The 216961-nt window shown below is 40.8% G+C and overlaps 2 protein-coding genes across 3 annotated transcripts; one reads left to right on the plus strand and one right to left on the minus strand.

The window, feature by feature from the left end:
• Positions 1 to 57144: 57144 nt before the first annotated feature.
• On the minus strand, positions 57145 to 71790 carry myorg (myogenesis regulating glycosidase (putative)). The gene is made up of 3 exons (XM_060856057.1): positions 71706 to 71790; positions 61166 to 61262; positions 57145 to 59573 (listed from the first exon to the last, which is right to left on the minus strand). The coding sequence occupies exon 3, from the start codon at positions 59466 to 59468 to the stop codon at positions 57351 to 57353; it is 2118 nt and encodes a 705-aa protein (XP_060712040.1). The 5' UTR covers positions 59469 to 59573; positions 61166 to 61262; positions 71706 to 71790; the 3' UTR covers positions 57145 to 57350.
• A 34268-nt stretch (positions 71791 to 106058) lies between these two features.
• Positions 106059 to 205667, plus strand: zfr (zinc finger RNA binding protein). Of its 2 annotated transcripts, none has more exons than XM_060856253.1 (21): positions 106059 to 106562; positions 106842 to 106931; positions 107146 to 107227; positions 129219 to 129510; positions 130764 to 130887; positions 139971 to 140189; positions 143844 to 144067; positions 153778 to 153966; positions 161478 to 161748; positions 162133 to 162317; positions 165140 to 165259; positions 165344 to 165489; positions 169790 to 169928; positions 171146 to 171348; positions 175363 to 175528; positions 176049 to 176190; positions 182937 to 183034; positions 183955 to 184050; positions 186175 to 186286; positions 191567 to 191664; positions 204606 to 205667. In XM_060856253.1, exons 2-21 carry the CDS (start codon positions 106895 to 106897, stop codon positions 204789 to 204791), a joined length of 3129 nt encoding a protein of 1042 aa, XP_060712236.1. In that variant the 5' UTR covers positions 106059 to 106562; positions 106842 to 106894; the 3' UTR covers positions 204792 to 205667. The 2 variants fall into 2 exon arrangements, with proteins under 2 accessions (XP_060712236.1, XP_060712156.1); XM_060856173.1 differs by having other exon boundaries at positions 106060 to 106562; positions 175360 to 175528.
• The last annotated feature ends 11294 nt before the right edge of the window (positions 205668 to 216961 follow it).

The raw sequence follows: 216961 nt of genomic DNA on the forward strand, positions 1-216961 counted from the left end.
CTCTGACTCTATGACTAAATTGACTGCAATAGTTCAAAATTACAGCTCAAAAACAACTAGGGATGGGTAATAAATGCTGGCATTCACCCTTAAAAATGAATAAAAAAGCATGAAAGAGGAGAAAATTCAGATGAAACTATAACTGAAAGGTAAAGCCACCATAGTCCCAGGCTCTCATTAGTAAGTTTAACCTAAGGGTAACGACACCTTGTGCAAGGGGTGAGGTTGAGAAGGCAGGACCTTCATTATGACCTCAGCTAATACAGGAGTTGAAACCACACTGTGGCATTACTCTACATTACAAATCAGCCACCCAACCAACTGAGCTCAATGATCCCCAGCAACAACAATCACCCTCCAACTCTTTAATCATCTTTGGCCTGATGATCTACAAAAGATTGTTGGATTTTGGCATGAAAAGAACACTATTTAGCACCAACCAGAAATCCCAAACTTTTAAGCCTCAAGCTTCAGAGAAGTAGGGAGAAGAGGGCACCATTTTTTTTATGCAGGTGAACCTTTCTTTTATGAATACCTAAGGGTTCATAGTTTACTTCTGGAAAAGATCACAATTATGGTATCACTGGCTGCTCATTTCTGCACTGAAACCTAATCCGCTGTTCCAATAAGTTGGCTACTACTGGAGGAACGATGCAATATTTTTACGCAATCATGTGGGTATAGCTTCAGTGAAGTTGGTTACAGAATGATGACTGATGACACAGGGGGATTTGGTCTGTAGCAAGACCATAATAAGTATCAAAAGCCATATTTTTGATGCTGAGTAATTGTTTTGGCAATTTATTTGTTGTCAATTAAGTGGATATTGTACCTTGTTGTTGAGTTCCAAAGGTTTAAACTTGATATAAAAATCTGCAAACTTGATATAAAAATCTGCCCTGGTCCTGCATAGGGCATCCTTCATGATTATGTGTGGCATACAAATACCATTGATTCATTTGCACTTTCAGCTTTTTTGTTCCATGCCCAAAAATGCATAAAGCAACCCAATTCTTTCTCTGCTTTACCTCCAGCAGATCATGATCTTGGTTGGATCAGTTGATACAGAGAGGGTATGAACTTAACTATTTCCACCTGGATCATTGGAGAGATGTAATAAGTAGTCAGCACTTCAATGCTGGCATGTACCTCATTGCATGTCAACCCAGCATTCAGAAGCTCGAGCTCTGATGGGAGGAATTGGAGTCATGTAGCTACTATTAGATGCAATGTACCTTGCTGTTCATCAACCAGGTCTCAGAAGCTAGAACTCTGGCCTCTGCTTCTTATGGTTCTGAAGTTATGGAAGGCACTCTACTTCCATCATACGTGAACATCTTTCTGGATATAGACCTATTATTACATCCTGTCTCCATTTGCCAGGACTGTTTGGCCAGGACTCAAACTGATAACCTTATGCCACATATGCTCATAAGTCAAAAGTACTATAAGTTTGTAATTAGTAATCTATATTAAATGAAGGAAGATTACAAAATGCTCCAACATTTAAATTCAATTTTATTGCCTGTTTTTACAGCAGCTATGATTATTCAATATTAGTGAACGGTTCAAAAATCTGGTCATTTCTTATACAAGTGTAAATGTTTTCATCTCAGTAATGAAAATAATGTTGAATTATTATTGACATGCAGCATTTATTATAACATGTACATGTGTGGCAACAATATCTCATGGTTCAGCAAAAGGGCCCTTCCATTTGTTCACAAGTTACCCTAATTTTATTTCTAGGAAATACTGCAAATGCTTACTAATTAAAAAATATAATTTGATGGGCATGGGAACTAGATATTAACAAAGAAAGAAACTTTATTAACATATACTATTTCAGAAAAAAACTAATATTCATCCATTTAGCAAAATCTGTCAGTATTTTAAAATAACACTGAAAATTCAATTTCTACATCAAAGGGAAAGGGAAACAGCAAGTACAACAGTTAACATTTCAAGTCTGACATGTCACATGTCTTCGTTAACGAGCTTTACAATCAACCATTTCAAAAATAAACAAAGGTGATAAAGCCATGAGCAACACATCTACTCAGAATTAAAGGGTTCAGTATATTAAACACTGTAGGCTCCCTACTCTTGTTACTTTATTTTGTTAAGAGGTCTGCCACAAGGTGGCCTCAGCTGAGCAGACTAAATTTATATCTTGTGATTTTGATTCTGCATGCCCAATCCTTTGAAATAATCACATACAATATTCAACAGTCACATAAATGTAAAAAAAAGTTTAATAATTAAAAATACTGCATTGCAGAAACATTCAGAGGCACAATGTTACTGATTTCAAATAAGTAGAATAGTATGATCTAATAGCATCTTATTTATTTTGCTTAATTCCTTTATTTGCAATCAACACTTTATGAAGGTTTGGAATACATGAGTATACAGGTTCACCTGAGTATTCATTTACTGCAGAAATGTTGAATATTGTTACTAAAGGAGAAGTTTATGAGGATCAGGATTTCTGATTTATTCTGGGTTTTTTTTCACAATTTATTAACATATACTATTTCAGGTAAAACATAATATTCATTCATTTAGCAAAATCTATCAGTAAGAACTTATTTTAAAATAACGCTGAAAATTCAATTTCTGCATCAAAGGGAAAGGGAAACAGCAAGTTCAACAGTTAACATTTCAAATCTGACATGTCACATGTTTTCATTAATGAGCTTTACAATCAACCATTTCAAAAATAAATAAAGGTGGTAGAGCCATGGGCAACATATCTACTCAGAATTAAAAGAGTCAGTATATTAAAGGTTCTAATCAAATTCCAGAATGTTCTGAAGCTAAGTGCTTCCACAACCCCTTGGGAGGCCATTTTATTTCTAAACTTTTACATCTGGCTGCATGAAAACAACTCTAATTAGATGTAATGTTGAACTTCAAAATATTTCAGTTATTTCATTAGTTGATAAATTTATTACTGAATCTTTTTATTGTTACAATGAAGAACATATTGCTACCTACATTCTTCTACCACTAGAACACAACAGCAATCATGTAGGAAGAGCACTCTCAGGTATGGAAATATCCATATTTATAAACACATGTGCCTTCTATAGCTTTATGTCTTAGGTTAGCATTTTAACTGCAACATTTAATGTTCTTAAATGTTCTAATTTCAAAGGTTTATTCTGGTAACAATTTTAATGAAGTGATTGCTTTTTCTTCTATACTAACATTAGGACACCAATTAGACCATAAGACAATAGAAGCAGAAGTAATCCATTCAGCCCATTGAATCTGCTCCGCCATTAAATGAAATCATTTCTCAGCCTTTTGGTCAAGATCATGTGTAGTCCTGATAATCCGTAACTCTACTTTCCTGCTTTTCCCCATAATCATTCATTCGCTTATATACAGAATAATATTTCTTCTACACACTTCCAGGAAAGATACAGCATGGGGTTAGCATTTTACAGTATGGAAAGAGGCCCTTCTCTCCATCATGTCCATTATGTTCATCAAACATCTATCTGTTCAAATGCCATTTTGCAGCACTTGGTCTGTAGCCTTGTTTCAAGCGCTCATCTAAATAATTCTTAAATGTCTTGAGGATTCCAGACTCTACTATATTTCCTGCACTGATAGTCCCCTGTTATTGACTGATCTATTGATCAAAAATGTGAAGTTTCCACATCTACCCTGTCAAGTCCCATAAGAATCTTAAATGTTTAAATAGTCATTTCTCATTCTTCTATATTCCAATGAGTATAGGCCCAACCTACTCAACTCTCCTCATAAGACAGTCCTTCCATATCTAGTATCAGACAAGTGAACATTCTCTGTACTGTCTCTAATGCCAGTATATTAAAAATAGATAAATCCACCATAATCCCCCCCTATCATTAAAGAAACTCAATTGGAAATGAATTTAACCTCAAGGTGACTACATTCTGGCAAAGTAATTGAACCCATATGGTTGGTATCACTCTGTATCCCAAACCAGATGTCCAGTCAACTGAGCTAACTGTTATCTTTTCTAGGTTAAGGAAACAAGTCTCCCTCTAGACTGTCTCCCATAAAACATACCTAGACAGATACAGCTTGGTCTGATCCAACCAGACGCTGCTGTTAGATTCAAGCCTGGGGCCTCTGTCCACCACCTTCAAATGGCTGGAACTTGGGACTTGTGTTTCACCCTCAGACTGGGGTCAATCCCTGGTAGCCGCTGCTGCAATCTCATACCATTTGTCTCACCTTTTCCTTCCCCCCATTGTTCCCTCTCCCTCTCTCAGTCCCTGACTCTCATTCTCACCATTCTTCTGATTTGCCAATGACTGAGCTGTTATATCCAGAACTAATTTTAATGAAAGATTTCACGGCATTGATTGATCAATGTGCTCCCTACTGTGAAAGACGAAGTTCCAACACTAAAGCATATTTTTATACTCAATTTTGTAGAGTGCTGGTGCTGCTGGAAATCAATTATTGAGTGCCAGAAAATGATAACTCCTATCTAAACTTGGTAAATTTGCTAAATTCAGATGCCAGGAAGATCCGGTAAAAATAGCCAAAGCTTTTGGTTTTGTGCTAAAACCAGAATGGTGCAAATGCTGTAAATTTAAAACAAACAGAAAATGCTGGAAAAACTCAGCAAGTCTGGCAGCATCTGTGCAGATAGAAATAATTAATATTTCGATTCAGTATGACTTCAGATCTGCTGAGATTCTGCAACATTCTGTGTTTGTATGGTTTTCTGGATCTTGGAATTGTCTCCCCAGTTGCATAGAACCTACAGAACTGACCATCTAACACTCTCAGCATAAGAGTAGATTTTAAAAAATAGAATATAAAACAATGGAGCTGTCCTTCTCTATTGAACAAAAGTTTTCTAAAGGTTATATTCAGGCACCTAAGGCGTCAACTAGGACAAGTTGATCTGCCAAGTTTGGACCAATATTAACAATTATTTAAGCTTCGATAATAAAAGAAGCATTCATTCTTCAAAATTTGTATTAAATCAGCAGGGAAGGTTTTATAAACCCTTTGTGTGAATGAATAGTTTTGCAGCATATATTTAACATGCAAAGATAGGTAATCCTACTTGATAATATAATTTTCACCAGGTATTGTCATTAAAATTGAGTGCCCTTGTTTAGCCTTTCAATCCCAAACTGCTGCTCAACAACCCAAAACAATGACTCCTCCCTATATAATCCTAAACCAATCACCAGCCCCCAACTAGAAATTGCTTTGTTCTGATGACAACTGGATATCTTATCACTGCTTGAATGGATATAATGAGCAGAATTTAATGCCTCTCCACCCCCTACCCACCGCAGCATTGCATTTAGAGGTGAAATGCATTTAATTTAATTAAGTACGAGGATACAGAACTGGATAGTTACGGACCCATACCTCTCTCCAATTAAGTCCAGGGCAGGATAGCTCATGGACATCCTTCCCTACCAGACTCTAACAGCCCACATAACAACCCCATCCCATCACCAGCTGTATTCATCCAGCACCTAGCTGCCACCTGAGAAGCCTGAAAAACAAACCTATCAGTCTTCATTCAACGCACCTTAACAAGGGAGCTGTCAGCAGTTAGGGAGGTCCTACTGAACAGCAGGCCTAACCTCTCTTCAAATCTTTGCACTCCTCCAACTCCCCTCCCCTCCCCCGTTTCAAACTGTTGATCCCCTTGCTGCCAACCTCATCCTGTCTTCAATCACCTTTGAACTGCATCTTTTGGAGATTTTAGGCATTTGATTTGTGCATTACCAGCTGCAACTATCATTCTCAATGGTGCTGACAGGTAGTGGAGAGCTGCCAGTCTTTGATTGGTCAGCACCTGTGAGGAAAAGGGGTGGAGGTGGACAGAATTTCTGCCTCCAGGATCCTCAATCCTGAGGAAAGCCTGGACTGGTCAATTAGTGTTTCAATGGGCATTTGATTGTACTGTGCCTTCCTTAACAGAGACAACCTGGCACTCCTGGTGGCTCTCCAGTTGGCGTGTGAGACCCCTTTCACCAGATATTAAATTTCACCAAACGTTACACCATAGGTTTTATAGCAGTTAGGTCTAATCAACTCCAGCCTACCAAATTGCCTTGATCCTTTGCAATTTGCGTACCAGCACAATGGGTCCACAGCAGAAGCCATCTCCCTAGCTGTATACCAATCCCTGAAACATTTGAATAACAAGGATACCTACGTTGGGCTCCTACATATTGCTACAGTTCCACTTTCAACACCATAATTCCAAACATACTCACCTCTAAACTGCGAAATCTAGGTCTCAGCTGCCCCCTCTATAACTGGATCCTCAATTTCCAGATCCATAGACAGCAATCAGTAAGAATAGGTGACAACTCCTCCATCATAATCCTCAACACAGGTACCCTGCAAGGCTGTATACTCAATCCCCTATTACACTCCTTATACAGTCATGACTGTGGCCAAATTCTGTCCCAACTCCATTTACAAGTTTGCTGATGACATCACTGTTGCACAGTCTACAAGATTCTGAAGGGGCAGGGTGAGCAGCCAGATGTCATGGTGCATATTGGCACCAATGACATAGCCAGGAAAAAGGATGAGGATCTAAAAAGTGATTTCAGAGAGTTAGATTGGAAGCTAAAAAGCAGGACGAGCAGAGTAGTAATCTCAGGATTACAACTTGTGCCATGTGCTCGTGAGGCAAGGAGCAGGGAGTGAGTGCAGTTAAACATGTGGCTACAAGACTGGTGCAGTAGGGAGGGCTTCAGATATGTAGATCATTGGGGTATCTTCTGGGAAGGTGGGACCTGTACATGAAGGACAAGTTGCATGTAAACTGGAGGGGCACCAATGTCCTGGGCGGGAGATTTGCTAAAGCACTTCAGGAGGGTTTAAACTAGTTTGGCAGGGGGATGGGCACCAGAGCTACACACCAGAGCAGTATGGCAACTGCTCACCCCAAGACTGCAAGAAATTACAGAGACATGAACACAGCCCAGTCCATCATGAAAACCAGCCTTCTATCCATTGATTCCATCTATACTTTCCGTTGCATGGGAAAAGCAACCAACATAATAAAACACCCTTCCGAACCCGCCGATATACACTCTTCCACTCTTTTCCATCGGGCAAAAGATATGGAAGTTTAAATACAAAGTTATCAGACTTTTGAATGGACCTCTCAAATGTTAATTCTGATCTCTCTCTCTGCATCTTCTCTGTGGTTGTAACTGTATTCTGCACTCTGTTCTGCTACCCTGATGCACTTTGTATGATGCAAACTGCTTATATAGCCTGCAAAACAACACATTTCACTGTTTCTTGGTACATGTGACAACAATAAATCAATCAGTCAATAAACTGAACTTTCTCCTCTTCCAAGGGAAAAAAATACTACTTTTACTGTAGGTTTTTAGGTTCTTACTCAAACGACATAAGATACATGTTTCAGACTTTCTTTAGAAATATGAAATGCAAACTATTTTAACTAGTACTAGTGCATTTTTGGGACACTGTTCACAAGCAGTCAAGAGTTTAGTTTTAATCTGGAATCACATTTATTCCTTTAAAGTTATCCCCTGTGGGGAAATAATCTACATCAGCAAATCCAGGTCATTGTAGTTGCCATTATATTCCCAAGGTGTTTGAAGTAGCTGGAAATTTCTAGCTCAGAACCATTGCAATAGATCATTTCCTGATTGCGCTTTCCCTGACTATGCAGCAAGTAATAATGAGCCAGGACTCACTGTCCATGAGGGTGCTGGAAGCAGAGACAATCAATAATTTTAATGGAAGTTCAGTAGGCACACATAAAGAAAATAAATTTGTATGGTCACAGTGATAGGCTATGAATGTATAAAAAGAGAACAGGGCTGACTGGCTCCAGCAAAAAAATGATATTGTCATGGGCTAAATGACCTCCTGATGCACTATAAATTCTCTAGACATCTTTCTATCTTTTACAATGCATTATCATCTGTTATCAACTGTTCCAAATTCCATCTTTTGGATAATGATGGACCAGCCAGGAGTTCTTTTTTATAAAAGATCTAGTTATGGCATGTGACGTTCTGGTATAAAGGTACTTGCTTCATGTTAAGTATATCTCCCTGTATCATGGAATCAGTAAAGTGGTCTTCAGTTATGTGTATGTGATGTATTGGAGTGCAACTATTAAAGCATAAAGTCCCCTAGATTTTATTAATATGGATGTGGAATACTAGAACAAGGAGGTTATTATTAAACCTCTGTAAAGTGTTATGTCCAGCTCTGTGTCCTGCACTTTAGGAAAAAATATGAAAGTATAAGAGGGAGTCCAGAAATGATTCATAAAAATAATTATAGGGACATTGATCAGTTGGAAAAGTTGAGACTATTTTCTTTACAGAAAAGAAAATTAAGAGGCAATTTGAAGTCATAAACATTTGGAAAGAGTAGGTAGTCAAGAAAATGTCTACTGGTGGAAAAATCTGAGAGGCACAGATTTAAGGTAATTGGAAAAAGGAATGAATGAAACCATGAGGAGAATTTTTTTCAAGTAACAAGGGACTAAGATCTAAGATACATTGCCTGACAATGTGGTAGAGACAGGACCAATCAAGGTATTCAAGAGAAGTGGATTATGATCTGAGAAGGAAAATTTGCAGGGTTATGAAGAGAAAGTTGGGGTGGGATGGGTTTGTCTGGCCCTAAGTGAATTACTCATTTGAAGACCTGACACAGACATGACAGGTTGAATTATCTTCCTCTATTCTGTACCAATGCTGCGATACTGTGTGACACAATAACAACAATAATAATAGGGCTATTATACCCATGAGTGATCTAATGACTACAGGAAACAGAATCAATGTGGAAGGCATGTGTGAGTATGAAATGTTATAGATATATCTCCAAACCAGTATATTCCCAAAATAATGGAATCTGATCTGTTTGGAGAATATATTGGGAATTTATTTGTACATACCTCACAAGTTTCTATTATTTCCATTCACTGTAACCTAGTTTGGTTGATAAGGCTAATCAAGTACAGATTGTGCACCTCCACAATATTGCAGGTCTTGTCAGGGTATGTAGCAAATTTCTGAACAGAAATAAAAAATTAATCGGCATTTAGATTTCACCTTTTACCACATTGAGATTTTTCCAGCCAATTAATTATTATTGAAATGCATTCACGGTGTAGAAGCCAATTTGATCACTGCAAGATTCCAAAATAATGGGAAAATAATCAGACAATCTGATTACATGTAATAGAGATATATATGTTTTTCTTCCCACAGCTTTTTAGTTCATAAGAGAGGATTGTAATAATTATGTATTTTGTACTGAGTTTATAAGAATTATATACGTTTGTGTCGATATCAATTGACAAAGTGAAGTAATCATGAGAAATTGCTAGGCTTTACACCTGCTTATTGTTAGAAGTTTGACAGAATGGAATTTCAGAAGTTGCATGTGTTCACTGAGGAAGGTGTGTGTGCTCATGTACAGGAGAGAGAGCTGTTCACATGAGACACCTGTGACAAGAACTGCGTGCTTGACAGGTAAAATATTAGGGTCTTTCTAACTGGAAGGTTCGGGGAGTTTGCAGGAGAAGCATCAGTATAAGAGGAGATCCTTTGAACAGGTCGGGTCTGATTGGAGAAGAAGCAGAAGGAACATTACAATGTGGGTCAGGAAGAGAGCTGGAAATCACACAAGAAGATAAAAACCTGAAAATTTCACAAAACTGCAATCTATAAGAGAAGAGTGTGTCCTCTGCCCAGTTTTGATATGGGACGTATAAAGGTTGCTGGTTTGCCTAAATCTTTCTTTAGATGTATAAACTTGTCCTCCCTTTGTCTTAATAAAGCTACTTCATTGTCAATCAGATCCTGAGCTATATAATCCATACAGGGCAGACAAGATCTTGTCTGCCATGTCTTACCTGAAAAACTGCACCTCTGAAATGCCTTGGTTATCTGCACTGAGGCTTGAACTCACAACCATTTGTATCTGAGTTCACATCATAAAGGATTTGCTGTTTTTCATAGCCCTTCTGTATTTATACTGTGATTGAGGATAGTTAAATTAAAGTTATTAGAGAAGGCAAGGACTAAATTAGTCTGCTGGAAGTTTGCTGTTTCTTGAACGTAAAACATGCACTCTGGCAGTACATTTCTAATTAAGTCAGTTGTTTATTCTGGATAATAAGAAAATAATTAGTCTTTCCCTTAAATATTACAAATTTTAAGGCGATTTATGTTCCAATGTTTTAACTCCCATTTTAAAATAATCAAAACAGCATGCCTAACAAGTTGATTAAGTTATACACAATGGCATTGTGATTTACAACCACATTTTGCCTCAGAGCAAAATCTTCATTTCAGCAGGACTGGCAAAGCAATCTCTGTAACTCCACAGTCCCACACTCTCACTAGAGAGGAATGACTGGTAGTGAGATAAACTGAGGTATGGAGTTAAAGGCAAAGGGTGGTTCAAAAGGCAAAATCTTCATGGTGACCTTAGCCAGTAAATGAATTGAACTCACACTATTGGTGTCACTCTGCATTGCAAACCAGCTGTCTGCCAACTGAGTGAATCAACCCCCTTTTCCACAACACGGGAAGGAGCAAATAAAATCGCAGAGTAAATCATTCACTTTATCCTCTGTTGTATAAAGTGATCATATATAAAGTTGTCCGAGTCCTACCAGAAACAATTCCTTTCTCTCTCATTTGGGTCTGATGCAAGGAGAGTGGGAAATAATCATTTTAAATAAAACCATAGAGAAAGGTACTATTTAGCATTAATTCCTTGAAACTCTTCTCAGACTGAGTGATCAGCACTTGGAATAGACTTTCAAAAGGATAATGAAGGTCACAAACTTGGATGCAATGATCTCGGTTTATTTGACTGGTTCAATGAGTTGTTATAGGTTAATGGCCCACCTCAATTACATTAACATGATAAAGTTTTTTGGTTTAGGTTTTATTCTTGGCAAATGTATCACCACCCTCTGAAAGACACTAATCGTACATTGGGCTTAAATGAAGAAGGGTCTTCTGATGTATCAAGCAAGTGGTCATTCTTCACATGAGTCTTTGAGGTGAGCACCAGCAATTTGTAGAAAGCTTTACAACCAAGCACAGTCTTTTCCTTAACTGATATCTGCACAACACATTTCTAGCAAGGATTACTAGATAATAATCAGCAGCTAGAATGTCTGACAACTTTCTCCTCTCTAACCCAGGGATTGTACAAAACATTGTTGCAAACTGACTCATATCAACTAACTGGACTTTGAATGTTCATGGCCCATGTGGCTCAGATACTCATTTTGTAAATGTATTGAGCAATTTGTTGTAGTGACAAGGGGAGGGGATTGTACTTTATTTTAAAGTATGACTTAAACTTCATAGTTTCACTAAAAAAGAGGTCAATTTTCACCACTGCCCAACACCAGATAGGAATAGGACATTATTAAGAACACATAGCAACGCCACAATTACTGCTTCATTCGTAACAACATCTAGACCTCTGTAATTTTGGTGCAGGCTGGAAGCTGATGGGAGCTTTCTTAGACCAGACAAAGTGTAAACCCATGTCATCAATATTACTCTGATGCAATTTTGAGGCATCAGTGGACAGAGCATGTGCACTCCACCCACTGGTACTCTATGCTGAGTAGCCCTGACTAACTAACTAAATAGGATTGTTGCAGTTTGCTCAAAATAAAAAGTTTATAAAAGATTTCCAGGATCTCAAATGTTAAATCTGAAAACATGATGGGACCTGGTTCCATTAATTCAATTTATATACTTAAGGTTCTGAAATTAACAGGGTTATGGACAAAAAGTGGAGGCATTTACTTAGACTGATGACTCTTTCAAACAGCCGTTCAGACATAATGGGTTAAATAGACTTGTCCCCTCCTATAAGCATCTCTGATTCTATGAAATGATTTATGTGAGGCTCCTTCAAGCTACCCAAAAATCAACTCTCATATTTCCCATTCTTCCAAGATTACAATTACCCCTTAGTCTAAAATACTTGCATATGCTGCACTCTGGAGTGGAATTGTTAAAATTCCAATGCCTTTCATTCAGCATATGTGGAGGTGCTGGTGTTGGACTGGGGTGGACAAAGTTGAAAATCACACACCAGGTTACAATCTAACAGGCCTATTTGAAAATACAAGCTTTTAGAGCACTGCTCCCTGTCAGGTAGCTAGTGAGGCAGGATACATAGGACATAGAATTTATAAATAAAAGATCAAAGTGGCATATAACTAATGCAATGTATTAGACAAACCTAGACGGCAATTAAGTTTTTAATCACTTAGAATGAGGATGTAGATTTTGATTAATTAATATGTAAGTCTTTCAAGTCACTGTCCTAAGATAACTTAAGCTTTTATCAATATATAAAAAAAAGTTACATCTCAGTTCAAACAATGCATTAAAGGTCTACGTCTGAACCTGGAATCAGACTGGTCTAAAGCAGAAATTTATAAAACATCAAATTGACTTACTGCCTACAGATTGTGTGTTTTTTGAACAAAATAAAATGTATCTGCAAATGCAAATTCACCACATAGACTTACATGTGTGTGTGTGCGTGAGAGTGAAGAGAGTATGTATGTGGGGTGAGAGAGTGTGTGTGTGTGTGTATTTGGTGGGGGGGGGGGCGAGAGAGAGAGTGTATGTGAGGAAGAGAGAGAGAGTTTGTGTGTATGTGTGAGGGAGAGAGAATGACAGAGAGTGTGTGTGTGTGTATTCATCAACACAGAGTCACCGAGCAGAGGCTGATAGCCAAGTCCATCACCCATGAGGACAACTGGGATCTTGGGTTCATGTCACACTACCCTACCATACTATAAACTCTCACACACAAACACACATACACACACGCATACAAACACTGACACACTCACACAGACCCTCTCTCTCCCCCACACATGCACGCACACACACACTACCGAGCACACCCACTCACAGGCACATACTCTATCACACACACACTCTCTCTCTCCCTCACACACACTTTCTCACACTCTTTCTCACACACACGCACACACACACACAGACACACACATTGTCTCACTCTCTCTCCCACACACAGATACTCTTTTCTCCAATACACACTGAAGAAGGTGCTTGGTATGCTTTCCCTTACTGGTGTGAGCATTGAGTGTAGGAGTTGAGAGGTCATGTTGTGGCTGTACAGGACATTGGTTAGGCCACTTTTTGAATATTGTGGCCAGTTCTGGTCTCCCTCCTATAGGAAGAATGTTGTGAAACTTGAAAGGGTTCAGAAAAGATTTACAAGGATGTTGCCAGGGTTAGAGGGTTTGAGCTGTAGGGAGAGGCAGAATAGGCTGGGGCTGTTTTCCCTGGACCATCAGAAGCTGAGTGGTTACCTGAGATTTATAAAATCATGAGGGTCATGGATAGGGTAAATAGACAAGGTCTTTTCTCTGGGGTGGATAAGTCCAGAACTAGAGGGCATGGGTTTAGGGTGAAAGGGAAAAGACATAAAAGAGATCTAAGGGGCAACTTTTTCATGCAGAATGGTGCATGTATGGAATGACATGCCAGAGGAAGAGGTGGAGTCTGGTACAATTACAACATTTAAAAGGCACCTGGATGGGTATATAAATAGGAAGGGTTTATGGGCCAAGTGCTGGCAAATAGGTCTACATTAATTTAGGATATCTGGTCAGCATGGATGAGTTCGACTGAAGGGTCTGTTTCTGTGCTGTACATCTCCATGACTCTAAGTCTATGGGATGAATTTGCATTTGTAGATTTGTATTTGCAGACACCACAGCAGTTCCTTCAGACTGAAGGTTGGCAAATGCAACCCTATTGTTTAAAAAGGGATTGAAGGGAAAAAAAATAAAGAATTACAGACCAATTAGACAAATGTCAGTAATGGGGAAACTGTTAAGGTATTATGAAAATCCCAACAACAGAACATATGAAGAGCATTAATAGGACTGGACAAAGCCAGCATGGTTTATGAAAGCTAAATCGTGTTTAACAAAATGACGAGATTTTTTGAGGATGCAACTAGTCAAATAAATGTGGGAGAACCAAAGATGTAGTGTATTTAGATTTTCAGAAGGCTTTTGATAAAGTTATTCATAAGAGGTCAGAGAACAAACGTAAATCACATGGGTTGGGGATAATATATTAGCATGAATCAAGAATTGCTTGACAGACAGGAAACAAAGAATAGGAGTAAATTTTCCCACATGGCAGGCAGTGATTAACATTGTACCATGAGGATCAGTGCTGAAAAATGTGTTGCTGGTAAAGCACAACAGGTCAGGCAGCATCCAAGGAGCAGGAGAATCGATGTTTCGGACATAAGCCCTTCTTCAGGAATGAGGAAAGTGTGCCAAGCAGGCTAAGATAAAAGGTAGGGAGGAGGGATTTGGGAGTGGGGCATTGGGAATGTGATAGGTGGAAGGAGGTTAAGGTCAGGGTGATAGGCTGAAGAGGGGGTGGGGGCAGAGAGGTCAGGAAGAAGATTGCTGGTCAAGAAGGTGGTGCTGAGTCCAAGGGTTGGGACTGAGATAAAGTAGGGGGAGGGGAAATGAGGAAGCTGGAGAAATCTACATTCATCCCTTGTAGTTGGAGGGTTCCTAGGCAGAAGATGAGGCACTCTTCCTCCAGGCGTCGTGTTGCCATGGTCTGGCGATGGAGGAGGCCAAGGGTCTGCATGTCCTGGGCAGAGTAGGAGGGGGAGTTAAAGTGTTCAGCCACGGGGCGGTTGGGTTGATTGGTGTGGGTGTCCCAGAGGTGTTCTCTGAAACCTTCTGCAAGTATGCGGCCTGTCTCCCCAATGTAGAGGAGGCCACATCGGGTGCAGCGGATGCAGTAAATGATGCATATGGAGGTGCAGGTGAAATTATGACGGATATGGAAGGATCCCTTGGGACTTTGGAGGGAAGTGAGGGGGGAGGTGTGGACGCAAGTTTTGCATTTCTTGCAGTTGCAGGGGAAGGTGCCGGGAGTGAAGGTTGGGTTGGTGGGAGGGTGTGGACCTGACGAGGGAGTCATGGAGGGAGTGGTCTTTCCGGAATGCTGATAGGGGAGGGAAATATATCCTTGGTGGTGGGGTCTGTTTGGAGGTGGCAGAAATGTCGGCGGATGATACGATGTATCTGGAGGTTGGTGGGGTGGTAGGCGAGGACCAGTGGGGTTCTGTCCTGGTGGCAATTGGAGGAGGGGGGTTCAAGGACGGAGGAGCGGAAAGTGGAGGAGATGCGGTGGAGGGCATCGTCAACCATGTCCAAGGGGAAATTGCGGTCTTTGAAGAAGGAGGCATCTGGGTTGTTTGATATTGGAATTGATCCTCCTGGGAGCAGATGCAGCGGAGGCGAAGGAATTGGGAATATGGGATGGCATTTTTACAGAGGGCAGGGTGGGAGGAGGTGTAGTCTGGGTAGCTGTGGGAGTCAGTCGGTTTATAGTAAATGTCCGTGTTGAGTCAGTCGCCCGAGATAGAAATGGAGAGGTCTAGGAAGGGGAGGGAGGAGTCTGAGACGGTCCAGGTAAATTTGAGGTCGGGGTAGAAGGTGTTGGTAAAGTGGATGAACTGTTCAACCTCCTCGTGGGAGCATGAGGTAGCGCCGATACAGCCATCGATGTAGCTGAGGAAAAGTGGGGGGTGGTGCCAGTATAGCTGCCAAAGATGGACTTTTCCACATGTCCAATGAAGAGGCAGTTATAGCTGGGGCCCATGTGGGTGGCCATGGCTCCTCCATGGGAGGAAGTGGGAGGATTGGAAAGAGAAGTTGTTCAGAGTGAGGACCAGTTCAGTCAGTCGAAGGAGGGTGTCAGTGGAAGGGTACTGGTTGGTATGGCAGGAAAGGAAGAAGCGGAGGGCTTTGAGGCCTACGTGGTGGGGGATGGAGGTGTATCAGGACTGGATGTCCATGGTGAAGATAAGGCGTTGGGAGCTGGGGAAGCGAAAATTATGGAGGAGGTGGAAGGCGTGGGTGGTGTCCCGAATGTAGGTGGGGAGTTCTTGGACTAAGGGGGACAGGACCGTGTCAAGGTATGCAGAGATGAGTTCGGTGGGGCAGGAGCAGGCTGAGACAATGGGTCGGCTGGGGCAGTCAGGTTTGTGGATTTTGGGCAGGAGTTAGAAACGGGCGGTGCGGGGTTGTGGGACTATGAGGTTGGAGGCGGTGGATGGGAGATCCCCTGAGGTGATGAGGTTATGGATGGTTTGGGAGATGATGGTTTGGTGGTGGGAGGTGGGGTCATGGTCAAGGGGGCAGTAGGAGGAGGTGTCCTCGAGCTGGTGTTTAGCCTCAGCGGTATAAAGATCGGTGCGCCAAACTACCACTGCACCTTCCTCTATCCCCCATCTTGAAGGCCTCAAAGCCCTCCGCTTCTTCCTTTCCCGCCAAACCAACCAGTACCCTTCCACTGACACCCTCCTTCGACTGACTGAACTGGTCCTCACTCTGAATAGCTTCTCTTTCCAATCCTCCCACTTCCTCCAAACCAAAGGAGGAGCCATGGGCACCCACATGGGCCCCAGCTATAACTGCCTCTTCGTCGGATATGTGGAACAGTCCATCTTCCGCAGCTACACTGGCACCACCCCCCACTTTTCCCTCGCTATATCGATGACTGTATCGCTGCTACCTCGTGCTCCCACGAGGAGGTTGAACAGTTCATCCACATTACTAACATCTTCCGCCTAGGAACCCTCCAACCACAAGGGATGAATGTAGATTTCTCCAGCTTCCTCATTTCCCCTCCCCTCTCCTTATCTCAGTCCCAACCCTCTGACTCAGCACCGCCTTCTTGACCTGCAATCTTCTTCCCGACCTCTCCGCCCCCACCCCCTCTCCGGCCTGTCACCCTCACCTTAACCTCCTTCCACATATCACATTCCCAACGCCCCTCCCCAAGTCCCTCCTCTCTACATTATATCTTAGCCTGCTTGGCACACCTTCCTCATTCCTGAAGAAGGGCTTATGCCCGAAATATCGATTCTTTTGCTCCTTGGATGCTGCTTTTCTAGCAACACATTTTTCAGCTCTGATCTCCAGCATCTGCAGTCCTCACTTTCTCCCATGAGGATCAGTGCTGGGGCCCTAGCTATTTATAGTATAAATAAATGACCAGGATGAAGGAAATGTAAGTTCAGTGATGACACAAAATTGAATGGAATTATGAGTTGTGGGGAGGACGCTTCAATGTGATTTAGACATTTGAATGTATGGGCAAACACATGGCAGATGCAGTACAATGTTGATGGGAAGAGTGTTATTTAAATAGTGATATATTAGAAAGTGTGAATGTAGAAGGGGATCTAGGTGTCCTCATACACCAGTCAATAAAAATATACAGGCAGGTGCAGAAAGAATTAGAAAGGCAAATATTATATTGGCAAGAGGATTTGAGTTCATAACAGATATGACTGACTGTAGCTATACAGAGCTTCAGTGAGACCATACGTGGTGTATTGCCTAAGAAAGGCCTGTATTTTCTAGAGTTTAGAAGGATGAGAGAGGATCTGATTGAAATGTATAAACCCTAACAGGACTGTACAGATTAGATGCAGGAAGGATGCATTCCCTAGTTGGGGAGTTTAAGACAGCGAACACAGTCTCAGGATACTAGACCATTTAAGACTGAGATGAAGAAAACATTCTTCACTCAAAGCGTTGGGAACCTATGGATTTCACTATCACAGAAGACTAAGGAGGCTAAGTCAATAAATATATTCAAAAAACAGCTAGATACATTTTTAGATTTTAAAGGCATCAGGGGAATGGGGAGAAAACAGGAATATGGCATTGAGATGGAGAATCAGCCATGAATGAACTGAAGGGGGTGTAGGCTCGAAGGGCTGAGTGGCATTCTTCCTGCTATGATTCTATGTTTCTATACTTCAGATTTGAAAAGACTGTCCCCCAATATACTCCTAATCACCCAATGGAAGCTCTTTTGTGAAATGCAACAATTTAGGTCTGAGACCACCCACAGGGTTACTTTTCAAAGAACTGAAACAGTCAATTCTCCAGGAATGATGGACTGACTTCCAGAAGAGATTTCTTTCACACCCACCTACTCTCAAATGAAATAATGGTCTCCTTCTGTAGTACTCAACCTATTTGCACACAATATAAATACTTTAGAATGAGGCTGGACTTCCCTAATACTCTAACAGTTAGTATTTAATTGTCATCGAAAAGAGGTGTTATCTTGCCATCTTTCCATTCAATCAGTATTTCTCCATGTCTTAAAGATGGGGAGCGAGAAGCGTCATGCTGGAGTTTCAATCCTGTTGTCAACGAGGTTTTCTCATCAGCTGAATCAGCAACAATTCCAGCATGTGACTTCTTCTTTTGACTATTGAGAGGAAATAGGAACAGTTTCTAGCATTAATAAGGTAAACTTTCATCACTTAAAATCTACAATTAAAGTGTTTCAGAATGAAAGTAGATTATTCTGTTTCTAATATTTAAAATTTGTCAACCACTTATAGAAGTTTATGAAATCATGAGGGGCATGAATAGACAAAATCTCTTCCCTGGGGTGGGGAGTCCAAAATTAGAGGGCATAGGTTTAAGGTGAGAGGGGAAAGATTTAAAAGAGACCTAAGGGGTAATGTTTTCACTCAGCAGTGGTATGTATATGGAATGTGCTGCCAGAAGAAGTGGTGGAGGCTGGTCAACATTTAAAAAGCAACTGGATGGGTATATGAATGGGAAGAGTTTACAGGGATATGGGCCAGATGCTGACAAATGGGACTAGATTAATTTAAGATATCTGATCAGCATGGATGAGTTGGATCAAAGGGTCTGTATCTGTGCTATAGAACTCTGAGTCAATCATAATAATTATAATCAATAAAATGTAGTTTTGTGACAGTGAAAAATAAATAAAAATAGCCGCCAGATGATAAAATAAAGGATATTGAACATGGGAGTTTCCTTCATCAAAATTATTGACTGACACTTCTGAAGAAGTTAGGAATATCAGTGCAGGAAACCATAGGCCAATTAAGCTTGTTCTACTATTGACGATGATCAGGGCTGATCTTCAGCTTCAACTTCACTTTCCCCCCATTCCACATCTTCTTTGATTCCATGAGACTAAATACCTGTCTTGAGATAGCCTTACTCAACCTTAAATCTATTCAACAATGGAGCATTCACAACCCTCTGGGCTAGAGAACTCAGAACCCTGAGTGACAACATTTCTTCTCAATTCAGTCCTAAATTATTGCCTTCTTATCCTGAGATTATGTTCCTCTGCTCTAGATTTTGCAGCTAGGAAATGAAACCTCAGTGTCTTCCCTTTGGAGTCTCTTCAGAATCTTATATATGTCAACAAGATCACCTCTCATTCATCGAAAAGCCAGAGAATATAAACTCAATTTATTCAATCTTCCATCATAGCTCAATCCTCTCATCCTGGGAACCAGTCTGGACAATCTACACTTTACCACTTCCAATGCAATTATATCCTCCTTAAACACTGATTCCAAAACAGAAGTTTTACCTGACTGATAGTGGTCTAACCGACCCTACTCCCTGCTTCTTATTTTTGTTTGAATAGCAAGGTTCAACTTGCTAACGTCCTCTCGGTTGGGACAATTCTGGAAGTCAAGGAATTTTAGTAAACCATACCACTGCGTCTACTATCTGTGCAGTTGACTCTTTTGAAACCCCAGGGTGGAGCACATTAGATCCTGAGGACTTGTCAGCTACCAGCCCAAGTTTCTCCAATATCTTTCTCTCATTCTTATGAGCTTCGTGATTATCTTTCATGTTGGTATTTAACTTGAGTCTTCTACATGAAGATAAACACAAAATTTTTAACACCTGCAATTTCTTCATTCTGTATAATAATTTCTCCTGTCTTTGTGTCTCAGGATTCATCATTTACTGTCCCCCATTTTGTGTACTCATGAAAGGTCTTACGACCTGTTTTTCTGTTCCTGGCTTTTTACTATCATATTCCAAATTCTTTTTCACTTTAATGATTTCTGATACATTGTCCTATTTTAACAATTCACCAGGCACTAATACCAGCCAGTTTAAGTGGACCCTAAACCCAATTAATCAATACCTTCTTTCCACAGTATTGGTATCAGTGCCCTTGAATTGAAACACCTTTCCCAAAGCCAAGCATAGAATTGTATATGCTTGACCACATGTCAACAGGTGTATGGCTCAGATTACAATCCTAACTTCTCTAATTCTCTCAGTACAGCATTATTTCTAGATCTACCTATTTGTTAATTTCTATGTGAACAAATTGTTTTCATCATTCATGGGATGAGGGCATCACTGGCTAGGCCAGCATTTATTGCCCGCCTCTAATTATCCAAAGGGTAGTTAAGATTGAATTACATTGCTGTGGGTCTGTAGTCACATGTAGGCCAGACCAGGTTATGATGGCAGATTTCCTTCTCTGAAGCACTTTTCCTGACAATTGACAATGGATTCATGGTCTTCAGTAGGTTCTCAATCCCAGATTCTTGAATTCAAACTGCACTACCTGCTGTAGTGGTGACCATGAGCTGAGTTTTTAGATTAATAGTCTGGCAATAATACCACAATGCCATTGCCTCCCCATATTTCCAAATTTGTCTCCAAATGCAAGGAGGTCTCCCTAATCTTGGCATTAGGAAGGCAAGAGCTGAAAATGTGTTGCTGGAAAAGCGCAGCAGGTCAGGCAGCATCCATGGAACAGGAAATTCGACGTTTCGGGCATAAGCCCTTCTTCAGGAATGCAACACTACCTTTGGAGCTCCTGATCACAGTTGCAGAGGACAGCATCCACCCTGCTGACTACACTGCCTTCTTTTGTGACCATATTCCTTTTTGCTCCTCACACTTAAATGCCTTCCTGCACAATGGTGCTATGGTCAGTTTTTCTGCTTGTCCTACAGTCATTGTTCTTATCCACACAGATAACAAGTACCTCATATCTGTTGTTCAAATTCAGGGGTTAAGCCTCCTCCATCATCACAGCCTGGATCCCAATAACTGCCTGACAGTTGCACCCTCCTGTGCCAGACTATTAAACAATTCAAAAGTTCCAATTACCCTCGGGGGTGTGACTGCCTCCTTGAATAAAGCTTTTGGGTAATTCATCTGTTCCTAGCAGCCCTTCACTGTCCACAGCTCAGACCATAGCTTAACAACTCTGAGTTGAAGTTGCAAGAGTTGCAGACTTATCTCAGGTATGATTATTTGTGTTGGTGATGGTCTCAACAAAATCCCACATGTTGCAGTTACCACATATGATGCCCTGCTCTGCAACATCTCTTTCATCTTATTTATTTTAAAAGTTAACAAGATACTACTTTGGTAAAGTAAAGCAAAAATCAACTTGCAATCTCCTAACTTTGATATAAAAGATAGACATAAACAACTGGAGGCAAAACAAAAAGAATAAAACACATCACCTCTTTCCCTTTCTGCACTGAATCCCCACTTTCACTGAATTCCTGACTCTTGCACTCTGTTCACAGAGCACTTGGTTCCTTAATCATTTTGTGCTGCACTAACTTTGTTCTTTTTAAAGTGGTGTCATGGGAACAGAGAGACAAGAGTAAGACACTCAATCCTTTGTGCTTGTACCAACGTTCAATGAGGTCATAGTTTTAATTTTATTTAGTCCTTATCCATCGATATTTTCACCTAACAAAAACTTCCTCAGTTACCCTAATATAGCACTGACTCATGATAACTCACTTTGAATTTCAGGGAAAGGATACTAAGCTGAACAACAGGATGAGTGCCCACACTCATGGCTGATATCTGTTCAGCTCCCCAATTTACTTATCGCTAATCCCCAACCTGGTTGTACTGGACCTGCAGAATTGACCATGGTTTGAACTGTAGTGATACAAGCCCCAGAGCCCAACTCAGTCCAAGCCCCTAGACTGAGATCCAAATGATGTCCTTGGCTTATTGTGCCAGTACCCCCTGTCTGACAAGTCACCCTGACTTGACTGAGGCCTACTCCTCTCAGACTTGCCATGAGGATGTGGTGAGGCAGGTAAGTATCCAATGCAAATCTCCATGGATAAAGGATGTAGGTTGTTGCTGCCCATGGAGTATGCCCTGTGATGTTGGGGATTTCTGAACTAGATCCAGAGGAGCAAATGGTGAGCTGGAACCACCTGGTATCCAGTCAGACTTTCATGTCGGAATTTTTTCCATCTAGTTCCTGTCTGATGCCTTGCAATACAGCAACATTCAAACAAATGAGGCAAGAACAGGTAAGTATTAGATGTAAATACATGCAAATTTCTCATCTTGCATTATATCCTTGGATGGAAAATTTGACTTTATTTTCCTTGATATTGAGAATCTTATTTTTCCAATCTCTCAATATTTCCCAACTGACTCTTCATTGCACATGTCACTCAAGGGCTGGGAAGATTCCACCTAAGAACTATTCTACTACATAATAGAAAGTTAACTGGTTTCATTACCTTAAAACTGGTTAATTGTATTAACAACAGGAAAGACTTTATTTCATTTGTTCATGGTGTTGGTACATGGCTGGCAGGACCAGCATTTATTGCCAATTCCTAATTGCCATGGAGAAGGTGGTGGTGAGCTGCCTTCTTGAATCAGTGCAGTCCTTGTGCTGTAGGGACAGACTTTGTCCTGATTGGTGTTAAGCTTCTTGAGTGTTGCTGGAGGTGCACTGATCTGCACAAGTGGAGAGTTTTCCATTGTACTTCTGACTTGTGCACACACTTTAGGAAGTCAGGAGATGAGTTAGTCACCGCAGAATTCCAAAATTCTTGCTTAACAATCTTACCAGTTCTTCTCCTTGGACAACTGACAGTTTTACAATTCCTTTCATCTTTTCATTTCTGATAGCGTAAACGTTGTTTCAGTTCGAACAGCTGAAACACTTAAACTCTTCAGTATACACATTCAACCAGTTCATAGTACATGTGTCTAGCTAGGCACTTAACCTTGGAAATTATGTATTTCGGTCACTGTTTCAAATTACATTCTAACCTTAGTTTAAAAGTGCAAACAATGAAGGCGGAGAGCCCACTGAATGGTGGATGAGGAGATACAGCCATTTTAGTACTCTATCTGTTGGGCAGATCGGATTAAAAATGACCTTAGAACATTTCTTGTCTGTGTTGCTCAGTATGATAAACTCACACATTAACCAAACATGAGTTTTCAAAAGCAAAATTACTTTAATAATTCTGTAATTTTTAAAATAATTTAAAGTACCAAAAAAGTAAATTTGAAATGATTTTTTTCAACTACATAGGAATTAGAGGTGAAAGGATGATATAATCCAGGGCAACCCTTTTATTTTCAGATTCTTAAAACTCTCTTTCAATTTCATTTTGAGTTAGTGTATTAATTATGTTATTTATTAACATCAACCACTCTTGATCTTGTTTGTTACCATCACAGTAGGACAGAACGCTTTCTTTTGGGTCAGTATAAAGTATGCAAGGAGAATATGTATTCTGGATGAGTAAAAACAGGATGTGGAAAAGTCCCTATACAGAGTCACATGTTCTCCCACAGAGCTTGGCAGTCTGTGATTGAGCCACTTCTTTGCACCCTCCATTTATTCTATTCTGCTTGTGAAGTTCAGAGCTTTATTTTGTGCCATTGGAAGGTTTCCAAGCGTCAGTTAGGGTGATTAGAACAGAAATGAATTGGTTCTTTATGCTAAATGCATTACGTGCTGAAATCTATCCTGTAGCGTTAGAATAAGCTTTCAGATTTGGAAAGCTCTACAAGTGTTAGTGCTAGAAGGTGGAAATTTCCAGTAAATTTATAAATCTGTGCTCCCTGGGTAAATCTTACAATGGGGTGAGGGGTACATGAAAAATTTGACTGAGCATTCTCGTAAATTTTTCATCCAAGGTTAAACAGTAAATTCATGTGGAGCACAACCTGTATCTTGACATGCACTCCCAACTGAAATGGTCAATAGCTAAATCAGAAGTTCCTCTTTGTACAAGTCTTCTGTCAGTTTTAGTGCACATATGAACAGAAAGTCAAATGCACAATGCAGCATAATTTGTCCACTCTTGGGGTGAGGCACCCCACCAGAAATACAAAGTCAAAAGGTGCTAAAGTTCCAGTACAGTGTTATGCCATAGCCTCCCTCATGCAAAAGCCACACCTACCATATCTTCAAAACTGAAGTTAAAATGCTCAAGGTCATTTTCTTGTCTGTGTTGTTCAGTACTAAAAACTCATGTCTAAGCAAAAATAAGTTTTGAAAAGCAATTTTTTTTTTGTGTAGTCAACGTACAGGAAAACACAGCACATAATTATGCCAATAGCAAAATCCCAGAAATAGCAATAAGAGAAGTAACTGAAGCTGCTTTAGTAATGTTGTTTGAGGGATAATAATTGGCCAGGGCACTGAACAAATTATACTTTTAAATCTGTTTCACTGTAATTTCTTGAGGAACAGAAGTTCACAGGTTAATCTTGTCTTTGAGTGTAAATATTAATACTAATTTGCAATGTTCCATTCCAAAGACAGGACCTTTAGTTGGGTGAGCTGAAAAAAGTTGTAACCCTCATGTTTCAAACTGTGCCCACCACTGATAGATCAAGATGATTTGCCTTGTAAAATTGCCCACAGTAACTTGACCATGGATATACTGTTCTCCATTTAACAGTGGCTATATTACCTGGAGATATGGAGCATCAGCAGAAACTGTGTTGCCACGCAATCATGATATATGAAACATTTAGAATTAAATGCATGGTTGCATTGCAACCTAGTAAGTAACACCTTCCAACAACTGTCGTATCCAGTCTTAGCATTTCTTCATCAGCTAAAAATAGACATCTGCATGATGTAATGAGTTGTAAAGTACTATTTGTGATGTCGAGGTGGGTGCCTATGTGAGAATTTCTCCACCTCCCTGGTTTAGAACATGAGAACACAATCACAACACTGCTAATATTATTTCATTTGGAAGGTTATAAATAACAAAATATTGTAGATGCTGAAAATCCTAAAGAAAAACAAAAATGCTGCAAGCATTCACTAAGCAGCTCTGGCAGCAGCTGCACAGAAAGAAAACATCAATGCTTCAGATCATTGCCTTTTAGCAGAACCATCACAGATAGACAGGGTGGATATGAAGGCATTTACCTTCATTGCTCAGGCCACTGAGTATCGGAGTTGGGATGTCATGTTTCAGTTGCACAGGATGTTGGTAAGGCCACTTTTAGAGTACTGTGTACAGTTCTGGTTGCCCTACAGGAAGGATATTATTAAATTTGGAAAGGATGTAGTAAAGATTTACAAGATTGTTACCAAGACTGGAGGGTTTAAGCCAGAGGGAGTGACTGGACAGTCTGGGAAATTTTACTTTGGAACATAGGATGTTGAGGGGAGACCTTATAGAGGTTTATAAAATCATGACAGGCACAGACAAGGTGATTAAGTGAAGGTCTTTTCCCTAGGTTGGGGAGTTCAAAACTAGAAGGCTTTTTTTTAAGGTGAGAGGAGAAACATCTAAAAGGGAGCAATGGGCCAACATTGGGTGGTGCATGCATAGAATGAGCTGCCAGAAGAAGTGGTGGTTGCAGATATAATTACAACATTTAAAAGACAAGTACAAGAATAGGAAAGGTTTAGAGGGATATGGGCCAAACGCAGGTAAATGGGACTAGTTTAGTTTGGGAAACTTGGTTGGCATGGACAAGTTGGACTGAAGGGTCTGTTTCCATGCTATAAGATTCGATGACTTTATGACTTTCATAAATGGCTATTGCCCAGAAATATTAACTCTGGTTCTCTCCCCATTGATTAACTCTCCCTGCATAGATCAGGCCTGAGGAGGATTTCCATCATTTTCTGTTTTTATTTCATTTTAGTAGGTAACAATCTATAATACATAATTAAGAGCTGTCTTAATTGCCTTCATTGTCAACAATTTTCACTTATTTTAGTTGTGCGTATATGCATTATTTATAAATTTAGGCTCTCAACTTTATAGCCAACATTTTTTGTTTCAAGGCATATCTATGTCAGAGGATAAGCTTAAATTTCCCATTACATTTCTTGATACTGAGGTTCAATAACAATAGTTAGGGTTAGATGGCATCACCTTCTTCTGAGATGCTGGACGATTGTTAATTCAGACACATTTAACTGGAAAACAAACTACTCGCACATATTGGCTATTTGTCCCTAATTCAAACTCACAATTTATGCAAAATTGTAAAGGATGCTTTTTCAGTAACAACATTCATAATTAATATTTTTACACTTACTTATGATAAAGGACATTCAGTGGCAGTATAATTAGTCCCAGCATCAACATTATAGCACCCAGAATAAGCATTGTAACCTTCCAAGTAGTATCTGAAATGACAGAGATATTAGTAATATCTACATAATTTTAGGAGCACTCTATTTACTGAGTTACTGAAAATAACATCAAATGATTAGCAAGCGCAGAGAGAAAATAATCTCTGTGGAGAGTTTACAATCAGTAGGTGCCAAACTGAACTAGTTGGAAGGGAAAAGTGTTTTATTCATGCTCCGTATTCCCTGTTTAACACTAATGTACATGTAGGAAGATGAGAGACCAGAGACCAAATGCTGAAGTCCTAATGGTGGAGGTACACACATCTTAGTCAATAGGAAGCAAGTGTTAAACAATACTCTGATGGCTTTGGTACAAGTGTATCATTGCATGCTGACAATTAATTCACAATGTTCTGTGGTCCAAAATCAGGAAACAAAATAAACAGAGATGGGACACGAGTTTTGAACTGCATGGAGTTCTGTAGTTCAACGCCAATAGGCATGCCATCGCACAAATTTAACCAGAGGAGCAGTTATAACATTGCTACAAAGCTTGAACCTGTAACAAGGAATCAATGCAAATGCTGGAGATCTGAAATAAAAATGGAAAGTGCAGGACCAGCAGCTCTGACAGCAATTATGGAGAAGGAAACAGTTAAAATTTTGAGTTCAAAATGTCTCCTTTTGGAACTTTTCCAACATTCACAGGACTTTGCTTTTATTTTAATTAAGGCCTATGAATTCTGTAATCTGGCTCCCAACTGATTCCAGTCAATCTAAATATTAATTACATTTCTTAAGTCCATATTCTCTTACCATCACTCACTTTGAACCTCACAGTTTTTTCATTTTCCTTCAGATGCGTGATATTTTCAAAAGTTGCGGAGGAAGCATCAGAGACATTGTTGGCCATAGGAATGTACGTTGATTTTTCAATATTTTCTGTCTGAGTTTCTGAAACCTCAATGTGATGACCTGAAATGAAGATAGTAAATATCAAATTCCATCAACAGTGATCTATGAAAGAGCAAAACACAGGAAGCAAAAATTAAGTTAGATGGATGGCTTACTAGCTTAGTATGAGTCTCCTGGATAAATCTGGGGGCAAGTGGCCCTTAATTAGGCCAGAAAATTGTATTCAAGACAGGACTTTTGGGAAGGTCATCACCTGGAATTAACATGCTTCTCCAACTCCAAACCCAATAATAGAGGAATATATTACCAGAAGGAATAACAAGAAACACAAAGTTATTTAAAAAGGGAATAGTACCAGAAGATTGACAGACAACTACCATGATTCATTTGTATAAATAGGGGAATTGAACAAGAAAATTACCAAAACAAATAAGACCCTGGGGGAATTCAACAGGACAGATGCTGAAAGGATGCCCCCCCCCCCCCCCCCCCCACCTTGTGGGAGAGACAAGATCTGGGGAACTCAGTTTGAAAATAAAGGGTTTCTCACTTAAGATGGAAATGAGGAGAAATGTTTTTCTCAGAGGTTCATGAGTCTGTGGAATGCTATTTCCCAAAGAGCAGCAGAGGACAGATCAATGAATATTTTTAAGGTTCTTAGTTGGAAGGGATCAAAAAGGTACAGTGGATTGTGGGTTGAGGCCACAATCAGATCAGGGAATGATTATATAGGATGGCAGAGCAAGCTTGTGGAGCCAAATGACCCATCCTTGCTCCTAACTCTTATGTTCATGCATTGATATGTTTCTAGCAAGTCCAGTGAATTATAAACCAATTAGTGAATGTTATTCCTACTCAAAATGTAATTATTAAAAACGATTCATTCATGGAATATGGGCATCACTGGCTATGCCATCATTTATTGCCCATTCCTCATTGTCCCTGAGAAGGTGATAGTGAGCTGCCTTCTTGAACTGCTCCAGCCCATTTAGTGTAGATATATGCATGATACTGTGAAGGAGGGAGTTTCAGAACTTTGATCTAGCGACATTGAAGGAACAGTGATATATTTCCATGGCATGAATGTTGAATAGCTTGGAGGGGAACTTATAGGTGGTGGTATTCCCGTGTATCTGCTGCCCTTGTCCTTCTAAATAGTAGTGCTTGTGGTTTGGGGAATGTCTGTTCAAGGAGCGTTGGTGAATTTCTGCAGCGCATGTAGAAACTGAGCTGATACCAAAAAGGCAGGACAAAATTCAAAAGGGAAAGGTTTGGTTATGTTAAATTTAATAATTAAATATTTGAAGAAGTAACAAAAGAATAGATGAAGGTAATGTCATAATTGTAACAGAACATGTAAGTCCAGGGTCAAACAGCTATAAAAGCTGGCTATAAAACAGAATGCAGAAGTTATGTAAAAGCAAAGTGCAGGGGATGTTAAACAATGAGGTTTGTGGTGAGAATTGTGACAAAATTGCACAAAAGGCTAGCCATGCCTATCATGATGTTGGGAACAACCCAGTGTATCTTTTAACTATGTTCTGGTGTCAAAGTGAGATTTTCACTCGGCAGCAGACAGTTGCCCATTAAGGGGGATTATTGCTTGTTAATGACCATATTAAATGCATTTCTCACTTCATTAGTATGGAGCTTTCTTTCATACTGGATACCTGGGTAATTTAGCTCATTACTTGCACCAAAAGACCTCCTCCAATGTTGTACACCAGGCATAAACACAGACACTGGCCACATGTGGTCTCCAGGTGCAGAACAATGGCCAGCAATTTTAAAAGGAGGTTGATGGCCTTCTCCACTGTGCCAGGGTAAGTACCACATTCTTCTTTCAGTTACCTCACACTCTTTCTATCTCGTTACTGCACCCACCTCCCACTAAGTCACATGCTCTGCCAACCTATTGCCCACAGCAGCTTCTCTCACTCCAGACCAATTTCCGAAATCACTAACCCACCATCCCATCTGCATGGTCTCCTCATCCTTCAGAATAACTCACCACCATTCCACCAGTTGCTCCGGCATTATCAGCTCTGACCAACTGTAATCTCATGTAATCCCTCCATTTCTCTCATTCAGGAAAAGACAGCCCGTAACAGGGTAGAGTAAGGCTGTAAGGGTTAATTGGGTATTAACATTTGGCTCCTCACCTTCTGTGGGGACAGAATCCTTGTCCTTACAGGGGAAGACCTGTGAGGAAGCCAAGAAAATTCATCTCCTGCCAACTGAGTAAATACTTCTCTTCATCCCACTGCATCTCTCACACTAACCCTTCCATCCATTGCACATCACTTATAACCACTGGCTGTGATGCCTTCTCACTCATTTTTCTTACAGGTACACCAGCACCTCCATGACCTCTGTGGAGAAACACCTGGCTCCCCCAGAAGCCATGTCCTCAATCATTGAGGATGGAAGTCCTAAGAAAGTACTAAGGGTCTCAAATAAAGACTCAGTGATGCTGCCTCCAGCCCCATAGCCCACTCAGATGCTAACACCTCAGTGGGAATGTTCGGCTTAGAAAGTGTGGAAGCACAATCTCGTGAGCACCTCACTGGAACAGCACTGCAGCTGGGTGAGGAAGAAACTCTCTGGGCGGCTGGCACTCGGAAGACTGCTGGAGACTAGGGAGGGACCTGCTCAGCCCCAGGCAGAAGATGACCTTGAAATGTCAGCAATCAGGGACATGATCCACATACACAGGGAGGAACAGCATATGGGATTCAATAACTCTCATTTCCCAGAAGCTACAGTAGTGTCTGACTGCATAAGAGGGTGGCTCGGTGGCTAACACTACTGCCTCACAGGGGCAAAAGTGAGGACTTCAGATGCTGGAGTTTAGAGTTGAGACTGCGGTGCTGGAAAAGCACAGCAGGTAGGGGAGCATCTGAGGAGCAGGAGAATCAATGTTTCGGGCAAAAGCCCTTCATCAGGAATGAGACCTCCCAGCGCCAGGGACCCAGGTTCAATTCCAGCTTCGGGCAACTGTCTCTGTGTGGAGTTTGTGCATTCTCCCCTATCTGGGTGGGTTTCCTCCAGATGTTCTAGTTTCCTCCCACAATCCAAAGATGTCCAGGTTAGGTGAAACGACCATGCTAAATTGCCCAAAGTGTTTAGGGATGTGTAGGTTAGGTGCATTAGTCAGGGTAAATGTAGAGTAATAGGGTAGAGGAATGGGTGTGGGTGGGTTACTCTTTGGAGGGTCGGTGTTGACTTGTTGGGCTGAAGGACCTGTTTCCACACTGTTGGGATTCTATGATTCTTGATCTTTGAAAACTTATTGACCTCCCTCACTGGCATGAGTGGCAATGGCTTGTAAATTTTTGTATAATTTCTTTGTGCTTTAATGATACATTTGGTTATTAGTCTCTTAGTGTCGGACCAAATCACATTATTGCACCATCAGGCATCACTCATAGCAACAGATGAGGTGCCATGGATGGAGGTCTGTGCTGAGAGACTGCTGCATCATAGAAAAGCAAGATGAACAGTGCATATATATGGCATCCTGATACTTTTGGCCCCATTGTTTCATATCCTCTGTGCACAAAAGTGTTGCTGTCAATGAGGTGTCCAGCAGTCTCAGAGACAGTGAGGTCCAACACACAGAGAAGTGGGGGGCAATGCATTAGGATGGCCAAGCAATAGGGATGCCTTAGGTCTCTGTCATGTACAGTTAATGGGTCTCTGAATAGTGTTCTTTCCCTTTAAAACATGGGTGGGTGCTGCAGCCTCAAGTTCAAATTATTTATCCTCCAAGCAAGGGTGCAGCCACTTTCTTCTCCTTTGCGCACTTTTGATTCCCAGCCTAATGGAAAGTGACAGTGAGCATTTCTCAGTCGATATCTTCCAGCCTCCACCTTAACATGTCAAAAAGCTCCAAAAATCCCCCTCTGGTAGTCCATACTGTAAACATGATATGCTTTGCACCTCACAAAGTCCCTACCCAACCTCTCTCCATGCACCCGCACCTGCCTATTTTCCCCACCCAGGCCGTAGCATAAAAGGTGAACATGCCAGGTGTGGTTATACACAGCAGCCCCTTGTAACCAAGGTTCTCTCAACTGTGGACAGCCATAATTCCCCATCCCTGAAATGTAGCTGCAGCATTTCAATGCCAGTTGCTAGTACTCCCTGCTCTGCAAGTCTGCACTTCCCGAGTGGACTGCCAGTGTATCGGAGAGGCAGGATACTTGTGGAGTTGAAGGGATGGCAGATACTGAGTGTTAATCTCCATGGACAAAGGGTGTGCATGGCTAGTGTTTATGTAGCATGCCCTAGGCTGCAGTTTGGCCATAGGCAACATGGAGGTCATTGGTAACAAGTGAGGAGCTGAACCTACTAGGTTTCCATGTTGGGTTTTTTTCAACATTTAGCTTTGGTAAAATAAATATCAAACAGAGCGAGTTGTGCCATTAGCAAGGAATAATGTCTCTTAATTGGCAAACTGCAAGAAACTTGCCACACCCCTTGAACAAAGCATAAAGAATAAAGTGAGTTGTTCCCAATGTCAGGATGGGCCCCGTCCAGACTTCTTATGCAACTCTGCCACATGTCACTATAGCCCATGTCACTCAGTCCCTAACAAGAATCTACCTAATGTACCCAGACCTGGAAAAAATGCACAGGTTGAATTAAGGCACAATGATAGGGTCAAGTAGAAGATTTGCTCTTTAGCCAATGCAGACTAAACTCCAAATTGGCTTATGGTGACACTGGGTCAAACTGTATACAAGTGCTACAACAGCAAAACACTTTTGATGCTGGAACTTTAAAGTAAAACCAGAAAATGCTGGAGCAGATCAGGAAGCATCTGTGGAGAGAAAAACAGTCAGACCAATGACCCTTCATCAGAAAATATATTCATTTTTGACACTGATATCATTTACCTCGATTAGCATAAGAGTCAACCAAACCAAACTCCCTAACGCCCATGGCCCCTTTGCTGAGATTCCAACCTCAGACTTAGCTGATATTTACGTAAATTGCAACATGTTTACATGCGATGAATGTAGGAATCTGCTGTAGCTTGTCTACCTACCTACCTATAAAGTCACAGAGGAATCTTCAAATCAACATTTCTGAATTGGTCCCTTTTTTTGGTCTCTCACAAGAAATTGGGAAGGGATAGTCGCTACATCAGCAATAAATCCATAAATAACCAAGGAAGGAGAAGTACACATGGTCTTTTCTCATGATCAGTATTCACAATTGGCTGTTCAGCTGGTTTGCAGAGTGATGCTAACAGTTCAAGTTTAAGTCCTGTACTGGCTGAGATCACTATGAGAACCCTCACCCCTCAGCCAAGGTGTGGTCATCCTCAGATTAAACTCACCACCAGTTACTTCTCTCTAATGAGCCTTTGCCCTCTAGGACTGTGGTGACTTCATTTTTCTTTTTGTTAACATTGACATATTATTGTGGAGGCATTGGCATTGTAGTGATGCCACTGAAGTGGTAATCTAGAATCCCAGGCTAAGGTTTTGAGGACATGGATTCTAATTTTACCACGGCAGGTGGTGAATTTGAATCAATATTAAACAATTTGAATTAAAGAGCTAGTCAAGTGGTGACCATGCTAACCATTTGGTTCACTAATGCCTTTAGAGAAAGAAATCTGTCATCTTTACTTGGTCTGGACTACATGTGACTTCAGACCTACAGCAATATGGTTGACTCTTAACTGTCCTCTGTGCAATTAGGATTAGGCAATAAATGCTGCCGTAGCCAGAGATATTGTCAGCAAATACAAATAAAACATGAAAAGATCCTAAGTGTCGCTTTCTTTGACCACTTGGATCTCACTATCTTCCAGTCCAAAGATGCTTTTGAAATAAATACAACAGATGCTAGAGAAAGATACTCAGCATTTTCCCCTTTAGTTCAAACATTGTTTTATTTTTCTCTATTCCTCCCGAGGTGTCCCGGAAGCTTGAACTCATTGTATACTTTTGCCAACAGTTTTAGTAAGTTGTCCAATTTCACACCATCCAAGTTCTTGGCATGAAATGTATTTTTCAATGGTAATCCATAAACAGTTATTTGTTGCGAATGGTTGATTGTAGGCTGGAGTCTCCTGGAAACAGAATGTGAAATAAAACTGAACTGTCTCGGGAGGTATACAAGACTGGGAAAAAGTACTGCTACATTTCAGAACAAAACTAATTTAATGAGTATGACAATGCCAATCAATATTTAAAACAGTGAAAATTTGATGGAATAATGGTACGAAAGTAGAGTAGCTAACCTGGTCTAATATTAATATGATATTCAAAATTCTATAATATTATAACCAGAGGAAATGAAAGCTCGTTATATTCCTTTAACTTGTAAAATCTTAAACTATGTGTCATGCATTTTAAACATTAACTTTCTTTGGCATAACACTGTTGAAGCTTTCATTCCTTTTCATTTTGACATCTACAATTTAATCTGTGATTCACTGTTTTCAGGTACAAGTTATTTGAAAAGAGTCAATGATAAAATGCCATTTCATTCAGAAAGAGCTAATGCAGCCCTCATAGGGTTAATGAAATTTCACTTTTAATCAGCAGAGAGTATTCACTGGTGGAATGCTTCAACAGAATGTTCTATTCTGTTGTTGCTATGGAGAAAGCACAAAGAGCGAGTCTCATAAAGCAACAGAGGCTTTAGTCACCACCAAGCAAAAATCAAGAATGAGATAATCACAACACACTTGCTTTTCATCAAGATTGTACTGCACCAGTAACAAATCAAAACTGTGAAATAATCTCAACATGCACAGAAAAGGCAATATTTCGTCAATGATGCCATGAGAAACTTACCTCTGACTAAACTTGGAATCTGCTACTCATCAAAAACAAATCAAATCTTTCTCCTAAAATAATGGTGAGCCATTCAGCCCACCATATCTGTACCAGGTGACAAATAGATATCCAGCCTAATCCCACCTTTATGGTCTTGCCCAATAGCCTTTTAGCTTATGGCACTTCAAGTACAGGTCCGACCTATCAAATGTTGTCAGGATTTCTGCATCTGATTCCCTTTAAACAGTAAATGTTAGATCCCCTTCACTCTCTGCCTGAAAAGAATTTCCCCTCAAAATCTTCCCTAATTCTCTCATCCTAAATCTATGATTATGGATCCCTTAACCAAGAGAATCAGGTCCTGAATGTGATTCAAACTCAAAGCTTTTAACTGAGAGTCAGACCTGCAACCCATTGGACTGCTAGGCCTCCATCCACTCTTTCTAAACCCCTCATAATTCTAGACATTTTAATTACAGCCCCTCTCAAACTCCTTTTCCCAGTATTACAGAATTATTATTGTGCAAAAGGTGGCCAATCAAGCCATCATGTCTGCACAGCTTTCCAAATAAACATTAAGACTTTGTCCTCCTTTTTCCCATACCATGCACATTGTTTCTATTCAAATAATCATCTCTTGAAAACACCAGGCTGACCAATCTTTCAACCTAACTAACATTTTCAGTTCATGCAACATCTTTGTCAATGTTCTCTATAGGTAAAAACAATGACTGCAGATGCTGGAAACCAGATTCTGGATTAGTGGTGCAGGAAACGCACAGCAGTTCAGGCAGCATCCGAGGAGCAGTACAATCGACATTTCAGGCAAAAGGCCTTCATCAGGAATAAATCTCTGTACTCTCTTAGAAGCAATCACATTTTTCCTGCACAACTGCAAGCAGTACTCCAGCACCAGCCTAACTTGTGTTACTGTACATACAATGCTAGAACAACCCCCAGCTCTTAAATTCTGTGCTTCAGCTTATAAAAGAAAGTATCCTGTAAATCATCATAACAATCTTTTCTCCTTCTGGATCAGTGGTGCCGGAAGAGCACAGCAGTTCAGGCAGCATCCAACGAGCAGTGAAATCGACATTTTGGGCAAAAGCCCTTCATCAGGAATAAAGGTAAAGAGACTTAATCTTTTCTCCTTGTCCAGCTCGCTTTAGGGATCTGTGAACAGTCATTTAAACTCGCCAATATTTTACCATTTACTTGTGAATTCCTTTGCCTTCTTAATCTTACCAAAATGCAACTTTTGTATTCATTCACAAGATATGGACATTATTGGTTAGGCCAGTATTTTATTGCCCATCTGAGAGTTAAGAGTCAATTGCTGTGGTCTGGAGTCACCTGTAGACCATACTCGGTAAGGGTGGCACACTTTCTTCCCTAAAGGACATTTTTATAATTGACAGTAATCACATGACCATCATGAGGTTTCTCAGATATTATAGAATTCAAATTTCACCGTGTACCATGGTAGGATTCAAAACCATACACCAAAATATTGATCTGCATCAGGATTGCTCATCTAGTTATATTACCACACATCCCTTAACATTCTCACTTTCCTGGACTGAACTCCAAAACTTGGCTGATATGAACACCCAGTTGATGCCTTTTTATAATCTATAGCTTTCTCAAAATTGCCTCAAAACATCTTAATCATGCTCTTTGCATTCACGTCCAAACCATTGATATATACATATGCTTAATTAATACAACAACTTCAGGCGAAAGGCAAATGGATAGTAAACTCAAATTTCCAAAGAACATTCTGTCTGAGTTGCACAGTTCTGCCATCAACTTTGTGAAAATGACATTTTGCTGGTTGCCTGATTACTGAACAGCCTGAAGTTCCACTAATAGCTTACTGGGCACAAAATAAACTTAACACAGAAAGTTATATGTTGTCACTTCAAATCTAAACATTCTTTTAGCAATGTTAAAATGTTAATAATGCACTTATTTATTGCTATAAAACTTTATGGCACTGCCAGTCAACCATTAATTTCATTCCTTCAAGTTTCAGTTACTAGAATAAACCATAAAAAAATTTAAAACGTGAAAAGTAAAGCTTCACCTTTCTGTCTTTTCCTCATCTCTTATAATTCAGTCTTTCTTTCCCTCTGTTTTGTTCTTGTTCTGTGTCTGATTTGATGTTGAATTTACTGAACAACATCAACTTGTGGAACTGAATCCAGTCCAAACTAGACAGCATAGGTTTAAGGTGAGAGGCAAAAGATTTAAAAGTGACCTGAGGGGCAACTTTTCACCCAGAGAGTGGTGCTTATATGGAATGAGCTGCAAATGTGTTGCTGGTCAAAGCACAGCAGGCCAGGCAGCATCTCAGGAATAGAGAATTCGACGTTTCGAGTATAAGCCCTTCATCAGGAATAAGAGAGAGAGAGCCAAGCAGGCTAAGATAAAAGGTAGGGAGGAGGGACTGGGGGGAGGGGCGATGGAGGTGGGATAGGTGGAAGGAGGTCAAGGTGAGGGTGATAGGCCGGAGTGGGGTGGGGGCGGAGAGGTCAGGAAGAGGATTGCAGGTTAGGAGGGCGGTGCTGAGTTGAGGGAACCGACTGAGACAAGGTGGGGGGGAGGGGAAATGAGGAAACTGGAGAAATCTGAATTCATACCTTGTGGTTGGAGGGTTCCCAGGCGGAAGATGAGGCGGTCCTCCTCCAGCCGTCGTGTAGTTGTGTTCTGCCGGTGGAGGAGTCCAAGGACCTGCATGTCCTCGGTGGAGTGGGAGGGGGAGTTAAAGTGTTGAGCCACGGGGTGATTGGGTTGGTTGGTTCGGGCGGCCCAGAGGTGTTCTCTGAAGCGTTCCGCAAGTAAGCGGCCTGTCTCACCAATATAGAGGAGGCCACATCGGGTGCAGCGGATGCAATAGATGATGTGTGTGGAGGTACAGGTGAACTTGTGGCGGATATGGAAGGATCCCTTGGGGCCTTGGAGGGAAATGAGTGTGGAGGTGTGGGCGCAAGTTTTACATTTCCTGCGGTTGCAGGGGAAGGTGCCGGGGGTGGAGGTTGGGTTGGTGGGGGGTGTGGATCTGACGAGGGAATCACGAAGGGAGTGGTCCTTGCGGAAGGCTGATAGGGGAGGGGAGGGAAATATATCCTTGGTGGTGGGGTCCGTTTGGAGGTGGCGGAAATGGCGGCGGATGATACGTTGTATGCGGAGGTTGGTGGGGTGGTAGGTGAGAACCAGTGGGGTTCTGTCTTGGTGGCGGTTGGAGGAGCGGGGCTCAAGGGCGGAGGAGCGGGAAGTGGAGGAGATGCGGTGGAGGGCATCGTCGATCACGTCTGGGGGGAATCTGCGGTCCTTGAAGAAGGAGGCCATCTGGGCTGTGCGGTGTTGGAATTGGTCCTCCTGGGAGCAGATGCGGCGGAGACGAAGGAATTGGGAATATGGAATGGCGTTTTTACAGGGGGCAGGGTGGGAGGAGGTGTAGTCCAGGTAGCTGTGGGAGTCAGTCGATTTATAATAGATGTCTGTGTTGAGTCGGTCGCCCGAGATAGAAATGGAAAGGTCTAGGAAGGGGAGGGAGGAGTCTGAGACAGTCCAGGTGAATTTCAGGTCGGGATGGAAGGTGTTAGTAAAGTTGATGAACTGTTCAACCTCCTCGTGGGAGCACGAGGCAGCGCCGATACAGTCATCGATGTAGCGGAGGAAAAGGTGGGGGGTGGTGCCAGTGTAGTTGCGGAAGATGGACTGTTCCACATATCCTACGAAGAGGCAGGCATAGCTGGGGCCCATGCGGGTGCCCATGGCAACTCCTTTAGTTTGGAGGAAGTGGGAGGATTTTTTCCTCCCACTTCCTCCAAACTAAAGGAGTTTCCTCCCACTTCCTCCAAACTAAAGGAGTTTCCTCCCACTTCCTCCAAACTAAAGGAGTTGCCATGGGCACCCGCATGGGCCCCAGCTATGCCTGCCTCTTCGTAGGATATGTGGAACAGTCCATCTTCCGCAACTACACTGGCACCACCCCCCACCTTTTCCTCCGCTACATCGATGACTGTATCGGCGCTGGCTCGTGCTCCCACGAGGAGGTTGAACAGTTCATCAACTTTACTAACACCTTCCATCCCGACCTGAAATTCACCTGGACTGTCTCAGACTCCTCCCTCCCCTTCCTAGACCTTTCCATTTCTATCTCGGGCGACCGACTCAACACAGACATCTATTATAAACCGACTGACTCCCACAGCTACCTGGACTACACCTCCTCCCACCCTGCCCCCTGTAAAAACGCCATTCCATATTCCCAATTCCTTCGTCTCCGCCGCATCTGCTCCCAGGAGGACCAATTCCAACACCGCACAGCCCAGATGGCCTCCTTCTTCAAGGACCGCAGATTCCCCCCAGACGTGATCGACGATGCCCTCCACCGCATCTCCTCCACTTCCCGCTCCTCCGCCCTTGAGCCCCGCTCCTCCAACCGCCACCAAGACAGAACCCCACTGGTTCTCACCTACCACCCCACCAACCTCCGCATACAACGTATCATCCGCCGCCATTTCCGCCACCTCCAAACGGACCCCACCACCAAGGATATATTTCCCTCCCCTCCCCTATCAGCCTTCCGCAAGGACCACTCCCTTCGTGACTCCCTCGTCAGATCCACACCCCCCACCAACCCAACCTCCACCCCCGGCACCTTCCCCTGCAACCGCAGGAAATGTAAAACTTGCGCCCACACCTCCACACTCACGTCCCTCCAAGGCCCCAAGGGATCCTTCCATATCCGCCACAAGTTCACCTGTACCTCCACACACATCATCTATTGCATCCGCTGCACCCGATGTGGCCTCCTCTATATTGGGGAGACAGGCCGCTTACTTGCGGAACGCTTCAGAGAACACCTCCGGGCCGCCCGAACCAACCAACCCAATCACCCCGTGGCTCAACACTTTAACTCCCCCTCCCACTCCACCGAGGACATGCAGGTCCTTGGACTCCTCCACCGGCAGAACACAACTACACGACGGCTGGAGGAGGACCGCCTCATCTTCCGCCTGGGAACCCTCCAACCACAAGGTATGAATTCAGATTTCTCCAGTTTCCTCATTTCCCCTCCCCCCACCTTGTCTCAGTCGGTTCCCTCAACTCAGCACCGCCCTCCTAACCTGCAATCCTCTTCCTGACCTCTCCGCCCCCACCCCACTCCGGCCTATCACCCTCACCTTGACCTCCTTCCACCTATCCCACCTCCATCGCCCCTCCCCCTAGTCCCTCCTCCCTACCTTTTATCTTAGCCTGCTTGGCTCTCTCTCTCTTATTCCTGATGAAGGGCTTATGCTCGAAACGTCGAATTCTCTATTCCTGAGATGCTGCCTGGCCTGCTGTGCTTTGACCAGCAACACATTTGCAGCTGTGATCTCCAGCATCTGCAGATCTCATTTTTTACTCTTATATGGAATGAGCTGACAGAGGAAGTGGTAGAGGTGAGAACAATTACAACAATGAAAAGACATTTAGACAGGTACATGAATTGGAAAGGTTGAGAGAGATATGGGCCTAATGCACGCAAACGGGACTAGATTAGTTTAGGAAACCTGATTTGCGTGGATGAGTTGAGTCGAAGGGTCTGTTTCTGTGCGGTATGACTCAGTGACACTAACATGTGTCTTAGCTGATCTGTAGTCCCTTTTGTCAAGGAATCTTCAATTTATAAATATTTTGTTATTAATAAATATTCCCCAGAAATTTTCCAAATGATGTTAAAATTGATAACACAATTGCTCCACAAAGTACAAAAGAAATTGTTTTTATACTTGGTTAAAATTCTTTTAATGTATTGATTAAAAGAATTAAAATACTTAATTGAGTATAAGTATTATATTTAAGGTATTGATTTTAATCTAGAAAAATAAAATGTCATAATTCTGAAGCAAAATAAGGCAGATGCTGGAAATCTGAAATTAAAAGTATAAAATACTAGAAATATTCAGCAGGTCTGGAAGCATCTGTGGAGAAAGTATACCATAATGTCTGGTAGTTAAGTCGCAGTTCCTCAGTTTGCTGAAAATCAAATATTTAATTTGCACATGCAATAGAAGTGAAGGGATGGTTTTCTATATTACTGCTAATACCTAAACCTTAGTTAACACCAAAAACAGATGCAAAACCAAAATTTTTGAAGTACCTTCATGTTGCCAAATATGGTTATTAGCCTCTTTACAGATGATTTGATCTTTTAAAGTTCGCCACTTGCTTAATTTGCCTTTTTCATGTGAGATGTGAACTTTGTTCGTCCCATGCTTTATGCTGAGATGCAAGCTGAAACCTTCAAGAGTTAAATGACCCCGTTTGCTACATATCCACGCCTGAAGTTGACCACTGGCACATGGTTCCAGTTTCACTGTTCCAAATTCGTTAGCCTTGTGAACAGTCAGACACTGCTCAGTTTTAAGACTGACTATGGAGTTTAGGTGAGAATCCCATCTCCATTGCTGCTGCTCAGAATCTGGGTTGCATTCAGTGAGAGATATTCTATTCTTCTCATTATTTGCACGGATACATTTGTCCAGATGCACATTTTTGATGTTGAAGCCTAGAATATTTAATAGCAAAGTAAGATGTAAAACATAAATAACATTATATATCAAGAGAAATGTTTAAAGCATTAAATACACATGTAGTAAAAATATGCATACATATTTATTCACTTTCTTTTTGTAATATTACGAAGTATCTAAATCTGAAGGAATGGACTTGATGAAGAATGGTGTTTCAAATGTGTGCCTTTCTCCGTGCTAAAATAGATAAATTATCTTTGGTCTAAAATTGCTTGTTCTGTTGTCATTAAAATAATTATCCTCAGAAGAACAAATTTATAAGTCCACAGGTTTGTAAAAAATTAACCAAAGTATTATTTTGCTTAACTAATTAATTTTAACTTATGAACATTGATAAAACCCAAGGACAAGAATGTAAACTCAGAGTTTTAGGTGAGGAATATAAATATAATTGTTTTCCTGACTTTTGGAATTGAGGGATCAGAGTAGAATCATAGTTTCAATGTTTGTTTGAATTCTGAAGAAATTATTTGACTTCTGGATGTTTTTATGAATTATACGTATATTGAGACAAAGTTTGGGTGAGAAAAGGTTGAACCTGGAGCACCAACACTACCCAACCTTGAAAGAAAAGCTTCAGCACAATTGTTTAAAACATCATCATAAAGCAGCAATACTGTGCTGTTGATAGACAGCAAAATATTGCAACAGATGTAAGCAGAATGTTTGGGAAGAATTCTGCAAAATGTTTTCTCATACTGGAGGGGAAATAGCTGATCTTGATGTTTTCTGCTAAATATTGAGCTCCAGATCATGAAATACTGAGTAAGAAAAGCCCATTCAGTGAGTTCATCCAACCAGAAAATCTCTACGTTCTCCCAAAGCACCATTTACTTTGTTCTTAAATAAATCCAAAGACTTCTCCTGTTGCCTATCTGAGAGCCCATTTTACGTTTTGATCATTCTCTGTACTCAGCAGAACTGAAGGACATTGACAACAGACCAACAGAGTTCCAAGTGCAGTGTGAGGAAGACACTTTGAAATTCATCACTCTGGATATTACATGCCCCAGCCCTGGGTGGGACAAGACATGCAGTACAGTGAAGTGATTAGCTTACCATCTTGCCACATACTCCTAAGCTCCCCCTCATAACAGAGTATAGATGCTAAAAGCTAGGAGGCTAACCATCTATGTAAATAAATTATTAACGATCAAATGAGATTTTTAAGAGATCAATTGACCCCAACATTATAATGCCCACATCATAACATGGTTGGCTGGGGCAGTCAGATAGAAATGAGATTCATAATTCTTTATAAAGTGCATAAACTAGGTGTGGGGGCAGTCCTACAGTTGGAGGGAATTTGTCCATTGGGACACTCTCTTTAGAAGGTAGGAAACATGCTTCCTTCAGACCCACAGATTCTTTCAAACCCTCACTCCAATCGCCTCTTGACCCTTCTCCCTTATTTTCCAAATATTCCTCAGCCCAAAGCTCAGACCTACCTGGATCCAGGATTAATTGGTTCTCCTGCATGGGGCTGCAAGCAATCTCAACAGCACGCAGTAGGGAGCTCTAGCTCTTGCTTCTGCTGTTCTGGGTGCCAGATTTGGCTGTCAACAGCTCTCAGGGATTGGATTCCATTCCAGACAGAGAGGGAATGTCCCACTTGGAGCTTATTTTGCCCATCTGTGGTGAATAATAGCTGTGGGGTGGGCTTCTAATCAGCTAACCAGTTGGCCACTAACTATTCTTTTTTTGGGGGGGGGGGGGTGGTAGAGCAAGTAGTTTGACACCATAATTTTCTGCCCAATATTACCTGGAAGAAGTTGGCACTGTTACTAAGTTCTAATTCTCTTGTCCCCAGTACTGTAGAACAGTGTGCGTTCTACATCTTCAACCATTTTCTTCCTCAACTACTATGAATACCTTTCTCTTCCTCTTAAATAAATATTTACACAACCAAACCTTTATAACATTACCTACTCTAATTTTCATTATTGCTACTCAGTTCCATTTAGCTCAACAATTCATATATCCATCAAATTTAACAGTCACATTCTTCCAAGTTTTCTGTTTCACCAATTCCATCTATCACAATCTTCTCAATTGTTAGCTTTTTCCACACTTGGTATAATTTCTTGTAGTACAAATGAGCACACAATGTTCATTCAGGCAAGCTACAACAGGGACTCAGTACTGTCACAGTCCTCAGACTCTTCAAAGAACTAATGGGCCTCATCCAACTTGCGTCTTCGAAGATAACAAAGAGGATGGATGTAGGTAGTGCAGCAGATGCTGTGTACATGATGTTCAAAACGTATTTGATAAAGTGTTATGTAATATATTTGTTATCAAAATGAAAGTCAATGACATTCAAAAGCAGCAGATGCAACATGGATATGAAGTTGAGTCAGAGACAGAATACATTTGGTTCTGATATAATGGAATAGTCCCATTCTTGTGCAATCTCACGTTATAAAAAAATTGTGCAATAGTTATGCCATTTAAACTAATGGGGCCAGAATCATATTATAGCCAATACAGGTAAGGAAAGTTCATGTTCTACAAATAATGGTCTGAATTCTTCAATGGCATTAAAGACACATGTGTTATAGCAGAACAGACTGTACATGGAGTCATACATAAGATGAAAACTTTTTCTCGACTGAAGGGAAGTAATCAGGGATTAACTTCAAGGACATCTGCTACTTTTGAAATATATTAATGACAGGAACTTGGGTATAGAGAATATGATGATACCAAAACTAGGAACATGAGGAAAATAAACTTTAGGAAGGCACAGACTACTGACATGGCAACCGAAATTTAATGCAGAGAAATGTGAAATCATATATTTGAAAGGAAGACTTCGGAGAAACAATATATATGTACTAACTGGTAAAACTTTTTTTAAAGGGTTACAGAAATAGAAAAACAGAATTTGTTTAATTAAATAAATTTGGACAGAGCAGCACGGTGGCTCAGTGGTAAGCATTGCTGTCTCACAGCACCAGCGACCTTTATGGATTTGTGCATTCTCCCTGTGCCTGTGTGGGTTTCCTCCAAGTTCTCCAGTTTCCTCTCACAGTGCAAAGATGTGAGGGTTAGGTGGATTGGCCAATGCAGGGGTGGAGAGGTGGGATGCTATTCGGAGGGTCAGTGTGGAGTTGATGGGCTGAATGGCCTGCTTCCACACTGTCAGGATTCTATGCACAAAACAAGCAACATTTTAAGCAGTTCTGTAGCCAACAGTTAATACACTGGGTCAAACACAATTTTATGTTTTGTTCCCCAAGTTGGCCAATGACACCACAATACATCTTTCACCACTGGTATTTCATTCGAGCCAGTAATGTTTTCCGTCCTGGTTCTGCATCAGAGGCTTTTTTAAAATCTAGTTAAATGCTGCGTCCTTCATTTAATCAAATATAAACGGGGAAATTAACCTTACCTTCAAACCCCTCTATCTGAAACAAGTAGAAAAGGTACAACACCATAATGACACTCTTCATTGTGGCTTCCCCTCTTCTGGTTTCACACGTCTTTCTAACGGTACTATCTGAAGGAAGGGTGGGGATAAGCATTAAGTTACAATTGCTGTAATTGCACTTTTTTTTCGCTTTGAATACAACGTTTACCCTGGGTAGATAATAAATATCGTAAGCAATTAAAACAAGTTTTGAGATCCCCCCTCCGTGACTTTCCCTTCACAAAGTATTACTCACCACCTTGTTATTAGTTCCTGCTTCAACGCTAGCAGATAATTTTGTAACGATTTGTTTTCCCAAAGCAGATAAATTGGACCGAATGCTGTAACTTAAGTACAGACTGAATTGTTAAACAGCTTCGTTTGATATGGGCCCTCTAGCGCTTGGTTGAGTTAGTTGTGAGGGAAAAAAATAAATTCAATAATAGATGAACTGATGCGATTTCTAATAATTGAAACAGTTCCGATTAAACAAAGTGACGGCATCCTCTAACGTGGCACTCATATTTTAAATAATACCTCAACTGTATCCTGTTACAACCAGAGAAGGATTGTTTAAAAAATATTTCATTCCCAGTGGCCAACTAGAGGATTCACAAAACACGATTTCAAGTTTCGCTACGTTTATTCTGATAAAAAACTAAATGGATCCACTCAGCATTTCAAGATAAAGATGCTTCAGCCTTATCTTTTACAGTGATGTGCGAGATTCTCCCATTATTGAAGATGGGAATATTTGTGGAGCTGCCATCTCCAATGAGTTGTTTAATTATCCACTTATCCATTATGCACTTAAGATTACTATTAGGAGGCAACTAGTACCCGAAATTACAAAAATAACATGTTTTATGAGCAATTTAGCTCACAAAAAAATCTCATACTGCATTCTAGTCAGAGAATATCATCCCTCTAAAAGACGTAAAATCACTGTAGTCATTCCAGAGAGAGACTACTAGTGGTGATTTAACTTGAGGGTCACCAGCCTGGGGCCAGGAGAGAGAGAGTCCTTCATAGTAAGCTCAGGTGGTGTGGGAATTGAACCCAGTTTGTTGGCATCTCTCTGCACCTAACTGACCATTCCATCCCATTACCGTCAAGCAAGAGGATCAATCGTAGTTCAATGAACAGTGCAGAAGGGCATGCCAGGAGTACTACCAGAAACACCTAAAAATGAGGTGTCAACCTCTTGAAACTACAAAATAGGATTACTTGTCAAACAGTACAAACTGCAAGTGTTAGGCAGAGTTTAGTAACACAACCAATGGTTCAGATCTAAGTCTTGTAGTCTGTAAAAGAGGAGATCTAATTGAGGTGTATAAGATGCAAAAGAATTGACAAAGTAGATGTAGAAAGGATGTTTCCTCCTGTAGGAAAATCTAGGACATACTTTTAGGATAAGGGGTAGCAGAATTAAAACAAAGAGGAGGAGAAATTTCTCCTGCCAAAGGGTCATGAATCTGTGGAATTCACTGCTCTAGAGTAGGTTGGATTCCAGGATTTTGAATAAATTCAAGGAGAAGATTGACAGATTTTTAACTAGTAATGGGTTGAAGGGTTATGGAGAGTGGGCAGGAGAGTGGATTTGAGATCAAAATGAGATCAGGCCTGATTGTATTTAAATTGCAGGACAGGCTCTAGGGGCTGAATTGCCTACTCCTGCTCCTGCTCCTGGTTCTTATTTTCTTTAAGTCCTGCCACATTCGGTTATGAATGGTGGTGGATAATTAAACAACTCATTGGAGATGGCAGCTCCACAAATATTCCCATCTTCAATAATGGGAGAATCTCGCACATCACTGTAAAAGATAAGGCTGAAGCATGTGCTTGAAATAGGGCTGAAGCATCTTTATCTTGAAATGCTGAGTGGATCCATTTCAGATTTCTCCAAGCAGTCTCCAGCAACACAAATGTCAGCTTCCCGTCAATTCAATTCACTCACTTGTAGGCATCGGATGCTGCAAAACCATGGACTCTAACAACATTTTGGCAATAGAACTGAAAATCAGAGCTCAAAACATGCTACGCTCTAGCCAAGCTGTTCCAGTACAGCTATAACACTGGCATCTACTCAAAAATGTGGAAAATTACCCAGGTATTTCCTATGCACAAAAACTAGGACAACTCCAACCTGGCCAATTATCACCCATCAGTATATTCTGTGTCTAGTCTTTAATATCTGTAAATTGATGAAATGTGTCATTAATAGTGCTATCAGGCAGCACTTACTTAGCAATAATCTGCTCACTGATGCTCAGTTTGAATTCTGCCAGGGCCACTTAGCTCCTGATCTCATTACAACTTTGACTCAAACATGAACAAAAGAGCTGAATTCCAGAGGTGAGGTGAAAATGACTGACTTTGAAAGCAGACTTCTTTCTGATTGACTGTGGCATCAAGGAACCCTGGTAAAGTAGACATAGTGGGAATCGAGAAAACTCTTGTTGGTTGGAGTCATACCTGGTACGTAGGAAGATAGTGGAGATTGCAGGATAGTGTCCTTAGCTCAACCATTTTCAGCTGCTTCACCAATAACTTTCCTTCCTTCATTAGATCAGAAGTGGGAATGTTTGCTGAAAACAACACAATGTTCAACACCATTCATGACTCCTCAGGTACTGAAGCAACAAGATCGACCCAATAGCCAGGCTTGGCAGACAGGCGGCAAGTTCAGCATGTTAGAGGGAAGGTAATTGAAACGTTGACCATTATTTCAAAGTGAATGAAGTGGAAAAATTGCTAAAACTATTCAAAGCAATAGCCAAACCCACAGCTGGAATACTGTGAACCATTTTGGGCCCCTTATCCACAGATGTTGCCAGACGTGCTGAGTTTCTCCGGCATTGTGTTTCTAATTTGAATGGCAATAGACCGTTGAAGGGGGATGTGTAACAAGACCTAGGTGTGCTTGTACTGCAGTCACTGAAAGTAAACATGCAGTTGCAGCAATAGAGAAGATGGCAAAGAGTATATTGGCTTTCAAAGTGAAAGGTTTTGAGTACAGGAGCAGGGATGTCTTCCTGCAGTCGCATAGGGCCTGGGGTATTGTGTACAATTTTAGACTCTTTATCTGAGGAAGGATATTCTGGAGCGAGTGCAAGGAAAATTTATCAGACTGATTCCTGGGATGACAGGGCTAGCACATGAAGAGGGACTGGATCACTGAGGACTATATTTGCTAGAGCTTAGAAGAATGAGATGGGGTTTCATAGAAACCGATAAAATTCTAACAGGACTACACATTGTAAACACAGGAAGGATGTTCTCAGTGACCCAGAAATCACAGTTTAAGGGTAAGGGATAAGCTATTTAGGACTGAGATGAGGGAAAATTTCTTCACCCACAGAATTGTGGTCCTGTGGAATTCTCTGCCATGGAAACATGGTCGTAACCTCTTAGCCTTTGTCAAAAAAAATGTAAAAACCAAAATACCAGACTATTTCACTGGAGTTTTTTTTTACATCATTCACAGGATATAGGAACCACTAGCAAAACCCACCCCCAATTTCCCAGAGGCCAGTCAAACACATTACTTTGGGTTGAAGTCGCATATAGGCCAGACCAGGGAAGGATGGCAGTTTCCTTCCCAAGGACATTAGTGAACTCAATATTTTTTTTCCCCTGACAATCAACAACAGTGTCATGGTCATCCTGAGACTCTTAATTCCAGATATTTCAAAAAAAAATTGAATTCAAATTCCACCATTTGCTATGGTGGGATTCAGACCTGGGTCCCCAGAACATTACCAGAGTATCTGGAGTAATAATCGAGTGATAATACCACTAGGCCATCACTTCCTCTTGCTATTTTATCTTTTAAAGGTTGTTCGCAGTGCAAGGAAAAAGCAATGTAATTGCTAATGCTTTTTCAAGAACGTAACCTTAATCTAATTGTCTAAGTAGCAAAGAAGGCAGCAGAGACATTTGTTATAGATTATGTGCAAACAGCAAATAAGAACAATGTGTATATTTTTCATCTTTAGTAATTTAATTTTGTCCACATTTAACAAGGTATATGTGAAACATTTTATTTTTTTCCCCAAGAATGGAGGTGTTAATGAAGTCACTTTATGATTATGTTGTTTGAGTGAAGCTCTAGTGCAGTACGTAGCAATCCTGCCTCTGAGCAGAAACTCTGGGTTCAAGTTTCATTTTAAGACCTGACAGACAAGGAACGATTGTGTGTCACATTAAATTTCAATTTGCAAACCCTTTTGACATATGAGAATGGCAGGTAGTAAGTGTGGTAGATTTCTGGTGAAATCATGCTGGAAAAGATTTTAGCACTACACCATCACTATCCATAGATTCAAGTTATAACATGAAAATTTTAAAAATGCGTGTTTCCACATCAACTTGGATCTCCTGAAAGATTGATCTGTAATATAACTAGAGCTCAGAAGGGGAGTAGGAAACTTATCTGAGCATTAATGTATTTCGCAAAGAAGTACTTTAAAGTTCTGGAAGTCTTTTTCCTCCCCCAGTTAAGATGATCTGTAATCACATGACTGGTGTTAACTGCTTACATTGCTGTAGACTATGTTCGGGTTGTTTTTAAACAGTGATTGGCTTGGAGACGTTTCACTTCATCTGGTTCAGTTAAAAGAAAACCTGCTAAGAACCAGCTGAGTTAGCTGGAGGAGTGCATGTTAGGAAGAAGTAGAGTTGGAGGAAATTTTGCTATGAACAAGCTGTCGAGCTGATCAATTCCATTTCTGAATAGAAAACCTCTGTTTTGAGTTCAGGCTAGACTTATTTCTTGTTTTTTCAATCACCATTGCAAAACATCGATTGTATTTGTTAATTGAACTGTGTACAAGGCTTGAGAGACAACGTGCATGATTTTGATTTACATTGTTCATGCCAGAACATCAGAATACAGACTCCATAATATCTTGCACTCTATCCTTTTGCCCTCAAGAATAACCCATCTGTATTTTTTTTCAAAAAACTAACCTCTGCAAAGAAATCCTTTTTACCATTTTCTTGATGTGTGTGCATCTCTTAGGCATATTTAGTTGGACATGCATTTTTTTTTACTGAGAGTAACAATTATTGCATCTTCTTTCAACAATTTTTGCTCCAACAATAAATACAATTATTGATTTCACAAAAAAATCTGATTCATAGCTGCTAGTTTAGTACCTCACATAGCCAATAAGATATTGATTGGTTACCTTCGTATCTGGGGAAGGTATTTTCATTTTATGTTACAACCTGTGGAGTTTAGGGATGAGAGTAAACATGCATAAGTCATTCTGGACACCAATTTAACTAAAAGGAATGACTGTACCTCTCATGACATCATGGAAAATAAAAATAGTATGTGCTGTTGTACTGTCCAGCTTCTACATGGTTAGAATTTAAAATTGGCATCTATGACTGAATTTGCTTATCCATTGAATCTCAAATTAGTCCAGCAGTTAACCCCAGGATCAAATTTCAACTTAGTTAAATTTCAGTTAGAATTTCATTTCAAATATTGACTGTTAGATGTTTAGTTCTTTGATCTGGAAATGGAACTTTAAGCATGTCATGGAGTGGACTAACTCAGATTATTTTGTCCACACTATCCAATCATCAGTCACACTGCAAGTTGGGCGAATCAAAAAAATCATTTTATATGCTAATACAGATACAAAATACATGGTTTGGAAAACCAATCTTTTATTTAAACAGAATCAACTTTACATTATTTTCTTATACACAGCAATGAACAATCCATAAACATTTAACACAAAACCACACTTTACACCAACATTTTCTAGCTACAGTAACACGGACTATAAAACTTCACTTTCAAAAGCAGCAATCAATTAACTTGTACCAAGCAAAACATCATCTTTATAAATAAAGCTTGACTGCAATCTCAGTCATCACAGACCAACTTCAGTGAGATGACAGAAAACGTCAAGCTTTTAGATGAATAATGGACTCAACCTCTTTAGGAGGCTGATCAAATTTTGCAGTTCAACATTTTTTAGATGTTCTTAGGGCAAAAGAACTGGGCTTTGGGGTTCCTGTTTACACCAATAATTGGACGTAAACAGGACTTAATTTCTGTGCCCTTGTTCCTAGATTTTGGCTAAGTTCTACTATGCATAACTAAATACAGTGAACCTTCCTAGTCATAGAAAATCAGTTTTCTTCAGGATTGAAATTGTATATACAGTTAGAATACATTCAGAATTGTGCTTTTCACTGTATCTTATGTTGCTTAAAAAGTTAAATTTTTGTTTTTAAGGCATTTAAGTGCTAGTATTCAAGTGCTTCTATTGTCTTTTCAGCAGTGGTCAAGAAGGAAATCCAATTCTTACAAGGAAAAATTAAGCAAATTATATTTAATTGGTCACTATTGTGCAATTAAATCTGCTTATTACAGCATCGTTGCAGCTGCTAACTCATGACTTTAGGAAACAGTACATTTCTACTATCATTTCTCATTCTTTAATCCTTTGTTAGTGCTTTTTCAGAGACGCAAATCCAAATGATTACATGAAATATTAGATTTCAAAATTACGCTTATTTGGGATTCCATGTCTATGCACACCTTTCAAAATTTTTTTAAAAATGCTTCCATGAAAGATATAAACAAAAAGCACACCAATTTTATGCAATGTCTCTTCTGAGATTTTAATGCCATTCAGGGAATTAAAAATTACTTGGTGGAATTGGAAACAAACCCAACTCAATAAGACATACTACATGTTTTAAAAATATTAAACACAACTGCAGATATTTAATATTACATCACTGGTTTACATAAAGCCCAAAATGTAACATTTCTCAATTCATTTTAAAATTTATCCAATACTTTTGCTATTAATACATATCAGTGCTGGTTTAAAAGATCTTAACGTTTTAGTGGAAGTGTGAGAAAGATTAAGAAATATCTTGGTTCTTGAATGGATCTACAGCAAGCTAAAACTGGAAGACTGCATCTAAAACTTAAACTGGAAGATATCGTCACCTTACTCCATTGTGCATGTGTCAAGGGCAAAGTAGAGTGAACAAGTTCATGAGGCACAATTTAGGAATTAGCTTTAAATTAAAACTGCTGCATCCTATTTTTCCTGCATTTCTGGAGATACGGACATATGCTGGAATGTAGTTCCAAAGGCACGAACAATATTCATGTGTCTGATCAACTGACAGCAAGGTGGAGGGCATTACAACAGAGGCACATCCTTTTCCTAGTCAATACTAGCAAACATTCTAGCTCCAACCACTTGATCAGATGTATGATGTTGTTTTTCTTTTTCCCCTCCAACCATATACTACTGAAGCACTCTGCAGCATTTCAAAATGATTGTTCTGGTTGAAGTTAGGCAGCTCAAACCTGGAATATTTCAAATCTTATAGGTGCAAAATCTCTCAATCATTCAAAAAAAAACTACAGCTGAATTTTTAAAAAAAAAATTGATAATCCAACTGTTCCATAAAGCATGAAGCTAATAAACTGAGAATATACATGCATATTTCGTCTCCAAATTTGTTATTTTTAAACTGTCCCACAGAATTCCTGTCAGTCTGTACGGAGCAGGAATCATGTTTTTCATAAGGGATAGCTTAAGCTTTGACAGTATTTCTAACCCTGGAACCCACATTGTCTTGCATTGCATACATTGATTCAGGAAAGCACATCACCAGAATGTAAAGCATATTTCTGGTATCATGTTCATGCAAGTATACTTAACTCCGAGGATTAGGTTGCTTTGGTGCTTAAAAAAGTTTCTGTAAACATCAATTAAAAGACTCATGCAAGTCTTCTAAAGAATGACAATTTTTCATCTATTTATTGTAAGTTAATTTGAATTACAGTAATAGATTTTCACAATTTCAGAGGTAGAAAATTAGGTGTATTAATAAAAAAAATTCATTCTGCAAGTTGGAAGATTTCAACAAGATTGTCATCCATAAAGAACTCGAGGTTCATAAACCCCTTCTTCTCAACTCTATAATGTGTGCTGTGCTGTACTTATAACTCACGTTGTTTAATTTGAATTGAAATAATGTACTGAAAATTTAAATCAAAAGAAAACAGCTTCCAAATCTTAGTAGGCATCATTTATTAATTTAAAACTCTACAAAAAGTCAGACAGGCCTAAGTGGAGATTGACTGCACTGCACAAGTTCCCGAAAGCGTAGAAAAAGGCAGAAAAGTCACTTTAACAGCTGACAGTTTGACAGTTGATATTTTTACTGCCAAGAATAGTTTTTATTTTAAATTGTTGCTTCTTTCTGTAATAAGTCACTGTTTTGTTAGTATTATCTAGTTTAAACTACTGGATAAGTTTAATGTTCCATCCAACAGTGACAATTTATGAATGCATGGTTGGAAGGAACAAACCATAATTGTTCAGCATATTGCAAATGTCAAATTTGTACTGCACGTCTTCTGAATGTTCAAGTTTTGCTAATGTGCATTTCAATCATTATTCCGATATACTACAGCCTTTTTATTTAAATTATTTCTGCTTTCTATAATAATTATTTTGTTTTGCTGATTTGTTTAATTTGAACTACTTGTTAAGTTGAATGTTTTAAACACCAAAATGACATTAATATAGTGCTCTGAATAAACATTTCAAGATGCATCACAGCAGCTTTTTAAAACAAAGCATGCTACCGAGTCACGTAAGGAAAATTTGGGCAGACAACTTCAAACTTTTCTCTTTGACAAGGTTTAAACAAGTGACTTAAAAGGAGACAAGCAAGGCAGAGAGGTGCATAGAGAATAAAGTGATAAAAACTGGCAACGCATAGGAGATTAGAACCAAGCAGTTCAAATACCTTGGAGGGCTGTGGGGTTGAAAAGGTAGAGGGGCATAACCCATGAAGGGTTTTGAAAAGAAGGATAAGAATTTTTAAGAAAAGATATTGCTTGTCAGGGAGCCAGAGGAGAAGAAGACTTCTTGTAAGTTCAGATAACAGCAGCTGAGTTTTGGATAATCTCGAATTCATATGGTAGAACGTAGGGGAACAGCCAGGAGCACATTGTAAGAGGCAAGTCTAAAAGAAACAAAGGTACAAACATTGGTATTGGAGCAGATGACGGAGACAGGGACGTAATTGAATGATGTTAGAAGTAGAAATGTGCGATTGTAGTGATGGCCTGAGTGATATTGCGAACTCTTCTCAGGATTAAGTATGACACCAAGGTTGCGAACAAACCAGCTTAATCTCAGTGTTGCCATAGAGTGGAATGGAATCGGTAACTAGAGAATAGAGTTTGGAGTGGAGACAAAAAAAAACCAACATTGATCTTCCTCATAGTTAATTGAAGTACATTTCTGTTCATCCAGTGCTGCATATTAGTCAAACACCCTGAAAATTTAACCCCCCCCTCTCAATTTCTCCACTGCTGTTGTGTTATCAACATGTGAAACTAACTGTTTTTCAATGATCTGACAGAGGGGCAGGATGTGAATGAGAAACAAGATTTGCAGAATTAACAATGATCAATTGCAGTTAATTTATACTGCATGTGTGGCTAGCAGCTTTTTTTGTAACTGTACAGTGGATTGAATTGGAGAGATGCAGCAAAAATTCAATGTGTTGAATTATCGCCAGAACTTGTCCCTTCCACATCCTTTGGAAGCTATTGCAGTTCTAAATGGCAAAATACCCAGAATACTTTAGTTTGTGCAATGGGCGTTGTGCTCAATTGCGATTTTAACAAATTTCTCACCCATTTCTGAAAAAAAACTAATAGGAGTATAATTTTTTTAAAAATTGTAGCACTGGTGACAAAACTACAACCAGTATTCAATAAAATATTCTAAATAAATAATTAGGAACCAACAAAAACAGAAGTTTTTTTTAAATTAAGTTGGTAGAGTTAAAAATAAACTGCTTTGGATGAGGAGAAATATATTCCAGATTTGATATCCTGAATTTTTAAATTAGATGCTACCACAGACATCCTTGAAAAGGTATGTACACTGATACTTGTACACATTTGCACTGAGCAAGTTTAATAGAGAGTAATTCATTAACACTGATGGGATAAACACATTCACATAGCTGCCCTTATTTTCTGTGACAGAGATGATCAGACAGATACCTTTGCAATGAATTTTTGTTTTCTTTGCTGATCTATTATTTATGCAAATTTAGGTTGCTAACAGCATTTAATCAGACTTTGGCTTAATTCCAAATGTGGCAGAGATAAACTTTCTTCAGCAAGAATGCAGAGGTTGACTTGAATTTTTTGAAAATATTTTATCTGGACTTAGCCCTTTTTCGCCCCTTCCCTGTAATGATAGGTTCTTTCTGTTACATAAGATTTGTTGTTTCACAGCAGCAAATAATGGATGTGATCCTTTTTGTATTCCCTTTGCTCTGTATGGACTATGGGTAAAAAAAATAATGGATGCATTGATGGCAAATAAGTTGCATGGACAATGCTGGTTTCCATTCTGATTCGCTTCACATTAACGAGAGCAGAAAACAGATGTAGTGAGAAAAGACCATAAACACAATATGACTCAAATGCATGATTTGATTAAATTTAACCTCAGACATTTTGTTTTAAAATGTAACAACAACAGTAATCCATTCAGCCTACATGCTAGTGTTGGCAAGATTATCTCTAGGCTTAATGGATTGGATTAGATTAGATTCCCTACATTGTGGAAACAGGCCCTTTGGCCCAACAAGCCCACACTGTCCCTCCGAAGAGCAACCCACCCACACCCACTTCCCTCCAACTAATACACTGAACACTATGAGCAATTTAGCATGGCCAATTCACCCGACTTGCACATTTTTGGACTGGTTTTAGTTTATAAAGTGTCCCAAATGCAGCATCAATTGGACATCACAAATTGCCCTGAAAATAGTAGTAGCAAGTCCTTTTAGACCATTGAATTCCCCAAGTATTAGTAGTATAGGTATACACCCACGATGCTGGTATAGTGAAACCACCACATTATTGACCCAGCAATAGTGATATACTTCAAAGTCAAAACAACGTGCAACATGAACAAGAACCTGCAGATGATTTACAATTGTTCTGTCTCATTCATGCATTCAACAAATCTACACTTACATGATCTAATATTTTCTTGTCCTTACAATATTATCAAAATTACATTCTTCGTGCTTCAAATCTCCTTCAGTTGACTATGTGGCTCAAATTTTGATTCTTCTCACTTAGCTAGCTTTTAATCATCATTCTATTGATTCATCGAGTTGTTTCCAAATAAACTGCCATATTGGATTTTGTTATGGTTTAACAGATATGTTGCGAAAGGTTCATTTTATATGGCTTGAATGGTTTTTAAAACTAAATTCTCAAGTATCACATATTGACAGTTCTCCTATAAAGGAAGTTTATTAAATGTGATTTGGTTGTAATGTGATTTGTGAATTGCAGTCCTTTTTTTTTGAAAGCAAACTCCCATTCACCATTATGCGATTCCATTCCTGGCACTAGCTGAACAGCAAAACCCAGCCTCAGGATCCTCTGTCTGCAAAATGCAAGTTGTGTGTTCAGTTAAAACAGGAATGCAATCAGCTCTGCAAACCTTGAAACGGGGAATTGTAGTCTATATTTAGAAGGAATTTTATTCAAACCGGGGGAGAATCTTGTGGAGAACTGGACTTGCGGGTCAGCATCATGTGGTCAGTCGGCTCATGTGCTTTCTGAAGAGCTTCATGAAGAACTACAATGCTGTAGTCAGTGATTTCAGTGTTAAATTGTTAAATTTAGGTTAAATAATAATAATAATAATAATTGATTTAACAATTTACTTAGCCTAACACAAACGATAGCATGGTCTAACTACTATTTTTGTTTTAAATTTTACAGATATCTTTGGTCACTTGTCCCAACCCTGTTTTTCCCCACTGGCCCTATTACATATATTGCGTGATCTTCTAGAACACGGTGTCACACAGGAATGCAACTACCGTGTTATTGGAGGACTACCTGTACTGCAAAACTTAGGACATTGTGCTAACTCATTCTATAGTCATTGCAAATATAATAACTGAAAATATCAATCCCAGAGACATCATTCAACCCTCTGTACCTGTGACGATAGGATTTCCTCCACTATTATCATCTATTCCTTTCCCATTCCCTTGTTTTCTCCTTACATCCTTTAATAAATTAAATAATGCATTCAGGTTCAAAGTCATTGTGTTAATACATTCAATTTTATAATAAGTTTGCGTTTGATTTCTGCCCCTAATCTTGAGAGTCTGTTAATAACAAAAATGACTTTCAAATTCTCAAAACGTTGTATGGGTTTGATTCTGCCATCACTGGAATAGAAAAGTTTATAGTTTTCCAGTTTCTTACATTTCTCACAATTTTACTTTTTTCCATTTGAAATTCACTTTCAAAAAGATCCATAATGCCCAGATTTCTTCCACACCAGAAAGTTTTACAATTCTCTACTCTCCCAATTCTGACAAAATTAATTTCAGTGAACTGGATTTGTAATAAATTTTCCCAAACCTACTTCCTGTAGTCTCTCCTGTATGCCTCCTAATTTGGGAACAGCCAGTTTTGATTCAACTGCTCTCAATTTTTTTTTTTTAAAACCTTTCATGGGATGCAGGCATCACTGGCATTTATTACGCATCCTCAAATGTTGTTTAACTGAATCACTACTCGGCCATTTCAGAAGGCAGACATAAGTCAAACTAGGTAAGAACAGATTTGCTTCCCTAAAAACAAAAAGATATTAGTGAAAACTCATTAGGTTCACAACAATAGACTCAATAAAGATCATTATGAAACTATTTTTCATTTCTAGATCCTTTCATTATTAATCATCACGGTAATCATCATCATCATTGCATCCAGGTTCTAAAGCATCACCTGGGCCTGCTGAATTACTAGTTCAGCATCCCACCATCTCCTCCAAATTAGTTAAGTACAATGTGTTTTTTTTTAAGCTGTTTCTTACTAAAATAATTTAGGATTATCTGATTTACTAAAACATTAGACTGGGATTTATTTCCAATTCGCTGCTATCTCACTCATGTGATTTTAACAGAAATAAGCCTGTCCTTTAAGAGAAATTTTGGAAAAAATACTTCCGATTTCATTTAGCTTTATTGTTCACTTATTTTCCTTTTCATTTTGGAGTGATTAGTCTTCAAAAAAAAAGATGACCGTTTCATCTAGGGAAAGCGAACTTTTTAAAAAAAAATCTCCATTTACTCAAATTTTAAAAGGTGCCCAAGTATAATATTAACATATATTTGCGGATAATCCTGGAATTAAAAATAGCTGAACACATACTATTATTAGTAAAAAACAAAATCCTGTTTAACTAGTTATCCAAAATACACCAAATTAAAAAAAGGCAAATCAGATCATTCGGATGAAATAGGCCACTTCATCAAGGTCAACTGCAAAGTCAGTTAGCAAATTTGGTGTCTTATCAAAAAGGTCTCCATTAAAACTTTGCCATTTACCATCAGGAAGATAGATATCTCTTGCCTCTTTACCCTTTTCTAGAATGGGGGCTACCATAAGATAATCCCCAACGAGGAACTGTGTGTCTACTTTTTGTGCCACTTTGTCATTTGGAGCAATCCACCAAAGGGGCCTTATAATTGGATTACCTGTCTTAGTGGTTTCCTCTGCGAGCCGAAGGATAAGGGGCATAACTAAACTTTCTCGGAGCTGAGTGAATTTATGTGCAATTTTCAAAACCTCCTCATCATAAAGCCAAGGAGGAATGGAAAATTGCATAGCTGGAAGAAAAGCTGACAGTTCGAGCCAGCGAATATAAAGCTCACGGTCTGGAATCTCATCAAGGCCATCAGTTTTGTTTGGATAAACGTTTCCCCCAATCATATCAGGCAATATGAAGGGGTATCCTAAAATACCCATGGTGAGGACAGTTGGAATCAGGGATTTTAAGCCAAGCTCATAACCCCAAACAGAATCACGGTCAATCATACGAACGAAACAGGGGAGATTCTGTGTGTGGTAGCCTACTCTCACTTCAGCTAACATACAGTATGAAGCTGCAATTTTTGCATACAATTTACTAAACAAGCTCGGATCAGACAGAGGCTTGTGAGTGCTAAACTTTGCAGGTAGGTAACTGGTCTCACCCGCATCAAATTTGAAAGACACAATCCCGTACTTTGACCTTAAGTACTCCAATTTTTTCTGAAACCAATCTGTGGTTTCAGGATTGGTGAAGTCCAAAACTGCTGCAATCCCATTCCACCACTCCACAAAGGCAGGAAATTTCCCACTGGGATCCATCACAAAATAAGAATTTTCTACACCCTTGATAAAACTGGGAGAATTATAATTAACAAAGGGATGCACCCATAACGTCACCTGGAACCCATCATCCCTGAGCTTTTGAAGGAGTTCTGAAGCATTTGGAAACTTCACTGGGTCAAAGTTAAATTCTCCATAGCTACTGGAGTATTGATCATCTATTTCAATATGACTGAAATTGAATTGATACTTCTTGATTTTTTCTGCATAACGCAAAACTTTATCCTGGTTCACTTCAGTTTTAAACAGAGCCCACGTGGACCATTTAGGGTACCTGAACATCAATTCTGAAGGTGTAATCTCAGGCTTTCTGAAATGTTTTTTGGCCATGTATCTGTGGATAATTTTTAAATCAGAACCAATACAAACTTGATAACTTAGTTCTACAAATGGTTGTTGTCCTGTGGTCGGCTGAAACGGAGAATCTTTGTAGCGAGCATGCAGGCAAAATGCTTCTTTATCTGTGCTGTTCCAACCAATGTGCAGAGGGACTGAGTCATTAACTCGAACAGCTACAGATTTAGAGGAGATCCAATACCTTTCTAGAATTCCACCAAATCCATCACGTATTGAGTACACATCACCTGTTATATATGGCTTAGGATCCATTACGCCTGAAATTTTGATAGGCCAATGCTGTGTGCTAGTTTCTGCTCCTCCATACCAATGTCCATCTGCCCAATACATGCAATGTTCAACAACAGAGTCCAATACGACTGTCTTCCATTCAATGTTGTAACAAGTTATGGTAGCTTTGGGTTTAAAGGCTTTGACAAAGAAGTCCACCTTTTCTTCACCAGATTTTGTGCAGTTTACCTCATTTCCAGCTTCATCTTGAAAACATGATTCAAGGTCAATAGGAGCAGATTTGAAACCCATTTCAAATAAAACAATGTTAGCTGTATTCTTGATGAAAAAACCATCCTTATAGAGCTCCAACTGATCTATTTTGAAGCTGTTTAATTTCTTCAATGATGCAGTGTAATAGCACCATGCAACTACTGCTGCAATTACCAGCAGCAAGCCCAGTAAAATAGTACAGATCAAAGGCTTAACTTCTTTGGATTGTTTCTCTCGAGCAGCAGGTAAATTTCCTGGCACGACCTGGTACATTGCATCAACTTGTGAGTTTTCTCCACTACCTGCCCGACGCTGTAGCTGATCTCGTCTGTAGCTATGAGGCATAAGGTTGTCATCAGATACTCTTGTCTCTTTGGTATTTTGTAGCAACCCCACAAATGGATTACTGTCGAATCACCAAATGGAGCCGGAAAGTATTCTGTAGGAATTCTGGATGATGGGAGATATATTAAAAAAAAAGGTCTTTTTAATCATTAGCCTGCTAAATTACAGATTTCCATTTCATATTCCAATGAATTTTCACAACTTAAAAATTAAATCAGCTCCCAGTTTGTTTTGTTTGACAAGTAGATTAAAAGAAAATCCAAATGATAAACCTGTGTGGAGTTTGCACGTTCTCCCAGAGTTTGCATGGGTTTCCTCCGGGTGCTCCAGTTTCCTCCCACAGTCTAAAAAATGTGCAGGTTAGGTGAATTGACCATGCTAAATTGCCTGTAGTGTTAGGGGCAGGGGTAAATGTAGGGGAATGGGTCTGGGTGGGTTGCGCTTCGGCGGGTCGGTAAGGACTTGTTGGGCCGAAGGGCCTGTTTCCACACTGTAAGTAATCTAATCTTTACTACTCTGTTTCATTCTGTGCCTATTGAGCTTTCACTAAACCCACGTCGCTTATCCCAGATCCAGGTCCCCAAATAGATTCACTGCTCATTATAGATGCTATATTTACAGATTCCTTCAATAGCTTCATAGAGTCAGAGAGATGTACAGCATGGAAACAGATCCTTCGGTCCAACCAGATATCCCAACCCAATCTAGTCCCATCTGCCAGCACCTGACCCATATCCCGCCAAACCTTCCCTATTCATATACCCATCCAAATGCCTCTTAAAATGTTGCAATTGTACCAGCCTCCACCACTTCTTCTGGCAGCTCATTTCATACACGTACCACCCTCTGAAAAATTTGCCCCTTAAGTCTCTTTTATATGTTTTCTCTTTCACCCTAAATCTATGCCCTTTAGTTCTGGACTCCCCCAACCCAGGGAAAAGACTTTGTCCATTTATCCTATCCGTGCCTCTCATGATTTTATAAACCTCTATAAGGCTACCCCTCAGCCGCCAATGCTCCAGGAAAAACAGCCCCAGCCTATTAAACCTCTCCCTCGAGCTCAAATCCACCAACCCTGGCAATATCCTTGTAAATCTTTTCAAGTTTCACGACATTTTCCGAAAGGAAGAAGGAGACCAGAATTGCACGCAATATTCCAACAGTGGCCTAACCAATTACCTCCCAACACCTGTACTTAATTCTCTGACCAATAAAGGAAAGCATACCAAATGCCTTCTTCACTATCCTATCTACGTGCGACTCACTTTCAAGGAGCTATGAACCTGCATTCCAAGGTCTCTTTGTTCAGCAACACTCCCTAGGACCTTACCATTAAGTGTATAAGTCCTGCTAAGATTTGCTTTCCCAAAATGCAGCACCTGACATTTATCTAAATTTAACTCCATCTGCAATTTCTCAGCCCATTGGCCCATTTGATCAAGATCCCGTTGTAATCTGAGGTAACCTTCTTCACTGTCCACCTCCACCTCCAATTTTGGTGTCATTTGCAAACTTCCTAACTATACCTCTTATGCTCACATCCAAATCATTTATATAAATGATGAAGAGTGGACCGATTGAAAGTGCAGCATTTTACTTGCACCACATTCTATTGTTAATAAATCAAACAGCAACCACAATTAATTACTCACTTTTCAAATTTTCATTTTTAAAACCAGCAATAATTCATTACTTACTTCGGAATACAAAAACTGCATTCCAGACATGGTTAAAGTATTCTGGTAATAAACTGTCGAAAATATTGAATGCCTTTGGTGAGATAAGCAAAGGTGCCTGTAAATGTGAAAAGATAATTAAAATATGATATTCAACTAATAATACTATTACACACAGACACATCAACTGCATCATGAATATAGCAATTAAATGTGTTAATCAAGGAAAAAGGTAAAATTGGTACGATGCATACACCTTCCTCAACCTTGAGCTGTCTGGGTCAAGATGAGACCAAAGGAGGTATGGTTAGTAAATTTGCAGATGACACCAAAATTGGTGATATAGTGGACAGTGAAGAAGGCTATCCAAGATTATAAGGAGGCCTTGTTTAATTGGGTCAAATGGGCTGAGAAGTGGCAGATGGAGCTTAATTTGGATAAACGTGATGTGTTGTACTGTGGCAATACAAACAAAGACAGGACTTATACAATTAATGGTAGGGCCCTGAGTAGTGTTGTAAAACAGACAGACCCAGGGGTTCAGGTACATAATTATTTGAAATTTGCAGAGTTGGAGAGGTGGTTAAAAAGGCGCTCAACAAGCTTGCTTTCATTGCTCAAGTCTTTCAGTATAGAGTTGAGAGGTCACGTTGAGGTTGTACAGGACGTTGGTGAGGCCTTTTCTAGAATACTGCGTCTAATTCTGGTCACCCTGTTATGGGAAGGAAAATGTTAAACTGGAGGGGGTCATAAAAGATCTACCAGGATGTTGCCAGGAATGGAGCATTTCAGATTTAAACATTGACCAGAAAGACTAGGAGTAGAATACGTGCCTGAAACCAGTCAGAAAAGAAGCAAAGAGTTCTAGGTGCTCTAAGATGTTGTATGTGGGAGAGATGCATAACGCAGTTTTCATCCCAGTTGTAGACAACTTTGATCCCTTATACCAGCATACTTAGGCAGAATAATAATCAAGTCATGAATTGAGAAAGATATTCAAACTATTTTTGCAAATTGTTCTACAGCTTAATCCATTGAATAAACTCTAGTAATATTCATATAAAGCTTTCTTTGTTTTGTAAAGGACATAAATAGTTACACAAAATTCAGAAGAAGGTGATTTTGGAAAGGCATGTAGTTGATGATCACAAATATTACAATTTAAGTCAATTGAAGATCTGGTGATGGCTTCATGAACCAAATGGTCTCCTTCTGCATCATAACAATTCTGTGATTCTAATCTATAGAAGAAATTCCAATGCATCTATTCTGTTACCCTGCTAAGATGGGCTGCAGTATAGATTCAAAGCCAGTGTGCCTTGCAAGTGACTGTCATGAAAGGATAGTCATATATACAAACAAATGGCACATGCTTCCAGCTTCACATATTTCTGCTGAATGACATTGCACTGTCAATTAAGCACCTTCAAAAACAAAGCCTTTGAGGTCACAAGTGAAGCAGAGACTGAAACTATATTAATTTCTCCAAGATATCAAATATTAATTACACCCATTTGAAATGAACATCAAGGATTGCTAGCCAGTGTTATTCATGAGAAGATTACACAGGTAAATGTATTTTGCTATTTCTCTTATGCCACTTAGACCTTTGTGCTTCAAGCACATTTCTGGAACCATAGATTTCTCCAATATGAAAATTCCTACCTTGGCATGATTGAAAGAGAGAAAGAGAGACATTTACTGAGGAATGTCAGGCAGCTCAGTTTGCAAGAGAGTTATTCAATTTCCACAACAGATTCTCACACACCCACGGATATCAATTTGCACTGATCACATTATTTGTATTTGTAAAACACCTTGAATATAATAAATATCAAAGGCACTACACCGGACCACCATAATGAAAAATTGACACCACAAAAGACAACCTGCCTTTTCTCCATTTCTGCACGAATACCATCCCCAAAGACAGCTTAAATGCACATCCGAGGTGAACACAAGGCTAGCATCAGTTAAATCCATTTCTTTAGTCAGCTCTGATTCCTTCCCCATCATCAGTAATCAGATCTAATCTCTCACTCGAAATCTGTTTCTAAAGCAAAAAAATTTTTAAGTTTTAAGTTTTATTAGTTAGCTCTTCTGTTCAGCACAATTCAATGGATGTTTGTATTTTATAAAAATGTAGAACATGTACTGTTGAGGTTAGCATGGGTAGACGATTGGTTAACTAACAACACAGAGGTTTGGATTAGAAGAATTGTTTCTGGGTGACAACCTCAAATTTGTGGAATGCCACAGGGATCAGTGCTGAGGCCACAATTATTTACAGAATATTTTAATGACTTGGATGAGAAAGTAAAACGTATTCTAGCCAAGTCTGCAGATGACACAAAAAGTGCTGATGACAACCCAAAGGATCTGCCCTGGGATAAATTCATGTTAAGCAGTTGGGCAAACACATGGCAGATGGAATGTAAAATGTGAAAATTTGCGGTTATGCACTTTGGCAGGCAGAAAAGAGGACTAAATCTTACTCAAATGGAGAAAGACTGCAAACTAAAAATAAAAACGACAGAACTGACAGACTTGAGAGTCCTCATACATGACTCACAAAAAGCTAGCAAAGTTCAGCAGATTATAGGGAAGGCAAATGGAATGTTAGCCTTTATTTTAAAGAAAATGGAGTGCAAATGGTAGGCAGCTGATGATATGAAGTTAGGTGGGCAGGCAGGTAGTACTGAGGAAGTGGGGAGGCTGCAGAAGGATCTAGACAGTTTGGGAGAATGGTCCAAGAAATGGCTGATGGAATTCAATGTGAGCAAATGAGAGGTCTTGCACTTTGGAAAAAAGAATAAAAGCGTAGGCTACTTTCTAAACGGTGAGAAAATTCGTAAAGCCAAAGTACAAAGGGATCTGAGAGTGCTAGTCGAGGATTCTCTAAAGGTAAACATGCAGGTTGAGTCCGTGATTAAGAAAGCGAATACAATGTTGCCATTTATCTCAAGAGGGTTGGAATACAAAAGCACCGTTGTGCTACTGAGACTTTATAAAGCTCTGGTTAGGCCCTATTTGGAGTACTGTGTCCAGTTTTGGTCCCCACATCTCAGGAAGGACATACTGGTACTGGAACGTGTCCAGCGGAGATTCACATGGATGATCCCTGGAATGGTAGGTCTAAACATACGAGGAACGGCTGAGGATCCTGGGATTGTATTCATTGGAGTTTAGAAGATTAAGGGGAGATTTTAGAGATATAGACAGGTTACGCAAGTAAGCGAAAACATGGCAGATGCAGATGTAAGACAACCTTATTGAAAAGTCTTAGAGGACAATTCCGCACCATTTTCTAAAACTGTCTATTTCCATCTTTGTAATGTCATCCTACTCTTTCCTCACTTAGCTCATCTGCTACTTTAGATGTTCAACATTTTCATAGGAGGAGCCACATTTCAATTTTTTTTAAAATCGAAGAGAGGGTTGAGCAAATTACAGAACACATTCGTTTGGCAGAATATCAGGCATGAACTTTTAAAACAAAAGATTTTTTTTTTCACAAGATCATAAGACCTAGAAACAAAGTAGGCCATTTAGCCCATCCACCTACTCTGCCTGCCATTCAATGAGGTTTTGACTAACCAGATATTCCTCAACCCTACTTTCTTGCCTTTTCCCCATAACTCTTTATTCCCTTACTGGCTAAAAATCTGCTATCTCAGCCTTAAATATACTTAACACCATAACCTTGAAATCTTCGCCAGAAATGGTTCTCCAAAGATTCACTACCCTCAGAGAAATTCTTCCTCATCTCTATCTTAAATGTGCAACACCATTTTCTGACATTATAACCTCTGGTCCTAGATTCTCCCACAAGGGAAGGCAACCCCCTCAGCATCAATCTGGATAAGTTTCCTCAGAATCTCACATGTTCCTATAAAATCACCTCTCATTCTTCTACGCTCCAATGAGTACAAGCCCAATCTATTTAGCTTCTCACATGACAGTCCCTCTACACTAGGATCCAACTTACTGAAGGCAGTCTAACAACAATTCAGTGTCATTACATCATCCTTTGGAAAAAAAAGGGGACGAAAATAAATCACAGCTGGAATATCGTGAACAGATGAGTTTCAGCAAATCCTCTATAACTTTATACTCTTTTCCCTTTGGAATAAAAAGGGCAACTCTCAAAGCTTGATGCAATCCAGACCAAAGCACCCTGACACCAAAACCACAAGTCTCCACTCCCTCCACCACCAATACTCAGCAGCAGCAGGTATCATCTACAAGATGCACAAAGCAGACAGCAGCTTTCAAGCCCATGACCAAATCTATATTTGCTCATAAGACGAAGAGGGATTTTCAGAGTCAACAGTTATTGCCTTTCCACTTCAATACTACATTACACAAAATTATTATTTCAACTTTTTTCTTTTTTCTCAAAATGGCAGTGGAGCAGTGGGGCTCCCATCGGCTTTCTTTCTCTTTTTTTCTTCTTTTCACTTTTGCTCTTTATTTTCATTTTTCTTCATTTTCTTTTCTTTCAAGCCTCCAGAACGAGCCTAGCCCGGGGTTTCCAATGAGTGAGGAAAAGTCCTGCACTGGCTCCCCCAGCCTGCACTTGTAGGTTAGGCCTAGGCTCCAGGTCTGCAGCTAGACAGGTATTTGAAGGGAGGAAAAAGGTTGTCTTAGCCCTGTGCAGTGGTCTGACAGTGTGATGGTCTCACTTTGTGACAGTCATGACCCAGCATGGCAGTCTCCTTAGTCTTTGGCACCAGGTATTCCAGCGGCTTGACAGGCAGTGTCATTCAGGTTTAGTGGTCTGGGCCAGACATGGTGGTCGTCTTTGGAGGAGCCTTCCGGTCTAACATCCAGCAGCTTTACGTCGCAGTCTTGGCCTGGCTGCATCTTCAGAGTAGTCCATTGTTGCTAAACCAGCTTTACCCAAGTCCTGGAGCCATTAACTGAACTGCGATGAGCTTTGTTTTAATTTTACTTTTAAAAAAAATTATGTATGACTTCTGCCATTAATGTAGATGACATGGTAGGGCAACAAATAAAAGTTTAAAAAAAAAGATAAATTTCTATTCTATCGTCTTCCCACCACTTTCACCCCTGTAACAAAAGCTAATTTTCGCTGACACGGGGAGAACGTGCAAACTCCACACAGTCAGTCGCCAGAGACCCGGGTTCAATTCCCGACTCAGGCGACTGACTGTGTGGAGTTTGCACGTTCTCCCCGTGTCAGCGTGGGTTTCCTCCGGGTGCTCCGGTTTCCTCCCACAGTCCAAAGATGTGCGGGTCAGGTGAATTGGCCATGCTAAATTGCCTGTAGTGTTAGGTAAAGGGGTAAATGTAGGAGTATGGGTGGGTTGCGCTTCGGCGGGTCGGTGTGGACTTGTTGGGCCGAAGGGCCTGTTTCCACACTAAGTCTAATCTAATTTCAGTACTCATCATGTGTACGAACATCAGGCGACTACTGGAATGAGTCACTGTACCAAGGGAAGATAATTGGACATCCTTTCGATGTAGATACACACAAACATGACTGAAGTAAAATCTTTCTCAAAACATAAATTATGTACATACTAAACCAATAACAATGCCAGTCACTTGCTATATATAAAATCCTTGTCCAGTAATAAATCTCAAAAATAGTATTTAAAAAAAACTCACCCTGGCTATTTTCAACAATGATGTAAAACAGGAAATGTTGGCCATGCATTTCTATACAGCTGGTCTATTTTACATGTTCACCAGAATACACTTTTTTCAAATGAGTTAGAGACAGGCTCAGCGATGATCAGGAATCAATTCACTTGGTCTAATTTCCCCCCAACCCCTGCACAGAGTAATTCAGGTGTAGTCTAAACAAGCTCCAATACAAGTGAAGCAAGACTTCACTACAACTGTACTCAAATTTCATGTCACAGTGTGCCAATGTGAGAGTGAGAGTTTTCTGCCTGTCTGTCCAATGTAGTGTTTGTTTGTTATAGTCTTTGCATGATATTTGGTAAACAACATTCATTTTGCTCGTTGTTTGTATAGGGTCCTTTAGGTTCATCAGCTGCCGCTGATTGAGCGTGTTGGTAGGGCGACCATTATGCCAAAGGGTCTTAGTGGTTTGGTAGCCATTTCACAAATGTCTTTGATGCATGGTAATGTGGCTAGAATTTCTGGGTGTGTTGTGTCTGTTTGTTTGGGTTTGTTGTTTTGGAATCAGCAGACTGTTTATTGAGTAGAAGTTCTTCTTGAATACATTGTATAGGTATTTTTCTTCTGTTGCTCGTAGTTCCTGTGTGCTACAGTCTGTTGTGGCCTGTTTAAGTGATGTCCTGATGCAGGTCCGTTTCTGGGTGTTGGGATGATTGCTTCTATAATTAAGTATCTGGTCTGTGTGTTGTTTTCCTGTAGATGCTGGTCTGAAGTTCTCCGCTAACTGTTCGTTCCATTGTGACGCCGAGGAAAGGGAGTCTGTTGTTACTCTCTTCTTGTGCCATAAGGATATTGCTGATGATTATGTAGGTTTCCTCTAATTTGTTCCGTTTTGTGAGGATAAAGGTGTCTTCCATGTAGCAGACCCAAAGTTTGGGTTGGAGAGTGGGGAAGGCTGTTTGTTCGAGTCTCTGCATGAATGCTTCTACTAAGAACCCTGATATTGGTGATCCCATGGGTGTTCCATTGATTTGTTTGTAGGTCTTGTCATTGAAGGTGAAGTTTGTAGTAAGGCACAGGTCTACTAGCTTGAGGATGTTGTCCTTGCTGGTGAGGTTGGTGTTGTCTGGTGTTTGTGTCCTTGTTTCGTCTAGTACTGCTGTCAATGTTACATCAAAGATGTCTCTGAAATGACTGCCAAAAGACATGACCCACTATCACTAGTATCCTTATATACAGACAAAAAAGGACATCACTTCGACTGGGACAACACATCCATCCTCGGACAGGCTGAACAGAGACATGTATGGGAATTCTAGAAGCCTGGCATTCAAACCTGAATTCCAATAAACATATTGATTTGGACCCCATTTACCAACCAAGAAAAAGACCCAGGAATATTATCCACCTTAAGAGATCAAGACCATCAATAGAAAGCAGGACATAACAGCAATGCTTCACTGGAGGCTCACTGATGATGTTACCTAACATGGTGATGAAACGTCTGAAAACAAACCTTCCAGCTCAGTGAGCCAACTTACAACCTGAGCCCCAACCCAAGATACAAATCTTCTCAAAACAGGATCACATGATTAAAGTCTGGTTGAAGATTTGTAGCTCGGGTGTCCGTTGTTGTGGTTCTGTTCGCTGAGCTGGAAGTCTTTGCTGCATTCGTTTCGTTCCCTGGCTAGGGAACATCATCAGTGCTATTGGAGCCTCCTGTGAAGCGCTGCTGTGCTACAAATCTTCAACCAACATCACAGCAGCGCTTCACAGGAGGCTCCAATAGCACTGATGATGTTCCCTAGCCAGGGAACGAAACGTTTGCAGCAAAGACATCCAGCTCGGCGAACAGAACCACAACATAGGATCACATGATTGTGAGTTATGTTTATTCCTCCATGTAACCTATTAAACTAGAACAAAATATTTTGCATTCAATTTGCATTACCAGAGACCGCATTCAAATTGACCACCAATTGCCAAAATGTAGGATTTTCTTTGTGTAATGCAGCCTAGCTCGTACGAATAGTTAACAATACATTTATTGTTTTTTTTTGAGACTGTCCAGTGTTTTTTAAAAAAAATCAGATACAATGTACATTGCACACAAGCAAAAACTGAAAGTGCTAGAAAAACTCAGAACAAGTGACTGAAGTCACTGGACCCGAAACATGGACTCTACTTTTTAATCCACAGATGCTGCTAGATCTGCTGAGTTTCTCCAGCAATTTGTTTTTGTTTCAAATTTCCACCATCTGCAGTTCTTTGTTTTATTTTAAAGCATTTTGCAAAGTAATTTCAGTCTCTGCTAGATGCTACTCAACAGAGTTTTACATATGTATTTAGCAATAAGAACAGTCGGAAAGCATTCAAATGAAGAAGGAATGATGATTGGTTTAAAAATGGAGAAGGAGTGGGCACAGAGTTTGGGTCATTTGCAAGAGAAGGGATGGAGCCATGAGGAGAACCATTTTCATAAAGTCATACAGCATGGAAACAGACCCTTCGGTCCAACACATCCATGCCGACCAAGGTTTCCAAACTAAACTAGTCTCACCTGCCAGCATTTGGCCTGAACCCCTCCAAACCCTTCCTATTAATGAATTTATCCAAACGTCTTTTAAAGGTTGTAACTGCACTTGCATCCACCACTTCACCTGGCAGTTTATTCCACACACCAACAACTCAGTAACAAAGTTGCACCTTTCTCCTCGCACCTTAAAAATATACCAAGGAACAGGAAAATCGACGTTTCGGGCATAAGCCCTTTTTCAGGAAGAAGGCTTATGCCCGAAACGTCGAATTTCCTGTTCCTTGGATGCTGCCTGACCTGCTGCGCTTTTCTAGCAACATTTTTTCAGCTCTGATCTCCAGCATCTGCAGACCTCACTTTCTCCTTAAAAATATACCCCCTAGTTTTGAACATTTCCCCTAAGGGAAAAGACCTTTGTTATTAACCTTATCTATGCCCCTCATGATTTTATAAATCTCTATAAGGGCACCTGCTCAACCTCCTATGTTCCAGTGAAAAAAGTCCCAAACGGATATCGTCCATTTTTATAACTTGAACTCTCCATTCTCTGCAGCATCCTTTCATGTGCTAAGAAATGCATTGCTTGCAATGTGGAGTAGTCCCAACTGAGTAGTTGGAGAATCAGAGAATCCTTACAATATTTATTTGAAATCTGAAGGGGTTTTCCCCATAAATTCAAAACCGGTTTGTTAAAAAAAAGAGAAGGAACTTCTTTTTTGGTAGTGAATCTGTGGAACTCTTTATTGCAGAGGCTAGATTGTTAAGAATATTCAAGGCAGAGATTCACAGATTTTTAAATAGTAAGGGAATAAAGGATCATGGGAAAAAGCAGAATTGTTGTATCAGTCATGATTTCATTGAAAAATGCAACAGAGTTAATGGACCAAATGGCCTACTTCTGCCCCCACATCTTATAGTCTTATGGTGTAGGTAGATTCAATCAAGGTATTCAAGGGGAAATTGAGCACCAGTGCAGATATAATGGTCCACAGCCTCCTCCTATGCTAGTTCCAAATCAGGTTGTTGGGTGACTTAAGAGGAGCACTGGTAGTTGGAGATGGTGTCAATTTTTAATATGATGAAGAACTGTACCTACAGAATAAGTTAAGCATAAAATATTGCATTATGAAATAATGGAAAGGGATTAACTTCAAATTGGGAACTCCGCCTTTGTCAGTGTACAAGACTTTTCTGTGGAAATCATAGGGACAAAAGTTCTTCCTGCTACTCCATAAACTTGATTTCAGAAGACTAATAAATTAGATCAAGAGTTCTTATAAACTTTTGGATTACCACAGTTTTGACCACATGTGTGCACATGCAAGAAAGAGTCAATTTTGAAAAGGGGGGAAAAAAAACAATACTTTTCCTCTTTGTTGCTGCTGCTCTAGCCATGCTTCACTTCTCTCCCAACCATTTCTCATGACTCCTGTTTTTTTTAAATCACCTTTCAGCTATTGACAAGGTCTGCTGGCTGCTTCATTTATTTTAATTGTCAGTGAGATGTGGATAAGGGCTATTTTTTATTATTCATCCTTAGTAGCAGAGCCATTTCTTCCTAATTTAATTGTCCTTCCTATTTTTGTACAAAGGGTGGCAAGACAGATTGAGTAGTTACATTTAGATAGCGAGGTCATCTGTCATAGATGAGTCAGTGAAAGATGTGAAGGTGCAACCAATAGAAGACAATATGACAGACTGGGTCCTTGTGATGGAAAGAATATGAAACAGGAGCTCAAGTTGGGAACAAATAAGATGCCGGACTTGCAAACATTGGAGGGTGCCAATGACAGATGCGCACAACCAAGATCCCATAAGACTGGATAACAAAGATGATTTGAGACAAATTAGTGGTCAGCCATGCCAAAAGCGAAAGAGAGGTCGAGGACAGATGGTAGCAAAGTCATAAAGAGGAAGTAGCACAAAGAGCATTAGTATTATAAGTGCATTCTGGATCTGCTTTCAAATTGTAATTGTTTTTGGTCTGTGGCATGATAGAACTATACACAATAGAGTGCTGTACCATACTGCAGGAATATTAATGTTCAAACAGTAAAGTTAACATGTTTTGATTAAGCAGTTGGTTGACAAACAAAAATACCAAAATGTTCAAATATGATAGCAAGTGACTATTAGAAGATTTGACAAATTGAGAAGTCACCTAAGTGAACATCTAATTTTTAACAGTGCTGTAGACAGAGTCATAGAGATATAAAGAATGGTTACAACTTCTCCCAGCAACTCCTGAAATAATTAATAACTAACAAACTCCGACGTTTTTTAAGTACCGGAACCACTGTAACATTTCAATTGCCCAGAGTTGGGCAGGATAATTGATGAGAGTAAACTGTTGGACTCTCTGGAAACCACTGCTAATTAAACAAGATGATGCATTGGAAATAAAGAACTTACCGTTGAAAACAGTCGGTTGATCGTCATGTACAACAAGCTAACCCAGTGATACCTTGAAGTAAATGAAATCTGACACTCACGTCCTTGCTTGTGAAATTAAAGCCTTTCCTCCCCTCCCCCAGCCCCAAAACCACAAGACCAACACGGCAAGCCTCACCCCTTCCAGGAACTCCGTCAAACAATGGTCAATTGTGCCGTCAATCTTCTGAATTAGCCAATGATCTGCAGGTTGGGTGGGACTTCTGGCGTCCGGCGGCACCGGCGCATTTCTGGTCATGATATTTTACGGCAGCCGTCAATGCGGTACAATGCACCCTGGGAACTGGAGTCCAGAGAGACAACCGTTTGGTTTGTGTCTTTTTAAAGCTGCAACGTTGAGAATTAAACTTTACATTTAAAGTTTTCATTTACAGAGAGAAAGCAAATCATGTTTTTTTTATTGTTTCCAATCAGATGTCGCAAAAACATAAATTACTGGAAAGGTTTAGAGGTCTCGCAGCATTTGTGGGAGAAATCAGAGTAAACGTTTCGAGTTCAATGATCCTCCTCAGAACTCAGCGAGTACAAAAAACTTTTATTATTAAGCAAATTTTTTTTGGCACAAAGCTTTTGAACCGGCGGAGAGCAAATCGTCGTCTTTTTCCTTTATGAAGAGAAGAGAATTTCTTCGCCACAAGTGACACATTTTAATAAAAGGAAACATATTGCTGATGTAAATGTTCAATCAGATCAGCTAGTGTCTTACTAAATGGCGGTGCAAGTCGAGGGGGTTGAATAGTCTTCTCTGGTACTTGTTGATATGTTTAAATAGGAAACATTAACTCTGCTTTTCTCCCCACCTGCTGTCTAATGTGGGAATTTGCAGCACCGATTTCTGGGTCTAGTTGCTATTTATATAAATATTTATGTATTTTCATTTATCTATTTTAAAGCTGCTCCAGATCATTGGGAACACAATTTCCATGAGTGATCACTGATGCAGAAGAATAAAACTCAAAAATGTGACAGTTGTTATGACTTGTTTCTCCTTTGGGAACATGCTCCATTAATATTTTGTTGAGGACTTGTGTTGATGTCTTGGGAGGGGATAATGGGCCCTAAGGAACTACAGCCATTTTCCTTTATGCTGGATATGTACCAGCCGCCAGAAGGCTTCCTCACCTCTACCCATTTAGCCCCATTCTTCTTGATGTCACACCTGATCTCTTTGATGTCACACCTGCTGTCATAGCAGTGACTGTCACCTCACCTCTAGAAACAACGCCATTGTCCATATTTGTGGAGAGCTGGAGTGAATGGTCCTGAGCATTGGTGAGCTGGTTATTGATGAGTAAGTGCCACTTGACCGCACTGAACTTTCATTACTGAACTGAGGTTGGAGACTGAACCACTAGAACAGTCATTGTCAGTTTGAATTTATTCTTTTTTTTGTAACAGAAGGAGAGCATACCAAAAATAGCACCAGACATCTCTAAAAAAAGAGATGCCAACCTGGCAAAACAATCCCACAAAAAGTGAATCAGATCAAGCTCTGCAGTCCTGCCATGGTGACAGACAATTTAACAACTGGAACAGGATGTTTCACAAACTTTCCCATCCTCAATAATGTGGATGTTCCGTACGTTAGAGCATAAGACAAGGCTGAAGTGTTTGCAAACATTTTCAGCCAAAAGTGCTAAATCAGTCATTTTAAGGTGAAGTCCCCAGCATGACAGGTGCCAGTCTTCAGACAATTCACCTCACTCCAGATCGAGGAAAAAGCTGAAATTGCTGGGAAAACTCATCAGGTCTGACAACATCTGTGGGAAGAAAGCTGAGTTAATGTCTTGATTCTGGTAACTCATCATCAGAAGATTTTATTATCCTGGATGTAAGGCTAAATGCATGCTCCTTCACTAGCCATGTTCTTTGGAAATTTGTTCCAGTATAGCTACAAAACTAGCGTTTACCTAACATATGGAATAAGTACAAGAAGCAGAACAAATCTAATCAGTTCAATTACCACCCCCTCACTTCTCACTCATCAGCAAAGTGATGGAAGGCATTATTGTTAGTGTCATTGGGCAGCACATATACAGCACCAATCTGCTCATCAACATCCCGTTATTCTGGGCCTTTTTGCAGCTTTGCTCCAAACATAGACAAATTGTAAGCTCAGAGTGATTGTCCTAGACATGGATGTGATTTGATGGACTGTGACATCAAGGAGCCCTAGTAAAACAGAAGAAACTTGAAAGGGTTCAGAAACATTTACAAGGATGTTGCCAGGGTTGTAGGATTTGAGCTATAGGTGAAAGTGAGGACTGCAGTTGCTGGAGATTAGAATTGAAAGTGTGGTGCTGGAAAAGTACAGCAGGTCAGGCAGCATCCAAGGAGATGATTCAGGCAAAAGCCCTTCATCAAGTTGGAAGATTTGATCGAAAGGGAGAGGCTGATTAGGCTGGGGCTATTTTCCCTGGAGCATTGGAAGCTGAGGGGTGACCTTATAAAGGTTTATAAAATCATGAGGAGCATGGATAGGGTAAAAAGTCAAAAGTCTTTTCCCTGAGGTGGGTGAGTCCAGAACTAGAGGCATAGGTTTAGGACGAAATGGCAAAAGTGTAAAAGGGACCTAAGGGGCAACTTTTTCACACAGAGGGTGGTGTATGTATGGAATGAGCTGCCAGAGGAAGTGGAGGCTGGTACAATTTCACCATTTTAAAGACATCTGGATGGGTATGTGAATAGGAAGGGTTTAGAAGGACATGGGACAAATGCTGGCAAATGGAATGAGATTAGGTTAGAATATCTGGCTGGCATTGACATCTCTATGAGTCTCTGACTTCCTGACTCTAGTGTAGATGTCCACTGTTGCTTGCACAATGTTCAGTACAGTTAGCGACGTCATAGGTACCAAACAGGTCATTTAGAAAGACTTGGATAACATTCAGCTTGAAGTTTCATACTTCTCAATGTCTGATGAAGGGCTTATGCCCGAAACATCAATTCGCCTGTTCCTTAGATGCTACCTGACCTGCTTTGCTTTTCCAGCACTATACTCTCGACTCTGAGCTCCAGCATCTGCAGTCCTTACTGTCTCCTTCCCAATGCCTGTCCATCATCTACAAGGCACAAGTCAGGAGTGTGGTGGGATATTCTACACTTGCTTGAATGAGGAAAACAATCACTCAGGATATTGGGACTTCGAATTTGTTCATGGCAGAGTTAGATGAATAGATTTTTGATAGTCAAAGATATGTGGGGCAGATACAAAAGTGGAATTGTGACTACGAGCAGATCATCTATGATTTTATTGTATTTTGGACCAGACCAAAATAACTAAATTAGCTATGCTTGTTCCAATGCCCTTTGCACAACATACCAATGTTTTGATGGCTAGATAGTAATGTACTAGAACAGCATGACAAGAGACATGGCTAGTTCTGGAGCACAAGCCCATTAATACAGTCCTGAAGTTGTTGTCCATACATATTGTTATATATTGCATGCATAACTGTTTCTGATGAAGCGAGTCAAATTAACTGAAGACTGGTCTCCGATGGTGAGGATCTTGAGAAGAGCTGAGATTGAACATGCTCTTGACACTTCTGGCTAAAAATTAAAAGATTCTTCAGCCTTGTCTTTGGCTCTTATGTGCTGGACACACAATCATTGAGGATGTAGATGTTCACGAAGTGTCCTCTTTCCCTTATTTGTTTGTTCACCACTATTCACAACTGGATGGAGCATGATTTTGGAGCTTATCACTAGTTCTGTGATTGCTGGACACTGCTTATCTCATGTAGCCAGACAAGAATGAGGTACCGTGCTGAAACTCTATCGGGTTGGTACCTCATCTTTCAGGTATACCTAACCATTTTCCTGGCATTCTGTTTTATATTCCTCATTGAACCAGGGTTGGTCTCTGGCTGGATAAATGTGGTAGAGTGAGGGCTAAGCCAGACCATGATGTCACAGATTTCAGTGAAATTGAACTCTGCTGTTACAAATGGACCACAGTACCTCATGGATCCACTCAACGTCTCCTGTATGACTTGTTGAAAGTGGAGGATCAATGACTCATCAGCTAAAGGAGGGTGGTAAGAGGTAATTAGTAGTTTTTATTGTCCATGTTTGACCTAAAGACATGAGAATTGATGAGGTACAGAATCACTGTTGTGAGTTTGCCGAGTAAATCCCTCAGGAGGTGAGTTATTCACTGAACTTAGGAAGAGGAGTTCTTCCATTCAATGAGATAACGGCTGATCTGTGGCCTAAATCCTTATGAGTGTCTTTGGCCCATATCCCTTAATTGTTTAACAAACATTTACCTATCTCAGAATTAAAATTAACATCTGATTTAGCATTTATGGCCATTTGTGGAAGAGATTCCAAACATCCACTGCCCTGGGTGTGTAGAAGTGTATACTTACATCTTTTCTGAACTGTCTGACCTGAATTCTCCCAGTTCCAATTAGTGGAAATAGTTTATCTATCTGTCTTCGTTCTATTAATATTTTGAAGACTTCAATCAGATCCTTACCCTTACCCTTTTGAATTCTAGACAACTGAGCCTATCTCTCCTCATAACTCAACCCCTGAAGTTCAAGTTACAAAATATTTTTTCTCTATTCATTTTTGGGAAGGTGGCGACAGCTGTCTTCTTGAATTGTCTTTGTCATCCATTAGGAAAACAAATCCAGGATTTGACCTTGTGACATTGAAGGATATGAATGGCTTGGAGGGGGATCTTGCAGGTGGTGGTGTTCGCATGTATCTGCAGTCCTGGTCCTTCTGGGTGGTAATGGTTGTAAGTTTGTGTTATCTAAGAAGGTATGCTGTTTTGGAAAATGTAGGGGCTGATGGATTCTCAGGGGAATGGAGCACGAACAGCCAAATTTCTGGTATTGAGACTGGCTCTAATGCAACAAGGGGTATGTCGGGTTCCAAGAGATCAATAGTGTTAAGGGATTCTCTAGACCGAGGTACAGACAGACGTTTCTGTGGCCAGCAGCAAAAAAGCAGAATGGTGTGTTGCTTCCCTGGTGCCAGGATCAAAGCTATCTCAGAGAGGGTTCAGAACGTTCTCACGGGGGAGTGGGTCCAGCAAGAGGTCATTGTTCACATTAGAATCAACAGCATAGGACGGGAAAAGATTGAGATTCTGAAAGGAGATTAGAGAGTTAGGCAGAAATTTAAGAAGGAGGTCCTCAAGTGTAATCTGGATTACCCCCCGGTGCTACGAGCTAGTGAGGGCAGGAATAGGAGGATAGAGCAGGTGAATGAATGGCTGAGGAGCTGGTTTATGGGAGAAGGATTCACATATTTGCACCATTGGAATCTCTTTTGGGTTAGAAGTGACCTATACAAGAAGGACAGATTGCACCTAAATTGGAAGGGGACTAATATACTGGCAGGGAAATTTGCTAGAGCTGCTTGGGAGGATTTAAACTAGTAAGGTGGGGGGTGGATTGGGGGGGGAGGTGTAGCCAGGAAGATAGTGAGGAAAGAGATCAATCTGAGACGGGTACAGCTGAGAATAGAAGTGAGTCAAACAGTCAGGGCAGGCAGAGACAAGGTAAGACTAATAAATTGAATTGCATTTATTTCAATGCAAGGGGACTGCCATAGCATTAAGGGTTTAGATGGAGAGAAATTTGTCAAGTATCTACAAGACAATTTTCTGATTCAGTATGTGAATGTACCTACTAGAGAAGGTGCAAAACTTGACCTACTCTTGGGAAATAAGGCAGGGCAGGTGACTGATGTGTCAGTGGGGGAGCACTTTGAGGCCAGCGACCATAATTCTATTAGATTTAAAATAGTGATGGAAAAGGATAGACCAGATCTAAAAGTTGAAGTTCTAAATTGGAGAAAGGCCAATTTTGATGGTATTAGGCAAGAACTTTCAAAAGCTGATTGGGGGCAGATGTTGGCAGGTAAAGGGACGGCTGGAAAATGGGAAGCCTTCAGAAATGAGATAACGAGAATCCAGAGAAAGTATATTCCTGTCAGGGTGAAAGGAAAGGCTGGTAGGTGTAGGGAATGCTGGATGACTAAAGAAATTGAGGGTTTGGTTAAGAAAAGAAGGAAGCATATGTATGGTATAGACAGGATAGATCAAGTGAATCCTTAGAAGAGTATAAAGGAAGTAGGAGTATACGTAAGAGGGAAATCAGGAGGGCAAAAAGGGGACATGAGACAGCTTTGGCAAGTAGAATTAAAGAGAATCCAAAGGGGTTTTACAAATACATAAAGGACAAAAGGGTAACTTGGGAGAGAATAGGGCCCCTCAAAGATCAGCAAGGCGGCCTTTGTGTGGAGCCGTAGAAAATGGGGGAGATACTAAATGAATATTTTGCATTAGTATTTACTGTGGAAAACGATATGGAAGGTATAGACTGTAGGGAAATAGATGGTGACATCTTGCAAAATATCCATATTACAGAGGAGGAAGTACTAGATGTCTTGAAATGGGTAAAGGTGGATAACTCCGCAGGACCTGATCAGGTGTACCCTAGAACTCTGTGGAATCCTAGAGAAGTAATTGCTGGACCTCTTGCTGAGATATTTGTATCATCGATAGTCACAGGTGAGGTGCCGGAAGACTGGAGGTTGGCTCACGTGGTGCCACTGTTTAAGAAGGGTGGTAAGGACAAGTCAAGGAAGTATAGACCAGTGAGCCTGACCTTGGTGGTGTGCAAATTGTTGGTGGAAATCCTGAGGGACAGGATGTACATGTATTTGGAAAGGCAAGGACTGATTAGGGATAGTCAACATGGCTTTGTGTGTGGGAAATCATGTCGCACAAACTTGATTGAGTTTTTTGAGGAAGTAACAAAGAGGATTGATGAGGGCAGAGCGGTAGATGTGATCTATATGGACTTTAGTAAGGCATTCGACAAGGTCCCCCATGGGAGACTGGTTAGCAAGGTTAGATCTCATGGAACACAGGGAGAACTAGCCATTTGGATACAAAACTGGCTTAAAGGTGGAAGAGGTGGTGGTGGAGGGTTGTTTTTCAGACTGGAGACCTGTGACCAGTGGAGTGCCACAAGGATCAGTGCTGGGTCCTCTACTTTTTGTCATTTACATAAGTGGTTTGGATGCGAACTTAAGAGGTACAGTTAGTAAATTTGCAGATGACTCCAAAATTGGAGGTGTACTGGACAGCGCAGAGGGTTACCTCAGATTACTCCAGGATCTTGACCAGATGGGCCAATGAGCTGAGAAGTGGCAGATGAAGTTTAATTCAGATAAATGTGAGGTGCTCCATTTTGGGAAAACAAATCTTAGCAGGACTTATGCACTTATTGGTAAGGTCCTAAGAAGTGTTGCTGAACCCGCAGGGTTCAGTGTTGGAGCCACAACTGTTCGCATTATATGTTAATGATCTGGATGAAGGGACTGGGGGCATTCTAGCGAAGTTTGCCGATGATACGAAGTTAGGTGGACAGGCAGGTAGTACTGAGGAACTGGGGAGGCTACAGAAGGATCTAGACAGTTTGGGAGAGTGGTCCAGCAAATGGCTGATGGAATTCAATGTGAGCAAATGCGAGGTCTTGCACTTTGGCAAAAAGAATAAAAGCGTAGACTACTTTCTAAATGGTGAGAAAATTTGTAAAGCCAAAGTACAAAGGGATCTGGGAGTGCTAGTCGAGGATTCTCTAAAGGTAAACATGCAGGTTGAGTCCGTGATTAAGAAAGTGAATGCAATGTTGTCACTTATCTCAAGAGGGTTGGAATACAAAAGCACCGTTGTGCTACTGAGACTTTATAAAGCTCTGGTTAGGCCCCATTTGGAATGCTGTGTCCAGTTTTGGTCCCCACACCTCAGGAAGGAAATACTGGCACTGGAACGTGTCCAGCGGAGATTCACATGGATGATCCCTGGAATGGTTGGTCTAACATACGAGGAACGGCTGAGGATCCTGGGATTATATTCATTGGAGTTTAGAAGATTAAGGGGAGACTTAATAGAAACTTACAAGATAATACATGGCTTGGAAAGGGTGGACGCTAGGAATTTTTTTCCCTTAGGCGAGGAGACTAGGACCCGTGGACACAGCCTTAGAATTAGAGGGGGTCAATTCAGAACAGAAATGCGGAGACATTTCTTCAGCCAGAGAGTGGTGGGCCTGTGGAATTCATTGCCGCAGAGTGCAGTGGAGGCCGGGATGTCTTCAAGGCAGAGGTTGATAGATTCTTGATGTCACGAGGAATTAAGGGCTACGGAGAGAATGCGGGTAAGTAGAGTTGAAATGCCCATCATGGGAAGTATTCCATCAGATTTCTGCTTTGTACTTTGTAGATGGTGGACAGGCTGTCTTGAAGTGAGTTAATTACTGCAGAATTCCTAGTCTCTGACTTGCTCTTGTAATCACTAAATTTACATGGCTAGTCTAGTTCAGTTTTTGTTCAATGATAGCCCTCAGGATGTTGATCATTGGATTTTCACCAATGATAATGCCATTGAATGTCAAGGGGCAATGGTTAGGTCCACTCTTATTAGAGGTGGTCATTGCCTGGTACTGGTGTAGGGTGAGTGTTGCTTGCCATTTCTTGGTCCAAACCTGGATAATGACTATGTCTTACAGCAGTTAGACATAGACTGCTTCAGTATTTGTTTCAAAACATTGCCTAGTAGCAGTGACTCATAAACATTTTGCTTTGTGATGTAGAAATAAATTTGTGGGGAGATTCTATGGATGAATGTTGATTTTTCAAAATCAACAGCGATCATTCACAAGTGACCAGTTGAACCCAAAGAGGAACCTCCAGGCTCATGCTCTTACGTTGTTGCAATGTTTGCTCACACATTTAATTTTATTGCTCTTAAAAAGGTATCTTTCTATCGTGCAGTGGAAACAATCTTAAATCACAACTTTCCATTGAATAGGGGATGTGTTTAATTAGCTTTTACTGCCTTTAATCTTAGCACATTAATTTCTTCTTTCTGTGAGATTCCTGCAGTGGACCACTGTGGATGTGGAAACTCTCACAGAACAGTTGTTTAGGGGTCGCCTTCAAAACTTCATTGTCAATGCTTGCACAAAACCATTTCAAGCTGTACAGTTTTAACCTGGAAGCCTAGACCTATGTACATAAGAGGTGAGTTTTCATGTTTGTCTTGTTAATTTCTGCAAAGCCATTTCTTTTCATACAGAAATTAATGGAAGTTCAGAACATATTCATATTAAGAACAGTAAAAAATCCAGAATTTCTTGTAGGACAAAAGGAATTCAATTTGTTCAGTCACTGTAAACTCGTAGATTTAATCATAAATAATTTTCACTTTTAACAATGTCATAACAGCATTGCCAAATTTTAAATTGTAAATTAGATACATACCCGGCTTGTGCCAAGAAATTCTAAATTTGGCCAAAAGCAACAAACTGCATTCCTTTCACAAGTCACAGCCTGTCTCTTCTAACCCAAGGTCAGTGTTGATGCAGCTGTTCCAATCACTGTTTTCTCGGCTTATCTTTTCTGTGACCAAGCTACATCTTCAAGTGACCATGAAGTAAAAGTTTACCAGTAGTGAGGGTTCATCAGCAGGTCTGCCTTGCTCTATTTTGTAACAGAATGGGCAAGCAGTGAAAACAATTCATAAAAAAAGAAACTATATTGAACAAATAGCATTTCTGTGAAAGTGCTGCATCATTCGGAGTAATAGAAAAAGAGGTTATAATATGTTTTTTTCTAATCTCTCTGCTCTTGCTAACGTTCTCTATATTCTTTTTCTGTCTATCCTATCATTTTTTAAAAATTGAATTGTGTGCTTTTCTTTTTGTCTTTCCAAAAACTGTGACAAAGTCAGGGAAGGCTAAAGAGTAGAGGCTATGACAATATCCATATAGATCAGACTCTTGCATGTATATAGCACTCAAAGCAGTTGACGTGCAATGATAATGACTTAAAAGGTCAGCAGATATTTGAAGCATGCAATTAAGGCATGCATTTTTCACACTGCAGAAATGCCCAAAATGGAATGAGATAAATGATCCTGATCATTTCAAGGTAAAGTCCTTCAGCTCATCGAGCCGAACTATCCATAGTTTTTTCTGATTTTTATTTTATTTTTAAATATCATTTGTTGATGAAAACAAGTCTAACCCCTTCCTGATATCCATGAATTACTATTTAGGAGGAAGGCATTTACTCTTCTTTGATACCTGCATTAATTAGCAAGCTAGAAAGTCTGAAGTTGATTCACAATCAGTCCTGAGCTAAATGATTTCAGCCAGGGTGTTAATGGAGATTTAGCATACACGGGTTCAGAAAAGGAAATTAGCCTCTGTTTCTACTGCGGGTTATTGTAATGACCAGTATTATAATTGCTTAGAAGTCATGAAAAAGGAAAAGCTCATCATTAATGGCACCATTCTGAACTGCCTTTTATTATAGACAATAGACAATAGGTGCAGGAGTAGGCCATTCAGCCCTTCGAGCCTGCACTGCCTTTCAATATGATCATGGCTGATCATTCCCAATTAATATCCTCTTCCTGCCTTATCTCCATAACCCTTGATTCCACTATCTTTGAGAGCTCTATCCAACTCTTTCTTAAATGAATCCAGAGACTGGGCCTCCATTGCCCTTTGGGGCAGAGCATTCCACACAGCCACCACTCTCTGGGTGAAGAAGTTTCTCCTCATCTCTGTCCTAAATGGTCTACCCCGTATTTTTAAGCTGTGTCCTCTGATTCGGCACTCACCCAGCATGCAGAAACATGTTTCCTGCTGCCAGAGTGTCCAATCCTTTCATAATCTTATATGTCTCAATCAGATCCCCTCTCAGTCTCCTAAATTCAAGGGTATACAAGCCCAGTCGCTCCAGTCTTTCAGTGTAAGGTAATCTCGCCATTCCAGGAATTGACCTCGTGAACCTATGCTGCACTCCCTCAATAGCCAGAATGTCTTTCCTCAAATTTGGAGACCAGAACTGCACACAGTACTCCAGGTGTGGTCTCACCAGGGCCCTGTACAGCTGCAGAAGCACCTCTTTGCTTCTATATTCAATTCCTCTTGTTATGAAGGCCAGCATGCTATTAGCCTTCTTCACTACCTGTTGTACCTGCATGCTGGCCTTCATTGACTGGTATACAAGAACACCCAGATCTCTCTGTACTGCCCCTTTACCTAAATTGATTCCATAACACAATATGGATAATGTATTAGAGAATGACTACAAATCTGCAACCATTTTAAATTAAAGCATTTTGGAGAGATTTGAAGAAAATTGTAACATTTAAAAAAAGCTGTGTTAGAACCACCCCAACAAAAACACAATAGCAACAGGAATAAAATAGTTCTCACCAAATAAATTATTTGAAGTAACATCTTTTTAAAAAGATACCCTTTGGGCAACTTGTTCATGAACTTGAAATTTATTTCATATATTTGCAATAATTATGTTCCATTTATTTATCATCAAATGATAGTAAACCTTTAAAACACATATCTTCAGCTTACTGTCTGCATAAAACAAAACAAAAACCAATGATAGTTATGAGAAAATATAGTTTTTTAAAATTCATTCATGGGACGCGAGCATTGTTGGCCATGCCAAAGAATAGTTAACAGTTAACCACATTGCTGTGGGTCTGGAATCACATATAGTTCTAAGCAGGTAAAGATAGCAGTGTTCTTCCTTAAAGGACATTAGTGAACCTGTTGGGTTTGTCCTTGGTAATCAAAAATGGATTCTTGGTCATCATGAGACTCTTAATTCCAGAATTGTTTTTCTTTCTTGTGACAGGATTTGAGCCCATATCCACAGAACGTTACCTGAGTTACTAGATTAACAGTCCAGCAAACATACCACTAGGCCATAGTCTCCTCTTTGCTGGGGCAATTTCAATTAATACTATCTGCTCAGACTTAAATGATAATTATAAATCACTTCAGCTTTGCACTTGAAGTTTATCAACTAGTTGGACCTCTTGATTAGATTACTGTCCTCTCCCAGGCATTAATTATTTAAAAGATGGAATGCTCATCATATACCTCGTACCTGACACTATTTCATCTTTTATTAACTAATTTACTCAGTTGCCAAGTTCTGTTCCAAATATTTTTTTTAAATAAAAGAAACACAATAGCATTGCCTACTAAAATGCAACTTCCCAAAACCCTCACACACAATAGAATTACTTTTCTGATAGAAAGAAAACCACATAAGACCATCACACAAGTCATTTGCCTCAACTCCGATCTCCCTGCTCATATCATTTACAATCTATTTTATCATGTACACCTACTGCTACCTCACACTTAAAGCTCTCCTTAAATATTTATGACTCTGAATGGTAACCGAAACTGTAGAAGGTTCTTGCTTTCCAGCGTTATGCTTGCCTGCTATCTCCCACCAGCAAAAAGTCCTGCAACTATAGAAGTCTGTAAAACTTGTCCACCATCTGCAAGGCACAAGTCAGATTATGATGGAAAACACTCAACTTCTTTGTTGTGTGTAACTCCAACAGCACCTATGAAGCTCAACACCATCCATAGCACACCAAAATGTCACCCTGTTCACGCTCTTACTGCCTCCCTACATCCTACCCACCTGTCACCCTGAGATTCCCACCACTCTAAAATTACATTTACCTTATGTATTTTGCAGTTGTTGTCTTTGTGGCTGTCAGGACCTTCAAATTTCAGAATACTGCAAGTGACTGCTGTAAAAAGGGGGCTTGGTTGCTTTTATCTGGCCGTTCTGTAAAATTAAAACACCGTCAGAATTGAAACATGTCTGAAGGAGCCCTGGTCAGTATCTCATCTCAGTGGAGTTCCCCACTTTCATATTAAAGAAGGGGCAGTGTGAAAATAGGCATGAGATTGAACTCTTTAGAAAATCAAGTCCGTATTGATTCAGAGGTCAAAATGCAATAAAGAAGTGCAGATGCTGGATTTCAGAAACAAAAACAGAATTTGCTGGAGAAACTCAGCAGGTCTGCCAGAATCTGTGGAGAGAAAACAAAGTTAATGTTTCACATCTGTATGCCTTCTTCAGAACTGCTGAGTTAGAATCCATTATTAAGGAAGTAATAACCAGATATTTGGAAAGTCAAAACAAAATCCATTAGAGTCAACATGGTTTAATGAAGGGTAAATCATATTTGACTCATTTGCTTCGAGTCCTTTAAAGATGTAACAAACAAAGTGATAATGGAAATCTTGTAGATGTAGTATATTTGGGTTTCAAGGATGCAATTGATATGGTGCTACTCAAAAGGTTAATACACAAGGTAGGAGCTAGGGGTAATTTATTAGATTGCATGGAGGGTTGGTTAACCAACAGAAAGCAGATGATAGTCAGGATAAATGGGTCTTTTCTGGTTAGCAAGACGTAACAAGCAGGATGCCACAGCGTTTGGTCCTCAGGTGACAATTATTTACAGTCTATATTAATGATTTAGATGCAAGGATTGAAAGTAGTATAGGCAAATTTGCAAATGACATTAACATAACTGGGAAAAGAAATTGTGATAAAAAGAATAAGTAATTTGCAAATGGATATGGATAGGTTCGGCGAATGGACCAAAATTTGGCAGATGGAGTTTAATGTAGACAAACGTAAGGTCATCTATTTTCATCAGGAGAATAGAAAGGCAGGTTTTTATCGAAATGGACGGAAACTTAGAATGAAAGAGTGCTTTGTTGCAGAGAGATCTGGGTGACCTCAAGAATCAGTTGCAGAAAACTAGTGTGCAGGTACAGCTGGTAATCAGGAGGACAAATAGAATTTTGGCATTTATTGCGAAAGAAATCAAGTACAAAAGTAGAGAAGAGTTGTTGCAACTCTACAAGGTATTACCGAGACTGCACCTGGAGTATTGTGTATAGTTTTGGTCCCCATACTTGAGGAGGGAAGTGTTAACATTGCAAACAGTTCAGAGGAGATTCCCCAGAATGATTCCAGGGATGAGGGGTTTGTCTTATGAAGATAAATAGAGCAGTTTAGGCATAAACCCTCTGGAGTAGAGAAGAATGAAATGAGATCTAAAAATGATATGTAAGATGCTACAGGGATTGACAAAGCAGATGTAGAGTGCATGTTTCTTTTGTGGGACAATCTATAATAGAGATCATAAATTTTAGGACAAGGGGAAGCAGATTAAAATAAAGAAAATAAATTATTTCTCTCAAAGGGTTGTGCATATATGGAATTCACTACCCCAGAGTGTAGTGGATGCCAGGACTTTGAATAAATTTAATGAGCAGATAAATAGATTTTTAATTAGATATGAATTGAAAACTTGTAGGGAACAGCCAGGGAAGTGGCTGTGATGAGATTATCCAGGACTGTAATTAGTGACAGAGCAAGATGAAAGGTTGAATTAGGAGAAAGTGAGGTCTGCAGATGCTGGAGATCAGAGTTGAGAGTGTGTTGCTAGAAAAGTACAGCAGGTCAGGCAGCATCTGAGGAACAGGAGAATTGATGTTTTGCGCCAGAGCCCTTCAACAGGAATGAGCAATTGTCTACTCCTGCTCTTAGTTCTAATGTTAATTAGCCTATACAAACCACGTTGACATAGTAGAACTTATTCCAATGGCTTGTAGCACAATGTGTTTGGAGTTTGTAAGTGCAGCAGGAATTTTGGAAACTTGTCCCCTACCCCTACACTCCCTTATCATCAAAGAAAAACAGCTATGCATGTAAGAGCATGTTGTCAAATACCTTTAGTTCAAGATAACATAGACAGGGACTGCCATAGTGTTAAAGGTTTAGATGGAGAGGAATTTGTTAAGTGCATACAAGACAATTTTCTGATTCAGTATGTGGATGTATCTACTAGAGAAGGTGCAAAACTTGACCTACTCTTGGGAAATAAGGCAGGGGAGCACTTTGGGGCCAGTAACCATAATTCTATTAGATTTAAAATAATGATGGAAAAGGATAGACCAGATCTAAAAGTTGAAGTTCTAAATTGGAGAAAGGCCAATTTTGATGGTATTAGGCAAGAACTTTCAAAAGCTGATTGGGGGCAGATGTTGGCAGGTAAAGGGACGGCTGGAAAATGGGAAGCCTTCAGAAATGAGATAACGAGAATCCAGAGAAAGTATATTCCTGTCAGGGTGAAAGGAAAGGCTGGTAGGTATAGGGAAAGCTGGATGACTAAAGAAATTGAGGGTTTGGTTAAGAAAAAGAAGGAAGCATATGTACGATATAGACAGGATAGATCGAGTGAATCCTTAGAAGAGTATAAAGGAAGTAGGAGTATACTTAAGAGGGAAATCAGGAGAGCAAAATGGGGACATGAGATAGCTTTGGCAAATAGAATTAAGGAGAATTCAAAAGGTTTTTACAAATACATTAAGGACAAAAGGGTAACTTGGGAGAGAATAGGGCCCCTCAGAGACCAGCAAGGAGGCCTTTGTGTGGAGCCGTAGAAAATGGGGGAGGTACTAAATGAATATTTTGCATCAGTACTTACTGTGGAAAAGGATATGGGAGATATAGACTGCAGGGAAATAGATGGTGACATCTTGCAAGATATCCATTTTACAGAGGAGGAAGTGCTGGATGACTTGAAATTGGTAAAGGTGGATAAATACCCAGGACCTGATCAGTTGTACCCAAGAATGCTGTGGGAAGCTACAGATGTGATTGCTGGGCCTCTTGCTGAGATATTTGTATCATCAATAGTCACAGGTGAGGTGCCGGAAGACTGGAGGTTGACTAACGTGGTGCCACTGTTTAAGAAGGGTGGTAAGGACAAGCCAGGGAACAATAGACTATGAGCCTGACCTCAGTGGTGGGCAAGTTGTTGGAGGTAATCCTGACGGACAGGATGTACATATATTTGGAAAGGCAAGGACTGATTTGGGATAGTCAACATGGCTTTGTGTGTGGGAAATCATGTCTCACAAACTTGTTTGAGTTTTTTGAGGAAGTAACAAAGAGGATTGATGAGGGCAGAACGATATATGTGATCTATATAGACTTCAGTAAGGCATTCGACAAGGTTCCCCATGGGAGACTGATGAACAAGGTTAGATCTCATGGAATACAGGGAGAACTAGCCATTTGGATACAGAACTGGCTCAAAGGTAGAAGATAGAGGGTGGTGGTGGAGGGTTATTTTTCAGACTGGAGGCCTGTGAACAGTGGAGTGCCACAAGGATCAGTGCTGAGTCCTCTACTTTTTGTCTTTACATAAATAATTTGGATGTGAGCATAAGAGGTACAGTTAGTAAGTTTGCAGATTACACCAAAATTGGAGGTGTAGTGGACAGTGAAGAGGGCTATCTCAGATTTCAACAGGATCTTGACCAGATGGGCCAATGGGTTGAGAAGTAGCAGGTGGAGTTTAATTCAAATAAATGTGAGGTGCTGCATTTTGGGAAAGCAAATCTTAGCAGGACTTATACACTTATTGGTAAGGTCCGAGGGAGTGTTGCTGAACAAAGAGACCCTGGAGCGCAGTTCATAGCTCCTTGAAAGTGGACTTGCAGCTAGATAGGATAGTGAAGAAGGCGTTTGGTATGCTTTCTTTTATTGGTCAGAGTACTGAGTACAGGAGTCAGGAGGTCATGTTGAGGCTGTATAGGACATTGGTTAGGCCACTGTTGGAATATTGTGTGCAATTCTGGTCTCCTTCCTATAGGAATGATGGTGTGAAACCTGAAAGGGTTCAGAAAAGATTTACAAGGATGTTGCCAGGGTTGGACGATTTGAGATATAGGGAGAGGCTGATCAGTCTGGAGCTATTTTCCCTGGTGCGTCAGAGGCTGAGGAGTGACCTTATAGAGGTTTACAAAATCATGAGGGGCATGGATAGGATAAATAGGCAAAGTCTTTTCCCTGGGGTCGGGGAGTCCAGAACTAGAGGTCATAGGTTTAGGGTGAGAGGGGAAAGATATAAAAGAGACCTAAGGGGTAACGTTTTCACACAGAGGGTGGTACGTGTATGCAATGAGCTGCCAGAGGAAGTGGTGGAGGCCGATACAATTGCAACATTTAAGAAGCATTTGGATGGGTATATGAATAGGAAGGGTTTGGAGGGATATGGGCCGGGTGCTGGCAGGTGGGACTAGATTGGGTTGGGATATCTGGTTAGCATGGATGAGTTGGACCGAAGGGTCTGTTTCCGTGCTATACATCTCTATGACTCTATGAGAAGAAATCAACACAGTGTCTTGTGCAGCCTCCGAAACCTTTAACTGTCTTTGTGAATTGTTGCCCACAGGTTGCCTGTGATCTCTTCTACTCCACAGAGATGACTGTAATCAATTTGTAATGACCAGCATTGCTTAGAGTACATATCCTGAAACAGTAAAAACGATTTCCTCAGGTTTAATGGCAACCAGTTTTCATTTCAATTGCACGTTTGTGATTCAAATGAGATTGGAAAATAAAAGAAGTTGTGCTTCGCAGAGTAAGTTACAGGCTCAGCCGCATAATCTAGGGAACCTCCCCAAACCCTATGTTCCTTTCTTACTTGTTCTACCCATCATCCCCAAAAGTTCTGAGCTTGGCAACTCCATGACTAATTTGCAATGACAGCCCTGACTGATGATTGACCAGAACCCTGGCTGATATCTGCACAGTGCTCCAAATGAATTACTGCCATTCTCCAGACAGATTGCATTGACCTCAGGACTGACCTTGGCCCAATCCCTAGACTGTACTGATGTGAAACCCATGACTCTGACTATCCAAGCCACTGACTGTGTTGTCCAAATGCCTGGACTGAGATTGGAATGAGTCCTTGACTGATTGTGGTGTGATCCTTTGACTGATGATTGTTCTCCTTGACTTCATTGACGACTGGTCCTCTTAAACTTTTGAAGCATGACAATTTGGTTGAAACACATGTAATGTAGTTACAGCACAAGCACTGGCTCATGCTTTAGATGTGAAATTGATGTAACACGGTGCTGTCAAGGTAGAAATATTTTGAGGCTATAATGAGGTGACAACACACTAAAAGGGAGAGATGCTGTGAGCATCCAGGTAACTGCAAACTGAGTGAGCACTAAGAAAGCAAGCAAAGAGCTCTGAGCTGCACCTTGTTGCAGTTCATGAGGTAATGCTTGCCCCTGTGTTCAAAGTGGCCTTGTAGTACCATTGCAATGATTGTTATTGATGCTGTATTGAAGCAGACTGTGTTATGCGAGTCAAAGGTGTGTCATGATGATGTGGTAAAGCCACATTTGCCAATGCCAAACCCCATGGATGAAAAATGTCGGCAGTCACTATCCATGGAGTGTGCCCTGGGATATTGAGGACTGCTGTCCAAGGTGCTACCTGAAGGATGAGCAATAGGCTAGAGCTGCCATCTACTTACCTACACTTCCTAGAGAATTGTGACCATCTAGTTTCTCCCAGCCATGTAGGCAAATAGAAAATTGCATATAAATGAACTGAGAAATGGTAATAATGAGACATAAATATATGCAAATAAGCCTCTTGTTGAATCACGAGTAAAATTCTCATCTTGATATTACAATATCAGGTGGAAAATCAGAGCTTTCTACATCAACATTGAGAATCTCAATTTTCTTGTCTCACTGCATTTTATCAAGCAACTCTTCATTGTCACTGTACATTACATACACACAGCTGCCTGCTGGTTGGCCAATGATAGCAAGTTCATCAGTTTCAATGATGTAACAGATTTTGTACATTAATCTGAAGATACCACATTCACATCGAAGAAGAGTAATGTCAATGCATGGGATGACAAACCTTCTGCAAGCAGTTAGCATACCATGTGTGGGCTGCAATACACAATATCCTCCAACCCATTTATTGCATCCAGTGCTCTCTCTACTTCGGAGAGACCAAGCACAAACTAACGGAACGGGTTCTAGGAGCATCTCTGGTCCATGCACACCAACCAACCCCATCTTCCTGTGGCCAGCCACTTCAACTGCCTCTTCCATTCCCCTGAGGACATATCTATTCTGGGCCTCCTTCACTGACTACACAAAGCCACCCGCACTGGAACACCTCATATTTCACCTCAAGAGCTTGCAACCACACAACCTCAACATTGAATTCACCAGCTTTTAAATGTCCTCTCCCCCCCACCCCATCCCAGATCCAACCATCCAACTCAGATCCACCCTTCTTGACCTGACTTGCCTAACCATCTTCCTTCCCATCTATCCGCTCCACACCTCCCACCAACCTATTACCATCACACCTCCTAACTTGGCCCACCTATCGCCATCCCACTTACCTATCCCCGAGCCCCATCCCCCCATTTAACTCTCAGCCCCCTTCCTGCTCCTCAGTCCCGAAGAAGGGTTAAGTCTTAAACATTATGGCTTCAGCTTTTAAGAGTCTAACCATGTGGTGCCTCGGGTTTACCATAAGTACCATTTGATAGGAGCCTGCAAACTTCAGTGCTGTGGTTCCCTCCTGGATTCAGTTGACATATTTGCATGTGTCGTACACAGAACTTTGGAAGCTTCTTTGACATTGTTCGTTTGTTGAGTTTGCTTCACATGCTGCTATGGACCATTATGCTGCACTTTGGGTTTCTTGGGGCAATTGGATTTTAAATATGTTTTAGTTCAATGTCTTCTTGACGAACATAGCTTGCATATAAAATGAAATTCTTATTTGTTAAGAGCAACATTACATTAGGTTTAGATATTCCGCTGAACCTCTTCACAACCACAAAGATTGTTCCAGAATCAGGCACGTGTAGGTGCTGCTGGCCTGTTTTGAAATTGTGTCCTTCTTCTGGTAGAACTTCAATGGTACATTTTTTGAATTTGTTCTGATGGATTTGTTGGTACAGAAGCAATGACCATATTCATGAACCTTACAGCAAAATCTGTGTTCACATCTGACTTCTTTTGGCCAGCATTTATTGTCCACTCTCATTAGAGAGCAATTAAGAGTTAGCCACATTGCTTGATTTGATTTGATTTGATTTGATTTATTGTCTTGTGTATCTAAGTACAGTGAAAAGTTTGTTTGAGAACAATACAGGCAGATCATAGTAAGCAAGGACGTGCAGATCATAGGATGAAAAATACTTGTACAGAGTGAGTCATACAGATTACAACGTATAGGACATGTGCAAGGCAAAATTAACATTTTCAAGATCAACATTATTGAAAGTTATAGAGTCCATTCATCCATATAATAACGGCAGGTAAGAAGCTGTTCTTGAACTTGCTGGTACATTTATTCAAGCTGCTGTATCTTCTGCCTGACAGAAGAGGTTGTGGGAAAGCATTGCTGAGGTGGGAAGGGATTTTGATGATGTTGGCAGCCTTTCCGCAGCAATGAGAGATGGAAATGGAGTCCATGGATGGAAAGTTGGCTTCCATCTGGGCTGTGCACACAATGTTCTGTATTTCTTATGGTCCTGGGCAGAGCAGTTGCTACATCAGGCCATTATGCACCCAGACAGTATGCTTTCCATGATGTATCTGTAAAGGTTGGAGAGGGTCCTTATGGACATGCTAAATTTCCTGAGTTGCCTGAGGAAGAAGATGTGTTGTTGTGCCTTTTTGACCATCGCATCCACATTTGAAGTTCAGGGCAGGTTGTTAGATATCGTCATTCTAAGAAACTTGGCATTCTCAACCCTCTCAACCTCCACTCCATTGACATAGATGGGGGCGTGTTCGCTTCCTTTCTTTCTGAAGTCAATGATCAATTTTGCCAACATTGAGAGAGAGATTGTTATCATTGCCCCTTGTCACCAAGACCTCTAACTCCCTTCTGTGTTCTGACTCATCACGGTGTTCTGACTCATATCTGTCTTACCACGGTGGTGTCGACAGCAAACGTGTAGATGCTGTTTGTTTGGAATTTGGCTACACAGTCATAGGTGCACAGGGAGTAGAGTAGGGGGTTGAGAACACATCCTTGGGGAAATGGGGAAGATGCGCCGGAATGCAAGTGAGGCTGAAAGAGTGTGGGTTTGAAGTCCCCCCTCCCAGCATATTCTGAGCAAATGTCCAGGCTTTCAAAAACAAAATGGATGAACTCAGATCGAGACTTAACTTCCAGAGGAAATTGAGAGACTGCTGTGTGCTTTGTTTCACAGAGACATGGCTCATTCCTACTATACCTGACTACGCCTTGCAAGCTGAGGGGTTCCCCACACATCTCATGGACCGCATAGCGTCCTTGGGTAAGGCAAAGGGCAGAGGGGTATGCTTCCTAATCAACACATCCTGATGCTCAGACAAGGCAACCCTGGCGAGCCACTACTCCCTGGATCTAGAATATTTTACAGTAAAAGTACATCTCTACTATCTGCTGTGTAATTTCAGCTCGACCATCCTGACAGCAGTCGATATACACCCCAAGTGGATGTGAAGAATGCCCTTGATGAAATTTACACCATCACAAACACTCTGGAGACAAAATTGTGGACCATGACCAGCTTTTCCATTGCTGTGGGTCTGGAGTCATATATAGGACAGTCTAGGTAAGGATGACAGTTTCCTTCCATCAATGATATTAGTGAACCAGATGAATTTTTACAACAAACATTTCAGGACCATCATTAAACTCTTAATTCCAAGTTTTGTACTGAATTCAAATTCCATCATCTACCATGGTGGGATTCCAACCCAGTTCAATAATTGGGTCTCTGGGTTAATAGTCTAGCAATAATAGCACTAGACCATTACCTTCCCTGGAGGTTGGATTTGGTCAATCATTTCACCTGACTGTTGTCAATATGACAAGAATTCAATCCTGTGTATCCTCAAATGGACTCAAAATTTATGTTGATCTTCTAAAATGTTGTCAGGATCTTTGGAGTCGTAAGCACATATGTCAGAGGATTTTATTTTTCTTAACATTTTAGTGCCCAAAGCAAGGATGTGTTTGAAAGCCTGTCATTCTTTGTCAGTTATCTACTAATCCATGAAGTAACATTGGCAAATAGTATTGACGAATGACTAGATTCTACTCCCCTTTTTACAACTAAATCCTCAACTTCCTGACCCGCAGTCAACAATAAATGACAAAGGATAAGTGACAATACCTCCTCCATAATAATCCTCAACTCCGGTTCCCACTCAGGCTGTGTACTCAGTCAGCCGTTTACTATACTCTTGAAACACCCATGGCACATGGTGAGGACAGTGCAGGAGGGAGAGAGAGAAAGAAAGAGAGAGAGAGAGAGAGAGAAAACCTGCACAGTTACTGCCTTTGCTGTTTGAATTCATGCATCGCTGGACATCAGAGTGCATCTGGGAAAATTAACAAACAGTGAAATTCACAACTAATCTTGGAGGAACTGTTGGACGAAGTTCACAGCACAGAATCAGATAATTAATTGTTGTTTTTAATCTGTCCAATAGAAAGGCTGCAGTAGTGGGTACAGTGGATTCTTTCTTGATTATACGTTTTTGGAGGTAAATCTCTTGATTAAACTTGAAATATAAGCCATAGCTATTAATTTAACCAGGGGCAGTGTTTGTAGAGGAATAAGACGGTGTTATTTTCTGGATAAATAGATTGTGAAGGAGCAAAAATGGCCTTTGCAGTGATATGTACTCCGTGTCAGATGTGGGAGTTTAAAGGGAGTTTAAGGGTTACTGCGAATTATATCTGCCATAAATGCTGTTGGATGCGAATCTTATCAGGTTGAGTGGATCGGTTGGAGGGACAAATAGAAGCGATAAGGAATTTGCAACAGCTACAGTATGTGATGGATGGCAGTTATAGAAAGGGGGGAAAGTCTCAGATACAGTCATATAGATGGGTTAAGTCCAGGAAGGGTAAGAGAGGTAGGCAGCTAAAGCAGGAGTCTTTTGTGGATATACCCATTTCAAACAGGTATGCTGTTTTGGAAAATGTAGGGGTTGATGGATTCTCAGGGGAACGTAGCACAAACAGCCAAGTTTCTGGTATTGAGACTGGCTCTAATGCAACCGGGGTATGTCGGCTTCCAAGAGATCAATTGTGTTAGGGGATTCTGTAGTCTGAGGTACAGACAGATGTTTTTGTGGCTAGCAGAGAAAAAGCAGAATGGTGTGTTGTTTCCCTGGTGCCAGGATCAAGGATGTCTCAGAGAGGGTGCAGAATGTTCTCACGGGGGAGAGGGGCCAGCAGGAGGTCATTGTCCACATTGGAACCAACGACATTGGAAGGGAAAAAGTTGAGACTCTGAAGGGAGATTACAGAGAGTTAGGTAGAATTTTAAAAAGGAGGTCCTCAAGGGTAGTAATATCTGGATTACTCCCAAAGCTATGAGCTAGTGAGGGCAGGAATAGGAGGATAGAGCAGATGAATACATGGCTGAGGAGCTAGTGTATGGGAGAAGGATTCACATTTTTGGATTGTTGGAATCTCTTTTGGAGTAGAAGTGACCTGTACAAGAAGGATGGATTGCACCTAAATTGGAAGGGGACTAATATACTGGCAGGGAAATTTGCTAGAACTGCTTGGGAGGATTTAAACTAGTAAGGTGGGGGGAGGTGGGACCCAGGGATATAGTGAGGAAAGAGATCGATCTGAGACGGGTACAGCTGAGAACAAAAGTGAGTCAAACAGTCAGGGCAGGCAGGGACAAGGTAGGACTAATAAACTAAACTGCATTTATTTCAATGCAAGGGGCCTAACAGGGAAGGAAGATGAACTCAGGGCATGGTTAGGAACATGGTACTGGGATATCATAGCAATTACGGAAACATTGGTCAGGGATGGGCAGGACTGGCAGCTTCATGTTCCGGGATACAAATGCAACAGGAAGGATAGAAAGGGAGGCAAAAGAGGAGGGGGAGTGGCATTTTTGATAAGGGATAGCATTACAACTGTGCTAAGGGAGATATTCCTGGAAATACATCCAGGGAAGTTATTTGGGTGGAACTGAGAAATAAGAAAGGGATGATCACCTTATTGGGATTGTATTATCGACCCCCCAGTCGTCAGAGGGAAATTGAGAAACAAACTTGTAAGGAGATCTCAGCTATCTGTAAGAATAATAGGGTGGTTATGGTAGGGGATTGTAACTTTCCAAACATCAACTGGGACTGCCGTAGTGTTAAAGGTTTGGATGGAGAGGAATTTCTTAAGTGTGTACAAGACAATTTTCTGATTCAGTATGTGGACGTACCTACTAGAGAAGGTGCAAACCTTGACCTACTCTTGGGAAATAAGGCAGGGCAGGTGACTGAGGTGTCAATAGAGAAGCACTTTGGGGCCATAATTCTATTCGTTTTAAAATAGTGATGGAAAAGGATAGACCAGATCTAAAAGTTGAAGTTCTAAATTGGAGAAAGGCCAATTTTGATGGTATTAGGCAAGAACTTTCAAAAGCTGATTGGGGCAGATGTTGGCAGGTAAAGGGACGGCTGGAAAATGGGAAGCCTTCAGAAATGAGATAACAAGAATCCAGAGAAAGGATATTCCTGTCAGGGTGAAAGGGAAGGCTGGTAACTATAGGGAATGCTGGATGACTAAAGAAATTGAGGGTTTGGTGAAGAAAAAGGAAGAAGCATATGTCAGGTACACACAGCATAGATCGAGTGAATCCTTAGAAGAGTATAAAGGAAGTAGGAGAATACGTAAGAGGGAAACCAGGAGGGCAAAAAGGGGACATGAGATAGCTTTGGCAAATAGAATTAAGGAGAATCCAAAGGTGTTTTACAAATACATAAAGGACAAAAGGGTAACTTGGGAGAGAATAGGGCCTCTCAAAGATCAGCAAGGCGGCCTTTGTGTGGAGCCGCAGAAAATGGGAGAGATACTAAATGAATATTTTGCATCAGTATTTACTGTGGAAAAGGATATGGAAGATATAGACTGTAGGTAAATAGATGGTGACATCTTGCAAAATATCCAGATTACAGAGGAGGAAGTGCTGGATGTCTTGAAACGGTTCAAGGTGGATATATCCCCAGGACCTGATCAGATGTACCCGAGAACTCTGTGGGAAGCTAGAGAGGTGATTACTGGGCCTCTTGCTGAGATATTTGTATCATCGACAGTCATAGGTGAGGTGCTGGAAGACTAGAGGCTGGCAAATGTGGTGCCACTGTTTAAGAAGGGTGGTAAGGACAAGCCAGGGAACTATAGACCGGTGAGCCTGACCTCGGTGGTGGGCAAGTTGTTGGAGAGAATCCTGAGGGACAGGATGTACATGTATTTGGGAAGGCAAGGACTGTTTCAGGATAGTCAACATGGCTTTGTGTGTGGGAAATCATGTCTCACAAACTTGATTGAGTTTTATGATGAAGTAACAAAGAAGATTGATGAGGACAGAGCAGTAGATGTGATCTGTATGGACTTCAGTAAGGCATTCGACAAGGTTCCTCATGAGACACTGATTAGCAAGGTGAGATCTCATGGAATACAGGGAGAACTAGCCATTTGGATACAGAACTGGCTCAAAGGTAGAAGACAGAGGGTGGTGGTAGAGGTTTGTTTTTCAGACTGGAGGCCTGTGACCAGTGGAGTGCCACAAGGATCGGTGCTGGGCCCTCTACTTTTTGTCATTTACATAAATGATTTGGATGCGAGCATAAGAGGTGCATTTAGTAAGTTTGCAGATTACACCAAAATTGGAGGTGTAGTGGACAGCGAAGAGGGTTACCTCAGATTACAACAGGACCTTGACCAGATGAGCCAATGAGCTGAGAAGTGGCAGATGGAGTTTAATTCAGATAAATGCGAGGTGCTGCATTTTGGGAAAGCAAATCTTAGCAGGACTTATACACTTAATGGTAAGATCCTAGGGAGTGTTGTTGAAGAAAGAGACCTTGGAGTGCAGGTTCAAAGCTCCTTGAAAGTGGAGTTGCAGGTAGATAGGATAGTGAAGGCGGCATTTGGTATGCTTTCCTTAATTGGTCAGAGTATTGAGTACAGGAGTTGGGAGGTCATGTTGCGGCTGTACAGGATATTGGTTAGGCCACTGTTGGAATATTGCATGCAATTCTGGCCTCCTTCCTATCGGAAAGATGTTGTGAAACTTGAAAGGGTTCAGAAAAGATTTACAAGGATGTTGCCAGAGTTGGAGGATCTGAGCTATCGGGAGAGGCTGAACAGGCTGGAGCTGTTTTCTCTGGAGCGTTGGAGGCTGAGAGGTGACCTTATAGGGATTTACAAAATTATGAGGGCATGGATAGGATAAATAGGCAAAGTCTTTTCCCTGGGGTCGGGGAGTCCAGAACTAGAGGTCATAGGTTTAGGGTGAGAGGGGAAAGATATAAAAGAGACCTAAGGGGCAACTTTTTCACACAGAGGGTGGTACGTGTATGGAATGAGCTGCCAGATTAAGTGGTGGAGGCTGGTACAATTGCAACATTTAAGAGGGATTTGGATGGGTATATGAATAGGAAGCGTTTGGAGGGATATGGGCTGGGTGCTGGCAGGTGGGACTAGATTGGGTTGGGATGTCTGGTTAGCATGGACGGGTTGGACCAAAGGGTCTGTTTCCATGCTGTACATCTCTACGACTCTATGACTCTATGACTGTGGGGCCAAATTCAGCTCTAACTCCTATTACGTACTTGCTGATGACAACACTATAATGAGTTGGATCACAAACAACAATGGAACAGAGTACAAGAAAGATGTAGATAGTTTAGCGAAATGGTGTAATGATAACAATCTCTCCCTCAATTACAGCAAGACAAAGGAACTAGTCATCTACTTCAAGAAGCTGAGTGGAGGACGCACCCCTGCCTCCAGCAATAGTGCTGAGGTGGAGGTGGTTGAGAGCTCCAAGTTCATCGGAGCAGATTTGTCCTGGTCCATCCATGTTGACACTACAGTTAAAAAACATACCAATGCCTTTACTTCCTCAGAAGGCTAAGGAAATTCAGCATGTGCACAACGACACTGACCAATTTTTATAGATGCTCCAAAGAAAGCATCCTATCCAGATGCATCACAGCTTAGTATGGTGACTGTTCTGTCCAAGAGCGCAAGAAATTACAGAGACTTGTGACAACAGTCCAGTTCTTCACGAAAACGTACCTTCCTTCCATTGATTCCGTATAGACTTCCTGTCACCTCAGAAAAGTAGCCAATATAATCAAAGACCCCTCCCACCCCAATTATTCTCTCTTCCAATCTCTTCCATCGGGCTGAAGATACGAAGGTTTGAAAATATGTATGAACAGATTTAAAAACAGCTTCTTCCCCACTGTTTTCAGACTTGTGAATGAACATCTCATACACCAGAATTGGTCTTTCTCTGCATCTTCTCTGTAGCTGTAACACTATCTTCTGCACTGATGTACTTATGTAAGATATGATTTGTCTCGTTAGCATACAAAACAATACTTTTCATTGTATCTGAGTACATAGAGTCATAGAGTCTTAGAGATGTACAACACCAAAACAGATCCTTCGGTCCAACTTGTCCATGCTGGCCAGATATCCTAAATTAATCTAGTCCCATTTGCCAACACTTGACCCATATTCTTGTAAGCCTTTACGATTTGTATACCCATCCAGATGCCTTTTAAATGTTATAATTGTATGAGCCTCCACTACTTTCTCTGGCAGCTCATTCCATTTATGCACCACACTCTGTGTGAAAAATTTGCCCCTTAGGTCCCTTTTAAATCTTTCTCCTCTCACTCTAAACCTATGCTCTCCCAGTTCTGGATTCCCCCACCCCAGGGAAAAGACCTTGCCTATTTTCTCCGTCCATGCTCCTCATGATTTTATAAACCTCTATAATGTCACCCCTCAGCCTCCGACTCTCCAAGGAAAGCAACCCTAGCCTATTCAGCATCTCCCTATAGCTCGAACCCTCCAACCCTGGCAATCTCCTTGTAAATCTTTTCTGAGCCCTTTTAAGTTTCACAACATCCTTCCTATAGCAGGGAGACCAGACTTGTACACAATATTCCAAAAATGGCCTAACCAATGTCCTGTACTGCCTCAGCATGACCTCCCAATTCCTGTACTGCCTGAATTTACCCAGCAATGTGGTCACAGTCATCATGGATTGCACTGTGTTAACCTCCAAAAGTATTCTAATTTTCCTCAGCCTTATTTTCTGGGCTCCCAAATGAATTATAAGAAGTTGTGACAATAATAAATCAATATTAGCCAGACACATGGAACAGCCAAGGGGACCAAATTTACACCCCAATATGTCAACGTTTTCATGTGCAAGTTCAAACAAGACTTCTTTGCTGCACAGGACCTCCGACGCACACTATATACCAGAGACACTGGAGCCATGATGAGGAGTTACTGCAAAAAAAGCACATTGATATCAACAAGTTTCAACCCACCATCAGACATACCATGGACAACTCTTTAGAATCAGTCTCATTCTTGGACACATGCATCTCCATCAAGGACAGGCACCTCGGCAACTCACAGGTCTGGCAGCATCCAAGGAGCAGGAAAACCAACGTTTTGGGCAAAAGCCCTTTATCAGGCTTTTGCCTGAAATGTTGATTTTCCTGCTTTTCGGATGCTGCCTGACCTGCTGTGCTTTTCCAGCACCACACTCTCGACCCTAATCTCCAGCATCTACTGTCCTCACTTTCGCCTACCTCAGTAATTCACTCTACTGCAAACCCACAAATAACCTCACAGTTCCGTATTTCTCTAGCTTCTACCCTAAACATTTTAAAACAGCCATCCCTAATGAACAAGCCATACATATACACAGGATCTGTTCAGATGAAGATGAACGCGATGGACACCTGAAGGACGCCCTCATAAGAACAGGGGTATGATGCTCAACTCATAGATTGCCAGTTCTGACATGCCACAGCGAGAAACCATAATGACCTCCTCAGGAGACAGACATGGGATATGACTGGTAGGGCACCCTTTGTCGTCCAGTACTTCCCAGGGAGTGGAGAAACCAAGGCTGAGAATGTGTTGCTGGTTAAACGTCGAATTTCCTGTTCCTTGGATGCTGCCTAACCTGCTGTGCTTTAACCAGCAACACATTCTCAGCTCTGATCTCCAGCATCTGCAGACCTCACTTTTTACTAGTGGAGAAACCAAGCCTATTTCTTCACAGCCTGCAACACATTATTAATGAGGATGAGCACTTTGCCAAGACCTCCTCTAAACCTCCACTTTTTGCATTTACATAACCACCAAATCTGAAACAGATCATTGTTCATAGCAAACTGCCCAGCCTTCAGGACAACATCAACCACATGGTAACCATTGCAAGATATGTCAGAGTATCAACAGAAATACTACCATTACACGTGGAGACACCACCCACCATATGCGCAGCATTCATGTGGCTTTGCCAACGTTGTCTATCTCATATGCTGCAGGCAAGAATGCGCTGAGGCATGTTACGTTGGCGAGACCAAGCAGAAGCTACGACAGTGGATGAATGGACACCGCTCAACAATCAGCAGACAGTGATGTTCCCTCCCAGTCGGGGAACACTTCAGCGGTCAAGGATATTTGGTTTCAGATCTTCAGATGACCATCCTCCAAGGTAGATTTCGGGATATGCAATAACGCAGAGTGGCCAAGTAGAGGCTGATAGCCAAGTTTGGTCCCTATGAGGACAGCCTCAATCGAGATCTTAGGTTCATGTCACACTATAGGTGACCCCATTCCACCACACACTCACACACACACTCACTCACGCATACATACACACATTCTTACACATAATTACACTCACACAGACCCTTTCTCATACACACGCTCTCTCTCAGACACGCACCCCCCCACACACACACTCCATCAAGCGCACACATGCGCTTGCACACACACATACTTTCTTTCTTTCTCTCTCTCTCTCCCTTTCTCCCACACACACACACACACACACACACACTCTCCCCCTCACGCACACATAAGTCCATGGGGTGAATTTGCATTTGCAGATTTGTATTTATAGATACATTCTATTTTGTTCAAAAAGCACACAACCTGCAGGCAGTCAATGTATGTTTTATAAATTCCTACTTTGGAAATAGATTCAATGTTGGGATACAGACAGACCCTCACCTCATACTTTTAATGCATTGTCTGAGCAGAGATGTCACCTTTTTTAAAAACAATAAGTCATTAAGTGACCTGAAAGAAGTTCTGGGATTTACATATTAATCACGTGAAACCTGCATCCCTATTCTAAGTGATTAAAGACTTAACAGCAATTTAAGTTTGTTTAATACTTTGCATCAGTTGCATAACACTTTGATCTTTTACAATAAATTCTGTGTCCTGTGATCCTGCCTCACTAACTACCTGACGAAGGAGCAGTGGACTGAAAGTTTGTACTTCCAAGTAAACCTGTTGGGAAATAACCTGGTGTAGTGTGATTTTTAACAATAACAAATCAAATCGAATCAATTCAAATCAAATTGGTACACTGGGTACATGTGTGGCATAAGAAGTCCAAACCAATACAGTGAAAGATGTATTTTGGTAGTACAATTCCAAAGGAGGTGCAGGAGCAGAGGGAGACTAGGACCCATGGACACAGCCTTAAAATTAGAGGGGGTCAATTCAGAACAGAAATGCGTAGACATTTCTTCAGCCAGAGAGTGGTGGGTCTGTGGAATTCATTGCCGCAGAGTGCAATGGAGGCCAGGATGCTAAATGTCTTCAAGGCAGAGATTGATAGATTCTTGATGTCTTGAGGAATTAAGGGCTACGGGGAGAATGCGGGTAAGTAGAGTTGAAATGCCCATCAGCCATGATTGAATGGCAGAGTGGACTCAATGGGCCGAATGGCCTTACTTCCACTCCTATGTCTTATGGTCTTATGATATGTACATTGAAGCTGGCAGGACAAGTGGAAAGAGTAGTTACTAAGCATCCACTATCCTTGACTTTATTAATAGAGGCGTTGAATACAAGGTCAAAGAGGTGATGTTGAACTTGTATCAGATACTAATTAAGACTTCAGTTGGTGTATTGTGTAAAGATATGGACACCACATTATAGGAAAAATGTAAATGCGCTGGAAAAATCGCAGAAATGATTTATGAGAACAGTTCCAGAAAGGAGAAACTTTAGCAGCAAGGATAGATTGGAGAAGTTGGGACTATTTTCCTTGGAGAGAAGAAGGCTGAGATGAGATTTGGTAGAGGTTTCCAAAATGATGAGCAGGCTGGATGTATTAGACATTGTTCTTGTCCATAAATGGAACAAGAATGAGAGGGCATAGATTTAAAGAGTTTTGCAAAAGAAGCAAGAGTGTTGTGAGAAAAATCTTTTTGTTGTTGGGGTATGGAATGTACCATCTTGAAATGCAATGGAGGCAGGTTCAATTGAGGAATTTAAGAGAACATTGGATGAATATTTAGATAGAAATAGTGTACATAGCTATGGGAAAAGGGAAGGAGATTGGCACTAAATGATGATGCTTATCTGAAGAGCCAGTGTGCTGTGTGGCCTCCTTTGACAACATAATAACTCTGTGATTCTGAAATTAAAGAACATGCCATTAGGTTGTAAGGTAGCAAATGTATCTCCTTTATTTGAAAAGGTATGGAGACATAAATCTGTAAACTAGAGACTAATTAGCTTATTGTATGTCTCAAGGAAAATGTCAGAAGCTATTGTTAAGGAAGATATAGCAGGGCACTTAGATACATTTACGTTACTCAGGCGGCATCAATGTTTAACCAGTCTATTAGAGTTCTTTGATGAGGCAACATGTGCTGTGGATAAAGGGGAACTGCTGGATATACTGTACTGAGACATCAAAGACTATTATAGAAAATAAAAGCTCATTCTGCAGGGTAGCTTGTTTGCATGGATAATCGATGGCAAGCTGGCAGGAAGCAGAAAGTAGGTATAAATGGGTCTTTTTCAGGTTGGCAAGGCAGATTAAGTGGTGTGCCACAGGGCTTATGCTTGGACCACAGCCTTTTACAATTTATATAAATAACTCAGGTGAAGGGGTGGAAGAGATGTTCCTAAATTGGCTAATGGCACAAAAAATAATTGTGAAGAAGACAAAAGGAGGCTACAAAAGTTGGGAAATAGATTATAATATGAAAACATTTGAAATTGTTCATTTTAGCATAAAGAATATAAATAGAAGCATGTGATTTAAATGGTGAGAGATTGCAGAGCTCTGAGATACAGAAGAATCGAGGTGTCCCAGTGCATGAATTGCAAATGGCTGGTATGTAGGTACAGAAAGTAATTTGTAAACCTTATAGAGTAATATAATTTATTACAAGAAGAACTGAATACAAAAATAGGGAGCAAATAAAAGCCAAAAGAACTGCTGATTCTGTAAATCAGAAACAAAAACTGAAATTACTGGATAAGTTCAGCCGATCTGGCAGCACCTATAGAGAGAAATCACAGTAAATGTTTCGGGTCTGGTGACCCTTCCTCGGAACAGATCACTGCACCTGAAATGTTAACCCTGATTTTTCTTCTAAAATGCTGCCAGACCTGCTGAGCTTTTCCTGCAATTTCTGTTTAGTGTGTGGCAAAAGTAGGGAGGCTATGCTCCAGTTGTAGGGGCACTGGTGAGATCACATGTAGCATACTCTGCACAGTATTGGGCATGCTTAAAGAAGGGTATAACTGCATTGGAAGCAGTTTGAAGAAGAGGAGTACAGCAGATGGCCTTTAAAATATTAGTACAAGGCAGATGTGGATTCAGAGAAGATTTGCCAAATCAATACCTGCAATAGCTGAGTTGTCTTTTGAGGAGAGGTTGGACAGGCTAGTCTTGTATCCATTGGAATTTAGAAGAGTAAGAGGTTTTATTTGATTGAAACTTGTAAGACAATGAAGGGTCTTGACAGTGTAGCTGCGGAGAGGATATTTCTGCTTCTGAGAGAATCTGTAACTGTGATCACAGTTTAAACATAAGTGGTTAACCATTTTGAAGCAAATAATTTTCTCAATGAATCTTTGGAACTCTCTTCCTGAAAAGGCAGTTGAAGCAGAATCTTTAAATATTTTTAAGGAAGAGCTGGATAGATCGTTAGTAAGCAACAGGGTGAAAAGCTATCAGGAATAAACAGAAATGTGATTTCAGGTTACAATCAGACCAGCCATGGCCCAGCATATTGCCTTCAAGCCAAGGGAGCCTTGTTAAACGATGACTGTAAAAAAGCATGAGGTGTTAACCTTGTAAAGCTACAAAAACAGGATTACTAACACCTTTAGCATGATGGATAGGGCAAAGTAATTCCACACCAACAAATCAGATCTAAGTTCTGCAGTCCTGCTACATTCAGTTGTGAATGGTGAATGGACAATTAATCAATCACCAGAAGTGAGCCTCTACAAATATCTCCATCCTCAAAAGACAAGGTTGAGGCATTGGCAAAAATCTTCAGCCAGAAATGGTGGGTGAATGTTCTATCTTATCATTCTCAGTACCGTAAAATCCAATCTTAAGCCAATTAAATTCACTCCATTTGCCCAAACACACGCACCAACCAGTTTCGAAACAGTTGCTACCTTACTGTTAGAATACTGAATGGACTCATAAACTCTTAAGCATTCACCTATACCTGTGTTTTGGTTTTTCCCACTGTTTTCCTATCATTTACGTATCTATGCTATTTAACTTTGTGATCTGCCTGTATTGCTCACAAGACAAAGCGTTTCAATGTGCCTCGGTACATGTGACAATAAAATCAATTCAATTAAATCAAGAAATGGCTGGAAGCAATGCATATTCAAAGACTATGGGCTGTGACAATATTTGAAACTCAAGCATCCATTGGTTATCCTTTATATACCATAATAAATACAAGTTTAAAAACTTGAATAAATTTATCAAATATGATGTCCCTTTCATAATATTATGTTGACTTTGTATGATCAGTATGTGTACCGTTATGATGACGTTATAATAGATTCCATAATTTTCCCAATAGCTGATAACAGGCTAACCCTATTTTCTCACTTAGAGTCATAGAGATGTACAGCATGGAAACAGACCCTTCGGCTCAACTCTGGATTAGTGGTGCTGGAAGAGCATAGCAGTTCAGGCAGCATCCGACCAGTCCAACTCGTCCATGCCGACCAGATATCCCAACCCAATCTAGTCCCACCTGCCAGCACCCAGCCCATATCCCTCCAAACCCTTCCTATTCATATACCCATCCGAATGCCTCTTAAATGTTGCAATTATATGATGTTATGGCTAACTTTAATTCTGCTGGGGGACATCTAGAACCCAGTGAATTTTGGCAAATCATATTTATGTATCCACTATCCTTGTGGCTATATGTTTGAGAACATAAAGGTGTTGGCTTTCAGGTCCTGGGGATTTGTTGGGATTTTAGGCCCTTAAATTTCCTCAGTACATTTTCTGCCAACTTTAATTTATTTACTACAATCCTAACTTACACCTCTACTTTATACAATTAGTTGTAGTTCAGTTTACTTTCTCACAACCACCACCGTTATAGTGTACAGGCAATTAAAAACTCCTCCATTGGCATTGCCAATAATAAGACCAATGAATGTGGTGCTGGTGTCGTCGTGTTGAACACATTTTACGCAGCGCTTCCCTGTTCAGAGCAGACTTCCAGGGACATCCGTGTAAGGAAACATAGATTGCTGGACTGCTGCAAAAGTATTTATTGGTGCAGTACGCGCATTGCTGCCAGCGAAACTGGGACACAGTACGGTCATCTTCGCGTGAGTGTGTAAGAAGAGCTGTAAACGCGTGAGCCTTATGCATTACACTTGACAAGGCTGGATTAAGATTGTTCGATTGCAGACTTGCCAAGGTCAGATCATTGGCAGCCCAGACGACGAGATTAAAAACGTTGAAGCTCATTGCAGATCGTTTGAAATGAATCTAGCAGTTGTTACGTGTTTCTGTTCTTATAGAAAGACACACAGAAACAAGCGGATCTTTACTTTTGTGTAAAAAGAACGGTGAATTGATATTTCCCAAATCTGTGGTGGGGGAAGGGAATCAGACAGTCCAGCACGTCGAATGGGGATCTGAGTCCCGCACCAGCCTTCCTTCCATTTCTCTCTGGACTGGATCTTAAGGTTAGGATTTTTATTTTTACCTATATTTTTAATTTATAGAGAATTCTTACGTGCGTGGCTTGTTTGCGTGAGAACAAAGTGCATCAGACCAACCCCCCAGCCCCCACACCCGGTATTTCATCGGTTTTGCCCTCGTATTGTTTGGTTTAAATATGGAAATGCAAGTTGTTGTTGTGTAGTGAGAAGTAAAAGACTACATTCTCCAGCGGGCAGCGCGTGGCTCCCGGTGCCGCATGCGCAGTGCTCATCCCGGCTTGACAGTGACGTTTCCCTCCACAGGTTCCAACACTCGAAAGGTGAAAGGTCGCGGTTGGTGGCTCAAAGAAACCCCCATGATTCCTATATGTCCAGTAGTTTCTTTCACGTACGGTAAGTGGAATTGGCAATATTTACAAAGCAAAGTACCCTTTTTGTTATTTTGTGTAATTGAGAGAGGGAGGGGGGGGAAGATGGTGGTGCTGCTCGCGGCCCTCGGAGAATGCTGAAGTTAGAGAGGGTTTTGTTTCCTCTTGTTTGCTGATGATGTTTTACTGGTCTCTCCCTTCTCCCTCTTGTTTGTTTGGGCGCTTCGCGTGGTGCTCAGTGCCCGGCCGGCTAGGCGAAGATGCCAAAATGGCTACCAGTAACTACTTTGGATTTGCCCATGGTGGTGCTGCGCAGTACAGGTACGTGTTTATCATCGCGCACGTTCCGCGGCCTCATACACTTTCATTCAAATACACAGTTCTCTCTTCTACACCACCTCTCTCTCTCTGTACCCACACCCCTTTCTAGTTCTCTCATCATTTTGTTCTTTTGCTTGCTCAATCTAGTAGGAAAAATATTCTCTCACTTTAACCGAAGTGACCTCCTCCTTCAGCCCTCTTCTTCTCCCTCTGCTCGTGTAGAACTAAAACTCTTCTCTATTGAAGTCACAAAATGGCGACACGGTGTGCGGTCTCTGTTATAATGTGGCCGGCGATTTTGTCAGTTGCACTTTATCTCATTTCTAATTGATTGGTCGATTTTAAGCTTTACCCCTTTTGAAAGAAAATAGTTCCATTCAACTGTTCTGTTTTGACCGCCCTTCTTATTTTAATTAAACATTGTTGTTTGTAACGGTAACCTGTGGTCCTTACAGAAGATCTTTCAGGGATCATAAAGCAGGTGTCTCTTGAGTCTGTCTGGTCCTTTTGGTGCAGTCAAGCAGGCACGACCTAAGGATAAATGGGCCCTTTTGATCTTTTTAAATTATATAGCTAATTTTAATTTTTTTAAGTGGTCCATGGAATTTTGTAAAAGCATGTATATAGTATGTTTGATGAACAACCTCATGAATCAAATAGATATGGAATTTTACAGTTGAATCTTCCACCCTCTCTCCAGTATTTTCATTACACATGCCATGATCAGTAACAGGGCTGTATGAGTGCAGCCTGACATGTGGTGTCACTTACTAGATTATTGTCAGATTTCCAGCAGTTTGTGAAATTTAGATTACGTTCCTTACAGTGTGGAAACAGGCCCTTCGTCCCAACTAGTCCACACTAACTCTTCGAAGAGTAACCCATCCAGACCCATTCCCCATATTTATCCCTGACAAATGCACCTAACTCTATGGGCAATTTATATGGCCAATTCGCCTAATCTGCACATCTTTGGACTGTGGGAGGAAACCGGAGCACCCGGAAGAAACCCATGCAGAGACTGGGAGAATGTGCAAACTCTGAATTGCCATTTACAGTTGTGTTCCTATTTACTAAATATAAGATTTTAACTGAAAGGGACATAAATACATAGTGCTGCTAGTTCAATTCCAAACTAAGTCACCCACAATGTCAGTGAAATCAATGAAGCTCTGCTATTATTATTGATCTGCTGGAGGATTTATCCATTGGCAATAATCTGGGTGAAAAAAGTAGACTTGAATTTGTTATATTTTGGTGTTATTTTACAGTTTGCTTGAGTATGAAATATGATTACATTCTCTACGGCATGGAAACAGGCCCTTTCAGCCCAACAAGTCCACACCAACCCTCTGAAAAGTAACCCACCTAGATCCATTCCCCTATCCTATGTTTACCCCTGACCAATGCACCTACACTATGAACAATTTATCATGGCCAATTCACCTAATCTGCATATCTAGATTGTGGGAGGAAACCCATGCAGACATGGGGGCAGTGCGCAAACTCCACACAGACAGTCTCCTGTGGCTGGAATTGAACTCAGGACCCTACCGCTGTGAGGCAGCAGTGCTAACTACTGAGCCAAGAGGGCTACCCTATCCTCCAAACAAAATATCAGCCACTTTCTAGGACTGAAATCATGCATATTTTAAAATAAGAAAAACACCTGTTCATTAGGAGAGGAAGCATTAACATACGTATCTGGGAATATTATTTCCCAAACAAAATTCCTTCAACACAAAAATAAAACAAAGAAGTGTGAATGCTGCAAATATGAAACAAAAGTTGCTGGAGAACTCTGCAGATCTAACAGCATCTTTGGAGAGAGAGCAGAATCAATGCTTTGGGCTCAGTGACCTATCCTAAAGAAGGGTCTCCAGACTTGAAACACTGACTTTGCCTTCTCTGCACAAATGCTGCAGACCTGCTGAGTTGTCCAGCAATTTCTGATTTTGAATCAAATTGGTTAGTTTGCTTTCTCTGACCATTAATGCTCTTGGCATTAAGTACTGCAATGTTACTTTTGAGGTGTACAAGCCAGGCTGATTATTGACTGATAAATAGGTTTCCATTTTTTTGGAAATGTATCTGGCATCTCAATCATTCATGAAAAACACACGGAAGAGGGACTTTGTACCTCTGAGCCCCACCATGTTCAGCCCCACCTTTTCTCGAAGTGTAATAACATCTCTGAACAAGTTAGTAAGAAAGAAAGTCTGAAAAACACATGGAACGGAAACAGTAATGCATGAGACTTCCAGTAAGAGGCAATATGGTTCAACTGTCAATCCAACAGTTGTAGATAGCCAAGTGACTTAGAACAATGTTCTGATTATCAAATTTCATTGATCTTGGCACCCTCAGTGCATTGGTTGATGAGATCCGGTTACATCTCCTCACTGACCCCTCTTAAGACTGTAATTGAAATTTTTTTAATCTCCCAGAAAGCAATAGTTGATGGATTATACTTACTCACTGCAGTACTAAATCTCAAACCAGAATGTGCACTACACCATTCTGTCCCATTGTTTTCATGAATTGAGCTTGTTTAATACAAACCTTTTTACCTGAACGTATTTGAATAATAAAGGTCAGAAGCTGGCATCGACCTAAGCATTGAAAGCAACAATTGCATGCCCAGGTTTGTTGACAGCTACCCATTCTCATGGCATCCTACCTTGCAGACAACATCTGAGGAAAGCAAGGAGAGTATTAAGTTGAAAGAAAAAGCATATGAGGATGCAAAAGTCAGTGATAGCCCTGAAGACTGAGATAAATTCAAAATCCAGAAAAGGGAGTACTTAAAAAAAAAGAAATAAACAATGAGGGCACACTAGAAAGAATATAAAAACTGACCATAAGAGCTTCTTTAAATATATTAAAAGGAAGACATGCTAAAGAAAACATAGGTCCCTGACAAAATTAATGTGGAGAGAACCATCCCCATCACTAGCAAAATAAGACCAGCTAATGGGGCTGAAGATAAATAAGTTCCCTGGCCCTGATAGCTTGTATCCTGGGATTCTAAAAGAAGTAGCTACAGATATAGTGGATATGCAGAAGAACCTCGATTATCCAAAGGGCATGGGCAGCGAGTATTTTGTTAGGTTAATTGAATGTTGGATAATTGATGCCGGATAAGCTAGTTAGCCACGCATCAGGAGCTTGTGATCTTCTTCGGATCATCTGATATTCGGTTAATCGAATGCTGGATAATTGGCTCCTTTCTGTAAGTTCTAATGTCCAACAATTCTTGGACTCTGGCAAAGTACCAGAGGATTGGAAAACTCCTCTGTGACATATCTATTCGAATTGGGAGTGAGACAAGCATGAATTATAGGCTGAGTAGCCTAACATCTAACATCTAATCAGTATTTTAATTTTGGAAAAATACTGGGATCATTTATTCAGGAGGTAATAGCAACACATTTGGAAAATCATTATCTTATCAAGCAGAGTCAGTGTAGCTTAAAGGAAAGGGAATTGTGTCTATCTAATTTATTAGAGCTTTTTGAGGAAATCTCAACCCGAGTGGGTAGACACAAACCATTAGATGTAGAAGGTGTTCTACAAGGTGCCTCATAGAGTCACAAGATAAAAGCCCATGGTGTTGCATGAATAAAAAATTGGCTAGTAGACAGGAATCAGCGAGTTGAGATGAGAGTTTTTTTTCCCCAGGTTATTGACCTGTAACCAGTGGGGTTCTGCAGGCATCAATGCTGAGACCACAACTGTTCACAAAATATATTCGTGACACAGAGGAATGAAATAAATGCACTGTAAACAAATTTGCAGATGACAGGCAAGTTGTGAGAAGGATGCAAGGAGCATCCAGGGAGATATTGATAGGAGTATATGTAGAAATGGAGTAGAATGTAGAAAAATGTGAATTTGTTGATTTTGGAAGGGAGAACAAAAGGATATTGTTAATTATGCAAAACTGCATAAAGCTGCAAGTCAAAGGGATGGGGGCGTGTTATTTGTGCACAAAACACTGAAATCTGGCACACAGAGCTTGTGGAACAAAACCAGGAATTGCTGGAGAAACTCAGCAGGTCTGGTAGCATCTCTGGAGAAAAAGCTGAGTTAATATTTCATGTCCATTGACCCCTTTTGGTTCTGGAACTGCTTGCTACAGTGAGCTGTTGGGCAGAGTCTTGTGTGTATTTAAGATAAATTCTTTCTCAGTCGTAGAATCAAGAGTTATGGGGAAATGTCATGAAAGTAAGCAATATTGGATCAGCCATTATCCTCTTGAATGGCAAAGCAGGCTTGAGGGGCTGAACAACCAACCCATGTTCATATTTATTATGGTCTTGTAGTCTTGCATCACCATTGCTTATTACATCACCATCACCTCTGTTGGGCAGAGGTGATGGTTGCACTCGGGATCCTCAACATTGCCTCCATACCCTCATAGCATCAAATCAAACATGGGCATGGAAGTCTTCCTCTTTCAGCTGATGAAATGATACTCCTCCCACCTTGAACACCAATTAGAAGAGCCAATGAGTTTGTCACGGGCACAGAATTTATTCTCAGAGTCTTCAAAGTCTATCACAAAGTTTGGCTGGATAGTACAACTACTATTCTAGCTGGACATACGATGAATAATTGCTAGTTTATGCCTGTGAGAGGTGATGAAGGAAAAACCCACTTAATCTTGTCCTCACCAGTTTGCCTGCTTCACATATATCTGTTAATGACAGAATGGTGAAAGTGGCCACTGCACTTGTGGAGAGAAAATACAGATTTCATATTGAGGATACCCTCCTTCATGTAATATGACATGACTACTTTACCTATTGAATAAATATCAGACAAATCCAGCTACTCCAAAATTGGCATCAGTGACATGGTGTGGCCCATCAGCAGCAGCAAAATTATTTTCAGTCAAATTTTCTGACATTGTGCTCATGTAAACTGTATTCCCCATTTTTTTGAACTGCTGCAGTTCTTTGGATGTAAGAACCCCACAGTCATGTTTGGAAGGGGGTTCCAGGATTTTAACTGTCTTATTCACTGCAATCTCCATCTGTTTTGCCAGTTATGAATTATGCACAAATATAGCTTTTGCTCCTATGTTTTCTTTTAGAGTGAAACCCTATAGTTTATACTGTCTCTCTATGTTCTTCCTACTAAAATAAATTGCTTCACACTTCCCCACATTGACCTTCATTTGCTCCAATTTCTGTCCATTTCACCAACTTGTCAGTGTCCTTTTGAAGTTCTACACTGACCAGCTCACGGTTGACAATGTTTCCAATTTTCATGTACCCTGAGCACAGAGGTTTAACTAATTAATATGCATCATGAAAGGCAAGGGTCAGCACATGCTCCGGGGATCTACACTACAAAATTTCCTTCAATCCAAGAATATCCATTAATGTTTACTCTGTCTTTCCTATTGCCTGGCCAGTTTTGTATTCTTGTTTCCACTGTCCCTTTTATTCCAATACTTTAGTATTGCAGAAATAAAGGCACTGTTTAAGCTTTTTGTTTTGTACTTAACTGGACCATTCACTCGACTAACCAAGAAAAAGGAAAACAATGTTTATGTTGTAAGGAAAGAGAGTGTTGGTTGGATTTTAAGTGTTGGAGATATTGGTGTGGAGAATGCACCAGTTAGGTGATGACTGTGTGTTAACTGTCAAAGTTTATTTAGTTTGTAAATTGGGCAAATTGAAACTGGTCAAGTTAGCCTGAGAAATGAATCAGAGAATCCTGTATAGTGTTTTTGTCGAGTTGAACCAGGTGTAATATGTCAAATGTTCTTTGTCTGTGTGGAACAGAGTTGTGTGTAATAATTTAGTGTGCACAGAATTGGCTGTTGACAGTTTAATTCTTTTCCACCTATCCACTCCACCCTCTCCTCCCTGACCTATCACTTTCATCCCCTCCCTCACTCACCCATTGTACGCTATGCTACTTTCTCCCCACCCCCACCCTCCTCTAGCTTATCTCTCCACGCTTCAGGCTCACTGCCTTTATTCCTGATGAAGGGCTTTTGCCCGAAACGTCGATTTCGCTGCACTTTGGATGCTGCCTGAACTGCTGTGCTCTTCCAGCACCACTAATCCAGAATCCAGTTTAATTGTCAGTTGGGCTCTGATGCACTTAAGTGTGATGCTGTTTTGAGTTGAATCATGTTTTATATTAACTGCTGATGAAGATCTTGATAATTGAAACATCAGAAATTTTGTTCCAGTGCAGTTGACAACCTTGGGACTGAAAGGGAATATATGTCTTTTTAAAAATATACCCATTTTAAAAAATAGAAAGGAAGTTGTTGTAGTTTGTTTTTGGAGAATTTTTTTCAATGAAATGTATTTTTTTGGATTTTTTAAGGTTGTGGCTCCACACTCATTAAATGTATGTAAGATTGACATAGACAGATTTTGTGTCTCAGAGGAACAAAAGTTATGGTGAGTGGATAGGTAAGTGGAATTGTAGGTTGAAACCAAAGATCACCATGACACATTGAGTGGGGGAGCAGATGTAGTGGATAATGTGGTCATCTGTCTCCTATTTACGTTCTGTATGGTCTTATATTGCTCACAAGTCTCTTATATAGTTGGATTTTCAAAAGATTGCATTTCCTGTACTGACCTTTCCCTTTGCTGTTACTTGCATACTCCTGAGGTTATGCTATTAATTTCTTAAGTGAAGGCTATTAATTAACTATTCAGTGATTAAGCATTTACTATATGTCACTTGTGGCAGTTCGTTTGTGTTCTGTTCAGATTCTTAGTTTCAGTAATTTTATTCAAGATATTTTGCAAAACATGATTACTCTAGCCTATCTCTCAACACTAGCCATCTGTAAATGTAAATTTTTTTCCTACTTGCAATCCCTTACACAACAATAATGTTTAAGGTGTAATTTTTTCTTAAGTGAAATGTAACAATTGTAATCTATAGTAAAATGTGCAATGTTTGTACATAGACATTCAAATCAGTACTAAACTGAGTAAATCTACAGCTCCAAATTTAAAACGCTCATCGAAGTTTTTGTTGTCAATTTTAGACTTCTGCCATCACGTTATGTCCATTTTAATTTGAAAACAACTGACGTGAGACTTGTCCGTCATTTGATACATGAAAATTCAACTTGTATTTCTTGACTCATGACATGTGATATCTTAACAGTAGCACAGGCAAGCAGAGTTTTGTTAATGCTGGTCCATACTAAGGTGTTACGTAACATCTAGGATTCAGATCATAGAATTGTTACAATCAGAAGAACACCATCAGCTCTCTGAGCAGTTTAGAGATTTGCTAAAAGTTCAGTTTGAACCTGCATCTGCCATACACTCTCAGTGCATGTTTGGACCTTAACCAGTTATTTTTTCACCTTTTAAAAAAATTTTTTCTTTTTTCTTGAAATTTATGCTCTTGTTATTCTCAACCTTTTCACTGTGGAACAGTTTGTCCATATTGTTATGACATGGGGTAAACCCTCCTGCTTAACTTAAGCCAGCTACACAAAAGATTTATCCCGTGCAGTAATCTGTGAAAATTTGACAGGCCAAGAACTATTTAAAGTAAAAATTAACAACTTTATTTCTTAAGCTATAACTGATTAACTAACAACTATTTACAACTCTTTCCTCTAATCTATCTTTTACTTTCCCTTCTGTAATACTAGTCCAATAAAACCCCTAGTTTAAGATTTACTGAAAAATTCAAATTTCAAAATCAACCAGTTGTCGAATCTTCTCTTTATATCCTCCTGTATCGTCTTTTCTTCTTAGGTTTCTGTTTCATAGGTCACTGATCTATAAAGGTACCTTTTAAAGAGAGCTACTTTTCCGGCTGTCTAGACATGCTGGTGGCTTAGCAGTTCTCCCCTAACTGTTCAATTTTTCCTGGTCTTGTACCCCAAAACATCGAATTGTTTCATTGGCTTTTAATATTGTCAATGTACTAAATTCAAACTTGATTGGAGGTTAGTATTTTGGGGTATAATTTAAACTGGCCAAATTCGAATTTGTTTTGGCATCTCCAGGCAACCAGCTACACTAGCTGCTGGACCAAAAAGTTACATTATATCTTATTCAGAACACTTAGTGCTGTATCAGCTAGTTCAGCTAGCTTTTAACTCTTAAAGGTACAGTACCTCTTACACCTTCATGACAATGTGTATTTTGTCAAGACCTCTCATGATTTTAAATGTTTTTATTAATTTCCCTGTTTTCCACTCTGCTATTCAAGAGGAATGAATGTGAACTTGCATCTTAGTTTTGGCACTGCAGTGGATCATTTTAGTTTAAAGTAAAGCTGTTTTATTGGATTATTTTCAAATGAACATCTTTATTTGTGAGTTTCAACATGAATATTTCTCAGTTGAAGGCAATGAATTTAAACAAATCCTTTCCAAATCAGCAAAATTAATAATTGCCTGTGTGTTTTATGGGCTCAATATGAAAGTAGAACTTTTGCCTCCTCCCACTACTCAGTTTTAAATGTTGCATTGTTGGAATGTAAAATGCATTTCTGTTTTCTAGCTTTGGTCAACTAGAAAATTCCTGTCTCAAACTACATAGGAGTACAGAGTTAAATAAGTACTATAGCTTTAAGTGTAATTGTGTTTGGTATAATATTTGTTTTCAGATGTCTGCCTAATGTAACATTATTTTAAGTTGATTGCTGCTTAGCTAGCTTTAAATATAATTTTGAATAAGTGTTCTTAGTATGCCCATCTTTTTCCAGCCATTGATAAATTATGTGAAAACACTTGGACTTTAATTCTTAGCTTAACTAGATTTGCAATGCTCAGTGTGTATTTTCTGTACAGGGAGAGATGGACTGCTGATTTTTTTTTCTGTTTGGCAATTTCATGTGGGAGACAGAAACACCATTTGGGTTGATTCTGGTGTGTAATCTACCGTTGGTACATTAGGTTGGATCTTGTGTTTTCAGCTGGTAGTTCACTTTAAAGGGTGTCATTTGACATGTACAGAATAACTTATTGATCTATACTCCAGGTTACAGCAAATCAACTTGAGCATGTCACTTTTCTGCTTTGTCTACAAGCAAACCTATTTCCACAGTGACTCAAATATACACATTCTCAAATATACAAATAATTTGTACGTGCATGAGTGGCTATCTCACTGTTTTATGTAAGTATGGTGGTCTGTGGTAGAAGAGAATTTCCTCTCATGACCTGATAATGCCCCAAGTTGCATCATAGCCAATTAAGTACTACTGAGCTCTACCGACAATGGTAACATCAGTCATAGCATTCCTGTCTCTGAATCAGGAGGCTCAGGTTGTAGTCCCACCTGTTACGGAGGTATGTAATAACATTTCTGAAGAGATTGGTTAGAAAATATGTAGGAAGTGTAGGGAGGTGTTGGCCCACTTGTATTGTTGTTAGACTAGAAATCCAGATACTGTAATTTTGTTGGAACCTGAGTTCAAATTCCACCATAGATATTCAATTGAATAAATTTGATCATGAAGCCATTGTTGACTGTAAAAACCCATTTGGTTCACTAATGATCTCTTTAGGGAAGGAAATTGCCATCTTACCTGATCTAGCCTCCATGTGACTGCAGATGCACAGCAATGTGGTTGACTCTTAGCTGTCATCTGAAATGGCCCAGCAAATAATTCAGCTGTATTGCCCATTAGAAAGAGGGGGAGAAAAGGAACAAATCTGGACAGGCAGTATAGTATTGACTAAGGCACTAGGAATCACATGGTAAACACAGCTCCTATTGATCTCTGCAGACCTCCTTACAGACATCTTGGGCTGGTTCCAAAATTGACAAAGCTGTCTCAGATCAGTCAAGCAACAGCCTGACATCATCATGCTCATGCAATTGTACCTTACAACCATTCACTAGCATAGACCCCCACTATCAACATTCTGGAAAGATTACCATTGATCAGAAATTGAGCTAAATAAATATTGTGGCTATACCAGCAGGTTAGAAATTAGGAATTTTACAGTGAGTAAGCTCACCTTTTGACTCCATAAAGTCTGACCATCATCCTGTTCAAGGCTCAAGTTGAGTACTATATGATGAAGTACTGCCCACTTGCCTGAATGAGTACACCTCCAGCAATATTCAAAACATTTGATATTATTTCTGAAAAAGCAACCTGTTTGACTGGCGCATAATCCATATACATTCACTCCCTTCACCACTGGCTTTGAGTAGGAGCAATGTGTGCCGTCGACAAGATGCACTGCAGAAATTCACCATGGCATCTTAAACAGCACTTTCCAACCCAAAACTAGAACAGCAAGGTCAACATCTAAATGGAAACACTACGATTTGCAAGTTCACTCCAGGCTGGACCTCATTCTGAATTGGAAATATGTAGTCATTTCTTCAGTGTCATTGGTCAAAATCTGAGAACAACCTCCCTACCTACAACGTTAAATTTTAAATTGTCTCACTATAAGAAGGATGCTGTGAAGCTTAAAACTATTCAGAAAAAATTTATAAGGATGCTCTATGGTTGGAGGTTGGAGGAAGAGGCTGACTAGGCTGGGGCTATTTTCCCTAGAACATTAGAGGCTGAGGGGTGACCTTATTTATGTTTATAAAATGGTGAGGGGCATGGATAGAGTAAAGAGATAAAGTCTTTTTCCCAGGGTGGGGAAACTAGATGGCATGGGTTTAAGGTGAGCAGGGAAAGATTAAAAGGGAACTCAGGGTCAACATTTTCATGGAGATGGTGGTGCGTGTGTGGGATAAGCTGCCAGAGGAAGTGGTGGAGTCTGGTACAATTATAACATTTCAAAGGCATCTGGATGGGTATATGAATAGGAAGGGATAAGAGCAATATGAGCCAAGTGTTGGCAAACGGGACCAAATTTAGTTAGGATGTCTGGTCTGCATGGACAAGTTGGACTGAAGGATCTGTTTCTGTTCTGTATATCTCTGATTCTAAGAATGAAAAGTGAAAGGTTGTCATGTAAAAATTGTTGAAATATTCTAATGGTTATATCCTGATTATATCTTCAAATTCTGCAATGTTGTCTGTGGACGTCATAGAGTAGAATGAAAACTGTAACCATTTTTCTGTTTTTCCACTTGTTGCTGTGAATCCTGAGCCTTGCATGACACTGTTAATGAAGTTTGACCGTGAAAACACTTCTGTATTAGAGCTAGGAAAATTGGTCTGTCGGAGCATTGTAACTGTCTTTCCTGTCACTCCTTCCAAATCAAAAAAGTATGTAGTTACACTCACCCCACCAACCCAACCTCCACTCCCGGCACCTTCCCCTGCAACCGCAAGAAATGCACCCACACCTCCCCCCTCACTTCCCCCCCCCAAGGCACCGAGGGATCCTTCCATATCCGTCACAAATTCACCTGCACCTCCTCACGCATCATTTACAGCATCCGCTGCACCCAATGTGGCCCTCTCTACGTTGGGGAGACAGGCCGCCTACTTGCAGAATGTTTCAGAGAACACCTCTGGGACGCCCGTATCAACCAACCCAACCGCCCCGTGGCTGAACACTTTAACTCCCCCTCCCACTCCACCAAGGACGTGTAGGTCCTTGGCCGCCTCCATCGCCAGACCATGTAAACATGACACCTGGAGAAAGAGCACCTCATCTTCTGCCTAGGAACCCTCCAACCACAAGGGATGAATGTAGATTTCTCCAGCTTCCTCATTTTCCCCCACCTTATCTCAGTCCGAACCCTCGGACCCAGCACCGCCTTCTTGACCTGCAATCTTCTTCCTGACCTCTCCGCCCTCTTTCCCATCTCTGGCCTATCACCCTCACCTTAACCTCCTTCCACCTATTGCATTCCCAACGGTCCTCCCCCAAGTCCCTCCTCCCTACCTTTTATCTTAGCCTGCTTGGCACACCCTCCTCATTCCTGAAGAAGGGCTAATGCCCGAAACGCTGATTCTCCTGCTGTTTGGATGTTGCCTGACCTGCTGCGCTTTTTCAGCAACACATTTTTCACCACTTCCCATTATATGTCTGATTTTAGGTCGTAGGATTTTTAAAAATCCTTTAATAGTAGATTAGTCATTAGCCAGATCATGTTGCTTTAGCTAATTTGTGCTTAGTTTACTCTGGAAAGGAATTCTGTATATAGCAAAAACTCTGCAATATTTTATTTAATTTGTTTAATCAGGCAAGAAGGGGTGAATCATCAACTCTCTTTTCAGTGTCCTTGATAGGCCACAATAGAGTTAATTTTCTCTTTTAAAGCACTTCGCTATACCTCACTCAAGTTTAAATGTTAACTGGTTCATTACAAACACATGAAGAGTTAAAAATCACACAACACCAGGTTATAGTCCAACAGGTTTAATTGGAAGCACACTAGCTTTCAGAGTGTCGCTCCTTCATCAGGTGATACCTGATGAAGGAGCGTCGCTCCGAAAGCTAGTGTGCTTCCAATTAAACCTGTTGGACTATAACCTGGTGTTGTGTGATTTTTAACTTTGTACACCCCAGTCCAACACCGGCATCTCCAAATCATGACATAAAGAGTGATCAGGATCGTGTCCAGTACAAAAAGGAAGATTAAAAAAAAATGTATTTTGAAATTCTTGGAGTGATTGAACATCTGAGATCATAGCTGTGAAGAGATGACCTGATTTTGCAGATCCCTTTGATTTCTCTGTGTTTGGAAGATTCTCCGATTTGTTTTACCATTGGATACTCTGTTTTTGGAGGCTGACACAGCAAGAGGGTTCTCGAGTTCATTCTAGTCACAAATCCATCTTCTACAGCTTTGCCAAAAGTAGTTCCCTGAAATATAATCTCCAGCTCCTCTAAGACCGTGTTAGGGAACTGGAGCTGGAGTTGGATGAACTTAGGATCATTCGGGAGGCAGAGGGAGGTCATAGATCGGAGCTTTCGGGAAGTAGTAACTCCAAAGATTGCAGACTGATCGTGAGGGGGACTGGGAGGAAGCAGCCAGTGCAGGGGCCCCCTGCGGTCGTTCCCCTCAAGAACAAGTATATCGTTTTGGATACTTGGGTGGGAGGGGGGTGGGTGGTGACTTACCAGGGGTGTTCAGGCCTCTGGCATGGAGCCTGTCCCAGTTGCTCAGAAGGGAAGGGTGGAGAAGAGCAGAGCAATAGTGATTGGGGACTCGATAGTTCGGGGCACAGATAGGCAGTTTTGCAGGGGCGAGAGAGACTCATGTTGCCTCCCAGGTGCAAGAGTACGTGACGTCTCTGATCGTGTTTTCCGGGTCCTTAAGGGGGAGGGGGAGCAGCCTGAAGTCGTGGTTCACATTGGCACCAACGACATAGGCAGGAAGAGGGATGAGGATGTTAGGCTGGCTTTCAGGGAGCTAGGTTGGAAACTCAGAGCTAGAAAACAGAGTTGTTGTCTCTGGTTTGTTACACGTGCCACATGATAGAGAGTTGAAGAATAGGGAGAGAGAAAACAGTTAAATGCGTGGCTACAGGGATGGTGCAGGAGGAAGGGATTCCGGTATCTGGATAACTGGGGTTTTTTTCTGGGGAAGGTGGGACCTCTATAAACAGGATGGTCTACACCTGAACCTGAGGGGCACCAGTATCCTTGGGGGGAGGTTTGCTAGTGCTGTTTGGGGGTTTTAAACTAACTCTGCAGGGGCATGTGAACCTGGACTGTAGCTTTAGGGTGCAGGACCTTGAGTGTAGGGAGGTTAGGAACATGGCATCAATCTCGAAGGAGGGTGCCTGTAAACAGTGTATACTTCAATGCGAGAAGTATACGAAATAAGGTAGGTGATCTTGCAACGTGGGTTGGTACCTGGGATTTCGATGTTGTGGCTGTTATGGAGACATGGGTAGAACAGGGACAGGATTGGCTGTTGCAGGTTCCAGGGATTAAATATTTTAATAGGGTCAGAGGTGGGGGTAAAGGAGGGGGAGGTGTGGCATTGCTTGTCAAGGATAGTATTACAGGACGATGGATGAAGACTCGCCATCTGAGGTAGTTTGGGCTGAGGTTAGAAATAGGAAAGGTGAGGTCACCCTGTTAGGATTCTTCTACAGGCCTCCTAATAGTCCTAGAGACATAGAAGAAAGGATTGCGAGGATGATTCAGAAGAAGAGTGAAAGTAATAGGGTGGTTGTAAAGGGGGCCTTTAACTTTCCAGATATTGACTGGGAAATCTATAGCTCGAGTACGTTAGATGGGTCGGTGTTGTCCAATGTGTGCAGGAGGGTTTTCTGACACAATATGTAGACAGGCCAAGAGGTGAGGCCATACTGGATTTAGTTCTGGGTAACGAACCAGGCCAGGTGTTAGAATTGGAGGTAGGTGAGCACTTTGGGGACAGTGACCACAATTCGGTGATTTTTACTCTAGTAATGGAGAGGGATAAGTGTGCACTGCAGGGCAAGAGTTATAGCTGGGGGCAGGGAAATTATGATGCGGTGAGGCATGACTTAGGATGCGTGGCTTGGAAAAGTAGGCTTCAAGGGAAGGGCACAATCGATATGTGGAGCTTGTTCAAGGAGCAACTATTGAGTGTTCTTGATAAGTATGTACCTGTCAGGCAGGAAGGAAAGGGTTGTGCGAGGGAGCCGTGGTTTAATAAGGAATTGGAATCCCTTGTTAAAGGGAACAGGGCGGCCTATGTAAAGATGAGGCGTGAAGGTTGAATTGGGGCGATTGAGAGTTATATGGTAGCCAGAAAGGATCTAAAGAGAGAGCTAAGAGCAGCAAGGAGGGGACATGAAAAGTCCTTGGTTGGTAGGATTAGGGAAAATCCAAAGGCTTTCTATAGGTATGTCAGGAATAAAAGAATGACTAGGGTAGGAATAGGTCCAGTCAAGGATAGTAGTGGGAAGTTGTGCATGGAGGCTGAAGAGATTGGAGAGACACTGAATGAATACTTTTTGTCAGTATTCACTCAGGAACAACAGGACATTGTTGCTAATGTGAATATTGAGTCACAATTAATTAGAATGGATGGCTTTGAGGTATGTAGGGAAGAGATGTTGGAAGTTCTGGAAAGGGCGAAAATAGATAAGTCCCCTGGGCCTGATGGCATTTATCCAAGGATTCTCTGGGAAGCAAGGGAGGAGATTGCAGAGTCATTGGCCTTGACTTTTATGTCCTCGTTGTCTACAGGAATAGTACCAGAAGACTGGAGGATAGCAAATGTGGTTCCCTTGTTCAAGAAGGGGAGTAGGGATAACCCTAGTAACTATAGGCCGATGAGTCTCACTTCTGTTGTGGGCAAAGTCTTAGAGAGAATTGTAAGGGATAGGATTTATGAACATATGAACGAATAGGAATAATGTGATCACGGATAGTCAGCATGGTTTTGTGAAGGGCAGGTCGTGTCTCACAAACCTTATTGAATTCTTTGAGAAGGTGACTAAGGAGGTGGATGTGGGTAAAGTGATAGAAGTGGTGTATATGGATTTTAGTAAGGTATTTGATAAGGTTCCCCATTGTAGGCTACTGCAAAAAAAAATACGGAGGTATGGCATTGAGGGTGCGTTGGAGGTTTTGGATTAGGAATTGGCTGGCTGGAAGAAGACAGAGGGTAGTCGTTGATGGTAAAGGTTCATCTTGGAGCGCAGTTACTAACGGTGTTCCGCAAGGATCTGTTTTGGGACCATTGCTGTTTGTCATTTTTATAAATGACCTGGAGGAGGGGCTGGAAGGTTGGGTGAGCAAGTTTGCTGATGATACAAAAGTCGGTGGAGTTGTGGATAGTGAGGAAGGATATGGCAGGTTACAGCGGGATATCGATAAGCTACAGAGCTGGGCAGAAAGGTGGCAAATGGAGTTCAATGTAGCGAAGTGTGAAGTGATTCACTTTGGTAAGAGTAACAAGAAGATGGAGTGCTGGGATAATAGTCGGATACTTGGTAGTGTGGATGAGCAGAGGGATCTTGGTGTCCATATACACAGATCTCTGAAAGTTGCCACCCAGGTAAATAGTGCTGTGAAGAAGGCATATGGCGTACTGGCTTTTATTGGTAGAGGAATTGAGTTCCGGAGTCCTGAGGTCATGTTGCAATTGTATAAGACTCTGGTGCGGCCTCATCTGGAGTATTTTGTGTGCAGTTTTGGTCGCCGTATTATAGGAAGGATGTGGAGGCACTGGAACGGGTGCAGAGGAGGTTTACCAGAATGTTGCCTGGTATGGTAGGAAGATTGTATGAGGAAAGGCTGAGGCACTTGGGGCTGTTTTCATTGGAGAAAAGAAGGTTTAGGGGTGACTTGATAGAGGTGTATAAGATGATTAGGGGTTTAGATAGGGTTGACAATGAGAACCTTTTTCCACGTATGGAGTCAGATATTAAGAGGGGGCATAGCTTTAAATTAAGGGGAGGTAGGTAAAGGACAGATGTTAGGGGTAGATTCTTTACTCAGCGAGTCGTGAGTTCATGGAATACCCTGCCAGTAGCAGTGGTGGACTCTCCCTCTTTTTGGGCATTTAAACGGGCATTGGATAGATATATGGAGGATAGTGGGCTAGGGTAGGTTAGGTGGGCTTGGGTCAGCGCAACATCAAGGGCCAAAGGGCCTGTACTGCGCTGAATTTTTCTGTTTTCTATGTTTGTGAATGTCAAAGTTCCTCATTTTTAAGCTAGACAATTTCAGGCGATTTTTATCTCCAGCGTCTGAACTTTTTGTAAAGGTCTAAATAGGAGATACAGATCTAGTTAACTCATTTCAGCTTTGCTTGATAAAAATGTTAATTTAAGTTTAGAGTGATTCTTCTTTTTGATTTCTTGAAGCTTGTCTCAACCTATGGTCAGGCATTATGGGCGGCACGGTGGCACAGTGGTTAACACTGCTGCCTCACAGCGCCAGGGACCTGGGTTCAATTCCCGCCTCAGGCGACTGACTGTGTGGAGTTTGCACATTCTCCCCGTGTCTGCGTGGGTTTCCTCCGGGTGCTCTGGTTTCCTCCCACAGTCCAAAGATGTGCGGGTCAGGTGAATTGGCCATGCTAAATTGCCCGTAGTGTTAGGTAAGGGGTAAATGTAGGGGTATGGGTGGGTTGCGCTTCGACGGGTCACTGTGGACTTGTTGGGCCAAAGGGCCTGTTTCCACACTGAAAGTAATCTAATCTAATATTATTGCAATTGTATCGAAGTCAATACTTTTTTTCTTTCTAAAATCATATCGATCCGTGAAAGGCCCCGGTATTAAAATCAGAGGATGGAAGTCTAAAAAAAGATTAGTCATGGTTTCATGTTTATGACAAAGTGATTACTTAAAGCATAAATTGTAAGTTTTGACCTATCTTGATTAGTTGAGAAACAGGTTTATGTGCAGACACTTTCATTACAGAAAAACTGAAGAATGTGGAATGTTGGAAATAGAAAACTGATGAAAAATAATGAATTGGAATTTGAATATTTGTACATGATTCAGGTTGTTCAAACTCGGACTGAAATTTTGTCTGATTTGTCACAAGAAAACTCTTGCATGTTCTCCAATTTTACACAATGTGGTATTGACCGGATGAAACTTGCAAACAGCTTTAATTTGATTTCAAACTTGTAGTTTTATAACTGGATTCAGTTGAGAGAAATCGAGAGAGAGTGAGCGCTTAGTACTCTCATGTCGAAATTTAACCTGACCTTAAGGATGCTGAAAAATAACTTGAAAGAGGTGGAGACCTTGGGTACATTGAGGGAATCTTGGAACATTATGAAACTGTAATTTGTCCCCAGGTGGAGCATTGTGTTCTTTTTTTTCATATTTTGGAAAAGAGATGAAAGCTTTTGAAAGGGTACAGAAGAGATTTATTAGAATGGTTTCATTGATGGGAAATTACTGTCTTGTGAGTTTGATAAACTGATTCCTGAAGAAGGGCTTATGCCCGAAACGTCGATTCTCCTGTTCCTTTGATGCTGCCTGACCTGCTGCGCTTTTCCAGCAGCACATTTTTAAGCTCTGATCTCCATCATCTGCAGTCCTCACTTTCTACAAACTGAAGAAGCCCCAGTCTTTTCTTGGGACAAGTAAGGCAGCAAAGATTTGAAATAACTTTAAACTTATGAAGGATTTAAATTGAGTAATTAAGAAATAATCGAACTGTTGAATGATTGATAGCCAGAAAGCGCATATTTTAGATCTTTGGCAAAAGAGCCAGGCAGCATTATTGTCATGAAAGATTAATTCTTTGGAAACTTGGGTTCTAAACTGGATAGAACCATGTATAATTTAAAGTTTGTTTTGTATTTCTATATAGTGTTATGATGAGAAATTTTGGTTTCATTTTAGACTTGTCTGAGTGGTGATGGAATATCTAAAGTTTGTTGATGCATATGTTTTTAATGAAGGCTTACAGCCTTTTTGAAGAATATTTACACCTTTTGAGAGGAGCATGGGATGAACAATTCAGTGAAACAAATAAGGACAAGGGAAAAACAAAGTTGCTGCTGTTGAGTGACAGTAGCCCAGAAGCTCATGCTGTGTGTTCAGGTATGCTCAAGTTCAGCAGTCTTTGAAGTCGGGACTGAGGTAAAGAGTCCTTTAATTGCTTATGAGAGAGACATCTAGAAGCAGAAAACTATTGGAAGCTGAGGGTATGGAAAAATCATGTTTTTGCTCTAAAAGTGCTTGGAAGTCAGTAATAGGAAAATTCCAGAAACCAGTTACAGCTGTGCCAACTGAGCAAGTCACTTGAAAGTGGAGACAGGGTGACTCTTCACTGAGTTTGTTTTCCATGGTAAATAGGGTTGAATCTTTATTCCTGATCTGTATAATACTGTTACAACTAGGTCCTGTATAGAGTAATATAGCTGGTATTTTTCCCTCTGGTGCGCAGTAAACTTTTTATGTTCTTGTGTTAAGAGTATGTTGAACAATGTTCCCTCTAATTTTTTTTGGTGTACAGACCTCTGAGACCTGTGCATGGCATTGATTTCCAAAACCAGAAATCAGTGCATTGGCACGTGCAGAACCTCTGAGAAACCTTGCAGTTGCTGCACAGGTTTACGAAATGTTTGTGACAGTCTCTTGTGAATATGTGCAGTGATCACCACAGCAAGCAAAATAAAACTCTTATCAAGCTAAGTTTTGTCTTTAGGATCTGACATGTGCAATGATACCATAAGCTGAGATCATAACATTTTGACAATTTTTTAATGCAACTGATTAGGAATTATAATGTACTGCCTGTAAAGTAGTGAATAAAGATTCAATAGTGACTTTCACTATTGCAGGGATGCTTTGATGGGCTGATTATCCTTCTGTTGTGCGCGATCTCCTGGTAAATGGTGCAGATGAGAGAAGAGAAACATTCTTGGAAATAAATTGGCTGTGGTGGAATTAGTAGGAGTCATGGAAGAGAATAGGGAGGGAGAAGATACCATGACAATTAACTCAGTTTGTGATTATGTCTCTGATGGTTTTGATGTATGTTAGGGTTTGAAGAGAGAGTTTTGTGTTATCGTTGCTGAGAGATGTTGACTTGTTCAAGGATCTTGGATAGGAATGCTAGGATGGGATGATATTTGGACGTGGGGTGGGGATGAGGCAAGGTGACAGTTTTGAGCTACCAGAACTCTTGAAGTGGAGGAGGGGTGAAGATTAAGAACTTCAATGATGCACTGTCCTCTGAAGAAGTTGTAAATGGCCTCTCCATTAATGAGACCATGTCCCTTGATTCTAAACCAGGACTTACCAAGTTTTGTGACCCTTGGTGAGATCAGGAGCAAAAAGTTTGAACTTGCTGGCTCCAACAGAGCAATCTCTAACTAGGTTCTCGCAGCTGTGAAGCTTTTTAAATCCATTTTTAAAAATACTGAGCATGGCCCAAGTGTTCATTATTCTTGGCCGGAACCCCCTCTTAAAAATGTAGTGGGAGGGCAAGTGCTTTATTTTTCACTGAAAAAACCCTATCTGCTGAAATAGCTTTCCCTCCTATACTTGCAGGTTTCTCTCCAACCAGGCTCCTCATTGCATCTTTCTTCATTTTCTCCATTTCCCTTCCCCACCAAGACATCTGTTCCCAACATCCTCTACCCAAGCATGTTCCTGCCTTGCTCTCGGTCTCGCTCCCTCTCCCTATCGTCCACAGGCATAACCCATTCTTAACCATGACACATGTTTCTCCAGCCAAGCACAACACATACAAAGATGCATTTGCTCCCTGTCCTCTGACGGGCAAGCCATTTTTGGTAGGGAAGTGAGTCAGCCTATATACTAGTGGTTTTGAATGAGATCGCCTCTCATTCTTGGAACACCTTCGTTCTGTCCGAAATTCCAGGTGCCTGCCACTTTTACACCCACAATTACGAGTGGGTACGTCAGTGTATTTTTGTCATTTAAATGAAAAGTCGTCTGATCACCATAAGACAGTCCATATAAAGTGCTGCATTAGGAGTGACCAGGAAAAGCTACCTTCATGGGACAGTAGTTGCACTTCCATATTTGTTTATTAACCTTTTCCCTGGACAACACTCTGTCTCCAGCCTGCTGCAATGCTTCAACAGGGCCTGGCCTAAGCTGGCAGTACAGTGTCTCATTTTCTGCTTGTAGCCTTTAGGACTTCATATCGAGTTCAATAATTTTAGGGCCAGAATATCACCTTCATATCCTTTACTCACCCTAACATCCGAGGCATTGTCGTGACATGGGCTGCCAATGAATTTTCACTTCCTTATGGTCCCCATTATCATGTTTTCTTACTCTCCTGGCCATCCTTTTGCCGAACTGCTTTTGTCTCCCTCTCCACCTATCACTTACTCCTCTCCTCCCTTACCCTGTCTTCATATGTATCACCTTTTTCTTGCTACTATTAGATCTAAAGAATAGTCACTGGATCAGAAATGTTAACTCAGCTTTTTCTCCACAGATGTTGCCGAAACTACTGAGTTTCTCCAACATTTTTGATTTTTGTTTGATTTCTAACATCTGCAGTTTTTTTTGTTTCTAACTGAATTTTCTGTTGTAACTTGATAACGTGAAATTTGAGCCACGTTGGTGTGTAGTTCAGGCACTGGTCATGATTGACTAGCTAGCTTAGTTTACTAAAGCAACCAAAGGATGTAAATCCATCACTGAACTAAATTTCTTATATTGCAGGCAATCATGAAAACACATTTGCTGACAATTGTGTCATCTGGTTTAAGCATGGTTTTACATCTGCTCTCTGGACTGTTCAAATTTGCCTTAGCCCATTTATGCAAATCTAAAGAGCTGTGGTATATAATAAAATTTTCGTGAGTGGGATATATCCCAGCAAGGAAGGGTGTAGTTCATTTCAGAGACAAACTGATCCTAACTGATCCCAATTGGATGCTAACTTAGTTTGTAGATTTCAGATCCTTTATCTCCTCTTAGCTGCTTCTCTACAAATCCAACAATACTGATATGAAAAAGTTAACAAACAAATGTGCAAATGCAACTATTCTCCTATTAAGGTCCCTCTTTCTGGTCACTCCTAATGCAGTAGTTTATGTGGACGGTGTACTCCAGTACTCTGCACAAGCACTTACTTTCACTTCTCAGCTCACTTTCATTTAAATGGCAAAAACAGATTGCTATATCCACCATTAATTATCTCTCTCGTCGAAAAGTGTGGCATTGGAAAGGCACAACAAGTCAGGCAGCATCCAAGGAGCAGGAGAATGAACATTTCGGGCATAAGCTCTTCATCAGGTGCTGCCTTACCTGCTGTGCTCTCCCAGTGTCACATTTTTCAACTCTGATCTACAGCATCTGCAGTCCTCACTTTCTCCTATTAATTATCTCTTGCCTTGAAAGAAACTTCAGTTCTTCATGACCTGGAACAAATGTTGCAGTTGTTTCCTGCATTAACAGCCTAAAATACAGGCGATAATATTAGCTTTGAGCATATCTTCTAAAGCATGAAGTTTGATGTAATAAATTTAAAAATAACATCTTGTAAAACAGGTTAAAATAATTTTCTGCACTTAAAATATCATCATCAAACTCTTAATTGCACTTAATTTTAAAAAAATTGTTTTGACTTTATGAACTTGTTGCTGCACAATTATTTGAAAGATTTTGCGTTTTCCATGCTTTGAAAATGTGCTTTTGTTTTTGTGATAGCCAACAGCCGGCCACTGGCATTGCATACTCTCATCCAACCACAGCTGGCAGCTACACAGTCCATCAGGCCCCAGTAGCTGCACATGCTGTGACAGCAGCATATGCTCCTGCAGCTGCTGCTACAGCAGCCAGACCTGTTCCTGCAGCTGCTGCCGCTGCTGCTGCTGCTGCCGCCGCCACAGCAGCATATGGAGGATATCAAACAGCACATACTGCAGCAGATTATGGATACACACAGCGACAACAAGAAGCCCCACCACCACCACCACCAGTCACATCACAAAATTATCAGGTATGGTTTAACTTTTAAGTATTTAATTCATTGTTTGGAGCAGTATTTGTTTGATGAAGAGATATCTTTTGTTTTTTTTCTGCTATCTTCTTCGCACTTCCAGGCAAATGTTGACAGAGCAGTGATGAGCAAGTCATTAACAGCATGTGGCAATTTTCAAAATAATTAAATGTCTTGTGGGGTTTTTGCATACCCAAACTGTTGACTTATTGATCATGAGCCTACCGATTTATCTTCCAAAAGCTTCATCACAAAGCTACAAAAACATTTCCATCAAAGAGTAATTTAACAGTTTTAAAATTGAATTTTTCTAAATAAACTTATAATTAGTTGAAGAAATGTTGCAAGGGGACCTAAATTTATCTGAAGAACTTGGATACAATAATTTATACAGAATAAGGTATGGTTTAGCATCAGAATAAGACTATGTCTTTAAGAAAACTGGTTAAATGCTTTAAAAAGACAGCTATGCAAAGTAATGAAGAAAGAGTAGGAAGGATAAATGACTTCAGATGTAGAAGTGGCACTAGCATAGCAATAGTTAGATTAGGCCACATTAGTTCCTGTGATCAATCTTAATGATCCTCATGTTGCCATTACTTTGTCTTTTAAAAAAATCTCTCAAATGTAACGGTATTCTGAGTTATAATTATTTTATGCTCCAGATTCAAAACCAGAATCTAATGACCATTAAATACTCATTTGAACAGTAGCCTTCAATGTACAGTGCAGTTAGTCATAGTCACAGATGTACAGCATAGAAACAGACCCTTTGCTTCAACTCGTCCATGCCGACCAGCTATCCCAACCTAATCTAGTCCCATTTGCTAGCACTTAGCCCATACCCTTCTAATCCCTTCCTATTCATATACCCATCCAGATGCCTTTTAAATGTTGTAACTGTACCAGCATCTACCACTTCCTCTGGCAGCTCATTCCATACATGCACCAATTTGTAAAGTTGTTTTGTAATTTATTTCTGCAGGCAATTAATTAATATTACTTTGTATATGTTTTAAGTTTGGATCCTATTTTGGAATGACTAAGTTGATCCACTGCATTTGTGTTTTGTAATGATGCAATCAAAATTGACCAATAAAAAGAACCTGCAACTGGAGAAGGGTACCTGCATGAAAGTAATAAATGCAAATTTAGTTCAGCATATACCTTTCATTTCACTTATCCTCCATTATCCCAACAATAACTTAATAATCTATTCAGCAATTTCAATTGATCATTTATTTTCAATTTAGGATACGTATACATATGTGCGTTCCACAGCACCAGCTATCGCCTATGACAGCAAACAATACTACCAACAACCTGCTGCTGCAGCTCAGCCACAACCTACTGCTGCAGAAGCATATTATCAAGCTGGTGAGTCTAATACTGTTGAGGAACTACTAACTAAGATAAATTATGGTGCGGTCTGTAACCCACAAATATCAATGCATTAAATGCAGGACATGGCATGCATTCTAAGTATTTACATTGCAGCTAAATTACTAATTACCAAGTGTGTTAATTTTGATTGTGTCAGCAAAAAGGTTGTCTAAACTATATAAAAGTGCCATATTGATGAACTGTTTAATGATACAAGTGCTTACTAGAGTGAACAGTAACAATACCATACAGGAGGAATACCTGGAGTGTGTACGAGATGGTTCTCTGGAACCAACTAGGTGATAAGCTTCCCTAGTTTAGGTATTGTGAATAATTGTCAATATAGCTGATGAAGCCCCATGGGGAAGAGTGACATAATGTAGTAGACATCTTCATTTAAGATGGAGAGTGACGAGTCTCTGCAACACGGTGGCGATTCTGTAGAACTGCCGTGGATGGCTCTGCCAGACAGCCAAGGCACATTGGTGTTTTTTTTGCCATTCCTGGCCAACTTATGTGGAGGAATTATTAGTTTAAAACCTTACAGAGCACATATTGTTAATATTTGGGAGTGGGAAGGATGTCGAAAGGAAAAGGTTGCAAGCAAACAGCAGCAGGGAGGGGACACGCCTGCAGCACCGGGCACACCAGAGGCCGCAGCAGCAGTCTCTTGTGAACACCCGGGGGGGGGGGGGATCTGACAGACTCTCAGGAATTGGCAGCGGTGATGATGAGACTTGCCTCGAAGGCTGAGGTTATGATTGAGAAGATCCGTGCACAGGTCCAACCCATCACATGCATGCTGCAGAAACATGAACAGGACATCCAGGGCCTTGGGGAGTGGGTGGAGGGTCGAACCAAAGCCTCAGAAGTGGCGCTCAAGTCCAGGTCCTGGAGCGGGAAGTGCGGCCTTACAAGACCAGGTCGACGACCTTGAAAATTGAGGTTGGAGGGCAAATCTTTGGACTGTCGGGCTTCCAGAGGGTAAAGAAGGTGGACAGCCAGTCAACTTTGAAACTGGCTTCCGCTGTTCCTGGACCTTCAAATCGGGTCCAACTGGCTGCAGTTTAAAAGGGCCTATCGGATCGCAGTGCAAAGGTCTGGGCCGGTACAGCACCCCCGCCCAATCCTTGAGCACATTTACACATACAGGGACAAGCAAAAAGTGATCAAAACCTTCAGGTCACTGGGAAAAGACCCACAGGCACTGCTGCACAATGGGCAAAATTGTGTTTTTCCAGGATTTCTTGGCAGATGTAATTCGAAAGAGGAAGTCCTTTAATGAAGTTAAAGAAAGGCTAAGGAGCCTGGGTATCCAATACTCCATGAGGTACCCTGCAGTGCTCCATTTCAGCATTGAGGATTCAGTTTATATGTTTGACTCAGCGGATGAAGCTAAGAATTTTGTAGACACTTTAAAATAGGCCGATTGGTCTGAAGAATATGGTTAATGTTCATCCTTTTTTCTTTCTTCCTCCCTGTGTTTTCCCTTTCTCCACCCTTTTTTCCTTCTCTTTCCCGAATAATTTTTTAAAAAAAATCTTGAAACATGTTCCTATTATATTTTTATAATTGGATTTTATCATTGGAAATTTGTGGGTGTCCTCTGTTGTCTTTTTTTTGTTTTGTTCTTTTTTTTAGTCACAAGTAGGGGTGAAGAGCCAGGGATGGGTGGAGTGCTTATTCAGACTTTCTTTTTTTTGTTGACTTAAGGATTGCCTCCTTTTCTAGTTTTTTTTGCCTAAGGCTGGGGCACAGACTAGGCTTGAAGGAGCTGTGAAGGAGGGGATGGGTAAGATGAGTGCCCCCTATGAGAAGGGTGGGGGGTGGGGGAAGTCTCCCAATCAAGGTTTTATAGTTGGTTTTCTTTGTAGTTTTTTGGTAGTAGTAGTTGTTTGTAGTTATGATAGAGTAGTTTTTGTACACAATTCTGCAACTTTGAGTCTTTATTTACTTGTGTTTGGTGCATTGGAAGCAGGGTTCACCCTCCTGGGAGTTCAAGGGCCTCTGAAAGGGGATATGGCTAAGTGTTTTCTTAAATGGTACACCTGGAACATCAAGGGAAGTCATTCGCTTGTTAAAAGGAAAAAGTGGTTTCCAGCCTGAAGAGGGAAAGGGTTGATATCGCTTTGTTGCAGGAAACCCATCTTGACGATGGGGAACACCTGAAGTTACAACAGGGGGCTTATGAGCGGGTTTTCTTTTCATCCTTTACCACCACTCCCCTAGTTTTAGTCGTACTTAACCAGAAAAATCTTCCATTCACATTATTAGAGCAGGTGAAAGATCAGCAAGGGGTGGGGTTGTGATACTTAAGGCCCTGATACATGGGGAGAAATATGGTATTTTAAATAGTATATGGTATTTACTGTCCTCTGGCGCATCCCCTCAAAGTTTTGGCTAGTGCCTTTTCTACGTTGATGCCTTTGGAACATGGCACATTATTATTGGGGGGAGATTTCAGTTGCCTTTTGGATCCGATAGTGGGCAGGAAGCCTAGTGGGCTACCAACTATCTCTTCACAGGCCAAGCAGGTCACTGGCGTATGTGAGGAGTTGGGGCTGGTGGATATTTGGAGATGAAAGGAGATCAGAATTCCTATTGGAAAGATGTTGTGAAACTTGAACGGATTCAGAAAAGATTTGCAAGGATGTTGCCAGGGTTGGAGGGTTTGAGCTATAGGGAGAAGTTGAATAGGCTGGGGCTGTTTTTCCTGGAGTGTCAGAGGCTGAGGGGTGACCTTACAGAGGTTTATAAAATCATGAGGGGCATGGATAGGATAAATGGAAAAAGTCTTTTCCCTGCGATGGGGAGTCCAGAACTAGAGGGCATAGGTTAAGGGTGAGGGGAAAGATATTAGCGAGTTTTGAGAAGATTTGTAGCTCAGGTTGAGGTTGTGGATGTACATTTGCTCACCGAGCGAGAAGGTTCGTTTTCAGACTTTTCATCACCATATTAGGTAACATCATTCGGAGGCTTACTGGAATGTTATCTAGAATGGAAACAAAGGTCTGAAAATGAACCTTCCAGTTCAGCGAGCAATCCCACATCCAGGGGAATGATATAAAAGACCTAAGGGGCAATTTCTTCATGCAGAGGGTGGTAAGCGTATGGAATAAGCTGCCATAGGAAGTGGTGGAGGCTAGTATAATTGCAGCATTTAAAAGGTATCTGGATGGGTATATGAATAGGAAGGGTATGGAGGGATATGGGCCAGGTGCTGGCAGGTGGGACTAGATTGGTTTGGGATATCTGGTCAGCATGGATGAGTTGGACCAAAGGGTTTGTTTCCATGTTGTACATCTCTATGACTCAATATCTTCACCCTACTGGCAGGGACTTCACTTTTTTTCAAACCGACATAAATACCACATGAGGATTGATCTTTTTCTGGCTCTCTCGATCCTTCTGGATACAATTATGGGTTGTAAAATTGGAACATCGATATTTCTGATCACATGGCAGTATATTTGGGGGTTAAGGCAAAGAGTGAGGGGCTAGGTTTGCGGCACTGGCATCTGTATCCTTTTTCTCCTTAAGGATTCCAAATTTGTGGAATATGTTTTGAAGGAGTTTCAAGAGTTCTTGACTATCAACTCCGGCATGGCCAGTAATCCATCCAAGATCTGGGAGATGGCTAAGGCCTTTTGCTAGAGGATTAGCTATTTTCTACTCGGCTAGCTGGAAACGACAGAAGGGGGAACAGCAGCGTCTACTTGAGACGTGGTTGGAAGCTGCCGAGGCAGTACATTTTGTATGGCCTTCGGTGACTGAGCTACAGCTGATCACAGTCGTCTGGGTCGCCTTGAATTCAATACTTACACAAGCCGCAAAGAAAGAATTTGCTTTTGTTAGGCAAAGCTTGTTGGAATATGGGAATAGGCCAGGGAAGTACCTAGTGACAAGGAAAAAGCGTGCTCCCCAATCCATTACTGCAATTAGATACAGCGCCGGGGTCCTTACATATGTTGCCAAAAGGATTAATGAGGCTTTTCAGAGTTTTTATTCTGAATTGTATTAGTTTGAAGGTTGCAAGGGCAGGTGGGCTAAAATGGAAGCCTTTTTTAAGAACCTGGACCTCCCAGGGGTAACCTTGGAACAAGCCTGTCTCTTTAATGCTCACTTGACATTTCAGGAAATACAGGAGGCAGCTAGGCAACTTCAGAGTGGGAAAGCGCCTGGCCCTGATGGTCTCCCGGGTGAGTTTTATAAGGAGTTTATAGGGATTCTGTCAGGACCGATGTTGGAGATGGACAATCACTCCTTTATGCATGAATGCTTACCCCCATCTTTGGGAGAAGCTAATTTTTCCCTCATTCTAATGAAGGGGAAGCTTCCTAAGGATTGTAACTTTATACAGGCCCATCTCTCTATTAAATTCAGATTTCAAGATTCTGTCTAAGATCTTGGCACTGAGATTGGAGAAGGTTTGCTTTATATTGTCAAAGAGAACCAGACATGTTGTATCAGGGGCTGTCGGTCTTCTAATAATATTAGAAGGTAGCTGAATATGGTCCAAGTTTGTCAGCAACGATCAATTTCAGGGGTTGGTGATTTCCTTAGATGCAGAGAAAGCCTTTAACGGGTGGAATGGCTGTATCTCTTTCATGTCTTACAGCAGTTTGGGCTGGGTAGAGTCTTTGCTAGTTGGATAAAGGTTTTATATCACCACCATCTGTCCGTGGTCATTACTAACAGAGTGAAGTCTGGGAATTTTAGGATTTGTAGGAGTAGTCGTTAAGGCTGCCCCCTTTCACCATTGGTGTTTACGTTGGTGATAGAGCCACTGGCAGAGGCCATTTGTCAGAACGTCCACATAACCACTCCGGAAGTGGGATCAAGGACACACAAGATTACACTGCATGCGGATGATGTCCTTTTATCGAACCCAATGACCTCCGTACCCCATCTGACACAATGCATTAATTCATTTGGAGTTATTTCAGGATATAGAATCAACTTTGTAAAACTGGAGGCAATGTCTTTGGGGAACCTCAAGGAAGTTCCAGAGGCTGAAGGTGGCCATAGGTTTCCTTTTAAGTGGTCACGGGTAGGGTTCCGATACCTATGTTTGATCTGTTATTTCAGACTAACGTTGATCGTTGCTGACAAACTTGGACCATATTCAGCTACCTTCTAATATTATTAGAAGACCGACAGCCCCTGATACAACATGTCTGATTCTCTTTGACAATATAAGGCAAACCTTCTCCAATCTCAGTGCCAAGACCTTAGACAGAATCTTGAAATCTGAATTTTTAATAGAGAGATGAGCCTGTATAAAGGCACAATCTTTAGGAAGCTTCCCCTTCATTAGAATGAGGGAAAAATAAGCTTCTCCCAAAGATGGGGGTAAGCATTCATGCATAAAGGAGTGATTGTCCATCTCCAACATTGGCCCTGACAGAATCCCTATAAACTCCTTATAAACTTGGCTCAACAATATTAGGCGGGATCTCCAGAAGTGGGAGGCTCTTCCAATTTCATGGTTTGGCCGAATAGCTCTCATTAAGTTGAATGTCCTTCCTCATCTGCTTTATCCCCTGCGTTTGCTCCCTACAATGTTTCCCAGGTCAACACTGCAGAACTTGTGGGTTGGTTTAATTCCTTTGTCTGGCATCGGCAGCCCCTCGTCAAACTTAGTAAATTGCAGTTGTCTCAGATGGGAAGGAGTTGATTTCCCAGACATTAGGAGGTCTTAATTAAGTTCTCTGCTGTATTTTGTGTCCCACTGGGCAGGTAACAATCCAGGTTCACCGATTCTGGATATCGAGGCCTCCCAGGCAAAGTGCCCAATTATTAATCTGTCGTTCATGGGTAAAATGAGGACAGTTATGGAACCCTATTGTTATTCATACTGTCAAAGCATCGAAGGCAATGCGTCAGAGTGAGGATTGCTTATCCGAGACTTCTTCTTTTGTTCCTATAGTTCATATGCCGGGGTTCTGACCAGGGATGATGGACTCGGAGTTCAAGCTGTGGGTGGCAAGAGGAATTTCCAGTTTGGGAGACTTATTTGAGGGGGAGGTTATGATGTTTTTTTGACATCTCTGCCCAGCAGAGATCTTTCCCATTTTTTTTCAGGTTAGGAATTTCATCCAGAAGAAGACTATGCTTCTCACTAAGCCCTATAAGCCTGATAGAGGTTGTTGCTACATTCCACAGGCACTGTTTTGGTTGGTACTCTCTATCGCCTGCTCAGTGGTCAGGCCTGGCAAGATATTAATTGGTTATGTGAGGTTTGGGAGCAAGAGCTAGGAGTGGAGATCTCTTCTGAAACATGGGACTATCAATGGAAGAACATGTGAAAGATCTCAATCTGTAATAGGACATGTGCTATGCAGTTATTTTCTGCACAGGGTTCACCTGGCACTGGACCGTCTGGCGAATTTAAAAAAGGGGCATCTTCACTGTGCCCCAAATGTAAAATAAGCATAGATACTCTTACCCATTGCTTCTGGATATGCCGTAGACTTCATGTTTGTTGGAGTGCTGTGGTAGGCGAGATAGGGAGGGTATTGAGGATCAAAGTTAAAGTAGACCTGATATCTCTCCTAGGTCTACCGAATGTATCATCTTTAGATGGGCATAGGAAGAAACTATTTAATATTATTTACTGTGCACGGAAGAATATTCTGAGGAATTGGGTGTCTGAGAACCTGCCGGGCTTGCTGGAATGGCGGAAATTAATTATGGAACATGTTCCCTTGGATTCTTTTTATACTGCAGACTTTTTTTTAATAAGACTTGGTAGCCCTTTGAGTTTTTTGGATGCAGATTTGTCCTCTATCTGAACTGGGACATTCAGTTAATCAGGATGGTTAGTTTTGCTGAGCACAGGGCCCTGGAGGGGGTACTCCTGACTTAATACGGGTATATAAGCAATGCTCCCATTACTTTGTTTGAGAGCTTTGTGCCGAGCATTGCTATTTTGTGTTTTAGTGTGTTCTTTTGTTTTGTCTTATTAGTCACTTTATTTATTGGTGGTTTTTTTTTGCCAAGTTTTGTTTTGTATTATAGGGTAGCTTAGTGGTTAGTAGACAGTAGTTATATTGTAATTTGTGTTTTTCTTTAATATACTGGTATTTGTTATACTTTCAATAACTTTATCTTTTTGTAAAGTTAAAAAAAATTCTTGCTAATAAATATATTTACAAAAAAAGATGGAGAGTGACATAATTGATTCGGAGACCAAGGTTTTGGATGTAAATAGAGGATGGTATGAGGAGCAAGCTGGCTATTATGAATTGGGAAGCGTAATTTAAAGGGATGACAATAAATGGATGGGGAATGGCAAACATTTTAAAGAGTGCAAAGATGCACTGCAACAATTGATTATTCCTGGCACAAAAGCAAAAGGGGAAAGATGGCTCAGTCATGACTAGCAAATGATATTGGAGATAGTGAGATCCAAGGAAGGAACCTACAAATTGACCAAAAATAACAGCAGCCCTGAGGGTTGAGAGTAGTTTAAATTTCAACAAAAGAGGACAAAGGGTGGAATTAAGAAGGGAAGATAAGAGTATGTGAGTAAGCTTATAGGGAATATACAAACATTGTTAAAGAATGTGAAGAGAAGAAGATTAGTTGAGACAAATGAAAGTCCCTTGCAATCAGACAGCACAGTAGCTTAGTGGTTAGCACTGCTATCTCACAGCACCAGGGTTCCTGGTTCAAATCCAGCCTTGGGTGACTATCTGTTGGGTAACAATCTCCCTGTGTCTGTGTGGGTTTCCTCCGGGTGCTCCGGTTTCCTCCCACATTCCAAAGATGTGCAAGTCAGGTGAATTGGCCGTGCTAAATTGTCCATAGTGTTAAATTCATTAGCCAGAGACAGGTGGATTACTCTTTGAAGGGTCGGTGTGGACTTGTTGGGCCGAAGGGCCTATTTTCACACTGTTGGGAATCTAAAGAAATGGAAAGTTATTATGGAAAGAAATGGGGAGTAGAGATGGCAGATTAAATGCATATTTTGCTTCTGCTCTCACAAAGGAGGACACAACTAACATCCCAAAAATATTGAGGAACTCCCGATCTAGTGACAGAGAGGAACTGAAGAAAATCAGAATATACAGGGAAATAATGCTGGGAAACTGATGGGATTAAAAGGCGATAAATCCGCAGGTCCTGATAATCTGCATCCCAGTTTTTAAGGAAGTGGATCTGGAAATATTAGATGTGTTGGTTGTCATTTTCCAAGCTTCTGTTGACTTTAGAACATTTCCAATAGATTGGAGGGTAGCTTATTCCCTATTTTCATGTTCCGTTTTCCATGTTTCTGTTAATTGGGCTGTTATTGTTACCCTGGTATGTTTTTACAGTACTTTCTCACTATTTTAAAACAGCAATCTTTGTTTTTTGTTCCGTATGGATTGATTAAGAATTAGTAGAAAGGCAAACTGAAGAAATGGTTGTGATTGCTGTATGGAAAGATAGAAACATTGGCCTGTTTTTCCTTCTCCATTGACTATTTGATCCTCTTCTCACCCACTTTGAGTTTGAGGGATGAAATTTGTTGAAGGGTGAACCACAAGGCTTATTTTGCTGTCGTATTTAGGCTTTTCTGATGCCTTCAGCCAGGTGAGCAAGTTTCCAAATTGCTGACTTATAATAAATTGGTTAGATATAAGTGACAGTATTTAACTTTGATACTGCAATAGTAAAATACATGTATGCATCTAATTCTGGCATGTTGAGCAGCCCTGATTTTAATGGCTTCGCCATTGGTGACTGCTTTTAACAACCTTTGCCTCGCTACCTTTCCCTTTTTGAAGGTAAACCTTAAATTCTACCTTTTTTGTTTGAGCTTTTGACCATCTGCCCTAATATCATCATGTGTGATTCTGTGTCTTTGTTTACTTTATGACACTCCTATTGAAGTGCATTGGGAGTTTTTTTTTACATTGGAATAAATAAATAATATAATTAATGAATAACAAGTTATTAATTGTTGAAGTGCATTGATCAGCAAGATACTATAGATTTGAATATGTTAGGAATACCGACAAGTTATCTTCTGTTTAGTATTCTTTTAAATCTTTTCTCAAAGCTTAAGTAATTAATATTTTTAATTACAGCTGCAAAAGCAGGATATAGTCAAGCTGCAACACAATACACACAAGCTCAACAGACTCGACAAGTGACAGCGATAAAACCAGCTACACCAAACCCAACTACTACCTTTACTGTTTACCCAGTGTCCACAACAGTGCAACCTGCTGCTGCAGCAGCTGCTACAGTGGTTCCATCCTATACTCAGAGTGGTACATACAGCTCAACTGCTGTGACTTATACTGGTAAGAAGTGAAGTATTCCAATTTTTAGATTCGAATTTTTCATATGGTACAAATATTCTTGGAAGCTTTTTACTCCACTTTTCCCCTTTTATGATTACATCTTATCATTTGTTTTCCTAACCTCTTGATGTATCTACTTTTTATGATTCATGTTAATTTTATTTTCAGTGTGTGGGTTGTGAGCATTGTAGTCCAGGCCAGCATTCTGCATCCTTAGTTGCTCTTGAGAAAGTGATAGTGAGCCATTTGCATGAATTACTGTGGTACACTCCGCTTTAAGAAGGGTGTTCCAAGGTTTTGACTCTGGGACAGTGAAGGAACAATGATTATAATTGGAATTCAAATCTGTGAGACACAAAATTTTATTAAGCAAAGGATATCAAGAATGTGAGCTCGAGGCAAGTGTACGGAGTTAAACCACTGATCAGCCATGACCTTATTGAATGGTGGAGCAGGCTTGAGCAACTCTTGTTCCTACATTCCTTATTCAGGATGGGTCAGGATGATGTGTGGCTTGGCATGAAATTTAAAGATAGTGATTTTTGCCACATATCTGCTGTTCTTGACCTACCAGCAGAAAGTGAGGACTGCAGATGTTGGAGATCAGAGTTGAAAAGTGTGGCGCTGGCAAAGCACAGCTGTTCAGGTAGCATCTGAGGACTAGGAGAGTTGAGTTTCAGGCATAAGCCCTTCATCTTCACCTCCTACCTGGTAACAGTCAGTGGGGTGGATGATGCTGTTGAAGGATCCTTGGTGAAATGCTGCAGGGCATTGTTTAGATATTGCATTTAGCAAAGGTTACTTCAGTAAAATCTGTAGAGCATCCAAGCTAGGGCTAATAGGTAGCAAGTAATGTTCATAGTACACAGGTTCCAGGCTATGATCATTACCAGGAAGGGGGAATCTAATTATCTCTTGATATTCAATAGCATCAACATTCTAGAATCGGACTTATCAACATCCCAGGGAGTTACAGTTGATCAGAAACCAATCAGATGAGCAGTGTAAATACTTGTGGCTACAAGTACAGACAAAGGCTTTGAATTCTACAGCAAGTAACTCAATCCTGACAGCATGACCAGCATCTGCAAGGCTGAAGCTGGGAATGTGATGAAATCCTAATAAGGCAAGAACACTCGAGAAACCCGACACTGTCCAGGAAAATGCAGAACACTGGTCTGGCAGCATCTGTGGAGAGAGAAAAAGAGAGTTAACAATTTGAGTCTGAGATTCCGATCCTTCAACAATACCATCTGTTAAGGCAGCTAGTGAATGGCAATGAACACTGTCATAGCCAGCAATCATTCCATCCTACAAGCAAATCAACTTGCACACTACTGCCAGGAGTGGATTATTAAAGTGGTGGAAATAGTGCAAATCAAATAGCCTTTTTTTTTGATCTGGATGGTATAGAGCTTTGAGTGTTGCTTGCCACAGTACTCAGACTCTTAACTTCCTCTTCTCGTGACAATAGTATATGCAGGTGCAGTTCAGGAGTTTGACAATAGGGGATTCAGTGATGGTAATATCAAATGCCAAGAGAAAATATTTGAATTCTTTCTTTTGGGAGATGGTTATTGCACTGACCAAATATAAGTTGCCACAACAGACTAACCTGAATATTGTTGAAAAGTGTGGTGCTGGAAATACACAGCAGGCCAGGCAGCATCCAAGGAGCAGGAGAATTGACGTTTCAGGCACAAGCCCTTCTTCAGGAATGAGTTCGACTTTTCAGGCATAAGCCCTTCTTCACCTGATCTTGACCTGAATACTGCCCTGGTCTTGGTGTATCTATCAGTGTACATCACCAAATCTGGCCTTGTGGAGGGGAAGGTAGTTGATAAAGCAGTTCAAGATGATTGTGCTTTGGATAGTACCTTGAGCATTCATGGAGTGAATTCCTGGGCAGGTGTTGATTTATCTCCAACAACCGTAGTCATTTCCTTTTGTATTACCTTCAACCAGTTTGTATTCCCCAAATGGTCTTTGACTCTACCGCGTTTAACCTGATCATAGTAACATACAACATCATGGAACATTTCCATGGATTCTTCGTTGTGAACACAAGGATTTCATTTCCATAAGAACGCTCATACTAGTACTCTATAATGAATAGAAGCATTAGATGACTCTAGAATAACTGTTGAGAACACTCTGTTGACTGCATACCACTATGCTGCTATCTTTATCAGGTAACTCCTTAAGGTGGGACATGATCTTTCTTGCCTGTACATAATCTTGGAATCACACCTTGTACCCATTGTTAGGTTGTTGGTTGCCTGATCATCTTAATGAATGAACCCCAACAGTTCACAACTCTGATATGGGTGTCGTGAATGTACAAGAACATAGCAAATGGAGTATAATTTGGAAAAAATGTGATGTTTTCACTTTGGGAAGAACAGATGTGCAGAACATCTCTCAAATGATAAGAAGTTGGAAAATGCAGATGCATAAAAGGGACCTAGGTGTCCTAGTCAATTAGTGTCCTTCCCAAGTTATTTTACATCTGCTATGTTCTAGCCCATTCATTACACTTATCCAAATCCTCCTGGAGCCACACTAATATCCTGCTTGCAATATGTTCCCACTTAATTTTGTATTATGTGCAAATTTGGAATTTTTCATTTGATAGCACCTCCAAATCATTGCTAAATATGGACATTTGTGACCCAATTATTAAAGCATGCAGTATCCTTCTAGTTATACCAGCCAACATGAAAATGATTTGAAAATATTTCTGAGCATGTTCTGTGGGGGCTTTATCAAAGCCTTTCAAAAATCTTAAGTAAACATTGACAGTTGGCTCTCCTTTTAAGTTTGTTAGTAACACCTTCAGAAAACTTCCAAGTTTGTCAAACACAACTTCCCATTTGCAAATTCATGTTGCCTATATCCACTCATATCATTATTATCCATTTTGTCTATTTATCACACCTTTTATAATAGATTCTAGTAGATTCCCTATTGCTGGTTTGCAGTTCCATTTTTCCCTGTGCACGTTTTTACTCTACTTTATGAGAAACTTGTGATGAAAACTTTGTGCATTATTTGTCATAGAGAGAAAACATTTGCAGACTTTAACACAAATTGAGATCCAACATTCACTTTAAAAAATAAGTACTGACCAAATCTTCTCTGTAATCAGTTGCTTTTCCTTGTGTTGCCATTGGTAAGTCTCTCAATCTGAGACTGACTTTCTTTCCCACTTGCCTGTTGCCATGAAGACTTTTTATTTCTTTCAGTAAACATTAATTAAACCACCAAGTTATCTTCTTCCTAAATTCCCAAATGCCGACTCTCTGAGTTGGTCAAAGTCTTTGTTACTCTGACTGTGGCACTTTGAACAAGCCATTACGTAGGGAATTCTGATTTTTGTTTTTTCTAACCTTGCTGCTACAATAATCACCCAATTCAGTTAAAATATTTCAGTTACTCAATAGATAACTGCCACTATGGGTCTGTTTTAAACGTACTATTTTAACTAGTTTAAAGGCTGTTTGTTTGATTTGGGCCGGCTAATTGAAATTGCTAGAGATTTAACTGTTAAATTCCCACTTTGATCCAAATTCCCAGATACTCAACCTGTCTTTGTTTCACTTCCTCATTCCAACTATGCAACTTACTCTGTTTTTGCAATTTATTATTTTGTAGGAGCTACGTATGCTGGATATGAAGCTGCAGTGTATTCTGCTGCATCTTCCTATTACCAACAGCAACAACAACAGCAGCAGCAACAGAAACAAGCAGCAGCTTGGGCTGGGACCACTTTCACTAAGAAAGTGCCATTTCAGAATAAACAGAAACCAAAACAGCCACCTAAGCAACCACAGATCCATTATTGTGATGTTTGTAAGATCAGTTGTGCTGGACCACAGGTAAAAATGTATTACATTTGGATTTATTTAATTTAGTAATTTATTTCTGGATTTTTTTTTTCAGATGGTATTGTTCCCGTGTATCTGCTGCCCTTCTCCTTTTCGACTGATTGTGGTTTTGAAAAGTGCTGTCTGAGGACTTTTGGTGAACATTTGCAGTGCATCTTGATTATAGTGCACACTTTTGGTATTGAGCTTTGGGTGGAGGGTGTGGATGTTGTGCCAATCAAGTGGGCTGCTTTGTCCTAGATGGTGTCAAGCTTTGTGAACGTTACTGGGGTTGCACTCATCCAGGCAAGTAGGGAGTATTCCTTCACACACCTGACTTGTGTCAAGTAGATGGTGGACAGGTTTTGGGCAGTCAGTAGGTGTGTTATTCACTACAGTATTCCTTCCCTCTGACCTGCTCTTGTAGCCACCGTGTTCATGTGGTGAATCCAGTTGAATTTCTGGTCAATGGTAACCCCCTAGGATGTTGACAGTGGGGGATTCATGATGGTAACACAATTGAATGTCAAGGGGTGGTGGTTGATTGTCTCTTGTTGGTGATGGCCATAGCCTGGTGTTTATGTGCCACAAATGTTATTTGCCACCTGAATATTGTCCAGAGTTTAGTGCATTTGGGCCAGGCCTGCGTCAGTATCTTAAGTGTTGCGAATGGTGTTGGACATTGGGAATGATCGGCGAACATCCCCACTTCTGACCTTATGATGGAGGGAATGTCATTGATGAAGCAGCAGAAGGTGGTTTGGCCTAGGATGCTACCTTGAAGTCCTGCAGCTGAGGCGACTGACCTTCCTACAACCATGACTGTCTTCCTATGTATCAGGTATGACTGTAACCACTGGAGAGTTTCCCTCTAGATGCCCATTGATTCCAGTTTTGCCAGGGCTCTTTGATGCCACACTTGGTCCAATGCACCCTTGATGTCAGGGGGTGTCACTCTTACTTCAACTCTGGGTTCAGCTCTTTTTGCCCATGTTTGAAACAAGGCTGTAGTGAGATCAGGAGCTGAGTGATCCTGGCGGAACCCAAACTGAACAGGTTATTGCTGAGCCATTAGCTGCTTGAAAGCACTGTTGATGACACCTTCAATCACTTGATTGATGAGTGAGATGGATTGGTAACTTACTAGGTTGGATCTGTCCTGCCTTTTGTGCACAGCACATTTTTGGGCAATTTTCCACATTGTTGGGTAGCTGCCAGTGTTGTAATTGCACTGGAACAGCTTGGCTAGGAGAGCAGCAAGTTCTGGAGCAAACATCTTCAGTACTGTTGCCAGAATGTTGTCAGGGCCCGTAGCCTTTGCAGCGTCCAGTATCTTGATATCACATGCAGTGAATCGAATTGGCTGAGAACTGGTATCTGTAATGTTGAGGACCCGGGGGTGAGGGGAAACTGAGGTGTATCATCCACTCAGCACTCCTAGCTGAAGATTGCTGCAGAAGCTTCAGTCTTGTCTTTTGCACTGATGTACTGGGCTCTCTCATCATTTCAGGATGGGGATATTTGTGGAGGTGCCACCCCTAATAAGTTGTTTAATCACCCACCACCATTCATGACTGGATGTGGCAGGACTGCAGAGCTTACGTCTGATTCATTGCTTAGCCCTGTCTATCACTTGCTGCTTATGCAAATAGTCTGATGGCTTCACCAGGTTGACACTTCATCTTCAGGTATGTCTGGTGCTACTCCTGGCATGCCCTCCTGCACTCTCCATTGAACCAGAATTGATCCACTAGCCTACTGGTAATGGTTGAATGGAGTATATGCAGGGCCATGAGGTTACAGATTGTGCTGGAGTACAATTCTCCTGCTGTTGATTGATTGCCCACAGTGCCTCATGGATGCCAAGTTTTGATTTGCTAGATTTGTTTGAAGTGTGTCCAGTTTAGCACAGTGGTAGTGCCACACAACACTATGTAGGTTATTCTCAGTATGAAGGCACGACTTTGTCTCCACAAGGACTCTGGTGATGGCTCTTGCCAATACTGTCATGGACAGATTCATATGCAGTTGGTAAGGATAAGGTCAAGTATGTTTTTTCCTCTTGTTCGTTGCCTCACCACCTGATTTAGTCGAATGTCCTAAACTTTAGGACCCGATCGGCTCGATCAGTAGTATTGCTTCCAAGCCACCCTTGGTGACAGACGTTGAAATCCCCAGATTGCGTTTTGTGCCCATGCCTTCCTCAATGCTTCCTCCAAGTGTTCAACATGAAGGAGTACCAATTCATAAGCTGAGGGACAACAGTAGATGATAGTCAGCAGACAGTTTCGTGGCACATGTTTAACCTGAAGCCATTAAACTTCATGGGGTCTGGGGTCAATACTGAGGACTTTCAAGGCAACTTCCTCCTGGTTGTCTACCACTGTGCTGCCACCTCTGCTGGAACTATCCTGCCAGTGACTCCGGACATATCCGATGATGGTGGTGTCTGGAACATAGTTGTACTCATGGAATCATACCTTACAGACAATGTCAGGCTGATGCTTGACTGGTCTGTGAGATCGTTTTCCCAATTTTGGTATTCGCTGCCAGATATTAGTAAGGAGGACTTTGCTGGGTCAACATGGCTGTTTCAGCTGTTGTCTTTTCCGGTGCTTCACTTGAAGGCAAGTGATCTGTCTGGTTTTGTTTCTTTGAGACTCTGTAGCAATCGGTACAATTGCCAGGCCCTTTCAGAGGGCAGTTGAGAGTCAACCACATTGCTGTAGTTTAGAGTCTCATGTAGGCCAAACCAGGTGAAGATGGCAGGTTTTCTTCCCTGGAGGACATTAGTGTATCAGATGGGTGTGTCTGACAGTTGGCAATGATTTCAATGTCATCAGTGGATTCATAATTCCAGATTTTTAAAAATTGAATTCAAATTCCATCATCTGCTATGGTGGGTTTCAAACCCAGATCCCCAGAAGATTACTAAAGTCTCTGGATTAATAGTCTAGAGATAATACCATGCCTTCCCTATATGCCTACGTCTGCTATACCCCTCAAAGGATTCACTTCATCCCAACTGTGTCTACCTGACTTATGCTGCCTCCTTTGTAAAATTTTGCATGTAACACATGGGCGGCACGGTGGTACAGTGGTTAGCACTGCTGCCTCACAGCGCCAGGGACCTGGGTTCAATTCCCGCCTCAGGCGACTGACTGTGTGGAGTTTGCACATTCTCCCCGTGTCTGCGTGGGTTTCCTCCGGGTGCTCCGGTTTCCTCCCATAGTCCAAAGATGTGCGGGTCAGGTGAATTGGCCATGCTAAATTGCCTGTAGTGTTAGGTAAGGTGTAAATGTAGGGGTATGGGTGGGTTGCACTTCGGTGGGTCGGTGTGGACTTGTTGGGCCGAAGGGCCTGTTTCCACACTGTAAGTAATCTAATCTACAAGATAATTTTGTGTAGATGGGAACAAATTTCCAAAGCAGCATAATGACACAGAATAGGAGGGAGGGATAGTATGTTAAAGTGTGAGGTCATTCACTTTGGATTTGAGAAAGTCAAAGTGCAGTCCTTTATTTAATGGTTTGTGTTTTTCTGAATAATGGAGGAGCCAAGTGTTGGGTATTTATCTGTGCATATCATTAATACATAGGCACAGTGTTTAGCACTGCTGTCTCACAGCGCCTGAGACCCGGGTTCAATTCCCGACTCAGGTGACTGACTGTGTGGAGTTTGCACATTCTCCCCGTGTCTGCGTGGGTTTCCTCCGGGTGCTCCGGTTTCCTCCCACAGTCCAAAGATGTGCGGGTTAGGTGAATTGGCTATGCTAAATTGCCCGTAGTGTTAGGTAGGGGTATGGGTGGGTTGCGCTTTGGCGGGTCGGTGTGGACTTGTTGGGCCGAAGGGCCTGTTTCCACACTGTAAGTAATCTAATTATAAAAATGAGGACATCTGGCTTCAGTTCCACTGTACCTTGCACAGTGCACATTAGCTTTGGGTACTGCCTCTGGTCAGATTTGTCAGCTGCAGCGAGTTTTCATGGTGAAAACTAAACCTGGTTTGTATTACCTTTGATTTTGAATATGTTCTAACTTTAGATGCTATTACTTAAAAGAGCAGTTGGGATTTAGGCATTCTTGTGCAAGAGTCACATAAGTTAATATATAGGTACAGCAAGATCAATATGGCTAATGGAATGTTTTTTTTTAAGAGGAAATGAACATCAAGTTAAGAATGTTATGATTCACTTATATAGGGCATTAGTGAGACCATAATTTCAAATTCTGTCTGGACTTCTTATTTAATGAAAAGTATGTATCTGTTGGAGGCACTTGGGAGAAGGTTTACTCAATTAATGCGTGGATTGAGTGGGTTGTCTAGAGGAAAGATTGGACAGGTTGGACTTGTTTTCACGAGAGTTTAAAAAAGTGAGGAGTGATTTTTATTCAAGTATTCAGGATTCTGAATGCTGTTGACAAGGTGGCAAGGAAAAAGATGTTCAGTCTGGATGCAGGTTTGTTCTCTGAGCTGGAAAGTTCAGTTTCCGTTGTTCTGTCACCATACTAGGTAACTAGCCTCCCAATGAAGATGGTTTGTCTCCTGATGCACTGTGGTATGACCTTTTTATTTGTGTTTAGGTTTCTTGGGTTGGTGACATAATTTCCTGTGGTGATGGCATCTCCTGTTCTTTTTGCAGGGGGTGGTAAATGGGATCCAAGTCCATGTATTTGTTGATAGAGTTCTAGTTGGAATGCCATGCTTCTACGAATTCTCACGTGTGTCTCTGGCTTTTCCCAGGATGGATGTGTTGTCCCTGTCAAAGTGGTGTCTTTCCTTCTCTATATGTAAAGATACTAGTCAGAGTGGGTCACGTGTTTTTGTGGCTAGTTGATGTTCATGTATCCTGGTGGCTAGTTTTTTTGCCTGTTTGTCCATTGTTGTGTTTATTTCAGTTCTTGCACAGTATTCTATAAATGACATTTGTTTTGCTTGGTGTCTGTATACTGTGTTTTAAGTTCATTAGCTGCTGTTCCAGTGTGTTGGTGGGTTTTGGGCTACCGTGCTATTAAGAGGTTTGCGTAGTCTGGTAGTTATTTCCAAGGTATCTTTGTAGGGGACAGTGGCTAGAGTTTCTGGACATATTTTGACTGCTTGTTTTGGGTTTGTCGCTGAGAAATGGGCGGACTGTGTTCGTTGGGTACATGTTCTTTTTTTAATACACTGGTTTTCCTCTGCTCTTCATAGTTCCTCTGTGCTGCAATGTGTGGTGGCTAGTTGAAATAATGTTCTAATGCAGCTTCGTTTGCTGGGATGATTGCTCCTTAACACCCCATTATCCAAAGGAATAGCAGAGCAAAATGGCACAGAATGTTTAGAGAAATTATTAATGACAGCCACAACAGACTCCATAAGTACAACTGGGAAATTTTGCACCAAAAACTTTTACTCACTAATGCAACAGACCATGAATGGACAGACACAGTACAACAAACCATTGACATTAGACAGCAACAAACACAGAAAGTGAAAAAATTAGAACTGCGGAAAAACCTAGATAAACTTGCACAAAATAACATAGACAAGACAGAAGATGGATTGAAAAAAAAACTTATCTGACCGACTCTTAACAGACACTGAAAAAACCGTCTCAGTAAGAGGATTAAGTTACAATGTCCAGGATGCGGACTAAAAAGACATCTTAGCAACATTAGAAGCAACACTGAAAGACAACAAAGTCACAGAAGAAACCCAGGAAATCATCAGACAAGCAGTCACACCAACCTTAAGCAGAACATAAGAAAGGAAAACATTAGGACTGAGAAAAGATAAAAACGTTATTATCCTACCTGCAAACAAGGGACACTTGACAGTCATTTTAAATCAAAAGGACTGTATTGAGAAAGTGAATGCACTGCTTGCAGATACCGACACTTATCAACAAGTGATGATAGACCCGACCCCACAACTAGAGAACCGAATCACGTCTCTACTCAAAAAAACTTCAGAAATTTGGAGAAATAAATAAGACCGACTTCCAAAAAAATGAAACCAGACAGATCCAACCGACCATGCTTCTATGGATTACTCAAATTCACAAACCAGGAGCCTCCCTCAGACCCATAGGCTCACTACCTGGAAAACCAACTTAGTCTTTGGTGTAGTTCCTTGGCTAAGTAGAAGACTCACGCCACTCCATCCACTCCTCCCAAGAATTCCTGAGGACTGTCAAAGACACCAAGATAGAAGAGGATGAAATAATGGTCTCCTTCAACATCAGCCTGGCCAAGGGAACACTGATGATAGTATTAGAAGAACACATACACCAAACACCACCAACTTCATCAGCAAGGACAATATTGTCAAGCTAGTGGACCTATGCTTTACCACCCACTTCACCTTCAACAACAAAACTTACAGACAAACCAACGGAAAAGCCATGGGATCTCTGATATCGGGGTTCTTAGCAGAGGTAGTAATTCAGAGACTTGAACAAACAGCTCTGCCAACCATCCAACCCAAACTTTAGGTATGATATGTGGATGACACCTTTGTCATCACTAAACAAAACAAATGAGGGAATCTTCAAGACCATCAATAATACTCTTGCTGGCATAAAGTTCACAAACGAGGAGGAAAACAACAACAAACTGCCATTTCTAGATGTTGCAATAGAGCGAACAGCCAATGGGGAACTTGAAACCAGAATCTGCAGGAAAACAGCATATACGGACCAAATACTGAACTACAGAAGCAATCATTCCACAAACAAAGCTGCGTTGGAACATTATTTCAACGAAACACTACACATTGCAGTGCAGAAGAAAATCACCTATACAGTGTATTCAAAAAGAACAGGTACCCAATGAACACAGTCTGCCGAATTTTCAGCAACAAGCCCAATCAAACAGACAAAACATCTCCAGAAACCCGAGCCACTCTCCCCTACATCAAAGATTTCTTAGAAGTAACTGCCAGACTACTCAGACCACTTGGTATCATGGTAGCCCACAAACCCACCAACATACTAAAACAGCAGCTAATGAACTTGAAAGACCCTACACAGACAACAAGTAAAATTAATGTCATTTACAAAATACCTTGCAAGAACTGTAACAAACACTGCATTAAACAAACAGGCAGAAAACTAGCCACCAGGACACATGAACGTCAAGTCGCCACAGAAAGATATGACCCATTCTCACTAGTATCTTTACATATGGATGAGGAAAGACTCCACTTTGACTGGTACAATGCATCCATCCTGGGATGAGCCACAGACACGTGTGAGAATTCATTGAAGCATGGCATTCCAACTGGAACTCTATCAACAAACACATGGACTTGGATCCTATTTGCCACCCCCTGCAAAAAGAACAGGAAATGACATTACCACAGGAAATTGCATCACCAATCCAAGGAAACCTAAAAATAAATTAAAAAGTGAGCCATACCACCAGTGTTTCATTGGAAGGCTCACTGATGTTACCTAGTATGGTGATGAAACATCTGAAACCAAACATACCAGCTCAGCGAGCAAACTTACATCCAGAAATTCAATCTGAGCTAAACAACTTCTCAAAACTCGCTAAGGATGTTCAGTCTTGTGGGTGAATTAGAACTAGGGAACACCTTTTAAAATTAGAGTCTGTACTTTTATGACAGATGAGGGGAACTATTTCTGAGGATTGTGCGAATTTGGAACATAGAGCCTCAGAAGGTAGTGGAAGTGTTGCCATTGACTATTTATAGAGCGAGAGTTGGATGGATTCTTCTTCGGCAACGGCATTCAGAATTATTGGGATGGTTGGGAATGTGGAATTCTGAACTACATTCTTGTTGTTACCAAGAAATTATTTTCCCTGGATTGTTGAATCCAGAACAACTGGATAGGATCTTAAAGTTTGAACAACTGAAATCATTTCTTCCTGTCTTAAAAATAGAAGTCTCTGGGGTGTTGGCTTACTTGAAGCTTTCAAGACTGAGGACAATAAATGTTTATTGGATATTGATATTCAAGACATATGAAACAGATTTTTAAAAATGGATTCAAGTTACAGATTAACTGTGATCTGATTGCGATCAGGTTTGAGGGCATGTAAAGAGTTGAACTTAAGAAAGTTAAAACATTTTACTGGACATTATCTAAATGTTAAGAAGTTTGGAAGAATTGGGGATTTAAAAAGAAACTTCCCAAAATGAAGTTTTGAGAGAGGTTGTAATAAGATGCACTTAAATTTGGATTTAAACTGTTTTGTTATCTGAAGAATGATTTGCCAAATTAGAAATTTGCCTAAATTCTGCTAATTCCCTCATGTATTTTTTTAGACCAAGCACTATCCTGTTTCTGTTTATGAGGATATATATTTTTTATGCTGCATCATGTGTTTTGGCCATGTCACCATTTATTTATCCTTTATTCTATTAACTATCTATTTACTAAATTAGGGCAAAATTCTTCTTGTCCTGCTGAGCGTTGTTCAGCATCCTTGATTTTCTGATCCTTTATTATCTTGTTTCCTGTCAATTCTTTGGCTTCCGTACCAGTGGAGACGGTACAGCATGGGTTCACCAGATGAGTGTCAAGGATGAGAGACTGCAGTCAGGGAAGAGATTTGAGATATTGGAATTACATCCAGTAGAGCTGGGAAGGTTTAACAAATTATGAAGATGTGGGTGTACCTTTAAAAGAGTTTAAAGCAGCACAACGACCTTACATAGCACCAAATGTTCTCAATAAGGCAACAATGTAACACTGGGTCAAGCAACTTGATTAGTTTGTTGCCAGGAGACAAAAACAAATTTTAATTTGGCCAATCAGTTTAAATTATACCCCGAAAAAAAAACAATTTCCAATCAAGTTTGAATTGAGTATATTGACTATCTTAAAAACCAATGACACAATTTGATGCTCTGGGATGTAAGACCAGGGGAAATTGAACAGTTGAAAGGAGAACTGCCAGGTCCTAGCACGTAACAGACTGCTTGAAAAAAAACTCTCTTAAAAGTTCTTTTTCGATCAATAACCTATGATGCAGGAATTCCTAATGGAGCAAAGAAGACACCGGAAGATCTGAAGACAAGAACCTACAACTGCCTGGTTTTGAATTAAGTGTTGTTTTGTAAATGTTAATTGGGAGTTTTACCAGACTAGTATTATGGAAAGGAAGGTAAAAGAAAGGTTAGAGGAAGAAATTATAAATAGCAGTTAGTTAATTATTCTCTGTTATACTTTAAGAAATAAAGTTGTTAATTTTTACTTTGCATAGTTCTTGGCCACTCGAATGTTTACACGGGATAAATCTTTTCTGTGTTGCTGGTTTTTAAATTAAGCAGGAGAGCTTACCCCATGTTGTAACACTTGAAGATTGAAAGATTAATTTGAGTTACCTGTATTTGAGCATCTGATAAATCTTCAATTGAAAATTGTCAAGCGAGGCTCTTGTTTCAATTTTATTATCCTTTCCATCCACTCTGGGGTAGTAATTGAGGCACAAACATTACATATTTTAAGGTAAAAAATATGTCTTGAGTTAGAGTATGATGCAGGAATCTAGGGAAAGGTTATGGGGTCATGCCATTAACTTTGGATCATTGATGCACATAGCACAGCTTCTATCAGTTTAAAAAATATTGCTAAATTTGCTAATAGTCCTTAGAGGTCTTTTTCTCAAAGTAGACAGCAGTCTTGATGTTGAGTTGGCTTGTACCAAATGGAAGAGATTACCAGTGGTTGAATAACCAAGCGAGAAAACAAAATTCTGTCTCTGCTTCACTAGACTTACAGGGAACATTTGGAAGGACAGAAACACAAAAAGAAGGAAGCTGCTCTGAAAACTACTAACCAAAACAGCAATACTGGAACAGCTCGAGGCATTCAAAATCAACTACGTTGTGAGCTCTGTGATGTTTCTTGCACTGGAGCTGATGCTTACGCAGCTCATATTCGTGGAGCAAAGCACCAGAAGGTACTTGTATAGTTAGCAACTTCAACATCTTTCTGTTTAAATATTTTCAAATCTGAACATTGTTAATATTTTTTCAGTATAACTCTAATTGAGCCTGAATTGGTTGTCAACTTTTGAGAACAAAATGCAACCATGTCTTTACTTTAATGATACATGGTCATTGCTTTGTGAAGGTTGACTGTCAAATTTGGGACTTCAGATTATGTTTTCGTTTTGTTTTGTCTTTATTGAAAAATAATGTATATTTCCAGAAGCATGCTCTCCCGGTTTTCCCTTGCTATCACCTTTGACAACACCCTGTAGTGTCTGAATGCTGTAACTGCTTGTCTCCCAGGGAGTTTGGGATGAGCAAAAGCTGCCACCCAAATTATTAAGATAAATAGAGCCACATCTTCTATCCCCATCACAAATTCTATGTTTTAGCCCCCAAACCCATCCCTCTCCTGGCAAGTGTGCTTATACTTGTACTTCAATCAGAATGAGTTTATCATCACATATTGGTGCTCAAGGAGAAGGCCTTTTTCTTATTATTCATTTTTAGGGTGTGGGTGTTGCAGGCTGGCTGGCTGGCTAGTATTTTTTTTGCTCATCCCTGGTTGTCCCATGAGAAGGTGCTGGTGAGCTGTCTCCTTGAACCATTGCAGTCCACATGCTGTAGTTTGACCCACAATGGCCTTGGGGAGGAAATTCCAGGATTTTGACTGAGGAACAGTGATATTTTTCCATGTCAGATGGTGAATGGCTTAGAGGGGAACTTGCACGTTGTAATTTACCCACATATTATCTGCCCTTGTCCTCGATGGATATAGTTGTGTGTTTGGAAGGTGCTGTCTGAGAATTTTGAGTGAATGTCTGCTGTATGGATTGCTGTTACTGAGCGTTGGTGGTGGAGGAAGTGGCTATTTGTGGATGTGGTGCCAGTCAATCTGGCTGCTTTGTCTTGGATGGTGTCGAGCTTTTTGAGTGTCAGTTTGAGGTCATCTGAAGCTTTTCTTGTGTTTAATTGTTTATGCCTTTCATTCCTGAGCTTGGTGACTTACATTAGCTCCGATTTCATTTTTTTTTTGCCAAGATTTTAATTGTAAATTTAAGTTTATTTTTGTCCAGTTATTGTAGTGACAATGGTTAGCACTGCTGCCTCACAGTACTAGGGAGCTGGGTTCAATTCCAGCCCTGGGCTGTCTGTGTGGAATTTGTGCATTCTCCCTGTGTCTGCGTGGGTATCCTTAGTGTGTTCCAGTTTCCTCCCACTGTTCAGACATGTGCAGGTTAAGTGGCTTAGCCATATGAAATTCCCCATAGTGTCCAGGGATGTGTAGGTTAGGTGCATTAGCCATTGGAAGGTCCTCTGAGTTGGAGTGGACTTGGTGAGCTGATGGACCGGTTGCTGCACTGTAGGGATTCTATAACTCTTATTACTTGTCATTGACCACCCAGGTATCAATACTCCTGCAATTCTGGTAGTCATGCATATTCCCCAACTGTAATCCTCCCATTGCTGACATTTGTGTCTTCATCTGCTCATGTCTTCATTCCTAGAATTTTTTCATAAGTCCATTTATTTTTGCCCTTTTTCGCCCCCTTTAATTTGCCCCATAATACTTCTTTGGTAAATGTTCTCCATTCTACTAATCCCGTACAACGGTCAGGATCCAATTATGTTGGTGCTTTTAGTGGGGAGTGTTAATCGTTTTACCTCTATCAAGGCACATATGGTTTGGATTTATTCTGTTGTGTAACCGAACTACTACCTTGGGTTGTAGTCTCTCCTGCTGATGGAGACATATTCTCCATGTCCACTCTAGATAGGCCTCCTAATATTCTGTATGTTTAGTGAGATTCACCCCATATCTTTCTAAATTCCCATCAAGTACAGATCCGGAGTCCTTGCCTGCACCTCATACGACAAGCCTTTCATTATTCTTTCAAATGTTACCTGGCCTCCAAGGCCAGCACATCCTTAGATATGGGGCCCAAACTGCTCAAAGTATTCTAAACGTAGCCTGATCAGAGCCTTATAACAGCCTTAGCAATACATCCCTGCTCTGTGTTGTGGCCCTCTTGAAATAAATGCTAACGTTACATTTGCCTTCCTAACTGCCAATTGAATCAATGTGTTAACCTTTAAAAGAATCCTGATCTAGGACTCCCAAGTCCTTTTTTGCTTCAGATTTCTGAAGTCTTCTAAAGTCCTTCCCCATTTGGCCCAACAAGTCCACACCGACCCTCTGAAGAGCAACCCACCCAGACCCATTCCCCTATATTTACCCCTTCGCCTAACACTACGGGCAATTTAGCATGGCCAATTCACCTAACCTGCACATTTTTGGACTCTGGGAGGAAACCGGAGCACCCGGAGGAAACTCCGCAGATACTGGGAGAATGTGCAAACTCCCTGAGGCAAGAATTGAACCTGGGTCTCTGGCACTGTGAGGCAGCAGTGCTAACCACTGTGCCGCCTATTTGGTGGGAAGGAAGATGGACAGGTCATGAGGGCAGTGCTGAGTTAGAAGGTTGGAACTGAGGTAAGGTGGGGGGAGGGGCAATGAGGAAACTAATGAAGTCCACATTAATGCTGTGTAGTTGGAGGGTCCCAAGGCGTAAGATGAGGCGTTCTTCCTCCACGTGTCGGGTGGTTAGAGCGTGACGATGGAGGAGGCCCAGGATCTGCATGTCCTTGGTGGAGTGCTTGGGGAGTTAAAGTTTTTGGCCACGTGGCGGTGGGGTTAGTTGGTCTGGGTGTACTGGAATAAATGGCATGTGGAAGGCTCCTTTGCGGCCTTGGACGGAGGTGAGGGTGCAGGTTTTACAATTACTGCGGTGGCAAGGGAATGTGCCGAGAGGGGAGGGTGGGTTGTTGGGGGTCGTGGGCCTGACCAGGGAGTCACAGAGGGAATGGTCTTTATGGAAATCAGATAGAGGTGGGGAGGGAAATAAATCTCTGGTGATGGGGTCTGTTTGTAGGTTGGGGAAATGGCGGAGGATGATGCGATGTGAACAGACGTTTATGGAGTGGAAGGTGAGGATCAAGGGGGAGGTCTGTCCTTGTTGCAGTCTTCCCCCATAGCTGCTGCCGTCGCAACCACTTCCACCCACTGATGCCACTTATCTGAACACCACTGACCGAATCGCCCACGACATGTGTTACGCCCCTTCCGCCTCTGTGGATTCTACAGTCGCCACTTCCGCCCCTTCCGATGCCCAGGGTGAGCTTCACTTGTGTAACTGATGTCACCCTCTACTACCACTCCCACTCCAGTTACAGTCTCCACCCCTACTGCCAGCTCCAGCCCTGTCCATTCCCACCCCTCACCCACTCCAACCTCTCACCCTCACAACGTGCAGCCCTCAACCCCAACCTCACCATCAATCCAGTGGACAAGAGGGGTGCACTGCTAGTTTGTCGCACTGACCTCTACTGCTGAAGTCAGGCGCCAACTCAAAAACACCTCCTCCTCTTGCCCCCTTAACCATGACTCCAGCCCCCATCACCAAACCATCATCTCCCAGACCGTACACAACATCACCTCCAGGGGATCTCCCATGCAAAGCTTCCAACCTCATAGTTTGGGAGCCCCACACCACCTGGTTCTACCTCCTACTAAAGGTTCACAGACCTGACTTCCTTGGTCGACTCATTGTCTCTGCCTGCTCCTGCTCACCAAACTCATCTCCACATACCTCGAAACTGTCCTATTCCCTCGGTCCAGGAGTTCGCCACATACGTTAGGCACACCACCCACACTCACCACCATCTCCATGACATTCATTTCCCGTGGTCCCAATGCCTCCTCTTCACCATGGACATCCAGTCCTTATACACCTCTATCCTCCATGACGAAGGCCTCTGTTTCTCCTCTTCCAGTGTCCCCTTCCATTGACACTGTGATTCGTTTGGCTGAACTGGTCCTCACCCTCAATTTCTCCTTTTGAATCCTCCCACTTCCTCCAGATGAAAGGGGTAGCCATGGGCCCAAACTTTGCCTGTCTTTTTGTCGGCTACATAGAATATGTAGTCCATCTTCTGCAATTACACCAGCACCACTCCCCTTTTCCTCTGCTACATTGATGACTGTATTGGTGTCACCTCATGTTCCCATGGGGTGGTTGAATATTTTGTCATCTTCACTAACACATTCCACCCAGACCTTTTACGTTTACCTGGACCATCTCAGACACCTCCCTCCCCTTCCTGGACCCCCTCTATCTCCATCAATGGTGACCAACTCAATATGGACGACATCTACAAACCCGCTGACTCCGACAGCTACCTGGACTATGCCTTCTCCCATCCTACCTCCTGTAAAAATGTTATCTCTTATTCTCAATTTCCCTGTATCTGCTTCCAGGAGGACCAGTTTCATCACAGAACACACCAGATGGCCTTCTTCAATGGCTGCAATTTCCTCTCCCACATGGTCGTTGATGCCTTCCAATGCATCTCATCCATTTTCTGCACCTCCGCCCTCGCACCCCATGCCTCCAACAGCAAACCTGCCCCCCAACTTTCCACCTCACCAACCTCCGTATACATCGCATCGTCCTCCGCTATTTCCGCCACCTAAAAACGGACCCCACCACCAGACATATTTCCCTCCCACTGTTATCCGCTTTTAGTGAAGATTGTTCCCTCCGCAACTACCTTGTCAGGTCCACGCCCCAACAACTCACCCTCCCCTCCTGGGACATTCCCCGGCCACTGCAGGAATTGCAAAACCTGCACCACCGCACCCCCATCCCCCCCCCACCACCAAGACCCTAAAGGAGCCTTCCCCATACATCAGAGTTTTCACTGCACTTCCACACATGTCATTTACTGTGTCATTCGCTCCAGATGTGGCCTCTTCTACATTGGGGAGATAGGATGCCCACTTGCAGAGCGCTTCAGAGAACATCTCCGGGACGCCCGCTCCAACTACCACCCCGTGGCCGAACACTTAAACTCCCCTCACTCCACCAAGAACATGCAGCTCCTGGGCCGCCTCCATCGCCACACCCTAACCAACCAATGCCTGGAGGAAGAACGCCTCATCTTCTGCCTTGTGACCCTACAACCTCATGTCATTAATGTGGACTTACCCCCAACTTCCCAACCTCCCAATTTATCTCTTTACCCCCTCGGCTCACATGCCTCATTGTTGATGAAAGGCTCTTGCTCGAAACATCGATTCTCACGCTCCTTGGATGATACCTGACCTGCTGTACTTATTTAGCACCACGGTGTCAACTCAATCCTTTATCAATGCCTGTACTTTGCCCCCAGCACCATGGACTCTCATTTTATTTAGCATCCTCCTGTGCAACACCTTGTCATAGTCCTTCTGGAAATCCAAATAGATTGTATTGACTGGCTCTCCTTTGTCTCACTCGATTACCTCCTCAAAGAGGTCTAACAGTTGTCAGGCATGTCCTTCCGTTGATGAAGCCATGCTGACTAAACTCTATTATACTGTGCACTTGCAAGTGAAATGCAATGTCATCCTTAATAATGGACTCTACCATCTTACCAAAGGCCAAGGTTAGGCTAACAGGACGAGGTTTCCTGTCTCCTATATTCTGTCTCCTTCTCAAATAGGTGTGTTAACTAATTTCCAGTCCTCTAGGACCCTTCCTGAATCCAGTGATTCCTGAAAGATCACTACCAATGCCTTCAATTTCTCAGCTATCTCTTTCAGATCCTTGAAGTGTAGTCCATCTGGTCCAGGTGACTTAACTACCTCAGATCTTTCAGTTTCCCCAGCATCATCGCCTTAGTAGTGATGGCTGCTACACTCACCTGTGCCCCTGATTCTCTTAAGTTTGGGTAAGCTATTGATGACTTCACCATGAAAACCTCATTCCAAGTACTTATTCAACTGTGACACTATCCCTTTGTTCCCCATTACTACAACTACTTCAGCCTCATTTTCCTGCTGTCCAATGTCCACTCCTGCCTCTTTATTTTTTTTATATATCTAAAGCAACTCTTACAATTTTCTTTTATTTTACTAGCTTACCCTCATTTCATCATCATCACTATTTTGTTTCCTTTGTTGGTTATCCTCCCCTGATAAAGGCTTCCCACTAATCTTCACCATTTTGTTTGCTTGCTTCTTTAGCTTTAATGCTGTCCCTCACTTCCTTGGTCAGCCATGGTTGCTGTCCTCCCCTTAATTTATAAAATAGTTTGATAATTGAAAGCGTTGACAGATATATTTAAGAAGTAATTCTTGGGATGAATTTCTGTTGTGCTTCCCGAATAAGCCCTAGAAACTCCTGGTCCATCTACCCACTAGGCTCCCCTTCCAATCTGACCAGCTCCTCCCTCATGTCTTTGTTGTTATCATTACTCAGTTGTAATACTGTTACTTCTCCCTTTCGAACTGCAGTGTGAATCCTATCACATTATGGTCACTAACCCCAGGGATTTCATCATCTTAAGCTCCCTAACCAACTTACCTCATTACACACCACCAAATCCAGGATTATCTGTTCCCTAGTGGGATTTACTACAAGTTGCTCAAAAAACCCATTTTGTAGACCTTTTCCAAATTTCTTTACTTGAGATTCACTACCATACTGAGTTTCCCAGTTCACTTGCATGTTGAAGTCTCCAATGATTATTGTGAAACTGTCTTTGTTGTATGTCTTTTCTAGCTCCTGTTTATTTTCTGCCCACATCCTGACTACTGTAAGTGGGCATATGCATAACTCCCACTAGTGTCTTTTTTCCTTTGCATTTCTTTAACTTTACCCTTCTGTCTCTATGTCGCTATCAATCTGAATTTTATTTCTTACTAAGTTGGCAACTCTGTCCCCTCTGCCCCACTACCTGTCCTTTCAATAGGATATTCTTTTCACTGAAGCCGATAAATTCGAACAGCAAATGAGATTATTAGACATGAAATTTATCTAGTCTAAAGCTGGTTATTGTTATAAAGAAATGAGAGCTGGAGTAGCAGTGATAAAGAAGACATTTTCAAATGTGAAGAATTGCTCAGCATAAGAATATGAGTATAAATCTTAAAGAAGCATTACCAAGACTTGTTTTAGAGTGTCTTGTGTGGGACTGAAATATGCCAAGACGAGTCACAGCTAGGAAGTTGTGAAATATAATTTTGGAAAAGGATGGAGTGGGTCAGCTGGAGAAAACAAGCCATGAAGTGTCTATTGAAGAAGTTGCGGAGGGAGGATTAGAGGCTTATAGACCCGAGGGATGAAAAAGATTCTTGACACTTGGGAATTGAAAAATGGGAAACTCCTGTGAGCAACAGAAGTTGGAAATGCAGAACTGCGCGTTGTGGAGAAATGAGCAAAAGACTTGGCATGACATCATTACTATCTACAGTAACTTATTTATGTCAGAGTTTCTAATTAATTGTAGAAATCGGAAATAATTCCCTGTTTTATTTCAAGTAGTATTTTGAGTTTCAGAGTTTACTTGTATTTTTCAAATATTAGTAGTTCCCTCCAATCCCTCAATATAATTTTATTGTCACTGTTGAACAGCAATTTTTTTTGATCTAACCTAGGTAGTCAAGTTACATACCAAACTTGGTAAGCCCATTCCATCAACAGAACCAAGCATGGTAAGCCAGACTACGACTACAACTACAGCCGGAACCTCTGTCAAGCCAGCTCCCCCAAACCCGCCCACAGGATCCAGTAGTGGTACGGCTCCTGCAACTGCTACAATTTCTCCCACTGTAAAGCCTAATCCAGTTGCTGCGGTATCTGTGAATAATGTTGCTAACAAGCTGCTTGTTGCAAAAAAGACGCCAACCCCAAAGATAACTTTTGTTGGTAAGTACTGGAATTAAATTATTTTTATTCATAAATCAATGAGCTGGCTCTATCGAAGGTGTAGTTCTGATTTGCTAACATTTTGGATACCACTAAGAAATAGTAAATAAAGCATGGTATTGAAAGTTCAGTTAATACATTTGAGATTGAAAGGAATGGAGGAGAAAAGAGCAGATAAAAAATGGTTTTGCTGAGGGTGCTTAATATGTTGCTTTTGCACCGAATGTAATTACTCTGAGATTTACCCAAATAAATTAAATTTAAAAAATTTGAGGTGACCAACATCTGTATTGTTGACATAATAACTATTAAATATTATATGTCATTAGTTGCTGTATGAATCGCTCAACTTGTTTGGTAGTTCACGTATTGAATTGTTCGCAGGTGGTAACAAGTTGCAGAGTACAGGAACAACTACTGCTGTAATTGAGGAAGTCAAAGCCCCTGAGGTTAAAGTGGCAACACCACCTGTTCAGGAGAATAAATCAGAGGCAGTAGCGGAACCAATGACAACACTTGCTGCATTGCAGAGTGATGTTCAACCCGTTGGTCATGATTATGTGGAAGAGGTAATTTTATGGAAACTTATTGGTTCCCATATTTATACATTTACATGCGCTACAGATGGGAGCATGCAAGGTAGTTTTCCGTTTTGATCAGATCTTTGTCCAACGTTATGCAGAATAATAAAACTCGATGCCTTTCAATGTGAAAGTATTAACTGGGATGCATATGTATGGGGTAAACTGAGAGAGCTGAACTCTATTACATTTCTGAAATCTCGATTCCAAAGAAAATTCCACTGAACCCCAGTAACGTTAGTTTCCTATTATGCAAGGGAATCTACCATTTCTTTTCAGTGTTTAATGACCCTCACTTCCTCCACTTTCTGAGGCAAAGTTTCTTAAGTTGCACAGTCCTCAGGAAAATTAGTCATCGTTTAGAAGAATGAAGGGGATAATCACTGAATACTGAGAAGCCTGTATAGTGTAAATGGAGAAGATGTTTCCACTAGTAGGAGAGATTAAGACTTGGGAACACAGCCTCAGGAGTGAAGGGACTTCCCTTTAAAACTGAGATATAAAGCATTTCTTCAACCAGAGGGTGGCAAATCTGTTGAATTCATTATCACAGAAAGCATTGGAGGTGCTTTCAAGATGGACAAAAATAGGTTCTTGATTAACAATGGGACCAGGACTATGGGAGAAGGCAGGAGAAAAAGGGTAAAGAAACATATTAACCATGATTGACTGGCAGAGCAGAATTTATGGGTCAAATGGCAAATTCTGCTCCTATATCCTGTGGTCATAGAATCTGACAGCAGTCTCATTGTTCCTGCACCAGTCAAAAACAACCAAATACCTATTCTAATCCTATTTTCCAGCATTTGACCCATAGCCCGGTTTGCATTACAAGTGCACATCTAATTACTTTTTACATGTTATGAAGATTTTTGCCGTGCCACTCTTTCAGGCAGTGAGTTCCAGATTCTTGCCATATTCTGGGTGAAAAGATTTTGCCTCTCCTCGCCTCTAAACCCTCTGCTCCTTACCTTAAATCTATGCCCTCTTGTCATTGATTCCTCTACCAAGGGAGCAATTTAAGCCCCTCATAATTTATACATCTCATCATGGCCTCTCAATCTCTTGTGTTCTAAGAAAAGCAACCCCAGTCTGTTCAGTCTCTTTATAATTGAAACACTGGAGCCCAGACCTCATCCTGGTAAATCTCCTCTGTATCTTCTGTAGTGGACTCACATCCCTTCATAATGTAGATTGCGAATTGCACACAATACTTTAGATATGGTCTAACCAACATTTTGTATAGATCCCAGATAACCTCCTTGCTATTAAATTGTATATGCCTCGACTAATAAAGACAACTTGGTGTGTATCTTTTCAACCACCATATCCACCCATTTTGATACCTTGAGGGACTGGTTTGCATGCACACCAGGCTCCCTTTGATCACTGTGCTTCGCAGGGTCTAACTGTTCAGCCTGTGTTCTCTTACCTTGTTTGTCCTCACATTTATCTATTACCTCACATTTATCTTGACTGAATTTCATTTGCCATTCCAGCCCATCTGTGTCCTCTTCTAATCTCAGACTATCCTCGTCACTATCATCACTCCTTCAATTTTTATATTGTCTGCGAGTTTAGTGATCAACCCTCCTACAATCATTTATATAAACAAAAAACAGCAAGAGCCCAACAATGACCACTGTGGGATCCCACTGGACACATACTTCCATATGGAAAATCACCCTTGACCATTGTCGTCTTATCAATAGCCTTGCTGAAGTCCAAGTCGAGTACATGTACATAACTTCCCCTTAACAATGACTGATGAACTTGACTGAGCATAGCTTTCAATGTACTCTGCTTAACCATTGTTGTTGATTAATCCCTGTCTCTCAAGAAGACTGAGGTAGACGGACAGATCCTTGATTAGTAGGAGGAATCAAGCGTTATGGAGAAAGAATGGGAAAATAGATGTGAAGAGTCAAATCAGCCATAATACTATTGAATGGATCGAAGGGGTTGAACAGCCTAATCCTATTCCGATTTCTTATGGTTTTAGATTAGATTAGATTACTTAGTGTGGAAACAGGCCCTTCGGCCCAACAAGTCCACACCGACCCGCCGAAGCGCAACCCACCCATATCCCTACATGTACCCCTTACCTAACACTATGGGCAATTTAGCATGGCCAATTCACCTGACCTGCACATCTTTGGACTATGGGAGGAAACAGGAGCACCAGAAGGAAACCCACGCAGACACTGGGAGAACGTGCAAACTCCACACAGTCAGTCACCTGAGGCAGGAATTGAACCCGGGTCTCTGGCGCTGTGAGGCAGCAGTGCTAACCACTGTCCCACTGTGCTGCCTACGGTGTATCTGTGTCATTTTGTTGATGGGATATGGTCTGCCACTGGCCAGGCCAGTATTAATTGCTCTGGGGAAGGTGGTGGTAAGCTGGAGGTTAAACTGCTGTAGTCAACCATGCTTTATTAATTTAAAACTTAGTGAGAGGTACTTTGTCCTGTGTTTCTTCAAGGTGGCGTGATTGAAGTGTAATCCCCTTTTGTAATTTTTTGCAAGTGGTTTGCTAATTGCTTTGAGTTATTGGCACATTATATGTACATATGCATTTGAAATAAAACCAAATCAAACCAAACCAAAGGTTCTTCCTGTCCAGCACATCTGGGTAAATTTAGAAATAGGCAATAGGTTGTTAGCTGCACTGTTGTGGCAGAGATGCTATGAACTTCAGCACTATATCATGTAGGTATTAATCTTGACCCTCCTCTAGCTGGAGCCGCTTCTAACAAAAACACCAAGGAGATTTCTTTTGTAAATTAATAAATATCCATATTTTTTGCAAGGTACGAAATGATGAAGGCAAAGTGATTCGTTTCCATTGTAAGTTGTGTGAGTGTAGTTTCAATGACCCGAATGCAAAAGAAATGCATTTGAAGGGGAGAAGACACAGACTGCAGTATAAAGTGAGTGCCAATTTAATAAAATGATTAACTGTCAACTATGTTTCAACAATGGTGTGAAATATTTCTTCCTTCCTGTTAAATAAGAAAAAAGTAAATCCTGAATTACAAGTCGAAGTAAAACCAAGCATTAGAGCAAGAAAAATCCAAGAAGAAAAAATGAGAAAACAAATGCAGAAGGAAGAATATTGGAGACGGAGGGAAGAGGAGGAGCGATGGCGTATGGAAATGAGGTAATCAGATCATTTGTGTTTATTTAAAAGGAGTTTACTTTGTTGCAATTAATTTTCATGTTTATAATCAGAAATTCTAAATGTTGTAATTCTTAAATCTTCACAACTTTTATGTAATTCTGAAACATACATGCCTTCGTAGAATTTTAGTATGTTTTCCTGTTTGTTTGTTTGTTTAAATATTAATAAGTTCATGAATTGACTGCAGTTATGGGGACCACATACATGTGTGCAATATGTTATGGTTCAAATATCTAAATCAAAATCCCACCACTGCAAACAGACAATTTAAATTTGGGAATTGATAGATGTGGAATAAAAGACTGGTATCACTTTTGGTAATCATGACACTGTTAGATTGTCCTGAAAACCTATGTGGTTTCGTGTTGCCTTTCAGGTGAGGAAGTGAAAAATGTTTGCTTGGTCTTTGCTGCACATTATTCTAAAACCAGTGATAAGTCCATGAGATGTAGGAGTAGGTGTGGAGCAATTATCCTTTTAATGGATATTAAATAATATTCAGCTGTTCTATTCTTCCTTCCAAATTAGATATCCTCACATTTTCCAACATTATATTCCATCTGCCAAACTTATGTCCATTAATGTGTGAATGAGAATGTGAATGATTAGTAAGTTTGCACATGACACCAAACTTGGTGGTGTAGTGGACAGTGAAGAAGGTTATCTCAGAGTGCAGTGGGACCTTGAACAATGGGCCGAGGAGTAACAGATGGAGTTTAATTTAGATAAATGTGGGGTGTTGCATTTTGGCAAATTAGGGCAGGACTTGTACATTTAATTATAGGGTCTTGGGGAATGTTGCCAAACAAAGAGACTTTGGAGTACAGGTTCATAGTTCCTTGTAGATGGAGTCACAGGTAGACAAAGGTAGTGTAGAAGACTTTTTGTATACTTGCCATCATTAGTCAGTGCATTGAGTAGAGTAGTTGGGAGGTTATTTTGCAGCTGTACAGGATATTAGATTAGATTACTTACAGTGTGGAAACAGGCCCTTCGGCCCAACAAGTCCACACCGACCCGCCGAAGCGCAACCCACCCATACCCCTACATATACCCCTTACCTAACACTACGGGCAATTTTAGCATAGCCAATTCACCTGACCCGCACATCTTTGGACTGTGGGAGGAAACCGGAGCACCCGGAGGAAACCCACGCAGACACGGGGAGAACGTGCAAACTCCACACAGTCAGTCGCCTGAGTCGGGAATTGAACCCAGGTCCCTGGCGCTGTGAGGCAGCAGTGCTAACCACTGTGCCACCGTGCTGCCCTATATTGGGTGGGCCACTTCTGGAATACTATATTCATTTCTGGTCTCCCTGCTAAAGGAGAGATGTTGTTAAACTTGAAAGGGTGCAGAAAAGATTTACAAGGACTTTGCTTGGGTTAGAGTTTTTGAGTTATAGAGAGAGGCTGAATCATGAAGGACGTGGATAAGGTGAATAGCCAAGGCCTTTTTCCCCAGGGTCAAGGGGTCCAAAGCTAGAGGGCATAGGTTTCAAGTAAGATGGGAAAGATATAAAAAAGACGTAAAAGCTAATTTTTTCGCAAAGGGTATGAATGAGCTGCAAGAGGAAGTGTTGGAGGCTGGTGCAATTGCAACATTTTAAAAGGCACTTGGGTACATGAATAAGAAGGGTTTAGAGGGGTATGGGTCAAAAATGTTAGCAAATGGGACTAGATTAATTTAGGATATCTGGTTGACATGGATGTGTTGGATCAAAGGTCTGTTTCTGTGCTGTACAACTCTATGATTGTAAGTTAACCTGCTTGTATCACAGTGTTATCCTCTCTACTTCCTTCCCCCTTATTTTGCTGTCATCTGCAAATGTGACATTAGTACATATATTTTCAAATAATTAATACGTTGTAAATAATTGTTACACCAGCACTAGTTACAGGTATAATAAGAATAAAACTGGACAGACCATCTCTCATCACTTTGGGCATCAACTTCTTGCACAATAAAGACATTGTGCAGAACCAACAGGACTGACTATGTTGCATCAACAATTTGAAATCGGTGATGAAAATTGTGAATAGTCGTGGTGCCAGTGCAGATATTTTTGGAACACAGTTTCCACCTCTGTCATTGTGAATAACTACTCTTTACTCCGTCTCTCTTTCTGTCTAGAATTCAATCAGAAATGCATTTTGTCACTTGCCCCTGACTCTGGAATTTCATACACCACTTTAAACTTAAAGTCCTTCAACTGCCAGCAAACCATTGCTGCAGCATGCATTATAGACTATGTGATATCACCAAAGCTTCCTCAATAATAACTCAAATTTGCAAATTCTCCACAATCTTGGAGTATTGTGATTCTTGGGAATTCTCTACCCCAGAGGAAGCTCAGTCTTTGTGTATATTTAAATTAGAGGTTGATAGATTTCTGATTACAAATGTTGTAAATGCTTTTTTTGGATGTGGGTTAAAAGCATAAAATATCTGATCAGTTGAGATCATATGAAATGGGGGAGCAGCTCGACTGGATGAATAGTCTACTCCTGTAGCTATCCTATGGCAGATGGACTATAATTTATGCAAGTGTGAGGTTATTCACTTTGACAGGAAGAATAGAGGGGCTGTTATTATTTAAATAAGGAAAGACTGAAGAAGACAGAGAGTTTGTGAGTCTTGGAACATAAATCACAAAAAAGCTAGCATACAAGTTCCACAGGTAATAAGGAACGTAAGTTAAGTTTTGCACTTGCTTTCAAAGTTAATGGAATATAACAAGAGAGATCTTGCTAAACCTATACAAGGCATTCGTCAGAGTGTACCTAGAATATTGTGAACTGTTTTGGTCCTCTTACCTGAAAGAAGATATGCTCTCATTGGAGGCAATCCAAAGAGGTTCGTTCAGTGGGTGGGCGCATAAGGATTTTTTTTCTGTGGAATGCTTTTATGGCAGAAGAATATAAGAGGCTGTGCCACCCTAAATATATTCAAGGCTGAGATTCTCAATTGATAGGGGAATTATTATGGGGAGAGATGGGAGTTAAGGTTATCTCTCTGTGACAGATACCTTCTTTCTCGGGTAAGTGGACCAAAATAATACATAATACTCAAGAAATGGGCTGAAATGCTTTGTACAGCTTTAGGAAGACTTCTTTATGAGTGTACTTATATTGTCTTGTTTTAAGACAATTTGCTGCATGTTAGCTTTCAGTGACTTATGAGCCAGAGCACCAGGTCCTTTTGCCTAATGGCACTTCACAATTTCTCATGGCTTGAGAAATACTATGTGTTTCTTTCTTTGCTGCCAAAGTGACTGACATTATATTGTTCCATCTGTTATTCTCCTGCCTATTCAGCCAGTCTAAATTTATTAAAAGCCTCTTTGCACCCTCCTCATCAACTCTCATTCCCACCCTGTTTTGTGCCATCAGGAAACATGGAAATATAATATTTGATCTTCAAATCCAACTTACTGATACAGATGCTGAATTGCTGGGACCTTGTATTATCCTGCCAAGCTGACAATGATCCATTTATTTCTCAGTTTTGATTTTTTTTTATGTGAAGCAGTCCTAGAAATATTCTGAGCTTGATCTTAAATCCCGCTGTGGCAAGTAGAGAAATTTTGAATTAACTAGCAATCTGAAATTAAAATTGGCCAATGGTGACCACTGACCATCTGGTTCATAAATATCATTTAAAGAAATCTACTGTCTAACCGACACATGACTCCAGATCCTTAGCAATGTGGCTGGTTCTTAAGTGGGGATTAGAAATGGATAATAAATGCTGGCCGAGCCGCAATGCCCACATACTTTGAATGAATAAAAAGTGCTCTAATATTGGTGTTCTAAGTTTGTTTATCAATCTCACGTGTGGAAAATTGTCAGAATATCTAAAAATTGCAATGTCAACTGAGTCTCATTTATCTATGCAAGGTAACTTTCTCAGTTAAGTTCCAGTAGATTTGTTAAACATTTCCCTTTACTAAATCTAACTGTGCCCAATCTATAATTTAAGTGTATGGTTATTGAAACCTTTTAATCCTTTAAATTCTGGTTGTTTTCTTCTGACTGATGTGGGGCTAACAGGTATGTAGTTTTCTGTTTTCTCTCTCCTCTTCAAGTAGTGAAGTCACATTTATAAAGCCTGAGATTGCATTAATTATTCTCATCTGTCATGTAGCATTTTAACTAACTTTGATCTCAATAAAATCCATTTCATACAATGTTTGGAATGTTTAGGATGAAAAATGTCGATTGTGGATTTTGTATTTTTTTTGGAAGGTAACTAACGTGCAAGGATTTTGTATCTTCAGGCGATATGAGGAGGACATCTACTGGAGGAGAATGGAAGAGGAACACCATTATTGGGATGACCGTCGCAGAATGGCTGATGGGTATCCACCAGGCCTCCTTGGTGTCCGACCAGGAATGATGCAACCCCATGGACCACTAGTATGTTGCTTTTTGTGAGGTTGAAGCCCATTTGTTAAAATAAATCTAAAACGAAGTATTTATACAACACTAAAATGATTTGGAAGTCTTTGAATCGAAAGGACTTGAATTCATTGCTCAGAGGTTGGAATGTCATGTTGAGGTTGTATAGTCTGTTTTGATATAACGTGATAGTTCCATTCCCATGCAATCCCGTGTTATAAGAAAATTGTGTAATAGCAGCACCATTTAAAGCAAAGGGACTGGAATCGTGTTAAGGAAAGTTCACGTTCCACAGATAATGGTCTAAAGTCTTCAGTTGTGTTATAGCCAATTTGCATTGAAGAAACACTTGTTATAGTAGAACCAACTGTCCAAGACGTTGGTGAGGCCTCTTCTGGAATATTGTGTCCAGTTGTGGTTGTGCTGTTGTAGGAATAATATTATTAATTTTGGAAAAGGTTCAGAAGAGATTTAGTAAAATGTAGCTGGGAATGGAGGGTTTGAGGTATAAAGAGAGGCTGGATACTTAGATTATAAAATCGAAGAGTGTAGATGGGTGAATAGCAGGTGTCTTTTACCTAGGGTGAGGGATTTCATGACTAGCAGACATATTTTTAAGATGAGAGAAGAAAGATTTTAAAAGACATGAGGGAGACTTTTTTTTTAATGGAGTGTTTTGTATGTGCAATGAACATGCAGGGGAAATGATGGATAGAGGTACAGTTACAACGTTTAAAAGCTGTTTAGATAAATACACGAATAAAAGATGTTTGGAGGGATATGGGCCAAGTGCAGGCAGGTGGAATTAGTTTAGTTTGGGATTATGATCGGCATGGCCTGGTTAAACTGAAGGATCTGTTTCCATACTATATGTCTCTGTGACTGATTTCTTAACTTTTGTTATTTGGGTCTGGTTTTGATGATTTTAACCAAATTGAAACGTACCATTCCTACTTGTACGTGGCAAGTTTTAAAATTCCACATGTACTTTTCCATTGAGTTGATGGAAGATCAATTATTTAGTTGTTGCATAAACAAAGATGATTTGCAAATAGACCTTGTGACTTAGATGCTTTAGAGAGAGAAAATTAAATGTTAAACATTTTTTGGTCATTAGCTGATGAAATCTGGCGGCAGGTAGTCTTTTTTCCATGTTGTAGTTGAATAAATGTAATAAATTGACTTAAGCAGCAAAGGAAATGCATTATTTTGGCACTAAATTTCAATCTGTTTAGCCTCCCAGGCGCCCAGACTCGTCGGATGATCGCTATGTAATGACAAAGCATGCTGCTATATATCCAACTGAAGAGGAGCTGCAAGCTGTCCAGAAAATCGTTTCCAACACTGAACGTGCTCTTAAACTTGTGTCTGACTGCATCACTGAACAAGATAAACCAAAAAACAAAGAGGATGAAAAGAAAGATGCAATCAAAGATAGGTATGACGCTTCAGAGTATAATTTTGGACGGACCTTAAACATTGCTAAAATGAGTCTTAAGATCATTAGGAATGAAATGTTTTTTTTAAAAAAAGCGATTTTAGAAAAGAAACTGCAATGAAGGTGAGAAGAGGGTGTTGATTGGTTGGTATATGGGTGGCATTGACCTGCCTCGGAAACTATAAACCATAGTTATCATGTTTTTCAGTGAGTACAGGCACAATCTAGTCCACCTCTCCTCATAAGACAGTACCTCCACACCTGACATTCACCTGGTGAACCTTACTTGGACAGTCTCCAATGTCAGCATTTCTTTTATTAGATAATGGGCCTGAAACAGTTTACAGTATTCCAGCTGTAGCCTGCCCAGCGCCTTGTATATTTTTAGCAAAATCTCCCTATTTTTATACTCCTGACTGCAATGAAAAGCTTCAACTTTTATCTCCTCTAGCAATGCTTAATTTCTTTGTATTGTGAGAGATTTTGATATATGTTAAATATTTATTATGCATGTAGAATACTTTTACCTTGAATAACTATTTGTGAGAATACATTATTTTCCAAATTTAATGTAGTCAACCAGGTTTATTTTGAATTGTTATTCTTAGACCAAGGATGATGATTTTTATCACACCCAACTGCTGTCCTTCATTGTCACTAATTTAAGATAGAGTCATAGAGGTGTACAGCAGGAGAACAGACCCTTTGGTACAACTCGTCCATGCCAACCAGATATCCGAAATTAATCTAGTCCCATTTGCCAGCACTTGGCCCATATCCCCCTCTCAACTCTTCCGATTCATGTACCCATCCAGATTCTTTTAAATATTGTAGTTGTACCACCACTTCCTCTGACAGCTCATTCCCATACCCTTTGTGTGAAAAAGTTGTCTCTTAGGCCCCTTTTTAAATCGTTCCCACCTCATTTAAACTTATGCCCTGTAGTTCTGGAATCCCCTACCCCCAGGGAAAAGACCTTGTTTATTTACCCTATCCTTGTTCCTCATGATTTTATAAACCTCTATAAGGTCATCCCTCAGCCTCCACCGCTCCAGGGAAAACAGCCCCAGCCTATTCAGCCTCTCCCTATAGCTCAAACCCTCCAACCCTGGCAACATCCTTCTAAATCTTTTCTGAACCCATGGCAGTTCCACAACATTCTTCCTATAGCTGTTAGGTTCTTTTTCTTGAGATTCTTACACACTTGATGCAACTGCAATATGCCAACTTCTGTGAACAACCAAATTTATTAAGCAACTGCAAGCTTTGGAGGGTCACTTAACACTCTTCGCAATACTTGTGAAGCGTGTCACGAGAAGTCCTCTGAACAAAGGGACCAGTTCTTCCTTCATGCAAAGTTTTTACATCACAGTCAGAAATGCCCATAAGACAACTCCCAGCCACTCCCCGATAATCACGTGCCACTAGCGACACAATGCAGTGACTTGACTATTTCCAGGAACAATGTAATACAGATTTTTCCTTACTGGCAAGATCTGTTGTTGTACATCATTTGTTTTTAAACTGCAGGGCCTGGTCAGAATTTCAATTTCAGTGTTCTTATTGATTCTGAATAGGAGATGATAATGTAAATCTACTCTGAATAGTAGGAGATGACAATGTAATTTTTTTATATTGTATCTGCAAGTCAGAGAAACCTACACTTTATCCCCAGGGCATCCAATTTCTTACAGGTCAGCAGAGCAAATTAACCCCTTAATATCTCTTAGCAGGTGACCAGAATTGAATGCAGTATTCCAAAAGTGGCGGAAGTGGGTACTGCAGATGCTGGAGATTAGAGTCAAGATTAGAGTGGTGCTGGAAAAGCACAGCAGGTCAGGCAGCATCCGAGGAGCAGGAAAAATCAACGTTGCGGGCAAAAGCCCTTCAGGCTTCCTGATGAAGGACTTTTGCCCGAAACGTCTATTTTTCGTATTCCAAAAGTGGCCTAACTTATGTTCTGTACAGCTGCAACATGACCTCCCAACTCCTGTACTCAATACACTGACCAATAAAGGCAAGTACTAAATGCCTCCTTCAGTATCCTATCTACCTGCAGCTCCACTTTCAAGGATCAAGAATCTGCACTCCAAGGTCTGTTGGTTTAGCACCACTCCCCAGAACCTTGCCATTTAAATGTGTAAGTCCTGCCCTGATTTGCTTTTCCAAAATGCAGCACTTTACATTTATCAAAATTAAACTCCAACTGCCACTCCTTGGCGATCCGAGAATGTAACAACGTTTTGGATGTACTTGCACAACATTTCCTTTTATTGCTTTATTTTTTAATTCAGAATTGTTTAGAATTTATTTTTGTGAATTGTGACTGCCTGACAGAGCTGCCAGAGGAAGTGGTGGACGCTGGTACAAAATGCAACATTTAAGAGGCATTTGGATGGGTATATGAGTAGGAAGGGTTTGGAGGGATATGGGTCGGGTGCTGGCAAGTGGGACGAGATTGGATTGAGATATCTGGTTGTCATGGATGGGTTGGACTGAAGGGTCTGTTTCCATGCTGTACATCTCGATGACTCTGACTTTTCTGTACTAATTTTACTCTGATCTGATTACATTACAAATGATGTACATGGTTGTTACACATAGTGGCTTTGAAGATGAATGTTTAGAACTGGGATCTACATTTAAAAATAATGCTATCTTTATTACTCAAAGTAAAAAATGTTCTCAAGAAACAGACGTAGCTTTATGGCAACAATGTGGTTGACACATAATTGTCCTCTTCAGTGGTCTAGAAAGCCAGTTCACTTGAGGACAATTACCTATCACATACCATGAAGAAAATAGGACAAAGTTTTCTGGTCCCAATGAAAATCTACATCCTAAGACTGAAAGACATAGGAGCAGAATTGCCGTTCAGCCCATCGAGCTTGCTTTGCAATTCAATGAAATGACAGTTGATCCGATGGTCCTCAACTCCAATTTCTTGCCTTTTCCCCATAACTCTTCATTCCCTTGTTGATTAAAAATTTATCTATCTCAACCTTGAATATACTTATTGTCCCAGCTTCCACAGTCCTCTGCAGTAAATAATTCCACACATTCACTTTCCTCAGGAGAAATTCATCCCTACTTGTCTTAACTATGTGATATCTTAAACTGAGATGATGCTGGCTGATCTTAGTCTCTCCCACAAGGAGAAGTGACCTTCCGCATCTACTGTTAGAATCTTGAATGCTTCTATTCGGTTGCCTCTCATCCTTGTGTTTTTCAGTGAGTACAGGCACAATCTAGTCCACCTCTCCTCATAAGACAGTACCTCCACACTTGGCATTCACCTGGTGAACCTTACTTGGACAGCCTCCAATGTCAGCATTTCTTTTATTAGATAATGGGCCCGAAACAGTTCACAGTATTCCAGCTGTAGCCTGCCCAGTGCCTTGTATATTTTTAGCAAAATCTCCCTACTTTTATACTCCATTCCCTTTTGAAATAAAGGCCAACGTTCCATTTGCTTTCCCTATTACCTACTGAACTTGGATACTAGCCTTCTATGATTCCCAAATCTTTGTTCTATAATTTTGTGTAGTTTTTTCCCATTTAAATAATATTCTGCCCATCTAATCTTCCTACCAAGGTGCATAAGCTTCTTTCATTATATTCCGTCTGCCAAAGTTTTGCCCATATGCTTACCCTGTCTATATCCCTGTGCAGATTGTCATCCTCACTGCTTGATTTCTCACCTCTTCTGGTGTCATCAATAAATTTGGGTGTCGTATATTTGCTTGCCTCATCCAAATCATTAATATATTGTAAATAATTATGGCCTCTGCTTCTCACCAGATTTTGATGGAAAGGGATATAAATTGTCTAAAGAAACTTTTAAGTAGAAGTGATACGCACAAAGGGGCAGAATTATTCAAGTCGTGGGAAAAGTAGAGTTTGACACTTGGTCTTGAAATCAACTAATGCTTTTACTATGTTACGACTAACTACAGTAGGTACAGAAACTTGATTTGCATTTTTTATCTTTCCTACCCAAACTTGCTACAGAAGAGACGATAGCCAGAGAGCTTTGAAAGGTGTAATGCGAGTTGGTGTGCTTGCCAAAGGGTTGCTGTTACGTGGGGACAAAAATGTGAACCTTGTTCTGCTCTGTGCAGAGAAACCAACCGGAACACTGCTAAATCGCATTGCAGAGAACTTGCCAAAGCAGCTTGCGGTATGGTACTTTTGCTCAAAACAAAACTCTGGTGACTGATTTTAAAACATGCCTTTAGCGTAAATTTGCTTCCTAAACCCAGAAAGTCTTGGATTGCTAGATTAACAGAACTTCTTTTTGCTATTACATTTGGCAGGCACCTGTGGCTTACAGGCAGTTATTCTGAGCACAGAACATAAGACTATTTGGTAGAATTTCAGTGTTGATATCCTGACATTTTCATGAAATGGGGTCTAGAATTTTTTTCAACCAAAGATAGAAAGTGCCACTGTTGCAAAAGTTCAGTATTTATTTTTGTCTCCTTTTGTATCAAAAGAGGTGATAGAAAAACTATAGATGTTGGGAATGTGAAACTAAAAATTCATAGTAATTTGTAAATTTCACCATCTGTAAAAAGGAAAACATTAAATTTATTTCTTTACAAATTTTGACTGTTTTCCAATTTCTGTTTTGATGTTTGTAATGCTGAACTGTGTATTGGTCAGTTTTTACGAATTAATTTTAAAAAATCTAACTGCAGGTAACCACTCCTGAGAAATATGAAGTGAAGTGCTGCATACCTGACTCTGCCATACTACTCAATTCATATACGGAACCAAAAATGCAAGTCACCATCACACTTACATCCCCGGTCATTAGAGAGGAGAACATGAGGGATGGAGGTTGGATGTCTAAGATTCTTTACTTGTCTGCTTCTCTGTTCTGTTTTTTTTTCCTGCTATCTTCAGATGCCAATGGGCCCTAGGAGTTACTCTATGACACTTTTCAGTATATAAGAGACTTGAAAGAAAGTGGAATTCAAAGCATGTTATTGTGTGCAATATGTGAAGTTGACTGTGATCGTAAAGGAAAGTGTTGTAGAACTCACTATTCTGAGGTCCCTTGGTATTCAACACATGGCTCCCCTGAGTGCAAGCTGAACCCTGTATTCTTAAGAATATTTTTGTAATATAACTTCCAAGTGTGTTGGTGTTCATATTTTTAAACATTTTTCACATAATTCATGGGATTCCTTATAACAGAACAGGGCTCTTAAATTCAGATTTGTTGTCTGGAAACTCTTATTAGATGTGACAGGCACTTGATATTCTAAAAAATTAAAAGCCACAATATGAAATAACTGGCAACATGGCCTGAGGAATGCTAATTAACTCGAGTTGTCTGCTGAAGCATCTTGTTTGAGTTGCTGACGTAAAACTGTAAAGCTGATTTTTTTGTCTCCAGAAAACAAGCTCAAGCTTTAACAGTAATGGATAATATTTTTTTCAAAAATATGGATTTAATTTGGGTGGGTGGGGGTTGGGGAGATAAATCCCAGGCACCAAAGTAATCGAATATCTTTTGAGTAAAAACATTGTACACTTTAAAAATGAGCAAACTTTTTGTCACTTCTGAGCTGAGAAACAGCACAATATTCTTGCATTTCATTGAATTTTAGAGCCCTGGTAATGTAAAATGCCAGATTTTATTGTAGGCTTTCAGAAAATCCTTAGGGGAGTTACTAAACTACTACTAATGAAGGCTTTGCGAGAGGAATCTCTGATGGATAAGGGACGGATATAAGGAAAAAAATTCCCTTAATTGTTAGACTGCCGCCAAGTTGAGTCTGCGTGTTTTCTGGTTTTGACTCTGCAATAACTTATTTGTGACCTTTGTTGGGATGTAGATTTCCAGCAAGATGGTTGTTTTTATCTATCCATAGCTCATGGATTCAGTCCAAAGCCTTCTAGCATCAACAGCAAGAATCGAATCCTCTCAGGGGCTGCTGCCACGTCATCGGAAGGATTTTTGACCAAGGTTTTTGTAAGAGCTTAGCCACACCTGCCACACAGTTGTTGGATGGACTGGGGCCACTCCAGCCTTGCTTATATATAAAATGTATCTAGAGATCGAACAATGCCACTTAGTGTTGGTATCGGATATTTTTACTTTCTTTAAAATTAAGTAAATTGTCTTTCACAATCCCCTTTTATACAAAATTATGTTTAATTGAAGTTCAATTTCTAAAATTGTGTAGTTCCAAACTAAACACATTCAAATTGCTTTGGTGGTTTGTTTATAAGGAAATGTCTGGTATGTTATGCCAGCATTACATATACTGCCAGATATGTGGTATCGGTCTATCTCTTTAGTGTTCTTGCAGAATTCCATTTCCTTTCCTGCTTTCTTTGACTTAGTTTGATGCTGCTGAAATATAGGTGATAATTATTTCTATGAAACTTTAGCAGGGCCACAAAAATTCATTATTTTCAAAGCAGTCCAATAATCATTTTAACGCCCGCTCGCAACAACATTTGTGAACAAATCGTAGCTGAATAGCATATTGAAATTGCTGAAGTAAAATCACTGCCCTTTCATTTGTATCAAAAATCAAAGTCATCTCAGGTTAGAATAAAACTGCTATAATTTCCCTCTGGGCTTTAAGAATCCTTGGTTACTGACACAAAAATCAATATTCATTAGCAATTGCTGAAATTTCCTAATTAGTGATTTTTGACCAGATATTTTAAATAATAAGGCATAGACAATTTAATAAATAATCACACCATCATCCAAACTTTGGAGATTAAGTTTTCAGTAATTCAAGTGAAGTTTATTTAAATGGAGTAAACTGTGCTGTCTAAATGTTACTGTGAAAATTTCCTAAATGGATAACACGTTCTCCTGGTGACTTTGTCACTCCTAAGTACACTGCTTACACTAAAACTTCTAATTTTCAAAACAGTCGTCAAAAGCATTTGGTTAACCTTAAGAGTTAAAACCATTTTTTTGGATCTGAGGTCTTAAATCATAGAAAAAATTAGTTTGAAAACTAAGCTATGCTGGCCTGGTAGTTCTTTTTCAATGTCAGTGTATTAACATTTGAGGTTTAATATCAGGATGCCTCTGCATTATATCCAATAATGACAGTACATACCTCCAGATAAGCTGCAATATTTGTGGATGTAATTTAAAACTTCTATCACTTGTATCCTTCACATTTATCTAAATAAAAGATATTTTAGGGAACCTTTAAAACAAGGGTACTGTTGAGGTAATGTTTTTTCACTTTGGAATTTAAAAAATAATGCATCTTGTGTATAATGAGAAAGCTAGCTAGAAATATAATCGCAGATGCTAAGAGTTTCTGCAAATTCATAAATAGATTTAAACTAATGCAGCAGGGGAATGGGAACCTAAACTGTACTTCCATTGTACAGGAGGTTGAGGGTAGTGAGGTCAGGGATAGGTTTACAAGGTCATGTGAGGGCACAGGCAACCGGGAGGTTGGTTTGAAATGTGTATAATGGGATTTCGATGTTGTGGCCATTTCAGAGACATGGCTAGAGGAGGGACAGAAATGGTTTTTGCAGATTCTGGGATTTCGATGTTTCAGCAAGAACAGAGAAGATGGTAAAAGAGAAGGGGGTGTGGCATTGTTAACCAAGGGTAGTGTTCAAGCAGCTGAGATAACTTTTGAGGATTCACCCACTGAGGTTGTTTGGGCTGCGGTTAGAAACCGGAAAGGAGAGGTCGGCTTGTTGGGAGTTTCCTATACGTCTCCAAATTGTTCCAGGGATGTAGAGGAAAGGATAGCAAAGATGATTCTCGATAGGAGCAAGAGTAACAGAGTACTTGTTATGGAAGACTTTAACTTCTCCAATCTTGACTAGGAATACAATAGTTCAAGTAGTTTAGGTAGATCAGTTTTTGTTCAATGTATACAGGAGGATGTTTTGACACAGTAGGTGGACAGGCCAACAAGGGACGATGCCATATTGGCTTTGGTATTGGGGGATGAACCCAGTTAGGTTTTAGATTTGGAGATAGGTAAGCACTTTGGTGTTAGTGACCATAATTTGGTTATGTTTACAATAGCATTGGACAGGGATAAGTATTATACCACAGGGAAAGAGGTATAATTAGAAGAAAGGCAATTATGATGCCATTAGGCAATATTTAGAATTCATAGAATGGGGAAGGAAACTGCAGGAGATGGATGCTCTTGAAATGTGGAGCTTATCAAGGACCCTCGATAGCTGTTCCTTGAATAAATATATACCTATCAGGCAGGGAGGTAGTTGTCGAGAGAGGGAGCCATGGTTTACTGAATAAGTTGAATCTCTTGTCAAGCGGAAGGCGTATGTAAGGATGAGGTGTGAAGGCACAGTTAGGGGGCTTGAGAGTTGTGCGTTAGCCAGAAACAATCTAAAGAGAGGGCTAAGAAAAGCCAGGAGTGGACATGATAAGATCAAGGAATATCCTAAGGCCTTCTATAGATATGAATAAAAAAAAATGACTAGAGTAAGATTAGGGCCAATCAAAGATAATAGTGGGACGTTGTGTGTGGAATCTGAGAAGGAAAGGGCTTAACGAATACTTTTTTGTCAGTATTCACATTGGAAAATGGCAATGTTCGTGAGAAAACGGAGATCCAGGCTACAAGATTAGATGAGATTGAGGTTGACAAAGAGGAGGTTTTAGCAATTTTGGAAGATCTGAAAATAGATAAGATCCCGGGGCTGGATGGGATTTATCCTCTGATTCTCTTGGAAGCTGGGGAGAAGAATGCAAAGCTTTTGGCTTCGGTCTTTGTCATCGTTGTTGGCAAGAGTAGTGCCAGAAGACTGGACAATAGCAAATGTTATTCCCTTGTTTAAGAACAGGAGTCGGGACAACCCTGGTAATTATAGGCCAGTGAGCCTTAGTTCGGTTGCGGGTAAAATGTCAGAGAGGGTTATCAGACAGAGGATTTATAATCATCTGGAAAGGAATAATTTGATTAGGAATAGTCAACATGGTTTTGTGAAGGGTGGGTGGTGCCTCACTAAACTTATTGTGTTCTATGAGAAGGTAACTAAACAGGTGGATAAGGTTAAGGCTGTTGATGTGATGTGTATGGACTTAGAGTGAGGCGTTTGATAAGGTTTCATACGGTAGGCTATTGCACAAAATATGGAGTTTCAAGATTGAAGGTGATTTAGTGGTTTGGATCAGAAATTGGCTAGTTGAAAGACGACAGAAGGTGATGGTTGATGGGAAATGTTCATCCTGGAGCTCCGTTACCAGTGGTGTACTGCAAGGATCTGTTTTTGGGCCACTGCTGTTTGTCATTTTTGTAAATGATCTGGAGGTGGACGTAGAAGGATGGGCTCGTAAATTTGCAGATGACACTAAGGTAGGCAGTGTTGTGGATAGTACTGAAGGATATTGTGCGTTACACAGGGACATAGATAAGATGCAGATGAGAAGTGGCAAATGGAGTTTAATGCGGAAAAGTGTGAGGTAGTTCACTTTGGAAGAAGTAACAGGAATGCAGGGTACTGGGCTGATGGTAAAATTCTTGGCAGTGTTGATGGACAGAGAGATCCTGGAGTCCAGGTGCATAAATCCCTGATAAATCTTGTCAAGTTGATAAGATTGTTAAGAAGGCATATGGTGTGTTGGTGTTTATTGGGAGGGGATTGAATTTCAGAGCCACAAGGTCATGCTTCAGTTGTACAAGATATTGGTCAGGTCACACCTGGAGTATTGCGTGCAGTTCTCGTCACCAAATTATAGGAAGCATGTGGGAGCTTTAGAAAGGGTTCAGAGGAGATTTACTAGAATGTTGCCTACTATGGAGGGAAGATCTTACGAGGAAAGACTGAGGGAACTGAGGCTGTTTTCGTAAGAGAGAAGAAGGTTGAGAGGTGACTTAATTGAGATGTGCAAGATGATCAGAGGGTTAGATAGGGTGGACAAAGAGAGCCTTTTTCCACTGGTGAGGGCTAACACGAGGGGACATAGCTTTAAATTGAGGTGTGATGGATTTAGGACAGATATTGGGGTAGTTTCTTTACTCAGTAGTAGGGACGTGGAATGGCCTGGCTGCAATAATAGTAGACTCGCTGATGTTAAGGGTATTTAAATGGGCATTGGACATACATATAGATAACAATAGAATGATGTAGGTTAGATGGGCATCAGATTAATTTTTCAGGTCAGCGCAACATCGAGGGCCAAAGGGCCTGTACTGTGCTGTAACGTTGTATGTTCTATGGATCAGTGCTGGGACATCAGCTGTTTACAATTTACATTATTGACCAAGATTAAGGCACTGTTTACATCAGAGTTAAATTTGCTCAACACAAAAAAAGATAAAGCAAGGTGTAAAGATATTAGGTGTCTGTAAAGGCACATAGGTTAAGAGAATAAGCAACATTTTGGCAGATGGGGTACAGGACGAGAAAATGTGAGCTTTTTCAGTTTGCAGGAAGAACAAAAATCTAGAATGTTATTCAAATAGAGATTGCAAAATATATGGTAGAGGAATTTGGTGTGCCCATGTATGAATCACAAAACTGGCTAATGGGTATAGTAAATGGAGTGTTTGCAAAAGGACTGTAAACACAGAAGTCTTGCTATAGCTGTTTGGGCTTTAATGAAGCTTCATCAGAAATGGTGTTGATAATTTTGATCTCCTTGCTTCAGAAAGGATAGAATTCTGTTTGGAAGCTGTCAAAGAAGATTCACAGCTGATTCCTCTGAGGAAAGAGTTGTATAATGAGAAGAGGGTTGAGCAGGTTATGCTCTTTGAAATTTAGAAGAAAGAGAGGTGTTGTTATTGAAGCATGAGAATCTGAGAGTACTTTAGAGTTTTCTATCCCAGACAGCAGTCAAAGCTGTGTCGTGCAATATATTCAAAGCAGTGTTGGATTGATTGTTGATTGACAAGGAAATTTGATGAATTGGGATTGGCGGGCAGGCAGGAAAGTGAGTTAAGGTCACAGTTTGGCCATGATCTTATTAAATGGAGTTCCTGCTCCATCTGAATGGATTTCTATTAAATTATGACTGTAGTAATTTTTCTAGATCACTATGTACTGCAAAATTATTGTAATGTCTTGTATCTGGCATTGAATGGAAACTCCAGGTTGGATAAAATTTTAAACACTAATGTACAGTGGATTTAAGAGGTATTCCTTCCGCATAAACAAAATGAAATACCAGTGAACTAATTAAAATATGTACCGTACCAATTGACAATTTCATGCTTACCAGATTCTTCTAAATTCTCTACATGGATTTCTGGAGGCCCTTCTATAATATGTTCTGAATTGGCTGGTGAAGTGTGGCTACTAGTCCTCCTTCTACTTTAGGACAAACTAATAATTGAAGAGAAGTCTGTATTTATATGATTAGACTGAGTGTTTTTAAAAGTGTCAACAAAACCTCATGTTCATTGAGTCACTTGAGACATCAAAAAACCTCAAGTATTGTAATGCATTTAATTGGAATTTATTGGATATTTTACAAAAAAGTATTCATTTAAGAAATGTCAGTTTTGGGTAGTATGTGTGGCAGTATGGCTATGTTTCTGAAATGACATGCCTACCTGGTCAAACACCCATTCCTCACTGCACTTTGCCAATTCGATCCATTTTAGATGTAACCTCGGTTATGGTGAAAGATCCACCGGACGTCTTGGACAGGCAAAAATGCCTTGACGCTCTGGCTGCTCTACGCCACGCTAAGTGGTTCCAGGTTCGGAACATCATTTTACTTTCTTCTTGTAGCCTTATGAGAGATAATTGAGTTTATGACTTTTCCATGAAAATGAGCTATCACATTGTAAACCTAATATTCCCAAGGCTGCCTACATTGATCGTGCCTTTGCCTAAAAGTGACCAGGAAAAATATTTTTGATTTGCCCCTTTTTTTGTTTGTTTTTTTTTCTTTTGGTTCCCTTTTTCTATTGTTTAAAACATTTAAATTGTTCATTAACTTTTTTTCTGGTCATTGACTGTAGCATGAGGCATCCTTGTGTCGCTTTACATAATGTTTGCACTTTATCAGTATTGTGTTGATGTAATTGTTCCATAAGGCTGCAGTTTTAACCGGCTTTTAGAAGGGAATTTGAAATGCTTTATGCTTAGCTTTTGTAAACTTTTCTTCACCTGCTCCATTTATAATTTTATTTTTAAATTTAACGTTTGTATGATAACACGGGAGACCGAGAAGCTGCCCTAACTTACTGTGAGTTTGCAGTGTGTTAAATATGCAGTAAGAAAAGGCAGTCTACTCTGTGTTCCGTGACTTTTTTTATTGATTCTTTCAATTTATCTTCTGTGAAATTGTAGACTTTTCAGTGTAAATTCCATGTTCTTTTGATATGCAATAAAGGAAGAACGTGCGGGACAAGAAGTTCTCAAGAGGCCAGGAAGATGAGCTAGGCCAGCTTCTTCCTGTTTCTGCTGTGTACTTTGACCCCCATTTCTTCCACAGAACAGAAAAATTCTGCTGTAGACTGTACACTCATGTGTAAAGTGCTGGATATATTTTTTTAATTAATCCACCATCTTTACAAGCTTTTGTTTTGAAGCAGCAGTGTTTTTCCCATTATCTCGTCTCTAGCTTGGAGACTGGTTAACGTCACATGACTTAAATTTTTATTTCTACTTTAGGCTAGAGCCAATGGTTTGCAGTCTTGTGTGATTATTATTCGCATCCTTCGTGATCTTTGCCAGCGTGTGCCTACCTGGGGAGCATTGCCAAGCTGGGTGAGTGTGGCTGTCATTTGCTCAGTGAGATGCATAAAACCTACTTGTTGAGCATGCTTGACTTTAGCAGGGTTAAGGGAACAGACTGATTGCACAGAATAATATCCATTTGCGATGTAGTATTAAAAGATGACCATTAAATGAGTATCAGAATTAAAACCCACCATCTGCCATAATGGGTTTTGAAAGCTTGTCACCCAGAACATTATCTGTGTCATTGGATTTAACAGTCCAGTGATAATATCAGTAGGCTATCACCTACCCTTTTTCGATAAATATGTAAGAAAAAAAGTTCTGGTAAACCCTCATAACAGTCACGAAACATTGAAATGTGCACTTGCCATGTCAAGCCACACAGGTTTTGGGCCAGCTATTGGGATTGGAATAGTTAAGTGCCTATTTTTGATTGGTTCAGACTTGATAGGTTGAAGGTTCTTTTTGCTGGCCTGTAGATTGCTTTGACTCCTAACTTCTTTGTGTGACTGTTTATTCTAATGCAAGAACATCTATCTGGACATTATAGTATTTTGTAAATCTAAATGTGACACCTATTTAAAATAAATATTTCTACCTAATTACCACCTCAGCACTTGATTGCAGAAATGCTAATACTGGCAATGCCAATACTCAATGGAAGAACAGCACTTAAAAAGTGGAACAGGGTTATTTTACGTACTGCTCTTTAAACTATAACTACTTTGACCATGCAATGTGATAAACATCTTCAGTGTTTTTCAGGTTGGCCAGAATTATTTCTGTTCAGGATGATAGAAGTAGAGAATAATAAGTAGAGAAACCTTGCCTTCAGTATGAAGAGAGTTAGGATCATTAGGGCTAAAAGAAATAGCACTTTAATGAAAGCAAAGTAAGGCAGATGCTAAAAATCTGACAAGTAGAAAATGCTGCATAAATTCAGCTGGTCTGACAGCATTTGTGGAGAGAGAGAAACAGATTTTATGTTTTGAGTCCAATACAACTTCTTCAGACCTGAAACTGATGTCAGAGGTGGACGCTCTCGCTCTCTCTTTCCCCCCCCCCCCACCCCTTTTAATTTCTTCCCTGGACAAATGCCATGCACCAATTACTGTATTGCAGTGAATTCCCTTTGAATGTCCAATATTTTTGGTTATTTCCACAACCTCATCCTGTTCAGAAAGCTTGTCTATATGTATATCTCAAGGACATTTAAGCAAGATACCATCAGAGACAAAGCTACCACCTTTACTGTCACCATGTACACAAACATTCACTTCCACCAACTCTGATGTACTGTGGCACAGTGGTGTCCTTACCTCTGGGCCAGGAGACCCAGGTTGAAGTCCCACCTGTTGCAAGGTGTGTAATAACATCTGCGTAGGTAGATTAGAAAATGCTTATTCCATCTGCATGATGCACTCGAAATTCACCAAGGCTCCTTGGACAACAGCCTTCAAACCCATGACCATACCACCTAGGACAAGGACAGCAAAGAGGTGAGAACACCACCACCTCTAAGTTCCTCTCCAAGCCACTCACCAATCCTGACTTGGTAATATATTGTCATTCCTTCAGTGCTGCTGGATCAACATTATGGCAGCATTGTGGGTGACCCGAAACTCAGTGAACTCGAAAAAGTAGCTCAACACCAACTTGAAGGTAAATTTGGTATGGGCAATAATTGCTGGCACAGCCAGTGAAGCTCACATCATTTGGATGAATTAAGAATAAATCTGTGCTCATCTGTTCCTTTGATTTCTTTTTTTTTCCTGAGGCTGTTCTTGCAGCTGCTGGTCTTCTTTTAGAACTTTCTAAAATAAGAGCATAATACTGAAGATACAGGAAATCTGAATTAAGAAAGTGCCAGAAATACTCAATATCTTGAGATCAGAGGAGGAGTTGTATTTGACTTAAAACCTTAACTCCATTTCTCCAAAGATGCTGCAAGACCTGATTATTCCACACTTTGATTTTTCACTCTCGAGGTTGTCTCTTTAAAACCCATCTTTTAACAAATCTTCGATTCCTTCTTTTGTCTCAATTTTTTGTTTCATCCACTACCATGACTCATCTCTTCCTTCACCCATCAATGCCATTTTTCATGTTAGTAGGCCACGTGACTTAATCTTTTTTGTGGACTCTACATAGGCCATGGAACTGCTGGTGGAAAAGGTAATCAGCAGTGCTTCTGGACCACTTAGCCCTGGTGATGCCATGAGGAGAGTTTTTGAATGTGTCGCTTCCGGAATTCTTTTACCAGGTGAGATCTTTGTATTTTTTTTTTAAATAAACAAACTTCAGAGAGTCCTCTCAAATGCAAGTGTTAGTTATTAGATGGTTCAATAAATGCCAAGCCAAACAAATTTAACCTGTGTGTATTGTCAATCCCATTACCCTGCTATTTATTAAAACCTTTAGTTTACATCCATGTATATTTTTCTGTTCACAATTGGTGATGATTACCGTCTGTTACATATTGTGGCATAATATTCCATACTCTCACCAACCTTTTGGGTAAAGAAATTTAAATCAAGAGCATTTAATTCTGATATGTTCGAAATCTAAGCAGAGCATGGAGGTGTAGGAGCAAGGTGGGAAAAAGGGTTTGTCAGAAGTCCGAATCAATCAACACATGACAAATTCAATTGAAACCAGTTTCACATCTTGATTGGATGACCAAGTGCAGCAATGCATATTTTTTCCCTAATTTTCATCCTAACTGTCAAAAGTTCTTTCTGAGATGGAATGCTGCTGTTTACACTAATTGCCTGAACCTATCCACTCTGAATTCAGTATTTGAGGATTCTGGAAACATGGGAACTGACAATTATTTTTAAAAAAGTCTAATTTTCTTTCAATAATCTTGATAGCCTTGATTATACATCAACTATTATTTTAACACGTGGCTGTCAATTAGTTTGCAGCAGACAAAGGCATGATATCGTGCAATATCTTGATGCAGAGCTTTTGGAATCACAGGTCTAAAGCCTCTCCAAACATGACTAAACCTGCTATTTTTGATGTGGCAAATCATTAATTTGCTGTATCTCAAAAATTATTCAATTTTTCTGGCAAAATTTTATCTAACGTGTATTTAAGTTAACCAAAACTATCTGCTTCTACCATCTCCTAAATGGCCTTTTGTTCTTTCACCATTCATACTAGGTGGAGGGGATGTAATAACTAAATTAAGTGTTCAGGCAAGCTTAAATAAGTTCTTCAGGAGTATGTGGAACTCTAGTTGATGATACCAGACTGTGTTTTTATATAGTTAAAAGGTGGCTTTTGTGATGCTATGTTACACCAAGTGCTGTAGGTTTGCTCATTGCTCATAAAAATGTTCTTAATCAGGAGTAGTATCTCTTATTCATTTCAAACATCTTAAAAATGGGTCTGCGATTTAAATCATTCAGCCCCTCAGACCAGCTCTGTCATTCGGTGAGATCATAACAGTTCTGGAAGTGGCCTAAACTTCACTTCCTGTTTGAATCTCTTGTAGGCCAAAAATCTGTTCATCTGAACCTTAAACAAATTCAGTGACCCAGCCTCAACTGCCTTCTGGAGTAAAGAATCAAACAATTGACAATCTTCAGAAAGGAGACTCCTTATTTTAAACTAATGTGTCTCCTTGTAGGAGAAACCAAACTATATCACCTACTCTATCAAGCTTCCTCAGAATTTTGTATTTTAATGTGAACAAATCTCATTCTTCCAAAAACCAGCAGATCTAACCAGCTCAGTGTTTCCTCATTTGAAAACTCATTCATCCCTCGAATCAGTAGTCAGCCATCTCATGAACTGCTTCCATGTCCCTCCTTAAGTAAGGAGCCCAAAAGTGTAAACTGTTGTTCTTGAAGTCTCAACAGTTCTCTGCATCGTTGTAGCAAGACTTCCCTCCTTTCATTCTCCAGTCTCCTTGCAATAAAGACCACCATTCCATTTATCTTATTGTACCTGCATTCTTGAGGTTGAGATTCTTGTGCAAGGAGACTCTTGATCCCCCGTGTACTGCAACATTGTGCAATCTCTCTCCTTTTAATAACATGCTGCTTTTCTACTCTCACTACCAAATTGATTAACTTCATTTGTAAAATTATTGGCCTTCGGTTAACTTACCATATCTATTTGCAGACATTGTTGTCTCTCGTCTAGTTTTCTTACCTATTTTTTGTTCGATGTATTTATCCATTCAAATTTACTGTTCTCTGTCACTTCAAGTTATCAACATGAATTCTAAATAGTTGGAGCTCCAACGCTAATTCTTGAGGTACCCCTCCAGTTAGTTTGCCATTGTTGCGACACCTGTGCTTAGCATCTAGCGTTGATTCAAAGAAATAAAGAAAATAGAGGCAGCGGCAGCAGGCCATTTGGCCCTCAGCATGTTCCGCTATTCAATATGATCAATACTATGAAAATCGGTACCCTGCTCCCCTCTTTCTCCCCTCTTTGATCCCTTTAGCCCGAAGAATTATATGTAATTCTTTGAAACATTCAGTGTTTTGGCTTCAATCGCTTTCTGTGGCAGAGAATTCCACAGGCCGATCACTCTTTAGATGAAATAATTTCATAGAATATAGAACAGCATAGTACAGGTCCTTCTGCCCTTGATGTTGTGCCGACCTTTCATCCTACTCTAAGATCAAACTAACCCACATACCCTTCACAGTACAATCTTCCATGTACCTACCCAAGAGTCATTTAAATGTCCCTGATGTATCTAACTCTACAACCACTGATGGTAGTGCATTCCACACACCTGCCACTCTGTAAAAAAAAAACCTACCTCCTACATCTCTCCTAAACCTTCCTCCAGTCACCTTTAAATTATGCCCCTTCGTGATAGCCATTTCCGCCTTGGGAAAAAGTCTCTGGCTATCCACTATATCTATGCCTGTCATCGTGTTGTACACCTCTATCAATTGGTCTCATAGAGATGTACAGCATGGAAACAGACCCTTTGGTCCAACCCGTCCATGCTGACCAGATATCCCAACCCAATCTAGTCCCACCTGCCAGCGCCTGGCCCATATCCCTCCAAACCCTTCCTATTCATATGCCCATCCAAATGCCTCTTAAATGTTGCAATTGTACCAGCCTCCACATCCTCTGGCAGCCTTCTTTGCTCCAATGAGAAAAGCCCCTAGCTCCCTTAACTTTTTCAAAGTTTGGGAGAAGATTTGTAGCTCGGTGCTTGTTGTTGTGGTTCTGTTCGCTGAGCTGGGAGTTTTTGTTGCAAACGTTTCGTCCCCTTTCTAGGTGACATCCTCAGTGCTTGGGAGCCTCCTGTGAAGCGCTTCTGTGATGTTTCCTTCGGTATTTATAGTGGCTTGTCTCTGCCGCTTCCAGTTGTCAGTTGCTGTCCGCTGCAGTGGCCGGTATATTGGGTCCAGGTCGATGTGTTTGTTGATAGAATCAGTGGATGAGTGCCATGCCTCTAGGAATTCCCTGGCACTCATCCACTGATTCTATCAACAAACACATCGACCTGGATCCAATATATCGGCCACTGCAGCGGACAGCAACTGACAACCGGAAGCTGCAGAGACAAGCCACTATAAATGCCGAAGGAAACATCACAGAAGCGCTTCACAGGAGGCTCCCAAGCACTGAGGATGTCACCTAGAAAGGGGACGAAACGTTTGCAACAAAAACTCCCAGCTCCCTTAACTTTTCTCCATATGACATGCCTTACAGTCAGGCAGCATCCTGATAAATATCCTCTGCACCCTCTGTAACGCTTCTATGTCATTCCTATAATGAGGCAACCAGAACTGAACACAATATTCCAAGTGTGGTCTAACCAGGGCTCTATAGAGCTACCACATAACCTCGCAGCTCTTAAACTCAATCTCCCTGCTAATGAAAGCCAACACACCATACACCTTCTTTACAACTGTCAACTTTGGTGGCAACTTAGGGTCCATGTACATAGATCCCTCTAAGATCCTTCTGTTCTTCCACACTGCCAAGAATCCTGCATTTAACCCTGCATTCTGCATTCAATTTCGACCTTCCAAAATGAATCACTTCACACTTTTCCAGGTTGAACTCCATCTGCCACTTTTCAGGCTAGCTCTGCATCCTGTCAGTCTTGTTTCAACCGACAATAGTCTTCCACACTACCCACAACTCCACCAACCTTTGTGTCATTACCAAACTTAGGAACCCACCCTTCCAATTCCTCATCCAAGTCATTTATAAAAATCACAAAGAGCAAAGTCCCAGAACTAATCCCTGTGGAACATCACTGGTCACCAAGCTCCAGGCTGAATGCTTTTCATCTACTACCACCCTCTGTCTGCTGTAGACCAGCCAATTCTATATCTAGACCGCCAGATTTCCCTGTATCCTATGCCTCCTTACTTCCTAAAGAAGAGTAACAAATGCCTTGCTAAAATCCATGTATCCCACATCCACTGCTCTGCCTTAATCTTTTGTGTTTTGTCACATCCTTAAAGAATTCAATAAGCTTTGAGGCATGACCTGCCCACCCCTCAAATCCATTCTGACTATCTGTAATGAAGTTATAATTTTCCAAGTAATCATAAATCTGTGTCTCCGAAACCTCTCCAATAATTTGCCCGCAACAGATGAAAGACTGACTGACTGACTGACTGACTGAATTATCCCTGTTCCCTTTCTTGAACACCCTCCAATTTGCCACACTCCAATCATCTGGCACTAGATGGGGAGGATGCAAAGATCATCGCTAAAGGTGCAGAAATCTTTTCCCACACTTCATGTAGTAACTTTGGGTATATATCCCGTCTGGCCCAGAGGACTTGCTACCCTTATGTTTTTCAAAATTTTCTGCACATCCTCCTTCAAGCATATCGGTTTGTTTCATGCTGTCCTCAGAAATGTCAAGGTCCCTTTCTGAAGTGAATACAGAAGCAAAGTATTCATTAAGGACCTCCCCTACCACCTCCAACTCCAAGCACAAGTTTCTTCCATTATCCCTAATCGGCCCTATCCTCAATCTGGCCATCCTCTTGTTCCTCGCAAGTGTAGAATGCCTTAGGATTTTCCTTAATCCAACCCCTAAAGCTTTTTCATGCCCCCTTCCGGCTCTCCTCAGTCTGTTCTTCAGTTCCTTTCTGGCTACCTTCTAACCCTCTAGAGCCCTGCATGATCCTGCCTCCTCAGCCTTAAGTAAGCTTTCTTCTTCTCTTGACAAGATGTTCCTCATCTTGTCATCCTTGGTCCTTTGAACCTACCATACCTTGCTTGCCTCATTGGGACAAACCTCTCTAGCACTATCATCACGTACTTCCTAAGTTACCTCATGCATTTCCCTGACAACATCTGTTCTCAATTTAAGCACCCCAATTCCTGAATAATAGCATTGTGATTTCCCCTACCCCAATTAAATACTTACTTTCCCATACAGTCTGCTCCTGTCCCCTTCCATGAGTATTGTAAAAGTTAAGGGAGTTGTGATTTCAGTTTAGTAAATGATTTGTAAAGTAATGAAGCAGTGAAGGATATTTGGAAGTAGTTCTAAAAGTGAGAAAGGTACTATTTTTATTCACTATTTCAGGTGGTCCTGGACTTTATGATCCTTGTGAAAAGAACCCTAGTGATACACTAAATTCAGTGACTATACAACAAAGGGAAGATATCACAGCTAGTGCACAGGTAAGGTTCCCATAACCAGGTCAGTTATGTTGTATGATAAGTTAAAATGGAAAAGAAGTTGCTCTTGGAACTTGTGGAAACCTGTCCTTAACTGTAAGTAATTAAATTGTGTTTTGTTGTCTGCCCTGTGTAATGAGGGTATTTGTTTCAGCCTACAGTTGATTTTAAGAAGTATGTTCTCAATTGAATGATCACAAACCTTTATACCATTTAGTGCAGATTTTACCAGAGGGAAAGTCTTTCAAAGTTTCAAAAAAAAGTCTTGTATTCAAGGATCAGAATGGGGTGTGAGGTATCAAGGGTTAAAGGAAGAAGGCAGGAGAATGAGGTTGAGAAACATATCAACCGTGATCAAATAATGGAGCAGACTTGAGCTGAATGTCCTCATCATGCTCCTATATGTTATGGTCTTATGGTATATTTGTCGTGTGTATGTTTCAGTCATCAAGATGGGGAAATTCATAAGCCACTGCCCCTTTAACAAGTAATGGATATTAAAAATTATATGTCCTCAGCATTCTTAATTTTCATGGTTTTACTTCCTTTGCTGCCTGTAGCCCCTAATCAGATTGACTAGGATGGAACTTCCCCTCAGATGGAGGCAGAAGCTCACTCTAAATCAGTTGAGGGATAGCTGGTTTGAGTGAGCACCACTGTCAATTCCTGATCCTTAATTTCCCAGGTCTTGGAGCATCCAGTAGATTGAGTTTAGGGTGGAAAGAGAAAACTGAGGAAATGCAGGCCAGTTAATGTGATGTCATTCATTGGCAAAATTCTGGAATCTATTAAGAATATCTTCAGACTCCACTTAGTAAATCAGACAGAATCCAAGTTCTTTTTCCAAAAGAAGAGTCCTGCTTGAGCTTTTTTTTTGAAGCTAGTAGGGACTAGTGGGGTATATAGATGAGCAGCTTTAGATGTGTGCTGAGACATCCAGTAGTTAATTAATAAGGTATCTTGTAAGTGTTTAACACAGGAAAATGCCCCAACTTTGAGCCTAATTTTTGAGCATGCGTGGAGCATTGTTTTTAACAGCCAGGAAATAGGGATAAAGTGGGTGCAGGTTATACCTCCCTAATCTGACAGCCTCAGGCTTTTGCTGAACCAGAGAATTTGCCACACTGCAGGAAGGAGAATCTGGCTCAGGTGAGAGTTTTTAAATCAATCTTTCCTCTACTCCCACCTTCATCTAATAACCTTAAGTCAGTAACTCATGAAAAGGCATTTCCCTTCTGTACAGTTCTGATGGTAGCCATTGATAGACTGTTCTATCATAGAATTACCATATTTGTATGGCTACTTGGGTATGGCTGGTGCCCACATTCCTTGACTATCTCCGGAAACAAATTTGTAAGTTTGGTTTATCTTACGTATTTTGATTCCCCTCATGCACACAGACCTGATCTCTTGATTTGATATGAAATAAATCTAGCTGTAACATCTGTGATTGAATGTATTTATTGATGAAAATTCTTTCTGCAGCTTCAGTCTCATCTTCAGACACCATCATCTTCAGACAGCTTCTTGGGTTTTACATGACTGCGCAGTACTATTTGCCCAAACTCTTGATCAGTCAGTTGTTTCACAATTAGTACCTCTTAGTGAATATCCAAAATGCTAAACCAATGCCTGAGCTCACAATCTAAAACAGTACTCTTTTCTTCCTTTAATATCTTACTGACTGCTATAATTTTCTTTGTCTTGCTGCCAGCAAAAAAATTTAAAGATCTTATCCTGTTATTTCTTCATGTCATAACTGTGGACAAACCAACATTGTTCTCCTCACACAGAGTCGAGAATGTGTTGCTGGGAAAGCACAGTAGGTCAGGCACCATCTGGGGAGCAGGAGAATTAACATTTTGGGCATAAGCCCGTCATCAGGAATTATGCTTGTGGGCCACGGCTGAGAGATAAATGGGAGGGGTTGGGGTTGGAGTGTGGGGGAAAGTTAGCTGAGAAAGCAACACACTCTCAGCTCTGATCTCCAGCATCTGCAGTCCTCACTTTCTCCTTCCTCATATAGGCCCTTTAGTTGTGTCCATATCGAATTTTTCAATAATTTCATCTTTGTTGTGGTTCTGTTCACCGAGCTGGGAATTTGTGTTGCAGACGTTTCATCCCCTGTCTAGGTGACATCCTCAGTGCTTGGGAGCCTCCTGTGAAGTGCGTCTGTGATGTTTCCTCCGGCATTTATAGTGATTTGTATCTGCCGCTTCTGGTTGTCGGTTCCAGCTGTCCGCTGCAGTGGCCTGTATATTGGGTCCAGGTCAATGTGCTTGTTGATTGAATCAGTGGACGAGTGCCATGCCTCTAGGAATTTCCTGGCTTGTCAAACAAGCCAAACAGAGAACAGCTAGGGAATTCCTAGAGGCATGGCACTCGTCCACTGATTCAATCAACAAGCACATTGACCTGGACCCAATATACAGGCCACTGCAGCGGACTGCTGGAACTGACAACCAGAAGCGGCAGATACAAATAACTACAAATGCCGGAGGAAACATCACAGAGGCACTTCACAGGAGGCTCCCACGCACTGAGGATGTCACCTAGACAGGGGACGAGGCGTCTGCAACACAAATTCCCAGCTCGGTGAACAGAACCACAACAACAAGCCCCCGAGCTACAAATCTTCTCCCAAACTTTGAAATTTCATCTTTTGCATATTGATAAGGACAAATCCTTCATGGTGTTAAATGTTGAAAGCTTAAAGTATTGCCAAGGATGGTCACCTGTATCTGGTGGAGTGCCGCAATGATCAGTGCTGGGGGCCAATGTTATTTAGAATATCTAATCGCTACTTAGACAAGGGCAGTGAATACATTATTGCCAGGTTTTCAGATTACATCAGAATAGATGGGAAGATAAGTGGTGAGGGTGACATTAAGAGTCTACAGAGGGATGTAGACAAATTGAATGAATAAAACCTTTGGCAGATGGAATGTAATGTGGAGACTTGTCAGGTTAGGAACTTTTGGAAGGAAGAATAGGAGAGCTAAATTGAGAAAGACTGCAGAAAGCTGCAGCACAGAGGTATTTGGGGTCCTAATGTACAATTCACACACACAAAAAAAACTAGTATCCACGTTCATCAGGCTCTGCAATTCAGCAGGTAGTAGGGAAGGCCAATGAGCTGTTGGCCTTTATTTCAAAGGGAATGGAGTACATGAATAGGGAAGTCTGGTTAAAACTGTACCTCTTCAACCATAAATCAAATCAGTTTTGATTTCCTTGCCTAAGGAAAGAAATGCTGGCATTGAGTGCAGTCCAGTGAAAGTTCACTAGGTTGATCCCAGGCATTAAGGCCTTATGATAAGAAATTGAGTAGGTTGGGCCTGTAGTCATTGGAGTTTGGTAAAGTGAAACATTACCTCATTGAAAGATAAGATTCTTAAGGGGCTTGACAAGTTAGATGCTGAACAGTTGGTTTCCATTGTGGGAGAGTCTAGGACCAGAGGCCTTAATCTCCAGAGTAAGGGGTCACTCTTAAGAAGCAATGAGGAAGCTTTTTCTGAAGGTAGTGAATCAATGGAATTTGTAGAGGCAGTATCATTAAGTATCTTCAAGGCTGAAACAGACAGACAGATTTTTAAACAGCAGGCAATTGAGGGTAGAGGTGGAAAAGGCGTGGTATTGAGGATTATCAGATAAGCCATTATATTGAGTGGCAGGAAATATCTGCATGCCGAAACGCCTATTTCTGTTGCTACCTCTTATGGGATGTCGGAGTAGGCTCTGGTGTGTACGGTTTGCTTATACACTATTGCTGTTCTGAATGGGAACATGATGTAAAACTGTGTTTGGATGTGAATGGCAAGATGCTGTATATATGCTGTCTGAAAGCCAAAGCAAGAGTAAAGAGGAGAAACAAGGTAGATAGAAAAAACAAGTCAACAATGAAAAATAAATCACAGTGAGGGCAGAGATCAGAATTTGAGGTTGTTGAACGCAAAGGTGGTAGAAGTTCCCAGGAGAAAATTGAAGTGCTGTTCCTCAAGCTTAAGTTGAGTTTCTTTGGAAGGCTGTGGCAGAAAGGTTGGAGTGAGGGCAAGTAGAGAATTCAAATGACAGGCAGTAAGAAGCTCAGGATCTCACTTGCCATCAGAACTAGTACATATCACAGGTCCGCATTAAATCTCCCCAGTACAGAGGAGATGATCTTGTGAGCAGTGAATACGGTATAATAAATATAAGTGCAAGTCATTTGATTTTTTAAAAATTTGTTCATTAGGTACAGCCATCATTGGTATGGACATGGAGAGCATAAGAATTTGCTAATTAAGATTGGAAGTACTCCATTTGGCTTCTCAGAGCTGCTGCACTATTCAGTAATATAAGGCTCTTTTTTTTTTCAAATTGCACATTCCAGTAACCCCCAGAAAGAAATCAGTCTCCTTCTGCCTTAACAATATTCAATGAGACCCCATCCACTCACTTCTGAAGCAGAATTCCAAAGTTGCACAACCCTCAAAGAACAAGTTTCTCCTACTCTTCATAAAATTCCCCACCTTGCTCTGGTTTTTAAATGGTAACCCATAGATCTGGACTTGCCCATAAGAGGAAATCTCTCTTCTATGTTCTTTTTGTCAAGCCCTTTCAGGTGTTCAGGACCATTCAGACAGTTAAAAGAAAAATAATTCCTTGAAAATGATGTCACAGGTCGGCAGGGCGGTGAAGAAAACGTTTGGCATGCTTGGCTTCATTAGTCAGAGCATTGAGTACAGGAGTTGCGACATCATATTACAGCTGTACAAGACGTTAGTAAGGCCACATTTGGAGTGTTGTATACAATTCTGGTCACTGTCCTATAGGAAGGATGTTATTAAACTGGAAAGGGTACCAAAAAAATTTACAAGGATGTTTCCAAGACTGTAGGATTTGCATTATAAGGAGAGGCTGGGATTTTTTTCCTTGGCGTGTAGAAGGATGGGGGGTAACCTTATAGAGGTTTATAAAATCATGGTTAAAAATCACACAGCACCAGGTTATAGTCCAACAGGTTTAATTGGAAGCACACTAGCTTTCGGAGCGACGCTCCATCAGGTGATAGCGACGCTCCTTCATCGGGTGATAGCGACGCTCCTTCATTAGGTGATAGGTCTATCACCTGATGAAGGAGCGTCGCTCCGAAAGCTAGTGCGCTTCCAATTAAACCTATTGGACTATAACCTGGTGTTGTGTGATTTTTAACTTTGTACACCCCAGTCCAAAACCGGCATCTCCAAATTATAAAATCATGAGTGGTATAGATAAGGTGAATAGCTGAAGTCCTTTCCCCAGGGTAGGCATAGCTTTAAGGTGAGCAAGAAAAAATTTAAAAGGGACCTGAGGGGCAACTTCTTCACGCAGGGTGGTGTGCACATGAGCTGCCAGAGGAAGTGGTAGAGACAGGTACAGTTATAACATTTAAAAGACCTGGGCAGGTATATGGATAGGAAAGGTAGAGAGGGATATGAGCCAAACACAGACAAATGATAGTAGTTCAGTTTATGAACCCTTTTGGCATGGACTAGTTTGGCCAAAGGCTGTATAAGCCATCCCTCATTCTTCTGAACCCCAGTGGAAAGGAGCCAAGTCTATCCAACCTTTCCCCATAAGACAACGTGCACATGTTAGTTGTGTATATATTGTAAGCCTTCTCTTATCCACATCAAATGTATTTACATTCTTCCTTAAGTAAACAAACCAACCCTACACACAATACTTAAGAGGTGGCCTCAGCCTGTTTAAGTGAAGCATAATGTCCTAAGCTTTTTATGTTTAATCCCTTTTATAATAAAGGATTGCATTCCATTAGATGTCTTCATTATTTGCTTTACTTGCATACTACTACCATTGTGGCTTGTGGACTAGAACACCAGAATTCTGCAGTTATTCTCTGTTTAAGTAACGGAAGTGATGGTAGAGATAATCAACAGTGCTATCAAATGTTGCAGATCACACTTGCCTTCCAAAAACCTGTTCTCTGCTCAGTTTGGGTTCTGCTAGGACCAATCACCACCTCACCTCATTTTATAACCTTGGTTTAAACATGAACTATAGAGCTGAATTCCAGACATGAAATGAGCATGACGCACATCCACCCTGAATTTGACAGTGTGATGTCAAGGAGCTCAAACAAAATTGGAGTAAATCGGAATTGGGGACATTTCATATTTGCATGAATAATACAGAGAAAGACAATTATGGGTGTGTTTATTGATGGACAGTTATCTCAGCTCCATGCCATCTCTACAGGAGTTACTCAGGGTCGTGTTCAAGGCCCAACCATTTTCAGTTGCTCTGTCAGTAACATTCCCTCTAACACAAGCTCTGAAGTGGGGATGTTCAGCACTGTTCACGACTGCTCAAGTATTGAAGCATTCAATGTCCAAATGCAGCAATAGCTCAGTAGTATCAAGATTTTGGGCTGACGGGTGCTTTTCCCAGGCAATGACCATCCCCAACAAGAGAATGTAACTATCTTCAATAAGATAGAATATAACCCATCATACATTTACTGTTGCTGAGTTGCCCTATTATCCACATCTTGGAGGTTACCATTGACCTTCCTCCGAACTGGATCAGCTATAGAAATATTATGGCTAAAATGCAGCTCCTACAGCATGTAGCTCACCTGACTCCACACAACCTATCCACAAGCTATAAATAAGCTATAATAGTTGAATGCCCCTATTTTCCTGGATGAGTAAAAGCTTCAAAGCTTCACATCGTCCAGGACAAAGCAGTCCTTTAGGTTGGCAACACACCCACAAACATTCTCCACCGATGCTCAGTAGCAGCAGTGTATATATTTTGCAAGATGGAATGCAGACATTCACCAAAGCACCTTTAGACAACACCTTCCAAACCCAAGACAATTTCCATCTAGAAGGACTAGGAGAACAGATTCTTGGGAACACCACCACCCTGTAAGTTATCCTCCAAGCCACTCACCACTCTGACTTGTAAATATATCTCTGACCAACTTATATTGAAGGAACAAAACCATGGAACTTCCTCTCTAAGAATGCTCTCGGTCACCTGCACAGCATGGACTGCAGTGGCTCAAGAAGGAAGCTTACCATGATCCATTTTGAGGGTAACTAGAAATGGGCAATTAATATTAGCCCAACCCACGGTGTCCATATTCAATAAATGAATAAAGTAATGTGTGAGCCTTTTGAACTGCTGCAGTCCTTGGGCATCAGTGTACTCGTGATGCTGTCCAGAAGCAAGTTCCAGGATTTTGATTCAGTAAGAGGGTGACCTCCGATTACAACAGGATCTGGACCAGATGGGCCAAAGGGCTGAGAAGTGGCAGATGGAGTTTAATTCAAATAAATGCGAGGTGCTGCGTTTTGGGAAAGCAAATCTTAGCAGGACTTATACACTTAATGGTAAGGTCCTAGGGAGTGTTGCTGAACAAAGAGACCTTGGAGTGCAGGTTCATAGCTCCATGAAAGTGGAGCCACAGGTAGATAGGATAGTGAAGAAGGCGTTTGGTATGCTTTCCTTTATTGGTCAGAGTATTGAGTATGGGAGTTGGGAGGTCATATTGCGGCTATTCAGGGCATTAATTAGGCCACTGTTGGAATATTGCGTGCAATTCTGGTCTCCTTCCTATCGGAAAGATGTTGTGAAATGTGAAAGGGTTCAGAAAGGATTTACAAGGATGTTTCCAGGGTTGGAGCATTTGAGCTATAGGGAGAGGCTGAACAGGCTGGGGCTGTTTTCCCTGGAGTGTCGGAGGCTGAGGGGTGACCTTATAGAGGTTTACAAAATTATGAGGGGCATGGATAGGGTAAATAGGCAAAGTCTTTTCCCTGGGGTCAGGGAGTCCAGAACTAGAAGGCATAGGTTTAGGGTGGGAGGGGAAAGATATAAAAGAGACCTAAGGGGCAACTTTTTCACGCAGAGGGTGGTACGTGTATGGAATAAGCTGCCAGAGGAAGTAGTGGAGGCTGGTACAATTGCAATATTTAAGAGGCATTTGGATGGGTATATGAATTGGAAGGGTTTGGAGGGATATGGGCCGGATGCTGGCAGGTGGGACTAGGTTGGGTTGGGATATCTGGTCGGCATGGGCGGGTTGGACCGAAGGGTCTGTTTCCATGCTATACATCTCTATGACTCTGTAACAGTTAAGAAAGTACAATACACTTCCAAGTCTGGCTGTTGTTTGGCTTGGACGACTACCTGTATTGTTCCCATGGATCTCTGACTTTGTTCATCGAGGGTGATCCCTTTATAAGGGATCCTTGGGGGGACGTACTGCATGCATTTTGTAGATGATGTATACTGTTACTGCTGTGTAATGATGATGAAGAAAGTAAACATTGGAGATAGTATATTGGTGCCATTCATGAGGGCTGCCATTTCAAGGTTTGGAGCTTTGGATTGTGAAAACAGATGAGATTAAAAGGGCAAGTGTCAGATCTCCATTTGCATGGAAAGATACCATCAGAAAGGACAGGTGATGAGTGTAACTGAGCTGTAGGCCAGATTATCACATCTTGCTCAAGCCCATGAGAACATAAGAAGTAGGAGTAGGCAATTCAGCCCCTCGAGCTTCCTCTGCCACTTGATACAATCATAGCTGATCTCATTTTTTTATTAGATTAGATTACTTAGTGTGGAAACAGGCCCTTTGGCCCAACAAGTCCACACCGACTCTCCGAAGCGCAACCCCCACAGACCCATTCCCCTACATTTACCCCTTCACCTAACACTATGGGCAATTTAGCATGGCCAATTCACCTAACCTGCACATTTTTGGATTGTGGGAGGAAACCGGAGCACCCGGAGGAAATCCACGCAGACACGGGGAGAATGTGTAAATTCCACACACAGTCGCCTGAGGTGAGAATTGTACCCGGGTCTCTGGCACTGAGGCAGCAGTGCTAACCACCGTGTCACCCACTGCCACCTTAGCCTGAACTCAACTTTGCTGCCCATTTCCATAGCCCTTCAGCCCAATACTAGTTAAAAATCTATCTTAGCTCCTCCTTTTAAATTTACTCACTGTTCCAGCATTAAGTGTTCTCACAAGTAGTGAATTCCATAGATTCACGATCCTTTAGGAGAAATAATTTCTCCTCTTTTTGTTTTAAATCTGGTACCCCTTCTGCTAAAACACTCATTCTAGATTGCCCCCTATGAGGAAGCATCCTTTCCAAGTCTACTTTGCTAATCATGTGATTTTGAGCATATTATGTATATAGTTCAACTAGATCTCCTGTCATTCTTTTAAGGTACAGACCTAAACTGCTCAGTCTCTCTTTATAAGACAAACCCCACACCTTTATAAGACAAACCTGCTCTGAACTGCCTGTAATCCAACTTCATTCATTATCACATCTTGCTCAAGCCCATGAGAACATAAGAAGTGGGACTAGGCAATTCAGCTTCCTTTCAGGGAGGAATGCTAAAGTCCTGTGAAAATTTTTTTCAACCAAATCTCATGACCCAGAGTCCATATCATGATGGAGAAATTGTAGCTGGAGGAAACTAATCCATCATCTAATAAGTGTCCTCTTCACTGAAGTTGGGTCCTTACTAATTTTTAATTTAGGGGACCAATATTGTACACAGTACTCTGGGTGCGGTCGAGCTCATGCCTTGTGCAGTTGCAGCAACACTTTCCCTTATTTTATTTATAAATACCAAAATTCTGCTGGCCTGCCTTATTGCCTGCTGTATCTGCATGCTACCTTTTGTGTAATTCCAAATGTCTTGTTATTACTTCCTTAGTAACGGATTCTAATAATTTCCCAATGACGCACATTAAACTAACCGGCTATAGTTCCTTATTTTCTGCCTCCTCCCCTTTTGAATATTAGCATTTTTCCAAACTGCTGGAGCCATTTGCACATCCAAGGAAGTTTGGAATATGATAACCAATAGATCCATGATCTCTGCTGCCACTTGCTTTAATGTTGAATGTAAGCCTTCCTTCAATCCAATAGTTTGTTCAATGCTTTTTTGATAATGGTAGGAATGCTGAGAGAGGTGAGATTTCACTCATTCCACTGGATTGGTGGAAATGGTAACTTGTGATCCTTTGAGTGTTGAGTCTGATGGAGTGCGAAGGACAGGACAAGAGAACCTTAACTGTAGATACGAGAGAGAGATTTAAAGCAAAATGCTGGAAATGAAATGGTCAACAACACTTTGGCCTACACCACAAAGGTGCTGTCAGTCTGTGAGTGGGAATTCTGAGTTCAGGGCATAGCAAGATATATTGACAGTGCTAGTATGGTGATTCCTTTTTTTTAATCAGTGAAAGTGGGTGTCAGGATTGAGCACAAGATTTATTTTTGTAGTCACTCTGTCCAAAAAAAAATCTCTAAGCGTTTTCAGCAGTCACTTTGCTGTTGTGCAATTCGAATGCACTATCCTAAACAGATGCAAGATTCTATTTACGGCTGTTGAACTTGATAGTGTCAGCTGTCCTTTCAGTGAGGAATGCAAAAGTCCTGTGAATTTTTTTTCAACCAAACCTCATGCCCAGAGTCCATATCATGATGGAGAAATTGTAGCTGGAGCTGGAGGAAACTAATCCATCATCTAATAAGTATCCTCTTCACTGAAATTGGGTCCTTACTAATTTTAATTTAGTATAAAGGATAATATTGCCATGCCCTAACTTTTTTTATATCCACATCAATGGATATAAATTGTGTTGCATTAATACATAATTGAGAGCTGCAACTCTTGTTGCAAAGTTACTCAATTTACTAACCTGTTAAAGATTTTTTTCCAATTGGCAATTCCAATGAACACTATTTCATCATCTATTAATGATGATTTTCATTTGCAGTCCATGTGTTTTATTTATACTGTAGTTGATGAGTCACTTTTGGACCAGTTTACTTTTTAATGGCAAAGATCATTCACCCGTGTCATTTTTACCAGTATCGTTTTAAACTTAGTAGCATGCCTTTATTGAACAAATGTTTATTCTTTTGTTTGATAAATTGCTGTCTCATTTTCTTTGTGCCATTCAGTGAAGTAGTAAGAATCTTTTTTATTCTTAAAACACAGTTTATCCACCTTTTCATTTTAATCAATGTTAGATGGGGCGGCACGGCTCAGTGGTTAGCACTGCTGCCTCACAGCACCAGGGTTCCAGGTTCGATTCCAGCCTTGGGTGACTGTCTGTGTGGAGTTTGCACATTCATGGATTTGCTCTGGTTTCCTCCCACAGTCCAAAGATGTGCGGGTTAGGTGAATTGGCCATGCTAAATTGCCCATAAAAGTTTCATCTGTTAAAGCTCAGTTGGAATTTGCACTTTTCTATCTTGAAGTTCAATTCCTCTCATTTGGAACACTGGTATGTGATTTTAGCTACCCATAAAGCATAAATATATCCAAGAATGGTCTACAGCATCCACATTTGGAAGAGCTTCCAAGTTCTGAACAGGCTACTAAAAAGAGACCTTCCATTTTATTTTCAGTTAAACATTTGGAAGACCAAATCTCTCATTTGTCCGTCACCACTTGGTTTTTTTTTGTATCCATGATGACTGCAATGAGCTAAATTTGACAATGCACATAGCACATTTCTATCTACTCTGCAATTGAGCAACTTCTCCATATGTCATCTTCATCCCATAAATTCGGTATTTCAGTTGTAACATTGCTTAATCCTGCTCTAGGTCTTCTGTTATCGAAACCCTAGTCAATGATTTAGTTGTCTCCCAGACCTGCGTTCTAGTCTAAAATCTCCTATGCTGCAATCTCTTGAATTCAATTCATTGAAAACTCTATATTTAAAAAAACTAAAGAACTACAGATGCTGCGAGTCAGAAACAAAAACAAGGAAGAGTCACCGGACTCGAAATGCTAACTTTGATTTCTCTTCATAGATGCTCCAGACCTGCTGAACTTTGTCGGCAACTTCTGTTTTTGTCATTGAGAATTCTGCTGTTCTTATCTTTTGATTTTGACCTTTCCTCTGTTTGCTAAAGTCTTTAAAGATATGTATATGAATATTTATTTCATCCCCTGTATTCTTCAGATTTGTGAAATTCAAATTTTGTCAATTCTCTATTTTCTTGAGCAACTTATTTATCTTCTGCTATGTCATTGTTGCTTTTTTGTTTCCATTGATTTCTGAAAGTATAATTTCACAGTTCTCCACAATGTCAGAATGTATTAGGCAAATGTTAAACATAAAGTAGCTGTCTACAGAACTTGTGGACTTCTCAGCTACATTATTGAATCCATCTCTGGGTTATAATGACATCGAGCAAGAGAACAAAAGAGAGAATGTTTAAATATTCTTAGACTGAATCTAGATTTCTGTATTTGTTCCAGAACTGCAAACAGGAACAGAAAAAAAATACTTCAAGCTTTATAGTTTCAATCATTTTCATTGATTATTTGGGGAAATCTGTAGATGGTTGGTAAACAATTTATTGCCATTGTCTGAGATAAATATTTTTGAACCTATTATGTATACTAAATTATGTCAATTATTGTCTTTGAATCTTCTGCATCAGCTATGTTGAGAAGCCATGTGGCCAATGGCTTCCTTGCTCATTCAGTAAATAAGACCAAAGACACTACCTCCTTTATCCAAATTCTTCATGGTGAGGAAGTGCTTGTTTATTTTGTGGATTAGTGCTCAAGGTAGAGTTCAGTGCAGCGTTGGGTGCACCATCATTCCTGCAACTCCCAAGTTGCTTTACTGAGGTATCATGTACCTGCTTGACAAAATGTAATTTTTTCGGCTTTAAACTGGTTTGTATGTTTCATGAATTTCACTCTTGATATCTCCATTTTGTCTTGCTGTTAAATTTTGACATTTTTATGCTTGGGATGTTTTCTGCATTAAAAGCAATACGTAAATACCAGTTGATTTTATATCTTGTTCTGCACATCATTTGTTCTTGAGAATGGACATAAAGCTTAACACATTTAGTGAGTAGATTAAAGCCATAATTTTTTTTCTACAGTTTGCACTGAGATTAGTAGCATTCCGTCAGATTCACAAAGTTCTTGGAATGGATCCATTACCTCAGATTAATCCACGTTTCAATGTACGTAACCGAAAGAGGAGGAGGGACAATAGTGATGGCACTGATGGATTGGAAGCAGAAGGAAAGAAGGATAAAAAAGATTTTGACAGTGGAGAATTTTAAATCATTATACATAGTACTCCAGATTGTTAATACAATGTTGACTTTCGGTGAACTTGGCAGAAAGCAGTGTCTGACTTCTAAGTTTCGATTTATTTTAAAAGAAAGTTATGGTAAATGTAAATAAAGTACTCATCTGCTTTACACTCAAATGGCATGTTGTTTCAGCATATTTAAACTGATTGTTAATGGTCCTATTTGTGACATTTATCCAGAACTACTTAACCTTTACATCATTTCTCTAATCCTTAGCACAAAACCAATTTTATACACTTAGAGGTTCACATGTAAACAGACTTTCAACTTGAATCTCGTTTAACATATTAAAAATGGGATGGAGGGCCATGTTAATTCTGCAGTATACCACAGATAGCAGTGCTTCTAAGCACTTGCAACTCAAATACTGCAACTTCAGTTCAACTAAATGTGTGCTTTTGCAGAACCTGTGACTTCTCTATCAAGCAAAAAGATGAATGTGAATAAGAACCAGTTTCTTTGGTTTATATAAAGTTAGTTTCTTGTCAGCTGTGCATCAGCATAAAAAAAGCAGTTCTGTGTATGGGCTTGTCAGCGATTTTAATGCAGTGCTTTTACAGTCATTCCTAGTAAATCTTGCATGACTGAGCTATAGCCTTGGAAGTTTGTGTTGTAGCAATGCTTTTATAAAACTTAACAGTTTACTTGTTTATTTTTGTTTTGTTTTCAGTGGTAAGAATAATGTGTAGTTGTTTTATATGGTTTAAGTATGTAGTAACTATACGCTTGTATGCAGTTGATGTGATGAACAGTTCTGTTGTAATTGAAGTTGAACTGTCCCCCTGATGTATACTTTGTCACTTCTTACCGCATCAATAAAACTTAGAGGACATTATATTTCCATGTTTTGTGTTGCTTAAGTTTTCATCTTTGTACTTCCTGCATTTTGGACAGTCCAGCAGTACCATCAGTACATCAAATGTGTAAAATCTAGGTAGCTTTTGTGTTCAAAATAAAAATTCCAAATGAAGTGCTGTAAAATAAAGATATATTTTTGGCTTAAGGTAAGGTAATTAACTAATTGTCAGCATAAGGTGTCATACACATAACTTTAAATCTCAATAGCTTTTTCAGCAGTTCCTATCCTTAGAAGATGAACATAATTTTGGAGTAACTTCTGTATGTTATTACAGATGATATACCAACAATGATTGTTTACTTTGTGAAACTTAAATTGGCCTAAGTACATCACAGCTGACAACAGGATTGACAAAATGTGTGCTGAATACTGTTGTGATGTAACATTTGGCATTGTGCATCCTACTTAAAGCAATAGTTTTCTCAAGTTGCACAGAATTCTGATTAGAAATTCAATTGTTAAAGCTGGAATTAAAGGTCCAACCATGAAATTGTAGAAAGTAATCAGGTTTAGTAATCTCTTGTTGGAAAGGAAATCTCCCAAATCTGATGTACCTTATGCGTGACTATAGCAACACAATTCACTCCAAAATATCCTCAAACGGCCTGTCATATCAAGCCACTCTGTTGTATTTAACTGCAACAAAGTCAAAAACAAATTAAAGTAGGTAGACCATTAAGCATAAACCTAGATGTGCACACCCCAGTCACCCCTCCAAAGTCTTCATTACTGACATGTGGAGGTTTGTTGCAAAATTGGGACAGCATAACATCTGTACATTATGATTCAGTGAGTATGATAATGTTCCAAAAATGGCTATCACCATATCTGTGTATGCTCTGACACACACCAGCAGTACGCACTTATCAGGGATGATTTTGCAATGGGAGTCCTCAATATTGAATCTGACCCCATGAGATCTCATGTCATCAGCTTAAACATGGAGGTTGGAACCAAAAGGTATGTTTCCATGCTGTACATCTCTATGACTCTATGGACTTGGAAATGTCTTACTGGTTATTGCTGAATGTACTCAGCTGATGAATTGTACTGCTCCACCTTGAACAAAACATGGACAATCGTAAGAGTGCAGAGTGAGACATCAATGTCCATCACCATGAGTGGTTCAGTAGAATGACTACTGGGCAATTTGGCGAAGTTCTAAAGGATATAGCTGATGGACTGAGTCTATTCTGTTGGTGGGGGAGAAAAGTAGCAAAAGCTTACTTGAACTCATCTTTATCAATACTTTTTATATATGTCTATTCATGATAGTGTTAAATGGATTGATGGACACAGACCTGACTTGATGTTGAGGATACCTTCCATCACATGTGGCACCTACACTCTGCTAAATGGCATAGATTTCAAACAGATCTAACAACTCAAGTTGGGCATTCTAGAAGGCATTATGGGACTTCAGCAAGAGCCGAATATGATTTAATCTTGTGATCTGTAACCCATGATCACCACTCTACCATGATCGTCAAGCTGGGGATCAAATCTGGTTGAATGAAGTGTACAGGACCAGCAGCATAGGAATACCTAATAACGAGGTGTTAATCTACTGAAGCCAAGATCCACACGAAATCCCGTGCTATAAAAAAAGTGGAAGTAGCATGATCCCACAACAAATAGATCATACTTTGGCTGTGAAGTCCTGCTATGTCCAGTGACAAGTAGTGTTGGATAGTTAACCAATGGAAGGAGGTGGCCTCACAAAAATTGCCTTCCTGAATAATGGAGAGTCCAGCACATCAGTGCAAAAAACTTAGCTGAAGCTTTTGGAAATATCATCCACCAGAAGTTCCAATATTTCTTGGCTTCCTGAGGTCCCTAGCATCACAGGTCGATGCCAATCCCCAGTCAACTTGATTCATTCCAGTCTTATGCTTGAGAACTGGCTATGTCCTAAGATCAACATTCCAATACATCTACAACACTGGCATTTAGACAACAATCTGATGGGTTTTTTTAATTGTTGGCTAAGCTAGCATTTATTTCTCTAACTTAGTTAATTACTCTGGAGAAGCTAGCTGCTTTGAACTTCAGTCCTTCAGGTGTAGGCACACCCACAATACTGTCAGAAAGTAACAGGGAGGGAATGTTATATCAACAATGATATAATTCCAAGTCAGGATGGTTTTTGGATTGATGGGGAACTTGCAGGTCATAGTGTTCCCATGCAACTCCTTCCCTTGTCCTCTGGGTAAAGGTTGTGGGTTCAGAAAGTGCTGCTCGAGGAGCCTTACTGCAGTACAGTCTATAGATGATATACACTGTGATAGTGGTAAATAGTGTGAATGTTGAAGATGATGGAATGGGTTCTGTTGAAGTAACCTGCGTTGTTCTGGACGGTGTTAAGCTTATTTAGTGTTGTTGCAGTTTTTAGTTGTATGGGCAGTTAAACACAAGCCAACTATTTCCCACACCATCAACCCTCCCCATCATCAGCAATGTTATGGAAGGTAACATCAACAGGGGGGTTCTATTTCAAAATTAAGGATTGCGCTTTTAGAATAGATGAGGGTGGTTTGACTTTGAAACACTGCTTCAGAAAGCAATGGAAGCAGTGTCAGTTTAATATTTGTAAGGCAGAGGTGGATAGATTATGGTGAGGCTGGGTATGGAGGGTTATAGAGTCATAAAGATGTACAGCATGGAAACAGACCCTTGTCTATGCTGACCAGATATCCTAAATTAATGTAGTCCCATTTGCTAGCACTTAGTCCATATTTCTCGAAACCCTCCTTATTCAAATACCCATCCAAATGCCTTAGATAATAGAAAAGTACAGCACAGAACAGGCCCTTAGGCCCACGATGTTGTGCCAAGACTTAATCCTAATGTTTAATATAGTAACCTACGCACCCCTCAACTCATCCATATGCATGTCCAGCAGTCACTTAAATGGCCCCAGTAACTTCGCTTCCACCACCTCAACTGGCAACACATTCATGCATTCACAACTCTCTGTGTAAAGAACCTACCTCTGATATCTCCTTTATACCTTCCTCCTAGTATTTTCAAACTATGACTTCTCGTACCAGTCAATCCTGTCCTGGGGAAAACTTTGGCTATTGACTCTATCTATTCCTCTTACTTTGTCCACCTCAATCAGGTCTCCTTTCTTCCTCCTCCTCCTCTCCAGAGAGAAAAGTCTGAGCTTATTCAACCTTTCTTCATAAGGCAAGCCCTCCAGTCCAGGTAGCATCCTGGTAAACCTTCTTTGCACCCTCTCCAAATCCTCTGTATCTTTCCTATAGCAGGGTGACCAGAACTGGACACACTATTCCAAGTGTAGTCTCACCAGGGACTTTTGGAGCTGCAGCAAAACCTCGTGGCCCTTAAACTCGATACCCCTATTAATGAAAGCCAAAACACCATATGCTTTCTTAACAACACTATCCATTTGGGTGGCAATTTTGAGGGATCTATGTACTTGCACACACACTGCCAAGAATCCTGTCTTTAATCCTATATTCAGCATTCGAGTTCGACCTTCCAAAATGCATCACTTCGCATTTATCCAAGTTGAACTCCATCTGCCATTTCTCAGCCCAGCTCTGAATCCTGTCGATGTCACGCTGCAACAGCCCTCTATCTTATCGACGACACCTCCAATTTTAGTGTTATCTGCAAATTTACTAACCCACCCCTCAATCTCCTCATCCAAGTCATTTATAAAAACTACAAAGAGCAGAGGCCCAAGAACAGAGCCGTGCAGGACCCCATTCAACACGGTCTCCCAGGCAGAATACTTTCCATCTACAACACTCTTTGCCTTCTGTCAGCCAGCCAATTCTGAATCCAGATAGCCAAATTTCCCTGTATCCCATACTTCCTGAATTTATGAATGAGCCTACCCTGGGGAACCCTATCAAATGCCTTGCTGAAATCCATGTACACCATATCAACTGCTCGACCGTCATCATCCTGTCTTGACACCACCTCATAGAACTCTATAAGATTTGTGAGGCATGACCTGCCCCTCACAAAGCCATGCTGACTGCCTTTAATCACACTATGCTTTGCCAAATAGTCATAAATCCTATCCCTCAGAATTCTTTCCACAACTTTGCTGACCACAGATGTGAGACTGACTGGTCTGTCATTGCCAGGGATTTCTCTATTACCCTTCTTGAAAAGTGGAACAACATTCGCCTCCTTCCAATCCTCTGGTATGGCTCCCATGGAGAGTGAGGAGGCAAAGATCCTCGCCAACGGCTTAGCAACCTCCTTTCTCGCTTCCCGAAGCAGCCTAGGATAAATCTGGTCTGGCCCTGAGGATTCATCAATCTTAATGTTTTCTAAAGTTTCTATCACATCATCTTCATCAATCTTGATCTGGCCAAGACTGTATCCCACTCCTCTAAGTTTTCATTTACAACAAGTTCCCTTTCCTTGGTGAAAACCGAAGCAAAAAAACTCATTTAGGGCTTCCCCTATCTGCTCAGACTCCACGCACAAGTTCTCTCTGCTATCCCTGATTGGCCCTACCTTCTCCCTGATCATTCTCTTATTCCTTACGTATGAGTAAAACGCCTTTGGGTTCTCCCTAATCCTTGCCAAACCTTTTTTGTGCCCCTTCCTGGCTCTCCTCAGTCCATTTCTGAGCTCCTTTCTAGCAAGCCTGTAATCCTCTAAAGCTGTGCTAGATCCTTGCTTCCTCCACCTTACATAAGCTGCCTTCTTCCTTTTGACGAGAAGCTCCTCTGTTCTCATCATCCACGGTTCCTTAGTCTTACCCCTTCTTACCTGTCTCAGAGGAATAAATTTGTGCATCACTCGCAACAACTGCTCCTTAAATAGTCTTCACATGTCTGCTGTGCCCTTTTTGTGGAACAATTGCTCCCAGTCTGTACTTCCCAACTCCTGTCTGATAGCGTCATCATTTCCTTTTCCCCAATTAAATATTTTCCCTCTGTAACTACACCTTTCACTCTCCAAGGCTATGCTAAATGTGAGGCAGTTGTGATCACTTCCACCAAAGTGTTCTCCCACTGCGAGATCTGACACCCATCCTGGCTCATTGCCGAGCACCAAATCCAAAATGGCCTCTCCCCTCGTCGGTCTGTCTACACACTGAGTAAGGAAGCCCTCCTGAACACACCTAACAAAACGGTTCCATCCAAACCATCTGCACTTAGGAGGTTCCAGTTGATATTGGGAAGGTTGAAATCACCCTTAACAACAACCCTGCTACTTTTGCATTTTTCCAGAATCTGCTTACCTATGAGATCTTCAATCTCTCTACTACTGGACACACTATTCCAAGTGTAGTCTCACCAGGGACTTGTAGAGCTGCAGCAAAACCTCTGAAATCCCTCCTATTAGATGGTCTATAGAAAACCCCCAATGCAGTGGCTGGTCCCTTGCTGTTTCTAACTTACACCCATACTGACTCAGTAGACATACCTTCCTCAACAACCTTCCTTTCTGTGAGCTGTGATGCACTCTCTGATTAGCAATGCAACACCCCCTCCTCTTTTTCCACCCTCCTTATTCTTTTTAAACGGTCTAAACCCTGGAACATCAAGCGACCATTCCTGTCCCTGTGAAACGCACGTCTCCGTTATGGCCACAACATCGTAGCCCCAAGTACTGATCCATGCTCTAAGTCTGTCACTCTTATTCGGACACTCCTTGCATTAAAGCAGACACACTTTAACCGATCCCTTTGTTTCATCGTGTGAGAAACCTTTCTGATAGATTCAATATATCCTGTCACTGTCCTGTCTGCAACTGACCTCCTCTGAGACATGTGGCTCTGATTTCCCCCCCCTCCCCTCGCCTTTTAAATGTTATAATTGTACCCAACTCCACCACTTACTCTGGCAGCTCATTTCTTATGGTGAGGATAAGTGAGAATGTGGAATTCTAAAGCAGATAACCACAATCTTATTGAATGGAAGAGTAGGCTTCAGGGGCTGAATGCCTCTATTTTGTATGTTCTTACAGAGCTAAATTACTGGCAACACAGTAACCAACTCAATGATACTTACTTTGGGTCTGTCCAATATCTAGTCTGGGCTTATTATGTCTTGGGCAAATATGGACAAGAGCTGAGTTCCAGAGGTGAAATAAGAGTGGCATCAAGACAACATTCAACTGAGTATGGGATCAAAGAACCCTAGCAAAATCATGGAAAGCTCTGCTGGTTGAAGTCGTACCCAGCAGGAAAAAACAATAGTCTGGTTAATCACCTCAGTGTAGGAGATTGCTATAGGAATTACTGTGGATAGATTTTTTTTTTAAAAAATCAACTGTTCAAGTGTGTTGTGACACACGTTTGGAGTGGATGGGACATGAACGCAGGCCTTCTGGCTCAGAGGGAGGAACACTACCATTTAACCATAAGAGCCGTCAAGTTCCTGAGGACAGTGTCCTAGATCTAACCATATTTAACTGCTTTGTACATGACCTTCCTTGTATCAGAAAATTGGAAGTGGAGATGTTTATCATGTTTGGTACTGGACATTGCTTCAGAATCCGAGGAATCATGAGCATGAAATCTGTGTTCATATGCAGCAAATCCAAGAAACATTCAGGCCTAAGTTGATTAGTAGCAAACAACATTTATTCCACAAGTTCGAGCCAATGTCTGTCTGCTACAAATGGGAATCTAACCTCCTCCTTGGATATTCAGTGGCATTAAAAAGAAAATAGGAGGAGCATTTGGCCCTTTGAGACTGCTCCACCATTCAACGTGATCATGGCTGATCATCCAACTAAGTATCCTGTTAGCATTTCTCCCCATACTCTTTGATAACTTTATTGCGAAGAAGTATCCTAAATTCTTCTTGGAAGCATTCAATGTTTTGGCCTAAATTGCTTTCTGCACAGGCTTACCACTGTCTGGGTGAAGAAATTTCTCCTCATCTCAATCCTTCATGGCCTACCTCATACATTTGAACTATGACTCCTTGATCATTGGGATCAGCCTTTCTGTGTTTACCCTGTCTCCTTTTGTTAAAGTTTCACAGGTTTCTATGAGATTTACCCCCTGCCACCACCTCATTCTTCTGAACTCCAGTGAATGTAGTCAATATGTTACCATTGCTGAAGCCCCCGACTATCAACATGGAGGTTATTATTTATGAGAAACTGAACAGAGCCGGCCATATAAATACTGTGGCTATAAGAGCAGGTTTATATTCTGTAGTAATTTGTTGACTGAATTTGGCAAGAATCGGAGAATGTCGATTGGTTGCAACTGTTTGAGGGTAAATCCAAATCTGACATGTGGGAGTCTTTTAACGACCAGTTGATTAGCATGCAGGACAAGCATGTTACTGTGAAAATGAAGGACAGGAATAGCAGGATTCAGGAACCTTGGATGAAAGGGAAAAATATCAACTTATTCAAAAAAAAGAAGCATACTCGGCAATTAAAAACAGACAAAGTCCTTGAAGAATATAGAGAAAGTAGGAAGGAGCTCAAATGGGCAGTTGGGAAAGCTAAAGGGGCTTTGAAATGTCCTTGGCCAGCAGGGTTAAGGAGACTCAAGACATTCAATATGATTCTGTTCCTGGTTTCAACTTCAGTTCCACCTGGTTACCTATATCCCTGATTCCACGAGGAATCAATAATCTGTCTCACAGAACCTTTGACGTATTGCAACAGAATATCCACAGCCCTCCAAGGTAGAAAGTCTCAAAGGCTTACAGTTCACAACCCTTTGAGTGAAGTAATGTTTCCTCATTTCAGACATAAATTATGTATCCCTTTTCCTGAGACTCTTAAATGCTTTAGATTGCCAACCAGCAGGAATTATTTCTCAGCATTTACCCTTTCAAGCCCCTTCAGAATGTGATATGTTACAATGTAATTATCTCCTATTTTTCCAAAATATAGAGAATATAGATTCAGCGTGTTATCACATACATAATAGCAGTTTGTAATGTATTTTTATGATTTAGGACATTGGGTTCTAAACCAGAGTTTTTTAGTTTTTAATTCTGTAAAGGTGATTTTTTTTAAAAAAGGGTGAGAAACTCATTTTTAACATTGGAACAAAATAGCATTTCCAATAAATCATGTACCTTAAACTATATGACAAGATAAGCCACCCAGTGAGATCATTGCTGAAGCATTTATTAAGTTGATCTTTTAAGACCCAGAGAAAATGAGTCCAAATACAGCTGCAGTTAAATGGAAAAAATAATCCATACCGGCAGATGTGCTGTTTGGCAGCCATAGAGTAGTGAAGCAACTTGAAAAGCTTGACTGTTTTTCCTTAGCATGTGATGGGTGGCAGTTATAGGAAGGGGAGGAAAGTCACATAGATGGGTTAACTCCAGGAAAGGTAAGAGAGGCAGGCACCTAGGGGAAGGAGTCTTTTGTGGATATACCCATTTCAAACAGGTATGCTGTTTTGGAAAATGTAGGGGGTGATGGATTATCAGAGGAACGTAGCACAAACAGCCAAGTTTCTGGTATTGACACTGGCTCAAATGCAACAAGGTGTACATCAGCGTCCAAGAGATCAATTGTGTTAGGGGATTCTGTAGTCTGAGGTACAGACAGACGTTTCTGTGGTCAGCAGCGAGAAAGCAGAATGGTGTGTTGCTTCCCTGGCGCCAGGATCAAGGATGTCTCAGAGAGGGTGCAGAATGTTCTCATGGGGGAGGGGGGCCAGCAAGATTTAATTAACTACATTGGAACCAACGCAATAGGAAGGGAAAAGGTTGAAATTCTGAAGGGAGATTACAGAGAGGCAGAAATTTAAAAAGGTTCTTGAGAGTAGTAATATGTGGATTACTCCCGTTGCTACGAGCTAGTGAGGGCAGGAATAGGAGGATAGAGCAGATGAATGCATGGCTGAGGAGCTGGTGTATGGGAGAAGGATTCACATTTTTGGATCATTGGACTCTCTTTTGGGGTAGAAGTGACCTGTACAGGAAGGACGGATTGCACCTAAATTGGAAGGGGACTAATATGCTGGCAGGGAAATTTGCTAGAGCTGCTCGGGATTTAAACTAATAAGGTGGGGGGTGATAGTGAGGAAAGAGATCATTCTGAGACTGGTACAGTTGAGAACAGAAGCGAGTCAAACAGTCAGGGCAGGCAGGGACAAGGAAGGACTAATAAATTAAACTGCATTTATTTCAATGCAAGGGGCCTAACAGGGAAGGCAGACGAACTCAGGGCATGGTTAGGAACATGGGACTGGGATATCATAGCAATTACAAAAACATGGCTCAGGGATGGGCAGGACTGGCAGCTTAATGTTCCAGGATACAAATGCTACAGGAAGGATAGAAAGGGAGGCAAGAGGGAAGGGGAGTGGCGTTTTTGATTAGGGATAGCATTACAGCTGTGCTGAGGGAGGATCTTACTGAAAATACATCCAGGGATGTTATTTTGGTGGAACTGAGGAATAAGAAAGGGATGATCATCTTATTGGGATGGTATTATAGACCTCCTAATAGTCAGAGGGAAATTGAGAAACAAACTTGTAAGGAGATCTCAGCTATCTGTAAGAATAATAGGGTGGCTATAATAGGAAATTTTAACTTTCCAAACATCAACTGGGACTGCCATAGTGTTAAAGGTTTAGATGAAGAGGAATTTGTTAAGTGCGTACAAGACAATTTTCTGATTCAGTATGTGGATGTACCTACTAGAGAAGGTACAAAACTTGACCTACTCTTGGGAAGTAAGGCAGCGCAGGTGACTGAGGTGACAGTGGGGGAGCACTTTGGGGCCAGTGACCATAATTCTATTTGTTTTAAAATTGTGATGGAAAAGGATAGACCAGATCTAAAAGTTGAAGTTCTAAATTGGAGAAAGGCCAATTTTGACGGTATTAGGCAAGAACTTTCAAAAGCTGATTGGGGGCAGACGTTCACAGGTAAAGGGACGGCTGGAAAATGGGAAGCCTTCAGAAATGAGATAACGATAATCCAGAAAAAGTATATTCCTGTCACAGTGAAAGGAAAGGCTGGTAGGTATAGGGAAAGCTGGATGACTAAAGAAATTGAGGGTTTGGTTAAAAAAAGAAGGAAGCATATGTCAGGTACAGACAGGATAGATCGAGTGAATCCTGAGAAGAGTATAAAGAAAGTAGGAGTATACTTAAGAGGGAAATCAGGAGGGCAAAAACGAGATGTGAGATAGCTTTGGCAAATAGAATCAAGGAGAATCCAAAGAGTTTTTACAAATATATTAAGGACAAAAGGGTAACTTGGGAGAGAATAGGGTCCCTCAAAGATTAGCAAGGCAGCCTTTGTGTGGAGCCGCAGAAAATGGGGGAGATAATACATGAGTATTTTGCATCAGTATTTACTGTGGAAAAAGATATGGAAGATAAAGATTGTCCAGATTAAATGTCCAGATTACAGAGGAGGAAGTGCTGGATGTCTTGAAATGGGTAAGGGTGGATAAATCCCCATGACCTGATCAGGTGTACCCAAGAACTCTGTGGGAAGCTAGAGAAGTGATTGCTGGGCCTCTTGCTGATATATTTGTGTCATCAATATTCACAGGTGAGGTGCCGGAAGACTGGAAGTTGGCAAACGTGTCACTGTTTAAGAAGGGTGGTAAGGACAAGCCAAGGAACTATAGACTGGTGAGCCTGACCTTGGCAATGGGCAAGTTGTTGGAGGGAATCCTGAGGGACAGGATGTACATGTATTTGGAAAGGTGAGGACTGATTAGGGATAGTTAACATGGCTTTGTGTGTGGGAAATCATATCTCACAAACTTTATTGAGTTTTTTGATGAAGTAACAAAGAAGATTGATGAGGGCAGAGCAGTAGATGTGATCTATATGGACTTCAGTAAGGCGTTCGACAAGGTTCCCCATGGGAGACTGATTAGCAAGGTTAGATCTCATGGAATACAGGGAGAAGTAGTCATTTGGATACAGAACTGGTTCAAAGGTAGAAGACAGAGGGTGGTGGTGGAGGGTTGTTTTTCAGACTGGAGGCCTGTGACCAGTGGAGTGCCACAAGGATCGGTGCTGGGCCCACAACTTTTTGTCATTTACATAAATGATTTGGATGTGAGCATAAGAGGTACAGTTAGTAAGTTTGCAGATGACACTAAAATTGGAGGTGTAGTGGACAGCGAAGAGGGTTACCTCAGATTACAGCAGGATCTTGACCAGATGAGCCAATGGGCTGTGAAGTGGCAGGTGGAGTTTAATTCAGATAAATGCGAGGTGCAGCGTTTTGGGAAAGCAAATCTGAGCAGGAATTATACACTTAATGGTAAGGTCCTGGGGAGTTTTGCTAAACAGAGACATTGGAGTGCAGGATCATAGCTCCTTGAA

The sequence above is a fragment of the Hemiscyllium ocellatum genome, chromosome 1 (genome assembly GCF_020745735.1).
Source record: "Hemiscyllium ocellatum isolate sHemOce1 chromosome 1, sHemOce1.pat.X.cur, whole genome shotgun sequence".
Classification (NCBI taxonomy): Eukaryota; Metazoa; Chordata; class Chondrichthyes; order Orectolobiformes; family Hemiscylliidae; genus Hemiscyllium; species Hemiscyllium ocellatum.

What these genes read in the sequence shown, in the direction of transcription:
- myorg (XM_060856057.1), bottom strand. Translation starts at nt 59,468, where the DNA reads ATGCCTCATAGCTACAGACGAGATCAGCTACAGCGTCGGGCAGGTAGT.
- zfr (XM_060856173.1), top strand. Translation starts at nt 106,895, where the DNA reads ATGATTCCTATATGTCCAGTAGTTTCTTTCACGTACG. An exon ending in GGTGGTGCTGCGCAGTACAG is followed by an intron (nt 107,228 to 129,218) that starts GTACGTGTTTAT and finishes TTTTTGTGATAG; the next exon opens with CCAACAGCCGGCCACTGGCA. An exon ending in CCCAAAGATAACTTTTGTTG is followed by an intron (nt 161,749 to 162,132) that starts GTAAGTACTGGA and finishes AATTGTTCGCAG; the next exon opens with GTGGTAACAAGTTGCAGAGT.